This window comes from Dendrobates tinctorius, unplaced genomic scaffold (assembly GCF_039654945.1).
Source record: "Dendrobates tinctorius isolate UK_male_01 unplaced genomic scaffold, ASM3965494v1 ptg000158l, whole genome shotgun sequence".
Lineage (NCBI taxonomy): Eukaryota > Metazoa > Chordata > Amphibia > Anura > Dendrobatidae > Dendrobates > Dendrobates tinctorius.
Genome location: NW_027361825.1, coordinates 5,075,390 through 5,363,747, shown reverse-complemented (window position 1 = coordinate 5,363,747; position 288,358 = coordinate 5,075,390). Strand labels below are relative to the sequence as shown.

General features: G+C 45.9%; 3 protein-coding genes and 1 gene segment (V, D, J or C); 2 read left to right on the top strand and 2 right to left on the bottom strand.

Moving 5' to 3' along the window:
• Positions 1-44,907: 44,907 nt before the first annotated feature.
• Positions 44,908-54,536, bottom strand: LTB (lymphotoxin beta). The gene is made up of 4 exons (XM_073548828.1): positions 54,451-54,536; positions 48,370-48,394; positions 47,230-47,289; positions 44,908-47,073 (listed from the first exon to the last, which is right to left on the bottom strand). The coding sequence occupies exons 1-4, from the start codon at positions 54,532-54,534 to the stop codon at positions 46,682-46,684; spliced, it is 561 nt and encodes a 186-aa protein (XP_073404929.1). The 5' UTR covers positions 54,535-54,536; the 3' UTR covers positions 44,908-46,681.
• Positions 54,537-70,864: 16,328 nt separating this feature from the next.
• On the top strand, positions 70,865-121,129 carry LOC141051793 (regulator of G-protein signaling 3-like). Of its 5 annotated transcripts, none has more exons than XM_073548823.1 (7): positions 70,865-70,917; positions 93,202-93,642; positions 102,623-102,699; positions 103,145-103,213; positions 109,264-109,325; positions 112,731-112,897; positions 119,584-121,129. In XM_073548823.1, the coding sequence occupies exons 1-7, from the start codon at positions 70,906-70,908 to the stop codon at positions 119,761-119,763; spliced, it is 1,008 nt and encodes a 335-aa protein (XP_073404924.1). In that variant the 5' UTR covers positions 70,865-70,905; the 3' UTR covers positions 119,764-121,129. The 5 variants fall into 5 exon arrangements, with proteins under 5 accessions (XP_073404924.1, XP_073404926.1, XP_073404927.1 ...); XM_073548825.1 differs by lacking the exon at positions 70,865-70,917 and adding an exon at positions 79,992-80,138; XM_073548826.1 differs by lacking the exon at positions 70,865-70,917 and adding an exon at positions 80,178-80,224.
• A 3,213-nt stretch (positions 121,130-124,342) lies between these two features.
• LOC141051796 (T cell receptor alpha variable 36/delta variable 7-like) lies at positions 124,343-210,308 on the bottom strand. The segment is given in 5 exon segments: positions 124,343-125,864; positions 126,048-126,362; positions 147,467-147,522; positions 149,160-149,407; positions 210,005-210,308. Coding segments are annotated over 3 exon segments (480 nt in total).
• Positions 209,737-263,910, top strand: PRRC2A (proline rich coiled-coil 2A). 2 transcript variants are annotated; one of them, XM_073548821.1, is made up of 32 exons: positions 209,737-209,896; positions 213,688-213,825; positions 213,900-214,077; positions 214,434-214,533; positions 214,780-214,852; positions 215,094-215,237; positions 215,319-215,503; positions 222,904-222,983; positions 223,097-223,236; positions 224,285-224,369; positions 224,456-224,678; positions 224,788-225,052; positions 225,152-225,381; positions 225,461-225,764; positions 225,865-226,066; positions 226,188-228,113; positions 228,199-228,416; positions 228,854-228,960; positions 229,096-229,201; positions 238,324-238,409; positions 238,493-238,648; positions 238,728-238,850; positions 238,939-239,013; positions 239,564-239,687; positions 245,843-245,883; positions 245,982-246,049; positions 246,167-246,392; positions 247,389-247,484; positions 261,615-261,776; positions 262,066-262,142; positions 262,394-262,457; positions 263,546-263,910. In XM_073548821.1, the coding sequence occupies exons 2-32, from the start codon at positions 213,714-213,716 to the stop codon at positions 263,669-263,671; spliced, it is 6,102 nt and encodes a 2,033-aa protein (XP_073404922.1). In that variant the 5' UTR covers positions 209,737-209,896; positions 213,688-213,713; the 3' UTR covers positions 263,672-263,910. The 2 variants fall into 2 exon arrangements, with proteins under 2 accessions (XP_073404922.1, XP_073404921.1); XM_073548820.1 differs by having other exon boundaries at positions 225,131-225,381.
• The last annotated feature ends 24,448 nt before the right edge of the window (positions 263,911-288,358 follow it).

The following is a 288,358-nucleotide window of genomic DNA, read 5'->3' as shown; positions in this document are numbered from 1 at the left end:
CACGACATTCCTTTTTCCCAGTCATGTTGATGAGATAGTTTGGTAGGAGCACAGTATTAGCAACAAAAAATTAGATTTTAAACTCTACACAACCTCTACAAACAGCTGAATTTCAGCGACAGTAAATTCAAAGTCACAGAAAAAAGAATTGTTTGAGTGTGGATGAGGCCTGTATGACAAAGAAGTTATGCTACAAACAATTTTAAAGTCAGGTCCCTTACTGTATGACGATAATAACAGAATAATTTTTTGTGGCCTATGGATGAGGCCTCTACAGCTTAATTTCAACCCAACCAAATGACAAAGTGTGATACGGCAGGTTGTCTAACTTTTTGCAACTAAAAAATTATAATTATTTTTAATGTGCCTTAGGTCTGCAGACAGGTTCATATAACCACAGCACAAAATTACAAGGTGGGATACAGCAGGCAGTTTCACATTTAGCAACAGAAAAAATTATAACTTTTTTTAATGTGCCTTAGGTCTGCAGACAGTTTTATATCACCACAGCACTAAATGACAAGGTGGGATACAAGGTGAGATACAGGTGGGAACACCCCCCAGGATGCCAACACCATCTTCTCTGAGGTAAGATGAAGCCGGAATTTTAATGCTTTCACCGCGACTTCGGTCGCAGTGTCGCATTAAAGGACATGACGTACTATTCCGTCCATGGCCAAACAGGCCCAGGTCACATGAACGGAATAGTACGTTGGATGGCACAGAGGGCTTAATATTTTTTTACTAGCTTCATCTGAATTAAAATGCTATACTCATGTGTAGGAGGAAGGGCCCCCACCTAGTGTCTGGGCCGGAACCAAGGGGACCATCATCTAGGTTCCTAGGGGGTTTGTTTCCAGGGAGCAGAGTTAGGAGATGGACCGCTGAGACTGACAGGACGGTTGGGGGAGGAGCCTATATAAAAGGGGCGGAGGACGCCAGTCAGAGTGAGTCAGCAGAACGGGAAAGAAGGAGCAGGAGACCGTGGGAGCGCCAGGGAGCCAGAACCATGAGCCGTAACCAGGGAAGAGGACAGCGACAGGAGGGAGACTCATGGTGGACTGCAGGGAGACGACGCCGAGGCGACCAACAGAAGACCACCGCTTCACTCCAGCCCGTGGCCGTCGCTGCCTCACTCCAGCTTGCGGCTGCGGCCTGCCCGCAGCCACCCGCAGCCGTTGCTGACTCACTCCAGCCCGCGACTGCGGCCTGCTCGCAGCCACCCGCGGCCGTTGCTGCTCCACTCCAGCTCGCGGCTGCGGCCTGCCCGCTGCTGCCTGCAGCCGTTACCGCTCCACTCGCAGCTGCGGCTTGTCCATTGCCGCCCAAGGCCGCTACCGGCCCGCTCTAGTCCGTGACAAGGACCGGGCTGTCACTTGTCGCGGGCCCTCTAGTGCGGCCGCTGGCTGCGCCGGTGGCCTACCAACCGCCACTCAGCACCGCCGCTGCCCGCTCCGGTTCGGGGACTGCGGCCTCAACTCTCCCACTCCCGGGTGGTACCTCGCTGCCTCTGCTGGGGGACACTCCACCAAAGAACTCTTCTAGGCCCTATTGTGCCCCTGCTTCGCCTTGGCGCCGGAACGCCCAAAGACTACGCCAGATCCTCAGCAGCTGGGCCCAGCGGCTGCAACACCGAAGCACCATCGTCCAGGACGCCGAGGGACGTCAGGACGGATAAGTGACATACTATAACTAAGGACCCGTAGTCGGCCATATCGCGGCCCTATAGTGACCGGCCGTTGCCGGAGTAGTCGTGTTCTCATTACCAGTGTTCGTTTGTATTGGGTCCCTGCGAGGATGATTTCTGTTATTTTGTTTGGTTGTTTAGGATAGCCCTACCGGCATCAATCTATAAAAGTTCAATCCGTCTCACGTCTCATCACTGCATCCCGCGTACCTACCATTACCACATTTGCATAGATCACAACAGAAGCAGGGCACAATACGTGCCCTGCTGGCTTTGTCGTGGACCTCAGTATGGCCAAAAAAGAAAAAAAAAAGTGCTGGAAGGTAAATTTAACAGCCACACTGGACACTATCTACCTACACTATCTGACTGATATACAACCGCCTAGATAACTTGCTACAATGTGAGATACAGCAGGCTTTTTCACATTTACCTACTGATATAATATAATTTAGAATGCTATACTCATGCATGGAGCACAATAGAAGCAGTGCACAACACACTTGTAGGACATGTGCCCTGCTGGCTTTGTTTGTTAACCTCAATAATGGCCCAAAAAAAAATTTCTAAAGGTAAATATCACATCCACATTGGACACTAGCTGGCTACACTATCTGACTGATATACAACCGCCTAACTAACCAGCTGAAATCTTGCTGTTAACATTGGCAGCATCAAGAGCAGCCTCTCTGCGCTGTTAAGGAATGTGCACACGTACTTTTTTGCCCTGCGGATTTTTCAGCACAGAATTAAAGAAATCTGCAGGTCAAATGTCCTGCATTTTTCCTGCCGATTTCTTCCATTTTTCCTGCGGTTTTCTTGCGGTTTTTGTGTGGTTTTCCCCCTGCAGATTTGGAGACAGGGGAGGTGGAAAACCACACAAAAGAAGTGACATGCTGCGGATATTGTACCGCAGGAAAACCGCACGGAAAAATCTGCAGCGTCTGCACAGTGGTTTTTTTTTTCATTGATTTACATGCTACTGTAAATCACACTGCGGATCCGCAGTAATTCTGCATCGTGTGCACACGGCCTTACAGTGTCAAAAAGGCGCTAAAACAAGATGTCCGCTATTTATATGGAGATTGGCATGTGATTTCAGCAGCCAATAACACAAGCCGTTGTGTCAGGACCGTGTGGGTGTTTCCTGCACCCTGTGGCTATCCACAATGTGCACACATAAAGTTAGGGGGGAAAAAATGACTGCTGTGCTGTGCTTACAAGAACACCGCGCCCCTGAGCTCTGCAAACCTCCTCCCCGCATCAAACACCTGCCAAACGCTCATGATACACCCCCATTATCGTTGCTAAAGTGCTGAACATATTTTTCTGGCAACGCAAATATTTTCCCGCACTTTTACCAAATGTTTCCGATTTTTACCGATTTTATAAAATTTTGCTCGTGTTTCCGATCACGAATCCGAATGTGCCATATTCGTGCCGAATTTATGTTTGGCGATCGCTTTCCAAACAAATTCGCTCATCACTAGTCACAAGGGCAGGAGTTGTCCATTGGTTGTTGGAGAGGTTGTTGTATTGTATTATTATGTCCCAGTTCACTGGGAAACTTTCTTTGTCCTATTGTTTATTTATTTACTTTTTTTTAGGCACTTTATTGGCTTGGATACTTGCAAACTGCTTTACTTCCACCTGCTGGTCACAGCTATTTATTACTTGTCTATCTTTATTGCACTTTAGTCTACTGTATATGTATTATTTTTGTAATATTACTTCACTGTTAAATCATGTAAGAGCTTTTGCCGGATCACTGTTCGGGCTGTTTTTGATTTTTATTCATGTTCTATTGTATTTCTGTGTTTATATATATCGTGTCGTAAATTTAATTATATTGCTTGCTCATGTTTAGTCTTTGAGAATATTTTTGTTGCACTTTTCCTTTTGGGCTTTAATTTCTTTACAGGTATAATTTATATGTATCCATGCATTATGTAAGGTGACGGCTCATAATAACCCAACTCGTACCCTTCGTGCGACATTGACACGTTTCCACCATTCACAGGCAGCCGCCAACATCAGGGATGATCGACTGATTAATCAAGTAACGCCGCCATGACCCCTTTTATGATCAATTATATATTCTGCTCATTTCACTACTAAAGATCTGTCATCTCAATGTCATTCAACGGTCTACAATCTTAATCCCTGCTGCTAATATGAGACTATAACTCCCATCATGTACAGATAGCACTCAGGCAGTTATAATGACTACCGGCAATTGGCAGCGTCCTGATCGTGAAGGTTTGTGATGTTCCTCCACTTCCCCATTAACAGACTGGCACGAGTTCATCAAGGCATATGAGACAGAAAGCATATCCTAATAGTGACACAAGCAACTATAGGGGGATGGGAAGGCATGAGCTCTGGGTGCCAGGGTAAGTACCCACTCTAGTAGGGTATCTAGACAAAGGGCTGGAGCAACCCAAGAGCAGTCGCATTAAGATATGACACTGCCCTTCAAAGTTCCCACAGATGTACCAGCCACAGTGTCACTTTAAATACCTGACAAAGTGCCCCCATGAGCGCTAGCTAGGATGGCCTACATTATTACTAACCAACCCACTCCCATAGGAGCCTTCCACAGATTCCCAGTAGGCCACACACAGGAATAAGGATCACATATTCCTCTACCTTCAGCCTGTCCTTTTTTAGCACCCATACAAAAATAGTGCTCCCAGTGAAGCCCCTTATGGTTCCCACATAGTTTGGTAACTCTTTCCTGACCCCAACGCAGTGTGATTCCCCCACAATACCCTTCCATTCAATATGATGATCCCACACAATGGTGCCCCATAGTAGCCCTCAATACAGTATGACGCCCCCAACAGTGTCCCCCACAGACAATATAATGCCCTCACACCATGATGTTCCCACAGAATATTACCCACCACACATGATAAACTTGCAGCGTGATGCTCCCACAGTGCCACACACACAGTATGATGCCCCCAACTGGTATAATACCCCCACAGTCCCTCCCGGAAATACAATATGGTCCTACAGTGACACACACACAGTATGATGCCTGCACTTGGTATAATTCCCCCACAGTACCTGCCTCATACATTATATGGTTCCAGAGTGCCACACACACACAGTATGATGCCCTCATTCGGTATAATACCCCCACAGTCCATCCCTCAAACACACACTCAGTATGATGCCTCAGTACCACCACTCAGTATGGTGCCCCACCATGCCTTCATGCACTGATGCATAATGCCCCCCCACACACACACACACACACACACAATCTGATGCCTCAAAGTTCCCTTTGTCCTCAATATGTTGTTCTTCCACTCTGCCTCACTGGCTAAAAAATATACTCACTTAGCCCTGTCTCTGCAGATGTGATGTAGTTCATTGATCCTCCTAGGCAGAGCCACAGATGGTGCGGATGAATGGTGGAGTGGGGAGTTGATGGTTCCCTGCTCCCTTGTTGTAGTCAACTGTTTCTGCGTCCCGGGAAAGCTCCCTCGGTCTATGTCCTTTCCCTCTTGATCAGAAATTGATGATAACCATGGTATAACCCATGGCTCCTTAGTAAATGTCAATCCTAGTGCAGCATAATGGTGCCAAACTAAGCATTCACCTAAGTAACAGCCACAGTACCATCATAAATGCTAGCCAAACGCTTAACAGTGCTAGCCACAGTATCCTCACAATAACATGTTCTACAAGTAAACTTCTCCAATGCTTATGCACTGGTCCAATGCATCTGAATCTGCTATTCAGCACATGGGGCAATGTCCTGCCAGAGACAGACCCACCACACCCCACAGTTACTCCCCTTATAACAATCCCTACTGAACACCTCATGGGCTAAAGTCATGACTGCCAATTTTCTGGAAATATTCACTTTTGGGCGGTTTTCCCCATAATCCCCACTCCCGTTTGGTCTAGCTGTCCTGAAAAATTCAGGACAGTTGGCACCTATGGCTGAAATAAAGGGATTGAGATTAAAGGGAATCTGTCACCCCTTTTTTGAGATATCATATAATGATGTAATTCAATTGTGTGTCACATAAGGATTCTCTTAGTACTTTTGCTTCCCCCTGACCCCGCACCTTTCATGCATAATACCTTTTTTATATCGGCTCAGATGTATGTAAACTGCCATGTTCCGGTCCGATGGGCGAGGCTTATTCACCTGCTTCCCCCTCCCTGTCTTTCTCTGCGCAAGCAAGAAGAAATGCATAGAGAAAGACAGGGAGGGGAGGAGCAGGTGAATAAGCCCAGCCCAGCGGACCGGACAGCGGCAGTTTACATACATCTGAACCGATATAAAAAAGGTATTTATGCATGAAAGGTGCGGGGTCAGGGGGAAGCAAAAGTACTAAGAGAATCCTTATGTGTCACACAATTGAATGACATCATTATATGATATCTCAAAAAAGGGGTGACAGATTCCCTTTAAGTCCCCAATATCAGCGTCACCGCAACTCACTGAAGGAACCGTCCTGATTCCAGCTGTCCCTATACTTATTTATGGCTTTTTTAGATTTAGGGTAGGAATTTGCTTTAGTAGACCGCGTGACATCTTTTTGCTGCACAATTTATGATGGTCTCATATTTTGTGGTGTCTCAGAGTCTCAGGGTAAAAGTTCCCAGGGATTGTGCATAATAAAACCCATCCTACTGTACATCCATGATAAGATACAGAGCCGCACTCGTAAACCCTGAGACAAGGAGCCTGGATGTGAGACGATGGCCATGAAAGGAGGGCAGTATAAATAGATACACAATGTACGTACAGACAGGGTCTTCTTCTCGCTTGGCCTCTGACCACTGCGATGTATCTTCATCCCCGCCAGTCAGTTATGGCAGCTCCTCGGGTAACGGATGAGTGACCATGATCATAATCCGCTCAGAAAACCAACACAGTCATCCTCAGTTCTGTGTGTGTGATGGACATTTCTGCTGGGGAACAGAAGCCTGTAGTCATTTCTGTAAATTATCTGACAAGCCATGAGATGAAGACATGATAAGAAGACAAACACAGACCAAATAACGTTAACCAGTTCAACGCTCCTGAAAAAGCTTCCAATATGGTAGAAACTGATGTATATGGTTCTGTCACCTTAGACACATGATGCGTAATGGATATAATACTCGTATATCAGGCGTCTATGTCCCCACACTTAAGTCCTAGCCTTGGACTCTAGGGCCTTGTCACTTCTTCTAACAATATTCCTGAGTCCTAAAAGTTTAGCCTTTTATATCATGGGTTTCACCTTTTGTTCTAAGGATTTCGCTTTTTGTCCTAAGGGTTTTTCCTTCTGTCCTGAGAGTTTTGTTTCTTTTTCTAAGGGTTTCTTCTTTTGTACTAAAAGTTCCACTTTTTATACCATGGGTTTTGCTTTTTGTTCTTAGGATTTCACCTTTTGTTCTAACGGTTTCAGTTCTATTTCTAAGGTTTTCTCCATTTGTACTAAGGGATTTGCTTCTTTTTATAAGAGTTTTGTCTTTTGTACTAAGGGTTTTACCTTTAAATACCATTGGTTTTGCCTTTTGTTCTAAGTATTTCACCTTTTGTCGTAAAGGTTTCACCTTCTGCACAGCTTCTCCTCATGTCAGGCGATCTCGCTAAGTTTGTCTCTTGCAGCACTCCTCAGCACTGCTGCATTTGCAAGTGGTTTCCATCTGGCTTTAAGGGAACATGGCCGGTCTCTGCAGGAATTTAACCCTGCTGTGTCCTGCAGAGATTAGGTTCCATGGCATATCCCTTACCAGCAGGGTCTTTAGCAGACAGGTCCTTCCACCACTCCAAGCCCGAATGTTGGTTAATAGCCTCCTAGCACCTTGTTTATGCATAACTTAATTCTGTCTCACGTTACCAAGCCAGCTTGTTCACCTGCTCTATGTGACATCTCCATCACCGACTCCGGCTTGGTACTGTGAACCAGTGCTGCCTGCCTTGACCTCGGACCATCTGACTACACCTCTGTTTCACTTTTCTTTACCTTGTACACACACCTCTGGTGAGCAGCTGTAGTCCCGGAGACTGCCCTGGTGTGGTACCCAGTGTCAACCAGCAACCCAGCCTATCCTCAACATCAGAGGCCATAGTGAAGACCCTGTAGACACTTAGTCAGGCCCTTCCAGGATAAGCCCTGCCCGTGGTGCAGTAGTGGGTCCACACCCAGCATTGTTACACTGTCCTAAGGGTTTTGCTTCTTTTTCTAATGGTTTCTCCTTCTGTCTTAAGGGTTTTGCTTCTTTTTTTGAGGGTTTCAGCTTCAGTAATAATGGTTTTGCATTTTGTCATAAGGGTTTCGCCTTTAACACTGTTCACTAACTTTCAAAGGTTAGGTCATTAAAGGTTCTAAGTCTACTAGGCAATCCCACCACAAGATGACTAGACCACACTCAGCCTGGCTCACATTGATGTACTGGAAAGACTGGCACAGTACTTTGCCCAATCAGGTAAATTCAGCAAGGGAGTTATATGAACAGTTAATGCCCATCTATCAAGCATGCCAAGTGACCATCCCTCAGTAGGCCCACATGTACTTGACCAATGCCATGGAGCTTCTTCTGTTAGATCACATTAGCCTTCTCCTTGACAGCTACATACATCAGAGCCATTTCTCCAAGGTGCCATGTAGTGGCCCCCTAACCCTTCACCAGACTTGAATAGATGTCTTATTACAGATCCAACATAGAGAAAAAATGTGCATTTGGCCTAAGACCAGGAAAAATATATTTTTTTGTACTTTTTGAACTTTGCCATTTCATGCAAAACGCAAAATAATTAAACATTTTTGGAAAGTGCTAAAAAATCTATTCTAGTGTTTCGTATTTAGTAGTTTGACCTAGATAAGCCTCCAGGTTGGGATGTGGTTAGATAGAAAAACCATTGTGCTAACAATCCAACCTATACGCGCCACCCAATTAAGTGGGTTGGAAATGTAACAATCTCCGTTACGTGATTTCCAGCCTGCACACCATGCACACAGCAAGACGGTTTTCACGGAATCTTCATTTTCAGTATTTTTATTTTTAAATATTATGTTAAAAAGGGAAAACGAAACATAATTTTAAAATAAATGAAAAAAACTTGAAAACGTATAAATTCAGTTAGGAAAGGTTATCCGTTAACAAGATCTCTAAAAGGAATTGTCCATCTCTGGGCAACAAGGCAATATATTGCTCTTTAAAATGGAGGAGTTGTGTTCATTATCGCTCTATTAACGGGATGGTAAATGTACAGTGTATATTATCTACAGATGTAATCCTAATATTTCTGCCAGTAGGCATTATGGCTTTCTCTGCCCTGTCTCTGACTACAGTACATGTCCATTTGTCCCCGAGGGCCTAAGAATAAATCTATGTCTGCATGTTACAGTTGTGGCCAAAAGTATTGACACCCCTGCAATTCTGTCAGATAATACTCAGTTTCTTCCTGAAAATGATTGCAAACACAAATTCTTTGGTATTATTATCTTCATTTAATTCGTCTTAAATGAAAAAACACAAAAAGAATTGTCCTAAAGCCAAATTGGATATAATTCCACACCAAACATAAAAAAGAGGGTGGGCAAAAGTATTGGCACTGTTCGAAAAATCATGTGATGCTTCTCTAATTTGTGTAATTAACAGCACCTGTAACTTACCTGTGGCACCTAACAGGTGTTGGCAATAACTAAATCACACTTGCAGCCAGTTGACATGGATTAAAGTTGACTCAACCGCTGTCCTGTGTCCTTGTGTGTACCACATTGAGCATGGAGAAAAGAAAGAAGACCAAAGAACTGTCTGATGACTTGAGAAACCAAATTGTGAGGAAGCATGAGCAATCTCAAGGCTACAAGTCCATCTCCAAAGACCTGAATGTTCCTGTGTCTACCGTGCACAGTGTCATCAAGAAGTTTAAAGCCCATGGCACTGTGGCTAACCTCCCTAGATGTGGACGGAAAAGAAAAATTGACAAGAGATTTCAACGCAAGATTGTGCGGATGTTGGATAAAGAACCTCGACTAACATCCAAACAAGTTCAAGCTGCCCTGCAGTCCGAGGGTACAACAGTGTCAACCCGTACTATCCGTCGGCGTCTGAATGAAAAGGGACTGTATGGTAGGAGCAGTGGTGGGATTCAAATTTTTAACAACAGGTTCTGTGTTTGTGTGTAGGAAAACCACCCCCATTTTAAGCCACACCCATTTTAAGCCACACCCATTAATAAGCCACACGCATTTACATGCACCTTTTCCTCAAACATATACAAGTAGGGGCGCAGTCAAACAGTTGAAAATAAATAAATTGGAATGAGATCAGAACAGTGCACATTCTGGCCAGCGGCTCTCCTGACCCGAGTGTGACAGCTGCATATATTTCTATGCAGCTGTCTCACTTGACTGTCCGGCTGGCCAGGCTGTGCACAACATGTCTGCGTCCTAATGGAAATTAAAAGTAAAAATCACCATACCCTTCCTGCAAACTGGTGTTACTCAAATCCCATCTATGTCAAACAATGATGATTTTAATTGCAGGGTTAAGTTGGCATATTTCCACAACTAGAACACCACAAAAAAAAAAAGAATGGTTCATGAAAATATCACAACCACAAGTATAATCGACAGAGTAATAATAATTTATTAATGTATAGTACTTATAAAATCACATCAGAACTACAAAGTGCCAAATCCCCAAAAGGCAGGCACAGGTCCCAAATAGGCAGCATTGTTCCCTAACAGGCAGCACAGGTCCCCAATAGGCAGCATTGTTCCCTAATAGGCAGGCACAGGTCCTCAATAGGCACTATTGTTCCCTATAGGCAGCACACATCCCCAATAGGCAGCACAGGTCCCCACAAGGCAGCTACAGGTCCCCAATAGGCAGCATTGTTCCCTATAGGCAGCACACGTCCCCAATAGGCAGCACAGGTCCCCAAAAGGCAGGCACAGGTCCCCAATAGGCAGCATTGTTCCCTAATAGGCAGCACAGGTCCCCAATAGGCAGCATTGTTCCCTAATAAGCAGCACAGGTCCCCAATAGGCAGCATTGCTCCCTAATAGGCAGCACAGGTCCCCAATAGGCAGCATTGTTCCCTATAGGCAGCACACGTCCCCAATAGGCAGCACAGGTCCCCAAAAGGCAGGCACAGGTCCCCAATAGGCAGCATTGTTCCCTAATAGGCAGCACAGGTCCCCAATAGGCAGCATTGTTCCCTAATAGGCAGCACAGGTCCCCAATAGGCAGCATTGCTCCCTAATAGGCAGCACAGGTCCCCAATAGGCAGAGTTATTCCCTAATAGGCATCACAGGTCACCAATAGGCAGCATTGTTCCCTAAAAGGCAGCACAGGTCCCCAATAGGCAGGCACAGGTCCCCAATAGGCAGCATTGTTCCCTAATAGGCAGCACAGGTCCCCAATAGGCAGCATTGTTTCCTAATAGGCAGGCACAGGTCCCCAATAGGCAGTATTGTTTCCTATAGGCAGCACACATCCCCAATAGGCAGCACAGGTCCCCAAAAGGCAAGCACAGGTCCCCAATAGGCAGCATTGTTCCCTATAGGCAGCACACATCCCCAATAGGCAGCACAGGTCCCCAAAAGGCAGGCACAGGTCCCCAATAGGCAGCACAGTGCTGCACAGGTCCCCAATAGGCAGGCACAGGTCCCTAATAGGCAGTACAGGTCCCCAATAGGCAGCACAGGTCCCCATTAAGCAGGCACAGGTCCCTAGTAGGCAGCACAGCACAGGCCCCCAATAGGCAGGCACACAGGTCCCTAATAGGCAGCACTGCACAGCACAGGTCCAAAATAAGCAGCAGCACTGCACATATACAACTGACCTGGTGTTGGCCTGTGTGTACCACAGGCTGAAGTTGAACTGAAGACTGAAGTAAATAATCCCGCGGTGAGGCAGGCGGGCGGCGGGCCACGGTCACCACACACAGACTAGTGTCCTCCTGTCCAGGCTCAGGCACTCAGCTCACTGGGCTGCCGCAGCGGAGGGTAACTCCTGAGTCCAGTCCAGCGAGCTCCAGAGTCTAGTTACCCGCCAATTATAGCCGCACTGTGCCGCAGGAATCAGTGCACGGGCAGCGGGGGCCGCCGGGGTGTGCTGTGCTGCTCTGTCCAGTAGTCAGCAGACAGAGAGCAGCACGTCAAGTATCAATGCATGCGCGTTATCCGGCAGGAAGCAGAGCAAGAGTCCTCCTCTGCTCCTTGCCTGCAGGCCACGCCGCCAGCAACATCAGAGGACCAGATCGCGGCTCTGGATCTCCCCGGTTCGGGGAACCGGCTGCTTTTTTAACAACCAGTTCCACCGAACCGGGGAGAACCCGCTGAATCCCACCCCTGGGTAGGAGACCCAGGAAGACCCCACTTATTACCCTGAGACATAAAAAAGCTAGGCTGGAGTTTGCCAAAACTTACCTGAAAAAAGCCTAAAACATTTTGGAAGAATGTTCTCTGGTCAGATGAGACAAAAGTAGAGCTTTTTGGGCAAAGGCATCAACATAGAGTTTACAGGAGAAAAAAAGAGGCATTCAAAGAAAAGAACACGGTCCCTACAGTCAAACATGGCGGAAGTTCCCTGATGTTTTGGGATTGCTTTGCTGCCTCTGGCACTGGACTGCTTGACCGTGTGCATGGCATTATGAAGTCTGAAGACTACCAACAAATTTTTCAGCATAATGTAGGGCCCAGTGTGAGAAAGCTGGGTCTCCCTCAGAGGTCAAGGGTCTTCTAGCAGGACAATGACCCAAAACACACTTCAAAAAGCACTAGAAAATGGTTTGAGAGAAAGCACTGGAGACTTCTAAGGTGGCCAGCAATGAGTCCAGACCTGAATCCCATAGAACACCTGTGGAGAGATCTAAAAACGGCAGTTTGGAGAAGGCACCCTTCAAATATCAGGGACCTGGAGCAGTTTGCCAAAGAAGAATGTTCTAAAATTCCAGCAGAGCAGTGTAAGAAACTCATTGATGGTTACCGGAAGCGGTTGGTCGCAGTTATTTTAGCTAAAGGTTGTGCAACCAAGTATTAGGCTTAGGGTGCCAATACTTTTGTCTGGCCCATTTTTGGAGTTTTGTGTGAAATGATCAATGTTTTGCTTTTTGCTGCATTCTCTTTTGTGTTTTTTCATTTAAGACAAATTAAATGAAGATAATAATACCAAAGAATTTGTGTTTGCAATCATTTTCATCAAGAAACTGAGTATTATCTGACAGAATTGCAGGGGTGTCAATACTTTTGGCCACAACTGTATGTCTACAGCTTTAGACCTCATGTGCCTGGGCCTATTACCGACCCTCGGAAGTTCTGTAATGCTGCTGTAATGTCATTCTATCGAAGCTTTCATACATCATTCCTAAACCTTTAAAAAAAGGAAAAGTAATGAGCTCCATAAGACCGTTTTTTATCTCTAAACTTCTGGTGCACCAATGGAAAAACAATTTAAAAATATTATTTTTTATTGTTTTTCATGTTGTATTTATACAAGACACACCCAAAACTCATACCGAACCCATATTGTCATGCAGAACTTACAGAAAACTTACACAGAAGTTATATAATACCCAGAAAGAATCCATAAAGAACAGATAAAGAAGTGTTGATCGAATAGCTTCGAATAAGCACTTATCCGAATAGCTATGCGCTTACCGAATAACTGCCTGGGGAACCTGGATATCTGGAGCGCTCCCGATAATCAGCTGTTTGGCGCCGCCCCTGCATGTGTCGCGGCAGTGTGACACAACACATGCATAGAGAGCCCAACAAACAGGTTGGACAGCACCCAAGAGCACGAAAATATGGCCAGCCCCCACGAGTGCCAGCCTGGAGAGGGATGCTCCCTACAGCCAGGATCAAGCCTGAAATAGGAGGTGCATCTCTGAGAAGGGCACGGCACAGCGTGAAGCATGACCTATCGGGTGGAAAATGGCAGTGGCAGGAGGTGCGACTGTAAGCAGGTTGTGGGATGCAGTGACAGGCAGGAGGCAGAGCAAGGGTTAACAAAAGGTAACAATTTAATAGAACAGGGTTTTCACTCCTCGCAGGGAGGTAAATGGTTAAAGGGTGAATCGTAGGAATAATAACTGTAAAACAAGGGTAGTCCAAAGAAAGAACTTATCGTGTCCTGTATGATTCTCTGTACGAGATGATCCCGCAGGGGTTATAGCTCCAGCAGAGTCCGGGGGGGGTGATGTCCTCAGATGGGGTCCTTTATACTGTGGTCTGTATTCCGGCAGCAGCAGTCGGTCTCCGGTACCTTCCGCTGAGCCCCTAGTCCATAAACACGTGCAGCCGGAGCAAACAAGGCCGCAGCACCTTTGGAGTCCAACAGGAACGGTTATGGAGCAAGTGGCAGGGAAGGCCACAGGAGTCCGTAAGGTACTCGGCTTTCCCTTCTCTGCACATGCGCAATACTCACAGTCACGGAGCGCACGGCACCTCTATCTCTGGCAGTTACAGAGCGCACGGCTCCTCTCAGTGCGCTTTCGTTTTTATGTAATCCCACCTCCCCGGGTCATGAGTTTGGTCCAGCTCCTCATTTCATCCCCCAGGCTACAGGGGAGGCAGCCTCAACAGTTCCGGACCCAGCTTGGCACATGTACCCACAGCCTGGTCCTTCTCCTTACACAGCCAAAGGTGGAGTCGACAGTATTAAGACATGACGTGGCAATCACATTGGAGATCCTTCCTAGAAATAGGTGGAGCTGGACGTGCAGGAAGCGCGTTGTCAGGGTGCAACCCACAACATTTTGTCCTCAACACACGTGGAGAGAGGAACAGCGAAGAGTAATTGCACAGAGTGATATAACCTCGAGCGGATCTCCTGACAGCTTGATAGGAGTGAGTGAGGAGGAGATGGGAATAGAAGAGATCCCTGAAATTGTCCCCCTAATGGCTGAAGCAGGAACTCATCAAATAAAGAGTTTTACACAGGGATCGTCAACCCCACCACAGATGGTGCTAAGGTGGTCCAGTACACCGCAAGCAGAGGTGGATTCCCTGATGCATGGGTTGTGGGTGCTATGCATCTGGTCAGTACCTCTTTCTTTATAAACTAGTCAGACATTCTTGTCCCTGCTAGTGAAAGATTTGTCTTCTGTGTGCTGTTTGCTAAAGCTAAGTGTTTGAAGTTGAGTTGATCTGTGGTTTGCTATAGTACATGTGTGTTTATCTCCGGGTCCCTGTACCCCGTTTAGTTTATTCCTCCCTGTCCCTATCCTCCTCCCTATTGTTGATTAGTGCTTTTGTATGTGTGAGCAGGTTGCGGGATGCAGTAACGGACAGGAGACAGAGCAAGAGTTAACGTAGGTTTACTTGAACAGGGGTATACTCCATGCAGGGAGAAGATAGGATAAACAGGGGTATAACAGTTGGTACACGGGATGAGGTAAAGAATGTAATAGAAGTAGCAACAGTTCTCAAGGGTTTATCAGTCCATTGGCTTCCTGACTGAAGAGTCCAAAGTGGGTATGGTGGCACCAACATGGTCAGAGCATGGTGGATCCAGTGTCATCCTGTGGGCGTCCTTGAGCCAAATTCCAATGGCAGCGGCTTGTCCTCTGCGTCTTTAACGGGTTCCTTGGTCCGGAGTTTGCTGCACGGGGAGCAGTACAGTCCACAACACTAACGGAGCCTAATGTGGCTCGACAGATGTACACCGGGGAGTAGGAGCACAGTTCACGGTGAGTCACCCGGTCCTTACTAAGCGTTGCGTGCCCATTACTCACAGGCCTAGAGCGTCTGGCACCTCGCATCTCAGGAGCCAGTGGACATATGGCAAGATACTGGTCACAGTCTTTGTGAGTTATTGCAGGGAAGCACGACCGCGGGCCTGCGCTATTACGGTGCTCAGGAGTCAGAGCACTCACTTGTCCCTGCTGCGTGCTGCTTGATCCCACCAAGTCTGTCTGCTTACGCGCACCCTGCGGCTTTCCCCTTGTAGCGACGCCCCCTGCTCTGTACTGCAATGGTCGGTCCGGATCTCTAAGTTTTCTCCCGGACAACAGAGGAGACTGCCCCGACAGTTCTGGACCCTGCGCAAGACAGGTACCCGCGGTCCAGTCCTTCTTCTTACATATGATAGAGGTTTCTGCTATCCCTCTTTTGTATCTTGTTTACATTACATTTCTGTCCCTTGCCTCATCGGATGGAGAAAGGGACAGACCAGGGTGACAGAACAGGAGCATAGTAAGATCGGAGACTCAGGCCTCTCAAACTTCAAGAGTACCCCCAGGACAGGGATAGTTAAAAATTACCGAATTACCGAAGACTGTCATGGTGTGACACTGGCAGAGGTGAGGACAAGAAAGAGGAAGCTCCCTAGAGTTAACTGGCAGGAGAAAGAATGGGACTTAATCAGCATGCCACCTAACAGTCCTGTGAGGGATGAGGGAGACACCATCTTGATTTATTAATTTCAGGCCCAATATACTGTATTATCCAGAGCTCTCCCTCTGCTCTCTGAACTGTGGCCCCAACCCATGAGATAAACACACAAATTTTCAAAAGAACAGGAACTTGCCATATAGCAAGAGAATTAGAAGCCCCATGTTAATTAACGTGAGGAAGAAAAGAGCTGGGACCCCCTGCGATCTTATGTGCAGGGCTGCCAACTAACGGTGGAGGCCCTAGACAGAGAGGCATCGACACATAAAGATGAATTATGAGAGTACCGTGAATCTCAGGGTCAAGTCCAATATACCCCCAGAATCCTAGGAGTCCACCCACACCTGTGTCTCATTATTCTCTATCTGTCCCAGATACTGAGCTATTGAGACTAGCTCTCCAGAACCCCTTAGCCGACCCAAGTTTAGATTCTCCATATCGGTCAAGCCTGTTGAGACGTCAGTTGTCCCGTTTGGACCTCTCACTAGGAAATTATGACCCATCCTCGATATTGGGAATTGTTTCAGCTAGGAGGTCAGGGCAGGGGATTTCAGTTCAGCCCAGAAGGGCGGTGGCAAATATGGGAGGGGGCAAATAGGGATTAAAAACTAGATACACACATTTAGCCAGTGTAATTGCTCTGCCACGGAAGCCGTCACGGACCAGAAACTAAGAAAGTACCTGTGGATTCGAGTGCTTCCCTGGATCCACCTGCTACAAGAACCGGTAACTTGACATATACAGCTGTACCTGTACGCTACCTTTATATGTACTTCTGGCTATAATACCTTATATATTTGTATTATCTAGTTTGCCTTTCAGCAACTAAAATATCAATTCATTTTGGGCTGTTCTTTTACTTCGAATCTGATTTCCCACGTCCGTGAGTCCGACTAGCATTTATACGCTACCTGGGGTTGGTTTCTGACCTAATATAAGCTTGTTAACGGATCAGGCTTATATCTAATGAGGAACTGGTGGCAGCATACCATTCTGGTGTTATTGGGGGATCTTGGCAGTGACAGACTGGAGGTTTATATATGTATATTCCCGGCCTGGTACTGGTGATATATATACCACCCTCACTGCAGAGAGCCTCGATAACTAGTACGTAACAGGGCAGCATTGTAAGAGGGTCAGAGCCTAGCCCTGTAAATGTTGATATTACTGTTTGCTTATACATGATTGTCATATTTGAATGGCTTGTATTTACGTATCTGTGCATTATGTGCAAACTGTATATATGTGTTTCATTGCCATATTGTTATATGTAAGTAAGGAGTAGTGTAGTTATTAAGGAAGGACACTAGATTGGGGCACCGAGCACAGTCATAACAGAGCACAGTTGTAGGGACAATTCAGAGTTAATTATAGGAGTGGTAGCTGGGAACTAGTGAGAGACATTTCTTGATTTTAGTCAGTTGGGGGTGGACCCCTGGTGAGCTCGGACGTCTATGTTCCTGAGCTGTATAGCTGCCACACTAAGTGTGAAGTGGAGTCCCTAGCCATCCATAGTAGATGTGGGAGAATTGTACAGAGCAGAGAAGAAGTGAAGTGTGTATGGTATCTGCAGCAATAGAGAAGCCAGTGGATGAGTCACTGTGGAAGCATCAGCCGAAGTCTGGGTGCTGATGGAATAGAGAAGCCAGTGGATGAGTCACTGTGGAAGCGTCAGCAAAAGTCTAGGTGGTGATGAAGTAGTTGAGTGGGCCACCAGCGAGTGCACGGGCAGGATAACCAGAAGGGGGTTGGCAACCTAGGAGATAATTCTGTGTCTGGACTGAAGTCAGTTCCAGGGAGATAGAACGAAGTGCCGTTTTCACCGGGCTCTTCGTCCCGCTGTTACTTTGTAGTCCATTCTGTTGTAGCTGAAGAAGCTAAGTGAATCTGTAGAAGATGTATTGCTGGTACCGTGTCAAGCGTGCTAATGGTGTTTTGGATGTGCTGTGTCTGGAACTCCAGGAAGAATGTCGGACTCACCAGGGAGGAAGCAGTTGTCAGCACAGTAAGTACCGAATGTGCTGATGAGTCCACCCCCCGATGGTTTTACAGCATCTCCGGCAATTACTTATCCTATGTGCAGTTCTCTGACTGACCTGATGTTAAGGGGGTGCCACAGATCAGTGTCTATTTAAGCTCCATCACAGGTTGGTTACAGCAGTGGGATATCTGTATCCCCCCGGCTCTCGTTCGTCACAAGGCCTCCTGCCTATCAACCGAGGTGAGTGACTGAACATCTATCCGAGATGGATAACTTGCTGGTCCGCTGGAAATGGACTGATTTGTACCTGAGAGGGTGGCTGGAGGGGTCCAACAGCGCCCAATGAGAGGCAGCAGAGGACACCTAGACTAGAGGATGCATAATTGTCTTTGACATTAAGAATGGGCTTGGGTTCCTGGAGGAGGAGTGGAATGGACATGAAGTTTATGTAAGCCACAATATAGTAAAGCAGAAGTGTCTGCCTTCCCAACTCCACAGTCTGTCCCCTGGCAAGATTGTGGAGTTTGTCATGTGCGAGAGTCAAAGGGGCTGATGCGGTCACTGTAGCAGGCATAGCCGGATAGGACTAGTAGTCCCATCGGACGATGCCTGCATACATGTGGTGCCCCTGAGGGTCCAGTCGCCACAGAGGTACTGCACCTCACCCAGAGGTGTGGTACCCCACAACCAGGTAAGGTGAGTGCACCCAACCAGATTCCAACACCCACATCCCATACACACCAGTAGTGTAGCAGAGCACCCTTTATGGCTCCCTGCTTGGAACACGAAGAGTGCTGGGAGGTGGACGGAGCATAGCTTAGACTGGAGCAGGATAGAAAGTGATATCAGATCCCTCTGAGGAAGGGAAAGCAGAAGGACGTGTCTGCAGCAGCTCTACTGCTTAGAGGCTGCTGGATGGATTGGAATACAAAGGAAGCTCCCTCGGAAAGAAGGTTCTTCTGGGACACGGCTGGAGCGAACTCCCCGTGGGTCCCTTATCCATGCTGACTACAGGTCAGGTGGAGGGAGAAACTGGTCACAAAGGGAAAGGCTCCTAGCCTAGATCGCATTCTTCAGGGTGCCACTAGCAAGCCATCAGCTTTGGTTACTTTATAGACCATCACCCCCTACCACAGTTACTCCGACTGGAAAGGCGGTATATAGAATCACAGAAACTGTTAGGCGTTGTCTGAACAGGATTCGCAGCTGCCGGCCCAGAAAGATAACTGTGAAGTGCTGGAGTGGAAGGAAGGACTTTAAGCAGCAAATTGTTTGGTAACGGACAGGAAAGGCACATACTGACAGGGAAAGCTGGAAAGGTGCATTTCATCTTATCTGAAAGTTGGCTGGACGCCTCACTTGGAGAACACAGCATTGAAGCGGGCATCTGTGTGCACCAGAACTGTGAGTAAAGCCCACTGAACTACATGCAATTGTGTCTTCCACGTTCTTTCCACACCTCACACCCAACTCTGCTACATTCTCCACTCCTCACTTCCTCACCATCTACCAACTCAATTCATCTGCCCTGGGACTTCAGCTCTACCTGTGGGGAGCTTCTACATCTCAGCTGCACCACAACATCTGTCCCAGAGAAGCAATACTGCAGCGCTGGTCAATCTGACCAGAAACCACAGGTGGCGTCACAAATCACTTCATAAGCTTTATCCCCGTCAATTCTACCCCCTTTTACATGACCACCTGAGGCCATGGACCGGGTCACTGCCACAGTGACATTTCCTATTGAAGTTAACGGGCCCGGCGTCGAGTATCCCACGGTCTCTGGGGCGAGTCATACACACAGACACACACATACACAGCCCCGCAGACCCCCACACATACACATATTCACACAGACACTGGCACACACACATACATGCAGAACCCCACACACACAGACACGCACATAGCTCCACTCACACTCTGCCCACACACTTCCCTCCTCCCGGTTCGCAGCATTTCTCACAATCACATCCGTAGCAAAACCACAGATCTGTTTTACACCTGTGGTTTTGCTGCGGATGTGCCTGACTCAATGCAAGTCAATGGGTGCAGAAATGCTGCAGATCTGCACAAAGAATTGACATGCTGCGGAAAATAAAACGCTGCGAATCTGCGCATTTTTTTTCCGCAGCATGTGCACAACAAAACTCCATTTCCCATAGATTTACATTGGCTGTGCACTACACTGCGGATTTGATGCGAATCCGCGCATCCAAAAACGCTGCGGATCCGCATCTAAATCCGCAACGTGTGTGTAGCAATCGCAGGCACGCGGGATGCAGTGACGAGACGGGAGCTGGAGTAAGCTTTAACTGTAACTTTTATATAGATATATATGTATTTCCCTTTAGGGCTATCTCGAGTAACCAGCAAGCTAACAAACATTATCCTCGCAGGGATTAGAACAACAATATACAGGTAACACACATTACTGTCCGGTTAGAACCGGTACCTATATGGCCGAGGCGTGGCCAACCATGGGTCCAGAAACTATGATAATACAACACTTTTCCTCCTCTGACGTCCGGCAGAGTGGTGATCGATGTCTATTCGGCGTCTCAGCCGCTGGGCCCAGCCGACGAGGAACTGTCGCAGGCTTCTGGCGTTCCTACAGGCCCCTGTAAAGTTCCTCTGCGTGGTGCCTCCCGGTGATGGCGATGTGGCGATGGTCGGGGCCCAGAGCGTGTAGGCCCCAGCTGCAGGCTGCAGTCGAACGCGCCGGCAGCGGGCAGGCCGCAGCCGCAGGCTGGAGTTGGCCGGCAGTGGCAGTGGGCTGCAGTGGACGGGCTGCAGCCGCAGGCTGGAGTGGTCCGGCAGTGGCCGCGGGCTGGAGTGGGCCGGCGACCGCAGCAGGTAGGCCGCAGCTGCGGACTGGAGTAGGACAGAGGCGGGCGACCACGGGTAGGCTGTGACCGCGTACTGGAGTTGGCCGGCGGCGGCCGCGGACAGCAGTGGGTAGCCACAGCCACGGGCTGGAGTCGGGCAGGGGTGGCCGTGGGTAGCAGCGGGCAAGCCGCAACTGCGGGCTGGAGTTGGGCAGTGGCAGCCGCGGGCGACCGCGGGTAGGCCGCAGCCGCGGGCTGGAGTGACGGGGCAGGTGCGCGGTCGTTTCCCTCATGGAATGCCCGGGGCTGTCTCCCTCCTGGCAGTCGTGGATCTCTCTCCATCCTCTCTGGCGCTGCCTAGACCTCCTGCTCCTTCTTTCCTGCTCTGTCGAGTGCCCGCTGCTGGCATCCTCAGCCTCTTTTATACTGGCTCCGCCCCCACTCCTTCTGGAACTGTCTCTGGTCCGTCCTCTCAATATGTCCCCCGGAAACAGTCTCCTTGGGAACCTTAGTGACAGTCCCCTTGGATCCGGTCCGGCAACACAGCGGGGACTCTCCCTCCTACATGTGCACTCAGCCATACAGAACAGGTAAAGAGTTCATACCAAACTCAAACAGAAGTGATAGTAGAATCCATACAAAACACATACAAAAACTTCTCAGTTGTGTTCGAAATGCGTTCAGTTTCATTCAGGCACTTTTCACCGGTATACCCTGTACTTCCATGTCTTATGGCCTTTTTGCACAATTTTTTATAATTGAAACTGAATAAAAGAAATTGATCTTATTTCTTGGAGCTGTATTCTTCCTTTATTCACAAGTATATTTGCAAGGCATCTGGCAGAGACACAAAACCATGCTCAAGGTCTGTGGAATCTAAGTCATTTTCTACAGAAAGGGTGATCTGAATCATTCCTTGTTCTATGCAGAAGTGATACAGAATTTATACAGAACGGGTAAAAAATTCATACTGGACACATGCAGAATTCATACCAAATCCATACAGAAATCTTGCATTACCCTCAACGGAACACATAACTGATTCATACCAAACCCGTATAGACATCGTGCTTCACACATGTAGAATTCATACAGAACTGAAACTCCGCTAAAATAGGTACTTACTATTGTAAGTATTCACGCGGGAGTTACAGCTTCCATCTGGGTCAGGCATAACATGTGATAAGTGACAACGTACTCAGAGTATACTGAGTAAAATTACCCTTTTACACCATTCTGACAGCTATCTTTTGTTTTAATTTCCAGGGACGCTCTTGAGAGCAGTACAGACAAACCCAAAAACAGGCCACCCAAACACCATGAGTGTTAGGCATCAAGTTCCCACCACTGCACAGGGGGAATCTCAAGCCATTTCCTCTACAGTCTCCCATTCTGCTGCAGCCGCATAGGTTCCTGCTCAGCAGAGACATCTGTCCCAGCATCTTGCTCAGGTTAATGCTATGTGTTTGGTTGCTGCTGTTGCCCCAGGTTCAGCTATAGCATTCAGCATTAGTCAGCAGCAAGCAGACGCTCCTGCATTTCCTCATCTGAGCAGGGCTGCCACTAGGAATTTCGGGGCCCCATATGGGAAAAATTTTCGGGGCCCCCTTGAGACTCCGCCCAGGCTCCACCCCTCGAACTATCCACAGCCCCACTGCTCTCTCTTGGAAAAACTCCACTTCTCACCAATCACACAGTAACAGTTCCCATCTCCAGATCACACACATAGCCAGCAGCTCTTGTTATAGCCAAAAGATTTTTTAAATCTGCCACCACAAGGTAGGCTCTTTTGGCTGGGCCCTACTCTACTCTAACCTATTAAACATTTGCTAAAATATCCAATACAATTTAGGTATATTTTTTATTAATTTTTCAATTTTTAAAATGACCAATAATATCACAACCAAAGGGACAAATACCACCACACCATGCCCAGACACCATATTACCACCACATGGTGACCAATAATACCACATACAAGGAACAAATACAGCCACACCATGACCAGACCACATATTACCACCAGTGACAGAATAATAGCACATACAAGGGACAAATACCACCGCACCATAACCAGACCACATATTACCAGCACATGGTGACTGGATACTACAATACTGATCATTAATAAAAAAAATATTACTATCACCATAAGTGCCATTATACACAGGAGATCTGTACTTAGTATGTAGTGTCTGTGTACAAGTAATACAGTGATCACCAGTGACATTATACACAGGAGCTCTGTATATAGTGTCAGTGTACAGGTAATACAGTGATCACCAGTGACATTATACACAGGAACTCTGTATATAGTGTCAGTATTCAGGTAATATAGTGATCACCAGTGACATTATACACAGGTTGTCTCTTCAGAGAGGAAGAGGACTAGAACTCTAGTGCCACCTATTGGAGGTAGCAATCCTAAAAGTCAATGTGGACCCTTTAACGAGCCTAGTTACATGACTTAGGATAAAAGCCAAGCCAGAATCTCCATTTGCAGACACTGTGTTTCGGGGTACTGCCCCTCAGCAGTGCAAAGTGGGAGATCTGGTTTGGCTGTGAGAGAGGCGTCTGACCGATATCCAAGAAGTATCATTTCTCCTTGCGGAGAATGACATGCTAAGCATGTCGAGGTGAGGAGACTTAAAGCCGCAATGCTCCTCTGGGAAATATGCTAATTATGCAAATTGTCTCTTCAGAGAGGAAGAGGACTAGAACTCTAGTGCCACCTATTGGAGGTAGCAATCCTAAAAGATTTAAGTCTCCTCACCTCGACATGCTTAGCATGTCATTCTCCACAAGGAGAAATGATACTTCTTGGATATCGTTCAGACGCCTCTCTCACAGCCAAACCAGATCTCCCACTTTGCACTGATGAGGGGCAGTACCCCCGAAACACAGTGTCTGCAAATGGAGATTCTGGCTTGGCTTTTATCCTAAGTCATGTAACTAGGCTCGTTAAAGGGTCAACATTGACTTTTAGGATTGTTACCTCCAATAGGTGGCACTAGAGTTCTAGTCCTCTTCCTCTCTGAAGAGACAATTTGCATAATTAGCATATTTCCCAGAGGAGCATTGCGGCTTTAAGTCTCCTCACCTCGACATGCTTAGCATGTCATTCTCCGCAAGGAGAAATGATACTTCTTGGATATTATACACAGGAGCACTGTATATAGTGTCAGTGTACAGGTAATACAGTGATCACCGGTGATATTATGCACAGGACCTCTGTATATAGTGCCAGTGTACAGGTAATACAGTGATCACTGGTGACATTGTAAAAAGGCACTCTGTATATAGTGTATAGTGTCATTGTACAGGTAACACACTGACTCACCAGTGATGTCTCTAGGTGAAGTCCTTCATCTTTGCTTTTCATCTTTCATCCAGCACAGATCGCCATCACGTCTTCCAGCCAGGGTTCATCTCTGCAGGAAATAATACAGTTATCTAGAGCTCCACTTGCAGAACACATTACTTAATTTTTTCCCAACTTCTACGCTACACCAGATGAAGAAAAAAAGGCGACATAGTGTCACTCTGCACAGTAACAGAACCTCCCCCCATTTAAAACAGTATCCTCAAAAAAATAAAATAAATACATCATTGCAGTAATAATATCCCGTAATTAGCCCATCTGGTAATAATATCCCCCATCCTGTCACTCCATTCTGCCCCCACATGATCTCCAGATTCTGCCCCATCTGTCTACATCGTATCCATCCTGCCCCATGATCCTGCACCATGTGTCTCCCATCCTGCCCCCTGTGTTTCACATACTGCCCCCACCTGTGTCTCACTGTCACATTCTGCCCCCTCCTGTGTCTCACTGTCACATTCTGCCCCAGTGCCTCACATTCTGCCCCCTCCTGCGTTTCACTGTCACATTCTGTCCCCTGTGTCTCACTGTCACATTCTGCACCCTCCTGTGTCTCACTGTCACATTCTACCTCCTCTTGTGTCTTACTGTCACATTATGCCCCCATGTCCATTCTGACCCCGTGTCTCACATTCTGCCCCCATGGTCATTCTGCCCCCGCGTCTGGCATTCTGCCCCCTCCTGTGTCTCACTGTCACATTCTGCCCCCTCCTGTGTCTCACTGTCACATTCTGCCCCCATGTCTCACATTCTGCCCCCTCCTGTGTCTCACTGTCACTTTCTGCCCCCTCCTGTGTCTCACTGTCACATTCTGCCCCCATGTCTCACATTCTGCCCCCTCCTGTGTCTGAATGTAACATTCTGCCCCCTCCTGTGTCTTACTGTCACATTCTGCCCCATGTCTGAATTCTGCCCCCATGTCTTGCATTCTGCCCCATGTCTTGCATTCTGCCCCCACATCTCACATTCTGCCCCCTCCTGTGTCTCACTGTCACATTCTGCCCCTCCTGTGTCTCACGGTCACATTCTGCCCCCATGTTTCACAGTCACATTCTGCCCCTCCTGTGTATTACTGTCACATTCTGCCCCCATGTCTTGCATTCTGCCCCCACGTCCTACATTCTGCCCTCATGTCTCACATTCTGCCCCCTCCTGTGTCTCACTGTCACATTCTGCCCCCTCCTGTGTCTCACTGTCATATTCTGCCCCCTCCTGTGTCTCACTGTCATATTCTGCCCCCATGTCTTGCATTCTGCCCCATGTCTCACATTCTGCCCCCTCCTGTGTCTCAGTCACATTCTGCCCCATGTCTTGCATTCTGTCCCCATGTCTTGCATTCTGCCCCCATCATTTCTGCATTCTGCCCCCATGTCTCGCATTCTGCCCCCATGTCTCGCATTCTGCCCCCATGTCTCGCATTCTGCCCCCATGTCTCGCATTCTGCCCCCATGTCTCGCATTCTGCCCTTGTGTCTACATATTTGCCCCTGTGTGTCTCCAATCCTGTGCCCTGTCTCCATATTTGCCCCTGTGTGTCTCCAATCCTGCGCCCTGTCTCCATATTTGCCCCTGTGTGTCTCCACTCTTGCCCCCTGTGTCTCCGTTCTGCCAGGGAAACATATTGCCCCTTTGAATAATAAAATAAAATATAAACTTTCTTCTTGTGACGGACTCACGGCTACTACCCGGCCGCAGCGCACACTTGGGGCCCCACCGCAGCACATACTTGGGGCCCGCCCGGCGCCCGATGATGCACAGCACTTGGGGCCCGATGACTGGCAGCAGAGGAGCGGGGCCCCTGATCTGTGGGCCCCCTTCTGTACTGCTGTTCACCGGGCCCCATACAGCAGTAAGGGCTGTCATGCCCTGATGGCGGCCCTGCTGAGCATGCCCGGGAGACGACCACTCATTGGTGGTCGAAGGTCACATGCTCAGGTCCTCAAGAAGCTCGGATTGGGCCATCAGGAACGTCCCGGAAGGCTGCAGTTATAAAAGGATCGCACGGCCGTGCGCTGGTATAGTCCATGTGGAGTGAGTGTTGTATGCACATATGAATGTCTCTGATGACTGACTCATTATGAAAGCCCTACCCTTGGTATGGCTTGGTATGATCAGCCTTGCCAGACAGTGCCTTGCTGGTAGGAGGCAGAGTCAGGGCCTAGCTTCAGCGCCAATTAGTGGCTTTGCCTGTACTTCACTGAGCACTTGGTCTGCACTTCACAGTAGCTAGCGTCTATTAGGGACGTTCGCAGTTGCAACGCCGTACGCCTAGTGGGTCTAGAGAGGCTCTTACCCTGCGTCCTTGGGGCAGAGTCTTGTGACCGTACACTAGTGCAGACTCAGCTGTGCCCTGTGACTGTTAACAGGGTGCAGCATTTGTGTTACGTGGTACCGTGGCTCTGTGAAGCAACAGAGCCCATCGCTACTACATACGGGGTAGCGTTTAACCCATGTGCGTCCAGTGCGATACCACCATTTATTGTCCGCCATTACTGAGCAGCAGTTAACATCTCTGCACGGTGGACCCCTGGCTGCAAACGCACCTTATTACATCTCTTTATTATTTGGTGCATTCCACCAGCCCTAACATTATACTAGCGCCAGGGTCTGGCTAGTAATGGCGGATGAACTACAGCGGTACATCCAGCAGCTGGAGGGCAGGTTGTCAGCTCTCAAGCGTACAACCTCAGCCATGGATGTTACCGTGGTAGCTGTTCAGACTGCTAGAGTGGCTGCAGCCAGTTTGTCCACTGCCACCCCTGTTCCGACCTTATCCCGCTGCCAGATAAGTTTTCTGGTGACAGCAAGTCGTGTAGGGGGTTTGTGAGCCAGTGTGCTATTCACCCTGAGCTCCTGGCTGCACGTTTCCCCTCAGAGCGGGCCAAGGTGGGATTCATAGTATCCTTCCTGTCAGACAGGGAATTGAATGGGCAACACCGCTGTGGGAGAGTGACGATCATGTGGTGCAGAGTGCTCCACGATTGCAGAGCACTCTGAAACAGGTCTTTTTGGGGCTGTGGTGTAATGACCACTGTGTCCACTAGGGGGCGCTGTGTGGATGTCCCAAGAGAGAGGATGAGTGGCAGAATATGGAAGGACTGTTATGTATCTTAAGGTGGGTGGCCTTGAGATGGAGACTGATGTAGGTGTTGAGCAGCAGTGATACTGTTGTGGTGCTGTGTTATTGTGTCAGAGAGAAGTCTCCAGGTAACTACGGAGATGGGCGGACCTACCTGGTTACCTACAAACCCATCCAGGGGGTGTGTTTAGTACACTATAGTAAAAGACTGAGTGTGTGAAAGACAAGTGATGAGGTTGTGGTATGGGCTAGGATTGGGGGGTGGTCCACTGCTTACCACGTCCGGATGACACAGACACCAGGCGAAACAAGGACCAGACTGAGGCAGAGTTCAGTTGTAACAGTTCCGGATTTTATTCGTCATCCTCCTGACGACCACAACCACGCACCGCAGTTCTTTACAGTTCTCCGTCTCCAGGCCCGGGTACCTGCACCTTCCTTCCAGTCGAAGTAACGTCCCTCGCGGATCTTTCGGTGGGGCTGTCCTAGACCAATCTACCGCCAGCGCTTCACCTGCCCAAGGTCGTCATCCAATCGGTACCCCCGGGGCCTCGTCTGTCCTGCGGTCTGTCGGGTCAGGGCCACCCCCCTGACTGTCTCTTTCCTGTCAGTCCCCTCACCGAGCTCTTCGCTGTTCTCCGTCTTCTGCCGAGCTCCTCCCAGGACTAACCTGCCTGGAACCCCAACCAGTCCTATTTATTCCCTCTCTCACCAGGAATTCCACTCCTGGGTTCCTATCTCCCCGCCCCCCATGACTAAGTGTTTCACAACCCCTAAGCTGCTGTTGAGTCCTGAACTACTCCTCCTGCCATCTTGTGGCCATTTCTAGATACTGCACTCTCTTGTCTGTCTTTCCCAGCTATCACCCTGCTGTCCTTGTCAATCTCCGTCCATAGTGCACCAACCGTTCCCTCCTACTTCCAGTCAAGTCTGTCCGTCTAGTCACCTTCCCCACACTCTCCCTTCCTTTGTCTATTGTCGTCCCAACAATCGTTCTCCCTACCTACGTCATCCTGAAGCTTGTCCACAGTCTGTTGTCGGACCGGTCGTTGGGCCAAACCCGCTGCCCACGGTGGCCGAACTAAACCGGGAGCATCATGCTCCGAGCAGCCTACTGCTACTCGCCGGTGCGCACGACACGTGACAACTCCTTTCAGGTTGGTGAGGTCCACCCGGACTATTCTACGGCGTGTACCCCCCCACTTCTCTCCCCTTCTACTACCTTCAGCTGTCCGGAACGCCATGACCGAGGCCTTTTGCCTACTGGGTCATCATTGGCGCCCGCCCATCCTTTGGGGTGTCCGTGGTGTCGGGGACCTGACTGACGGACCACTGTCTGGTTCGATATCTTTCCTCTCTTCGTCCTTCACTTAAAAGAGTCATGGTCGGCGTCTTCGTCACATCTACCTCGGACCTGGAACCTGTTAAACACACATTTTTTTTTTTAACACACTACTCATTAAATCAACTTTTATCATACCGTATATATGATTACCACTACTTCAATAACAATAGGAGTTGCTCAACCGGAGTAACCCCTTTTTTTTTTGTTTTTTTTTGTTTATTTGTCTTTCTTTTTTTTTCTTTAACTCCTTCTTTAAACACACTATTTCAAACATAAAATGGAAGTACTCCCCCTTCCTTTAACATTAACACTTCCCCCTCTGCATCCCCGCTATATCAGGAGAAAACAATAAACAATAAAAACATTTTCCTTAACTTGGACGCATAACTGTCCTTTTAGGCCTGCACAACAGTGCAGCGATGTCCTGACAATCCGGGCCATCTCCTGATAGCCGATAGCAAGGGGCCCCACAGCCGTGGAGCTCCCGGGATGCAGGGAGTGTCTCTAGGGATCCTTTTTATGGGGGCTCTTGGTCTTCGGGTTCAGCGATTACGGCTACCGCGTAGTACCAGGTCCCCCTCCCGCAAAGCCCGGCCGTGACGGATGGAAGTCACATTGATATATACCTTCTGGCCGGTTGCGAGGCCCCGAATGAACCCGTATCCTTTGTCCAGATTGGTGTACAATAGCCGCCCCGTAGATCGTGAAGCCGCCATGCCAGCCTCCCCTCTCTCATGGAGCAGGTTCCAGACCACCTGCTTCCTGGCCTTTTTCTTCCGTATGACCTCCGCAACCCAGATGGAGGGTCCGGTGTAGGCCCCGGAGTCCGGTGGGCGGGACACGGCCAGGGTTGAGAGCGGGGCAGAGGCGTCCGCAGATTCCGTCAACCCAGCAACCGCTGGGGCCGGGCGGCGGGCAGGGGCAGCCCCGGGTCCCGGTGGATAGGCCGCAGGGCCCGACAAGCAGGCCGCGGCCGACTCCGGGGGTGACGCAGATGCGGCCGCGGGGCAGGCCGCAACCGGAGTCGTGGACGGAGCCAGAGTTTGCGGTCGGCTTCAGGGGATAGGCTGCTGCTGGCAGGTGGAACGCAGCAGCGTCGGCCGTGGGCTGGTCCCACACTGGCAACACCGGACGTGGCGCCGCCGGGCGGGGTGGCTCGGGGACATGGGCAGAAGCGTCGCTCAGCCCGGCGGAGGCTGCAGAGCCCTCCGCGGCCAAGTCTACAGAAATGCAGGAGGCCGCGCGGGGAGGCCGAGTGGGGAGGCCGAGTGGTGGGGGCGGGCCGCGGAGCCGCCGGCTGGGCCAGGAGATCTCTCACCTTCCCCGGTGCCGCAGCCTCCGACAGGCCACCCCGCGACTCCTCCCGCAACCTCCGATCATCTTCACCCCGCCGTCCGGCAGGGCTAGCCTCCAGGCTCGTGGGTCCCGCAGGGAGGCTCCCAGGCGATGTCTTCGGCGGCTGCTCCCGCAGGGCCCACAGTCTCTCCTCCTGTCCGTCCAGAATAACTGCAAATGCCAGGGCCTCTTCCTGGCGTTGGAGTACCACAGCCATGTTGGGCGGCTTCTGGTACCACCCCGGATCCTCTGATGACAAGCGATGATCTGGAACTAAGTCTCCAAATTATAATTCACAGGTGAGCAGTAATCCACAGGTGAACAGTTCTTTTGAAGTCCTCTTGGCGCAGGCCTGCCGCGGGAGATCTCATATTAGCGGCGGCGATCCTGCCGACTATGCCAAATTGGGGTAGGGGCCAGGATTGGGGGGTGGTCCACTGCTTACCACATCCAGACGACACAGATACCAGGCGAAACAAGGACCAGACGGAGGCAGAGTTTAGTTGTAACAGTTCTAGATTTTATTCGTCGTCCTCCTGACGACCACAACCACGCACCGCAGTTCTTTACAGTTCTCCGTCTCCAGGCCCGGGTACCTGCACCTTCCTTTCAGTCGAAGTAACGTCCCTCGCGGATCTTTTGCTGGGGCTGCCCTAGACCAATCTACCGCCAGCGCTTCACCTGCCCGAGGTCATCATCCAATCGGTACCCCCGGGGCCTCGTCTGTCCTGCGGTCTGTCGGGTCAGGGCAACCCCCCTGACTGTCTCTTTCCTGTCAGTCCCCTCACTGAGCTCTTCACTGTTCTCCGTCTTCTGCTGAGCTCCTCCCGGGACTAACCTGCCTGAAACCCCAACCAGTCCTATTTATTCCCTCTCTCACTGGAAATTCCCCTCCTGGGTTCCTATCTCCCCGCCCCACATGACTAAGCATTTCTCAAGCCCTAAGCTGCTGTTGAGTCCTGAACTACTCCCCCTGCCATCTTGTGGTCATTTCTAGGTACTGCACTCTCTTGTCTGTCTTTCCCAGCTATCACCCTGCTGTCCTTGTCCATCTCCGTCCATAGTGCACCAACCGTTCCCTCCTACTTCCAGTCAAGTCTGTCCGTCAAGTCACCTTCCCCACAAGGTCATAGCCATGTGACCCGGTGGGCGTGGCTACGGACCATATATGGTGGCCAGGGTAGGTCACATGGGGTGAATGCAGGGACCTGGTTGGTCCAGAGCGGAAGGTCCCGCTAGGAGATGTGTCTCCTGGCACACAGCAAGAGAAGTGGCTGTGTGGAATGGCTGCCAGCGTCTGAGAGTTCCCAGAGGAAGGAAAGGAACGTCTGCAGTGAGCTGTAGCAGCCATGAGGTAAACCCTGACGGGGTGAGAAATCTGTGAGGTTGAAGAGCCTGAGTACTGGACATTGAGACCCTGTGTGACCACAGGCTTAACAGAGGGAAGCTCTGTAATGGATGCTATGCTGGTGTTATGAACTGTATGTTATTGGTCACGGTTTATGCTGCATAATAAACCACAGGGACTGACATGGTTTTATGGAAAACCTGTGCCGGATGTGATTATTGGGCTGCCAAGCGAGAATCTCCTACCCGAATGACAGCGCTACCTCACAGGGCCTCGAGTCACCCATGATGCGGCGCTCCAACGGCTGGCACTGACACAGGGCTCGTCCATGGTTAGCCATTTTGCCATCCACTTCCGGACTTTAGCATCTGAGCTGGAGTGGCCGAACAAAGTCCTTATCCCTATATTTTGTAGAGGACTGGCTGACAATGTGAAAGAGGCTTTGGCCACTAGGAGATTCCCGCCACACTGGAGGAGCTAATAGCAGTGTCAACTCGCAGCTGTCATGATCCATGCTGGATTGAGACAGATAAAAGCACTTGTAACCTTTTTTTTTTCTTTAAGCTGGTTGCTTAAAGTTAGTTTTGCCCCCGGTGGCCGTTAGGGTCATTAAACAGTGGTGTCTTTTGTTCTAGTTTGCCCCCGGTGGTGGTTAGCGTTATTACTCGGGAATCACTAACAGGTGTGATTCCTCTGGCTTAACTATATAGGAGTGTCTTGTTCTCTCACTCACTGTTGGTGATATTGGTCATTTCAACTATCCTTGGTGGAGGAAGGAGCTAGAGAGAGTTCCTTGCAGCTCAGTCAGAGTCCTGGTGTGGAAGGAGCCACAGAGAGGAGTTCCTTGCATCTCTGACAAAGCTTGGTGAAGCAGCAGCTATTCAGGAGGAAAGCTGCATTCTGGTGCTGGACTCTTGCTGGGAGCAAGAGCGACAGAGCAAAGCTAAGTGGTGTTATCCCTGTTTGTACCTTTCCTTTTGTGTGTTTCAGTGCAGTGGTAGTATTAGTTTCTGCACCGTCCATTTCACTCGGAAGGGCTAGGTGCAGGGCGAGCTAGGGTTTTTAGGTATCCTGCTCAGCGCCAGGTGTGGAACCTGCATAGGGACTGTCAGGAGTGTAGAGACACTGACTCAGGGGAGTGCAGGAGGTTTCCCTGGTGTTTCCCTTTATTATTTAAATTCGCCCTACTGGAGGCGGTATATCCAGGGTCACGTGTGTCAGAGAAATTCGCCCTGCTGGAGGCGGTGTGTCCAGTCACACGTAACCATCACATTATCACCAACCGTAACTTTTTTTTCTCTGGTGAGCCATGGGCCAAGTGCAGACCGGTGAGCAGTTGCTGCTGGCCCTCACTGAGATTAGTGAGGAGCTGAATGATGTGTTTCAGCAGCACCTGCAGCGGAATTATGGGTCTGAGGCCTATCCTCTGCCTCAAATAGAGGGTCCATATACGGCTTTGGCGAGGATGTGCCGTGGAGTCCCTGCTGGGGAGCAGGACTTGCTTATACAGGCGAAAGTACCCAGGCAGGTGGGAGGAGTTGGTGTCCCCATAGTGCTGCCTGGTGTTCCCCAAGGTGAAGGGGTACGTCCCTGTAGTGAGCAGACTAATGATTTAGTCCTTGGCACTGACGCCGAAACTTCTGTACTGTCAGAGAAGCCATGCCCCCCTGGTCGTGTGGAGGAAGACGACCTGGGAGTGTACATTTCCTCCTCGCCCTCAGAAGGTACTATGTCAGCGGAGGTGATGATTGGCGAGGTACCTGAGGGCATGTTAACAGTGGAGCAGAAGTCAGTCTGGTGGATGCTCAGTTTGTCCAGACTCATGGTGTGAGTGGTGAAACGCCGGACAAACCCATAAGCGTCCAGGCCATTAACTCTGTCCCACTGAGCCAGGGGGGTGTTAAACCAAGTCGTAGAAGACATTGTGCTGTATAGTGAACATCATGATGAGTTCCAGTCATACTTCGTCTTGGAGGGAAATCCAGCACCTATCGTTGTGGGCCCCCCTTGGTCTAAAAAACACAACCCGGTTTCAGATTGGTGGACTAGGGAAGTAGTCAGCTGGGAGCAGTCGTGTGAGGGCTGCTGCCTAGGGGCTACTGTCTCTGTCTTCTCTCTACCAATGTCCCCTTCCTCTCCAGTGAGAGCAGCGGAGGTGCTGCAGAAGAGTAGGGGCAAGGTTTAACCCTCGCCATTAGCCAACCCTGAGAGGCGCAGACCTCGTAGTAGGAGAGGTTGGAGGGTGGTGTACCCTTTGGTGAATTGCGGGGGGGGTGAGTGTGGTGACATAGGGGGACGCCTCTGTTGTCAGTTCCAGAAAGAGTTCACCGTATTGTGACAAACAAATGTGTGGCAATAAGCATTCAGGTCCAGACCTGTGTGTGAACGAGCATGTATGGGTGGCCACCAAAAAATCCAGTGGAAGTGTGTTGCGGGGGTCTGGAATTCTCAGGTGTTCGGGCCGTATCTGGTGTCGGCTATCCAGGGCCCGGAGACTTACCAGCTGGAGATACCCCCAAACATGCACATACACAACTTGTTCCCCAGGTTGGCACTTTAGAGATGTGTCGTGCCTCCAGAACATACTTTGCCAATACCAGCGGTGCTTGTTTGTCATAAACCTGAAGTGCAGGTAGTTGCTTGGGTGAACTCTGGACAGGGGCATCCCCGCTGTAGGTGGTTCCCTGATGAGGAGCGGTCTTGAGGGTCTAGAGGCCCCTCATTAAGGGAGGGTACTGTCATGATCCATGCTGGATTGTGACAGATAAAAGCACTTGTAATCTTTTTTTGTCTTTAAGCTGGTTGCTTAAAGTTAGTTTTGCCCCGGTGGCCATTAGGGTCATTACACAGTGGTGTCTTTTGTTCTAGTTTGCCCCCGGTGGTGGTTAGCGTTATTACTCGGGAGTCACTAACAGGTGTGATTCCTCTGGCTTAACTATATAGCAGTGTCTTGTTCTCTCACTCACTGTTGGTGATATTGGTCATTTCAACCATCCTTGGTGGAGGAAGGAGCTAGAGAGAGTTCCTTGCAGCTCAGTCAGAGTCCTGGTGTGGAAGGAGCCACAGACAGGAGTTCCTTGCATCTCTGACAAAGCTTGGTGAAGCAGCAGCTATTCAGGAGGAAAGCTGCATTCTGGTGCTGGACTCTGTTGCTGGGAGCAAGAGCGACAGAGCAAAGCTAAGTAGTGTTATCCCTGTTTGTACCTTTCCTTTTGTGTGTTTCAGTGCAGTGGTGGTATTAGTTTCTGCACCGTCCATTTCACTAGAAAGGCCTGGCTGCAGTGCGAGCTAGGGTTTTTAGGTATCCTGCTTGGCGCCAGATGCAGAACCTGCATAGGGACTGTCAGGAGTGTAGAGACACTGACTCAGGGGAGTGCAGAAGGTCTCCACGTCCCCGTTCCCTATCGCACGGCCCTCCATTGTATCGGTGTCCCTGGTGTTTCCCTTTATTATTTAAATTCGCCCTACTGGAGGCGGTGTATCCAGGGTCACGTGTGTCAGAGAAATTTGCCCTGCTGGAGGCGGTGTGTCCAGTCACACGTAACCATCACAGCAGCAACCTTCATTTTAATGAGCGGAGGTTGGAGCGAGCCCAGTATAGGCAGAGGTTTCAGCTGGCTCCCACCTTCGCCAAACCTCTAGAATCTCCGGTCCAGGCGTCCGAGCCACATGAGGCCATGGAGGTGTCTCGAGCGGGATCTAAGTCCCAGACCGCTCGTGCACTCAAGGTCTGTCATATCTGCAGGCAGTCATGACATCTCGCCTACAGATGTCCTCAGCGGTTGGGTGAACATCCTCGTTTAGTGACCTTAGAAGCTGGTTCACTAGACGCAGTGGCGCTTTCTTCCTAACTGTCCTTCAAGGTAACATACATAGTTATTAGGGTGTGTGCAGACGCTGCGGAATCCGCTGCGGATTAATCCGCACGGATTTTGCAAAAACCGCAGATAAACCGCAGGTCAAAAGACCTGCGGATTATCTGCGGTTTTGCCTGCGGTTTGGTCCTGCGGATTCACCATCTCCACAATGGTGGAGATAGGAACCCGCTGCGGATTCCGCAGAAAGAATTGACATGTCACTTCTTTCTGCGGTTTCAAAACCGCAGCAAATCCGCGCGGATTTTTCCGCAACGTCTACAAATGCGTTTTTTTTTTACCATTCATTTGAATGGTACTGTACACCGAAGCTAAAACTGCTGCGGGTCCGCAGCGGCCAAAACCGCTGCGGAAACGCAGCGAAATCCGCAGCGTGTGCACATACCCTTAAGGTTGAAGGGAGACTTTAAGTCCATCTAGTTCAACCCATATCCTGTCCTAACCTGCCCTAAAATGTTGATCCAAAGGAAGGCAAAAAAAAACCCACGTGGCAAACAGTAAGCTTCACATTGGGAAAAAAATTCCTTCCCTACTCCACATACGGCAATCAGACTAGCTCCCTGGATCAACGCAATATTAAGGAAACTAGTGTATATACCCTCTAATATTATACATTTCAAGAAAGGCATCCAGTCCCTTCTTAAATTTTAGTAGCGATTCATTCATTACAACATCATATGGCAGAGAGTTCCATAGTCTCACTGCTCTTACAGTAAAGAATCTGCGTCTGTGAGTATGCTTAAACCTTCTTTCCTCCAGACGTAGAGGATGCCCCCTTGTCCCCGTCACAGGTCTAAGAGTAAAAAGATCATTAGAAAGGTCTTTGTACTGTCCCCGCATATATTTATACATTGTAATAAGATCACCCCTAAGCCTTCGATTCTCCAAACTAAATAACCCCAAGTGTAATAACCTGTCTTGGTATTGCAGACCCCCTAGTTCCCTAATAACCTTGGTCGCTCTTCTCTGCACCCGCTCCAGTTCAGCTATGTCTTTCTTATACACCGGAGACGTGTGGTCGCACTTGTGACTTATATAGAGGTAAAATTATGTTCTCCTCATGAGCATCTATGCCTCTTTTAATGCATCCCATTATTTTATTTGCCTTTGCAGCAGCTGCCTGACACTGGCCACTAAATGTGAGTTTGTCGTCCACCCATACACCCAGGTCCTTTTCAGTGACAGTTTTGCCTAGTGTTTTACAATTAAGCACATAATTATACATCTTATTCGTTCTACCCAAGTGCATGACCTTACATTTATCCCCATTAAAGCTCATTTGCCATTTATCAGCCCAAGCTTCTAGTTTACATAAATCCTCCTGTAATATAAAATTGTCCTCCTCTGTATTGATTACCCTGCAGAGTTTAGTGTCATCTGCAAATATTGAAATTCTACTCTCTATGAACCCTACAAGGTCATTAATAAATATGTTAAAAAGAAGCGGGCCCAAAACTGACCCCTGTGGTACCCCACTGCTAACCGTGACCCAGTCCGAGTGTGCTCCATTAATAACCACCCTTTGTTTCCTATCCCTGGGCCAGCTCTTAACCCACCTACACATATTTTCCCCTATCCCCATTGTTCTCATTTTATGTATCAACCTTTTGTGTGGCACCATATCAAAAGCTTTTGAAAAGTCCATGTACACCACGTCCACTGCATTCCCTTGGTCCAGTCTGGAACTTATCTCTTCATAAAAGCTTATCAGATTACTCTGACAGGAACAGTCCCTTGTAAACCCATGTTGATATTGGGTCATGAGGTTATTCTTCTCCAGATACTCCAGTATAGTATCTCTTAGAAAACCCTCCAGGATTTTACCCACAGTTGAGGTTAAACTTACTGGCCTATAATTTCCAAGTTCAGTTTTTGTCCCCTTTTTGAATATTGGCACCACATTTGCTATATGCCAGTCTTGTGGTACAGAGCCTGTTATTATGGAATCCTTAAAGATTAAAAATAATGGTCTATCTATGACTGTGCTTAATTCCTGCAGTACTCGGGGGTGTATCCCATCCGGGCTCAGGGATTTGTCAATTTTAGTGATTTTTGGACGCCGCCGTACTTCCTGCTGGGTTAAGCAAATGACATTTAATGGAGAATTTTTATCACTGATCATGTTATCCGTCATGGGATTTTATTGTGTAAAGGTGACAATTACTATTGGCCCATCCACCCATGTGGTAGAGCTTTGCGTAGATTCCGAGGCAGAGGGCAACTTTATGTCTTCTGCCTTCGCCCGATGGCATGCAATTCCACTGGTGATGCTCGCCAAACCAGTGAAGTGACCATATGGGTGATAAATGGGTCAATACTGCCCTCAAAGGTAACTCATCAGACCATCCCATTTACTCTATCCATGTCTCGATCCCATCAGGAGATCATCTCCCTGCTAGTCATTCCCGAGGGAATTGATGAGGTCCTCTTAGGGAAACCATGGCTACGCTACCACTCCCATTATATAGAGAGGTCCTCAGGGAGAATTCTGGGATCGAGTAAATTCTGTGAGGGTAGATGTCAGAGGGAGTGCGTTCAGGTTGCTACTACAGAGGTACTCGCAGATCTTTCCTCTCTCCCCAAACACTATTGGCCCTATGCGGACGTGTTTTCCAAGAAAGCTGCGGAGACCCTTCCGCCTCATCGCCCCTATGACTGCCCTATTGACCTCTTGCATGATGCTGAGCCTCCCTGGGGTCGAGTTTATCCACTATCTCTCCCGGAGATGGAGACAATGACTCAGTACATCCAGGAGAATCTGACAAGAGGATTCATTAGGAAGTCAGTGTCACCTGCAGGGGCAGGGTTCTTCTTTGTGCAGAAGAAGAATGGAGAACTACGTCCATGCATAGACTACAGGTGTCTTAACGTCATCACCGTTAAGAACAAGTACCCTCTAACCCTCATATCTGAGCTTTTCAATACGTTGCAGGGAGCAAGAGATTTTACTTGATCTGCAGGGTGCTTACTACCTGATTCGCATTCGTGAGGGGGACGAATGGAAGACGGCATTTAACACCAGGGATGGGCACTATGAATACCTGATGATGTCCTTCGGCCTCTGTAATGCCCCTGCCATTTTCCAAGACTTTGTGAACGACATCTTCTGGGATATTCTCACCACCTCGGTTGTAGTCTATCTGGATGATATTCTCATCTACTCTCCAGATATAGACTCCCACCGGAGAGATGTTTGCAAAGTCTTTGACCTCCTACTGGCAAACTCCCTCTATGCCAAGTTGGAGAAGTGTGTGTTTGAGTCCTTGTCTTTCCTGGGCTATATCATCTCCGCCCAGGGATTGGCCATGGATCCTGCCAAGTTACAGGCGGCGATGGATTGGCAGGAGCCCCATTCCCTCAAAGCAGTGCAGCGCTTTATGGGGTTCATTAATTATTATCGCCAATTCATTTCCCACTTCTCAACTTTGGTAGCTCCCTTGGTTGCCCTCACCAAGAAGGGAGAAAATCCCAAATTGTGGTCGGAGGAGGTCTCCAAGGCCTTCCTCTCTATCAAGTCACACTTCGCTAGCGCTCCCATTTTACATCACCCCAATGTAGAATAACCATTTATTATGGAGGTGGATGCCTCATCCGTCGGTGCTGGAGCAGTCCTGTTCCAAAAGGATGCTCAAGGTCGGAAGTATCCTTGCTTCTTCTTTTCTAAGACCTTCTCACCAACTGTGAGGAACTATTACATCGGGGACAGGGAGTTGCTAGCCATGAACTTGGCCTTTTCGGAATGGAGACACCTCCTGGAGGGGGCTCGCTATCCCTTCCAAGTATACATCGACCACAAAAATTTGGTTTACTTGCAAACCACCCAGCGGCTAAACTCTTGCCAGGCTAGATGGTCCTTGTTCTTCTCCCGGTTCCACTTCACCCTCCACTTTCTTTCCAGGGAGAAGAACATTCGTGCCGACACTTTCTCCTGCTCCGTTGTGTCATCATCATCATCAGAGGAGGAGGAGCCTCGGCTAATTGTCCCTTCTGAGAGCCTGAGGACCGTGGCCCCGGTTTCGCTTGAGTCTGTGCCTCTGGGCAAGACTTTTGTGCCACCTATTCTGCGACCGGAGGTTCTCTCTTGGGCTCACTCCTCCAGGGTGGGTGGACATTTTGGGACCAAGAGGACATCTGAGCTCCTGGCGAGGACGTACTGGTGGCATATGGCCCGTGATGTCGGAGATTATATTCGGGCGTGCGTCTCTTGCGCCAAGAATAGGTCTTCTCGACAACGGCCTGCTAAGCTACTGAAGCGATGGCCGGGGGACCACCACAATGCAGGGAGACTACGGTATACAAGATGAGGTGCAAGCAACAAAGGTTAATTTATTTACAGGCAAGGAATGCAGTGTTAGGAAAGAGTAAACAGGGGTATGCAATGACATAAAACAATTTACAAAAGTAATAATCTCTAGCTGGGCCGCACAAATGGCACGGAGCACCAACTGTTACAGATCAGAGTATTTCTCAAAAAAGCAAAGCAATGCAATAAAATACAGTATGCTACTACTCTAACTCTAGCCTGACTGGCCGATTCTACACCAGCCGCACGGCTACCGTGCTCTGTCTATTGCAGCCTATCCTAAGCCCTAAACATGTGCGCACACGGACGGGGTTAACACTCACGGTGAAGTTGGTGTTGCAGGTCCTTTCTGGGGGGCCCCTGCAGTTCTCTACAAGATGACGCGACGTCTTCCCTGGAAGCTCTGTGCAATGTGGTCTTGTCCTTGTGTGAAGGTCCCGAGCCTGTTCCTTCCTTGTATATCTTCGTGGCTCCTCGCAGTAGCACAGGAAAAAGCACCTTTGTTATCCTCGGAAGGGTACACAATCCCACAGGTTCAGTCAGTTCTAAGCTGCACGTTTTTCTCCTCACAGAATCCAGCACGCCAGCTTCCTTCAGACTCCAAGCTCAGAACACTCCCTGGAAACACAGCCCATCCCCTCCCCTAGCAGGCAGAACAAACCAAAAACAGTCTTATTGCAGGGGAGATCGGAATGTCCAATTGCTCTAGCCAAGGGGGTTCTGTCTCTTAAAGTGGCAGTTTGTCTATACTGTTCATAGAAATGCCACCCCCTTACTACTTTACCCCCTGCCGGGGGCAGACAGGCCCTGGGAAATGGTCGGGATGGACTTTGTGGTGGGCTTACCCAAGTTTCATAGCTGCACCGTTATCTGGGTAGTCACCGACCATTTTTCCCAAATTTTCCTCGGGTGCCTTCTGCACGGGCCTTGGCAGCGTTGTTCATCAAGAATGTTTTTCACCTACACGGTATGCCTGACAAAATCATCAGTGACCAGGGTCCCCAGTTTGCGTCTCGGTTCTGGAGAGAGCTTTGTTGCCTTCTCAGCATTGAGTTGAATCTCTCTTCAGCTTACCATCCTGAGATGAATGGGTTGGTAGAGAGGGCCATCCAGACCTTGGTCACGTATCTGCAACATTTTGTTTCGGCCAGGCAGGATGACTGGGCATCCTTGCTACCATGGGCGGAATTTGCGCTGAACAGCACCGTAGCCGATTCCACTGGACAAACCCCATTCCTCCTTAACTACGGCAAGCATCCGCGGGTTCCTGTGCCGATGTCCGTGTCTTCCACCGACTCTAGCGTAGCAAACTGGGCGGTGGAGGCACGTGACATTTGGGACCGCACACAGGATGCCATCCGGGCCTCCAAGGAGAGAATGAGGGCTTCCGCCAATGCTCACGGCGCCCCGCTCCAACCTTTGCTCCTGGCGACTTAGTGTGGCTCTCCACTCGTAATATCAGGCTGCAAGCTGAGTCAACTAAGTTTGTGCCTCGCTATATAGGTCCCTTCAAGGTCCTGGAACAAGTTAACCCTGTGGTCTATCGTCTGGCCCTTCCTCCATGCCTAGGTATCACCGACACCTTTCATGTGTCCCTCCTAAAACCTGTTCACATGTCCCCGGTTTTACGAGTCATCTGCCGGGACATCGGGGTCATCTACGGACGATTATGAGGTGAACGCCATTGTTGGGTGCAAGGTGGTACGTGGCAAAAAGTACTATCTGGTGGACTGGAAGGGTCATGACCCAGAGGGCAGGACCTGGGAACCTATTGAGCACATTCGTGCTCCTCAGCTCATTGCAGCTTTTGAGCATAGCGAGGCCCAAGGGGTAGGGGCCCTAGGAGGGGGTAGTGTTAGGCGTCGAGTTCCCGCCACTGCACAGGGGGAATCTTAAGCCATGTCCTCTGCAGTCTCCCATTCTTCTGCAGCCGCAGAGGTTCCTGCTCAGCAGAGACGTCGGTCCCAGCGTCTTGCTCAGGCTAATGCTATGCGTGTGGTTGCTGCTGCTGCCCCAGGTTCATCTATAGCATACAGCATTAGTCAGCGGCAAGCAGACGCTCCTGGGACTAAGTCCTGCTTTTCCTCATGAAATGAAATTCTCAAAGCACAATTGTTAACAATTCCGAAAAGAGGGAAGAATAGGAAGCATTTAAGGAAACCAGGATGGATGAACACAGAACTTAAGCACATGCTAATAAGGAAGAAAAAAATGTTTATAAAATAGAAAGAGGGAGGCATATCTAAAGAAGAATATAATGCTGTCTGCAGAACCAGCAGGGCACGAATCAGATTATCTAAAGCTGACAAGGAATTGAGGCTTGCAAGAGATGTCAAAAGCAATAATAAAGGATTTTGGGGATATGTCAAAAGTAAAAGAAAAGTCAAAGATGCTATAGGATTTTTACAGGATGAAAATGATGAAATGGTAAGATAGGATGTTGAGAAGGCCGAACTTTTAAATTCCTATTTTGCATCTGTTTTCTCTCAGAAAGGAAATGTAACATCAACTGTTCTTCACTGTCCTATTAAGGGAATAGAAGAATCCAGGATATCTATAAACAGAAAGATAGTGAGGAAACATTTAGCTAACCTAAATGAATTCAAGTCTCCAGGTCCAGATGAATTACACCCCAGAGTACTGAAGGAGATAGCAGAAGAAATTTTTGAACCCCTCTCCATAATCTTTGAAAATTCTTGGAGAACAGGAGAAGTCCCAGAAGACTGGAGAAGAGCAAATGTTGTTCCTATCTTCAAAAAGGAGAAGAAGGTGGACCCAGGCAACTATAGGCCGGTGAGTCTGACTTCTATACCAGGAAAGATCTTTGAACAAATTATTAAACAACATGTATGTCAGTACCTGGATAAGAATGAAGTGATTAAACAGAGTCAGCATGGGTTTGTAACTAATAAGTCATGTCAGACTAACTTAATTTCCTTCTATGATGGAATCACTGATTGGGTGGATCAAGGAAATGCTGTAGATATAGTATATCTTGACTTCAGCAAAGCATTTGACAAAGTATCTCATACTATCCTTATTGAAAAAATGACTAAGTATGGAATGGACCAGGCAACTGTTAAGTGGATTCATAACTGGCTTAGTGATTGGACCCAAAGAGTGGTCGTAAATGGCTGCACATACAGTTGGAAGAATGTCTCAAGAGGGGGACCACAGGGCTCTGTTCTGGGCCCTGTATTGTTCAACATCTTTATCAACGATTTAGATGAAGGAATTGAGGGTAAACTGATTAAATTTGCTGATGACACAAAGTTAGGAGGGATAGCTAATACTAGAGAAGAGAGAGAGGAGATATAAATAAACTGGAGCAGTGGGCAGCAACTAACAGAATGGTTTTTAACAGGGAAAAATGCAATGTACTACATCTGGGCAATAAAAATGAAAAAAGCATATACAGAATGGGAGGAATAGGGCTAAGCAACAGCACATGTGAAAAAGACTTGGGTATACTAATAGATCACAGACTGAATTTGAGTCAACAGTGTGATGCAGCAGCAAAAAAGGCAAATGCAATTCTAGGCTGTATTAACAGAAGCATACAGTCTAGATCACGTGAAGTCATTATTTCCCTCTACTCCTCTTTGGTCAGACCTCATCTGGAATATTGTGTCCAGTTTTGGGCACCACATTTTAAAAAAGACATCAACAAACTGGAGCAAGTTCATAAAAGAGTGGCCAGAATGGTGACCGGTCTGCAAACCCTGTCTTATGAAGAAAGGTTGCAGGATTTGGGAATGTTTAGTTTGGAAAAGGGAAGACTGAGAGGAGACTTAATAGCGGTCTACAAATATCTAAAGGGCTGTCACATTGTAGAAGGATCATCTTTATTCTCATTTGCACAAGGAAAGACTCGAAGCAATGGGATGAAACTGAATGGGAGGAGACACAGATTAGATATTAGAAAAAACATTTTGACAGTTAGAGTGATCAATGAGTTGAACAAGCTGCCACGAGAAGTGGTGAGTTCTCCTTCAATGGAAGTCTTAAAACAGAGGCTGGACAGACATCTGACTGGGATGATTTAGCGAATCCTGCTTTGAGCAGGGGGTTGGACCAGATCGCCCAGGAGGTCCCTTCCAACTCTGCGATTCTATGATTCTATGATTCATCTGAGCATGCCCGGGAGACGATTGCTCATTGATGGTCGGAGGTCACATGCTCAGGTCCTCAAGAAGCTCAGATTGGGCCATTTGTGTTACGCGGTACCGTGGCTCTGTGAAGCAACAGAGCCCGTCGCTACTACATATGGGGTGGCGTTTAACCCATATGTGTCCAGTGCGATACCGCCATTTAGTGTCCGCCATTCCGAGCAGCAGTTAACATCTCTGCACGGTGGACCCCGGGCTGCGAATGCACCTTATTACCATCTCTTTATTATTTGGTGTGGTTCGCCAGCCCTAACAATGAGTATCAGTATTCTGGGAAGAAGCATTAATGGCATTTTGTGACAACCTAAAATTTTTGAATCCATAAGGAGTACCAACGAAGGCATCGGGTGACAATATACTGTGCAACCAATCACATTTCCCTTTAATGGAGTATCCCCTGCTGGCTCAGCGGGTGACAACACTGGATCTCCATACTCCAGTGAAGATCGGACTATGTCACCCACCTTTTTTAACCCTATAGTTGGAGATGACAGTAATTTTTATTTAGGGCTTCGTACAGTACATTCCTCCAGCGATCTCACGTCTGCCAAGAATAAACCAGCTTCCTTCATAAATAAAAAACAATGATCTTTCTAAGTGATGGGGATTTTCTTCGATTATTTCTTCTAGGATTTTCCATGAAAAAGACATAAAAATAAAGCAGCTTTGATCCCGCTGATTGTTATCTTCCTGCCGCCGAGTGTGGGAGGTAAATGCAATTTATATTATTCTCAACGTGACTAAGCTTAAAGGTAAAGTATACATCTACAGACTATACTTATAGCCTTAAAGGGGTTGTCTCATAACATCATAAAGGGGGTCCCCCACTTACAACCAACTGGCCCCTCTTCATCTTGAATATTTTCCTCCTCGGCTTCCAAAACCTATTTTTAATTTTTCATTCAATACGTTTGCTCTTTTTTTTTTGCGGTACGAGCCGTAGCTTTTATCATCACTATTTTGGGGTTCATACGACTTTCCAATTTTTTTTTCCAATGTTTTTTTAAGGCCCTGGAAATTCAGTCTTGATCCAATAAACAGGGACCCTATCTGCTGCTATATGGGCCTTGCTGCACCAAAATCTGAATTCGCCAACCAACACAAGTAAAGATTACTAATAAATTATCTTAATGTGGATGACAATTTCCATTTATTTTTCCACTATTATTCACAATTTTATCACAAAAAAATAATCTCATTATATATATATATTTTTTTTTTTAATTATATTACATTAAATATCAAACTCCATATATTCTCCATAAAAAGACAACATACTTGGGCATAGAAATAATCTGACATGCCTATTCTTACATTTAGGGATCCTATTAAATTAAGTTGTGCATTTTATTACGGAAAGTATGGGAGGTACTGATGTAGCCATGGGCAAAGTCACACAAATACAGGAAGTATATTTAGTCCTAAAAACAGCTTGAAATTTGAACCCAAAACCAGGGATATAGCTGTAGAAGAGTAGAGGTAACAGTTTACCCGAGTCCTGTAAACTTGTTATACTTATAGAAAATATATACCCCCGCAACTCCATACTATATCTACAGTATCTAGACCACCTCTGAATTGTTGTGTGCTCAAGCCGTTAACCACATCTACCTTCTCATACTGCCAGAGTTTTGACATTAATGAGCCATGGAAGATGAGGCTGAGAATAGGCTTTCTTTTTTTGAGATTCTTCAAACACAGTCAGTTACAAGTTCCATCTTGTTGGCTCATCCTCAACTTCATTGTTCAATGGAGTAATGGGCATCTGTGCCACTTCCAAGCATTTGAACCTCACCAGATGGATTGTTGGATACCTAAGATACAGTCTTCCGATCGGCTCAAGCAATGAGGATTTCTCTTTTAGGGCATCGAGGAAAGATGATACAGCACAATCACTACTATGGTTCATCTTAACTCTTCTTTGAGGCTTGATCACTTACCCCGTGTAAATAATATCTACAGTCTCTGCTCTCGACCTCAGGTCTCCTCATGGCCACACACTGATCACAGGACTCTCAATCGCTTAGGCCTACATCATGGACAGCTTTCTTCCTTGTTCCTAGTTTGAGACGTTCTTTGTCACTCACATCTGTGTCCCTTGTCCTTCTCTCTATATCAGCAATAGGTCTCCCCCTGGTCACTTCAGGAATCCGCCACTTACCCACACTGGCAATACAACACACTTACTGAAGTTAGCTTCTTTTCACCTCATAGCTCCATATCTCTGTCACGGAGACATCCCATATAGCCTTTATTCTTCCCAATCTCCTTTCTCGCTATGGGGTGGCTCTCTGCAACAACAGCACATTTTCCTGTCCTGAACTGGCAGGCCAAACTTCCCTGCCCCTGGACAGGGACAATTTCCTCTCGTACCATGAGGCCTCATCTTGGACATACTTTGGTTACAGGACCATCACACAAGTAGACCCACATTATAAGTGTCTTTCTTCTTCGTCCCTTGATTCAGATTCATAGTTTGATCTGCCTCTCACTCACCAACAAGTTGCAGACATAGATCCACCTGCTGCTTGTGCCTCTGCAACTGACCCTGAATGGAGGGAAGCTGATGTTTCTTGTGCCTTGTGCGACTGACTTTGAGTGGAGGGAACTGATGCCGCTTGTGCCCTCTGCAACTGACCCTGAGTGAATGGAAGCTGAGCCATAATTTACCTGGTCCACACCTACTCACCAAGCAAACAACTTAGCCTCTATCACATCACCTCCTGGATACTTAGCCCCATATCTACAGTATATTTTTACCTACAAAATACACAACATACAGTCAAGATTAAACAATATCAAGTTATAAAATAGATTCAGGGCTAACCAGCTAGCCAACATTTGTCCATAACAACAACAAAAAAAGAAAGTGCAAATTGTAATTCACGTTGGTGGGGGCTATAAAACGTGCAAATATTCAGGGCCAGCACCCTTGTAAGTCGGTGACTACAAACCATTCGTTTTCAACCCTTTTACATCATCATCAAGATACCATGACAATCCCAAAAAAAGTCTTTCCCTCAGTATAATCTACAAGGTCCGGATGGCTGACATAGACGTACAACTTTTGCCCTTTCACAAGATTTGCCAGGCGTCCTAGGGTAAGGCTGGCATGCCACGTTCTTTGACGTAAAGGTGGACCGGTCACACTTTCTTTGCCAAAGATGAGGATATCATTTTCATCTGATGAATTATTCCAGGTGATGACTTGGCTGAATAACGTTAAATTAGCATCCATTCCTTCAAATCCAACTTGGCAGTAGACATAGTAGAGGCCATTTTTGGGGGCCTCCAGGGTTGTATTCGTAGGGGGCTTAAAGCTTTGTATAAATGCCTCTTTCCAAATCAGGATCTTCTCTTGTGATGGACTCTGCCCTGTGAAGAGAGGACAACAATGTATGTAAATGGAAAAATGTATCAGAAAGCGTATCACAGTGACAAACTTGGGTCAGATCCCACCTGATCACAGATTGGTGACTTATCTAATGTAAAAACCTGGAAAATCCCTTTAAGGATAATGAATGTACTTACCAATTAGATGTGCTGCCGGCTTTGTAAAATTCTTCTTCTGGCAGTTAGTCTTCTGATTATCTGATGGAAATGAAAAGAACATAGTCACTCATCTGCTTGTATGTAACTGAACAATCACGCGATTCTTGTTTCATCCACCATGATTTACACTGTAACTCCTTTTATTCCAACCGAATTATTATTTCAGGTGCCAACATCACCATATACCAGTGTTAACAGTTACATGCTCTTCTCGAATAAAGACTTATCTACAAGCAATACTCCCGAGAGATCAACGGTCTTCACTATATAATACTAATGTCCTCTTCACAAAGGTGGTACACCCATTCACAGGCATTACCATGTAGATTCTCTCTTTAACTCTGACCTTGGCGGGGGTCACCGGGTTTTCCCGCTAGGTCGCAAGTCTTTCTGACAAAGTCTATTAAAACGCGTTGAGTCTCCCACTCACTAACCGGTCCCCTCCCAACCTGTTGTCCTGACCCCGGCCAGACCCGGTACTGTATGTCAAAGCTGGAAGTGACAGCCCTGCTCACTCGCACCATCCTTCTACAATCGCAAACGTGCCTCTCTAGTCGTCGGCTCCTCATGGATATTCGCTGTTTCGCCGTCAGCGAACGTCTACTGGGCCTGGAGCAGAGAGAACTGGGACTCGGCTCTTGACAGACAACGTCTGGTCCCTGGGCCCTGACCGCCGTAGGGTGCGGGTCCTGGTCTTGACCGGCGCAGTCGGAACTCTTGGTCTTCGTGAATGTAGTCTGAACCTTGTCAGGCGATGATCGGCACCCTGGTGGCGCACAGCTCCCGCTGAGGCCTGCCATGTTGCCCTCAGCACCATCCCTGGTCCGCTTCTGCTCCCCTATTTCCCATGGCGGTAAATCTGCCTGCAGTTTGGCGAGTAGGGCTTTCATATCCCGCTACTCCTTACTGGGAGTCACCTGACCAGGTCCATCACATATCACATGAAGTTGTTCCCCTGGCAATTCTTCCTGTACAAATTGGTTCCACCTGATTGAGCCCACCCAGCAGATGGCAGTCTTTCCTCACTATGGTCACACTCACATCCCACAGTGGCCGCTCAGGGCATCACTGCTTCCTACAGGACGACAAACATAAATTCTGTGATAATGACGATGTTACCTTTTAGTCTCTGGCTGTGTGCTGTCTGTAATGTAAAAGAAACAAAAGACTTAATTTATGGAAAAACAACTTTTATGGTGGGAAGAACAGCAAACACTGCAACTTATCAGATAGATAGATAGATAGATAGATACATTGGGTTCATGTACTGGTTGGTTTTAATTTTGAAGTAAGAGATCATTCCCAAGTCATTGGGTTTTGCCCCAAATTTGCGAAGTGTCTCACAATGTTCCGTAAATTCTGTGCATTGTTACCTTCTGACCAGATATGTGACATTTTCTCCCATTACTGGATTCAGTTTGTGACTTTCATAAAATTCCCAATTTATAAATCTGTGTAAAACCCCCTTTATGGCTACACCACATAACAATTTATCTAAACAAAAACATAAAACTGTCAAGAAGAAGAAAATTAATGGAAATTTGTCACAACACCATAATAAGTTAGGTCTACGCCCAAAAAACATCACAAAACTGCATTTTTCTCCAAATAAATGGCGTAAGGACGATTAATACAAGATCCCCACATTTAGAAGAGCAAGACCAGCCCCCGGGGATCACTCAGATGGGAAATGATTGCTGAAATGACAGATCCGGAATAATATTTAGAATATTTTATTTTCACTTTATCGTATTTATTATTCATGACTGAGAAGTGGACGAAGTAGACGGACGTCTGACTCTGTGCACATCAGATTATGTAATGATCCACTGCCGGTACGGCCGGGGCCTGGTGTTGTGCTGCTCCGTAACTGGATATTGCTGAGTGTAATCTGTGGTTATTACGGGACGGCGCAATATAATGCACTAGTGTCAGTAGAGTACCTTAAAGCATCTGAGAAAAACACGTCAGTCCTCTATCGCCACCTAGTGTTCATAGCGCAGTGCACTTTCTGCAACCCTTTATGAAACCTTTCCTCTCCTAGACAATAAATACACAGTAGATCTAAAGGGATCCGCCCGTTTAATGGTGCTATACTTTGTTTTTTTGCTGGATACTGGTATTACATAGGGCAATGTGCTTCTCAAGCTATTGTAAAACTACAACTCCCAGCATGCCTAGACAGCCTACTGAGCCATTTGGCCTCCAAGTTAAAGTATGTGGGAAGGGTCACACCCTCATCCATGCCACTTTTAGTTGCTCTTGGAGAATGCTGAGTCTCATTGAAGAGACCCAAATGGTATGGAGGCTTACACATAATGCATCATGGGAAAAAATATTTAAATTAGCTCCGATCTAGAAGCAAGAAAACCTCTCTCTTCTGCCACTTATTGGAGGTTACTATGCTGTAAATCAACGTCTGAAGAGGCTTGAAAAATATTTAGGAAGTGGAGGATCTCCTCCAACTGGAAGAGTCTTCTTAAAGAGGATCCGTCAGTTGCGATAAATATTTTGGGTTTTTTTTTATATAGTGTAAATACCTCTGTTCTCCTGAATCCGACAATGTTTTTCTTTTGTTCCTGCACCTCTCCGTTCCAGAGATATGGCCTCATCTTCATTGTTAGTAAATCTAGTCGTTTAAGCCAAAGGGGCGTGGTCCTCAGCGGCTCTTTGTGGGTGTTGTATTAAGGACCACACCCGATTGGCTATAAAGACTGGATTTATATACAGGAAAGATAAGGTCGTATCTCAGAAACACAGAGGCGCAGAAAAATAAGAAAAACATCGCTGTATTCAGGAGAACAGTGGCATTTATGGGTCGCCCTCCCTGGGCTGTGGGGTACTCGGTACCGGGCCGGTGTCAGGGGGAGTGTGTCACAGCAGCGGTGACCTGGTCCATGGCCCTGGGCGCCCAAGTAATGGGGGAATTTGTTATGCAGTTTAAGTAGAATGGAATAGTTCGTGACGCCACCTGTGGTGCTCGGCAAGGGAGGTGTTAAGCCGATGCTGCAGACAGATCCTCTGGGACAGATGGTGTGGTGCAGCAAGGATGGTATAGCCCTCCACAGGCAGGGCTGTTGTCACAGGGCAGTGTAGATGTGGGGACACTTAGGTGGTGTAGTGTCCGGCGCAGGGGATGTAGCAGTGTCAGGCAGACCGACGCAGGAAGGAATGGAGGACACCAGGGCATGTAGTTCCAACGCTTTACTCACAGTCAGTAATGCCCGCTTCTGTGCCGTGTCCTCTGGGTCAGGGACTCAGCCAACCTCCAGGCAAGATGGAAAGCTCCTCTCCAACACTCCGCCAACATGTACCTCTCCTGAACGACTCCTCTATTGTGCCCTAAAGTGTGAAGATCTCCAGAACCGTGGTACTCTGGAGTTCCACCTGACAGATGTTCCCAAGAACTTTACTTGTACGGCAGAAAGCTGTAGCCTGCTTCGGGGACTCCCTTCTCCTGAGTCCTGGCTCTCTAACCAGTTGCTGTTGTGCCCCAAGTCTTAGATGGAGTAGTGCATTTACAGCCAACTACTCCACCGGTGTCTGCTGCAGAACCATAAGTGTCCATACAACCTCGGGGACCGGGCCCCGGCCTTGCGCTGAGAACCTATAGGCAGGGTGCCTCTTCCAACCCACGTCGTCTCTGTTCTCTCTACTCCTTCGTTTCGTACTTTCAGGGATCCCCACTCCTCCAGAGTGGCTTCCTTCCTCACTGACCTTCTGTCAGACTGCTCTGTAATCCTACACTTTCCCACTCTTTTATATATCTAAACTCCACCCACCTCCCAGCACATCCAGTGTTCCATGCAGGGAACCACCAGAGGTGCTCTGCTACTCTCTAAGCACTGAGCCGCAATGTGGTTGTGCAGAACTACCCTGTTGTGTGGGATGTGAGTGTTGGAGTGTGGAAAGGAGTTCCCACTTTACCTGGATGGTGGGGCACTACACCCTAGGAGAAGGTGCAGTACCTCTGTGGCGACTGAGCCTTAGGGGCGCCACATTTACAGCAGGTAAGGATATTACATCTTCATGGCAAGTGACAGGTCATTAAAGTAGGAAGTGAATCACATAGGGGAGTCTCTTTCTTCTGGAGAAGACACAGGATTGGCTTATATCCCTGGTCAGGTTTTCTGGCTCTTCTATGGTTTGGACTTTGACTTCTAGGGTGCCTTCCTCCAAATGGCATTGAAGCAGATTGTCCGTGCCCCATTACCTGTGGGGAGTTCTTTCACCCCAGTCTCACTCACAAGAGACATTCCGGAATGACTGCTTTTCAGGAGAGTTCCGTAGCACGCGGAAGTTTTACCATTTCTTCTAAGAGTGCAGGAAGTCTCTTTTTTCAGGGAACCTCATAGATATTTTGAGAGTAAACACAACAGATCCATATAAAGCATCACTGGCCAGGGCTGTACGCAGACATAATGCATCTTCTCTCGCTCTATCCGCCCCAATCTCCTCGCTCTTTCTAGGAGTTCAGGCTTTGGTTTCTTCTGAATTCCCAGTTGCTTTTTTAATGACCCCTCTGCGCCCCCACCATCAACTTTTATGTTCTCTGCTCTTGTGGCGCCCCTTAGAGTTCAGTCGCCACAGAGGTACTGCACCTCCTCCTGAGGTGTGGTACCCCACTATCCAGGTAAGGTGGAGACACCTGACCACACTCCAACACTCACATCCCACACGTGCACCAGTAGTGTAGCTGAGCAACCTTGGTGGCTCCCTGCTTGGAACACGAAGAGTGCTGGGAGGTGGGTGGAGCTAAGACTGCACAAGAGAAGATTAGGAAAAGGTCAGTCTGTGAGAGGAGATCCCCTGAGAGGGATGGAGTGAAGGAAGTGCTGCAGCAGACTCCTGTGACCTGGAGCTGCTGGCACAGGAAAGAGCCATAGAAAGCCTGATTCTTCAGAAGGAACGTAAGGAGAAGAAGAGAACTAGGACTAGGGTCAGAGCAGAACCCTTCCTCAAGTTTGAAGCGCATGGCCGGGGTCCGGTCCCCGAGGTTGTATGGATACTGATGTTCCTGCAGCAGAAACCAGAGAAATAGAAGTCGTCACCACTTTATTCCCATATAAGACTTGGGGGCACAACAGAAACGTGAGTGAGCCGGGACATGATTGCAAGGAGTCCCTGAAGCAGGCTACAGCTGTCTGCCGTACAAGTAGAGTTCTAAGTAACATCAAGAAGGAGGAACTTGAGTTTAATATGCAACTACAAGTACTTCAGATTAGGCACTAGTGTGGAGACGTTCAGAGAAGGCACATGTTGGAGGAGTGCTGGAAAGGTGTACTTTACCTTGCCTGGGAGTTGGCTGAGCCCCTGACCTGGAGGACACGGCACCGAAGCGGGCATCTGTGTGCACCAGACTGTGAGTAAAGCCTTGGAACTACATGCCCTTGTTTCCTCCACTTATTGTTGCGCCTTACACCCGGCTCTGCTACATCTACTTCTTTACACGATCTCCCCACTTGCCGACCTCATCTAAACTGCCCTGGGACTACAGCTCCACCTTGTGGGGAGCTTCAACATCATTGCTGCACCACACCATCTGTCCCAGAGAAGCAGCCCTGCAGCGCTGGTCAAACTGACCAGAAACCACAGGTGGCGTCATGAATCATCTCTACAACTTTATCCCCATCACTCTACCCCTTTTACATGACCGCCTGAGGCCACGGACCGGGTCCCTGCCACTGTGACATCTCCCGTTGTAATCAACGGGCCCAGCACCGAGTACCCCACGGCCTCTGGGGGCGAGTCACTCTCACCCCGCTTATCAGTTCAATGAAAGTTTTATCAGCATGATATTTTGTAAGTGATGCCAAAGTGAGACTATTGCACACAGTAGTAACTAGAGCTATACATAATTGATACCCCGAGAGTACAACGAGGAGGGTTAACCCTCACTGCACCAATCTAACATATGGCCGCAGAGCATTACATGTAGCTCAATCTATACTGAACTCATCAACATCATGGATGACGATAACGGGAAAGCATTACCTGCAGTCCTATGTAAAAACACTTAGTAAATGGTTTTCAATATCACAATAGATGAACTGTGCCAAAGTGATCTCTGCAATGTCTGCAGGTTCTAGAAATGCTATCAGGTTGGAAAACAGTGTCAAGGTTGTAGCTAACAGCTGGTTATATATAATCATGGGAGATGATAGATAGATGATAGATAGATAGATAGATAGATAGATAGATAGATAGATAGATAGATAGATAGATAGATAGATAGATAATAGATAGATAGATAACAGATAAGATATAGATAGATTAAAGATAGATAGATAGATCTATAGACAGATAATAGATAGATGATAGATAATAAATAGATCTATAGACAGATAATAGATAGATGATAGATAGATAATAAATAGATGGATAAATAGATAATAGCTACAGTAGATAGATAGATACAGTAGATAGATAATAGATAAATAGATAATAGATAGATGAGATGATAGATAGATAATATATGTTTTTGTTTAGATAGATTGATAATAGATAAATATGACTGACAGATACATGGATACAAAATTTAAAACATACGAGTAGACAATACATAGCAATAAATTATATATTATCCAAGTGGAATTATTATTATTAGTACTACTACTAATAATAATATTATCATTAATATTATTACTATTATTATTCTTATTACTATTATTACTACTATTATTATTACTACTATTATTACATTGTTATTATCATTATTATTACTATTATTATAATTATTATGTTACTATTATTATTGTCATCATTACCATTATTATTACTAAGAGTGTGTGCACACGCTGCAGATTTGGCCCTGCGGATCCGCAGCAGTTTTTGCTGCGGTCTACAGTACCAATAAAATCAATGAAAAATGAAAACCGCAGGCACACAGTGCGGAATTTTCTGCACGGTTTTGAATCCGCAGCATGTCACTTCTTTGTGCGGATTCCACTGCGGTTTGGCACCTGCTCCATTGTAGAGGTGTCAAACTGCAGGGGAAACCCGCAGGCTAAACCGCAGAAAAAGTGCATTTACCTGCGGTTTTCATCAAATCCGCGCGGAAAATTCCACAGAGCAATCCGCAGAGTGTGCACACACCCTAATAGTTTTCTATCCGTTATATAAAGCTGATCTTTTCCTGTCTCCCAGTATATGTCGTGTACATTGCTGTATAGGGAGCTTCATTACCTGTGGGTCTCTTACCTTCCTTTTCACCTCCACACTGGATACTATGGATGGCACCATTGCCATGAGAAGTGCCAGCAGCCGAACCCAGCTTGCTGCCATCATTGTGCTCCTGAGCATCTGCCGTCAGCTGCCATCTGAGCGCCTTATACAGCGAGGACGGGGATGCCCCAACCACAACTTCCTGTCATCTACCTGACGCAGCGAGGGGAAGTAACATCTCATAATGGGGACTCCCCATTTAGGGAAATCACCCCAAAACAGATTTTAGGAGAAATTATATAAAAAAAAAGTTTAAAAAGATTATGGCAAAATTACCGCTTCACGACAATGATATTTCTAAACGACTCAGACATGAGCCTTTGGGTCACCCTTGACTATACGCCCCTTCAGAGTGGTCTGGGGGGGACCCCTATACACTTCAGATGTTCGTACAGTATCAGTGGATTCCACCAATAGCTACAGTTATGCTCAAAAGTTTACATACCCCGGCAGAATTTTTGCTTTCTTGGCCTTTTTTCAGAGAATATGACTGATAACACCAAACACTTTTTCTCCACTCATGGTTAGTGTTTGGGTGAAGCCATTTATTGTCAAACTACTGTGTTTTCTCTTTTTAAATCATAATGACAATCCAAAACATCCAAATGACCCTGATCAAAAGTTTACATACACTGGTGATTTTGGCCTGATAACATGCTCAGAAGTTGACACAAATGGGTTTGAATGGCTACTAAAGGTAACATCCTCACCTGTGACCTGATGCTTATAATCAGTGTGTGTGCATAAAAGCTGAGTGAGTTTCTGGGATCGAGACAGACTTTTGCATCTTTCATCCAAGTCACTAACGTTTATGGATTGTGAGTCATGGGGAAAGCAAAAGAATTGTTAACGGATCTACGGGAAAAGGTAGTTGAACTGTATAAAACAGGAAAGGAATACACAAAGATATTCAAGGAATTGATAATGCCAGTCAGCAGCCTTCAAACTGCGATTAACAAATGGAAAATCAGGGGCTCTGTAAAAACAAAACCACAGTCAACAAAAATTTCATCCACAACTGCCAAGAAAATTGTTCGGGATGCAAAGAAAAACCCACAAATAACATCAGCTGAAATAGAGGACTCTCTGAAAACTAGCAGTGTGGCTGTTTCAAGATGCACAATAAGGAGGCACTTGAAGAAAAATGGGCTGCAATGGTCAAGTCGCCAGACGAAACCATTACTGTGCAAATGCCACAAAGTATCTCACCTACAATACGCAAAACAGCGCATAGCCAAACCTCAAAACTTCTGGAACAAGGTAATTTGGAGTGATGAGATCAAATTTGAACTTTTTGGCCACAATCATAAATGTTACATTTGGACAGAGGTCAACAAGGCCTATGATGAAAGGAACACCATTCCTACTGTAAAGCACGGAGGTGGATTGCTGATGTTTTGGGGATGTGTGAGCTGCAAACGCACAGGAAACTTGCTCAAAGTTGAAAGAAAGATGAATGCAAATTTCTGGAGGCAAATTTGCAATCATCAGCCCGGAAGCTGCGCATGGGACGTACTTGGATGTTCCAACATGACAATGATCCAAAACACAAGGCCAAGTCTACCTGTCATTAGCTACAATAGAACAAAGTGAAGGTTCTGATGTGGCCACCTCAGTCTCCTGACCTCAATATCATTGAGCCACTGTGGGGAGATCTCAAGCGCATGGTTCATGCTAGACAGCCCAGGAATTTACAGGAACTGGAGGCTTTTTGACAAAAAGAGTGGGCAGCTTTACCACCTGAGAAAATAAAGAACCTCATCCACAACTACCACAAAAGACTTCAAGCTGTCATTGATGTTAGAGGGAGCAATACACAGTATTAAGAAATGAGGTATGTAAACTTTTGATCAGGGTCAGTTGGATGCTTTGGATTGTCATTATGATTTAAAAGAGAAAACACAGTAGTTTGACAATAAATGGCTTCACCCAACCACTAACCATGAGTGGATAAAAAGTTTTGGTGTTATCGTTCATGTTCTCTGAAAAAAAGGCCAAGAAAGCAAAAAATCTGCCAGAGTATGTAAAATTTTTAGCACAACTGTACATCCCATAGAGCTATAGACCATCTGTGGGTTCTAGATTTTCTTCCTTTTCATCCCATTCTTATTCTAGAAACTGTTATACACGTGGACCCTCCCTTACATTTCCTCCTAACTTGTAATATCCTGAGATAACTGACAATAGATTAAAAAAAAACATGATCTTGTGATACTCTGTCAGGAGGTGTTTATGTCATGAGTGTCTATATGCTGCCACCAAGTGGTTGTGATGTGAATTGCACTCAGGGTTTTCTTTGTGTCATAAAGGCCATTATGATCACATACCACTAGGGTCGCTTTCTTAAGGGATGGTTCACAAATAATCATCTAGATCTTAGAAATGGGTAATCCTGCTTATATAAGATAGACATATCTTACAGATCTGTTTAATGAGAGGTTATATAAACCCTCTAAATCTAGGACACTTGGGAAGTGACGCCGTCTTTAGATGCTGTGTTATGTACCAGTGTTTGTTTGTGCAATTTCCTTCATTCCACATGTTGTGTTTGCCCCTGTTTTGCTTGGTTTGACATCGCCATGGCGTGTGATGGTGCACCCTTGTTTACTACCTAATGAAGGGTTATCGTCGCCTGTCACAATATTAATAAGAGAGTGTTGACTTACAGGATCCTACTGCTACGCCGTACCATTGTCTGTACAATACTGAGTAACCAGCAATACACAGAGGAACTGAGCCAAAGCTGAAGAGGATCAGTGAGGATCATAGTCACTGACAAGTAAGAACAGATATGTCTACAGACGTATGTGTAGATGAAGTAATATCCACAAAGTATCAATGTGTCATAATTCAAAGTTACCACGTGCCCATGTGTCATTGTTCTAGGTCACCAAGTGTTGGTCCATCATTGTTCTAGGTCACCACGTGTCCATATGTTATTGTTCTAGGTCACCAAGTGCCCATGTGTAATTGTTTTACATCACCAAATGTCTATGTGTCGTTGTTCTAGGTCACCAAGTGTCAATGCATCATTGTTCTAGGTCACCAAATGTCTATGTGTCATTGTTCTAATTCACACTCGCTTAGCGCCAATGCATCATTGCTCACCAAGTATCTGTGTGCCATTTGTTCAAAGTCCCTATGTGTTCATGTGTCATTGTTCAAGGTCACCAAGTGTCCATGTGTTATTGTTCTAGGTCACCACGAGTCATTGTTCTAGGTCACCAAGTGCCCATGTATCATTATTCTAGATCACTAAATGTCTATGTGTCATTGTTCTAGGTCACTCACCAAAGTCACCAAGTGTGTGTGCCATTTGTTCAAGGTCCCCAAGTGTACATGTGTCATTGTTTTAGGTCTACAAGTGTCCATGTGTTATTGTTCTAGGTCATCACCAAGTGTACACATGTCATTTTTCTAGCTAACCTATTGTCTAGGTCACCAACAGTCTGTGTGTCATTGTTATAGGTCATCAAATGTCCATGTGTCATTGTTCTAGGTCACCAAATGTCCATGTGTCATTGTTCTTGGTCACCAAATCCCTGTATCATTGTTCCAGGCCACCAGGTGTCCATGTGTCATTGTTCTAGGTCACCAATTGTCCATGTGTCATTGTTCTAAGTCACCAAGTCTGTGTGTCATTGTTCTAGGTCACCAATAGTCGGTGTACCATTTGTTCTAGGCCAGCCACCAATTGTCCATTTGTCATTGTTCTAGGTCACTAAGTGTTAGTGTGTCATTGTTCTAGGTCACCCAACAGCTTTGTTTCATCATGAATTAGAGTATCTTTGTTCTGGCACACTAAGTGTTAGTGTGTCATGTCTCTGGTCTATCAAGTGTCAGTGTGCAATTGTTCTAGGTGTATCATTTTTCTAGTTTCTCAGGAATTAAGGTTTCTTTGCTTTGGGTCACCAAGAATCTATGTTTTCATATAATCAAATAAGTGTAAGTCAGTGTTCTACATGCCAAAGTGTTAGTTTATTACTGCTCTGATCCCTCAAGAATTAGATCATCATTGCTCTGGATTAATAAGTGTTAGTTTGTGGTCACTCAAGTGACAGTGTGCTATACGTAGTTCTGGACACCAAATCTTAACAAAATCTTAACCAAATCTTAGCCATCTTTGCAATCTCTCCCATGCACAGGAGCATTCATTCAGCCAAGTGCTCCTGTGTTCTCTATGAAAAAGCTACCTACGGACATCTCTGCTGGCAGATTAACTCCGGAGGAACAATACGACTGGCAGTCGGAAATCAGATATGTCCGATTGACATCTCCCCCTACAATTAGATGGCCGGAGTCTCCATGCGCAATACAGGGTCGGTTGAACCCGTTGATTTCGGGGAGTTTGGCAAACCTTAGCCTAATATGTATGGAGGTCTTTAGTGTGTATGGACACCTTAACTCCTAGTCTGTATAGCCTAATTTTCTTCCTTTGCCTCTGATGAGAGTCTCCACCTTGTTTGTGCCTTTATTAATAGTGCAGTGAGAGGCCCATTCTTGCACCTATTTGGATCTATTTGATAGAAGTCTTAACCCCTTGTTCTGGCAATAATTACAGTTTTTTCCACTGTTGTGGTGCTGATGAGAGCGTCTAAGCTTTGTTTTCTGGTAACAGTGAGACTATAGGGTTCCCGATCATACTGCTGGCTCTGATGAGAGTCCCCACCAGCTGGTTTTGTCTCTGCTGAATATCCCTGATGAAATTTCCATTCCTTGTTTTACGTCACTTATCTGTCCCTCGTGAATCCCTATTCCCTGTTCTGGCATTGATGAGTCTCTGTGCCCGGCGTTGCCAATTGTGAGTCCCTGACTTCATCTCTCACTCCTTGCTCTGACTGGTGTCTGTTTTGATTCTAATGTGAGTCCAGATCTATTACTGTGCCTCTGATGAGAATTCCCTCAACTTCTGCATCTGATAAGTCTGTGTTCCTGGACCTGATGAGAGTACTCACCCATGCTTTACTCTAATGAGAGTCCCCACTTCTATCCCTACCACCTGCGTTGCCGTTGAGAGAATCCCAAATTAAAAGTTCCCTTTTCTTGCTCTGATGAGAGTGCCCTCTACTTTTCTGTTTCTGATAAGTGTTACTATTCACTGTCCTAGTCCTGATGAGACTCTCTACTTCTTCTCCTGGGACTGAGGACAGTCTCTCCTTCTATTGGCTCTGATAAGAGCTGTCATCCTTTTTTTCTCTGGTTCTGGTTACTGTCGGTTCTGAGTCCCTGATTAGTTTCTATTCCCTTTCTTCTCCATCTTACAAGCATCTCTCCTTCCTCTGGGTTTGATAAGTATCTTCATTCTTATTTTCTGGTTCTGATCAATCACTAATTGTTCTTCCTGTGCTGAGAGTGCTTGATTAAAATTCAATTCCCTTGCGCTGATGAGAGTGCACTCCATCTGCTCTGCTTCTGGTAAGAGTACCATTCACTGTCCTCTGATCAGAGTCTCTGCTCCTACTGAGACTTAGGACTCCTTCCTTTTCTCCTTCCTGTGGATCTGATAAGAGTCTTTGTTCCTTTTCTGGACTTGTTCTGCTTATGATGAGAGTCCCTTATTACAGGTGCCATTCCTTGCCCTGATCAGAGTGTCTTCTACTTCTGTACCATGTTCTGCTTCGTAAACATGTAACGTGGCGCTGGACGGCAGCCATGGGATAGGTAATCGTCTTTCACGCCGAGATGGGGGGTCCTGACTTGGTGTGTGGACTTCATCTATGGGGGCTATACACCCTTGAAGGCTACATGATGCCAGTGAATTTGGCTGGCCAGGACCAGTTGTTGAAAAGGTCAGTGAGGGAGACCCCCACTCAAAAATAAAGTCTTGGTGGGAACTATGTACAATAGATAGCGGGTGTAGAAAAAGTTCATGAATGTTTCCTTTACAACATGGAGCTCTCTACCTCTTCCAGGCTTACTTGCTTCTGTTCCTAAGTCCCTTTGCCTTCTCCATCACCCAGCACAGTACTACAGTCCAGTAAGGGAGAGTCCTGTCCTCATCCCCTGGTTCTGTGCCCCTTTTCCCTCCTTGAGTAGATAGTTTGCCACTATCGCCGGTACGCAGCCTCTCTGCTTCTGACACCTAGCACCTCCTGCCCGGGACCCTCTCTTTTTCTCATGCTCCCTGTTCCTTCCTGGCCCGTCACTTCTCTGTGTTACAAACTCAGGGACCATACTGCTAGATATTGTGGACCAGGACCTGTCTCCAGTGCATCACTCCGTCCTCTGTAACTTTTCCTCGCTATCCACTGCCTCGGTCTCCACTCACGTCAGGGACACACATGTCACACAGCTCTGCTATCTGGTCAGATCATAGGTCTGCTTCTCCTGCAGCCTGGGCCCTATCTGACCTCTTGACAAGAATCTGTCTCTGTCCCTTCACTTTATCCCCTCCCACTCTGGGCTAGCCCCAACTCCAGCTGTTAGGCAAACTACAACATTGTCACTAATAACGCATGTCACAGTTCACATTACATCAATAGGTTTATCTTCAAGGGGGAATGCGGGCAGTATGTCCATCTCCTTACATTAGCGCATAGTTATGCTTTTTTCTGCATCTCTTTATTCTGGGATGTTACATTGTTTCATAACGTTAACAATAACATTTCAGCACCACCCTACATCTCCTCCCTTGTTTCAGTATACCACCCTACCCGCGCCCTCCGTTCTGCTGATGACCTGAGGTTAGTATCCTCAATAGTCAGAACCTCCCACTCCCGTCTCCAAGACTATACACGTGCTGCGCCAATTCTTTGGAATGTACTTCCCAGGTCATTACGATTAGTCCCCAATCCCCACAATTTTAAGCGTGCCCTGAAAACGCATTTATTCAGACTGGCCTATCGCCTCAACACATTAACCTAATCTATCCCTGTGTGGCAGAGCCAAAAGTTTTATCATAACCAGGTTCCCAGCATCATGTTCCCACATGCTTTATGCATCCATTAGCCCTCTGTGTTTGTACTGTTACACACTTAACATTATGGCTGGTCCATACAATCAGGGCAACTGTTACCACCCACCTTTCGTGTCTCCCTCTTTCCTCATAGACTGTAAGCTTGCGAGCAGGGCCCTCACTCCTCTTGGTATTTGTTATAATCTACTGTATGTGATTATTGTTATGCTGTAATGTCTATTGTCTGTACAAATCCCCTCTGAAATGTAAAGTGCTGCGGAATATGTCGGCGCTATAAAAATAAAATTTATTATTATTATTATTATTATTATTATTATTATAACGACGATGAAGGTGAAACAGAGAAAACAATGTCATTGTGCACCAGGTCTCTGCTGTCCTTGCCTTCATCTGCTCCTGATGTTACATCAGGAGCCGCCTGCGTCTAGGATGCCTCCAAAATCATCGGACCTATTTGTAACTGGGATTGTCGCTGTGTGACAATGTGGGCGGCGGGGGACATTATGGCTAATGACGTGCGGTTTTATGTCCCTAGAGACGCAGCAGAGAGCCATCTGTCTGCAGCACCCATACACCTCGTTGCACGCACGGTCTGCAGACTCCTGCACCCTCCCTGACAGCCACTAATTGGCACTTCCAGGACTCAGGTTCACAGCGCGTCCTGGCTCCTGGGTAATCCCATTATCGGCCTCCATACATGCTGACAGATGTTTCCATGTCTCTGCTCAATGGACTGATGTCCAGAAAAATGCTGTCACCCCCCTTAATGATCATTAGTATATCTCATATACATTATATGGAAAAAAAAGGATGTGCCCCCCACATTTCCCCTCCAGGAACTTTTCTCACCTCCCATCCAACAGCCATAGACATTAATATGGAGTCGCCTCTCTGCAGATATAATGGCTCTCGCCTCTGGCTCTACTGGGAAGGATTTCTACAAGATTTTGGAGGCATCTGTGTGAATTGTTGTCCTTTCATCCAGAAAATCATTTTGGGGGTCAGACCCTGATGTTAGCGGAGGCCGGGCTCATTATCTCTTGTCTTGGATGGGGCTGAGGTCCGGGCTCAGTGCCGCCGCTCATGTAAACCCAGATCTGTATGGACCCTGTTCACTGGGCAGTCATGGGGAACAGATAAGGGTCTTCACCAGACTCTGTTCCCACAAAGATGAAGCTTCAATTCTCCACAATGTCTTGTGCTGAAGAATTAAGAATTCACATAATTGGAACTAAGAGCCAAGGTTGCCTCCGAATAACAGCCCATTGCATTATCCTCCTCCACCATCTGTGCAGGGGGCACAATGCAGTCGGGGGATAACGTCCTCCTGAAGTCACCAAACCCAGACTCCTCCATCAGACACAGATAGAGAAGTGTGATCCATCACTGCACAGAACATGTTTCCTCCAGAGTCCAGTGCTGGTGACTTTACACCACTCCATCCAACGCTCAGCATTGTGCTTGATGATGTGCGGTTGCATGAAGCTCCCGGCTGGGGCACAGTGTTTGTGCTGATGTTAATTCTAGGGGAGGTCTGAGGTCAGCAGAGTAGTGGTGACTTTTCTGCCCTCTGCTCCTCAGCACTCGGCCCCCCGCTCTGTAACGTTACGGGGTCTCCACTTTGTGAGTTACTGTGATTCGTTCCACTTCTCAGTAATATCACTCACAGATAATAGGAGAAGATTCAGGATGAAGAAATATCATGGATGGACTTGTTACCCCGGTGGCTCCTATTTCAGGACAGTACTGGTATCAATAAGCTCTGCACCACCGGCCGTTCTGTCTCATGTTGGTAAAGGCAGACGGCATGGCGGGGGAGGGGGTCAGATGGTATATACCAGGGGTGATGTGCTAGATGTTACATTCCGAGGTTCGGATGTTATACACCGGGGGCCTGGTTAATATATACCAGAGGCAATGAAATCGGATGTTGTACATTGGTTGGGGCCGAATGTTATACACTGGGGGTGAGGGGTTGAATGTTTTACACCGGGAGCGAGGGGCCAAAAGTTATACACCAGAGGTGAGGGGTCAGATGTTATACACTGGGGGCAAGGGACCGGATGTTATACACCATGGATGAAGGATCAGATGTTATACACTAGGGGGTGAGGGGCCGAATCTTATACACCAGAGGTGAGGGGCCGAATGTTATACACCAGATGTGAGGGGACGGATTTTATACACCAGGGGTGAGGGGACGGATGTTATACACCAAGGGTGAGGGGCCAGATGTTATACACCAATGGTGAGGGGCCAGATGTTATACACTGGGGACGAGAGCCCGGATGTTATACACCAGGGCTGAGGGGCCGGATGTTATACACCGGGGGGTGAGGGGTCGGATGTTATACACAAGGTGTGAAGGGCCAGATGTTATACACCACGGGTGAGGGGTGTCAGATGTTATACACCAGGGGTGAGGAGCCGGATGTTATACACCAGGGGTGAGGGGCCTGATGTTATACACTGAGGACAAGGTTCCAGATGTTCTACACAAGGGGTGAGGGGCTGGATGTCATACAGTGGGGGTGAGGGGTCGGATGTTATACACCATGGGTGAAGGGTAAAATATTATATACTAGGGGTGAGGGACTGGATGTTATTCACCAGGTGTGAGGAGCTGGATGTTATACACCACGGGTGAGGGGTCGGATGTTATACACCAAGGGTGAGGGGTCGGATGTTGTACACCAGGAGTGAGGAGTTGGATCTTATACATCAGGGGTGAGGGGCTGGATGTAATACAACAGGGGTGAATGGCTGGATGTTATGTACCAGGAGTGAGGGGTCGAATGTTATGCACCAGGGGTGAGGGTCCTGATGTTGTACACTGGGGATAATGGGGTTGGAAGTCTTACACTGGAGGGGGGCAATGGGGTCAGATGACAAACCTAAATACAATGAATGTAGCAGATACACTTCACTAACCTTGTTATGGAGACACTGAGGATCTCACTGATATAGCAGCTCAGTCACTTACTTCTCTGCTTACTGGATTTGTGATAAATAATACATCACAGCCACCACTAAGGGGAGCTGCTTGCTTATGCATTAAACCTGTTCTAAAGGCAATCAGTGCTGCATAAATCTGCAATTAGTGAGCTCCCTCTAGTGGAGGCAGCAGGCATCTGCTAAGAAAGTGTCAGCAATCAGAGAAATCTCTTCTTTGCTCTGGACCTGTGGCCCCTCTCTCTATGGGCCCTAAAGCATGTCCTGCCTCTATATTCTATGTAGATTATCCTCTTCTTCATAGTTTGTTCCAGTTCCAGGGTATGCAGCCACAGAGATTGATCCAGTAATATATGATGGTTAAATATGCATGTGGTATCAGCTCTGTGGGATCAGGCCGCTGGCAATACACTGTGGGATCAGGCCGCTGCCAAAACACAAAGCGTCCCTCCATTCATCCCGTGCCAGCAATTATAGCACTGGCATTGTATTGTTTCAGGTTGGAGGGGGTTCTCATTCGCTGCACACGGCTTCCGATCCGCTGCTTCCCGTCACACATCTATAGGGTGACATGATACAACTCTGGCCGCCTGCTCTCACCACTAGGGGGAGCTCCCATTGATGTATACATGTGAATACAGTCAGCCCCCCACAGTGGTTTAGGGGTTAATAATAGTTAGGTCCCACTAGAAGAATTCTGGCTCCAAATGTCTAACTTATGAACTTATTGAAATTACAATGGCCAAGTCAAAGTCCAGACCTGAATCCAATCGAGAATCTGTGGAAAGAGCTGAATACTGCTGTTCACAAACGATCTCCATCCAAGCTCACTGAGCTCGAGCTGTTTGCCAAGGAAGAATGGGCAAGAATTTCACTCTCTCGATGTACAAAACTGATAGAGACATACCCCAAGTGACTTGCAGATGTGGCACAACAAATTATTAAGTTAATGGGGCCGAATAATATTGCACGCCCCACTTTTCAGTTTTTGAATTTCCACAAAAATTTAAAATAACCAATAAATTTCGTTCAACTTCACAATTGTGTTCCACTTGTTGTTGATTCTTCTCCAAAAATTTACATTTAGTATCTTTATGTTTGAAGCATGATATGTGGGAAAAGGTTGAAAGTTCCAGGGGGCCGAATACTTTTGCAAGGCACTGTATATATACCACTCCTATTAAAGACAAGAAACAGAGCAGCACAAAAATACAAAAGAGAGTCCAGGTGCAAAGCTCCCAAAGGCATGTACCAAACCTTTATGATGCACTCCTATTATCTCTAGTATGGTCTAAAATGGCCTAATTCGGAATCTGCCGTTTTGTGTATGCAGCTCCCATGCATGTGTGACTCTGTTTTATCAGCTCACTTTCCTGCTGTCTATATGCACCATAACGATGGGATTCCTACTACCCCAAAACACTCACGCTCCTCAGCAAGCTGAAAAAATTCTGCAACCTTGGGCCAACACTAGGGGGAGCGCCTAACAGGAATTCATTCAGGTACTATGCAGTAGCACCATCTAGTGGTCAGAGAAGTTATATCACCAAACTAATGAGCCTGTTTTTGATAAATTTGGTGCATCTTACTCCATGAGTATAAATGAAACTCTGTTGTGCAGGAGGACTTGGTGCATTGTGTTACATAAAGATCTAAAATATATTATGCCAGTGTTAAATTGTATCCCCATAAACCCCCTTGTTATTCAGTAATATGAACGCTTGATCCCTCTAGCCCACCAGGGATATTGCCATCTACCTCTTCATCACACTGTTGAGTATATTAGGGGGCATCTACAAACATGGTATCCCCTTTTCCCCAGAATATTGCTATGTCTCCCCGGGGAGGTGGATCCTGGAAGCCCTTGGTCCGGATGAGCGGTTATGATGCAGCATGGACTGATGACATTGGTGCAGCAGAGAGATCTGGATGACACTATGGAAGAAAATGGGAATTACGGGTTCACTACATCCAATGAAGCAGAGATGAGAAAATGGTAACAAGTGTGACACTGAAATAATCTAAAAAGGAGCAACGAAACTGAGAAACCGCTGGAGCAGAGCTGAGTTATAAAAGAGGCTCCAAGGCAGGACTGGACCAGCGGTGAAGCAGAATTAACTCATCAAAGTAACAGAGCTGAGTTTATGGACGTGCAATGCAGATATAGCAGTGAAACAGTGAAGTTGACTCAGCAGAGCTAAGTTTGTCACAGAGTTCAACGTAGAGGTGGCAGCAGTGCAGTACTGCTGATTCCTCAATTACAGAGCTGAGTTTATAGAAGGTCATTGTAGAGCTGGCAGAGGAACAGTGACGTTTACTCAGCAGAGCTAAGTTTGTCACAGAGTTCAATGCAGAACTAGCAGTGGAACAATAACATTGACTCAGCAGAGCTTTGTTTGTCACATACTGTAGTTCAATGCAGAGCTGGCAGTGGAACAATTACATTGACTCAGCAGAGCTTTGTTTGTCACATAGTTCAATACAGAGCTGGCAGTGGCTAGACACAGAGCTGAGTTTTTAGACGTTCATTGCAAAGATGGCAGTAGAACAGGGAAATTGACTTGGCAGTGTAGTGGAGCTAAGTTTGTCCCAGAGTTCAGTGCAGAGCTGGCAGTGAAACAGTGAAGTAGACTCAGCAGAGCTTTGTTTATCATATAGTTCAATGCAGAGCTGGCAGTGGAACAGTGAAGTTGACTCAGTAGAGCTAGGATTGTCACAGAGTTCAATGCAGGCAGTCATGCAGTAGAGGTGAATTTATCGAAGTTCGGTGCAGAGATGGTAGTGAAACAGTGAAGTTGACTCAGCAGAGCTTTGTTTATAACATAGTTGAATGCAGAGCTTGCAGTGGCACAACATAGAGCTAAGTTTATAGAAGTTCAATGCAGAGCTGATAGTGGAACAGTGAAGTTGACTCAGCAGAGCTTTGTTTATCACATAGTTGAATGCAGAGCTTGCAGTGGCACAACATAGAGCTAAGTTTATAGAAGTTCAATGCAGAGCTGATAGTGGAACAGTGAAGCTGACTCAGCAGAGCTTTGTTTATCACATAGTTGAATGCAGAGCTTGCAGTGGCACAACATAGAGGTAAGTTTATAGAAGTCCAATGCAGAGCTGATAGTGGAACAGTGAAGTTGACTCAGCAGAGCTTTGTTTTTCACATAGTTCAATGCAGAGCTTGCAGTGGCACAACATAGAGCTAAGTTTATAGAAGTTCAATGCAGAGCTGATAGTGGAACAGTGAAGTTGACTCAGCAAAGCTTTGTTTTTCACATAGTTTAATGCAGAGCTTGCAGTGGCACAACATAGAGCTAAGTTTATAGAAGTTCGGTGCAGAGCTGATAGTGGAACAGTGAAGTTGACTCAGCAAAGCTTTGTTTATCACATAGTTGAATGCAGAGCTTGCAGTGGCACAACATAGAGCTAAGTTTATAGAAGTTCAATGCAGAGCTGATAGTGGAACAGTGAAGTTGACTCAGCAGAGCTTTGTTTTTCACATAGTTCAATGCAGAGCTTGCAGTGGCACAACATAGAGCTAAGTTTATAGAAGTTCGGTGCAGAGCTGATAGTGGAACAGTGAAGTTGACTCAGCAAAGCTTTGTTTATCACATAGTTGAATGCAGAGCTTGCAGTGGCACAACATAGAGCTAAGTTTATAGAAGTTCAATGCAGAGCTGATAGTGGAACAGTGAAGTTGACTCAGCAGAGCTTTGTTTTTCACATAGTTCAATGCAGAGCTTGCAGTGGCACAACATAGAGCTAAGTTTATAGAAGTTCAATGCAGAGCTGATAGTGGAACAGTGAAGTTGACTCAGCAGAGCTTTGTTTTTCACATAGTTCAATGCAGAGCTTGCAGTGGCACAACATAGAGCTAAGTTTATAGAAGTTCAATGCAGAGCTGATAGTGGAACAGTGAAGTTGACTCAGCAGAGCTTTGTTTATCACATAGTTGAATGCAGAGCTTGCAGTGGCACAACATAGAGCTAAGTTTATAGAAGTTCAATGCAGAGCTGATAGTGGAACAGTGAAGTTGACTCAGCAGAGCTTTGTTTATCACATAGTTGAATGCAGAGCTTGCAGTGGCACAACATAGAGCTAAGTTTATAGAAGTTCAATGCAGCGCTGATAGTGGAACAGTGAAGTTGACTCAGCAGAGCTTTGTTTATCACATAGTTGAATGCAGAGCTTGCAGTGGCACAACATAGAGCTAAGTTTATAGAAGTTCAATGCAGAGCTGATAGTGGAACAGTGAAGTTGACTCAGCAGAGCTTTGTTTTTCACATAGTTCAATGCAGAGCTTGCAGTGGCACAACATAGAGCTAAGTTTATAGAAGTTCAATGCAGAGCTGATAGTGGAACAGTGAAGTTGACTCAGCAGAGCTTTGTTTATCACATAGTTGAATGCAGAGCTTGCAGTGGCACAACATAGAGCTAAGTTTATAGAAGTTCAATGCAGAGCTGATAGTGGAACAGTGAAGTTGACTCAGCAGAGCTTTGTTTATCACATAGTTGAATGCAGAGCTTGCAGTGGCACAACATAGAGCTAAGTTTATAGAAGTTCAATGCAGCGCTGATAGTGGAACAGTGAAGTTGACTCAGCAGAGCTTTGTTTATCACATAGTTGAATGCAGAGCTTGCAGTGGCACAACATAGAGGTAAGTTTATAGAAGTTCAATGCAGAGCTGATAGTGGAACAGTGAAGTTGACTCAGCAGAGCTTTGTTTATAACATAGTTGAATGCAGAGCTTGCAGTGGCACAACATAGAGCTAAGTTTATAGAAGTTCAATGCAGAGCTGATAGTGGAACAGTGAAGTTGACTCAGCAGAGCTTTGTTTTTCACATAGTTCAATGCAGAGCTTGCAGTGGCACAACATAGAGCTAAGTTTATAGAAGTTCAATGCAGAGCTGATAGTGGAACAGTGAAGTTGACTCAGCAGAGCTTTGTTTTTCACATAGTTGAATGCAGAGCTTGCAGTGGCACAACATAGAGCTAAGTTTATAGACGTTCAATGCAGAGCTGATAGTGGAACAGTGAAGTTGACTCAGCAGAGCTAAGTTTGTCACAGAGTTCAATACCACACAAGAATTTTTTCAGCTCACCTCCACTGTTTCTTCACCAACATCCGAGCACAGATCAGTCTCTGCAAACATGTGAAGTATTCCAAAAAATGGGGAAGATCCAGCTCAAAGGATAAAATTTTGTGATTTTTATTTTCAATTCAATAAAATCAAGGATACAAAAGGGCAGCTATGTACAGATAGGTATACCCTGTGAAGGGAATTTCCTTGGACTGAATTTTATCCTTTGAGCTGGATCTTCCCCATTTTTTGGAACACAGAGTTCAATGCAGGCAGTCGTGCGGTACAGCTGACTCCTCAACTATAGAGCTGAGTTTAGTGCAGAGATGGTAGTAGAACAGCGAAGTTGACTCGGTGGTATAGCAGTGCAAAGTTTGTCGCAGAGTTCAATGCAGAGCTTCAATTACAAAGCTGGCAGTGGTACAGCAGAGTTGAGTCAGTGATAGCAGTGGTAAGTTGTCACAGTGTACAATGCATCAGGGCCCTTGAGCACAAGAGAATAAGCAATTATTTCTGCACGGGGGTCTGCGTCACATCGGGGGGATGGTCGTTGAATATTACACAACTTGTCAAGGATGAAAGACGCAACACACAGGTATTTCTGATAAGACGCGTCCTTGACCAGGGAGAAGCGCAGAAGCAATGAGGAAAACAACGATTTCTGGAAGCGCAGGACGGGTCCGAGTTGTGAAGATGGGCCACATTTACCACAAGTCATTTCGCACATGAGTCACATCATGCGGATTAGAGGGTGCAAAGGGCGTGTGCAATAACAACAACACTGAACGTACACAGATGTAGCAGAGCTGAGGTTATTTTGCACAACTCAGGATATTGCATCATTTGTGGCTTTGCATGGGTCTGCAGGTAAAAACACGGAGGATTAGTTACCTGGTTTTGAAAACGTCAATGACAATGAAAATCAAAACTAGTTCCCAAACATCAATTATTGGAGACATAGCAGAGCTGACTTTGCCATTTACCCCAACATGTGACGTCATGTTGCATTTTATGTGGGGGTTTTTTTTAATGAGACTGCAGGAAAACACATCAATGGACATGTGAGGACATTACTGAAAATAAATACTAAAAACAATAATTCACAACATCTATTACTTGTGATGTAGCAGACCTGAGTTTGTAATTTAGCATAACTGATGTTGACCACATTGAATCATTTGTGGTTTTGATTAGAACAACAAACAAACCGATGAAGGTACATTGGAGGATGAAAATCAACACCATTTTCTACATGAATTACTGGTGATGTAGTAGAGCTGAGTTTGTTATTTAGCACGACTCATAGTGAGCACATTGTAACATCTTTGATTCTGATTGTGACTGCAGGTGAATAGATCTAAGGCTAATTCAGGTGAGGAAAATTGACACTACAATGCCAACGTTAATTGCTGATTATGTAGCAGAGCTAAGTTTGCTATTTGGCACAACTCTTCAAGATCCTGTGTTGTCTCATCTGTGGTTTTGAATGGGAGTGAAGGTAAACACAATGATGGACATGGAAGGGATGCTACTAAAAATACTAACAAATAATAACACTAGATCCAATAATCTGCAACACCAATTACTGGCGATGTAGCAGAGTTGAGTTTGTTATTCTCACGAGTCATGACCCCTAGTTATCACATTGATTGGTCTTTGATTCTCAATGTGACAACAATTAAACAGGTCAAAGACACATTGCGTGATGAGAATCGACATGACACTGCCAACATCAATTACTGGTGACGCAGCAGAGCTGAGTTTGTTATTTGGCACAACTCATCCAGATACCGTGATTTTTGAATCGGAGTGCAGATAAACACATCAATGGACATGGAGGGATGCTGCTAAAAAATAACAATCAACACTAGATCCAAAAATCTGCAACATCTGTTACTCATGTAGCAGAGCTGAGTTTGATATCACAATGTATAATCTATGGTTTTACATGGGTCTGCAGATCATCTGATTCTATTAGCATGGCTGCAAACCAGTGCAACCCCTGTAAGCTACTATGCTGTCTTTAGTTTTACAGGGGGCTGCATGTCACCTTAGTGCATAAAAAGATCATGAGATGTAGCAGAGGGGAGTGTGGTAATAGTGTATATTGTTAGTGGTGTTACATAGGACTGTAGCTATTTCTATTACCTTTCCTTAAAAGCTTCATTATTGTATACAAATATAGCAGAGCCGGGTTTTATATTTGGAAAATTCATGAAATTACTATTTAAATGGCTGTGGTTTTACATGCTGCTGCAGGTTATCGCTACTATTTAAATGGCTGTGGTTTTACATGGGGCTGCAGGTTATCGCACAATGAAACTGAAAATGTGTCAGTGAAAATAAAAAGCACCCTTTACTGGAGAGGTGGAACTAATGCAGAGGTAGCAGAGCTGAGTAAGTTATTTAGTTAAACTTGTATATTTCATCAGTGAATTTACATAGGACTGTGTGTAACCCTACTGCACTATGAAAGGGATATTCATTAATTCGAAGCCTATTTTGATGCAGGTAAGACTACATTATATAGTGATGTAGCAGAGCCGAGTATGATATACATGGTAATAACACAATGCAATAGGTGAATATACATCGTACTGCAGGTGAACCTGTGGTATAAACTGATTTACAAAGGACTGGATAGGAAAATGTGATATAAGTGAATGTACATAGGACTGCAAGTGGACATGTGGTATATGTGGATTTACATAGAACTGCAAGCGAACACATGGTAGAAGTGGATTTTCATAGGACTGAAGGTGAACATGTGGTAAAAGTTGATTTACATAGGATTGCAAGTGAACACGTGGTAGAAGTGGATTTACATAGGACTGCAGGTGAACACATGGTAGCAGTGCTTCTTAGAAAATTAAAATATCATCAAAAACTTAATTCATTTCAGTTCTTCAATACAAACAGTGAAACTCCTATATTATATAGCGTCATTACAATGATCTATTTCACGTGTTTATTTCTGTTAATGTTTATGATTATGGCTTACAGCCAGGGGTGGGATTCAGCCGGTTCTCCCCGATTCGGTGGAACCGTTTGTTAAAAAACAGCCGGTTCCCCAAACCGGGGAGATCCAGAGCCACGATCCGGTACTTTGATGTTGCAGGAGCCGGAGCAGAGGAGGACTCTTGCTCTGCTTCCTAGCCCCGCCCGCCGGATACCGCGCACTGATACGTGCTCTGTCTGACTACTGGGACTGAGCACACCCCGGCGGCCCCCGCGCACTGATTCCTGCGGCACTGCAGTGTGGCTATTGGCGGGTAACTGGAGCTGGAGGAGTCACCGCGCGCCGCTGCCCAGTGTGAGCTGAGTTACTTCAGACGCGTTGCAGCCTGTCACTGTGCACCGTACTCCAACACCAGGTTAGTATGTCACTGTGCTGCCTATAGGGAACAATGCTGCCTATTGGGGACCTGTGCTCCCTATTGGGGACCTGTGCTGGCGCTACCTATAGAGAACAATGCTGCCTATTGGGGACCTGTGCCTGCTTATTGGGGGCCAATGCTGCCTATTGGGGACTTGTACTGCCTATAGGGAACAATGCTGCCTACTGGGGACCTGTGCCGCCTATAGGGAACAATGCTGCCTATTGGGGACCTGTGCCGCCTATTGGGGACCTGTGCCGCCTATTGGCGACCTGTGCCGCCTATTGGGGACCTGTGCTGCCTATTGGGGGCCTTCGCTGCCTATTGGAGACCTGTGCAGCCTATTGGGGACCTATGCCTGCCTATTGGTGGCCAATGCTGCCTATTGGGGACCTTCGCTGCCTATTGGGGACCTGTGCCTGCCTATTGGGGGCCAATGCTGCCTATTGGGGACCTGTGCCTGCCTATTGGGGACCTGTGCTGCCTATTGGGGGCCAATGCTGCCTATTGGGGGCCAATGCTGCCTATTGGGGGCCTATGCCTGCCTATTGGTGGCCAATGCTGCCTATTGGGGACCTTCGCTGCCTATTGGGGACCTGTGCCTGCCTATTGGGGGCCAATGCTGCCTATTGGGGACCTGTGCCTGCCTATTGGGGGCCAATGCTGCCTATTGGGGACCTGTGCCTGCCTATTGGGGACCTGTGCCTGCCTATTGGGGACCTGTGCCTGCCTATTGGGGGCCAATGCTGCCTATTGGGGACCCGTGCTGCCTATTGGGGACCTGTGCCTGCCTATTGGGGACCTGTTCCTGCCTATTGGGGACCTGTTCCTGCCTATTGGGGACCTGTTCCTGCCTATAGGGAACAATGCTGCCTATTGGGGACCTGTGCCGCCTATTGGGGACCTGTGCCGCCTATTGGGGACCTGTGCCGCCTATAGGGAACAATGTTGCCTATTGGGGACCTGTGCCTGCTTATTGGGGACCTATGCTGCCTATTGGGACTTTTAATTACCGTTAGGACGCAGACAGACTGTCGTATGAATCAGAATATAGTGCACAGCCTGGCCAGCCGGTCAGTCAAGTCAGACAGCTGCATAGAAATATATGCAGCTGTCACACTCGGGTCAGGAGAGCCGCTGGCCAGAAGTTGCACTGTTCTGATCTCATTCCAATTTTTTTTTTTCAACTGTTTGACTGCGCCCCTACTTGTATATGTTTGAGGAAAAGGTGCATGTAAATGGGTGTGACATAAAATGGGTGTGGTTTTCCTACACACAAACACAGAACCTGTTGTTAAAAATTTGAATCCCACCCCTGCTTACAGCCAATGAAAACCCAAAAGTCATTATATCAGTAAATTAGAATACTTTATAACACCAGCTTGAAAAATGATTGTATAATCTGAAATGTTGGCCTACTGAAATCTATGTTCAGTAAATGCACTCAATACTTGGTCAGGGCTCCTTTGGCATCAATTACTGCATCAATGCGGTGTGGCGTGGCATGGAGGCGATCAGCCTGTGGCACTGCTGAGGGGTTATGGAAGCCCAGGTTGCTTTGAGAGCAGCCTTCAGCTCGTCTGCATTGTTGGGTCCGGTGTCTCTCATCTTCCTCTTGACAATGCCCCACAGATTCTGTATGGGGTTAAAGGGTTTTCCGGGCTTTTCACATAATCTCAGTACATATTTGGGCTGCAGAATTATGACAATAAGTAATTTACTTTCTGTCAATAGTTTGCACGGTTTTCTAGATATTCTGAACAGAACGTCCAAGGGGGGGGTGTTATGGCATTGAAATGAGAACTAGTCGTAACCTCCTACTCTAGTCCAAACATGCCCTCTATAGCAACAACCCCACCCTCCATAGCTACAGGCCCTCCCCGTCCACATGAAGCAGCCCTCATCACACAGTAACGAATTCTTCCCCTCCAGCAGCCTCACTGCAGAGAGCAGCTGCTCCTCCCCCAGACACACGCTGAACAGTGATCTATGGAAAGTGAAACCAGTGAGGAGTGAAAATCGTCCTTTATTCTGGGCAACTCCATGATTACAATACATAACTCATTATCAGTAATTCCTTCCCTCACTGTCCCAGGCTGCTGGCAGCAGTGAGAACAGACTGTGTGATGGCCAGTGATGGGGGTCTGCAGCTTCTAATCTGCACAGGGGATGGCAGTCACTGATGTAATCTGTTGTGTGACAAAGCCTCTGCTGTGTGAATGAGACAGCTCTGTGTCACTGATGTCTTCACACAGCAGCAGATTTGGTGCAGTGGATGTGCGAAGCTCCACCAAACTCCCAGCAAGCTCCAGTGACCAGCACCACCCACTGCCCTCTCATTGGCTGGCAGTAAACTGCACCAGCACTCATCTTTATCATCATTCCAGCATTGGAAAGAATACAGCAGTGATCCTGTATTTGTGAAAGCAGCACAATACATACATACATACACCCCCCAACACTTCACACTGTTACAGCTGCTGATTGGACAGACTGCTCCCATCAGTATTTGTGTCATTAGAGACACAGTGCTCACACATACACTGCACCAAGTCTGCTGCTGTGTGAAGACATCAGTGACACAGAGCTGTCTCATTCACACAGCAGAGTCTTTGTCACACAACAGATTACATCAGTGACTGCCATCCCCTGTGCAGATTAGAAGCTGCAGACCCCCATCACTGGCCATCACACAGTCTGTTCTCACTGCTGCCAGCAGCCTGGGACAGTGAGGGAAGGAATTACTGATAATGAGTTATGTATTGTAATCATGGAGTGGCCCAGAATACAGGACGATTTTCCCTCCTCACTGGTTTCACTTTCCATAGATCACTGTTCAGTGTGTGTCTGGGGGAGGAGCAGCTGCTCTCTGCACTGAGGCTGCTGGAGGGGAAGAATTTGTTACTGTGTGATGAGGGCTGCTTCATGTGGACGGGGAGGGCCTGTAGCTATGGAGGGTGGGGTTAATCATAGAATCGTAGAGTTGGAAGGGACCTCCTGGGCCATCTGGTCCAACCCCCTGCTCAAAGCAGGATTCGCTAAATCATCCCAGTCAGATGTCTGTCCGGCCTCTGTTTGAAGACTTCCATTGTAGGAGAACTCACCACTTCTCGTGGCAGCTTGTTCCACTCATTGATCACTCTGTCAAAAAGTGTTTTCTAATATCTAATCTGTGTCTCCTCCCTTTCAGTTTCATCCCATTGCTGCTAGTCTTTCCTTGTGCAATGAGACTAAAGATGATCCTTCTACAATGTGACAGCCCTTTAGATATTTGTAGACAGCTATTAAGTCTCCTCTTAGTCTTCTCTTTTGCAAACTAAACATTCCCAAATCCTGCAACCTTTCCTCATAAGACAGGGTTTGCAGCCCGGTCACCATTCTGGTCGCTCTTTTCTGAACTTGCTCCAGTTTGTTGATGTCTTTTTTAAAATGTGGTGCCCAAAACTGGACACAATATTCCAGATGAGGTCTGACCAAAGAGGAGTAGAGGGAAATAATGACTTCACGTGATCTAGACTGTATGCTTCTGTTAATACATCCTAGAATTGTTGCTATAGAGGACATGTTTGGAGTAGAGTAGGAGGTTACGACTAGTTCTCATTTCAATGCCATAACACCCCCCCCCCCCCCCTTGGACGTTCTGTTCAGAATATCTAGAAAACCGTGCAAACTATTGACAGAAAGTAAATTACTTATTGTCATAATTCTGCAGCCCAGATATGTACTGAGATTATGTGAAAAGCCCGGACAACCCCTTTAAGGTCAGGCGAGTTTGCTGGCCAATCAAGCACAGTGATACTGTTGTTGTAAACCAGGTATTGGTACTTTTGGCAGTGTGGACAGGTGCCAAGTCCTGCTGGAGAATGACATTTCCATCTCCAATAAGCTTGTCAGCAGAGGGAAGCATGAAGTGCTCTAAAATTTCCTGGTAGACGGCTGCACTGACTTTGGTCTTGATAAAACACAGTGGACCTACACCAGCAGATGACATGGCTCCCCAAACCATCACTGATTGTGGAAACTTCACACTAGACCTCCAGCAGCTTGGATTGTGGCCTCTCCACTCTTCCTCCAGACTCTGGGGCCTTGATTTCCAAATGAAATGCAAAATTTACTTTCATCTGAAAACAACACCTTGGACTACTGAGCAACAGTCCAGTTCTTTTTCTCCTTGGCCCAGGTAAGACGCTCCTGACTGTCATGATCCAGGGTGGATCTGACAGATTAAATGCACAAGTAACCTTTTTTTTCCTGTGAGCTGTTTTGCTTAGGGTTGGTTTTGTCCCCGGTGGCTAGTATGGTCATTGCACTTGTGCTTAGAGATAGTTTTGCCCCGGTGGCCAGTATCGTCATTGCACTGGTGTTTTAAGAGATAGTTTGCCCCCGGTGGTGGTTAGAGTAATCGCACGGGAATAACTAACAGGTGTGTTTGCTCTATAAAGGTGTGTCAGTAGTGCTCACTCACGTTGGTGATATTATTATTGTTGGGCTTTCCAACCATCCTGGGTGAAGGAAGGAGCTGGATGGGGAGCTGGAGGAGAGTCCAGGGCGGCTCATGCAGAGTCCTTGAGTGGCAGCCATGGTGTCAGCGAGGAGTTTGTGTAAAGCATGGTGGAGTGGCAGCTATGGTGTCAATGAAGAATTCCTGCAAAGCTTGGTGGAGTAGCAGCTATGGTGTAGAGCTGCACTCAGTTTGCTGGACTCTGTTTCTGAGAGCTGCACTCAGTTTGCTGGACTCGGTTGCTGGACAGCTGCACTCAGGTGTTGGACTCGGTTGCTCCAAGGCGGCACTCAGTGCTGGAAGCTGTTGTTGTAAAGCTGCACCCAGGTGTTGGACACGGTGGAGGAAGATGCACTCAGGTGTTTGTCTCTGTTGCCAGGAGCAAGTGCATCAGAGCAAAGCTAAGTGATTCCCTGTTTGTCACTTTTCCTCATGTTGGTGTTAGTGCAGCGGTGGGACAAGTGCCTGCGCCACCCAGCTCCCTAGTAAGGGATAGGTGTAGGGTGTGCCAGGGCTACAGGTACCTGAGTAGCGCCTGGTGCAGAACCGGCAAAGGGAACTTTAGGAGCGTTAGGGACACTGACTCAGGGGAGTGCAGGAGGTCCACACGTTCCCCGTTCCCTATTGCAGGGCCCTCCTTTGTAAATGTTTCCCTATCCCCCTTTGTCTTGTATTAGTTACCGGCCTGCGGGCCGCGTCACACTGGACAATTACACGTGCCGCGTCCTGTTGTATTAGTTACCGGCCTGCTGGCCGTGTCACACAGGACGGGGCACGTGACACTGGCATTGTCTATTGGTCATGAGTGACTAGACACAAGGAATGTGACACTTGTAGTCCATGTCCTGGATACGTCTATGTGTGGTGGCTCTTGAAGCAATGACTCCAGCAGCAGTCCACTCCTTGTAAATCTCCCCCAAACTTTTGAATGGCCTTTTCTTAACAATCCTTTCAAGGCTGCGGTTATCCCGGTTGCTTGTGCACCTTTTTCTACCACGATTTTTCCTTCCACACAACTTTCCATTAATATGCTTGGATACAGCACACTGTGAACAGCCAGCTTCTTTAGCAATGACCTTATGACCTTTTGTGGCTTACCCTCTTTGTGGAGTGTGTCAATGACTGCCTTCTGGACATCTGTCAGGTCAGCAGTCTTCCCCATGATTGTGGCGCTACTGAAACAGACTAAGGGACCTTATTAAACACCTAGGAAGTCTTGCAGGTGTTTTTGTTAATTATTCTAATTTACTGAGATAATGACGTTTGGGTGTTCATTGGCTGTAAGCCATAATCATCAACATTAACAGAAATAAACACGTGAAATAGGTCACTCTGTGTGTAATGACTCTATATAATATGTGAGTTTCACTTTTTGTATTGAGGAATTTAACTAAATTCACTTTTTGATGGTATTCTAATTTTGTGAGAAGCACCTGTACATAGGTAAGGCTAGTTTCACACTAGCGTTTATGAGCGCAGCGACGGCCTGCGCACGGCGGCCGCTAAGCCCCGCCCCCTGCCGCACCCCGCCGGTAGCTCCGCCCACCGGCGCATGACGCTGCATGCGCCCTGCGTCCCCTATCTTTATCACAGGGGGCGCAGGCCGTGCGCAGTATGCGTTTGGCGGCGCATGCGCCTTTTTGACGGTGCGCCGACGCAACCAAACTGCAGCAGGTTGCGTTTGGCGCAGGTCGGCGCACCGTCAAAAGGACGCATGCGCCGCCAAACGCATACTGCGCACGGCCTGCGCCCCCTGTGATAAAGATAGGGGACGCAGGGCGCATGCAGCGTCATGCGCCGGTGGGCGGAGCTACCGGCGGGGCGCGGCAGGGGGTGGGGCTTAGCGGCCGCCGTGCGCAGGCCGTCGCTGCGCTCATAAACGCTAGTGTGAAACTAGCCTAACCTGGAGAGAGTTGTCAGAAGGCATAGCTCAAGTGTATTATCCTACTACGTCATGTGAGGACAAGATGTAGCAAAGCTGATTTTGCAGAATCACAATGATTTGCTCAAGGTTTTATATAGATTATGTTTCACTTTTAATTTTTTTAAAATGGCGCAATCATTGAACAAAAAAAAAAACTCAGTGCACCCCGCTGCATAATACAATGGTCAGTGTGGGCTGTGACGCGGTTGAATATATATGGACAGCAATGGATTGCGTTCATCTGCTGTCACCACTAGAGGGAGCTCGCGCAGACATATTTATACAGGTCATCGCAGCAACTAGAGACCTGGCCCTCTCTCTCAATGTAAACACTGCATTTTTTTTCAATATTTTTTCCGATTTTCTAAAATTGAAGCAAAATGCAATTTTTTGCCACAATTTTTGGGAAAAAAATTAGCAAAAAAAAAGCACTGAAGGCTCCAACATGTGAACAAACCCCGAAACAGCCAGGACTCCAGACTGATACATTGTGGCAGGACAATATATCCCCATATAGTGGGTTTCTAACCAATATGGCGGCTTCCACGCAGGTAGTCACCCACCTCTCCCCAAATCCTGAGTGTCAGATATTCCCGTTCTATCAGTACTGGATCTTTGGGGTCCGACCTCTGAGCCCGCCCTCCAAGAAACAATTAAAGTCCTGATTCTTTTTGCACCTTTTTTAATAAAATTTTGGATTTTGGGCATTTTTACTTTTGCGCCAAATTCATTACGGCTTTTTTATGTTAGTTTTTGGGGGTTGCCTTTGGGCGAGGGTCTTACTCGATGTTAAAGTGCCCATGGGTTTCATGATTCGTCACCAACAACTAAGAAAGTAAGAAATTGACGCAAGAGAATGACACAAGGGTGTGGATTCATTCTCCACTACGACTCCCATCATTAGTGCTGCAGTGCAGGTGAGAGGGATCAGGTGGAGAGGAGGAAAGGGCAAGGTGGGGGAGCAGATAGGAAGAGTGAGACAGAGGAAGGAGGAGAGACAGAGGTAAACAGGAGGTGGAGGAACAGGAGGGCAATGAGGAAGAGGAGAGCAATGTCTGCAGGGGGAGAGAGAGTCACCCTGCACCTGGGGGAAGGGGGCAGCAGCTACAGGGGCAGCAGGGGGCAGCAGGAGAGGAGGGAAGAAGAGCAGAGGGTGGGGAGATGGAAGAACGTCATGGCTGAGGGTGGAGAGGCAGACAAGACACACACACATACACAGAGACACTGCAGTGACAGCAGAGGGAGACTCCCAGACACTGCAGGGGCAGCACAAGAGCTGGCAATCTACTCTGCAAGGTGAGTGCTCAGGGGGCAGAGCTGGCCATGGGGGGCAGTCCCAGCTGGGGCTCAGGCTGCCAGTCCTAGAGGTTCGTTCCTGGTCCTAGTGGTCAGTCTGATCCCCAGGGGGCAACACTGACCTTGACCACACAGGTCCTAATACACTGCTGGGGCCACTGTATTCACCCAGGTTATACCATCAGGCAGGCACTGGCACAATGACCAAGCACTACACCCTTCTGCAACTCTGCTATGTCTGCTCTGCTATTCCACTACTGTGCAGGATGTATAATCCGCCATTCCTGCATTTATTCCCACTACATCCTTCTCTAACTCTGCTATTCCACCATTGACCCTTTAATTTATGCCCCTCTAATTCACACTACATCTTTAACCTTGGGTTTTACTAGACCAATGCATTCCTGCAGTTCACAAACCCAACTCCACATTGCAGCACTCTTCTACTGCACTCATCCAACTCAGCTATATCTAGACTAAGACCCGGACCTCTATCTCTACTGTTCCATCACTCGCCTGTCCTCTCACTCTATTACTTAGTGACACTACACCCTGCAGCTCTGTAGTGATCCACTCTGCTATATCTATCCTGCTGCACCTCTGTAGCGATCCACTCTGCTACATCTATCCTGCTGCACCTCTGTAGCGATCCACTCTGCTATATCTATCCTGCTGCACCTTAGATTGCCACTCCTGTGCACAGTTATGTCATCCTCTTGCTCTGCTATTTCGTGGTGACACTACATCCAGCTTCCAATTCCTGCACACATTCACACTAAATCCCTTCATCCTTCTCCACCTCTGCCGTAAACCGTGCTCTGCTATTCCATGGTGACACTACATCCAGCTTCCCATTCCTGCGCACATTGCACACCGGTAAATCCATACATCCTTCTCCGCTGTAATTGCGCTCTGCTATTTCGTGGCGTGGCCCCTTAACCCCTACGATGGGATATCATTAGCTGCCATTACTGCAATATCCTCTTGCAGACACACACCTGTAAATCCCTACATCCTACTCCACCTTTACCTTAACTCATTGCTAACTCGTGTCTGCTATTCCAGAGTGGCACTGTATAATGTTTGCTCTGCTATTCCATACAGCACTTCACCATCCTAGCAATACTGCACTATAATTTCCATGTTTTCCTCTCTGGTAAGTTTACAAGATTCCTGACCGTTCTCCGCTTGCTCTGCAACATATATCTACTTAGTTTATGTGCAGATGTAGTAGAGCTAAACTCGTTTGTTCTGTTCTGCATGAGAAAATGTAGTAGGTTTGCCTGCTGTTCAATGGAAAGCCACGGTTATTGTCACAACGTGTCGTAGCTAATGACGAACTCGCCTCTGCTATATCCTATGTACACAGATCATTATATGACGGCGTCAAACTGCGTGTCAGACTTGGCGTCACACTCCATATTCCCTCTCCTCATCATTCGCATAGACGTTGAGCCTTTAATGTCTCCTGTTTATTCCTCTGTAACCTCCACATACATCTCAATGTCATAGGATAACGCTGCTATTCTGCAGCGTCCACGATTATACCTAAAATATTGTCGTATCAGCCTGCATTAACCTCTTGCACCCCGCCATGTTATTAACGGTGATGTGTCTGCTGTTCCTGCACCATCGTTATGTGCTGCCTATAGCTATCATTAATTTGTCCATACAATCTTCATACTCTGCTGATCCCGGGTTCGCTGCGCGTCGTCATGTCTGGTACCCTGTCACTAATACTATTCCCGCACCAACCCCTTATATTCCAGCCCTCCGGTTGTGTTAGAATGATCATCGATTGAGACCACCCCCATATGACCTTTCAAGTCCAGTATACAGATCTGTGGATGCCGCAGGGTAACTGCATTTGGGGGTCTTCGTATTATTTATTTATTTTTTTGGTAAGCAGTAAATAGTTTAGTGTGTAACATGCTACCATACAGTCCTACCGTATAGCACCTGCATAATAGCGCCATTTAGTGAACACATATTGCCATAACACTACAATATAGTGCTTAAATAGGAATATTATACAGTTCCTAAAATAGTATTACTATGCAGTGCCTATAATACTGCCATATAGTGCATAAATCTTAATGCCATAGAATGATCACATAATTTTGCTGTGATACAATTGTTATATGGTGTTCAAATAATGTTCTATTGATCCGAAATGGTAGCGCTCCTATAAGGGTGCGTGCACACGTTGCGGATTCTGCTGCGGATCCGCAGCAGTTTCTGCTGCGTTGTACAGTACCATTTTAGTCAATGGAAAACGCAGTGCAGACGTTGCAGATTTAAATCCGCAGCATGTCAATTCTTTGTGCGGATTCCGCAGCGGTTTGGCACCTGCTCCATTGTAGAGGTGTCAAACCACAGGGGAAAACCGCTGGCTAATCCGCAGCAAATCTGCAGATAAACCGCAGATCATTGGACCTGTGGATTTGACAAATCTGTGCGGAAAAATCCACAGCAGAATCCGCAACGTGTGCACACACCCTAATACTGCCATATGGTATTATACATGCACTATATGGCAGTATTGTGAGTACTATATAATTCTAATATGTAGGATCTACGCTATGTTTCACAAATACAATTGCTATATTGTGCTCAAATGATGTATGGCTCCTCAAATAGTATCACCATATAGGACCCATATACAGTACTGCCATACAGTGCCTGCATAATAGAGCAATACCTGTAATTCCAGGACTGTGGAGTCAGTAAGCCAAACCACCGACTCTGACTCCTCATTGTCCCTGACTTCTGACTCCACAGCACTGGTCACTGCTGAGCATGTGCGTAAAGTGCAGCACAGATTCATATCAACTAAAAGCGGAGATCCTCAAGACAGGAACAGAACAGACATTTATAGGACATTTCATAACTTTCCCAAATTATTATCAAAAAACATAAAGCGCATCCTGCATTGTATTACTGAACCCAATGTATTATATTTGTTAGGAGTCGTTCCATTTTATACCAACTCAGAGTCCGACTACACAGCCCTGTGTAATTGTATTGCTAAAAAAATATTTACTTTTCCCTAAATAGAATCTCTATATAGTGCCCAATAATACTACCATATCTTGCATGTATAATGGTGCCATTAGTGTATAGTTAAACAATTAATGTCAAACCGGTCTCAAAATAGTGCCACCGTATGGTACTTGTATAATACTGCCACACAGTACAGAACAGTGCCATAATGAAATCTTTACAGTGCTTAAAAAAATTGCTATCCAGTTCCCTAAATAGTTTCCCCATAAAGTGCCTATAATTTTACATACACAATACTGCCATGCAATGAACATGTTGCTATATGGTGCTCAAATATTACTATATTCTAGTATCACCATACATTGTCTATATAATGCTGCCATATAGTGAGTACATAATAGCACTGCTATACAGTCCTTAAATAATCTTACTCGGTTCTCTAAATAGAATCGCCGTAGAGCCCATATAGTGCTGTCATATAGCGCATAAATAATGGTTCCATACCATGAACATTTAAGAGATCCTGTTTAGCTCTTTTTTGGGGGGGGCTAGGATGGTGGGTTTTAGGGGACTGGTCATTACGGCGCCAATGCAGCCAGGAAGCCCCGTGTCGGTTTACCTGGGGGGCCCCTGAGAATTCCTCTTTGGTAACCAGGCTCTGACAATAGCCCTCTGTAACACCCAGTCTTCAGAACACTTAACCTACGCAATCTCTCTAGAGCAGGGTTCCCCAACTCCAGTCCTCAAGGCCCACCAACAGATCATGTTTTCAGGATTTCCTTAGTATTGCTCAGGTGATAATTGCTTCAACTGTGCAATACAAAGGAAATCCTGAAAACATGACCTGTTGGTGGGCCTTGAGGACTGGAGTTGGGGAACCCTGCTCTAGAGGACCCTCCAAGAGCTTATCCATCACTTCACGTGCGCCCAAGCCGCCCGCCATCGCCATCCTACCCCATGTCTCTCTCGCCCTCCATCCTATCTCCAGATCTCCCCATCATCCCCGCACGCTTCCTGCCCCGCAGCCATCTCTGCTCTCCCTGCACAGTGTTTATTGTGCGCTATCTAATTATCACTTGGCGAGGAACATCTGTATATCCATGTAAACAATGGTAATGGCAGGCGAAGCTCTGGGAGCGCGGCGTGCATACTTCTGCAGACGTGCATGGACACAGCGGCCTTGCATGCGTGTTTCTGCCATGTCGATAATCACAACAAGACTGGATGAAATAGTTGCTTATGACAAAGCGGTAAACGGCCATAAATCTACTGCTGCTGAACGAGAGTGATGGCTGTGTCACGCGATGCCATGATAAATGGCTTTGTGTATTCTTTATTTAATTCTTGCCTTTTTATGGGGATGAAATTCTTTATTGTTCCTAATAATATATAGGCCTCATTTTTCAAGTCTTTGTTGCCCATAGCAACCAATCAGAGCTCCGCTTTTATTTTTCAAACTGCTTTGTTGAAATTAAAGCAGAGTTGTGAATGGTTGCTGTGGGTGACACATGTTAACCACTTTCCTAATGGTCGTATCCCGTTATTCAGACTGATTTGCTTGCTTTAGAGTCACTTTACGGCCCCCATGGATTAACTGTTCAGAAAAACTTACCCTTGGCAAAATTTGAAGAAAAAAAAAAAAAAACACTTGCCCTTAGCAACCAATCGCAGCACAGCATTCATTTTACCAAAGCTGTTAAAGAATTGTAAAGTGAGCTCTGATTGGTTGCTAAGGGGAATAAGGCCTAGTTCACAGTTAGAAGCCCAGTGTGTGTCAATTTCATTAACAGGCCTCATGTTACAAAAACATGCCAGACCTAAGATATCAAGGGCAATGTTTTGCGGGGGCTCGTATGACAAAATGTTCGGTTGCCTGTCTGATAGTGAGGGGCAAATAAATACGTCACAAAATAAAAAAAGCATTTTCATGGCAGCAAGGGGCCTACTGAAGGCCTTCTTATCTGCCATGTTTGTTCTCCTGTGAAATCTAGCCTGATTGTGGTGTGCAATCTGTGGCTGAGCTTCATAGGAGACACGTAACTTCACAATATACTGCATATTGCTGTGCGTTATACAAGCATCACAGGCTAAAGTTCCCTGGGGGGATTAGAAATATAGTGGGAAGGGTGGGTATTGGTCTCCGACCTCTTCGTAATAAATAGGCAGTGCCCCAATATGAAAAAAAATTGTGTGAAATTTATATAAATTTTTCACACACTCACATTTTTTCATATTGGGGCACTGCCTATTTATTACGAAGAGGTCGGAGACCAATACCCACCCTTTCCACCGTGCTTCTTCCCTCTATATTTCTAATCCCCCAGGGTATATATATCTGCCACTTTAAATTTTAGATACATGTGTATATAGTTTGTTTTTTTAAGTGACAAAATTGCAATTTATTTATATTTATTTATTTTTCTGCTAATCTCCATTCCCTCACTACCCCAAAAAGGAAACAAAAAAGGAGATCTGTTGTATAGACACCAAAATGGTAAAGCTAAAAACTTGTACCGCAATCAAACAATAGTAAAAAAATTAAACTTAAACATGCACCGAAAAAAATAAAAAAATAAACATATGACATTGACAGAAAAATAAAGTTATAGCTCTTGGAAGGTGAGGAGGAGAGATCAAAAGCAAAGAGGGGCTCTGCTGACCAAGGGCCCCATAAGCCTAGGGCCGGCCCTGCGGTTGGGTATATGATGGGTACGGCCGCACCCGGTGGAAATTCTGCTCAGGACCATGACACACACTCATGATGAATCCTCATGTAGACGTTGATTTAGCTCTTTCAGGCATCGACAAGATAATGAACGTGTAGTGTGACGGTCTCTGGAAATGTCCCTCATTTTAAGGGTCACTGTATTTCTTAATTGTGTTTTCCACAATTTTAGGGTAGAAGATCCCGAGCGCCATACTTTGTTGTCCACATAGCTGGCAATAACATCTCCTTTTGCCATTTGTTTGGGCACCAAATATCACACCGTAACGTGTACCCACCTATATATCAAGGACACAGGTTGGGTGTAAGTAATGCCCCTGGCGGAGCGGTTGTGTTGTGCCCATGCAGGAATAAGACCATAAAACTATAAGCGCACACAAACAAGTATGTCCTTGCATAATAACAGGCCTTAAAAAACAGCTGGGCTGGGCAGCAATGCCAACCTTCCTGAAAGGAAGTCTCCTGTAAAATGAAAAAAAAAAAAATGAATCCTCATTCTGCTTCTGTGTCGGGGTGGAATATTGTTCCATCTTCATAATTCCTGACGCTGTACTCATTTGAGAAGATGGAGTTGGTCTAACTTGAGCAGAGCTTCACTTTTTGCCTAATATCAGCATGTTGGACAAATGCTTAAATTGCAATTCTATGACCTAATGGTAGTAACAGAATTGTCTTTCTTTCCTACTTTCTAAACATTGGGTAGATTTCCCTGTGAATCCAATATATTATATAGAGCAGTGCCCCCTGGTGGCTGTGGCAGGTCATCAAAACCTTATCTTTTAAAGGGGTGTGCCACATCACTTTATCGGTGGGGCGTCTGTCTGACATCCTGAGAATCAAGGGGACCACAGTGCTGCAGCCAGTTTGCTAGTCTTTCCCTACCCATACGGGCACATGCCATCTGCTCTGCAGAAAACGGTGGCAGGACCCTATAGAAGTGAATAGTGAGCTCCCTGTGCATACAGATGGCTGTAGAGCGAATGGTACACAGTGCTTGATTCTAGGGGGGGTCTTAAAGGTCAGACCCTCGAAGGATATGCTATCCTATGATCATAAGTGGGAATAATCCATTAAGGTGAACCCTATTCTGGAATTGTTTAAGAGCTGGACCTTATTATTATTATTATTATTATTATTATTTATTGTTATAGCGCCATTTATTCCATGGCGCTTTACATGTGAGGGGGGTATACATAAAAACAAGTACAATAATCTTAAACAATACAAGTCATAACTGGTACAGGAGGAGAGAGGACCCTGCCCGCGAGGGCTCACAATCCTTTTTCCTCTTAGTCTTCTGGTCTGGTCATACACCATGCTTTATACTGCAGTTCTGCTTGGTATCTAAATAGATGTTTTCTTGATATGCATTGACCTTAACTCACTAAGCAGCGCCATGTAATGTATATGTGCAGGAATGTCCGGCGCTCCGCCACGCTTCCATCCTCCTGAAGGACATCGTTGCTGCCTGGGTTGGAAAGTAAATGTTGTTTGAGGTCTGTCTAATTCCTTCCCGGGACCAGTGAATGTGATCCTTCTTTATAGGGCTGATCACATTTGATAAGGGTTCTTTTTTGCATGGCTGCTCTGTGATGCATACCTGACTCCTGGCCATGTAGGTCTGTAATTAGCAGTAGCGGGTGCCCAGTCCACAATGAGTCCTCTCTATGGTTACTAGTAGGGTAAACCGGAGGGAAGGACCAGAGGATTTTGTGAACTGTGAAAAGAAACTTTTGAAGAACTGTCAAGAATTTTAAGTGGAGGCACTGTTAACCCCTGGGTACCCAGAAAAGTGTCGGTGGTGTCAAGACCCCTTGTGAGTGGCGTTCCCCTTTAAGTTTTGGAAAACTATCGTGTGACTATGCATTATTAGCGAATTGCTCTCTGTTATACTTCTGTGATTCTGGGTTTCATGCAGACTAAAGTGTTTGTTTTTATCTTTAACTATAAACTAACTGTCTTAAAAATTTGTCTATATATATATATATAATGTGTGTGTGTGTAATCTTTAGATAAATCCCATCTGAAACGTACAGCAGTCTAATTTGGGAGACTTCTAGACGTCTGCTCTTCTCAGATTCTGATTATGCTCAATAATATGAGAACAAGCGCCCCACCCAATTAGTAGCCCCATCCAAAGAGTCAGTAAACTGTGCCCTCCCATGTGTATGGGGCAGGGAACTGGGTGTTGAGGAGGGAGGCTTCAGAAAGGGGCATTGTAAGAGGCGAAAAAAGGTATGTGCCCGCTACACGCTCCTCCCACTCTGCAGCAGCAGTGCCCGCTACACGCTCCTCCCACTCTGCAGCAGCAGTGCCCGCTACACGCTCCTCTCACTCTGCAGCAGCAGTGCCCGCTACACGCTCCTCCCACTCTGCAGCAGCAGTGGTGGCCGCCACACGCTCCTCCCACTCTGCAGCAGCAGTGCCTGCTACACGCTCCTCCCACTCTGCAGCAGCAGTGGTGGCCGCCACACGCTCCTCCCACTCTGCAGCAATTGCACAAACATGAGTTTTGAGGGCAATGGTGTATTTAGAAGAGTGGTCTCCAAGTATGTTGCTTGGTTTTGCCACCCAGGACAAGATAGCCCTTGTGACAATTCTCCATCCCCTTTTTTTTTTTTTTTTTTTTTTTTTTTTTTTTTTTGGGAGCCATTTACTGGTTCTCGCCACCCAGTAAAAAGATGACTGGCCACACTCTCCTAGGATCTCCTAGGAGGCACCTGGGAGACTTCGACACCTTAGTTTTGGGTGGAAGGAGGTTGAGGGTACCGTGATGGCTTCTATCTCTGCCAAGAGTCCATACAAAGTGACAAACTCTCAGCTGTGAGAAGTATCATGACTGTGTTTTAGCCTATTGGGGCAGACTAGTATGATTCCACTCATCTGATGAGCAGTGGAAAAGCCCATTTACAAAATAGCAGAACTCCTCATGTAACGTGTGCAGCATACTTACAAGCGGAAACCAGACAAAATATTCTCTGGTTTATTCTGACCTCGTTACCGCCAGCTAAATATAAATGTATAGATAATATTTTATGACCCTGCAGTCAAACATCAGAGTCCACAAAGCCGCACCGAGAACGAGCGAACGTTGGTTCCTCATAGTCTGATGTCACCGGTAATAAAATGTGTGTGGTTTCCCACAATATGGCCGTCTCTGTGCTTTCAGGTTGAAAGACGGTCGTTTTTATTTTATTTTCCGAAACCACAGCAGAAGCAATGCACCTAAACCTGCTGTCTGTCTTGTTTGCTTTGTAGGGTATTGTTCTCTATTATCACCTATTACAAGCTACAGCCCCTCTTTATAAGGCACCCATTTTTAGTTGGTCGCCCCTTTTTAAGGTGGGCATCACGGGGAGCGCTCCCTGTACATACGCCATGAATATTTGTCAGAGGACAAAAATTGTAGAGATGAGCGTTCACTTGATCCCTGAATATCCCTGTGCACGAGCGCCCCCAGTGATAAGGTAAGCAATATAAATGGTGAAAGTAAAAAAAGCCTCCAAAAGTGTCCATTTTCTTTTAATTATTTGTATTTGATTTTACTTTTTACGTATAAAAATCAATTATTCATTCGTCATTAATAATGTTGTACCCTTTGCTTTCATCTATAGCTTCTCTATTACTGGCTTCAGAATGAGTTAACTGAGAAACCATCAGTGAGCGCCTTCTGACTGGAGCCTTTATAACTCTTACATTCTTTCTTCTGAACTCCTCTTATCTGATTTGTGACTACAAAGTTCAGCTCCACTTTAATGTGACCCTAAATCTCCTGAGAGGTGCTCAGAGGAAGGAAGATAAGGGTTGTAAATTCTTCTGTGGGGGGGACATCACTAACTGACCCTCAGTTGACTCATTCTGCAGCCACTAAAAGACATTTAATTGAAGTCAGATTGTGCCAATTTTTCAATGAAACCCTATGGCAAAATTCCTGTAAGCAAGCGATCTGTTCATTCAAAAAGGGTTGTGCAAATAAAAACCTTCACACATCTAAAAAGTTCTTTTTTTTTTTAACCTCCTATTATTTCTTCAGTACGTGACAAGGAACCGTGCAGCTGCACCTCCCTAAATAGCCACACAAACCTCACGTTGTCTGCCATTACACACGACCATTTAGTGGCGACGGGTCTAAATTGGCCCACCAGAAAACCTGACGGATGCTGCAGAGATTCCCACTAGTGATAAACTCTTGAGTGGGGTGTTCTAAAAGAAAACAATAAAGGGTATCCCTTACATGTGACGCCCTCTCCCGCCAAAAAAAAATCATCAAATTAATTAAAAATAAAATAGGTAGGATGAGCAGAAAGAAAAGGTCAGTCCATGGTTTGGCTAATCTAAAAAAAGAAAAACTGGTGAACCTCAGGAAAGGATAGCCAAAAAAAAAAAAACCTGCGTGAGAGAACCAAACACTGTGTGGTCCGCACGTTAAGCCCATGAGTAGGATAACCTAATCATGCTTTGATCAAGTTGTTTTGGGTCATTTTATCCATGGACTTACCATATTGACTATGCTGTTTTGACTATCCCACCCTGAGGTTCATCAGATCAGATAATCCTGGGGTGGGATTACTTATAACCAGCCTACTAAAACCATAGGTGGGATAGCCCAAAAAAGGTCAACTCATGCATGAGAGAACCCAAAAAGTGTGTGGTCAACATGAGCCCATGAGTAGGATAACCCAACCATGGTTTGACCAAGCTGCTTTGGGTAATTTTACCCATGGACTTACCATGCTTACTACACAATTGTTGGGCTGACAGTGCTTTTTTTTTTTTTTTTCTTGTTATTCCTTCCTGAAGTTCACCATGGTTTTTAGATTAAGGTCGGGGTCACACTTGCGAGTGTGATGCGAGAAACTCACGCCTCAATACCCGGCACTGCCGCCGGCACTCGGCTCCAGAGCGTTCAGCTGCACACTCCGGTCCCGAGTGCTGTGGCAGCGCTGGGTATTGAGGCGAGAGACTCGCATTACACTCTCAAGTGTGACCCTCGGCCTAACCGAGAGAACAGCTTGGTCAATCCTGGGATGCCGTTATTTAAAAACATTGGTGGGATGGCCCAAAAACATCATGGTCAACTAATGATTGAGAGAACCCAAAAACTGATCGGCATTGTAAGCCCATGGGTAGCCAAACCTAAAACGGTGCAGTCAATCCGTGGTTGGGATGACCAAAACTAAAAACCTGCTCAATCCTTAGATGGGATAACCCCAAATCGGCATAGGTGGGATAACCATCAAAATGGGTAATATAATCCCAAATCAATGTGGTCAATTCATTCCCAAGCTGAAGGAATTCTACTTTTTGCTACTTGAAACCCTATAAACAGGACTGTCCTTTGGCTCTGTTCTTAGGCCGTGCAGTCAATTTTTATTTTATTTTACTTTTTTTTTTTTTTCCTGGGGGTGGTAAGGCATACACAGACACAAAACCTATATATAAGCCCATGGAAATGACTAAATACGGTACACAGACTATATCCATGTTCTGCTTGAAACTGCTGCACAGTCCATCATATTCTTAGACCATGCTCTGGTGCAGCAGTCCCCACACCTGCCATGTGTTCTTCCAGGTGACGGACTTCTTAGGGTGTGTGCACACGCTGCGGATTCTGCTGCGGGTCCGCAGCAGTTTCTGCTGCGGTGTACAGTACCCTTTTAGCCTATGGAAAATGAAATCCGCAGTGCACACTGTGCGGAATTTTCCGCGCGGATTTGCTGCGGTTTCAAATCCGCAGAAAGAATTGACATGTCAATTCTTTCTGCGGATTCCGCTGCGGTTTGCCATCTCCTCCATTGTGAGGTGCAAAACCGCAGACTAATCCGCAGATAGACCGCAGGTCTTTTGACCTATGGATTTACCTGCGGATTTTGCAAAATCTACACGGATAAATCCGCAGCAGAATCTGCAGCGTGTGCACACACCCTTACTGTGTTTTTGTTTGACTTGTTTTATGCCTTTTTTATATACGCCTCCATATACATAATAGGCCCGATTTTCATAATTTGCGATTTATTTAAGTCAGGTTTTTTTTTTTCCCTTCTCAGATTTTCTGACATGTATTGATGTTTCCAAATTCTTGAAACCGATGCACATAATTCCTGAATTTGATGCAAAATAAGTGCTCTTTATTTTGTATCTGACTGGTTTTTATGACTTTTTAGTTCCAAGAGTCACATCCTTTTTAAAAACTCTCAAAAACCACCAAATCGAAAACTCCACCAGAAACCTGACTCCAAGCGAGGACTGGAGTGAGATACAACTGAAAAAAAAAAAAATTGCAACATTTGCTTAAAATCACATTTCATGAATTTGTCTATAATATCTGGGTAAGCAAAGTTGCTGAGGAAAGATAAAGACATAAGTGGCGCAAAACTGGAAAATAAGGCGCAAATACTAAAGCCACTAAAGAGAGAATTTACTCCGCACAAGTGCAGAAAAACTAATGGTTAGTCTGAGCAAATATTTTTAGTTGATCGCTGAAAGTGATCCATGAAGACTAGTAAAATGATTGTCCTAGACACCCACGTGGTGAGGGACAGACCTCCTGTGGAGCGAGTTGTGCCATTATCAACAGGGCTGTTCATTTTCAGAACCCAAATGGCAAAAGCGTCAAATTGCCCATATGTTGCCCCAGTTTTGAAAGCTTGTCCAAAAATGTGTTGAAAATATATCCCCAAGTGTGAGAAGGTATGTTTTCCTAAATTACGGTAGTAAGCTTGAGTCAAATATCAACCAAAGTGGTCCACAGAATATGGACAATCTAAAGAACTGGCCAAGAATCCCGTTTTGTCTTGTAACCATACAAAATGACATGTTTAGGAACATCTTCGTGAAATGGTGCTCTCCTTCCAGAGTCCATCAATGGGTGAAGGCAGCATTTCCTACAGGTTGTACATTGGCTTACAATTCGGTCATATGTTAACACCCCATATTATTTTTTTTTTTTTCTACAGATGCTTCATGTATTTAACCCACTACGAAAGTCTGGCAGTGACACCTGTCTCTCTCCCGATAACCCTCAACACTGGAAGCGTGTAGCTATCAGAAGACAACCACCTCCTAATGTTCCTGATACTTCGGCACCCAATGCCCCATCCTTGCCCGTCCCGGAAGTGAGAGTGGAACGGTCATTCAGTGCTGGTAACTTAGTTTGTGACAGTGATGAAGAGGAAGGGGGAGATCACAGAACTCTGGGGGTCCCTGGATCCATGTGGAGGACACGGAGTGAGTCACATTTGGACTCTGGTGGCAGGGTAGAGACCATTGGGGAAAAAGAGAAGTCTAGCAGTGGATGGAGCTTGCCGTCACCAAAGACACTGAGGAAGAAGAGGAGAGCTGCAAAAGTCAACGCTGCAAAACAGAATCTCTTGTCGTTTTTTATGGGATCCTTTAAGGTAAAATTACAGGGTGACATGACCTTCTAACCCACAGCTTTAGCAAATTGCACCAAAGGTTGAATGTTCTTCTAAAGTCTAGAACAGCAGCCCCTATGGCAGTATCCTCTGCGCAGCATAAGAGGTCCTACTGCCTACCTTTCTCGAAAGGAGTTTTCTCCTTGTGAAGATTTGGCTTCATCAATGCTTCATGGGGGGGAGAAAGTATGTAAACTTTAATCCCCAAGGAAGTAATCTGTCTCTGTAGTGACACTTATGAGTGACAATTGTAAGTCAATGTCCAATCCTTTTAAAGAGGACATGTGACCAGTTTACTCCTATTTTATTCCCGGCTGATCTTTTCGAGTATTCAGTCTTATGTTTTCTTAAATCCGCCATACGTTTCCTGCGATATGGGGCTTGTTATTAAGTGAGAATTTTCAGTCTTTACTAAGGGGGTGTGACTCACAAGATCCTCAGGGGCGTGTCTTTAGCTTTTTGCATTATTGCCCTGTGAGCTTTGCCCACTTGGGAAAGACTATAAAATTCTATTATCTCTGGAACCATATGGTGGATTTGGAAAAATAAACAAGCTTACTCGGTGTAACAGGAGGAATAAAATAAAACTGTCCGCTTCTGACCTGTTGGCAATTCCTCTTTAAACATTACCTGGGCCTAAAAAGTCATACCCTTCTGCAGACATTATTGCGTACGAGTTATGGACCTTCGTAACTACAGAGTATGGTTCTGGTTGGCTTTGTGAGATGCCATGTGCATCGGTTCTTGTAAACGTATGGTATAAACATCGGAGGAACCCACATCTAGAAGATGTTTTTTTGACATATCCTGTGAATATACCATAAATGTATGAGTTGGGACACCCACTTTAAGACAGACATGTGTCAGACAGCTGAAGAATCATTTTGCCGAGTAAACATATGTTCATTTATCAGGGAAGGATTGAGGCCCCTATGCACTCTGGACAGTCCTCCAGTCATGCCAAAATTGGAAGGTTTGGCCAACTCTAATGTGGATGGGGGCCTTATGTGGGTTGTCCTATTAACAGGATAGATGTATGATCTGTGTGGTCCAGCTGACGAGACCCCACCAATCTGCAGAGGAGAGAGCAGTAGTGTGAGCATGTGCGACCACCAGTCATAAAGACTACACATGCTCACTACTGCTTTATTTACACAGGGAGAATTGAGCCTTTCACGATCAGTGGGAATTCTATTGATCGGACCCCCATTGGTCATACCTGTTCTGTGAAATGTTGTTTATGGAACAACTTTTAAGACTTTGCACAGTGACAGTTGTAGTCAAGATCTGTAAGTTTGCTCATCCATCACAATCCACGTGCTACAGATCTGATGGTTAACCGGCCACCAAAGGTCAACTGAGAAACCAGTTACAGCAAGGATTCTGTTTCCAGAAAAGCCAAGCATGACAGATGATCTTCTCTAGACTGTGACACACGGTGAGACCCAGGGGATTTCTTGCTGTGTTTCTTTTAGAAACTGATAGAGCTGGTACAGTGTCTACATTAACACCTAAAGAATTTAAGGGAAAAAAGTATAGAAATAAACAAAAATAGAAGCTTTGAACCATCTGAGACACTTAGACTCCCCAGGGCTGGAACGGTGGGAGGGTGTGATGATTGAAGGTTTAGGATCCAGTTTAACCACAATCCTGAGATTGTTTTGTAAGAGAAGGAGGAATAAATATTGAGGTAAAGCATGACAGAAATACAGATAAAAAAGGGGAGTGCCATTGTAGGAGAACTGTTCCAAAATTTGTAATAAGGAGGACAAATTGTTATCAGTTATGATGACTTGCAACAGTCAAGGGTGAACTGAGTGGTATAAATCTGCGAGAAATGCTAGCCACGGGCCTTTAGAAGTGACTCGGCTGCTCTAATGGTTAGTCCCTCCATGCAGGCCTAGCTTTTCAATTTCTTCAAGTCTGGGCGTGTGTTCCTTTAAGGTTAGGTCTGCTTTGTTACGCATAACAGCTCCGCGGGGGAGGAGACTCAGGATGGGAGGAGCAACAATATCACAGGTTACTACAATATTTTTGTTTTTCCTCTCTTACTAATTACTCGCAATATAAAAGTTGGTTACTGAATTACCCGTGGCTGGTACCCCCAGTAATTGGTTTAAATCTTGCATCAAGTGCTTCAGTAGAGCGCCTCTACAGGGGAAAGGAAGAATTACACAGTGCTTATTGAAATTAGGTGTACCTGTCTAATAATACCCAGACAGGCCAGATTTTCCAGAGTTAGGAGCTCTCACCTTGGGTGCTTCAAGTCCTCATTAAAAGAGGGGCCCCGACCACCCTCTATGATTTAGTTTTTTTTAATCGGCGAACCTGTTAACAATTTGTCTTTAATACTGAAACCTCCTCATATAGACTAGCTTCTTACAGAAGAAACTAGGATCCTTCTCAACTTAGTCCCTTTGGGCCCCTCTTTGACTCCAGGTGCGACTGCAACCTCTCCAACCACTATAGTAATGCAGCTTAAGCCTGGGGGTCGCCCAAAGCCTCCTTAGGCCTATATGAGAAGACCAGTACCATTAAAGACCTGTGATAGTTGAGGTCCCTAAAAATTATGCAAAACCCACGGATTCCCTTCCATTTTTGTGGGTAGGTCTTAGCTAAAAGGGGTGGAGGTTAAAGTTTCTTTGATGTAAGCCCACCCCGTTGTGTTTTTTGTTTGTTTTTTTTTAAAGCAATCAAATTGATTCCTCTTAGGTCATAGGACTTTCGTAAAACTGTTATATTTTTCCCTAATGATCGGGATTTTATAGAGTAACCGTCATGTTCACTTTCTTTTTTGTCCTAAATGAAGAACACGTGAAAATTAAAAACTTTGTAATAAACATTATTGGTGAAATTGGCGTCCTTTTCCTCCTAAACTGATCATTCATTCTCCGTTTCTCAATGCACAGGTAAAATGTGTCTTCATCGAATACGGATTTCTTTTCCCGTTACTGAGATGACAGTTGGTGCTCACAAAGTTCTATGAACTGTAAACAGTAGAACGTCTGTGTTTTGACCTTTAGCTCCTCCCCGCCATAGAACTTTATGAGCACCAACTGTCAGCTCTTATTTTATTTTTCACTGAAAATAGATTTTAATGATGAATTGAGAATGAAAGATGAGTCCAGGAGAAGAAAGAAGCAGATTTCTCTGACATATATTCCCTGTTACTTATTTTCATGTGCACTATTGAGTTAGGAAATAGAAATTATAGTGATGGTTCCACTTTTAAGACAAATCAAGCGAGGGGAATGATATCATGATGGCTGTTTAAAATGTCCCATTAAGAAAAATGGTTTCTGTACCGGTCTGTAGCGCGAGCAGTCCCGTTACATGTACATGTTGGGTGTTTTTTTTTTTTTTCCTCATATCCCCTGTCCGCCCCCCATCCCTATCTTCCGAGGTTGCCGCAGCGAGTTCATCTGCGCGGAGTAATGTTTACTCTTCGGTTCACTAATGAACACAAACCACAGAACATAACAGACCGGTAATCCATGTGTTGTGTACTGTCACATTTCATTTAAGTCGCTCTTCACATGTGCCAAATCCTAGCACCGTCAGTTCCTCCACACTGGCAGGCACCATCTTTACAGACTCTTGCATCTGTTGCTACGGTAACTGGTGGGAGAGGCGGTGGGCATGGAGCCCCCTGTACGCCGTCCAAGCCGTATTCTGATTACGCAGGGTTCTGTCAGCTCGTGCGATGGCTCATGGATGTGCGTTATGCTCGCTTGCAAAACTACTCATTTAAAGGGGATGGGTTCTAAAATGGCCACTTAAAGGGGATGTGCATTCAGGCTGCCACAAGGTCGCCATACACAAGCTGTAGAGAACCATAGTCGACCAAGTTAAAATGTACACTAGACTGGATGCCAAAAAGCTTTGTCGAGTGAATCGGGACCATAGATTGATCTGATGTATAAGTTGGAAGCTTTCCCGGCAAATATGCGAACCGTGCGCTTAGACAAGTGGCCACAGCAGAGCACGACCTGTAAAAATCTAGGGGGGTGGACAAAGGCATATTCCCTTTGAAAAAGAAACTGTCCTCGGAAAATCACCTATTTAGATCCATGTTAACTGCATTCTTAAAAAAAATATATATTTTTTTTTTTTTTTTCAAATCTTACAATTTTAACACCGGACAACAGATCTAATGTTAGGCTCCTACTCCTGTGCTTTCCAGAAGGCAGCAATATACTGTCTCAGACCCCTTTTGAGTTGTATAGAAGTAATTTCTGGGCATGCTCTTATGTGGGCATCGCACAGGAAGAGGAGGTGATCTGTGATCTCTATTGTGAATCCTGTGTTAACACGTCTATATACATTTGATATCAGTCATTATTCTGGAGGAGGTGAGCTGTGATATCAATTGTGTATCCTGTTACTGTATACAGAGGTGTTATCAGTCATTGTAAAGGAGGAGGAGGTGAGCTGTGACATCACCTATTGTGAATGGTGGATCCTGTGCTATCTACTGTATATAGAGGCATTATCAGTCATTGTAAAGGAGGAGGAGGTGAGCTGTGACATCTATTGTGAATGGTGGATCCTGTGTGATCTACTGTATATAGAGGTGCCATCATTGTACAGAAGGGGGAGGAGGTGAGCTGTGACATCACCTATTCTGTGTATGGAGGTGTTGCCCACAAATGAAACACTATCTGTAATGATAATGAAACTGCTGAAAAGTCTTCTGGACAGAACACTGAATGTCCCCCTGCTGAGGGTTGTGACCTGTTTCCAATTATTGTGGTCCAGATTTAAAAGGGATCACTAAAAAATGTGCTTCTCCCAAAGTGCGTGGGGTAGGTGCAGGGTTAATAAAGGCCACACATGCAGACTTATCATGTTATCGCCTGCCTGTAATGTACATACGGGAGTGGGCAGGACGAGGTACAGATCTGATATATGGAGGCAGTGTAGGATTATGAGGAGGATGTTTAGGGTCTGTATAATCTGACCCATTATTTCCTGTCCCCTCCCGCAGAGCAGCGGCATTCATAACACAGCTGTTTTCCCATGACCTCTGACTTTTAACCCTTTCGCTGCCAGAGCTGTAGAAAATCGATTGGCACTGTATGAAATGAAACTACAAGGTTATAGCGGGTATAGAGCCGGCCCACACTATAGGGTAGAAGATGTTTCGTCCATAGCTCTGCACTGAGGTGTCTTGTGGTGGTTGGCAGATGTATTACATAGAAGTCGATGTTAGATCATGCCAACCTCTCAGCTTTCAGGTATATAAGAATTGGGAGAGTGATCGGGTTCTCTTTAAAAGCGATGGACACATTTCAAGTGTAAAATAAATCACATTTACACAGTAGTAGTTATCGTTCATTAATTGAATTGTGGTTTATAGTCTTAGTCTTCATTAATTTATATCCCCATTGTATGCAGTTTGCAGCTTGATCTAAGTTTCGGGGGATTTTTTTTTTCTGTGAGAGAGTCTGTCCAGTAATATAGGCTGGATGTGAGTTCTGTTTATATCCAGGGTGCTGCTGTCTTTACAGGCTTTCAATTATCAGCACAGCTCCAGAACCGCGCTAAATTTCTTATTTTCTCTTCCCTCCCTGAAACTGTACGTGCTTTCTACTCCCAATCCTTTTTCACTGCATTCCTTCCTTTCCCTGAAACTGTGGATGCTTCCTACTCATCCCATTTTCACTGGATTCTCTGCCCTCCCTAAAACTGTACATGCTTTCTTCTCCAACCCCATTTTCACTGCAGATCTGTATACAACTTCCTGCTATTCCTAACACTGACAGAAGGGAAAGCTGGAGCAGAAAGAGCTGTCGAGAGCAGTAACATTTTTGCAGATTACAATGGTAGAATGTTTTTAATGGAGACTGATTAGAAAGTGGATAAACTTTCCATTTAGGAAGCGAAGGAACAAGAAAAAATTAGTGTGCCAGGCCTTCCAGTTTAGCCAAATGTCATGCTGCCCCCTTAGAGAGCAGTGGCCCACCCTGACTAAATCCCTGTCTAGTCACTTGTACCCTCTATGCCCCCTGTATACACACCTCATTGATATCTGGCTAACGAGTCAAGTACCATGGATCGGCACTTAGTTACTATCCCTTAGCCTTGTGCGACAAGGATGAGTGACCGCAGGTATACATGTCTTTAAACGCCTTGTACAGCTGGCATCAGACCTCCAACTTAGTGCCGGCTTCCCAAATCTGTAGCCCTTGGCACCTGTAATGATGGTATATCTCTGCTAGGCGTCTATGGTACATCCTGAACCCGTCCTTTCTCCAAGGAATGTGGTCTGATTGCTTTTTCTTTTCCATGCAATCACTTATGTAAAGCAGACAATAAAGCAGTGTGCTTAGGCTGTATATACCCTTTATATACCTATTTTATGGGCTAACACCTCCTGGAATTCTCCCAGTAAGATTCCTCGCAGGAGCTCTTTAGCCCATATACAGTACAGCATATGCCTATTTCTTATTTTTTTGCTTTCCTGGTGGTGGTCACGTTCTGCCGCCTGGGACGGCTTGGGTGTGATCTTTGCTTTTATTAGCCCTGGAAATGTGAATTTTCTATTTACTTAGAGAAGCAATCAGTAAGATGGCCACTGTTTATTTAGTGAACTCATAATGAACTTTGAAATATTTCACTGTTTATTGGAAAATCTTGGACTTCTATATAAGCCTCGTCCTGATGTTCCTCTGTATTCCCAGGGAAGAAGGAGCAAGTATAGATGTTGTGCAATATAGTACCTAAATAAATAATACTGCCACATAGTAACAGTCCCAAAACAACAATTCTAAATAGTGCTGCCACCACCTCCCTGAATAAGAAATAACCGTATAAGCAGCAATGAAAAGACCGTCATAGAGCAGTAAGGCAATGGCAGCATACAGTGACCACATTATTACAGTGCTATGTAATGTCTAAATAATACCGCCATTCAAACATGGGTGATAAATATCTGAAAGAGAGAGATCTCTCCTCTCGCTCCCTACTGCAATACGTAATGCTTCTTGGTCAAGAATGTGCGATGCCATTTTGTTCCTTATCGATAGGACTGTAGGAGATGGCCACGCGTCTTGCCAGGAGAACAGGACCACCGTTCATCATGTCTTTGGTGGAAAGACCTCTTTAATTGTATGACGGTTTTATATAGAGTCTAAATAAAACCACCATACAATTAAAGGGGTCTTAATTACTGTTATGTGGCCACTGTATGTTGGTATAACGCGAGCACTATATGGCGGTATTTTCATGTATTTCATTGCAACGTGTACAGTTGGGCTTTTCTAATTTTTCCACCATTGAAATACAGATATATAGCGCTCAAAAAATACCAATTTCCAGTGGTTGAATAATGGATCCCCAGGATAGGTGATGAATATCTGAATTCTGGATCACCTATCCTGTGGATCTGTTATTCACCCTCTGTAAATTTTTGTTTGTGCTCTATTGCTTGCGATTTTCACTTGAATTTAAAAAAAAAAGCTGTACAAGTTGCAATGCAACACATGTAAATACCGCCAAATAGTACTAAATTGATGTATAATGCAACCATATGATTAGAGGTCCTACCCCTGCATGATGAATGATGGATTTTTCTTCTGGGACTTCCACTGATTGTAATTTCCCCTCACTTCCTACTGAAATTAATGAAGCATTGTGGATAAGATTGTGTGATGCCACTTAATTTATTGTCTATAGGATTGTGGTAGATGGCTAAGCTCGCTGCCAGAGAAACGAGACCCCCATTCTAGAGATCATTGAGACCCCCCCCCCCCCCCCCAATGTTTAGCCATTTATCACCGATCCTGTGGATCTGTTATTCGACAACTGTAACTTGGTATTTTTCAGCACTTTATGGCAGCACTTCCATTGGAAAATAAAAACTGTAGAAGTGGCAATGCAGCACTACCGTTATACAGTGCTCTGCTCTAATAATACCAACATACAGTGACTAAGATATAAGTGCTTTACAGTGTCCAAATAATACAGCCATACAAGTAATTTGGTTTTACCATCAAACAGGTAACAAATGTCTGAACAATGGGAGCTGATCAGTTCCTGCTCACATCCGACTGTAAATGGTGCGAAGTGGTCAAAGATGCGCAATGCTGCATAGTTCATTGCCTACAGCACCGCTGCATTGCTGGAGGAACAAGACCACTGTCCTAGCAGATATTTATCACCTATTTTGAGGAGCCATTATTGTGGTACATAGGCATTTTTTTTCACCACTATATGGCAGTATTACCAATGAGAAAAATAAAAACAAGGTTACAAGTGACCATGAAACAACAATGTGAATATTGCCATACAGTGCTCAAATAATACTGACATATAGTGACTGCCTAACTGCTTTATACAAAGCAGTCTAATACCCATGCAATAAAATGTCCAAATACTACTGCTATACAATTTTAAAGAGGTACTGCTATCAAAGGTGGCTAATGAGTGTTTGATCACTGGGGGTCCCACTGATCATTAGAACAGATGTCTTTGGTCCCGTCTCCAGGGCGCCATCTGGGGTGATTCTCCACCAGGGGCATGGACTACCCACCCAAGGGCTTGTTTCCATATCTGAGGCTATCCGGAGATTTTTTTACGGCTATGGCATGGTAAGGAAGCTGTCTCTACATCTGATCCCAAAGTTTTCTGTGGGATTGTTTTCAGTCATTGTATGAGCTGGCTGTTGGCTGGGATTGATCCTACACTTCGACAGGGGCCTTATCATTGGTTGGGTCTGACCAGACACAACCGAAGTTTGGAAACCCAGTCTGAGGCCGGCCATGATGGTGCCCCTGGTTCTCTATCTACGTGCCCAAATAGACAACATTACATTTTTGAAGATCTCTTGTTAGAGGATCACAGACCATAAAGTGTTGGAATGATCTGACCAAATTAGGAACATCAACTGGGTCCTGCCAAGCACCCGGCGCATTCTTAATTGTGCGTTGGCACTAATCTCTTCTAATCCCGTCTCTTGCAGTCGCTGGCTTCCAGTGTAGAAACAGATATTGGATCCGTGTGTGAAACTGACAGAGCTCCGAGACACAAAAAGAAGGAGTGAGTATGACTGTGGCCGAGGTGCCATGTACAAACACCGGGTGGGGAGCAGAAGCGGGCCTACCCAGTAACGCCATCTCATAGAAGGATAGTGGCATGGTGCTCCCCGATGAGGGGCATTCACTGATCAGGGGGGATCTTTCTCAAATCTCTGTTGTTGGTCCGGCCCACGTACAGGCCATACACTACAGTAATGTTTCCAGCCACATTAGTAGAGTTTTGTTATGTACCCAGCAAATTTCCTTTTGGTAATAAAAAAAAAAAAAAAAATGACATTAATTCAGGAAATGAGTCACATGTAAGTCTCCACTAATGTGAGACACAGGCGTCAGAACCTGGTGCCAAATCAAGGCTTGTTCTCCTCCCTGCTCTTCTGTGAGTATAGGTAGGAAAGTGTGGAATATTAGGTGTGTGTGTATATGATGGATCGCCTTCCTTCTCTCAGACAGAAGCACAAAAGAAGTCATTTGTCTCTGTTCCGACTGTGGCCCTCCCACTCGTCTAACATTACACGGTAATTTCCTCTATTCTAATAAGTGTTTGTGTGCACAGTGCCTTGAAAAATTATTCATACCCTGTGGACGTCTCCACATTTTTTTCATATTACACCCATGTTCTTAAATCTGTTTTTTTATTGATTAAGTGTAAAGGAAATGATACAGGGTTTTCTAATTATTTTAAAAATATAAATCTGAAATTTGTGAGATGCATTTGTGTTCCGCTACACCCCCCATCCTCCTTGTAGTCTGATACACCTAAATAAAATCCTGAGTGGCCAATTGCCTCCAAAAGTCACTTAATTTGTACATTGAGTCCACTTGTGTAAGTACAGCTGTTCTGTGAAGGCCTCAGTGGTATGAGAACACTAGAGATCAAACAGTATCATGAAAACCAAGGAGCCCAAGAGACAGGTCACGGATAAAGTTGTGGAGAATAGTAAAGCAGGGTTAGGTTATCAAAAAAACAAAAATTATCTAATATATATTCCCAGAAAGTTCAATTTTAGTTTCATCAGACCACAGGACATGTCTCCAAAAATTAAGGTCTTTGTTCGTGTGCATTTGCAAACATTAATCTGGCTTTTTTGTGTCTCTTTTGGAGTAATGGCTTCTTCCTTGCAGAGGGGCCTTTTTTCAGCCCATGATGATACAGTACTCGTTTCACTGTGGATATTAACACAATCTTACCAGCTTCTGCCATCTTCACAAGGTCTTTTGCTTTTGTTCTTGGGTTGATATGCACATGTTGGACCAAAGCACATTCATCTCTGGGACACAGAACCCATCTCTTTCCTGAGCGGGATGATGGCTGGACATTACTATCTTGTTTGTACTTGCGTATAATTGTTTGTATAAAGATAAAAAAGCGAAGGCTTGAGAAAGGCTCAGTGTGTGCCGAAACGACGCCTTGCTATGTGTGTCTGAATAAAGTCCAATTTTCTTCAACCTTAAACAATATTGAGTGCTGCCTTCGCTTTTTTATCTTTATCTGGATTTGGGCTAGTATTGGCCTTATTGCGTAGGAGGCCTGGCACCCACCAGTAACCATTGTGCTATTCCATTTTTTTTTTCTAAATAATTGTTTTAGATGACCAGGCACCTTGAAATTGTACCCAAGGATGAGCCAGACTTGTGCAAATCCAAATTTTCTTCCTGATATCTTGGCTGATTTCTTGAGACTTTCCCATGATGCTACACAAAGAAGCTGTGTGTTTCCGGTGTGCATTAAAATACATCCACAGGAGACTATCTAAAAAGAAGAAAATTAGAGCAGCACAAGGAGAGTCTGGGTGCAGAGCCCCCCCGCCCCAGCAAATACCAAACCTCAGTTATAGAAATCCAGAAAAATTGGAGGCAGCACACCGTTTGTAGTGGGGGAAAAAAGAGCTATTTAACCCCTTCACCCCTAAGGGTGGTTTGCACGTTCATGACTGGGCCAGTTTTTACAATTCTGACCACTTTCCCTTTATGAGCTAATAACTCTGAAACGTTTCCATGGATCCTGGTGATTCTGACATTGTTTTCTCATGACATATTGCACTTCATTTTAGTGGTAAAATTTCATTCAAATAACTTGCGTTTATTTGTGAAAAAAACGGAAATTTGGTGAAAATTTTAAAAATTTCACAATTTTCCAACTTTTAATTTTTATGCCCTTAAATCACAGGGATATGGCACACAAAAAACTTAAGTAACATTTCACACATGATTACTTTATATCAGCACAGTTTTGGAACCAAATTTTTTTTTTTTAGGAAGTTATAAGGGTTAAAAGTTGACTAGCGATTTCTCATTTTTGCAACACCATTTTATTTTTACGGACCACATCACATTTGAAGCCACTTTGAGGGGTCTATATGATAGAAAATACCCAAAAGTGACACCATTCTAAAAACTGCACCCCTTAAGGTGCTCAAAACCACATTCAAGAAGTTTATTAACCCTTCAGGTGCGTCACAGGAATGTTTTGAATATTTAAAAAAAAAAAAATGAACATTTAACTGTTTTTCACAAAAAAATACTTCAGGTTCAATTTCTTTTATTTTACCAAGGGTAACAGGAGAAATTGGACTGCAAAAGTTATTGTGCAATTTGTCCTGAGTACGCTGATACCTGATATATGGGGGGAACCACTGTTTCGGCGCATGGCAGAGCTCAGAAGGGAAGGAGCGCCGTTTGACTTTTTCAATGCAAAATTGGCTGTTATTCAGATCGGACGCCATGTCACGTTTGGAGAGCCCCTGATGTACCTAAACAGTGGAAACCCCCCACAAGTGACCCTATTTTGGAAACTAGACCCCACAAGGAACTTATCTAGTTATGTGGTGAGAACTTTGAACCCACAAGGGCTTCACAGAAGTTTATAACGCCTGGGCGTGAAAATAAAAAAAATCATATTTTTTCAACAAACATGATCTTTTAGTCACCAATTTTTTTTTATTTTCCCAAGGGTACCAGGAGAAATTGGACCCCAAAAGTTGTCCAATTTGTCCTGAGTACGCTGATACCTCATATGTGGGAGAAAACTACTGTATGGGCACACGTCGGGGCTCGGAAGGGAAGTAGTGACATTTTGGAATGCAGACTTTGATGACATGGTCTGCGGATGTCATGTTGCTTTTGGAGAGCCCCTGATGTACCTAAACAGTGGAAACCCCCCACAAATGACCCCATTTTGGAAACTAGACCCCCCAAGGAACTTATCTAGATGTGTGGTGAGCACTTTGAACCCCAAAGGGCTTCACAGAAGTTTATAACGACCGGGCGTGAAAATAAAAAAATCATTTTTTTCCACAAATGATATTTTTGCCCCCAATTTTTTATTTTCCTACGGGTTACAGGAGAAATTGGACCCCAAAAGTTGTTTTGCAATTTGTCTTGAGTAATATGTGGGGGTAAAACACTGTTTGGGCGCATGGCAGAGCTTGGAAGGGAAGGAGCACCATTTGACTTTTTCAACGCAGAATTGGCTGGAATTGAGATCAGATGCCATGTTGCATTTGGAGAGCACCTGATGAAGCTCTTCATTGCTCAGCACCACCCTACATCTCCTCCCTTGTTTCCGTATACCATCCTACCCGCGCCCTCCGTTCTACTGATGACCTGAGGTCCCTCAATAATCAGAACCTCCCACTCCCGTCTTCAAGACTATACACGTGCTGCGCCAATTCTTTGGAATGCACTTCCCAGGTAAATACGATTAGTGCCCAATCCCCACAATTTTAAGCGTGTCTTGAAAACTCCTTTATTCAGACTGGCCTACCGCCTCAACACATTAACCTAATCTATTCCTGTTTGGCACAGCCAAAAGTTTTTTACCATAACCAGGTTCCCCGCATCATGTTCCCACATGCTTTATGCATCCATTAGCCCTCTGTGTCTGTACTGTTACACACTTTAACATTATGGCTGGTCCATACAATCAGGGCAACTGTTACCACCCACCTTTCGTGTCTCCCCTTTTTTTCATCATAGATTGTAAGCTTGCGAGCAGGGCCCTCATTCCTCTTGGTATCTGTTATGATCTATGTGATTATTGTTATTCCGTTAATGTCTATTGTCTTTAGAAATCCCCTCTGAAATGTAAAGTGCTGCGGAATATGTCGGCGCTATAGAAATAAAATGTATTATTATTATTATTATTATTATTATTATGATGTGCCAAAACAGTGGAAACCCACCAATTATAACTCCAACCCTAACCCCAACACACCCCTAACCCTAATCTCAGCCCTAACTCTAGCCCTAGCCCTAATGGAAAAATGGAAATAAATACATTTTTTTTATTTTATTATTTTTCCCTAACTAAGGGGTTGATAACGGGGGGTTTGATTTTATGGCGGTTTTTATGTTTGGCAGCTGTCACACACTAGAAGACGCTTTTTATTGTAAAAATAGTCTTTGCATCACCACATATTGAGAGCTATAATTTTTCCATATTTTGACCCACCGAGTCATGTGAGGTCTTATTTTTTGCGTCCCGAGTTGACATTTTTATTGGTACCATTTTCGGGCACGTGACATCTTTTGATCGCTTTTTATTCTGATTTTTGGGACGCAGAATGAACAAAAACAAGCGTTTCGTGAATTTCTTTTGGGGGGGTGCGTTTACACCGTTCCGCGTGCGGTGAAATTGATAAGACTGTTTTATTTTTTGGGTCGGTACAGTTACAGCGATACCTCATTTAGGTCTTTTTTTTTTTTTTTATGTTTTTTGCGCTTTTATGCAATGAAAACAATTTTATATAAAAAAAAATTACTTTTGCATCGCTTTATTCTGCGAGCAATAGCTTTATTTTCTTGCTGATGATGCTGATTGGCGGCTTGTTTTTTGCGGGACGAGATGACGTTTTCAGCGGTACCATGGATATTTATTTCCAAAAAATGAATTTATTAGGGAATATCTTTTTTTTTTTTTTTTTTTTTTTTTTTTTTTCTTTATTACATTGTCCCAGGAGGGACATAACTGTCATGTGACAGATCGCTGATCTGTCACGTGACAGATCAGCGATCTGTCACAGGCACTGCACTTGGCTTCCTCGTGCCTGCGCTTTGCAAGCATGAGGAAGCCAGCTCCCCGCAGGCCCCCGAAGGACCCCGTCGCCATCTTGGATTCGGAGACCTGTAGGGATGGAGCCCCCCGCAGCAGCGCTGCACATTGCGCTGCTGTGGCGGGGCTCAGGGAAGCACGGAGGGATCCCCCTCCCTGCCGATGCTTCCCTTTAACCCCCGGTACACTGCGATCGTGTTGACATTTCGCTAAAGAAATGTCTCAACCCCAAATTCTCAAATGGATAATATACTCCTCTTAAGCCACCTCTTGCGTCTTTTCAATAGAGGGAATTAGCCTAAAATCAGAGAGAGATCCATTGTGTCAAGAGCAAATATATCTATATATTATTGCTCCGTCCCAAGTTCTAATAAAACAAACTAAAAAAACACTGATTGTAATTCACATATGGTGTGCTGCCTCCAACTTTTCTGGATATCTGTCATCAGACATTGAGAAAAACATGCAGATGTGTCTTTCCATTTAGTGTATGGAAACTTCTGGTTTCCAAAAATAAAAAAGAAAGTAGTAGTAGTTGTTCCCAATTGCTGCACATCTTACAGAACACTCATCTGTTCAATCCATCATGAAAAAAATGGAAGCAGTATGGCACAACTGAAAATCTAACAAAACATGGCCGTCCACCTGAACTGACATTCCAAGCAAGAATAGAAAGCGAGCATTAATTAGAGAAGCAGCCAAGAGGCCCATGGTCACTCTCGAGGAGCTGCAGACATCCGGAACTCAGGTGGGAGAACCTGTCCACGGGACAACTATTAGTAGTATACGCTACAAATCTGCCCTTTATGGAAGAATGGCAAGGAGACCTCTATTTTTGACAGCCATATGAAGTCCTGTTTACAGATAGCAAAAAGCGATGTAGGGTACACAGCGTGCCTGTGGAAGATGGTGCTCTGGTCAGATGAGACCAAAGGAGAACTTAGAACTTTGGGCCTAAATTCCAAATTCTGCGTGTGTCGGAAAACTAACACTGCACATCATCCTGAAAACGCCATCCTCCCCATCAAATGTGGTGGTGGCAGCATCAAGTTTTGAGTAGGCTTATCTTCAGCAGGGGCAAGTAATCTGGTCAGAGGTGATGGGAAGATGGATGAAGTTAAATACAGGATAATCCTGAAGGCAAAACCTGTTAAAGGTGGCAAATACCTGAGACTGGGGTGTAGATTGTTTAGAGAAAAGCATATTCATGTGTGTAAACGACCCAGTCACAGTCCAGACCGAAATCCCACTGAGAATCTGTGACAAGACATGAAAATCCAATCTCGCTAAGCAAGTGTGCAAAGAAGGGGCAAAAATGTCACCTAAATGTGCGAAGCTGGAAGAGACAAACCCCAAAGACTGCATCACTTAAGATCCCAATAACATACATTTAGGTTTGTGAATGCAACTTGAAAAAATGTGGAAAGGTTCACCTGGTATGAATACTCAATAGTGTGTGTGTGATGTATATAATTTAACCTCTTTTTACTTGCTATACTACTTATTCCATTGAAGGCCAAGTATAGAAGAAGTTCAGACTTGGGGACAGTCACTTGATGTTCTCCTATCTCATCCATGTGAGTAAAATAATCAACTCTTGTGTTTTTTATGTTTTCTGTATATTTTTAAATATTTTCTATTTTTTTTAGTGTTTTTATTATCTTTGCATTTTGATTTCTCATTATGTGCTTTGCATTGCCTTTTTTTTTTTTTTTACTCCTCTGGAAACGCAAATATTGCCGTCACCTTTGCCCTGAGCTGGATGACCGCTCACTCTCCCTGTCTCTGCAGAGTATTTGATGGAGACAGTTTGTAATTACCTTCTTATCGCCTTTGGACCTTATCAGTACTTTTATATTAAGGTCTCTTGACCTCCATCATTCAGACAGCACAGAAAGGCATATCTTGTCTCTGCAGCTGCTGTGGTACTACAAGTCCCAACAGGCACATTCTGGACAATTTTTCTTTCTGGGCACTAGACACTATCCACATTTCAGCCACTATAGGGTTTATATAGAAACCCTGTATATTGGTATAGCTTATCTGCTTATGAGGATAACTAACATGCCTACTGTCCAGCTCACATAGGCGTTTTCGCCCATGTTTCCTAAAGCCCGCAGGTATGCAGGAATACTGAAAATGAATGCATCACTGCATAACAATGTAGAAACTGCTAAGCTGGCATGATAAGACTTGTAGGCCATGCAATGTTCTCTGGGAAATTCAAAATACAAATAGCCTCTTCACAGAGGAAGAGAAGAGTATCTGGATTGCCACCTACTGGAAGTAGCAATCATTTAAGTCAAGAAAGCAGCATTTAAATGGCCTAGTTGCTCACAGGCTCCCATCGGTCCCTCTGGAAAGTGATTATGGGTTGCCTTGACCTGTTGAAAGCCCCCATTGCGGTCCTCTTGGTCCTTCTATGAACCCCAGCTTATAGCTAAGTTTGACTTTATAGCAATAAGTAAAAAGTGATTAAAATGTCATTTATACCTTAAAAGGGTGTCATTAAAAACTTGAACACAAAAAAACAAGACCTCTTGTGGGGAAACTGAAGGAAAAATTTTAAAAAAACGTACCTTGGAAAATGCCAACGAGACCCTGTTCTTGTCCTCTGTGAAGAGGTTAATTGAACTATTACATAATAGGGCAGATAACTGTAAAGTGCTGCGGAATATGTTAGCGCTATATAAAAATAAAGATTATTATTAATATTTACTATTCAGGTTTCTGGGAAAGCCGGGTGATCACTTTTGTGTCAGATTTTAAAGGGGTGGTCAAGCAGATACACTTTTCTTTGTTTGTTTTAGGACTGGTACCAAATAAATTTAAAAAAAAAAAACACAAATTGAGCTTGGTTTGAGTTGGTATACATGCAGCATATAAATGTATGTTCATATGGCCAAAAAGCATACAAAAACCTACAAAAGACAAAATGAGAAAAACTTTGCTGTAATTAAACAAATAAAAAGCAAAATTGCATTTAAGTAATACAGAGTTCTTAGTAATACTGTATTTGATCAAATATAGCATAAAACCGTCCCACCATCGACAAGGTGACGCTGTGGTCGGGGCGGTCCTCAGACTTTTACCCAATAAATGTCCTGCAACTCTTTACTTTTTGGACACATTTTAATGCACTGCAAATAGCCAGAAATGTCAACCCATTAATACGAGCTATGGCCAGTGATCGAGTGGGCAAATCTACCAGGAACTTAAGAGTCAGACCAGGCTAGCACATGGGAAATTGCTAAAGATGACTAGTAATACTTTTTAATGTTGTGGTTTTTTTTGTTTTTTTTTTATTTTTTTTCCCAAGCTGAATCTTTTTAAAAAAAAAAAAAAAAATTCACTAAGCAACCCCTTTAAGAAAAAAACACTCAACGATGTATCCACCTTCTTTTATAAATTTATTGCACCTTGAAAATTGGGGGGGGGGGGGAAGACAACTCAAGGACGTTTTAATTACAGCATTATCCAGTTTTCATCATGAAGGCATTGTGCTTCTTTTTTACGAGCAGGGGATTGGGGATTTGCCGCCTGTTGTATTGCGGTGTCATAGCCGTACTCTGTGACTAGACCTGAATGGAGGCTGTTGTCTGCTTTGTATCTGCTGCGGACAGATAAGGACCTGGCCTGGTCTCCTTCATTGTAGCTGGAGATATTGTTTCCTGGGCTCAGGCGGAGAATTTGGTTTATAATGTAGATTTATTAACCCCTTAATGAAACTGTTTCAAATATTCACAGCAGCCTTGAAGAGGCCTCCTCCTCAAGCATCGTGTTTATTTGTTTGTTTGTTTGCTTGTTTTTCCAGGCAGTCATAAGAGAAGGGCGAAATAAAATTATGAAAATATAACCTTTTCTTTTTTGACCTGTGAATATTTATATGGATTCAAAGGTCACAAATGGAAAAAAATGATAAAAGGCCAGTACACACTTCTCCACCATTCCATGACCTTTCAGATATTATAAATGGAAACTAAATTTTGCAAACCTCTGTATGTAACCAGTCTGGAGTCTGAGCCTTGTGCAGAAATCTCAGCACTTTCAGCCACGGCTGCAATCACTGAGGTCATTAATGGTCTTCTGAGGAAGGTTCTGCTGCTGAATGTGCTTGTGCAAATTGTCAAGATCTCTGCTGGCAGCTCCCGTGTAATCACCAACCAATGATGTCCCCGATGAGCTTGATGGGTGACAATTCCGGAGACGCTACAGCCATGGGAGCATGTTTAGGCCATGTTTGGGGGGGAGGCTTCTTGGACACCGGAGAAATGGCCACACCACTTGTTCCACCAACAAATCGATGTAACACTCGTGCCCCTGTAATGAAGACTACAGTGGTCCGGCTACCATACATTGTCACCCCCACATCATAATCCCGGGAGCAGGATCGATGTTATGTTCCATCGTGAAGGCCTTATGGCATTGCCTATGTAGTCTCCAGACCAATCTCCAGGTATCTTTGCATCCAAGACAAAAGCAGGAATTGCTGGAGAGGACAGACTTCTACTCCAACCTCTTTTGCCATTTTGTTCTACACAATGATAGCCTTTGAGAGCAGTGGTGAGGTCAGTGGACATCTATAGCGGATGCCTGGCTCCTAGCCCAATGCAGAGGATCTTAAGGATTTGCCCAAGTGCATTGACCTTCCTCAGATGACCATTGGTAACCTCAGTGATGGCAGCCGAGGCTGGAAGTATCGGGGTTCCTGCACATGGCTCAGACTCTAGACTGGATATATTCAGAGGTTTTGACAATTGAGTTTCCATTTCTTTTCCTTTGCAGATCCAAAACGTCTACATCTTGTGATTTCTGTAATTCCAACACTTTTCCTTCTTGGTGTTGCAATTTCAATATTGAGGAGTATATATGCAGTGTATGCCTCAGTTAGATCTGGGGAAATAATGTGTTTTTACGTAAACGTTCATCTATCCCTCGAAATGCATTAGGATCCAAGTAACTCGTGTTTTTTCACCGTACAGATGGGCGCGCTGTTTTTCGTGTATTCCTACAGTCCGAGTTCAGTGACGAGAACCTGGATTTCTGGTTAGCTTGTGAAGACTATAAAGAAACGCACCCGAACTTTATCCTGCACAGCAAAGCGCGCAAGATCTATCAGCACTACATCGCGTTTCAGTCCCCTAAAGAGGTACAAGTATTATATAGTGGATCAGACTGAGCCCCTACTGATCCATTCATTGTGTCTGGAATTTAAAAGTGAAAAATCTCATCCATATAAAATTGTGCAGTCATTATAGGAATTGTTTGACAAAACCACGTTTCAAACACCCTGATGTGTTTTTTTTTTTGTTTTGTTTTGTTTTCTTAAAAGCCTCTGGAGGGATATATACTGTGGACCACAAGTTACAATATTTTAATTCAATTTCCTGTATTGGATCTGTGTTTCCATCTCTACGGGGTTAAAATAGTAAAATCAGCAGACCGGAAAGAACCGTAGATAATACAGAGGGGGGGGGTAAAGGCTCCACGCATTTCAGAACCTTGATAGCGTTTCAGAACCTTGATGGCGTTTCCCAAGTAATACAAATTACAGTAAAGGAGTATTCCAGTTGGAACAACTTGTCACTTATCCTGTATATGGAGGATGAATCCTAGATCGTTGGAGGGGGTCTTACCGCTGACTCCCACCATTTGTCGGAATGGGGCACTTTTATACCAGTTAAAGTGGTCCAGCAGTGCGTATGCTCAACCGTTGCTTCGGCAGGAGCATGAATGAAAGGAGCTGCCGTCGAGCATGTGCACTGCTGCTGTATTCTAACGGGAATAAAAGTGCCCCTTACTAGCGATCAGTGGGGGTCCCAAGAGATCCCAATCAGGTGTGGTGGATGGGTGATAACTTGTACTAGCTGGACAAACCCTTTTAATCAGAGGAAAGCTATTTGATGATTTTTGAGCTACATTCACAAAGATCAAAACCAAAAAAAGTTTGTATACATGCAATGTTTAGGAGCATGTTCACACTGGCCATTAACCCGACAAAACCTAAGATAGAAACAAAAAAACAAGTATCTTACTGGAAGTAAAATAATAGTTCATATAAATGACACGGGTACTTGGTAAATACTGTTTTTGATTTAAAAAAAAAAAAAAAAAGCTAAAAGCCATTCCAACAACGCCAAGGTGAACCCAAATCAGGATGGTCCTATACTATATCCAATATTAGAACCTTATCGTGTTTAAAAAACAACCTTAATGTTGTGATTCAGGACCCGGGGTCTGACTGTGGGCACCCAGCAATGGGGAAGCTGTATAAATGTACTGCCCTGCCCAAAGAAAGGGAGGCCACACCCTTGTTTGTACCAAGTACAAAAGCCTAAAGCAAGAACAAGAAAAATGAGCCGGAGTATTTTGAGATGGTAGAGCTTTTTGTGATGTATATGTGTAAATACCTTCAGGAAAAGCTCTTATTTGGGAAGTTTTTGGAGGAAGTTTTTTTTTTTTTTCTTTGCAACCTTTTGATTGGACAGTGCCTAGTTTGCACCCAATTAAGTCAAGGATCACTTAAAATAAGTATCATGCACTGGGTTTTTTCGAATGGCAAAGTTGGTTTACCATAGAATTCCATAACAAGAATTTAACAAGCGTTTTTACCGTATTTATTAAAGGATTATTTTGGAGCGAGTCTACTCATAAAAACTGTGTAAGGTTGTCTGTGTATGAGGGGAAAAACCTAACCCCAAGGTCAGGTGGGTTTTTACTAAAAAGGGTTTATGGTGGCAGGAATGAAGAGCAGTTGCAAAGAGTACAGCACTCTGGAGGACTCCACAAAAGGATAGGTTATTTCACTGACCATTCTGAAATACTTTTATTCTCCTGTGACGGCGCTGTAGTGGAATTGAGCATTTGCTAGAAGGCTTCCAAGCAAGATAATGCTGATTTTTGGGGATTCCAGCAGTGAGACCGCCTGTAACTCTTTTTTTGAGGACCTTTAAAACAAAAGAAGAAAAGATTGTACAAAGGGGACTACCGCTTTAAAGAGGACCTATCACTTGGGATAAATCCGTATTTTATTTTTTAACCTAGCATAATGCCGCTGTTCTGCTGAACTCGGCAATGGTTTTTCTTTTCTTTCTGCGCCTCTCCATTCCTGAGATATGGCCTCCTTTTCTCTGTATATAAATCTAGTCTCTTTAGCCAACTGGGCGTGAACCTTAAGTAGACAGCAACACCCACTTGACTAACAAGACTAGATTCACATACAGGAAACAGGAGTCCATATCCCAGGAACAGAGAGGCGCAGAAACGAAATAATCTCAGTCAGGAGAGCAGCGGCATTTACACCCCTACCACGTTGACCCTTTCTTTGCTTCCAGAGAGATATTTGCGTTTTTTTTTTTTTTTTTTTTTTTCCTTCTTTAAGGAATCCAACAAAATTCCCAAATCATTGGGCCTGCCATGTGCAAAAAAACAAATATCCCATGGTTGTGCCCAGCTCAATTTTCCCAAAATAAATCTATATTGAGTCTTCAATACGATCTAGAAAAAAGTAGTAAGTCTGAACAGACACTTCAAAAATAGTGTGTAATAGGATTAAAAAACAAAAGTGTCTCCATCATGGGCCATAAATGCCCCTGTGATCCCGGCCAGTGGCACAGTCACTCGCTGTGAGCTATTCTCTCGTCGGGATGTGTAACTGGTGGTGGTGCCCTATTGTACAGGAGCAGCCGGCGGCTCGACTCTCCTTCTCCTTTAAAGGGCATACTTTTCCGATGACAAAGAAGCTTTTAAGAGTCCTCGGCTTAGCAATAATGTTTATTTTACGCGTCTTTTCTGTCCAGCCGTCGGTGTAAAATTAATCACCCTGATCTGTACTTTCCTGGCTGGATCTCCGGTCCGGTTACATTTTCTTCTCCTTTTCTGAAGCCATTCTGTAGAGAAAATTAGCAGCAAAGGAGGCTCGTTACATGTGTGCCTGCCTTCACGCGTCCCCTCCACCCCCGTCGTCTGCACCACACCCACGTACCTTCTCGCTCAGCGATGGAGCGCACTTTCATCTCCGCCACTCTAAATCTATATTGAATTTGTTAGTCTCGGTTTTCTAATGATTTCCCAGAGATCTGACTGAGGTCAGCAGAGGACGTGGTAATGTCATATGACACAAAGCTGGCTGCTCCTTCCTCCACCATTGTATTCAATTACATCTGCACCCAGAGGATGAACATAGCGGTGAAATCGGGACATGGCGGGAGGGCAGCTACATGATGTGGCCAGTGGGACAGTGTTTTCAGCCTTTCGGCTTTCTTGGTCCAGACTAACAGCCAGATGTGGCCTGTGGGCCGCACTTTGTCCAGGTCTACAGTAGATGGATGGACAGATAAATACATATATACATAAAGTGCTTCAACCACTCTGTGCCGATAGAAAAGGTAAACTGCCATATAGACTAGACCTTTAGAACTGAGGTACTTGGCACACAAATTGTTGTGGCTGGTGGGCACACACAAATTGAAAAGTGTGCCTTTTTTATTTATTTATAGAGCACCATTAATTCCATGGTGCTGTACATGAGATGGGGTTACATCAAAATACAAATATCACTTACAGTAAACAAAACTATCAATGACAGACTGGTTCAGAGGGAAGAGGACCCTGCCCTTGCGGGCTTACATTCTACATGGAATGACACAGTAGGTCGGGGGTTGCAGTAGCTCCGATGGTGTTGAAGTGGCCGTGTGGTCATTACAGGTTGTAAGCTTTTTTGAAGAGATGGGTTTTCAGGTTCCATTTTAAGAATCCAAATGTGGTGGATAACCGGACGTGTTGGGGCACAGAATTCCAGAGGATGGGGGATATTTGGGAGAAATCTTGGAGGCGATTGGGTGAGGAGCAAATAAGCATGGAGGAGAGAAGGTCTTGGGAGGCCCAGAGATTACGTGAGGGAAGATATTGAGAGATTAGTTTGGAAATATATGGAGGAGAAAGGTTATGGATGGTTTTGTAGGTCAGTGTTAGTAGTTTAAACTGGATACGCTGAGAAATTAGGAGCCAGTGACGGGATTTGCAAAGGGGGAAGCAGGAGTGTAGCGAGGAGAGAGATTAATTAGTCGAGCAGCAGAGTTAAGGATGGACCACAGAGGAGGATGTTGCAGTAGTCGAGGCGGGAGATGATTAGGGCATACACAAGCATTTTGGTAGAGTGAGTGTTGAGGAAAGGACGGATTCTGGAAATGTTTTTGAGTTGGAGGTGACAGGAGGTGGTGAGAGCTTGGATGTGTGGTTTGAAGGACAGGGCAGAGTCGAGGGTTTCTCCGAGGCAGTGGATTACCGGGACAGGGGAAAGTGTAAATTAATTTTTTGTGATTGATCGGGTAGGGAAGGTATGCGAGATGGAGGAAAGATAACTTTCAGATTTGTCCACATTGAGCTTGAAGCAAGAGGAAAAGGAGGATATGGCTGATAGACACTCTAGGATTCTGGAGAGGAGAGAGGTGACATCTGGACCAGAGAGGTAGATCTGAGTGTCATCATCATATAGATGGTACTGGAAGCCATAGGACTTTATGATTTGTCCCAGGCCAAAGGTATAGATTAAGAAGAGAAGGGGTCCTAAAACAGAGCCTTGAGGGACTCCAACAGAGAGGGGGTGACCTGAAGAGGTAGTATGGGAGTAGGAAACACTAAATGTGCAGTTGGTAGGGTATGAGGAGATCCATGATAGGGCAAAGTCTTTGACACCAAAGCTAGAGCGAGAACCTGTAGTAGGAGGCACCGGTCAACTGTGTCGAAGGAAGAGGACAGGTCTAGAAGGAGGAGTATAGAGAATTGTCTGTTAGCTTTGGCTGTAAGTGAGTCGTTCGTAAGTTTGGTCAGGGCAGTCCCAGTGGAATGGTGGGGACGGGAGCCAGATTGTAGGTTGTCGAAGAGCAAGTTAGATGCAAAGTCAGAGGAAAGGGCCCTTACTGTATCAGATTTGCCTCTCCCAGACTAAACTCGACAAATGTTAAAATGGGTGGATAGATGAAGATGGAGCGATAGATATACACAATATGGATATATAGATAGATGGCTACATACAGTATATACATACCAAAGACTGTGCTGTGTGTGCAACGATACATGTAGACACTGAATATATAAAATGTAAACTGCATTACTGTCATAGACTAGACCTGTAGAATTGAGCTACTTGGCACATTGGCCAGTTTATGCGGGCCGACCACTCACAACCGGGAGCATGTTTCTTTAATGGGACCGTTATTCCATTAGACTTGCCTCTGCAAGTTTAACAAAGTAAACAAAGTTTACAAATAAAAAGGATGGCTATCTACATGGATATATGGATACGACATGGATGCTAGATGGATATATACTGGTGGATAGATGCATGGGTACGGCATAGATGCTATGTAGAGGCGTAGGTGGGTGTCAGACAAACAAATTAGAGATGTATAATATGGAGGTGTGCTAGAAATTAAACAGTTACTAAAGATGAGTGACCCTGGTCCAGTGGTACCTTCACCTGAAATTGCACACTGTGAACTCCATGGAAAGTAACTGTTAAGTAGTCAGAGGTTGCCAACGGGGGCCCTGTAAACTGCCTCCTACCAGCCGGCATTTCCGCTGCTTCTTTTGATTAGTAGGTTTGGCGCAATGTCGTGCGTATCAACAACGTTGCACCAGCCCTGCAAATCAGAAGAGGCATTGAGGAGGCCGTGTGGTAGGCGGCAGGTTGCCGGGCTCCCGTGTGGTAGGCGGCAGGTTGCCGGGCTCCTGTCCGGCATCCATGGACTGCTGATGTGGCCTCTGGACCAAGGGCCTGTAAGAGAGTGTGTGTATGTATGTATGTATGTATGTATGTATCTATATCATTTTATTTTTTTTTTTAAATATCTAATCACTATGTGATGGCAAGGATGGAAGACGGACAAATGGGATAAATGGTCAGATCTAGCGCATCTAAATGGAGCAAATAAGCTCAATAGTAGAGAAGAGAAAGTACGAGATGTGGGAGCCATAAGAGAAACTAAATTCTAGATAAATATGAGGCGGAGAAGGAGCCCTGCAGGTGACTGCAGAGCTGCACGATCATGTGCAAGGGGACAACATGGCCCTGTGTAAGGGAAAGATCACAGAATCCGGGGACGTCCTCTACTGGCCATGGCAATTTGTGACCACCACTCGGGACCCTCCTTGTGTAATGCTTTACATGAAAGTAGTGTTTCCACAATGATATACAAGGGTGACCGTTTTAAGGTACCTTGTGTGTCAGGGTACCGTTATTCCGGCATTCAGTGGATCACGGTAGCATTATTCCGGCACCCTGTGGGTCGTGGTATCTTTATTCCGGCACTCAACAGGTCACGGTATTGTTATTCTGGCACCCTGCAGGTCATGGTAGTGTTTTCCTGGCAACCTCAAGGTCAAAATAGTGTTGTTCTTACACACTGCTGGTCACGGTATCGTTGATCTGGCACCCTATATGTCATGGTAGCATTATTCGGACAGCCTGCGTGCCATGGTAGCATTATTTTGACACCTTGGAGGTCACGGTAGTGTTATTCTGGCACCATGCTGGTCTCGGTAGTAGTATTCTGGCACCCTGTGTGTTCAAATGATTTCTTGAACTTGTAGTATTAGTGTAGGGGCAGGGAAGGGGACTTCTGCCTATTCAAAGGCATGAAAATTATCCATTTATTCCAAGCTATATACTGTACAAAAGGCCGGAAGACATCATGTAAAAGTAGAGGGAAAGTGGTTCCATACTCAACGTAGGAAAGGGTTCTTTTCAATAAGAGCAGTCAGTCTTTGTCATTCCGGACCACGAGGCATTTTTACTGTAATGTCATTGATATTCCATTTTGTTACTACTTCTAGGTCAACCTAGACGCCAGCACAAGAGAGTTGACTGAACACAACCTTCTACTCCCGACACGTACGGCCTTCGATGAGGCGCAACGCCGGATCTACGGCCTAATGGAGCGAGACTCCTATCCCCGGTTTCTGAGATCCGATCTCTATCAGAGCATGCTCCATCCTCCGAATGGGGCGTGCTGAGGGAAAAGAAGTGTGGTGACCCGGGGGAATGAAGAGGAAAAAGGAGCCGGCCTGACCCACCACTACAGGAACAGGCTTTCCGAACTTGAATGGACCAAATCCGAAAGGTCATTTTGAAGGACTGCATGACCCATGTCGAGGTTGGGTTCAGTGATGCCAAAGCCTGTCAGGAGTGGCCATTTTGATCAATGAGTATCTCTTGAAGTATGCCCCATTTTTTTTATCCTAAAAATGGACCAAAATGTTTCTATGCCATAACCTGTTAGGCTAAGCCATTTAAGAACTGTAGAGCTTTTTGCCTTGTCAGCCATTTTGAATCAGGACTGAGTCAGACGTGACCATTTTGATTCAAGATGGAGTCTGTGATGTCAGCGCTTCTTGTCTGTGATAGTGTTGGCTAACCTGAACACTAATGGATATATGCAGACCGACAAATGTTTTTAGTTTGTTTTTTTTTTTTGTTTTTCTTTTGCCATGTTGGCTTGACTTTGGCCTCTGATGTAGGCCTCAAGCATGTAACCATGGCCATTTTGGAACACTAATCACTTTCTATTCAGCCATCTTTGATTCTTTATTTTTTAGGTAGACTGTAAACCATTCCAAAGGCTTTACCCTTTTGGGGGGGGTTTCTTGGGGGGGTAACTTTTCCGTTTGCTATATTTATTTATTTTTTTTAATACACACACAGTTTTGTCAGAAATTTCCCTTCTGTCCTAAAACCATTTCTTCAGATCCATAGTACTTCAGCTGCTGGAAGTCGGCCATGCCGAACTCTTCATGTAAGGTGTACATTTCTTTGGAAGCGATGCTGCTCCTTCCGCCCTGACTCTCCTACTACACCCCCAAAATAGTTACCACTCCTAACGGTATGGATAACCTTAGGAGCCTTGCACCTTTTTTTCTTTGCACTGTTAATACCTTTTGCGCCTTCTCTGCCATTTTTAAAGCCTCCATATTGATGCACTGAAGCCATTTCCCCCTCTCCACCCCTTTCACCATTACGCACGTTGCTGCCTCAGTTTCAGTGGCCGTGGCAAACATGGCCATCACCTCTAAGCGTCGTTCCATTTAATGTGCATTTTTATTGGTTCATGTGTCTGTAGTCGCCACGTTTAAGTGTCTGCCATCTCCAGGCCCCACCTACATGACTTTTTGTTACAGCCTGCTAACGTCCTTCCCCCTCATGACTCCTCGTGCTTGAGACCTGTAGAGTATTGTATGTCTTTTTTTTTTTAATTTTTTGTGGCTACAAGTACGAAATCAGGAAAAAAAGTGGTTCTTTGGTCTATGAAGTCTTAATGTTTTTTATGAGTAAATCTGTACTTAGTCTTAAGCACTGAATAAAGATATGCAGTATTGGCCTGTGCCTCCACGTGTTCATTTTCCAACATGGTTTTCATTTGTTTCATACGCAACCCTCATATCCTACTCATACTGGATGTCTATCTAATTCAACACATAAGGGTTACAATAATTTTTTGAATCTTCCTCTCCCCTTTCTGGAATTGATATTATGAGAATGATGGATATTTGATTTGAACTGCAGCCCAGCAAAGATCCACATTCAGTCTGTGTACAGGACTTTCCCTGTCTGAGCCTCTCTGCTAATCTTGGAAAGCAGGGTAACCCGGTCGCAGGTGAGCGCAAAGGACAAGGAGAAGCTTGAAGGGTTTTCTTCTTAAGTTCACTACACGTTTCGACGAATGGCTTCCGTCTTCATCAGGTGGCCACCTGATGGAGACGGAGGCCATCGTTTGAAGTGCATAGTGAAACTTAGAAAACCCTTCAAGCTTCTCCTTGTCCTTTGCGCTCCCCTGCCACCGGGTTACCCTGCTTTCCATGTTTTTATCTTCTCTAGAGGCATCCGGCAGGAGCAGCATCGGATTACATTTTACCAGCGCCCCGAGACCTGTTAGCCTGGCGCTCCATCTATCTGTCTCACACTGACTTTCTCTGCTAATCCTAGCTGAGCAGCAGATGAAAGCAGCTTCTAAAGGAGCATGGACAGCACCACAGCATTGAGAGAGCAGGGACAAAAATTATGAAATAATGAAGTGTATGACAAAAAAATCATAACTTGAGAATGTATGGTGGATTGTGTAAAAAAAAAAAAAAAAAAAAAAAAAAAAAAAAAAAAAAATATTGGGGGAGAAAGTCTGAGGTCTAGTGAGTATACGTCTCTGGTGTGTGTGATACTGAGACTGCACTGGAGAAGCCTGGAGGTGACTTCATTGAAGTTGGAAGAAAGAAGAGAACACTTTCAGTTATAATAAATATTATAATATATACACTGCTCAAAAAAACAAAGGGCACATTTACATTGTTTAACTCCAAGTCAATCACACTTGTGTGAATTCATCCTGTCCAGTTATGAAGCAACAACTGTCAATTTCTACTGCTGTTGTACAAATGGAATAGACAACAAGTAGAAATGATCGGCAATTAGCAAAACAACTCCTATAAAGGAGTGGTTCAGCAGGGGGTGACCACAGACCATTTCTCTATTCTCTTCCTTTTTGGCTGTTTTGGTCACTAGTTGCATTGTGTAAATGCTTTCACGCCTATAGGTACAGTAGCATGAGGCAGAAGTTGCTCAAGTAGTGCAGCTCATCCAGGATGGCACATCAATGAGAGCTGTGGCAAGTAGGATAGTGGTGTCTGTCAGCACAGTGTCCAGAGCATGGAGCAGATAACAGGAGACAGGCCAGTACCACTCCCTCCATCTTTGTGCAAGGAGGCGCTGTGCCAGAGCCCTGCAAAATTCCTTCTAGCAGACTGCTAACATTCATCTGTCTGCTTAAACTGTTAGAAACAGACTCCATGAGGTTGGTATATGACTGCCTGACATTCATAAGTGGGTGTAGTGCTTACAGCCCAACACCGTACAGAACGATTGGCATGAGAGCACCAATATGGCAGATGCGATATTGGCGCCCTGTGTTCTTCACGTATGAGAGCAGGTTCACACTGAGCACAGGTGACAGAGTCTGGAGACGCGTGGAGAATGTTCTGATGCCTGCAACATCCTACAGCATGATCAGTTTGACAGTGGGTCAGTAATGGTGTAGTGAGGCATTTCTTTAGGGGGCCACACAGCCCTCCATGCGCTAGCCAGAGGTACCCTGACTGCCATTGGTTACTGGGATGAGATCCTCAGACCCATTGTGAGACCATATGCAGGTGCACTGAGCTCTGGGTTCCTTCCAATGCATGACAATGCTAGGCCTCATGTGGCTGAAGTGTCAGCAGTTCCTGCATGATGAAGGCATTGATGCTATGGACTGGCCTGCTCATTCCCCAGACCTGAAACCAATCGAGCACATCACGGACATCATGTCTCTTTCCATCCACCAACGCCACGTTGTACCACATACTATCCAGGAGTTGACTGATGCTTTAATCCAGGTCTGGGAGGAGATCCCTCAGGAGACCATCCACCGCCTCAACAGGAGCATGCACAGGCGTTGTAGGGAGATCATACAGGTACCTGGAGGCCACACACAATACTGAGCATGATTTCCTTGTCTTAAAGCATTTTCACTGAAGTTGGATTAGCCTGTAATTTGATTTTCCACTTTGATTTTCAGTATCATTCCACATACAGATCCCCATGGAATAGTAATTTTGATTTACATTGATAATTGTTATGTTTTATTGTTCTCTATTCATTACATTGTGGAATGTGTTAAGATTGGCACCTGGAATAATTCATTTAGTGATATCTAGGATGTGGGATTTTTAGTGTTCACATTAATTTTTTGAGCAGTGTATATATTTATAAATATTCCAGCAATTTATCCTTTAACGGGAATCAGCATGCATTAGCTTTTCTGCTTAAATGTATTTATATAAAGTGTGTTTTCAGTTTCCTATATTATAATCTATATTTTTGTAAAGACTCAGACTTCTTGCAATTTTTATATTGGCCACAAAACTATCTTCCCTGTGCTGCATAGAAGACTTTTCATCGGTCGATAGCTTTCATTATAACAGTGTCAATGATAATATTTATAGTAGATACAAGATTCACCATTCACAATAGATATCACAGCTCACCTCCTCCCTCTCCTGTACAATTACTGATTACACCTCTATATACAGTAGATGACACAAGATCCACCATTCACAATAGGTGATGTCACAGCTCACCTCCTCCTCCTGTACAATGACTGATAACATCTCTATAGTAGATAACACAGGTTCCACCATTCACAATAGGTGATGTCACTGCTCACCTCCTCCTCCTATACAATGACTGATAACACCTCTATATACAGTAATAATACATGATCCACCATTCACAATAGGTGATGTCACAGCTCACCTCCTCCTCCTGTACAATGACTGATAACACCTCTGTATACAGTAGATCACACAGAATCCACCATTCACAATAGGTGATGTCACGGTTCACCTCCTCCTGTACCATGACTGATAACATCTCTATATACAGTAGATAACACAGGATCCACCATTCACAACAGGTGATGTCACAGCTCACCTCCTCCTGTACAATGACTGATAACACCTCTATGTACAGTAGATAACACAGGATCCACCATTCACAATAGGTGATATCACAGCTCCTCTCCTCCTCCTGTACAATGACTGATAACACCTCTATGTACAGTAGATAACACAGGATCCACCATTCACAATAGGTGATGTCACAGCTCACCTCTTCTTCCATGCTCTGATAATACAAGCAGATATGGTTTGTTTCAGTCTATGGCTGCTAGTGTTCATGTGTCCAACAGGAAATAGGAGTCTTATGTTCAACCTACTGACCAATGGGAACATTTTTTCAATAAATATTAAAAAATGAAAACTATTAGCATTTTTAAGAAAAAACACAACCTAAATACGTGATGTAACACTTTCCAGACATTGGCTGCACCATCACATCCTTTGTCGGGTGTTGGCGTATGGCGAAGGCTCAGGAGCTGTTCTACAGCCGACATCTGCCAAAAACAGCAGCAACTGGAGCCAGCGCCAATCGCTGCCCTTTAACTCCTTACATGCCACTGTCATTCTCTTGCACTGCAGAGAAAAAAGTTTTGGTTCTTGGAAGAAGAGGAGGAATAAATGAAAGTACAAAAAGTGAAAATAGGCCGTGATGGGAAGGGTATTAAACAACAGGTCATATTCTGATGACACATTCCCTTTTTAAAGGGGTGTTCCCAGAAAGACAACTAGTCTGTAGGAATTGGTAGATTTCTAGATGCATGTGTTGCATGAGACCTTGACCTTTTCTTTCTCATATTTTTTAGTACTAGGACATGAAACCTCAGTTCTATTGCCTGGTTCCCGGGATAGCCCAGCACCAGTAATCAACGTTCTTTGCTTGTGCCTCATGGCACCCTTGAGCTTTCCTTAATAGGGTATTCCCATCTCCAGGATCCTATCCTAATATGTAGCAGGTGTAATAATAATAATATTCGCAAATACCGCCAATTAGAAATGTAGTATAGTTCTCCTGATTCGCTATGTCACTTACCCCATGTGCAGGCACTGCAGTAGATTAGGGTTCCATGGTGACGACCACTCAAACAGTGACAGTTACTTGCTAGTGGTCGTAACCAAGGATACCTAAACTAATACAATGCCCTGCACATGAGGTAAGCAACACAGCTTATCAGAAGAATGATACATTTCTGGTTTTGTTTTTTTTCTGCAAACTTTGCCTTAGTGTTTCATCTTCTCCAGACCCTGTATATGTGAATTGGAAAGGTATCATCTACTAGAATCCACGGTATGATTTTTTTTTTTTTTTACTTGGATTTGATCAAAATAATTTGCGCTGTCACTCTCCTGGCTCAGCGTCTAATCTGGTCCTCCATTGCAGCCGGACCAGGGCAGTCCTCATTTGGTAGCCGGTATCCTGGGCGCCTCTGGTGTTTACCAGTCCACAGGCCAGACAGTCAGACAGTCATGGCATTGCTCAACTCTAGCCACTCTTCTTCATTAGTATATAGGACAGATTTACCAAAATTTGCAAAGTAATATGAACGTAAGGATGACGAGGACCGCCAGGAGGCTAATGCGGATCAATTCCACAATGAGTTGAGCTTTGGAAGATATTTTTTCGGTTCCATTAGATTCTGTAATAAAAAAAGACATTAAGAAAAGAAAGTTGGTACAGGCTATGGTAAATGCAGCAGCTTTGAGAATTTGGCTATAGGACAGGCATGACAACATGGCGGCAAACCGAGAGTGGCGGACGGAAAAACTGTATCCTGCACTCTCCTGCCCCAACTATACTATGACCATATAAGTCAACTCACCGATGACATGTAAGATGGTTCCATCAGCCCTATGTGCCATGCCGTAAAAGAACTTCACCTTGCAGACGTATAATCCCGAGTCACAAATGCTGGCCCTGTGGATGGTCATGACGAGAGCGCTGTCAGTGGAGGTGAAAGTAATGCGTTCGTCCGTGGAGCTGTTCATGGGGTTCGATTCATCCGGCATTCGGTAAAATTCGGCAGAAGCTGCCAGACGCTCAGCCCCGTAGTTGAATGTGCAGTTGATCGTTGTGAGGTCTCCCTCGTGGACAGTTAGGGATTTTGGATGCTGAATGACCTTAGAACAGCAGGAGACTACAGAGGGAGAGAGATGAAAGCAAATGATGGATTCCAACAGATGACTCTGAAATACATCCTGCGTCATAATCGAAAAATACGTTCTGGGAAATCTACCACATTTAAAGAAAAAAATGTATACTCCCTTTCCAGGCCATTGCAGCGATGTCGGTTCAGTGTCTCACATGAGCGCTGCAGCCCATCAATGCCTGCTGATGGGCTGCAGCACTCACGTAGCATAAAGTCACATGGGCACCGGGAGAATCAGTACCGACATCGCTGGAACGGTGCCCATCCTGGAAGAGAGTATATACTGTATGTTTTTTATTTTCTATTGCAAATTTTAATATTTAAGAAGGAAATTTACCCCAGCAGACAACCCCTTTAAGGATTTGTCTCTCTCTATGGACTGCTTCATATACTGCAGCTATGGAGGGTGCAGAAGTAACTGGGTCACCCAGGCCCTTGTACCGGAGGAGTTCCAAAAGGTTTTGTATACCACCAGTCTTAACACAGTTTTTCAAGCATCCAGACTTCAATTTTTCCTTAAAATGAACCCGTCGCTTTTACCTGGTGTAAATGCCGCTGTTCTCCTGAATCCAGCGATGTTTTTCTTTTATTCCTGCTCCTCTCTGTTCCTGAGATATGGCCTCCTCTTCCCTGTATATAAATCTAGTCTTGCTAGTCAAGTGGGTGTGGTCCTCAACTCTGCTCTGAGGCTCACACCCCTTTGGTTAAGAAGATTAGATTTATACACAGGGAAGAGGAGGCCATATCTCAGGAACAGAGAGGCGCAGGAATAAAAGAAAAACATCGCTGGATTCAGGAGAACAGCGGCATTTACACCACATTAAAAAAAGACATCTTTATTACAATTGACAGGTTCTCTTTTAAGTCCCGTACTAGATTACTTTGGGAATGTTTACAGAAGTATACAGCAGGTCTGCGCCATCTAGTGGAAAACCTTTGTATCATCACTTTAATGGGAGCCTGATGATTTATTTACAGTTGTGTGAAAAAGTGTTTGCCCCTAAATGTTTCAGATCACCAAACATATTTAAATATTAGATAACGATAACACAAGTAAAGGCAAAATGCAGTTTTTAAATTAAGGTCTTAATTATTAAGGGAAAAAGAAATCCAAACCTACAGGGCCCTGTGTGAAAAAGTGATTACCCCTAATCCTAATAACTGGTTGGGCCGCCCTTAGCAGCAACAACTACAATCAAGAGTTTGCGATAGCTGGCAATGAGACTTTTACAACGCTCTGGAGGAAATTTGGCCACTGATCTTTGCAGAACTGTTGTAATTCAGCCACATTGGAGAGTTTCCGAGCATGAGCCACCTTCTTAAGGTCATGCCACAGCATCTCTATCGGATTAAGATCAGGACTTTGGATAGGCCACTCCAAAGTCTTAATTTTGTTTTTCTTAAGCCATTCAGAGATGGACTTGCTGGTGTGCTTTGGATCATTGTCCGGCTGCATAACCCAAGTGCACTTCAACTTGAGGTCACGAACAGATGGCCGGACATTCTCCTTCAAGATTGTTTGGTAGACAGTAGAATTCATGGTTCCATTCACCACAGCAAGTCTCCCAGGTCCTGAAGCAGCAAAACAGCCCCAGACCATCACACTACCACCACATTTTACGGTTGGTATGATGTTCCTTTTTTGAAATGCTGAGTTACGTCTATAAATCAACCAATGTCCTTATACAGGGGCACTTCACAACAATAGCACCACTAATCCCACCAAATGAATAGTAGGAAGAAGAAGAGATCCCAAATCATAAAAAGCAATTTTATTTAATCAATATAAAATACATAAAAAAGCAAAATGCTGTGGGGGACACCACAATATAACCACTTATACAGTTGTGGCCAAAAGTATTGACATCCCTGCAATTCTGTCAGATAATACTCAGTTTCTTCCTGAAAATGATTGCAAACACAAATTCTTTGGTATTATTATCTTCATTTAATTTGTCTTAAATGAAAAAACACAAAAAGAATTGTCCTAAAGCCAAATTGGATATAATTCCACACCAAACATAAAAAAGAGGGTGGACAAAAGTATTGGCACTGTTCGAAAAATCATGTGATGCTTCTCTAATTTGTGTAATTAACAGCACCTGTAACTTACCTGTGGCACCTAACAGGTGTTGGCAATAACTAAATCACACTTGCAGCCAGTTGACATGGATTTAATTTGACTCAACCTCAGTCCTGTGTCCTTGTGTGTACCACATTGAGCATGGAGAAAAGAAAGAAGACCAAAGAACTGTCTGAGGACTTGAGAAACCAACTTGTGAGGAAGCATGAGCAATCTCAAGGCTACAAGTCCATCTCCAAAGACCTGAATGTTCCTGTGTCTACCGTGCCCAGTGTCATCAAGAAGTTTAAAGCCCATGGCACTGTGGCTAACCTCCCTAGATGTGGACGGAAAAGAAAAATTGACAAGAGATTTCAACGCAAGATTGTGCAGATGTTGGATAAAGAACCTCGACTAACATCCAAACAAGTTCAAGCTGCCCTGCAGTCCGAGGGCACAACAGTGTCAACCCGTACTATCCGTCGGCGTCTGAATGAAAAGGGACTGTATGGTAGGAGACCCAGGAAGACCCCACTTCTTACCCCGAGACATAAAAAAGCCAGGCTGGAGTTTGCCAAAACTTACCTGAAAAAGCCCAAAACGTTTTGGAAGAATGTTCTCTGGTCAGATGAGACAAAAGTAGAGCTTTTTGGGCAAAGGCATCAACATAGAGTTTACAGGAGAAAAAAAGAGGCATTCAAAGAAAAGAACACGGTCCCTACAGTCAAACATGGCGGAGGTTCCCTGATGTTTTGGGGTTGCTTTGCTGCCTCTGGCACTGGACTGCTTGACCATGTGCATGGCATTATGAAGTCTGAAGACTACCAACAAATTTTGCAGCATAATGTAGGGCCCAGTGTGAGAAAGCTGGGTCTCCCTCAGAGGTCTTGGGTCTTCCAGCAGGACAATGACCCAAAACACACTTCAAAAAGCACTAGAAAATGGTTTGAGAGAAAGCACTGGAGACTTCTAAGGTGGCCAGCAATGAGTCCAGACCTTAATCCCATAGAACACCTGTGGAGAGATCTAAAAATGGCAGTTTGGAGAAGGCACCCTTCAAATATCAGGGACCTGGAGCAGTTTGCCAAAGAAGAATGGTCTAAAATTCCAGCAGAGCATTGTAAGAAACTCATTGATGGTTACTGTAAGCGGTTGGTCGCAGTTATTTTGGCTAAAGGTTGTGCAACCAAGTATTAGGCTGAGGGTGTCAATACTTTTGTCTGGCCCATTTTTGGAGTTTTGTGTGAAATGATCAATGTTTTGCTTTTTGCTTCATTCTCTTTTGTGTTTTTTCATTTAAGACAAATTAAATGAAGATAATAATACCAAAGAATTTGTGTTTGCAATCATTTTCAGGAAGAAACTGAGTATTATCTGACAGAATTGCAGGGGTGTCAATACTTTTGGCCACAACTGTATGCAAAGGAGAATGATCTCCATAATGTGTCAACTTGCACAACAAGGTTTACTAGAAAAATGAATATAAAATATATGTTTGTGAAAACATCCATACAATAACTCCCACTGGAATAATAGGTGTAAACATAAATATCAAAGTAAACCTCAACATATATCCCACCATAGGAAACCCCCCTACCAATGATTAAGTGCTCCAAAAAATCAAATCACCAAATGACACACACCTCCCTCTGAATGAAATAAATACCAGAACCTGAGGTGCATATCCAAAAGCCTCTCCTAGGTAAGAGACGGCATATAGTGAATAACAAGCACTGAATGCACAATATCGCAATCTATAGCCCAATAAAATGCAAAATAAAGGAGGGAAAATATTACCTAAGTGGCGGTGGTGGTAAGCGTGGTGTCCCCTCACCCCGACGCGCGTTTCGCTCCTGCTTCTTCCGGGGGCGTCATTTTTCTAGTAAACCTTGTTGTGCAAGTTGACACATTATGGAGATCATTCTCCTTTGCATATAAGTGGTTATATTGTGGTGTCCCCCACGGCATTTTGCTTTTTTATGTATTTTATATTGATTAAATAAAATTGCTTTTTATGATTTGGGATCTCTTCTTCTTCCTACTATTCATTTGGCGGGATTAGTGGTGCTGAGTTACGTCTATGTCAGATGGGACATAAACCTTCCAAAAAGTTCAACCTTTGTCTCGTCAATTCACAGAATATTCTCCCAAAAGTCTTGTGGAGATGTTTTCTGACAAAACTGAGATGAACCTTTATTCTTATTCCTCAGCAGTAGTTTTCATCTTGGAAAGCTGCCATGCAGGACATTTTTGCCCAGTCTCTTTCTTATGGTGAAGTCACGACTGCTGACCTTAACTGAAGCAAGTGAGGCCTCCAGTTCTTTGGATGTTATTGTGGGGTCTTTTCTGACCACTTGAACGAGTGATCGCTGCGCTATTGGGGTCATTTTGGTCTACCAGCCACTCCTGGGAAGGTTCACCTCTGTTCCATTTTTTCGCCATTTGTGGATAATGGCTCTCACTGTGGTTCGCTGGAGTCCCAAAGCTTTAGAAATGGCTTTATAACATTTTCCAGACATATATATGTCAATTACTTTGTTTCTCATTTATTCCAGAATTTCTTTGGCTAGCTGCATGATAATCTAGCTTTTGAGGAAATTTAGGTCTACTTCACTTTGTCAGGCAGGTCCTATTTATGTGATTTCGTGATTGAGAACAGGTGCAGCAGTAATCACGCCTGGGTGTGGCTATGGAATGTGAATTCAGCTTCCCAAAGATGTGATAAACCACAGGTAATTTATGTTTTAGGTGAGGGGGGAGGGCGCTGCTAAAGGCAGCCCAACCAGTTATTAGGTTTAGCGGGCAATCACTTTTTCACACAGGGCCCTGGAGGTTTGGATTTCTTGTTCCCTTAATAAAAACATTCATTTCTAAACTGCATTTTGTAGTTACTTGTGTTATCTTTGTGTAATATTTACATTTGTTTGGTGATCTGAAACATTTAAGTGTGACAAATATGCAAAATAATAGGAAGTCAGGAAGGGGCAAACACTTTTTTCACGCCACTGTCATTTACCAGTGCAGGTTCCATGTCATGATGTACATAAAAAATGCCACAGTAGTTTGCCACTAATTTTTTTTTTTGCGCTAACATGGTTCCAATTGGGCCAAGAAGAGTCAATTAGTTGCACATATTGCACAATTTAGAAGTCCAAATGCATGTATTTGGGGCTAAAATAAGTTTTCCACTTGGATTTCATTAAACATTTTGCACCCTTTGGCTTTAACAGGATCTTTTATTTCACTGTGCATTCAACTTTCATGGGGTCTGAAGTCATAAATTAGCTAAGAGGAGCTCAGAAAAAGTTATAAAAAAGTTGCAAACTCTCTTACTGAATTGTCAGATTGAGCTCACTGACGAATTCTCAGTTAGCCCATTCAGCAGCCAGCAATAAACAGTGCAACACAGAGGCTATAAAAGAAAAGCGATGCTAAATTTTTAATGAAATCCAATAACAAAAATGATATTTAGTAAAAAAAAATCTATGCAAGTAGTAAACAAAAATTGTAATGGTAGATAACCCTTTTAACACCAAGAGAACAAAGAATTCTTTCTTCCTGTGATCATGAATAGGTCCCCAAAAGACCAAACTATCGTCAAAAATCCAGATCCAGTGGCAAAGGCTCAGGATCAGCACCACACGGTTGTTTCTGGTCTCGGAAAGTAACTTCTTGGCAGATCGAGAAGACATAATAATTGTGTTAATATTGAGTTGTAGGGACAAGGAGCACAACAAAAGACATTACAGAGCTCATCTGTCATTCTACATATATGAGAGTCACCCATTTTTTATGCGGGAAGTGGTTTTGTGGTCAATGTTGACCAAAGTTAGAATGTTTTTAGTACATTTTAACATGATCTGTGTGGATTTTACATTTTAAAAATATGAAAGGTATTTTAATCCGACATCCAAAAGTCCAAAAAAATACCAATTGTTCAGAATTTGGCCCATAATCAATAGCAGAGGAAGTGAGGTCATGTTTCGCCATCCTTCCACATGGGCTCACGTTCCGATATCATTACCTCGACATAGTAGTAAGCCAACTTGCCTCAATTATCATCTTGAGAGTATTCCAGTAAGAAAAAGTTAATCCTCATGGATAAAATATTTTCGGACTCACTGTGCGCTGCTTGACATAGGTTCAGTAATAAAGCATGAAGGGTTTTAACAGTTTATTTCCCAACGCGTTTCGAAGCTTCTAATGCTTCTTCCTCAGGGGGTGACCTCTGAGGAAGAAGCATTAGAAGCTTCGAAACGCGTTGGGAAATAAACTGTTAAAACCCTTCATGCTTTATTACTGAACCTATGTCAAGCAGCGCACAGTGAGTCCGAAAATATTTTATCCATGAGGATTTACATTGGCGGTCACTGAGTAGACCTTCGGGCGTGCAGCAGCTGACAGTTGATTATATGCTTTTATCTCCCCTGGAAAAGGTGAGTGAAATTCTTATTACTTATTCTCATTACTACCCGGATAAGACCCTATTGCGCTTTTTTATTTCATTCAGCCTCTTTAGTAAGAAAAAGTTATCACCTATCCAATAAACCTTATGAGATCACCGAGACCGCCGCTAATAGACGTTGAGGGCTATACTTAGCCATCTCTGGCAGTGCCATAGAGAGTGCATATAGCGATGGTCTAATATGTGCACTATTGCCTCTCCATTCTGGCATTCATAGGGGATCACAGTCACCAGTGTAGAAGTTATTACCTATCCTGTAAATAAGTCAGAATATCTTACCAGAATAACCCTTTAAAGGAGTTGTTTGGGGCTGCAGGAAAAAAATAAATTAGCGCGATGCTCGGCACAGCCCTATGAAGACTGATCGGAGCGGCGGTCCAACTTGGTCACTGCTCCATTCTTACTGGTGTAAAAGTGCCCCGTTGTGCGATTCGGTGCTGGTCCCATTGGTCGGACTGCCATTGATCTGTAAGTTATCATCTATCTTACGGATAAGACTTGTGAAAACGGGACAATTCCTTTAAGGGAAGTTAAATGCAATAAGACTTATTTTTCTGTGCTTCTTCTCGTCTCCCACAGACCGATACACCAAGTATGAGCCGCCGAGAAGAGATATGGCAACTACTACGACCACGTATGTGCCGCTGAGAAGAGTTACAGCAACTACTACGACCACGTATGAGCCGCCGAGAAGAGTTACGGCAACTACTATGACCATGTATGATCCACCGGGAAGAGTTACGGCAACTACGACAACCACATATGTGCCGTCGAGTAGAGTTACAGCAACTACGACCACTTATGAGCTGCCGAGAAGAGTAACGGAAACTACTACGACCATGTATGAGCCACTGAGAAGAGTTACAGCAACTACTATGAACATGTATGATCCACCGAGAAGAGTTACGGCAACTACTACAACCTGGTCTGAGCCGCTGAGAAGAGTTACGGGAACTACTACAACCACGTATGAGCCGCCAAGAAGAGTTACGGCAACAACTATGACCAGGTGTGAGCCGCTGACAAGTGTTATGGCAACTACTATGACCACATTTCTGGCTCAGGAGATTGGTTGTCATTTTATATGCCCATTTTTTCATTAGACTGGCAAAATGGGAATAATTTATCCTGCATAAAAAAAGCAATATAACAGGATAAGGGAGTGCCATAACCGGATTTCGGGGTCCTAATGTGGAATTCTGAGGAAAAAGGGCATTGTTATGTTTACTTTCTAGGTCTCATCTGCTTTCGCTGCATATTTTTTTTGGGCAGTGTTCATGCTAATCCCTGAGGTATCTGCATACAATGACTCGCTGAGTGTACAAGCCTTGCCGACAAGTACGCGATAAGATCTAGACTCGCAAATCCCAAACTGAGCCCCACCCCCCACATGGGAAACTTTTTCTACTTTATTGTTCTAAATATTTGCCGTGGAGAATTACTTTGTTGCAGCCAAACATTTATTTCATGTTGTTACTAATTTAGTATAACTCAAAGAACAGACCTCGAGTCTCAGGACTATAACAATCCATCCAAAGTCGAGAGGGGGAGGGCGGCCATAAAATCCATAGGCATGCGGTCTGGTACTGTATTATATGTGATATATGAATGATATAGTCTAGGTTAATGCATACATAGTGTTACTGTCTCTTAAAGGGGCTGTCGGGATCGGAGGAGTTCCTACCGATTGGACCCGCACTGATCAAACTGGAGCAGCAGGTTGGTCGCCTGACAGCAGTTCCATTCATTTTCCATGGGGCTGCTGAAAATAGCCGAATGCAGCCCCAAAAAGAATGAAAGGAGCGGCGGTGGGGCATCTGACCAACAGCTCCATTTTGAAATGCACAAAAATTCTCCATTTTGCTGATAGCTGCGAGTCCCAGCAGTCGGATCCAAACCGTCCAGCAAGTTATTACCTATTCCTCAGATAGATAATAATAATAAATAATCTTTATTTTTATAATAATAATAATAATAATAATCTTTATTTATATAGCGCCAACATATTCCTCAGCGCTTTACAGTTTAACAGTTTCAAAACACAAGTCATAAGTAACAACGCTAACAATACAATAATTAAAGCAAAATAAGACGAAATAAGACGACCCTGCTTGTGAGAGCTTACAATCTACAATGAGGTGAGGGAGATACAGAGTACAGGTGTGTATTTACAATGGTGTATTTACAATGAAGGTCCAGCCATCTTGCGGGAGTGAAGGATGGATGGAGATAGTGAATGGGCTACACACGCACACTTACACAGAGAATGACTTTGATTAGTGAATGTGATAGGCCGCTCTGAACAGGTGTGTTTTGAGGGAGCGCCTAAAACTATGCAAATTGTGGGTAGTCCTGATTTCTTGGGGTAGAGCATTCCAGAGGATAGGAGCAGCACGGGAGAAGTCTTGGAGTCGGGAGTGGGAGGTACGGATTAGTGCAGAGGTTAGTCGAAAGTCGTTTGCAGAGCGCAGCGATCGGCTAGGCCGATAGACAGAAATGAGAGAAGAGATGTAAGGGGGTGCCGCACTGTGGAGAGCTTTGTGGGTGAGAACAAGTACTTTGAGTTTTTATATAGCGCTAACATATTCCGTAGCGCTTTACAGTTTGCACACATTATCATCACTGTCCCCGATGGGGCTCACAATCTAAATAATAACTTGTCTTCACCGGAGAACCCTTTTAAGGTCCTGTAGGGATTCTACTCACTCAGCTGCGTAGGATGGAGCAGGAGGCACGTTCTCTTCAACATCCATGTGGGTTCATTTGCTTCATAAACCATCAAATCCGCAACAGAAAGGTAAACAATCTTTACATCATGCAAAATACAGCATCAATGTCCATAGCAGAGCTCTATCTGGAGCCACAGACACAGGGTGGCTTCTCTCAGTCTGTAGTGTCCAGCCTGGACACATGGAAATCTGTCCACACTGGCAGACTCCCAAACACTCACTGCCATGTGCTAAACACACCTCAATTGCATAGCTTGTAACCACATCCACAGGTGAGGTATGGATCACATGGGCTGGTCACATGGTCATGACGTCACTGCAGGTCCTGAAACTCACAACCACACACACAGGGAAAAAGGGTAACAGTTAGTACCCCCAACCAGAGGTGAGATAATATGGGTAGCCAGTCCCTCCCATCTCTCATAGCTACCCGCAACCTGGACCCAGGTGCCCTCAACAACATCTTTAGTGCTCATGTGCATTAGAGACAAAATACTCTGAGTTGCATCGCAGGGAGTATCCCTGTGACATATACCTCCCATTAACCACGCGACCACCAGTCCCACCACAGTCCCCATTCACATTAGATAGCTGTGGAACAAATGGCTACCTCTCCCGTCTCCACACATGCCCAAACTCCTTTTGTATCTCTTATAGAAGAAAAAATTTCGACACTCATATTTAACAGGCTTGTTGTCAACCGGGGGAGAATTGGGAGATCTCCAAACACATTATACTGTTTGTCAGGGTTAGGTGGGTTAAGGGGGTTATAACCCAACTTTTGTTATCACTTCCAGTTCCAGTTAGGAACTTTCAGCTCTCCGACACCCCCTTTATCCTGAGGTCAGTCAGGGAACTTCACCCAGGATAAGTAGTCGCCGGAAAGGCTGCCTTGTTGCGTGCTGGCTATCAGGCCCTCTGCAGTGAGGGCGGTGTGTAGGCAAGGAATACACACATAAACCTCCGATCTGTCACTGCCAGGGCTCCACAATATCACCAGGACACTAGCTGCCACCAGTTCCTCGTTTGATACTAAAGCTTATATCAGGTCAGGAACCAACCCAAAAGGTAGCGTGTTTTGGCATGGAGTATGTGTCATTTTGGTCATAGAGGAAGGAAAACAAAGCTAGTAAAATTTTAAGTTTACTCCAGAAAATAATGGCAGTGTTTAAAAAAATACAAAAAATATTACAAAAGGAGACAAAATACAGTATGTACAACAGTTAGCAAAGAAAAGGAATTAAAAGAAGAGACTTATTCTATCTCAGTCACATACATGACGTGTTGATAAAGGGGAGGAGCACTTTCCCAGGGCAAAGGGTCCTTCAGCATAGCATTGTGTAGCTGGTTCTCCAGGCATCTGACACCTTCCTCATGGAGTGTCTGAGCTTTATGCTTTTCTCTTACTGACCTCACTAGGTGGGCTGAGTTGGCGGGTGTACGCCCCTTTTTTAATAGTTCTTAAAACTTCTACTTACCATATCTCTGGCTGGGGAGTTCACAGAGTGACAACAGGGTTATTATATTTTCTATTAAATTATAGATTAAATTATATAATTACTAAATTACATTTCTTTTGAGATCAAATATGATATGTCTGTGTGTCACTGGAGAGCAGAAACCATTTCCCATGCTTCTGATGGGTGCACAGGTTGCAAAGCGTTGCTGTGTGTAGCCTAAATTATACTGATTCTGAAAATATATGTTTCCTGTCTCTATTATTAATGTGTGTTATACAATTCAAGTTTGAATAGACAAAGGAAGTTTTAAATAATTGGCGGAAGAATCTGCTCTGAGCTCGCCATAGCAATAAAAGAGCCCCTCTGGTGCAAGGAGGGGGACGGAGTGGATAGAATTAGAAATAGTGTAGAGAGAAAGGGAGGGAGGAAGTCTTGCAGCGGTGTGGCTGCATGTTCAAATTCAGAGGTACAATGCACAAACCAACTGGGTGTAGGGCAACAGGCAGCACCAGAAGTGTACTTAGGACATTTAGGATATACTCATATTTTCCTGACACTGTTGGCCAATACCGCTGGATTCAGACGACAGTCTAATGTGTATGGGTGCTTCTTGCCTGCTATTATTTCTATTGGGAACAGCAGTTTGTGCTCCAGAGCGGTTTCTTCCACCGACAACTGGAAGTTGCAACTACGGTCAGCCATATTGAAGGTTTATGGAGCACCGTCCTTAGTCTTAGAAATGCAAAGACCCTGCTGTTTACTCCCTTCTTCTTGTCTTTCTGGTCCACTCCACCTCCAGATGTACGAAAGCTCAGAAGTTAGATTTGGTGCAAATGAACTCACAAGACCCAAATCAACAACCTGAGGCCACTGGAAATGTCTCCTACCTTACAGCATTTTCAGTTCTTCTTTTGATCAGCCAGCCTAGAATGATGATGTCATCGGTGATGTCACGCGAGGCCAACTAATGAAATAAAGAGATATAGGGTGCACCAAGATGTCAATTATCAATATAAACCTATAAAAGGGTGCAAAGACCTTGCATGGGATAATCCATGAAAATAGTTAGAGAACAGACCAAGCAAAAAATGGTATGCACACCTAATAAATCTGTAAGAAATCAGTGCCAATAAGATATATTGTTAAAAATCACATACTCACTATATGTCCAGAGTATGAATAGAGCCCTGGAGCCCTGCCTGACCCAAACGGGTGAAATGATAGCCACCAATCAAATTCCTGTTGCATGTGTAAAAAAGAAACAGGAAAATGTGCCTGCAAGGAGCCAAAATAGGCTAAAGCGGTGGTGATGGAGCAGGGGTGTGGAGAACGACCCCACGCGTATCGCTTGCTTATAGCAGCTTCGTCAGCAGCTTCCCCTGACGAAGCTGCTATAAGCAAGCGATACGCGTGGGGTCGTTCTCCACACCCTGTGATTTTTAACAATATATCTTATTGGCCCTGTTGGCCACTACACTTTCATGTTGTTTTTCCTGGCCCGCTGCAGGTTTTGGCAGTGGACATGATTCCAGTATATCTGTGGATTCAATATTGGCACCTTTACCGACATTTGTCCACAGCTCATCCTGATAGACTCTTATTGCTTGTTGTGTTATAACATTTACATAGGGGGACTTTCATTCCTACTTAGGTTATATGCAGTATTTGCATGTAGGGGTGTGTTGTTGGGACAATTATTGTCTTTTTTAATTGGTTTTAATTGTGTGTTCTGTTTTTCCAAATAAAGCATTTTTTTCATACACTGATTTCTTATAGATTTATTAGGTGTGTATACCACTTCTTGCTTGGTCTGCTCTCTAACTATTGTCACGCCAGGCCAACTACTCACAAATAGAGCCACGGTTGCCAAAAGGTAAGAGGCTCCCCAGAGCCTACTGACGTGGCAGATGGACTGGGTAATGAGAATCAAATCACACCCACTCTACTACGTGCAGTAGAAGCTTTAATAATCAGATAAAATATTACTGTATTTTACATCTACACCATAAAGTGTAAATGCAGTCACCTAACAGATCATGACCAGAGACCTGATCTTAGAGAGGTTTCCCGTCTTGGACAGGTCTTTATGTTAGAATGGTCCCCCAAAGATAACCTAATGGAGAGATATCTAGTTGCTTGGACCCCCACCCAGCAATCTGTGAGTAATCATTTCCCCTGCAGCACCTTGGCAGGGTAAATAAAGTAGTTCATATCTAGGATTGAAATCAATAGGATGTCCATGTAATGGATGGATGCGATGGGTCCTCCAGAGTGAGTCACACTCTTTGTAGCCAGTCCCCACACCGGCTGATATAAAAGGGTCCTGAATTCGGGGTCCACTTATTTCCAAAATCTCTAATTGGGTATTTCAATGTGGGGCTTTCGAAATAGTGATAATTTCATGATAATTTTTAAATACAGCTCCTTGTCGACACAGGTTTGTGGTTACTCGTATATCCCCTGCTGTGCACCACTGTTGCTTTCCTGTTCTCTCTACTCTACATATAGTTTCACACCTTTGCAGAGCAGTAGTCCGAAGCCAGGACCACAATGCAACGTCTACAGCAACGCTGCCTAACCACAGCATGGCCCTGTGAGCTCTCTAGTAGTTATACGCTGAGGATTTCCTTTCATTTCTTGTACAATTTTTTGTATTAGACTTGATTCTTTTTGCATCAATTAATAACAATGGTCATTTAAATACTAAACCCCCCCAAAAAAAAAACATTTTTACCCCCTTCCTATGACCCATGGACTGATACCACACCCCTTTGTTTGTTCGGAGGGATTCTTGACAAGATCTTTCAACCAAGAGCAAAAGGAATTGCACCGACCCCTCTCGTCAAGGGTCTCACAATAAAGGTTCAGATCCATTGTTACCCCATACATGCCAACTCTTCCCAAAGGTAGACGAGAATCATAATAGGGGAGATCTCCTGGACTCAGAAAAAGGCAGGCAAATCTGATAGGTGTCCGTGCTCTATCACATAGCCTAGTCTGTGGAAACTCTCCATCTTCACACCTAATGGATATAGCCAGATTTCTTCTGCTTGCATATACGGAGTGAAGAAATAGGGTGATATCAGCAAAGGGGTAGTTTGGAGTCTGCAAATGGGTGTTCTGCTACCTGCATGTGTTTTTAGAAGGTTTGATGTGTGGTCATTTTGAGGCCCTAAAGGTGTTCATATTTATTTGTTTGCAAAATTGTAGTTTTTAGGCACCTCCCAAAAATTATTACTTGTGGACTCATCCCCTTTTAAAGGTCGTGCCTAATCAGATCTATATCACACCATATTGCTGCTTCCTTCACGCCTCTACCATGCCCCCCTAAATGTGCTTAAGCCACAGATGAAGCCTCGATGAAGCCTCTGAAACCTGCTTACCTGGATGTTTTCAGAGGCTACTTCTACACTGGACAGATCTACAATTTCCTCCAGGACCCTCTATAAATTATAAACATTTGCTATTTTTGAGATAAATTATATCAAACGCTGTATAAATGAGGAGGTCATAAGGCCCCCAAATCTCCCCAATGGCCCTTCTAAAAAAGTATATGCTACCCAAGCCCAGGTCAGTAGTGCAACCAGAGTGAGTGAAGAGGTTTTGGAGCCTGGGGAGGACCCAAAAGGCCACTATGAGAAGACCAATAATATTAAGGACATGTGATAATGGGGGCCCAGTTGTACATGTTGCATTTGGGCCCACAAGCATTGGCCCGAATATAACAGTAGATTTGTATTTAGGAGCTCAAACTTCAGTGCGAGCAAGGAACACTTGACCGGCCGTCACCTATGTGGTCACACTTTACTTTTATCTGTCCATTACTAGCCACAGGATGTTGATATTTTCATCTTCTTTGTAGTTTAGACATATACTGGTCATACATATAACCACTGCTCACACCGCTACCGTGACTCAAATTGACCATTTTCATATCTCCCATTTACGTTGGTGATGACGTAGCCAGCCCATCATTCTCAAGACCAATGTAAGTTGGGTTCCTATGGCCACACTGGTTTATAATTACAATCCACCTTGAGTTCAATATTTAAAGGATTTGTCCACTGCTTGGATATTAGCTGCATGAGTTTTCATTAAATCACATCCGCATTGTTTGACCTGCTATATGTTTTGGGAGGAAAAGTTGAAGATTTTACGGTCATCATTTTGGAGTAAAAATTACTAAATGATTTATTGATCTTTTTTTGTTCTTTTGTGGGAGGCAGGATAAAAAACAAAACAAAACAGAATTCGGACATTTTCGGACAAACAGCGCCACACCTGTCAAAAGGTTAAAGACGGCATTGTAGCTCAGACTATTCACTTCAATGGAGCAAAGCTGACATACCAAACACAACCCCGGGACAGGTGTGGCGCTGTTTCTGGAAAAAAGTTTCCATGTTCTTCTAGCTCAGTAAAAGCCCTTTAAACCGTGCAAGGAGGATAGATGACAACATGTCACACTTAATCGATTTGTACGGTCTGATGCGGAGCAGATTGCTGAGGAATGTCGCCTATCAGATTTAGTTTGGCTGAAGTCCAATCTGACGTTACCTTGTAGTTGTTGTGAGCGCTCGCCATTTGGAGAATGCAGGTTTACGCAAGAGACAAGGCCAGACAGGCCCATGTTAGACGGTTGCTGATTAGTTAGGTCAGAAAAAGATTAGGGGTGGATATTTATAAAAAGGGAGATTACAATCTTGGTATAAAGGCAGCTAAAACAAATTATGAATTTCGAGCGAACACTATGTTTGGTTTTGGTCTAATCATAACCTTATGTACCACAGAGAGGCCCATAAAAACAGGAGAGTTAGGTCTGCATGCCCCTTTACCCAAAATGTGTAAAAGCGTAGCTGGAGAATACCCCAAAAATGTAAACATATAGCTGGAAAGTGCCCAAAAGGTGCAGCTAGAGAATAACCAAAAAGTGTAAAAGTATAGCTGGAGAGTACTCAAAATAATATATAATAATAATAATAATAATCTTTATTTTTATATAGCGCTAACATATTCCGCAGCGCTTTACAGTTTGCACACATTATCATCACTGTCCCCGATGGGGCTCACAATCTAAATTCCCTATCAGTATGTCTTTAGAATGTGGGAGGAAACCGGAATACCCGGAGGAAACCCACGCAAACACGGGGAGAACATACAAACTCCTTGCAGATGTTGTCCTTGGTGGGATTCAAACCCAGGACCCTAACCACTGAGCCACTGTGTATAATGCGTAGTTGTAGAGAACCCAAAAAGTGTAGCTGGAGAGTACCAAAAAATGCAGTTAGAGACTTCCCAAAAAGTGTATAAACATAGCTGGATAGTACCCAAAAAGTTTATAAGCATAGCTGGATAGTACCCAAAAAGTGTATAAGCATAGCTGGACAGTATCCAAAAAGTGTAGAAGCGTAGCTGGATAGTACCCCAAAAGTGTAGATACATAGCTGGAGAGAGTAAAAAGTGTAAAAGCATAATTATAGAATACTCAAAAAGTGTTAAAGCATAGCTGGAGAGTACCCAAAAGTGTAAACGTGTAGCTGAAGAATACCCAAAAAGCATTGCTGAAGAATACCCAAAAAGTGTAAAGCATAGCTGGATAGTACACAAAAAGTGTAAAAGCATAGCTGGAGAGAACCCAAAAAGTGTAAAAACATAGCTGGAGAGAACCCAAAAGGTATAGCTAGAGAGTACCCTAAAAGTGTAAAATCATAGCTGGAGAGAACCCAAAAGTGTAAACGTGTAGCTGAAGAATACCCAAAAAGCATTGCTGAAGAATACCCAAAAAGTGTAAAGCATAGCTGGATAGTACACAAAAAGTGTTAAAACATAGCTGGAGAGAACCCAAAAAGTGTAAAAACATAGCTGGAGGGAACCCAAAAGGTATAGCTAGAGAGTACCCTAAAAGTGTAAAATCATAGCTGGAGAGAACCCAAAAGTGTAAACGTGTAGCTGAAGAATACCCAAAAAGCATTGCTGGAGAATACCCAAAAAGTGTAAAAGCATTCTTAGAGAGAAACAAAATAAAATCGTAAAGCGTAACAGGAGAATAACAAAAAGTGAAAAAGCGTAACTGGAGAGTACCCAAAAAGTGTAAAAAGTATAGTTGGAGAGTACTCAAAAGAGTCAAAGTGTAGATGGAGAATACCCAAAAAAGAGTAAAAGCGTAGCTGGAGAATATCAAAAAAGAGCAAAAGCATAGCTGGAGAGAACCCAAAAAGTGAAAAAGCATAGCTGGAGAGTACCAAAAAAGAGCAAAAGCATAGCTGGAGAATACCAAAAATGAGCAAAAGCATAGCTGGAGAGAACCCAAAAGGTGTAGCTTGAAAGTAACCAAAAAGAGTAAAAGCATAGCTGGAGAGAACCCAAAAAGTGTAAAAGCATAGCTGGAGAGAACCCAAAAAGTGTAGCTGGAGAGAACCCAAAAAGTGTAAAAGCGTAGCTGGAGAATGCAAACGTAACAGTTGCACCTGCCCGAGCCACAGAAAAGGACACTAGTATTGTTAAAGGCAATGTTATGATCATCAGCATCCACTTCTGCTATAGCCACCAAGACCCTGCTTTCCAATAATGACCTCTCTGTCCTCCCACTGTGCTCCTACATCTATGCCAATTTTCACAAATTTGCCAGGACTGCCACATTTTTTCAGAAACAATAATAGCAAATTTGATGCATCTTAGACCAAAAACAACAAGATTTACACAATTGACACCCACAAATGAGTTGTTCTGTGTAAAGATTATAGAGGGTGAGACTAAACTGTCTCTCAGTTACCAGCACAAAATTTTGGTGACTATGCTCCTATACCCGCTAGCCGCTTACCAACGACGATCCGTTTCCTAGAATGCAACCACCCAATCCTTTCATAAAAGGCAAACATGCCCGGGTTTTCGTTTCCTAGCCATTGATCCCCAACATTCTTACCTCGAGGGCCACATTCAGCTCTGAAAGAGTGTCACGAGCCACATCTAGAGCCCCCCGAAGTTGTGAAATACAGATTATTTTTTGACAAGCCCTTCCCAGTCATCTCACCATCACAATTGCTCAGGGTCTTGTACATCCCCTTTTTTCCCCTTCTAACAAATCAACTTCTTGAACTGACCATTCAAATGCTGCTTAATATATCCCATCTCTAATAGGTGCCATTGTCATGGATAGAAATCAGCAAATCGATTTGATGCAATTCGAAATTGTGTACAATCTTAGGAAATTTGGCATATCTGGCGAATTCCAACAATTACTGATTCAATTTGCATGAGTCGCTAAAAAGATAATCACAACTTTTTTTTTTTTACATCAAGCAGAAGATTTAATCAGCCAACAAGGCTCATGTGGAGAAAGAACAAGAACTTCTACATGTTCATCAACAACCTGAGACTAAGGGACCCTCAAAGTCAATGTTACATGCAGCAGGATGTGGAGTAGGAGGAGGAGCAAGAGCAGGTGGATGTGGAGGGAAACATTGAAGTATCACATGCACAGGAAGGGGACAAGACTGACAGTGTGAAATATATTTGTTAACTATGGCCATGATCACCAATCGTGAAAAAGTGAACCAATCAAGCCCTGAGTCGTGCTGGCGAGCATGGTAAGCTGCATGCTTGATTGCATTTGAGCTGACAGGTGCATAATTAACATCAGGCAAAGAGTTGACTATTAGACAGACATGCTTTTAGACCCTCATCATAAAAACAAATTGCGTGATTTTTTTCAAAATTGGTGCATTACCAGGAAAAAGTTGTGTTCCCAGCTTGGCAAAGCTTTATGTCCGACCGCAAGTCTGACTGCTCCCTGTGGAGCCAACGCTCTTTCATCTTTGCCAGCACAACAATAATTAGCGATTACAGTATATTTCACAGGATGAACCAGATATTTTATCAGCCGCTGACACAACCTGATGCACTTCAACAAATAGCGGCTCGCCGACTGAACAGTGACTGCATCTTTTCTCCAGCAGAAACTCCAAGCCTCGTTCCTATTGACTTCTGGGTTAGCAATTTGGGCCAGTTCTTGCCACTGATCCAGTAGTCTTGTACAGCCTCCAGTGTGCGGTCAGAGAGGGTGTTCAGCACAAAAGGTGGCCATGTTCCACCAAGCAGACCAAGAAACCACCACAATTGTGGAAAGGCTCATATTTATCAAAATGAATCAGGCATGGATCAGTGCCGACGTTTTCACTTGCGGCTAATACCAATGATTAGATAGGCAGTAGCGTCTGTCTGCCTGTCCATGGTGTTCTACACTGTACTGCTGCTGACACTGATGATGCCACATGCCCCGCATTGGTCTATCCTTCCTGTTGTATCTCTGCTGTGCTAGGGCTGCCAGAGCTGGTCCTACATACTGTGCGGCTGCTGCCACTGCCATTGTCGTTACACAGTCAAATATCTGTTGCCTATCCAATGTTTTCTATAGCTATACTGTACTGCTGCTTGGAATCCTACCTTTTATAGGGTAAATTAACCTGAAACTGCTCCCAAAAAGGGGGTCATTTTGGCACAGTTTTTTTAAAAGCCATTGCGTCTTCATTTCTCAAACTGTAAACCTGTTACTGCTCACAAAAGAGGGATAATTGTTGGAAGGCTTGTTAAATAGCCATTGCTTCTTCATTTAGCAAACCTGTTGCTACTCCCCAAACAAGCATTACTTTTAGATCACTGCTAGCCAAAAAGTCACAACTTCTTTCGTATCCATCCAAGGTATATAAACATTGGCACAGCAGTTATCTGCCCTCAAAAATGGATAATTTCTGTACCCTTTTTAGTTTTTATAAAGTGTTAAAGTCTGCCTGTGCAGTGTGCTGTTATTCAGGCTGTTGATTACCACCCGTTTCCATCTGTTTACCCACATCCAGGTATCACTTTGATATTACTAACGCTATGTTTGCGTTAAAGAGCTTGAAAAGGGTTCAATAAAGTCCTAGGAAACCTCAGAGTGTTACACACATCTTTTTCTGGGCAATTGGAGGCTTTCCAGTATTCCAATTTGTGGCAAATTGATAATCTGCAAATCAAATCTTTGGGAAAAATTTGAGAAAATTGGCAAATTTCAATTTCAAAGGATTCAAGAGACAATCAGCGTTACTCACTTTACCTGTCGAGGTTTAACTGTAATGAATGAATATATATACTGTATTTTTCAGATTATAAGATGCACTTTTTTCCCAAAAAATTTGGGAGGGAAAATGGGTGCGTGTCTTATAATCTGAATGTAGCTTACCAGCTGCTGTGGAACAAGGTCCCAGGGTCGCTGCTGCAGGAACCTGGCAGTGATGGCAGGAGTGGGGAGATGCTGCGGGTCCCAGGCTGGTAGGTGGTGGGAGTTCAGCGGTGCAGGGTTCCGCTGACATTTAGTGAAAGCCTGGACACCCTGCACAGTCCATGGTTTTCAATGCGGTGGACTCCAGAAAAATTTCCGCCAGAGGCACCGCATGCGCAGACTGTGATCCCGAGCCGAGATCTCAATCTGCGCATTTTCTCAAAGTCCACCGCACTGAAAATCACAGAAAGTGCGGTGGTCACCGAGCTTTCACAAAATGTCGTCAGAACCCCCGCAACGCAGAGCACCACCTCCTACTAGCCTGATGTCCACAGCATCGCCTCACTCCTGCCTCCACCGAACATCCCCTCCTACCAGCCTGATGCCCACAGCATTGCCCCATCTCTGTCTCTGCCAAACACCACCTCCTGCCAGCCTGGTGCCTGCAGCATCGCCCCACTCTTGCCCCCGCCGAACGCACTCTCCTACCAGCCTGGGGCCTGCAGCATCACCCCACTCCTGCCTCCGCCGCCAGCTTCTTGTAGCAGCGACCCTGCCACCTGGGACCCCGCTCTACTGCCTACCTCCCAGATAAGCTGCTATACAAGCGGACTATAAGTCGCAGCACTATTTCATTAAAACATTTTTTTTCCTATTTTCATCCCCAAAATTTGGGGTGTGATTTATAATCTGGTGCATTTTACAATCCGCAAAATATGATAATTAAATAATATTGACCTTTCATAAATTATTTTAAAAAAAATGCCAAAAATATTGAAATGCTACATTTTTTAATGTTATAAACATTTCCATTATTATTTTCTAAAAATGTTCGGCATGGTCAGGTTTTTGTATTGGAAAATAGACAACATGAAATATATATAAACTAATGACCCAAACGATGACCACGGATGTCCTGATCAGTGACAGCCGAGGTCTCTGACCCATTACTTGTGTTTCCTGTTCTATGGCATGTTAACCAAATATATTACAATTCCTCTTCACTGACTGTTTTGTTGGTTTTTTATTTTTCTTTATAAATATTTGTGTCTAGATATCATTTACACCAAAAAAAGTTGACTTTTTCAATTTCAATATTAGAAATTAGGAAACGGATTCAAACCTTTCAAATAGAAGATCCAGAGAAGCGCAAAGCTGGAGCGAAACATTTCATCAATACTATGGAGGGAAGAAAAAAAAAAACAATAAAATATGTTTAGGAAAAAACTTAGGCAAAATGTTTGGAGACGGCAAATGAAAAATTCAGACAAGATAAATATCTCAAAAAGAACTCATATTGAATATCTCAAAGCCAGATCTTGTTGGCTTGATTTTTAGGCAAGAAACTCTTTTTGTCAAGTCATAAGACAGAATATCTTTTAATCTACATTATTATACAATATCAACGCGTTTCGATTACGTGCTGGGCGTTTCTTCAGGGTCTCTGATTAAAGACTATGGCGAAACATGTATTGATGTATAGATTTATATAAAATTACAAAAAACTCCAATTCTTGTTGTTACCGGCTAATGCAGTTCATTCTTTTATGTTTTTTTTTCAAAATTCACAAAAATGTTTAGAATTCCAAATTGTGCAGTTAAAATTTTTGCTACTTTTACTAATTTTTATTTCTCTTATATTTTTGTATTTTTTTTTATGTTCAATTGTTTGGTGGTGCAAAAACTTTTTGATATCCTTTAATCAAACAGCTAATATTTTGTGAACATTATATATGAAAAGAAAGGAAAAATGTAACTTTAAAAGTTTTTTTTATGAGTGTGTACACAAATGATCCACTAATGAAAATAAGAAAGGATATACCGTAATCAGAAGAAAAAGGACTAATCAACAAAATACAGAAAAAAAAAATGAAATTAAAAACCTGCCGATTCGCCCTCCTCATTATCACCTTATTTGAGATCCTATAAGGAGGAAGTTAACGTCTTTAGGGATTTTATCTGGAAGATTTCACAAAAAAGTCTTGCTAATTTCACATGAGACAAAGCGGATGGCACTGTTGCGTTCATATAGAGAATACTTCGGGTCACCGCCGTTCCACTAAGCTAAGATTATCACGAGGATCTGCAGTGGTCTCAGTTTGGTTTAGAAAAAGCATGGGGGGACCAAATGCAATGGGTGATATGGTGAATATGGGGCCAACTTTTGGAGTAGCACTAATAAAATTTTTCATTTATTTGTAAAATTATATATATATATATATATATATATATATATATAAATTTACATCTATCTATTATATATATATATATATATATATATATATCTGCTCAAAAACATAAAGGGAACACTATTCCATTTGCAACAGGCTGTTCGTGTTCCCTTTATTTTTTTGAGCAGCATATATATATATATATATATATATATATATATATATACACACACATACATCTACATATATATATATAAGCTCTATTAAAAAAAAATTTAGAACCAAAATTTACAAAAAAAAGAAAAATCTAAATCACGGTATATGCGTTCTAACAAAAAAGTATCAAGAATTTAAGACCAAAAAAGCAATGAAAAAAAAGTAAAAAAAAAAAAATCAAAACTTAATAGTTTTAATACTTAATAGTTTTTAAATTTAAAAAAAGTCTAAAAAGTTACAAAAAGCAAAAGCTGTGAGTCACATATACAAATATAAAATAATAATAGTAATGCTATCTTATGTTATTACTACACTTCATTTTTTTTTATTCTGTATATCACTAGCAATTAAAAGAAAAAGATTAAAAAACAAAAGCAGACCCACTTTTTCATCAGTCTCCATTAGTCCCTACGTATTCCCTCTCATTACCTTGTATGTCCTTATATTGGTCGCCTCTTCCCACCGGCTTTTTGTATGTGGGGTGTCCGGCTCTGCAGAGGACACAGGTCCTTCTGGGGGGTTCCACTTGATGATATTGACAGAGAATCCCTCTACTGTTCATTATGTGTGTTATGGCTGTAATCTTCACATCCTCACGTCACCACATCCTTCCTAATGGTGCAATAGTCTTTACTCCGGCCCATTGTGTGATTTCTTGTATCTCTAACCTACAAATTCTGAAAAAAATTGTGCTTGTATTACCATTCGATTATTATATTAGTAGCGTCAATAAAAAAAAAAAAGCGATCATTCAGGTTATTCAAAATAACCATTTTCTTATATATTTTCACAACATTATGATATTTTGTTGCTTTATTTTCTCTTTTTTATATATATATTGTTTTACGTTTTGTTGTCCATTTTACAGTTTTTTCCTAATGCTTTTTCACAACTTCTTTAAGATTTTGCCACGCACGTGTGTTTCATTTCCACAACGTTTTAACCCCCTTCTCCTAATGTGACCAATTTTAGCTTTTGCCCCCTTTCATTTTTCCTTCCTTTCTTCCAAGATCCATAACTTTATTTTTTTTTTTTTTTATGTAAGCGCATGAGTTTTTTTGTTTTTTTTTTGGGGCGAAATACTTTTTTTTTTTTTATTAAACCATTCCATTATATATCATGCGATGTACTGGAATATAAAAAGTAAAAAAAAAATACAAGCAGTGTAGAAATGGATAAAAAAAAGTGTCAATTTTTTTTTTATGATGTAATAAAAATGACTTGGTAAGATTACTACAATATCAAACTTGTATAGTTTGTTTTAAGCAATGAAAAGATTTTAAATTTAACTTAAAGAAAAAATGTGGTTTCCGTCGCCATTTTCAGACATGTATCACTTTATTTTTCTGTCAATGCTTTCTTGTTTGGGAACAAGCATAGCAAGCAGGCATTTTTATAGATAACATTTTGGAATATATATTATACAGTGGGGCAAAAAAGTATTTAGTCAGTCAGCAATAGTGCAAGTTCCACCACTTAAAAAGATGAGAGGCGTCTGTAATTTACATCATAGGTAGACCTCAACTATGGGAGACAAACTGAGAAAAAAAAATCCAGAAAATCACATTGTCTGTTTTTTTTCCATTTTATTTGCATATTATGGTGGAAAATAAGTATTTGGTCAGAAACAAGCAATCAAGATTTCTGGCTCTCACAGACCTGTAACTTCTTCTTTAAGAGTCTCCTCTTTCCTCCACTCATTACCTGTAGTAATGGCACCTGTTTAAACTTGTTATCAGTATAAAAAGACACCTGCGCACACCCTCAAACAGTCTGACTCCAAACTCCACTATGGTGAAGACCAAAGAGCTGTCAAAGGACACCAGAAACAAAATTGTAGCCCTGCACCAGGCTGGGAAGACTGAATCTGCAATAGCCAACCAGCTTGGAGTGAAGAAATCAACTGTGGGAGCAATAATTAGAAAATGGAAGACATACAAGACCACTGATAATCTCCCTCGATCTGGTGCTCCACGCAAAATCCCACCCCGTGGGGTCAGAATGATCACAAGAACGGTGAGCAAAAATCCCAGAACCACGCGGGGGGGACCTAGTGAATGAACTGCAGAGAGCTGGGACCAATGTAACAAGGCCTACCATAAGTAACACACTACACCACCATGGACTCAGATCCTGCAGTGCCAGACGTGTCCCACTGCTTAAGCCTGTACATGTCCGGGCCCGTCTGAAGTTTGCTAGAGAGCATTTGGATGATCCAGAGGAGTTTTGGGAGAATGTCCTATGGTCTGATGAAACCAAACTGGAACTGTTTGGTAAAAACACAACTTGGCGTGTTTGGAGGAAAAAGAATACTGAGTTGCATCCATCAAACACCATACCTACTGTAAAGCATGGTGGTGGAAACATCATGCTTTGGGGCTGTTTCTCTGCAAAGGGGCCAGGACGACTGATCCGGGTACATAAAAGAATGAATGGGGCCATGTATCGTGAGATTTTGAGTGCAAACCTCCTTCCATCAGCAAGGGCATTGAATATGAAACGTGGCTGGGTCTTTCAACATGACAATGATCCAAAGCACATCGCCAGGGCAACGAAGGAGTGGCTTCGTAAGAAGCATTTCAAGGTCCTGGAGTGGCCTAGCCAGTCTCCAGATCTCAACCCTATAAAAAACCTTTGGAGGGAGTTGAAAGTCCGTGTTGCCAAGCGAAAAGCCAAAAACATCACTGCTCTAGAGGAGATCTGCATGGAGGAATGGGCCAACATACCCACAACAGTGTGTGGCAACCTTGTGAAGACTTACAGAAAACGTTTGACCTCTGTCATTGCCAACAAAGGATATATCACAAAGTATTGAGATGAAATTTTGTTTCTGACCAAATATTTATTTTCCACCATAATATGCAAATAAAATAAAAAAAAAAACAGACAATGTGATTTTCTGGATTTTTTTTTCTCAGTTTGTCTCCCATAGTTGAGGTCTACCTATGATGTAAATTACAGACGCCTCTCATCTTTTTAAGTGGTGGAACTTGCACTATTGCTGACTGACTAAATACTTTTTTGCCCCACTGTATTTTGATTGTTTTTTTTTGTTTTTTTTGCATTTTTTTGTGAGAGGAGGCAACGTGGACCAGCGATGTCTCAGCAGATGTCACAGGATTGTTTTCCAAGGCAGATGTCGGCTGTGTAACAGAGCCAGTATCTGACTCTTGAGCCGGCTCCATACACCCGCACCCGACCTACAGTAGAACATATTATTACTTCCTTCCTATGTCATGAAGAGGTTACATATTCATTATATACTTGCAATCTCCTTTATTTTTGTAGTTATTTTTTTATTAACTTTTTTATTTTCTTTTGTAATTATATATATGCATGTGTATATATATATATATATATATATATATATATATATATATATATATGCACCCTTTTTCTTTAAAGAGAAACCATTATCATAAATTTTAATTTCTGAAATCAACAGTACACATGAAAATATTAAAATTTGTAATGTATCTTATTAGTGGAAAAATCTACTTATTTCTCCCCAATGTCGTTGTACAGGACAGACAATGCAGTTAACCTCAACGCGTCTTGAAGTTGGACTAACTTGTTCTTCAGAAGAACTAGGAGATTACTGTGGTTCTCCTGATTAAGTTAGTGCAACCTCGAAACGCGTTGAGGTTAAACTGCATTGTCTGTCGTACACAACGTCTTCTGGATTTTTATTGACAGCACAGATCACCACTCCTATCCTCCAAGCACTTGTTTAACACAGCAAGTTCTCCTGCCCCGAGGGTGCTGCAGCAGCTGTCACCTGTTTGATTCCTCAGTCGTGGGTTACACAAATTCCGAAAAGGTGAGCAGTTACTTATTCCCTCACCTTGTATATCAAAAAAGGCGTTTTAGAAATTTGTGCCCCCATCTTTTTAAGAAATGACAATTGGTGCTCATAAAGTTCTATGGACGAGGGAGGAGCTAGAGGCAAACACAGACATCCTACTGCAAGTTCTCCCGAAACGACAGGTACACTTTCAAAGTTGTTTCTTTTTTGCTGCTTCTATCTTTCATGTTCCTCATTCCCACAACTCTCTTCTTTGTTTCTAACTCTCTCGTCATCTGATAGATACATAAGTTATGTTTTGTTCTGATAGATTCTGAAGGCCTCATTTACACATAAATTCAGATTTCAAAACCAAAATTATGTTTAAAAAAAAACTTTCTGCAAAAGGGTTTCTCCTTGCAAGGGACTTGAAAGCGAGTATTCATTTCAGTTATTTAAACACAATTTCAGATTATTTTTTTTTTACAGGCATGGAAAAACTAATACAATTTTCCTCTTTTGAATGTGTCATCATTGGACTGTAAGCGGTCATCTCCATCATGTTCCATTGCCAATATAAATATTATTAAAATATAAATTTACTTTTCATGTAGCACCAGTATACATACAGTGGGGAAAATACGTATTTGATACACTGCCGACTTTGTACGTTTCCAACCTACAAAGAATGGAGAGGTCTGTAATTTTTATCGTAGGTACATTTCACCTGTGAGAGACAGACTCTAAAAAAAAAAATCACATTGTATGATTGTTACATAATTAATTTGTATTTTATTGCCTGAAATAAGTATTTGATCACCAACCAACCAGCAAGAATTCTGCCTCTCACAGACCTATTAGTTTTTGTTTAAGAAGCCTCCTATTCTGCACTCATTACCTGGATTAGTTGCACCTGTGTGATCTCGTTACCTGTATAAAAGACACCTGTCCACACACTCAGTCACACTCCAACCTCTCCACCATGGCCAAGACCAAAGACCTGTCTAAGGACACCATGGATAAAATTGTAGACCTGCACAAGGCTGGGATGAACTACAGGACCATAGGCAAGCAGCCTATGTGAGAAGGTAACAAATATTAGCACAATTATTAAAAAATGGAAGAAACACAAGATGACTGTGAACCTTCCTCAGTCTGGAGCTCCATTCAAGATCTCATCTCATGGGGTAAGGATAATTCTGAGAAAGGTCAGAAATCAGCTCAGAACTACACAGAAGGACCTGGTCAATGACCTGAAGAGAGCTGGGACCACAGTCTCAAACATTACTGTTAGTAACACACTACACTGTAATGGATTAAAATCCTGCACGGCACGCAAGGCCTCCTGCTCACATCAGCACATGTCCAGGCCCGTTTGAAATTAGCCAATGACAATCTGGATGATCTAGAGCAGTGGTCCCCAACCTTTTTTGCACCAGGGACCGGCTTCAAGCAAGACCATTCTTCCATGGCCCGGCAGGGCGGGGATGGAGGTGTGACAGGGGCGGGGCTTTGGTCACAAGGGGGTGGGGCTATGGATGCGGTTGTAGTTTAGCAATGCATACTTATCATTTAATTATAACATTTATAATGTGACTCAACTCACCATAGGTTTTGAATGAGTGGGAGCACCTGGCTTGTTTCTCTGTTTCAGTGGGAGCACTGGGCTACTTCTACTGATGACCGTCACTGCTAATGATGATTGGAACCTACAAGGAAATGGAGCATTGAGCACTTAAGAAAAATTGTACTGGAGTACTGTACATGCTGATTATTTTCTAATCATCAGAAAATGTATGTGTGGTTCCCCCCGTCTTGTCCAGCTCTGTGTGGCTCCCCCTGTTGTATGCATGGCTCCCCTGTCCCATCCCTGTATACATGGCTCTGCTCCCATCCTCCCATCCTTGCATACATAGCTATGCTCCCACTCTCCCATCCTGTATACATGGCTCTGCTCCCACTCTCCCATCCTGTATACATGGCTCCCCTGTCCCATCCTGTATACATGGCTCCCCTCCCACTCTCCCTCCCTTGTATATATGGCTCTGCTCCCACTATCCCTCCCTTGTATATATGGCTCTGCTCCCACTATCCCTCCCTTGTATATATGGCTCTGCTCCCACTCTCCCTCCCTTGTATATATGGCTCTGCTCCCACTCTCCATCCCTTGTATATATGGCTCCGCTCCCACTCTCCCTCCCTTGTATATATGGCTCCGCTCCCACTCTCCCTCCCTTGTATATATGGCTCCGCTCCCACTCTCCCTCCCTTGTATATATGGCTCCGCTCCCACTCTCCCTCCCTTGTATATATGGCTCCGCTCCCACTCTCCCTCCCTTGTATATATGGCTCTGCTTCCACTCTCCCTCTCTTGTATATATGGCTCCGCTCCCACTCTCCCTCCCTTGTATATATGGCTCCGCTCCCACTCTCCCTCCCTTGTATATATGGCTCTGCTTCCACTCTCCCTTCCTTGTATATATGGCTCTGCTCCCACTCTCCCTCCCTTGTATATATGGTTCTGCTCGCACTCTCCCTCCCTTGTATATATGGCTCCGCTCCCACTCTCTCTCCCATATATATGGCTCCGCTCCCACTCTCCCACCCTTGTATATATGGCTCTGCTTCCACTCTCCTTCCCTTGTATATATGGCTCTGCTCCCACTCTCCCTCCCTTGTATATATGGCTCTGCTTCCACTCTCCCAGCCTCCCTTGTATATATGGCTCCGCTCCCACTCTCCCTCCCTTGTATACAGTGGGGGCAAAAAAGTATTTAGTCAGTCAGCAATAGTGCAAGTTCCACCACTTAAAAACATGAGAGGCGTCTGTAATTTACATCATAGGTAGACCTCAACTATGGGAGACAAACTGAGAAAAAAAAATCCAGAAAATCACATTGTCTGTTTTTTTTTCATTTTATTTGCATATTATGGTGGAAAATAAGTATTTGGTCAGAAACAAGCAATCAAGATTTCTGGCTCTCACAGACCTGTAACTTCTTCTTTAAGAGTCTCCTCTTTCCTCCACTCATTACCTGTAGTAATGGCACCTGTTTAAACTTGTCATCAGTATAAAAAGACACCTGTGCACACCCTCAAACAGTCTGACTCCAAACTCCACTATGGTGAATACCAAAGAGCTGTCAAAGGACACCAGAAACAAAATTGTAGCCCTGCACCAGGCTGGGAAGACTGAATCTGCAATAGCCAACCAGCTTGGAGTGAAGAAATCAACTGTGGGAGCAATAATTAGAAAATGGAAGACATACAAGACCACTGATAATCTCCCTCGATCTGGTGCTCCACGCAAAATCCCACCCCGTGGGGTCAGAATGATCACAAGAACGGTGAGCAAAAATCCCAGAACCACGCGGGGGGACCTAGTGAATGAACTGCAGAGAGCTGGGACCAATGTAACAAGGCCTACCATAAGTAACACACTACGCCACCATGGACTCAGATCCTGCAGTGCCAGGCGTGTCCCACTGCTTAAGCCTGTACATGTCCGAGCCCATCTGAAGTTTGCTAGAGAGCATTTGGATGATCCAGAGGAGTTTTGGGAGAATGTCCTATGGTCTGATGAAACCAAACTGGAACTGTTTGGTAGAAACACAACTTGTCGTGTATGGAGGAAAAAGAATACTGAGTTGCATCCATCAAACACCATATCTACTGTAAAGCATGGTGGTGGAAACATCATGCTTTGGGGCTGTTTCTCTGCAAAGGGGCCAGGACGACTGATCCGGGTACATGAAAGAATGAATGGGGCCATGTATCGTGAGATTTTGAGTGCAAACCTCCTTCCATCAGCAAGGGCATTGATGATGAAACGTGGTTGGGTATTTCAACATGACAATGATCCAAAGCACACCGCCAGGGCAACGAAGGAGTGGCTTCGTAAGAAGCATTTCAAGGTCCTGGAGTGGCCTAGCCAGTCTCCAGATCTCAACCCTATAGAAAACCTTTGGAGGGAGTTGAAAGTCCGTGTTGCCAAGCGAAAAGCCAAAAACATCACTGCTCTAGAGGAGATCTGCATGGAGGAATGGGCCAACATACCAACAACAGTGTGTGGCAACCTTGTGAAGACTTACAGAAAACGTTTGACCTCTGTCATTGCCAACAAAGGATATATCACAAAGTATTGAGATGAAATTTTGTTTCTGACCAAATACTTATTTTCCACCATAATATGCAAATAAAATGAAAAAAAAACAGACAATGTGATTTTCTGGATTTTTTTTTCTCAGTTTGTCTCCCATAGTTGAGGTCTACCTATGATGTAAATTACAGACGCCTCTCATCTTTTTAAGTGGTGGAACTTGCACTATTGCTGACTGACTAAATACTTTTTTGCCCCACTGTATATGGCTCCGCTCGGCTCCCCCATCCTCCCCCATCATACTTACCCTCACATCGCTGACCTTCCGTCCCGTCGCTGAACTTCCCTCCCTGCATCTCGCGGCGCTTCAGCTCCTGTGCGGAGCAGTCACGTGCTACCGCTCATTAAGGTCTATGAATATGGACGCCACGCCTATGGGAGATGAGTGGCGTCCATATTCATGACCTTAAATGAGCTGTACACTTGACCGCTCAGCGCTGGAAGAAGCCGCCGACAGGGACCAGTGAGTATCAGCTGCTGCACCGCCGCCGGCTCCCCTTGTGTCCGCAGACCGGCAAGGGCACTGCAACGGTCCGGTGCTGGGCCGCGGACCGGTGGTTGGGGACCCCTGATCTAGAGTAAGCATTGGAGAAGGTCATGTGGTCAAAAAAAAATAGAACATTTTGGTATCAACTCAGTCGCCGTGTTTGGAGGAAGAAAAACGAGTAGAACCCCAAGAACACCTTCCCAACCTTGCATCATGGTGGGGGAAACATCATACTTTGGGGTGCTTTTCTGGAAAGGGGACAGGACGACGACAGCGTACTAAAGGGAGGATGGATGGGGTCATGTATTGCGAGATTTTGGCCAACGACTTCCTTCCCTCAGTAAGAGCATTGAAGGTGGGTCGTGGTTGGGTCTTCCCCCATGACAATGACCCGAAACACACAGCCAGGGCAACTAAGGAGTGGCTCCATAAGAAGCATTTCTAGATCCTGGAGTGGCCTAGCCAGTCTACAGACCTGAACCCAATAGAATATCTTTGACTGAAACTCAATGTTGCCCAGTGATTGCCCCGAAACCGTGATTCCCCCGAAACCTGAAAGATCTGGAGAAGATCTGTATGGAGGAGTTGGCCAAAATCCCTGCTGCAGTGTGTGCAAACCTGGTCAAGAACTACAGGAAACGTCTGACCTCTGTAACTGCAAACAAAGGTTTCTGGACCAAACATTAAGTTGTTTTTCTATTGTATCAAATACTTATTTCCTGCAATAAAATGCAAATTATGTAAAAATCATATAATGTGATTTTTTTTAAAGATTCTGTCTCTCGCAGGTGAACTGTACCTACAATAAAATTACAGACCCCTCCATTCTTTGTAGGTGGGAAAACTTACAAAGTCGGCAGAGTATCAAATAAAAGTACATTTATATTTAATATTTATATTGGCAATGGAACAGTAGGTGACCGCTTACTGTCCAACGATGACACATACAAAAGAGGAAAATAGTATTAGTTTTTCCATGCCTGTAAAAAAAACTAATATCTGAAATTGTGTTTAAATAACTAAAAGTCCCTTCCAAGGAAAACTGTACATTATATTACAGATCCTAAGTTACATCCTGTGGATCTTTTCAAGGACATACTGATAGGGAATTTAGATTGTGAGCACCATCGGGGACAGTGATGAAAAATGTGTGCAAACTGTAAAGCGCTGCGGAATATGTTAGCGCTATATAAAAATAAAGATTATTATTATTATTATCTTTTATTATAAAAATGAAAACATAACAATAACAGAAGTGAAACAAAAATATCAGCCAGAAAAAAAATCAGTATAATAAACACTGGTCCAGCCGCTCATTCTCTCCTCTCACATATATTATACATAGTGTATATACAGAATAATAACTAATATTAAGTACTTACACCTTCTGGTCCAGTCACCAAACAAACTAATAACAAACAAAATAAACAATAGCAAACAAAACTATATACATACATTTTTTTAATTTTAAATAAAATAACCACAAACTATACAAATCTATACAATACTAAGCTAATCCCCACTCCACACTCAAACCCACCATTCCCAATCCCCGCACTGAACTGAGAGCTGGTCCTGCGTCTCATGCCTCAGTCCATGTCCAACGTCCAGATCAGGCAGTGCCAGTTTTGCCCCCAAACACTCCAGTGTCCCATAGTCCCACAAGATAAACCCGACTCCCCCCTTTTCCCACCACCCAACCTAACACCTACACCCAAATCTATATCCCTATATACAATATATACAGCAGCACACACTATAATAATCACAAATATACAGCATATACAGAATGGGAGGAATAGGGCTAAGCAACAGCACATGTGAAAAAGACTGAATATGAGTCAACAATGTGATGCAGCAGCATAAAAGGCAAATGCAATTCTAGGATGTATTAACAGAAGCATACAGTCTTGATCACGTGGTCATTATTGCCCTCTACTCCTCTTTGGTCAGACCTAATCTGGAATACTGTGTCCAGTTTTGGGTGCCACATTTTAAAAAAGACATCAACAAACTGGAGCAAGTACAGAAAAGAGCGACCAGAATGGTGACCGGTCTGCAAACCGTGTCTTATGAGGAAAGGTTGCAGGATTTGGGAATGTTTAGCTTGAAGAAGAGAAGACTGAGAGGAGACTTAATAGCTGTCTACAAATATCTCAAGGGCTGTCACATTGTAGAAGGATCATCTTTATTCTCATTTGCACAAGGAAAGACTAGAAGCAATGGGATGAAACTGAATGGGAGGAGACACAGATTAGATATTAGAAAAAACTTTTTGACAGTTAGAGTGATCAATGAGTGGAACAGGCTGCCAAGAGAGGTGGTGAGTTCTCCTTCAATAGAAGTCTTCAAACAGAGGCTGGACAGACATCTGTCTGGGATGATTTAGCGAATCCTGCTTTAAGCAGGGTGTTGGACCAGATGGCCCAGGAGGTCCCTTCCAACTCTATGATTCTATGATTCTAAATCACAAAGCCCAAGTACGGCGACTGCAGCCCTACATCACAATATACCGATCAAACAAAACAAAAATCTACAGTGTCAGCAGCAGCCCACCACCAGGAAAGGAGAAGAGCAGACTAGGGCACACTAAAAGAAAAGCCCCTCCAGAAGAAAGCGGCCTTACGTGTGCCCAGTCTCTCATACTCCAGAGAGCGCACCTTCACCAGGTCACCGAGTATGGTCCTAAACACATCGTCCACAGGGACTTTTCAATCCAATGGAGGCGCCCACCCTGTTGTACACCTCTGTGTTGAAGGGACAACGAAGCTGGAAGTGGTCCATGCTTTCCATCAAGTGTAACAATGCTCCCGATGACAGTTCCTGTCCTCAGAGCTCCTACACTTCAGATTGTCCCTCACACACAGTTTCCCATGGAAGCGGCGCCAAGCCAAGTCCCAAAACTTTGAGGGGTTCCTGATAGATTTGAGAAGATGCAAGATCCCAACTTGGGCAATCCCTGAGCACCAAGGGCCTCTGGAAATGGGTCAACAGAACCCTATTGTCAAAGAGTTTCCTTGGCAGAGTCCTGATCTCCCATATTCCCAGACCCCACTGGCGAATTACCTTCAGAACCAAGGTAGCGTAAGCTGGAAGATGTCCAAGCGGTGTGCGAAGATCCTTCACTTGCCCTCCTGTCTCTCACTCCTGGAAGAAAGACTGAAACCATCCCCTACAGGAGAATACCCACGGATGAGCCCTCTCTTTTCAGAGGTTTGCAATATTGTTTTTAACCCCTTCCTGACATGAGACGTACTATCCCGTCCACGGTACCCGGGCCCGTATGACCGGGGACGGGATAGTACGTCTACCGCGATCAGCGGCGCCCACGTGGTGAGCGCCGCTGATCGCGGCCGGGTGTCAGCTGATTATCACAGCTGACACCCGGCACAATGTGTCAGGGGCGGTCACGGACCGCCCCCGACACATTAACCCCTTGCACACCGCGATCAAACGCGATCGCGGTGTACCGGGAGTTAAAGGGAAGCATCGGCAGGGAGGGGGCTCCCTCCGTGCTTCCCTGAGCCCCCCACGGCAGCGCAATGTGCAGCGCTGCTGCGGGGGGCTCCTATCCTCCAGGCCCCCGAATCCAAGATGGCGACGGGGGCCTTCGGGGGCCTGGGGAAGCTGGCTTCCTCAGTGCCTGCAAAGCGCAGGCATGAGGAAGCCTTGTGCACTGCCTGTGACAGATTGCTGATCTGTCACAGTGATCTGTGATGTGACAGATCAGCGATCTGTCACAGGACAGTGATGTCCCACCTGGGACTATGTAATAAAGTAAAAAAAAATTAAAAAAAAAGTGTAAAACTAAATTTAAAAAAATCGCCAAATAAATTAGTAAAAAAAAAAAAAAATATTCCCCAATAAATTCATTTTTTTAAAATAATAAAAAAAAAAAACAATAAAAGTACACATATTAGGTATCGCCGCGTCCGTAACGACCTGCCCTATAAAACTGTCCCATTAGTTAACCCCTTTAGCGAACCCCTTAAAAAATAAAAATAAAAAACGAAGCAAAAAATAATGATTTATTATCATACCGCCAAACAAAAAGTGCAATAACGCGAGATCAAAAAGACGCATATAAATATCCATGGTACCGCTGAAAACGTCATCTTGTCCCGCAAAAAACAAGCCGCCACACAGCATCATCAGCAAAAAAATAAAAAAGTTATAACTCGCAGAATAAAGCGATGCAAAAATAATTATTTTTTATATAAAATAGTTTTCATTGCATAAAACCGACAAAAACATAAAAAAACGACCTAAATGAGGTATCGCTGTAACCGTACTGACCCGAAGAATAAAACCGCTTTATCAATTTTACCGCACGCGGAACGGTGTAAACGCACCCCCCCCAAAAGAAATTCATGAAACGCTGGTTTTTGTTCATTCTGCGTCCCAAAAATCGGAATAAAAAGCGATCAAAAAATTTCACGTGCCCGAAAATGGTACCAATAAAAACGTCAACTCGTCCCGCAAAAAATAAGACCTCACATGACTCGGTGGGTCAAAATACGGAAAAATTATAGCTCTCAATATGTGGTGATGCAAAAACTATTTTTACAATAAAAAGCATCTTTTAGCGTGCGACAGCCGCCAAACATAAAAACCGCCATAAATAGTAAATCAAACCCCCCGTTATCACCCCTTTAGTTAGGGAAAAATAATAAAATAAAAAAAATGTATTTATTTCCATTTTTCCATTAGGGTTAGGGCTAGGGTTAGGGCTAGGGGTGTGTTGGGGTAGGGTTAGGGTTAGGGCTAGGGTTAGGGTTAGGGCTAGGGTTAGGGCGTCTGATCTCAATTCCAGCCAATTCTGAGTTGAAAAAGTCAAATGGTGCTCCTTCCCTTCCAAGCTCTGCTATGCACCCAAACAGTGTTTTACCCCCTCATGTAGGGTATCAGCCTACTCAGGACAAATTGCAAAACAATTTTTGGGGTCCAATTTCTCCTTTTACCCTTAGGAAAATAAAAAATTGGGGGCAAAAATATCATTTTTGTGGAAAAAAAATGATTTTTTTATTTTCACGTCCGAGTGTTATAAACTTCTGTGAAGCACTTGGGGGTTCAAAGTGCTCACCACACATCTAGATAAGTTCCGTGGGGGGTCTAGTGTCCAAAATGGGGTCACTTGTGGGGAGTTTCAATAGTTTAGGTACATCAGGGGCTCTCCAAACGCACATGACACCCGCAGACCATTCCATCAAAGTCTGCGTTCCAAAACGTCACTGCTTCCCTTCCGAGCCCCGACGTGTGTCCATACAGTAGTTTTCTCCCACATATGGGGTGTCAGCGTACTCAGGACAAATTGGACAACAACTTTTGGGGTCCAATTTCTCCTGGTACCCTTGGGAAAATAAAAAAAATGGTGACTAAAAGATCATGTTTGTGGAAAAAATACGAATTTTTTATTTTCACGCCCGGGCGTTGTAAACTTCTGTGAAGCACTGGGGGGGTCAAAGTGCTCACCACACATCTAGATAAGTTCCTTGGGGGGTCTAGTTTACAAAATGGTGTCATTTGTGGGGGGTTTCCACTGTTTAGGTACATTAGGGGCTCTCCAAAGGCAACATGACACCCGCAGACCATTCCATCAAAGTCTGCATTCCAAAACGTCACTACTTCCCTTCCGAGCCCTGACGTGTGCCCATACAGTAGTTTTCTCCCACATATGGGGTAGCAGCGTACTCAGGACAAATTGGAAAACAACTTTTGGGGTCCAATTTCTCCTGGTACCCTTGGGAAAATAAAAAAATGGTGACTAAAAGATCATGTTTGTGGAAAAAATACGAATTTTTTATTTTCACGCCCGGGCGTTGTAAACTTCTGTGAAGCACTGGGGGGGTCAAAGTGCTCACCACACATCTAGATAAGTTCCTTGGGGGGTCTAGTTTACAAAATGGTGTCATTTGTGGGGGGTTTCCACTGTTTAGGTACATTAGGGGCTCTCCAAAGGCAATATCACACCCGCAGACCATTCCATCAAAGTCTGCATTCCAAAACGTCACTACTTCCCTTCCGAGCCCCGACGTGTGCCCATACAGTAGTTTTCTCCCACATATGGGGTATCAGCATACTCAGGACAAATTGGACAACAACTTTTGGGGTCCAATTTCTCCTGGTACCCTTGGGAAAATAAAAAAATGGTGACTAAAAGATCATGTTTGTGGAAAAAATACGAATTTTTTATTTTCACGCCCGGGCGTTGTAAACTTCTGTGAAGCACTGGGGGGGGTCAAAGTGCTCACCACACATCTAGATAAGTTCCTTAGGGGGTCTAGTTTCCAAAATGGTGTCATTTGTGGGGGGTTCCACTGTTTTGGTACATCAGGAGTTTTCCAAACGCGACATGGTGTCCGATCTCAATTCCAGCCAAAAACGTCAAATGGCGCTGCTTCCCTTCCGAGCTCTGCCATGCCCCCAAATAGTGGTTTACCCCCACATGTGGGGTATCAGCGTACTCAGGACAAATTGCACAATAACTTTTAGGGTCCTGTTACCCTTGGAAAAATAAGAATTGAGGGTGAAAAGATCATTTTTGTGGAAAAAATATGATTTTTTAATTGTATGGCTTTATGTTATAAACTTCTGTGAAGCCCATGGGGGTTCAAAGTTCTCACCACACATCTAGATAAGTTCCTTAGGGTGTCTAGTTTCCAAAATGGTGTCATTTGTGGGGGGTTTCCACTGTTTTGGTACATCAGGGGTTTTCCAAACGCGACATGGTGTCCGATCTCAATTCCAGCCAAAAACGTCAAATGGCGCTGCTTCCCTTCCGAGCTCTGCCATGCGCCCAAATAGTGGTTTACCCCCACATGTGGGGTATCAGCGTACTCAGGACAAATTGCACAATAACTTTTAGGGTCCTGTTACCCTTGGAAAAATAAGAATTGAGGGTGAAAAGATCATTTTTGTTGAAAAAATATGATTTTTTAATTGTATGGCTTTATGTTATAAACTTCTGTGAAGCCCATGGGGGTTCAAAGTTCTCACCACACATCTAGATAAGTTCCTTAGGGGGTCTAGTTTCCAAAATGGTGTCATTTGTGGGGGGTTTCCACTGTTTTGGTACATCAGGGGTTTTCCAAACGCGACATGGTGTCCGATCTCAATTCCAGCCAAAAACGTCAAATGGCGCTGCTTCCCTTCCGAGCTCTGCCATGCGCCCAAATAGTGGTTTACCCCCACATGTGGGGTATCAGCGTACTCAGGACAAATTGCACAATAACTTTTAGGGTCCTGTTACCCTTGGGAAAATAAAAATTGGGGTGAAAAGATCATTTTTGTGGAAAAAATATGATTTTTTAATTGTACCGCTGTACGTTATAAACTTCTGTAAAGCCCTTGTGGGTTCAAAGTTCTCACCACATATCTAGATAAGTTCCTTGGGGGGTCTAGTTTCCAAAATGGGGTCACTTGTAGGGGGTTTCCACTGTTTAGGTACATCAGGGACTCTCCAAACGTGACATGGCGTCCGATCTGAATTCCAGCCAATTTTGCATTGAAAAAGTCAAACGGCGCTCCTTCCATTCTGAGCTCTGCCATGCGCCGAAACAGTCGTTCCCCCCCACATATCAGGTATCTGCGTACTCAGGACAAATTGCACAATAACTTTTGCAGTTCAATTTCTCCTGTTACCCTTGGTAAAATAAAAAAAATTGAACCTGAAGTATTTTTTTTATGAAAAAAAGTTAGATGTTCATTTTTTTTTAAATATTCAAAAAAATTCCTGTGACGCACCTAAAGGGTTAATAAACTTCTTGAATGTGGTTTTGAGCACCTTAAGGGGTGCAGTTTTTAGAATGGTGTCACTTTTGGGTATTTTCTATCATATAGACCCCTCAAAGTGGCTTCAAATGTGATGTGGTCCTAAAAATAAAATGGTATTGTAAAAATGAGAAATCGCTGGTCAACTTTTAACCCTTATAACTTCCTAACAAAAAAAAATTTTGGTTCCAAAATTGTGCTGATGTAAAGTAAACATGTGGGAAATGTTAGTTATCAAGTTTTTTGTGTGCCGTATCTCTGTGATTTAAGGGCATAAAAATTCAAAGTTGGAAAATTGCGAAATTTTCAAAATTTTCGCCAAATTTCCGTTTTTCTCACAAATAAACGCAAGTTATTTGAATGAAATTTTACCACTAACATGAAGTACAATATGTCACGAGAAAACAATGTCAGAATCACCGGGATCCATGGAAGCGTTCGAGAGTTATGACCTCATAAAGGTACAGTGGTCAGAATTGTAAAAATTGGCCCGGTCATGAACGTGCAAACCACCCTTGGGGGTGAAGGGGTTAATATACGTATGGCAGATATTATATTTTGATACCTTGCAGTGTAATACACTTATATGGGATATTTTGTGTCAATTGGGGGATATTGCTGGGCCTTTTTGTCTGTGCCTTGAATTTGTGAATATGATTGTTATATATATGAGGTTATTTGGCTTCAATACTGTGATTCTTAAGCATTTGTGGGGTTGTATGGGATACACTATACAATATAGTTAATCCTGTTTTAGATGCACCAGTATATTGAATAATAAGGAGTATTTAGACAGGTATGACAATTTTGTATAGTTTTGTATACTTTCTCATGCCCCCCCTTTTCCTTCCCCCTCCCCCCCTCCCCCCTCCCTCCCCCTTTCTCCAATGGTTGTGGTTTTTCATTTAGGTTGCCTAAAATAACCGAGGATTGGATTCCAGTATGGTGCACGACCTTATATATAATAATTTTATATTGTTATGTTGCTTTTTTTGCTTTGTTTGTATGTTTTCGCATTTATGTAGTGTTGTGCTTAGAATATATCTATCGGCCCTCTTGCAATATGGCCACCGGAGCCTCAATCATACTGCGCATGCGCGCCCTCTCCTCCCTCTGTGTGACGTACCCTGCCGACGTCGGGTGCCGGATCACGTGGGCCCACGTGTTTCCGGCCGCGTCACCGGTAGGGGGTGTGTCCGCAGTGGGAGGGATGGACGGCGCGTGCTGCGGCATTTCCGGCAGGCGCATTTAAATAAGATGCATTTGTGGTTGATATTTATGCCCCCTGAGGAAGGAGCTTATTGCTCCGAAACGCGCGTCGGGGAAACGAGCGGTCCGCCCGGTTATCCTGAAGTCTCATCAAGGTAATGGTTTTGGGTCTTAATCTATTCAGGGCGGGTTATTTGCCCACCGGCGCAGCCCTGGCATTCTTTGCTGCACCAATTTCCCTCTTTCTATACATGTAAGATGTGTTTCACATGGCCCGAGGGTAGTATTGTTAACTTGTTGTTAACCCCTCTAATTACCTCTTTTGGGATAATGTATAGATTTATTTTGTATGATAGATGATGGGCATTGTTCCCCTTTCTATGTAAGATATGTAATGCTCGTTATATGGAGTATAAATACAGAAAATATATACATTAATCTCGGCATATGATAGTTCAGGTGGATTGGGGCAGGTCCTGCTTGTATTAGCATTTGTACTATTGCACCTTTGATTGTCTTTTGCACATGTTCCCCATTTTTGTCCTGTCTTATCCATAATTTAATAAAGAGAAGTAATTTTATCAATATGGATCTATGGTCGCAATTTTCTATTGTGGGTTCCACAATTTTTGGTGTACAAGCGAGAAACTCCATATCGCAGAAGGACAAACCAGACGTACTCATGATTAACCTGATCAAACGCTTTTGCCTGGTCCAGTGACAGCATGTACCCCTTCCAGTGACCAGCCCTACCCTGCTGCACTGCCTCTGGGACTCAGAGCACAGCATTAAATGTGCTGCGGCCTGGAACAGAGCAATGCTGGGCCTCCGAAAGGAGTCGGGGTGCAAATTTCACCAGCTGATTAAACAGCACCTTTGCCAGAACCTTCCTGTCTGCATTGAGAAGCGCTATGGGACACCATTTCTCAATGCAAGATGGGTCCTTACCCTTAGACAAGATGATCAGGGCAGACCTCCTCATTGACTTTGGTAGAGTGCTCGAGGAAAGACACTCATTGAATACCTCAGTCAAGAGGGGAACCAAAGCATACTTAAAGGTCTTATAGAACCCAGATGTTAAGCCATCTTGAACGGGCGATTTTTTTTGGGCAAGCCCATCAATCGCCAACTTAATTTCATTTTCCCTGATCATATCTGTCAAGAGAGGGGTCTACCCCTGGTTCGGGGACGGTTTCAGCAAGGAAAGCCGACATCTCATTCCAATTAAGATCCCTCTTTCCCAAGAGGTGCGAGTAGAAGGATCTGACAACCTCCAGGATCCCTGATCTGGATCGCCTTAAGGACCCCACAGTGTCGACCAGTCCTGTAACCACTTTACTATTCACTGACATCTTGCAGTTTCTGTAAGGGTTGGGTGAGCGGTACTTCCCGTAATCCTTCTCAAAAAACCAAAGATGTGTGTCTATCATACTGACACCTCATAAGCAAAGATTTCACTCTGGAGATCTCCTCGCGGCTACCTCTAGTTGCGATAAGATGCTCGAGTTTCCTCCTCAGACCCTGATACAGGCGGTACCTGCTCAGACTCCTGAGGCTCGAGAGCTGGCGGAAGAATCTCACCACCCTTTTCATGAACATCTCCCACCACTCTGACTTACTACTACAAAGATCCAGTAAGGGTACCTGGCTCTGAAGAAAATCCTCAAAGGACTGTCTTATGTCCGCTTCTTCCAAGAGAGACGAATTGAGCCTCCAAAAGCCTCTTCCCATCCGGAGGGTCTCTGTTGCATTCAGAGAAGACAAAATTAAACAGTGGTCGGAGAACTCCATCTCAACAACAGACACTGCTGAAGAGACAGCTTCCTCCTTAAAATAAAACCTATCTATTCTGGACCTACAGTTACCTCTATGATAGGTGAACCCTTCGTGGCCTGGGGTGTGCCGAATGTGGACATCCACCAGGCGAGCCTCACTAGCTATACAATTAAGGGCGACGCTATCATAAGTCAGCTTGTCTCTGGAACCTCCTCTATCTCGGGGCCTTGTGACAGTATTGAAATCCCCTCCAAAGACAACCTGCCGACTTGTAAAAAGGTAGGGCTTGATCCTCATAAAGAGACACTTCTGGTCCCTTTTAGATTGGGGACCGTAGATGTTAATAAGCTGGAGCTCTTGTCCCTTCATGAGGACATCAAAGATCAGGCACCTCCCCATTTCTAACTCAATAACCCGTCAGCATTCCATCGCTGCGGTAAAAAGGACCGCCACTCCGCTATACGGCACGGCCACAAGAGACCAATAGGAGGGCCCAAGTCTCCACTCCCTCTTGGCTTTAAACACATCTACCATGTTTGGCAGTCTGGTCTCTTGCAAAAAAAAATGTCAGCTTCAACACGGCTGAGAAAATCAAAGGCCGCAAATCTGGCTGTATTTGACTTTATGCTGGCGACATTAATGGACGCCAGCGTCAACGGAGTGGGTACCGCCATCATTGGTGATTGAGATAGATGGCTTTCTTCTTCCCACTCCCCTTATCCTCTGCCTCAGAGGAGGAATCCTTCCCCCTCTTTAACGACACAGAGGTGTCCATTTCCACGTGTTTTTTCTTTTTGTTGTCCTCGTCTCCGGACTCTGGGACAGTGCCTCCCTCCAAGGACCTTACATTCCCAGAAGAAGGAGACTCGGCACCCCCGTCAGCTCTGCTGAAGCCGGTACCTAAGCCTCAGCTTCCTCCTCAGAAGAAGAGATGTTCTCAAGGGCTTGGAACCGGTTAGAAAGACCAACCAGAGGGGAGTCAGTTTTTCCTTCCTTAGGTACCTTGTTCAGAGCAGAAGATGTTTTATTTCCCGTCTTTTTGGTGCCGAGCTTACGCTTGTCCTCTAACCACTGCCTATTATCCTCATCCATACTTTCACAATGGGAGGAGTCGGAGGAGGTGGCAGTTTCCTCCCTGTGGATCCTCCTGACCTCCTCATCCAACTCATCATCCCTCGGGGCCTCAGCAGCAAGACTGGCATCCAGGACAGGGGTCACCTTAGTAGCCTGGGGCTCGCCCAGCTCCCTCTCCTGTCTGCGCTTGCCTAGACGCCTCAGCTGGGCAGACGTCTTTTTATTGCTTTTCCTCCTTGGCCCCTCAGCTCCCTCACCCCTGCTAGTCCCTTCCCCAGCAGAATCAGCCTCACAACTTTATGCCACCAGGGTCACAACTGCATTAGCGAAGGAGCGAGGACAACGGCTGAATGGGTGACCTAAGTCACCACACAGGTGGCACCTAATCTCCAAACAAGATGCAGCAAGATGGCTGATATCCCCACACAATGCACATTTCTGCACAGTGCAGTTTGCACTGAAGTGTGTGGGGTCGCCGCACTGTGACAGAGCTTTGGTTGCCCCTGGTAGAAGACAAGGATACGATCCCTACCCAGGAAGGCAGATGATGGAATGTGGGCAACCGTACCATAAACATCCAGGCCCCTGACCAGATACCATACTCATCACGGTTTTTCTTTGGCATCTCCACCACTTCTCCATATCTGTCTAGCCACGTCATGATGTCATAACAAGAAAGAGACTCTTTACAAGTCATCATGGTTGTAACAACCCTGCTGGCATCACTGCATGGCCTTCCATCCCCCGCACATCAACTTACTCACTGTTCCGGGTCATGCTGTGAATTCTGTCTGTTGCCAGTCCTGTGCTCTGTGCCTCTGCTCTCCTGTATGTTTCCTGGCTGTGTGTGTGTATAGGGGGCGGCGCCAGAACTCTCTGGTTCTTATGCAGTCAGGGTGCACCGGTCTAATCTGTCCCTGACCAATCACCTAGAGCCCTTGACTATTTAGTTCCACCACACCCACTGAAACATTGCCTGTGCAATGTCTATACTCAGTTAGCAACTTGCTGCTGAGGAAGCCAGGCCCTGTCCTGTGTATCTCCTTCTCTGCAGGATTACTCCTAGTCTTGCTTTGTACCTTGTCTGCCTGCCAGGAGGCTGAATATCCTGGCCCTTGAGTCTTGGTCCCAGTGCCTTGTCTGTACTCTGTCCTACCTTAGTCTCCCTTTCTCCTTGTCTGTGGCTTCCTTCCCTGCTGTGTCTTTCCTTGTATCCTCCCTGTCTGTGCATCTGCTCTCTTGCAGCTCTGCCTGCTCGGCTCCCTAGCCGCTCTGCCTGCTCGGCTCCCTAGCCGCTCTGCCTGCTCGGCTCCCTTGCCGCTCTGCCTGCTCGGCTCCCTTGCCGCTCTGCCTGCTCGGCTCCCTTGCCGCTCTGCCTGCTCGGCTCCCTTGCCGCTCTGCCTGCCGGCTCCCTTGCAGCCCAGCCTACTCCACACTCCTGCCTATATCCATACCTGCACACCCTGTGTGAACAGGTCCAGATCCTGTTCCAACATACACCACTCCCTCCTGCCTACACCTGCTGTGTGAACAGGTCCCTACCTGTCCCTTCTCATACCACACCAGTCTGTCCTGTGTCTCCAAGCCGTGCCCGCCTGTCCTGTGTCTCCAAGCCGTGCCCGCTTGCCTTGTGTCTCCAAGCCATGCCCGCTTGCCCGGTGTCTCCAAGCCGTGCCCGCTTGCCCGGTGTCTCCAAGCCGTGCCCGCTTGCCCGGTGTCTCCAAGCCGTGCCCGCTTGCCCGGTGTCTCCAAGCCGTGCCCGCTTGCCTGGTGTCTCCAAGCCGTGCCCGCTTGCCCGGTGTCTCCAAGCCGTGCCCGCTTGCCCTGTGTCTCCAAGCCGTGCCCGCTTGCCCTGTGTCTTCAAGCCGTGCCTGCCTTGCCAGTGTACCAAACCGTGTCTGCTTGCCCTGTGTCTCAGCCGTGTCCGCTTGCCCTGTGTCTCAGCCTGCTTGTCACTCGCACCTGTCCAGGTGTCCTTTTCCCGAGTGGGATCAGCAGCCACAGCCAGACACCACCCTGGAGTGGCACCCGGCAGCTACCTGCCGCACAAACCTGACCTCACCATCAGAGGCTCCAGTGAAGACCGAGGTAGCTGCCGTAGTTACGCCCCTTCCAGCGTAGTCTGGTTTGTGGCACAGTGGGGCCACAACCCACCGGCTCGCGCCACTCAGCCAAGGCGTGAGCGTGACAGTTTGCACAGGCCATGTCCTTTCGCTCTCGGAGCAAGATGAACTTTTTTTGCCAGTATGGGCAACCAAATAAATTTACCCGGTCTGAAGCCCAATCCTTCACTGCTCCACCCACCATTGTGGTCTCCAATAGACTGTTTGCTCAACTAGAGGCTGGCATACCTAAAGTTGAACCTCCCTCGGACCCGCCAAGATATGATGGGGACCCTAAGCAGTGTTGTGTCTTTATGGAGCAGTGCCTACGCTATTTTCAATGGCATGCTCCCTACTTCACCAGCGATCGGGTAAAGGTACGATTACTAATGTCCTACCTGACAGGAGATGCGCTGCAGTGGCTTAACCCCCTGTGGGAAGCGGGGGATCGCATCACCTTGAGCTTACCGGCCTTCCTGGTGACCTTCTGCAAAGCCTTTGACAAGCCCAGTACAGTGTCTCCTGAAGAGTCCCCCCCCCAAGCTTCCAGAAACAGATCGGACGAAAGAAACCTGTGGCCAATTCTTCCCCTCCGTCTGTGACCGTCCATGACCCATCCGTTGCCAAAGCAGCCTCCCATGCAAAATCCAAGAAGTCTAAGACAAAGGGGCTGGCTAGGTTGTCGCCAGAGGCCAGTCCTGAGAAGGAACATCCTGATGGTCTCAGCCCTGTGAAGCCAAAGCTCCAGAACCTTGGGCCAGTAGGAGAGACTGCCCTTGGTGAGAGTACCTCCTCTCTACTAAAGTCTGTGACTGTTCCGGTGCCTTGTTGGAGTTTTGGCCGTGCAGATGTATGCAAGCTGCAAGCCAGATGAAGTCTTTGCATGGTTCCTGCTCCACCGCTCCAGAATCCATTGAGGGGGTTTGGCGATGGCCGAGCCCTACTTGTGAACAGTCCAGTATTGAGGGGTCAACTACAGCTCCTAATCGGAGCATTATACACCAGACATTTGTCTTCCACCTGCTGACCAATTTGCCCACCGGTCGTTCTGAGTCGGGTACTCTATTGCCCCTTCCGGTCCAAAGACCCAGCGTGGTGCTGCATTTGGAACAGCCTAGCCAACAGAGGTGTCTAGTTCCATTACTGCAAGGTCAGTCTTCTGTATTGTCACCTTCTCCACCTGATCTGCTGGCTATTAAGTCATGGTGTACTGACGTCACTGAAGAAAAGAAAGCAATGGCGCCCTCTCCGCACAACTCTGGTGACCATACCAGTGACCAGTCCCCAGGAACATCCCTGTTGCTTGACTGTCTTCCCCAGGATAGTGGGCTGAAGATGGATCCTGAGTGGATGCCCTCGGCTCCTCTATGGCCACTGGGTGAAGGTCCCAGGATTAAGCAGTACTCGTTCGCCAACTTGAAAGAAGTGGCCCATTCTTTTCCGGGTAACAGGCGGAAGTGGCTCCCCGTATGTATGCCTCCAACTTCCATGTGGCAGGTGGATGAAGAGGTGAGAACAGTGGCCTATGTATCTCCATTTTTAACCCATCTGGAGGAGGAGGTCCAATTTTCTTGGGATATCGGGCTGAAGTTGGACTCAGTGAAGGTCTCTTCTGTTTCCAGCTGGCCGGTGTGACGACTCCTGGAGTGGACCCTCTGGGTCGTGGCACCAACCCTCCCAGGGCGAGCTGACCTAGTGAAGACCACCCCCTATACAGGGAGTGTCAGTGGCAAGCCCCAGGGGGTGAGGCACCACGACTGCTGGCACCAGGCGGCCGGCTCACAGGAGACACGAGTGGGTGAGTGTGTCTGCAGGAACGTGTAAAGCGTGGACACGGCAACACGTGGTATACAGAGACTACGTTCGTCCGGGTGTGAGTGAAGCAGGATTTGTGCAAGGCGCACGTCAGAGCACTGAGTCAGGCAGCAGGTGTGCCAGGAGGTGTAACAGACTACAGGAGCAGGGTGTGTGCCAGAGGGCACAACAGAGCATAAGACAGAGCGCAGGATTGATACATGTGCCAGGAGGCACAACAGAGTAAGAGACTGAGTACAGGATCAGGGCATGTGCCCGGAGGCACAACTGAGTATAAGACAGAGCACAGAATCAGAGTGCGTGCCAGGAGGCACAACTGAGTATAAGACAGAGCATGGAATCAGAGTGTGTGCCAGGAGGCACAACTGAGTATAAGACAGAGCACGGAATCAGAGTGTGTGCCAGGAGGCACAACTGAGTATAAGACAGAGTACAGGGTCAGAGCATGTGCCAGGAGGCACAGCCAAGTACGAGACAGAGCACAGGGTCAGAGCGTGTGCCAGGAGGCACAACCAAGTACAAAGCAGAGGACCTGAATACAGCGCACAGCCAGGCAGGGACACGGCAGACCAAGCCAGGAAGCACAACAATAATCAGGCACTTCCCCTAGGGGGAGGTCGTCTGATATAGCACATGACTACTACTGGTTCCGGGTCAGGACCTAGCCAGAAAGCACATGACCACTACAGGTTCCGGGTCAGGTCCTCCATTACCATAGAGAGGACCGAGCCCTATACAGCACTGACAGGAGCGCGCAAGCGTGACATGTAGGAGGAGACCCGGGGACGAGAGCTGCACGTGCGCACCCGACGGGACCCCCGGAGTGACCGCGGCTCCGGAAGAGATGACGTCGGGACCGAGGTCCCGCCCCCAGGTGAGCATGGCGTGACAGCCGGCTGATGTAAGGGTCAAGTCTGAGGCTTCCAGGTCTCTGCTTTCTGCCACTCAGGAGGAAGAAATCCAAGTCCTCATACCCTCTGTGTTGGAAGCTGACTCCATCGGGCACCAAGAAGCTTGGCACCCTGGGATTCCTGATGGCACACATATTCCACCCTACCTGAAGGATGTCGTGTCAACCTGGACTGTGTGTGGTCCCATACTCCTTCTTCAGGTCATTCTGGCAGGCTTGAGGAAGAGGGGCCGAAAAGGGGGGGTACTGTAACAACCCTGCTGGCGTCACTGCATGGCCTCCCATCCCCCGCACATCAACTTACTCACTGCTCCGGGTCATGCTGTGAATTCTGTCTGTTGCCAGTCCTGTGCTCTGTGCTTCTGCTCTCCTGTATGTTTCCTGGCTATGTGTGTATAGGGGGGCGGCGCCAGAACTCTCTGGTTCTTATGCAGTCAGGGTTCACAGGTCTAATCAGTCCATGACCAATCACCTAGAGCCCTTGACTATTTAGTTCCGCCACACCCACTGAAACATTGCCTGTGCAATGTCTATACTCAGTTAGCAACTTGCTGCTGAGGAAGCCAGGCCCTGTCCTGTGTATCTCCTTCTCTGGAGTATTACTACTAGTCTTGCTTTGTACCTTGTCTGCCTGCCAGGAGGCTGAATATCTTGGCCCTTGAGTCTTGGTCCCAGTGCCTTGTCTGTACTCTGTCCTACCTTAGTCTCCCTTTCTCCTTGTCTGTGGCTTCCTTCCCTGCTGTGTCTTTCCTTGTGTCCTCCCTGTCTGTGCATCTGCTCTCTTGCAGCTCTGCCTGCTCGGCTCCCTAGCCGCTCTGCCTGCTCGGCTCCCTAGCCGCTCTGCCTGCTCGGCTCCCTAGCCGCTCTGCCTGCTCGGCTCCCTTGCCGCTCTGCCTGCTCGGCTCCCTAGCCGCTCTGCCTGCTCGGCTCCCTAGCCGCTCTGCCTGCTCGGCTCCCTAGCCGCTCTGCCTGCTCGGCTCCCTTGCCGCTCTGCCTGCACGGCTCTCTAGCCGCTCTGCCTGCACGGCTCTCTAGCCGCTCTGCCTGCACGGCTCTCTAGCCGCTCTGCCTGCACGGCTCCCTAGCCGCTCTGCCTGCATGGCTCCCTATCCGCTCTACCAGCTCGGCTCCCTAGCGGCTCTGCCTGCTCGGCTCCCTAGCCGCACTGCCTGCTCGGCTCCCTAGCCGCTCTGCCTGCATGGCTCCCTAGCCGCTCTGCCTGCACGGCTCCCTTGCCGCTCTGCCTGCCTGGCTCCCTTGCAGCCCAGCCTACTCCACACTCCTGCCTATATCCATACCTGCACCCCCTGTGTGAACAGGTCCAGATCCTGTTCCAACATACACCACTCCCTCCTGCCTACACCTGCTGTGTGAACAGGTCCCTACCTGTCCCTTCTCATACCACACCAGTCTGTCCTGTGTCTCCAAGCCGTGCCCGCCTGTCCTGTGTCTCCAAGCCGTGTCCGCTTGCCCTGTGTCTCCAAGCCGTGCCCGCTTGCCCTGTGCCTCCAAGCCGTGCCCGCTTGCCCTGTGTTGCCAAGCCGTGCACGCTTGCCCAGTCTCCAAGCCGTGCCCGCTTGCCCTGTGTCTCCAAGCCGTGCCCGCTTGCCCTGTGTCTCCAAGCCGTGCCCGCTTGCCCTGTGTCTCCAAGCCGTGCCCGCTTGCCCTGTGGCTCCAAGCCGCGCCCGCTTGCCCTGTGGCTCCAAGCCGTGCCCGCTTGCCCTGTGTCTCCAAGCCGTGCCCGCTTGCCCTGTGTCTCCAAGCCATGCCCGCTTGCCCTGTGTCTCCAAGCCGTGCCCGCTTGCCCTGTGTCTTCAAGCCGTGCCTGCCTGCCAGTGTATCAAACCGTGCCTGCTTGCCCTGTGTCTCAGCCGTGTCCGCTTGCCCTGTGTCTCAGCCTGCTTGTCACTTGCACCTGTCCAGGTGTCCTGTTCCCAAGTGGGATCAGCAGCCACAGCCAGACACCACCCTGGAGTGGCACCCGGAAGCTACCTGCCGCACAAGCCTGACCTCACCATCAGAGGCTCCAGTGAAGACCGAGGTAGCTGCCATAGTTACTCCCCTTCCAGGGTAGTCTGGTTTGTGACACAGTGGGGCCACAACCCCTCAGCTTGCGCCACTCAGCCAAGGCGCGAGCGTGACAACGGTCACTTTCTTGACTTGATTTTGGCGAGATACCATCTGTATGGCAAAGTCTCGCCAGCCGGGCTCATTTTTTGCCAACTCATAATTCGACCAGAAGAGCTAAAGCCCCTCTGACCGAACAAAGCTGACATCAAACTCAGGCGTGGAAGAGGGATGTATCAAGGTGTAGATGTCAATAGCCTTGATGCTCATCTTCAGCAGGAGCTGCACAACCTTAGACCTTGGATGACATGCATCAACGCCCCTCCACCGAAGACGGACCACATTCCTACGCACACTACCTGGCCCGGCTATCGCAAGGGACCACTGTTGTGAATTCCCTTTCTGAGCTGCCTCTGGTGGTTACTGAAGGTAGTGGAGCTGGTCAGATTGACAGAGATGTTGCAAGTTCTCTTTATGGGCTCCCTCTGGTGGTTTCTGGAGGTAGTGGAGCTGGTCAGATTGACAGAGGCTTGCCACCTGATAATGATGATGACGATTGGAGATCTGGGGTTTCTGACTGGAGTATTTAAGACAGCTGACTTCCTTCAATCCCTGCTGGTGATTTTCTTCCTGTGCCTTATGAGGTCTGATGTCTCCTGCTCTGTTCCTGCATGGTTCAGCTAAGTGGTTCATTTACTAATCTTTTTGTATTTGATCTGGTTTTGTCTATCTCTGCTTTGTACGGGTCAGCTTGCTCCTGCTGGGGCTGTGCTGGATCACCGCCCATATGTTACTGCTTGTGTCAGTTTGTTCTGTCCCCTGTTATATTGGTCTCTTTTTGCTTTGTTTTCAGTATATACAAGAGGGCTGATATAGTGGGGGCGAAGTCATGTGACTTCAGTGTTTTTTTGTGCATCAGACGTGTTGGATTTTTCAGGGTTTTTTGCGTGACTGCAGTGTCTTTCCTTTCCTGTCCTGTCTAGTCAGTTGGGCCCCATCATTTGCTCAGTCTATTTTTCTGCCTGCATTTGTGTTTTCATCTTGTCTCACCGACAATGTATGTTTCGGGGCTATCTATTCCTTTGGGGCCTGCTCCGGGACAGTTTAGATTTCACCTTTCTTGCTTTAGGCTGAGTTAGCTCTCCGGCTGTGCTGAGGCATCTAGGGCATCGTAGGTACGCTCCACGGCTACTGCTAGTTGTGTGGATAGGATCAGGGGTCTGCAATCCGCTTAATTACCAACCTCTCTGGTTTTCTGGTGGCTTAGCCTGGTCCTGTTATCCTCCTCGGTGACCCATTCATAACAGAATCACGAGCCTTACCTGTGTCAGAATTTTTTTTTTGTATATTTTTTCCTCATTTTTGGGGGGCGCCGTAGGAGGATTTTTTTGTCTAAGGGTATGTGCACACGCTGCGGATTCTGCTGCGGATCTGGCCGCTGTGGATCCGCAGCAGTTTCTGCTGCGTTGTACAGTACCTTTATACCCTATGGGGAAAAAAAATGCTGTGCAGACGATGCAGAATTTTCCGCGCGGATTTGCTGCGGTTTCAAAACCGCAGAAAGAATTGACATGTCAAGCTAAGGCTTTTGCTGATTCAGGAGCAGCTTTGAATCTGATGGATTTTGACTTTGCCAAACGTTGTGGTTTTCCCATGATACCCCTGCAGACTCCTATCCCTTTGCGGGGTATTGATGCTACGCCTTTGGCCGAGAATAAACCCCAGTTTTGGACCCAGGTGATAATGCGGGACACCCCGGACGATCAAGAGAATTGTAAATTTTTGGTGTTGCACAATTTGCATGATACGATTGTTCTGGGTTTTCCTTGGTTGCAAACTCATAATCCTGTTTTGGACTGGAAATCTGTGTCTGTGGTGAGTTGGGGTTGTCAATGTGTTCTTAGTGACACTCCTGTTTTCTCCACCTCTCCTCAGTCTCATGATATTCCTGACTATTTGGCTGATTTTTCTGATGTATTTAGTGAGAATAAGTCTGCGTCTTTGCCTCCTCATAGGAGTTATGACTGTTCAATTGAGTTAATGCCCGGGTGTAAATTTCCCAAGGGTCGGCTTTTCAACTTATCGGTACCCGAACATGATGCTATGCGATCTTATATCAAGGAGTCGTTGGAGAAGGGTCATATTAGACCATCCTCTTCACCTTTAGGTGCTGGGTTTTTTTTTGTGGCCAAGAAAGATGGCTCATTAAGGCCATGTATTGACTATCGTTCCCTTAACAAATTCACTGTTAAATATCAGTACCCGTTACCCCTGATTTCTGATTTATTTTCCAGAGTTAAAAATGCCTGTTGGTTTACCAAACTTGACCTCAGGGGGCGTATAATCTTATTCGCATCAAGCACGGGGATGAATGGAAGATGGCGTTTAATACCCCGGAGGGACATTTTGAGTACCTGGTGATGCCTTTTGGGCTCACTAATGCCCCTTCTGTCTTCCAATCTTTTATGAACGATATTTTCCGGGACTTTGTGGATAAGTTTTTGATCATTTATCTGGATGATATTTTGATCTTTTCCAGTGATTGGGATTCTCATGCAGAACATGTCCGGACTGTGTTCCGGATTTTGAGGGAAAATTCCCTGTATGATAAGGGATCGAAGTGTCTCTTTGGTGTACAGAGGATTTCATTTTTGGGGTTCATTTTGTCCCCGTCTGCTATTGAAATGGACTCGGCCAAGGTACAGGCCATTTATGATTGGGTTCAGCCCACTTCTTTGAAGGCTCTCCAGAAGTTTTTGGGTTTTGCTAATTTCTACCGTAAATTTATAAGTAATTTTTCTCTTATTGTTAAACCACTGACTGATTTGACCAAAAAGGGCGCTGATGTGGTGAATTGGTCTACAGAGGCAGTCTCTGCATTTCAGGAGCTTAAGCGGAGATTCACTTCTGCTCTGGTTCTACGGCAACCTGATGTCTCACTCCCATTTCAGGTGGAGGTAGATGCTTCTGAGATTGGTGCAGGAGCCGTTTTGTCCCAAAGAGATCCGGTGACTTCTAAGATGAATCCCTGTGCCTTCTTTTCTCGAAAATTTTCCCCATCTGAACGTAACTATGACATGGGGAATCAGGAATTGTTGGCCTTGAAATGGGCATTTGAAGAGTGGAGACATTGGTTGGAGGGAGCTAGACATCAAGTTGTGGTCCTCACCGACCACAAGAATTTGATTTATCTTGAATCCTAGACAGGCTAGGTGGGCCTTGTTTTTCACGCATTTTAATTTTGTGTTCTCTTTTCTTCCAGGGATTAAGAATGTTAAGGTGGACACCCGTTCTAGGAGTTTCTTTGCGGATTCTCTTGATGTGACCGAGCCTACTACCATTCTAAATGAGGGTGTAGTTCTTTCCGCCATCTCACCCGATTTGAGACGTGCCTTGGAGGAATTTCAGGAGGACAAACCTGTATGTTGCCCTATGGGAAAATTGTATGTCCCTGACAAGTGGAGGAAAAGAGTAATGTCTGAAATTCATTGCTCCACGTTGGCTGGTCATCCAGGTATTTTTGGTACCAGAGATTTGGTGAGTCAGTCTTTTTGGTGGCCTGCCTTATCTCGTAATGTCAGGAATTTTGTGCAGTCCTGTGGGACTTGTTCTCGTTCTATGGTTTGTTGATGGCCCTGCCGGTGCCCAGGAGGCCATGGACCCATATCTCAATGGATTTTATTTCTGATCTTCCTGTCTCTCAGAGAATGACTGTTATCTGGGTGATCTGTGATAGATTTTCTAAGATGGTCCATCTTGTACCACTTCTAAAGTTGCCGTCTTCTTCTGAGTTGGTGCCCTTGTTTTTACAACAGGTGGTTCGTTTGCACGGGATTCCTGAGAACATTGTGTCGGACAGAGGAGTCCAGTTTGTTTCCAGATTTTGGAGAGCTTTTTGTTCCAAACTAGGAATTCAGTTATCTTTCTCCTCTGCATTTCATCCTCAGATCAATGGGCAGACTGAGAGAACAAACCAGACTTTGGAATCCTATTTGAGATGTTTCATATCTGCTGATCAGGATGACTAGGTCTCATTTTTGCCCCTGGCAAAAAACAATAGTGCTAGTTCTGCCACTTTGGTGTCACCTTTTTTCTGTAACTTTGGGTTTCATCCTCGATTTTCTTCAGGGCAGGTGGAATCTTCGGCCTGTCCAAGTGTGGATTCTGTGGTAGAGACAATGTAGCAGATTTGGGACCAAGTAGTGGATAAGTTGTCCCACTCTCAGGAAAAGGCCCAACGGTTTTCCAACCGGCATAGGACCATTGGTCCCCGGTTTAAAGTGGGTGATATGGTTTGGTTGTCTTCAAAAAATATTCCCATGAAGGTTGCGTCTCCAAAATTCAAGTCATGATTCATTGGACCTTATAAGATTTTGGAAATCCTTAACCCCGTTTCTTTCCGTTTGGCTCTTCCAGTTATGTTTAAGATTCATAACGTTTTTCATAAGTCTTTATTGAAGAGGTTTGTGGAGCCAGTAGTTCCCATGGCGGCACCTCCTGACCCTGTATTGGTTAAAGGCAATTTGGAGTATGAGGTAGAGAAGATATTGGATTATCGTTTGCCTAGACGGAGACTCCAGTACTTGGTCAAGTGGAAGGGTTATGGCCAGGAGGATAATTCTTGGGTCTCTGCTTCTGACATTCATGCCGAGAAATTGGTTCGTGCTTTTCACCGGGCCCATCCTGACCGGCCTGGTGGCGTGGATGAGGGTTTGGTGATCCCTCCTCAAGGGGGGGTTCTGTTGTGAATTCTCTTTCTGGGCTCCCTCTGGTGATTACTGAAGGTAGTGGAGCTGGTCAGATTGACAGAGGCTTGCCACCTGATAATGATGATGACGATTGGAGATCTGGGGTTTCTGACTGGAGTATTTAAGACAGCTGACTTCCTTCAATCCCTGCTGGTGATTTTCTTCCTGTGCCTTCTGAGGTCTGATGTCTCCTGCTCTGTTCCTGCATGGTTCAGCTAAGTGGTTCATTTACTAATCTTTTTGCATTTGATCTGGTTTTGTCTATCTCTGCTTTGAACGGGTCAGCTTGCTCCTGCTGGGGCTGTGCTGGATCACCGCCCATATGTTACTGCTTGTGTCAGTTTGTTCTGTCCCCTGTTATATTGGTCTCTTTTTGCTTTGCTTTCAGTATATACCAGAGGGCTGATATAGTGGGGACAAAGTCGTGTGACTTCAGTGTTTTTTTGTGCATCAGACGTGTTGGATTTTTCAGGGTTTTTTGCGTGATTGCAGACAGTTCATTTGCTCAGTCTATTTATCTGCCTGCGTTTGTGTTTTCATCTTGTCTCACCGACAATGTATGTTTCGGGGCTATCTATTCCTTTGGGGCCTGCTCCGGGACAGTTTAGATTTCACCTTTCTTGCTTTAGGCTGAGTTAGCAGTGACAACAGGGGGTGGCATTTTGACCTCCGCATCATCAGGCACAAGGGGCTCAGTCTCCTCCACAGAACTGGAGGTGACCTCACCCCTGGACTTACGGGTGCCCTCCACATCATCAGTTGGTAATTTTCGTTGCTTCACTAGGCGCCGCTGATCTTTTGCCGCTGTGAGGCACCACTGATCCTTCATATCAAGATCTTGCTGACCAGCGGCGCCAACGCAGAACAGGATTTTGGGAGGATTGGAACGCCCAGTCCCGACAGCCCCCTCACACTGCGGCCGCTTCTCAACTAAGTGATCAGCAGCAACAGCATTCGGGGCGCCGAGGCTACCGGAGCAACCCCCCGACACTGGGCCGCTCCCCCTTCCCCTTCCCATTGAGGAGCGCAGCACAGTATCGTGGCCTAACCGTAAACCCGCCGCCAGGCCACCCTCACTGTCCAGCCTCTCGGCTGATGCACCTGCTGCTACAGTATGTCCCCGCTACTACAGAGAAGGAGCTCTGCGCCTCACTACCGTGCTCTGTACTCTCCCCGCACCTTTGCACCGGATCCACAGCAGAACCCGGGCTGGGCAACGGGGCTTATACAGCGAGTTGACCCTACAGCTGACTCAGAGGGTACAGGGAGGGGGGCATATACATAGCTTACCACTTCCTGGAGCTTTGGCTTGTTCTTCTTTACCTTTTTCTTCTGGCCCCCAGGTGCCTCCTCTGGTAAATCATCACCAAGATGGAAGTTCTGAAGGCACACTGGGGACTCCAGGAGCTTTATCTTCGCCATTAGTGCCCCTCTCTGGCCGCTGTTCTCATTGTCCTCCCCAGAGGCAGCAGAACTGCGACCAGATGCCAATGTCGCCTGTCCAGCAGGGAGTTCGCTGCACGAGGCCTGTGGGTGACTTTGCAGGCTGCCAGGTGGGGCTTTCTGCTGGTCATCATCCTCATCATCATCATCCACCTGGCTCTCAGGCTGCAGCCCCATCTGCCTCTGCTCTCTGTTATCAGCCATTTCTCTGAATCTGTGCTCATTTAGTAGTTTTTCTTTAAATGGTCCACTTTTTTCTCTTAGGAATGCTTTCCTCACCTCCAGCTCATTAATATCCAGCTTCAGTCGCTTTACCTCCGCCTGGAGTTGGGTCTTCCTGGGTCTGGAGGAACCTGCTGCTTTGGCGCTTTTGCAGCGCAGCTCCTCCCGGAGCCTCCTGATGGTCTTACTCACCACTTCATACTCACGGAGGTGGCTCATGACACGGGAGGCATGGGTGGACACAGACTCCTTTGGTTTCTGCAGCCCCCAACCCTCCTCAGTGAGGTCGGCCTCACCTCCGTGAGCACTCAGCTTTCCTACGGAAGGAGCGCCATCTTGCACGCTGCTAGCAGGCTTCTCCTCCATGTTGGAAGCCTTATGGGTTCTCTGGGTCTCTGCAGACCTGGGGGGAGTAGGAGCCACATTACTGCGACTTCTGGTGGAGCGTCTCATCCCCCGAGTCCTCTGATGTGCAGGCCGGTTGCTGGTTTGTTCTGTTCCCCGCCGGCCTGGACCGGGAAACAGAAGCCTGGGACTTTGCTCCATCACTCTTCTCAGGAACCCCACTTCATCCCTGGGTAGGAGAGAGTGCAGGTCTCCGGGTGGAGAGGTGTTGGTTCTCTGGAGCTCAGGAGCACACAGCAGGCTCAGCAGCAAACACACCCTCAATTAGCACAATGAGCAGCACTGTGTACATACATCACATTATTGATTCTGTACTGATCCTGTATTATACCCCAGAGCTGCACTCACTATTCTGCTGGTGCAGTCACTGTTTACATAAATTACTGATCCTGAGTTACATCCTGTATTATACTCCAGAGCTGCACTCACTATTCTGCTGGTGCAGTCACTGTGTACATACATTACATTACTGATCCTGTACTGCTCCTGAGTTACACCTTGTATTATACCCCAGAGCTGCACTCACTATTCTGCTGGTGCAGTCACTGTGTATATACATTACATTACTGATCCTGTACTGATCCGGAGTTACATCCTGTATTATACTCCAGAGTTGCTCTCATTAAACACTTTACATGAATAACTGGAGTAAAATGCTGGATAAATGTTGGCCTCAGTGTCCAATTCCAGGCAGCAGAGATTTAAAGTGCCCCTGTCAGCAGGATTGTGCACAGTAACCTACAGACAGTGTCAGGTCGGTGCCGTTATACTGATTACAATAATACCTGGTGATGAAATCTGTCTTGTGGTTGTTGTATAATCTTTATTTTCAGTTTTGAGTTACTCAGGACAAATTGCACACCAACTTTGGGGGTCTAATTCCTCTTGTTACCCTTGGGTAAATAAAAAAATTGGGGGCTAAAAAAATCACTTTTGTAGAAAAAAAAAGATTTTTTATTTTCACGGCTCTGCGTTATATACTTCTGTGAAGCACTTGGGGGTTCAAAGTGCTCCCCAGTCACCACACATCTAGATAAGCTCCTTGGGGGGGGGTCTAGTTTCCAAAATGGGTTCACTTGTGGGGGGTTCTACTGTTTAGGTACATCAGGGGCTCTGCAAATGCAACATGATGCCCGCAGAACATTCCATCAAAGTCTGCATTCCAAAATGGCGCTCCTTCTCTTCCGAGCTCTCTCATGCGCCCAAACAGTGGTTCCCCCCCCCCACATATGGGTTATCGGTGTACTCAGTACAAATTGCAAAACAACTTTTGTGGTCCAATTTCTCCTGGTAGCCTTGTGAAAATAAAAAATAGTGGGCTAAAAAATAATTTTTGAGGAAAGAAAAAGATTTTTTATTTTCATGGCTCTACATTATAAACTTCTGTGAAGCACTTGGAGGGTCAAAGTGCTCACCACACATCTAGATAAGTTCCTTAACCCCTTTCCTACATTAGACGTACTATTCCGTCCATGTGACCTGGGACCTAAGTCCCAAGGACGGAATAGTACGTCTAGCGCGATCAGCTGCACTCACGGGGGGAGCGCAGATGATCGCGGCCGGGTGTCAGCTGATTATCAGAGCTGACCTCTTGGCTCTTCAAAAGTGCAGAAGCTTTCAGCCAGGACATACACAGCGTTTTCTCTGCAGTCACAGTCCAGCAGCCACAAGTGCCCGCATTCGAAACACCATTTGTGGGGAATAGACAGCTCAGCTGGGATCTTTGCTTTGGCACAAGCGTGTGGCTATGAAGTCACTTCAGCAGACTAGCAAGTTCCACATGAATATGGACACAGTATATTTATTGTGCACACTTGTTATTCAATGTTACACATGCCAAACATGAAATAAAACATCTAAGGCCGTCTGGCCACTAACTAACAATAGCAGGCTAACTACAAAATAAACCTATATAACAGCAAACAAGTCCATGTAATCTTACTGTGTCAGCTCCCAGCTCAGCAGACGAGATAGACTGAGAGATCCCAGGTCCTCCTGATTATATCAGCTGGACCAGTCAGGAAACCAAAACCTGGATTGAATAAATGGAGGGGAACTACCAGTCCTTTCCATGCTGATCACTACGGAAACCAGGACTGGACTACAGTGAAATAAACTGGCTTCATCATCAGTACAGGGAGACATATGAAATGAAACGGGGAGAAATATACCTGTTTTCTAGTACCTCTCCCCTTGGCACCTCACCCGTGGGGTCAGACACGACGAGTCACCAAGCAGTGCGTTCTAGACAACGCATCTGCATTTCTGTGCGCTGCGCCCGCCCTGTGCTCATCGGAAAATTTAACCCCTTGTAATGCTAAGAACCAGCGTGTCACCCGTGCATTGCCTTCTTTTGCCCGGGACATCCACGTTAGGGGCGAATGGTCCGTCACTAGTCTAAACTGGCGACCTAGTAAATAATAGTGCAAGGTGCACAGGGCCCATTTCACAGCCAGGGCTTCCCGCTCAACTAGACTGTAGTTCTTTTCTGCTCTCATAAGCTTTCTGCTTAGATAGGCCACTGGGTGTTCCTCGCCATTTACTTCTTGAGACAAAACCGCGCCGAGGCCCACCCCAGAGGCGTCCGTTTGGACAATAAACTCCCGTTTAAAGTCTGGTGCAACCAACACTGGTTGGTCACAGAGGACTGTTTTCAATCGCTGAAAGGCCTCCTCTGCTTCTGCGTTCCACTTTATTGTGACAGATTTCGACCCCTTAGTAAGATCTGTGAGAGGAGCTGCGATGGTCGCAAAATGTCTGATGAACCGCCTATAATAACCAACGATCCCTAAAAAAGCTCCAACCTGTTTTTTGGTTACCGGTCGTGGCCAATTTTGAATAGCGTCCACTTTATTGGCTTGAGGCTTCACGACGCCTCTCCCTATGCTATATCCCAGATAGCGAGCCTCTTCCAATCCCAACGTACATTTCTTGGGATTGGCAGTCAACCCAGCTGTTTTTAGGGAGTCTAAGACGGCTTGTACTTTTGACAAATGCGTGTCCCAGTCATCGCTAAAGATAATGATGTCGTCCAAGTACGCGGATGCATACTGGCCATGGGGTTTTAGGACAATATCCATTAGACGTTGGAAGGTGGCTGCGGCACCATGCAACCCAAATGGCATATCTCGGTACTGGAATAATCCCTGGGGCGTAACAAAGGCAGTTTTCTCTTTGGCTGATTCCGTGAGGGGAATCTGCCAATAACCTTTTGTTAAGTCAGTAGTGGATATGTACCTGGACGAACCCAGTCTCTCTATCAGTTCATCGACTCTTGGCATCGGGTAGGCATCGAATTTCGATACTTCATTTACTTTCCGAAAATCGTTACAAAATCGGATAGTCCCATTGGGTTTGGGCACCAGTACGATAGGGCTAGCCCAATCACTCCGGGACTCCTCAATGACCCCGAGCTCTAACATCTTCTTCACTTCCTGGGCAATGGCTTGTCTCCGAGCCTCCGGAATTCAATATGGTTTTAGCCGTACCCGCGCCTGTGGATCAGTAACAATGTCATGTTTAATTAGGTGAGTCCGGCCAGGAAGTTCCGAGAAAATATCTGCGTTCCTCTGTATGAACTCCCTGGTCTCTCGTTTTTGGCTTTCAGATAGCGTGTCTGCAATACCCACTTCTGGCGGAGCTACCTGGGGGTCCTTTACCTTAGAAGGTGGTGCCCCTCGAAGGCCCATCCTCAAGGGCAGCTCCTGCCACCAGACTCTCCCTGTCCCGCCAGGCCTTAAGCAAGTTTATGTGGTATATTTGTTCAGGCTTTCTCTTGTCTGGTTGGTGTATCTTATAATTTACTTCACCTATTCGTTCCAGCACTTCGTATGGTCCCTGCCATTTCGCAAGAAATTTATTTTCTACGGTAGGCACCAATACCAACACCCTGTCTCCGGGTTGAAAGACTCGTGTTTTTGCCCATCGGTTGTATACCGTGCTCTGGGCATGATGTGCGCGCTCTAAACACTCTTTAACTATTGGCATAACTGCTGCAATTCGGTCCTGCATAAGTGTTATGTTGTCAATTACACTGCGATAAGGAGTCACCTCTTGTTCCCAAGTCTCCTTGGCAATATCTAACAGGCCTCTAGGACACCGCCCATAAACCAACTCAAAAGGTGAAAAGCCTGTGGAGGATTGGGGTACCTCACGTATAGCGAACAGGAGGTATGGTAGTAGGGCATCCCAATCTCTCCCATCCTTATCCACCACTCTTTTCAACATTCCCTTTAAGGTTTTGTTAAAGCGCTCCACCAAACCGTCAGTCTGAGGGTGATATACTGAGGTACGCAAATGGGAGATTTTTAGTAGTTTACATAAATCCTTAAGTATACGAGACATAAAGGGGGTCCCTTGATCCGTAAGTATCTCTTTCAGAATGCTGGTGCGGGAAAACATATTAACCAGCTCCTTTGAAATTGATTTCGCATTGGCATTCCGCAAGGGCACTGCTTCGGGATAACGCGTGGCGTAATCCAATACTACCAAAATGTACTGATGACCCCTGGTGGATTTAACTAATGGACCGACTATATCCATTGCTATCCTCTCGAAGGGCACCTCTATTATTGGTAAGGGCACTAAGGGGCTTCTAAAATGTGACATAGGTGCGGTCAATTGACACGTAGGACATGACCGACAGTACTGGGTCACGTCTCCCACTAGACCCGGCCAAAAGAAACGTTGCAGAATACGGTGTTTTGTCTTTTCTACCGCCAGGTGTCCTCCCAAGGGATGTTTATGTGCCAACTCCAAAACTACCTGGCGAAAGGACTTAGGTACCACTAGTTGTTCTACCACCATCCCTCGCACCTTGTCTATGTGATACAACATATCCTGCTGCACCGCCACATGTGGGAACTCGTTTTGAGCCCCTGGGTACAATGGTCTTCCCTCGGAGACCTTTATGTTTTCCCACGCCCTTGCTAGAGTAGGATCCTGGTGCTGAGCGGTCCCGAACTTACCACAGGCCACCTCAAGATCAGGCATTTCTAAAACATCCTCTAGCTGGTCTGCCTCGCCTGCATACACAGCCAGAGGAGAGTCCGCAGATTCTAGTACTTCCTCTGAGATGGGTTCTCCGTCGTCTTGCTGCAATGGTTCAGGGGCTAGCTCCAGAGTACCGTCTTCAACTAGAGGGTTCATGCCACTTTTGAAGTTCCATAAGTCCCAAAATAAGGGAAAGTCTCTCCCCAGGATTACACTGTGTCCCATAGACTTTATGACTACCGCCTGATGTCTTTTGGTCCCTACTGGCGTGGCAAGAGTAACCCAGGCAGTGGGGTAGTTCTTAGTATCCCCATGGATGCAACTAATGCCCACGGTTAAGTTCGTTAGGGCGCTAGAGTCCACCAAACTGGCATGTACCAAAGTTACTTGACTGCCGGAATCCAAGACGGCATTCACACTATAACCGTCAACCTCGACGTGGCACACATGTTGTTCATTTCCCGTGAGGGTCTCCGCCACACAGACTGACTGCACATATAATGAAAGACGCCTCCTAGCGTTACAGTCCATTGGCTTTGTAGTCATTGGGCAGTTAGCTGCTACATGGCCAAGCCCGCGACATCGCCAACATTGTATAGGCCCTTGTCTCCTCGATGGAGATCCCAGACGAGGTCTGCTGGCTTGATGTGAGCCCGTACCACCTCCATAGTCCTTTGTAGGTCTGCTACCCTTCATTGTGACGTTCTCTTCTTTTGAAGATGAAGTAGGTTTCGCTGGACTCTCCAGCGATTTCTTGGGGAGCCAGTGGGGTGCTAACGTCCCTTGGAGTAGGCTTTCAGAAGCATTGTAGCGTTCGACCATATTCACCAACTGGTCAGCAGTAGTTGGGTCACCCTGTCCAACCCACCTCTGGATCTTAGCGGGTAAGGACCGCAGGTACTTGTCTAGAACAACACGCTCCACCATCTGTGCGGACGTCAAAGCCTCTGGTTGCAGCCATTTTTTTACTAGATGGATGAGATCATGCATTTGTGAGCGGGCTGGCTGATGCTCCACAAAATTCCATAAATGCACCCTCTGTGCGCGTACATACGTGTTTACTCCCAGCCTTGCCAGGATTTCGCCTTTGAGTTTGATATAGTCCATAGCATCCGCTCCACTCAGATCGTAATAGGCCTTTTGTGGATCTCCGCTCAGAAATGGAGCAACTACCTCAGCCCATCTGTCCAGCGGTAAGTGCTCACGTTCTGCAATACGTTCGAACACGGTGAGGTATGCTTCCACATCATCGTCTCCGGTCATTTTAAGAAAAGTCTTCTGTACAGCTTTCTGTGCACTAGCAGAGCTTTGTGCACGGTCTCCCTCATCTCGGGGTTGCCGAACCAAGGCCTGTTTTATTGCCTCCAACTGCTCTTGCTGCATCTGGTGTTGCTGCTCCAGAGCCTTCTGGAAGCAAGTATTAGTCTGCTGTTGTTGCACATTTGCTTGCAATAACTGCTTCACTAGTTCCTCCATATTACTGGACTCTTGGCTCTTCAAAAGCGCAGAAGCTTTCAGCCAGGACATACACAGCGTTTTCTCTGCAGTCACAGTCCAGCAGCCACAAGTGCCCGCATTCGAAACACCATTTGTGGGGAATAGACAGCTCAGCTGGGATCTTTGCTTTGGCACAAGCGTGTGGCTATGAAGTCACTTCAGCAGACTAGCAAGTTCCACATGAATATGGACACGGCATATTTATTGTGCACACTTGTTATTCAATGTTACACATGCCAAACATGAAAACATCTAAGGCCGTCTGGCCACTAGCTAACAATAGCAGGCTAACTACAAAATAAACCTAAAAACAGCAAACAAGTCCATGTAATCTTACTGTGTCAGCTCCCAGCTCAGCAGACGAGATAGACTGAGAGATCCCAGCTCCTCCTGATTATATCAGCTGGACCAGTCAGGAAACCAAAACCTGGATTGAATTAGTGGAGGGGGAACTACCAGTCCTTTCTATGCTGATCACTAAGGAAACCAGGACTGGATTACAGTGAAATAAACTGGCTTCATCATCAGTAAAGGGAGACATATGAAATGAAACGGGGAGAAATATACCTGTTTTCTAGTACCTCTCCCCTTGGCACCTCACACACCCGACACGTTAACCCCTGGCACACTGTGATCAAACACGATTGCAGTGTTTAGGGAAGCATCGGGAGGGGGCTCCCTCCGTGTTTCCCTGCGACCCCCGCAGCAGCGCGATGTGCAGCGCTGCTGCGGGGGTCTCCTTGGTGCAGGTCCCCGAATCCAAAATGGCGGCGGGGACCTTCGGGGGCCTAGAGGGAGGCGGCTTCCTCATGCCTGCAAAGCGCCGGCATGAGGAAGCCTGCAGCACTGCCTGTGACAGATCGCTGATATTGTAATAAAGTTAAAAAAAAGTGTAAAAATAATGTATAAAAAAATCGATAAATTAAAAAAAAAAAATATTCCCTAATAAATTCATTTTTTGAAAAAAAAAACAAAAACAAACAATAAAAGTACACATATTTGGTATCGGCGCTTCCGTAACGACCCGCCCTATAAAACTGTCCCACTAGTTAACCCCTTTATTGAAACCCTTAAAAAATAAAGATAAAAAACGAAGCAAAAAATAAAACTTTATCATCATACTGCCGAACAAAAAGTGCAATAACGCGCGATCAAAAATATGGATATAAATAACCATGGTACCGCTGAAAACGTCATCTTATCCTGCAAAAAACGAGCAGCCCCACAGCATCATCAGCGAAAAATTAAAAAAGTTATAGCTCGCAGAATAAAGAGATGCAAAAATAATTATTTTTTATATAAAATTGTTTTCATTGCATAAAAGCACCAAAACATAAAAAAAGACATACATGAGATATCGCTGTAATCGTACTGACCTGAAGAATAAAACCGCTTTATCAATTTTACTGGACGGGGAACGGTGCAAACGCACCCCCCAAAAGAAATTCATTCTGCCTCCCAAAAATCGGAATAAAAAGCGATCAAAAAATGTCCCGTGCCCGAAAATGGTGCCAATAAAAACGTCAACTCGTCCCGCAAAAAATAAGACCTCATATGACTTGGTGGGTCAAAATATGGAAAAATTATAGCTCTCAAAATGTGGTGATGCATAAACTATTTTTACAATAAAAGCATCTTTTAGCGTGTGACAGCTGCCAAACATAAAAACCCGCCATAAATAGTAAATCAAACCCCACGTTATCACCCCCTTAGTTAGGGAAAAAAAATAAAATAAAAAAAATTTATTTATTTCCATTTTCCCATTAGGGTTAGGGGTGTGTTGGGGTTAGGGTTGGAGTTAGAATTGGGGGGTTTCCTCTGTTTTGGCACATCAGGGGCTTTCCAAACATGACATGGCGTCCGATCTCAATTCCAGCCAAAAAAGTCAAATGGCGCTGCTTCCCTTCCGAGCTCTGCCATGCGCCCAAATAGTGGTTTACCCCCACATATGGGGTATCAGCGTACTCAGGACAAATTGCACAATAACTTTTGGGGTCCTGTTACTCTTGGGAAAATAAAAATTGGGGGTGAAAAGATCATTTTTGTGGAAAAAATATGATTTTTTTAATTGTACGGCTGTACGTTATAAACTTCTGTGAAGCCCTTGTGGGTTCAAAGTGCTCACCACATATCTAGATAAGTTTCGTCGGGGGTCTAGTTTCCAAAATGGGGTCACTTGTGGGGAGTTTCCACTGTTTAGGCACATCAGGAGCTCTCCAAACCTGACATGGCATCGGATCTGAATTCCAGCCAATTTCGCAGTGAAAAAGTCAAACGGCGCTCCTTCCCTTCTGAGCTCTGCCATGCGCCGAAACAGTGGTTCCCCCCACATATCAGGTATAAGCGTACTCAGGACAAATTGCACAATAACTTTTCCAGTCTAATTTCTCCTGTTACCCTTGGTAAGCATTCAAAAAATTCCTGTGAAGAACCTGAAGGGTTAATAAACTTCTTGAATGTGGTTTTGAGCACCTTGAGGGGTGCAGTTTTTAGAATGGTGTCACTTTTGGGTATATTCTATCATATAGACCTCTCAAAGTGACTTCAAATGTGATGTGGTCCCTAAAAATAAAATGGTGTTGGAACAATGAGAAATCGCTGGTCAACTTTTAACCCTTATAATTTCCTAACAAAAAAAAATTTGTTCCAAAATTGTGCTGATGTAAAGTAGACATGCGGGAAATGTTATTTATAAATTATTTTGTGCCACATAACTCTCTGGTTTAAGGGCATAAAAATTCAAAGTTTGAAAATTGCAAAATTTTCTAAATTTTTGCCATATTTCCTTTTTTTTTCATAAATAAACGCAAGTTACAGCGAAGAAATTTTACCACTAAAGTGAAGTAAAATATGTCATGAGAAAACATTCTCAGAATCGCTAGGATCCGTTGAAGCGTTCCTGAGTTATTACCTCATAAAGGGACAGTGGTCAGAATTGTAAAAATTGGCCCCGGAGTTAACGTCCAAACCACCCTTGGTAGTAAAGGGGTTAAGAAGTCTAGTTTCCAAAATGGGGTCACTTGTTGGGGGTTTCCACTGTTTAGGCACATCAGGGGCTGTCCAAACGCAACATGGCGTTCAATCTCAATTCCAGCCAATTCTGCGTTGAAAAAGACAAATGGTGCTCCTTTCCTTGCAAGCTCTGCCGTGTGCCCAAAAAGTGGTTTACCCCCACATATGGGGTATCGGTGTATTCAGGATAAATTGCACAATAAACTTTGAGGTTCATTTTCTCTTTTAACACTTGTGAAAATAAAAAAAAAATGGTTCTGAAGTAAATTTTTTGCAAAAAAAAAAAGTTAAATGTCCATTTTTTCCTTCCACGTTGCTTTAGTTCCTGTGAAGCACCTGAAGGGTTAATAATCTTCTTGAATGTAGTTTTGAGTACATTGAGAGGTGCAGTTTTTAGAATGATGTAACTTTTGGGTATTTTCTGTCATGGACACCCCTCAAAATGACTTTAAATGTGATGTGGTCCTTAACAAAAATGGTTTTGTACATTTTGTTATAAAAATGAGAAATCGCTGGTATACTTTTAACCCTTATAACTTCCTAACAAAAAAAAAATTTGGTTCCAAAATTGTGCTGATGTAAAGCAGACATGTGGGAAATGTTATTTATTAAGTATTTTGTGTGACACATCTCTCTGATTTAAGGGCATAAAAATGTAAAGTTTGAAAATTGCTAAATTTTCAAAATTATCGCCATATTTCCATTTTTTTCATAAATAAACACAAGACATATCGAAGAAATTTTACCACTAACATGAAGTAAAATATGCCATAAAAAAACAATCTCAGAATCAGCGGGATCCGTTAAAGCAGGGGTGGGGAACCTCAGGCCCCAGGGCCATTTACGGCCCTCGATGTCCTATTATCAGGCCCCCGAGCAGATTCTCATGGACTGCATTCTTGGGCAGTGAGCTGTATTTTGATTGCCACAAGCTCATTATTTCTTCTTGCTCTGTTAGCACACACACGCAGTGTTCACTACTGAACATTGAAGGGCATGCAATGAAAGATTAAGTCATGAAACCAGTGCCAGAGTCAGGATGCACTTTGTGGGCGGAGTTTGTACGCCCCCGAAGGATGGTATAAATATCCAAATGGCCCTTGTCAGAAAAAAGATTCCCCGCCCCTGCGTTAAAGCATTCCAGAGGTTCAGTGGTCAGAATTGTAAAAATTGGCCTGATCATTAAGCTGCAAAATGGCTCTGTCATTAAGGGGTTAAATGAAGGCTCATTCATCAATTAAAAAAAATTGTCAATTAATATTGTCTTTTAGGGCAAACTGAGCTGCTTCCTGAAGGGGTTAATAAATGTGGTCACAGAGCTGATTCTCTGCTTCCATCTTGTGGTAACGAGATAAATAGCAGCTTCCTAAACAAAGTTGTTTTCCAAACCATGAAAAAAATAATAAAAATTCCAAAAATGCTAACTATTTTTACATTGATAAACTATTTTGTATACGGAAATGGTCAGTAATATTGCATGGTTGCAGAAAAAATATATATCTGATTATCCATGGTCCCACACCCAAACAAAATAAGATTTGGCAGGGTCACAGAACAGCAAATCTAACAACTTTTCAGACTTTACAAAGTAATTTTCCGCCTACTAAAGCTCTAGATTCCCCTTTAATTGCACCTATAAATTATAATGCCAGTATAAGTGCCCCACAAACACTCTATGATGTCCACACAATTAATTCCTCCACACACATTACCCTCCACACGCACAGTATGATGACCCTAGTGTACCCCACCCATCAATTCCCCTGGAAAAGTATGGTGACCCCAACACAGTATGAGCCCCCAAATATGACTTCCACACAGCCCTCCATGCAGTATAATGGCCTCACACCTCACCACACTGTATAATGGCCCCTATACAGCCTTCCAAACAGTATGATGGATCCCACAAAAACCACACTGTACAATTGCTTGGATACAGTATAATGGCCCCCACATAGCCCTCCAAATATTATAAAAGCCCCCATATAGTATAATGGGCTACATATTGTGTACTGCAGCCCATAATCCTACAGTATACTGTACACCACAGTCCCCCATATAGTATAATGTAATCCCCATAGTACCCCATATAGTATAATGAAGACCCCATAGCCCTCCATATAGTATACTGCACTCCCCATAGTCCTCCATACAGAATAATGCATTTCCCTTAGTCCTCCATACAGTCCTTAGTCCTCCATACTGTAAAAAAAAAGTCCCACGCAGCAATGGCATAAAGTGAGACTAGGGACTTTTTTTTTTTTAAAGTGGTGGAGGAATACAGTGCGGAAGGATACCTACCTTCCGTCATTGTATTCCTGGAGCTGGTAGAGAACGGTAGCATCAGCTGATGCTGCTGTTCTCCACGCAAGATGGACGTGGGACCCTCGTGGACTTCTGCGGATCGGGGTAAGTATATTGGTGTTTTTTTATTTTGATATTTATTCCTCAGGCGACAATGGCTTCGGGGATCAAAGTGACAAGTGACAGTGAGTATGTACTCTATGTTATATGTACTGTATGTCTATATGTATGTATTGTATGTAGTATATATGTATGTTGCATGCATGTAGTATATATGCAGTGTATATGTAGTATGCATGTTGTATGTATGTAGCATGTATGTAGTATGTATGTTGCATGTAGTATATATGTAGTATGCATGTTGTATGTATGTAGCATGTATGTAGCATGTAAATTTTTATTTTTTTTTTATTTTTTTTTACATTCAACACATTAGCCGGATGATGGGACTACTACTGTCCCATCATTGGCTAATGTATCACTGTCATGGTAGCAGGCATCGCCCGATGGGACTTGTAGTCCCATCGGACGATGCCTGCACAGACTACCGGAGCTTGCACAGACCACCGGCAGGCCGGCACAGCCCCCCGGAGCCTGCACAGACCACTGGCAGGCCGGCACAGCCCCCCGGCAGGCCGGCACAGACCACCGGAGCCTGCACAGACCACCGGCAGGCCGGCACAGCCCCCCGGCAGGCCGGCACAGACCACTGGAGCCTGCACAGACCCCCCGGCAGGCCGGCACAGCCCCCCGAAAGGCCCGTACAGACCCCAGAGAGGCTGTACAAGGCAAAAATAGGGTTTTTCTTATTCCGATACCGGAAGTCCCATAGACTTGAATGGGACTTCCGGTATCGGAATCGGCGATACCCGATATTTTTTTTAGATCGGCCAATACCATCCGATCCGATACTTTTAAGTATCGGACGGTATCGCTCAACACTAAACAAGACACAATCAATCCTTTAACGAGTCTTGCAGTATGACTTAGGATAAAAGCCAAATCAGAATCTCAATATGCAGACACAGTGTTTCCGGCTATTGGCCCTCATCAGTGCAAAGTATGAGGCATCTACATAAAGGAAAACTATCTCTTTTGACACCCCATACAGTGGCGGATTATAATTTATATTTGGAATGATGCGTTGCATAATAACTAATTATGTATTAAGGGTGCGTGCACGTCTGTATTCAGCTGTGTAATGTAGAAGAAAGGGAAAAAGTGGGGAATGTGCTCTAGAAGTGGTGCTCTAGATAACTATGTGTTATTTTATGCAGAGACAAATCCTGGCTGGAAGAAGTGATGGCGGTCTGCGCTGGATGAAGAATAAAATGAAGATAAAGGACTTCAGCTAGAGATGTCACTATGTACAGAGCTCCTGTGTATAATGTCACTGGTGATCACTGTATTACCTGTACACCGACACTACATACGGAGCTCCTGTGCACAATGTCACCGGTGATCACTGTACTACCTGTACACTGACACTATATACAGTGCACAATGTCACCCGTGATCACTGTATTACCTGTACACTGACACTATATACAGTGCTCCTGTGTATAATGGCACTTCGTATTGTTGTTTTGTTTTAATTAATGATCAGTATGGTATTATTCGGTCACTATGTGGTGGTAATATGTTGTCTGGCTTGATGTGGCAGAATTTGTTCCTTGTATGTGATAGTATTTGGTTACTATGTGATGCTAATATGTGGTCTGGTCATGGTGTGGCAGTATGTGTTGCTTGTATGTTGTTGACAGGAAATATTATATAATTCTTATTGTTCCAATTACACCTACAGAGCTTCGGCTGCAGCTCCTTGGTTTCTGAACCACATGCGGCCCCTTTCCCCCATTGGTTTGAAAAGTACACTGAGCTCACCAACATCCCCCCTTCACAGCTGCATGCCCCTTCAGTCTGCCTGTGGAATTCTATACCACTCTTTCCCCCATCCTCGGGAATGTGGTTCATTATCAGCTGAGCTAGCCTTTGTTTAAAAGCACATGGTTTCGGAAGTTCCTTTGTTCCCTCAAACTTGAATATATTAACGCAGATTGGGCATGGATGCAGGAAACGTATATGTCATGATCCCTGTGCAGGTTTTTGACCTGCACGCCAGGGGTTAATGTCTTGAGTCCAGTGCAGGCTTTGACCTGCACACCTGGGGTTAATTATTGTGGCCTCTCTTTGGTTCGGGGAGAACTTCTTATAGCCCTGTGAAGCTCCAATCCCCGTCAGTTATACTTTTGCCCTTGGCCGAGTGTGGTGACCCCTGTGTGCCTGTGCCTTGTGCCTGTCTTCTAGCTTGCTTCTATGGTTCTGACCTGGTTCTGTCCCCCGTTGTGCGTTTGCCTTTTGATTTTGTACTGTGTATCTGCTTCTCTGATTTCTGACTCCTGCTACATCCTGATATCCATGCTGTCTAATCCTTTGGTACTGTTGTGCTATTTCATGCTTTGACCCCGGCCTGATCTGGTTTACGTCCCTGTCTATGCCCCTTGGTAACTTTGTCCCGTAGTTACCCTTACAGAAGTTTTCCTTCAGCTCCTAGCTCTCTGGAGCTTAGGCCATGCCCCCAGCAGTCATGTGCTTCAAGTCCTGTTTGTCTGAAGCACGCATTTTCTCCGCTGCTGCCCCGCTCCACAGGTATCTTTGAGCACAGTTTGTCTTACTCAGGACACGTGCACTGGCTCAGTAAGCATGTGCAGTGCGGTGTTCTTGACATTATAACTGACCGTGAACTCCCCCCCCCCCCTTCTGCAGCATGGACCCTATGCATGCTTTATCTGAGCAGGTGAAATGCTTGACTCAGTCGCTGCAGAAGCTAATTTTGGAGCACCAAACTCTGGCCCAGTCCCAACGGCAGGTAGCGGACTCAGTTCAGGGGGCGCTTTCCGCAGGGTTTCAGCAGGTGGGGGCTAGAGATGTAATTTTAGTCCCACCCGAATCCCCGGTTAAGTTATCGGATATGTTTGCTGGTAACAGAAGTGAATTTAGAGTGTTTAAGGAGGGCTGTAAGCTCTTTTTCTCCTTGAGACCCCGCTCCTCTGGGGATGAGAAACAGAGGGTGGAGGTGGTTATGTCCCTGCTTAGGGGGGCCCAGCAAACCTGGGCGTTTCCTCTTTCCTCTCCTGCCCCGGAGAGAATGACTGTGGATGCGTTTTTTTTGAGGCCTTAGGGCATATTTACGATGAGCCGGAGTGTGTTTGGCTGAGGACAAGGTGTTGAGTGTCTGTCAGGGGAAGCACTTGGCCAAGTGGTTCTGTTCTGAATTTAGACGTTGGGCAACTGAGGATTCTTGGAGTGATGCCGCCCTTCGGGGGTTGTTCCTGTGTGAACGTCTGATGATGCCCTGGCACTTTATCCTTCACCTGACTCCCTGGAGGATGCCATGACCCAAGCAGTTCGCATGGATCGCAGACTGCGGGCAAGAGGCATTATGCAACTTGAAACATTGTTATTCTCCAGTGGAGGTGAGACCTGGACTCCTCCTGTGGCTATGGAGGTGAGCGCTGTCACCTGTGAGAAGGAAAGAAGACGCCGCCGGGAAAAGCAGTTGTGCTTCTATTGTGGTGAATCTGGAAATTGGAAGGACTGCCCCTCCTGTCCGTCATCCTCCAAGGTGGTGAGAAACGACTAGGTCTGGGTAGTAGTCGAGGAGGCTACCCAGACCTTCAGGTACATTTTTCCTTACAAAAATTGTGCTTCAGGTGGAACTGGAACTTGGTGATGATCCTATTCAGACTACCGACTTTGTTGACTGTGGTTCTGCTGTTAACCTGATAGATACCCGGATTATGACTCTTAATAAGATAGGGACAGTCAGGCTTCAGGATCCTGTTAAACTTGTGGCAATTGACTCATCACCTCTTACTCGGGACGGTATCTGTTTCAGGTCTGAACTTTTTTCTCTGAAAGTGGGTCCAACTCATGTGGAAAAACTAAGCTGTCTTGTGTTATATAACTTCCCTGTGGGACTGGTACTGGGAATGCCTTGGCTTCAACACCATAATCCTACCATTGATTGGGTAACAGGGGAGATCACTCAATGGGGAAGCAAAGATAAATGTTGTAACCTGGGACCTCTTGTTAACTCTGTTAAATCCGTATCTGTGTCGTTTGTCGGTCTGGAAGGTATTCCGGAGTACCTGAAGGATTTCGAAGACGTGTTTTCCGAAAGCGAGGTTGAGGCTCTGCCACCAAATAGACCCTACAATTGTGCCATTGATTTACTGTAGTACCCGGAGCCAAGTTACCTAAGGCTCGGTTGTACAATTTGTCTGGGCCAGAGGGCCAAGCCATGAATGAGTACATAGCTGAGAGTCTCCACAAAGGGCATATCAGACCTTCTGTTTCACCCGTGAGTAGGATTCTTCTTCGTGAAGAAGAAAGATGGTGGTTTGTGGCCGTGCCTCGACTTTCGGAAACTTAACAAGATAACGGTTAGGAACACTTACCCGTTTCCCCTCATTCCAGACTTATGTAACTAGTTATCTGGGGCAGAATGGTTCTCCAAATTAGATCTCCGGGGGGCCTACAACCTGATAAGGGTTCGGGCAGGGGACAAGTGAAAAACGTCATTCCTCACATCAGAAGGACTCTTTGAAAACCTGGTTATGCCGTTTGGGTTAACTAATGCCCCCGCTATTTTCCAGAACTTTATCAATGTTGTATTTTCTGACCTGATAGGCTGTTTTATTATGATTTATTTGGATGACATTTTGGTATATTCCTTGGACAGTCAGTCTCACTTGCAACATCTACGGACAGTTCTCCAGAGACTCAGGGAGAACCAATTGTTTGTTAAATTGGAAAAATGTTCGTTTTTCGTACAGGAACTGTCTTTTTTGGGACTGATTGTGTCCTGTGTGGGGTTTCGTATGGATTCTAAGAAGGTGCTGGAGATCGCAGACTGGGTTCAGCCTCGTGATCTCAAGGGGCTCCAGCACTTTTTGGGATTTGTGAACTATTACAGGAGATTCATTAAAGGTTTTTCACAAGTGGTTAAACCACTCACGGATCTTACCCAGAAGGGGGCAGGTGTAAAAAATTGGTTGGGACTTGCTAAGGAGTCCTTCTCAGCTCTTAAGAAATGTTTCATGTCCGCCCCGGTGTTGGTTCAGCCAGACCCATCCAAACCATTTATTGTGGAGGTGGATGCTTCTGAAGTGGGGGTGGGGGCAGTGTTGTCCCTGGATCTGGCCACCCTTACTAATCTCAAACCCTGTGCCTTCTTCTCTTGCACCGAAACTATGATGTAGGCAATAGAGAGCCCTTTGCGGTCAAGCTGGCATTCGAAGAATGAAGGCACTTTTTGGAAGGGGCAGCTCATTATTATGAGTGGCGGAAGGCACTAAATAAAAAATGTAAATAAAGTGCGTTCGCCACTCGGGGTCCACCGTGCAGTAGATGTTAAAACCGCTGCTAGGTGAAGGCAGAGAAAACAGGCGGTAGTGTGCACAGGGTTAGATATCATCCAGGTGCACTTAAGCAATCTCTGTTGAATTCACAGAGCTGCTATAGCAAATGATAAATGTATCCACGCTGAACCTGTTAGAGACACAGGGACTCAGCGGCACACAAACGGTAAATGGTCACCTGAGTAGTTAAAATGACGGCACTACATCCATATAAACCTACAGTAAATACTTGTGAACAGCGTTGCAACCGCGAATGCACACTAACGCTGCTACAGCAGCGGGGCATGGAGAATGCCGCAGGGTAACACCGCAGTAAAAGCAAGCGCGATGTAGACACTAGCAGGTGTGCTTGTGGAGCAATGGCGCGCTGGCGCTAATACTGGCTATAACTCATTCCCTCACACAATCGTAATATCATAGGAATGGGGTTTCAAATGAGTCATTCACCAGATCATGCATCCATCAACAAACACACAGCAGCAAGTATGACTATACTAGCGCATGGCGGAACAGCCATGCGCACTTTTTATAGCAAAAGGGACCTTCCGGAAGTCTCCAGAACTCTGAGCTGAACCAATGGAATTAGGAGCAGGACCTGAGCACCTTACTTCCGAACACCAATGAGAACTCGTTTCACGAGCATGCTCAGAAGACGGAAAGAAGGACTTAGCCTCTGGAGAGAGTTGCTGTAAGGCAATCTGCTCTGCAATATCTTCTGCAGTAGACAATGAGCAGGAGACTGCAGAATGTGAGGGTCTAGATTCCTGCATAGTAAGGGCAGAAATCTGACTCCTAACACTCACCCACTGTTATCACGGATCACAAAAATATGGCATACCTTGAATCTGCTAAGAGGCTTACTCCTAGAAAAGCCCGTTGGTCACTTTTTTTTTCACAATTTTAATTCTCCATTACTTTTCGACCGGGGTCCAAAAATGTTAAAGCAGATGCCCTGTCCAGAAGTTTTGAACCGGTGTCTCCCCGCGAGCCGCTGCCCTCCATTCTTCGCCCAGGAGTGGTAGTGGCGGGGGCCTTGTCAGAGTTGGAACAAGAAATTTTGAGGGCTCAGTTCCTAGCTCCGGCGGCCAGGCCAGGGGATAAATTGATGGTTCCAGATTTATTGCGGCCTAGACTTCTGCAGGAGTTTCACGAGTCTAGGCTGAGTGCTCATCCCGGTATCACAGCTACTAGAGAGGCAGTAGCCAGGGTTTTTTGGTGGCCTTCACTTGGGTCTGATGTCAAGAAATTAATTTCCGCTTGTGGAGTTTGTGCCCGTTCCAAAAGCTTGCATAACCGGCCGGCTGGGGAACTCATACCTTTACCGGTTCCTGATAGGGCATGGACTCATCTCTCCATGGACTTTATTACCGGTCTTCGACCTTCCAGGGGCAATACCGTGATCTGGGTGGTGGTGGACAGGTTTTCGAAACAGGCCCATTTCATTCCCTTGGCAGCATTACCCTCAACAGAAACATTGTCAAGGTTGTTTGTGCTGCATGTGGTCCGATTGCATGGGGTACCCCTGAATGTTGTGTCTGACAGAGGTGTGCAGTTTGTGGCCAAATTTTGGAGGGCATTCTGTTAAAAATTAGGCATCTCACTCTCCTTCTCGTTGGCATATCACCTGGAGAGTAATGGTCAGAGGGAACGCACCAATCCCTTGAACAGATTCTCAAGTGTCTGACCTCCGCCAGACAGGAGGATTAGTGTCAAGTGTTACCCGGTCGCTTTTAACAACCGGGTGAGTCAATCCACCAACATGTCTCCAGTCATGATCAATTATGGGTTTAATCCTCATTTTGGGGAGTTTTCACGGTTGGATTCCGGTTGTCCAGGGGCGGAGGGATCCGTTCAATGGTTAAAAAACCTCTGGGCTGAAGTCCAGCGTAATATCTCTCAGGCCCAGGGGAGGTATAAATATTTTGCTGACAAATAGAGAGCCCCAGGACACATGTTTCAGGTGGGGGAGAAGGTTTGGCTTTCCACACGTAACATCAACTTGAAGGTACCATCAGCTAAATTGGGACCAAAATTCATTGGTCCATACGAGATTGTGGAGATAGTCAACCCAGTTGCATATAGGTTGCATCTCTCCACCTCCTTAAAAATATCCACTGTGTTCCATAAATCTCTGTTGAAACCCGTGGGGTCTGTCAAGGAGGACTCAGAGTCTGTTGTTCCTCCAGTGTGGGTGGAGGGTCACTTGGAGTATGAGGTTGGACATACTGTGGACTTTTGGCGGGTGAGACGCTCCTTGCAGTACCTGGTCCACTGCAAGGGATATGGACCGGAGGATCGCTCATGGGTCCCTGTTCACTCGGTACATGCAGATCGCCTGGTTCGGGCTTTCCATGCCAAATACCCAGGGAAGCCTGGGGGTCCAGCGGCCCCCCCGTTGAGAGGGGGGTACTGTCATGATCCCACTGCAGGTTTTTGAACTGTACGCCAGGGGTTAATGTCTTGAGCCCAGTGAAGGCTTTGACCTGCACACCTGGGGTTAATTATTGTGGCCTCTCTTTGGTTCGGGGAGAGCCTCTTATAGCCCTCTGAAGCTCCAATCCCCGTCAGTTTTACTTTTGCCCTTGGCTGAGTGTGGTGACCCCTGTGTGCCTGTGCCTTGTGCCTGTCTTCTAGCTTGCTTCTATGGTTCTGACCTGGTTCTGTCCCCCGTTGTGAGTTTGCCTTTTGATTCTGTACTCTGTATCTGCTTCTCTGGTTTCTGACTCCTGCTACATCTCGAAGTCCGTTTTGTCTAATCCTTTGGTACTGTCGTGCTATCTCGTGCTTTGACCCCGGCCTGATCTGGTTTACGTCCCTATCTATGCCCTTTGGTAACTTTGTCCCGTAGTTACCCTGCTTGGAGTTTTCCTTCAGCTCCTTGTTCTCTGGAGCTTAGGCCACGCCCTCAGCAGTCACGTGCTTCAGGTCCTGTTTGTCTGAAGCACGCATCTTCACCGCTGCTGCCCCGCTCCACAGGTATCTTTGAGCAGTTTGTCTTACTCAGGACACGTGCACTGGCTCAGTGAGCAAGTGCAGTGCGGTGTTCTTGACAGTATATATTTGGAATATGCTTGATCAAAGCTATTCACCACAGTGTTTTGCGATCTCCTTGCTCACCAGAAACTCAGAAACGGGTATATGCTTCCCCATAATACCTAGAGATATGAGGTTTTGTCTCAAATGCAAGATGATTTTGTAAGCAGACATATAATACTTCCGTCATCCCTCTACGAGCTTCCCCCCAAGAGTTATGACCAATAGAAGGTTTTTCATAACTTTCCAAAAGGGGCGTATCCAAGACAGGGGCAGTCGCTAAGTTTATGAGCCAACGATAAAACAGGAACAGCCATTTTGCAGGGTGTTCAGTACCTGGGGGAGGACAGCTATTTACCATCCATGCTGTGGACTGAGGCTGTGTGCACACGTGTTTTTTTTGCGCTTTCGCGGCGGTTTTCCGCTGCGGAATCGCTGCAAAAACACAAAGAAAACGCATCCCATGCAATCCTATGGGATTCCGCAATGATGTGCTAATGCTGCGGATTTTTCCGCTGCGAAATCGCATAGCGGAAAAATCCACAGCATGCCCATTCTTTTTGCGGAATCGCGTCGATTCCGCACTCATAGGAATGTATTGATCCGCTTACTTTCCGCATATGGCTATGCCCACCAAGCGCAAAGTAAGCGGATCATGTGCGGATGGTACCCAGGGCCTAGAGGAGAGGAGACTCTCTCCTCCAGGCCCTGGGTACCATAATCCTGTAAAAAACAAAATAAAAAATAGAAATATAATCACCCTCCAGCGACCCCCAAAATCCTTCCTGCCTCTCACCACGCTCCCAGTAATGCTTTGCGCAAAGGACCGCTGATGACGTCGCGCTCTCGCGAGCGTGACGTCATCTCAGGTCCTTCGCGCAAAGCATTACGGGGACCGGAAGATGCCGGGAGCGCTGCAGAGCAATAGGGGGCCGTCAGAAGGTGAGAATAACAATATATATATATATTTTTATTATTTTAACATCCTATCTATCACATTTCCAAGCAATGCTAATCACTTGGAATGCGCAAGCATTCCACAAGCGAAAAACACTTCCAAAACGCTTGTTTTTCGCCGGAAAAACGCATGCGGATTCGCATGCGTTTTACCCGCGGTGGGAGTGCGGAAATGTTGCGGAAATTTGCGCAGCATTTCTGCAACGTGGGTACTTAGCCTGAATCTTTGCCTTTAGGACCCCTCCCCCCTCCTCCACATGGCGTGCCACTGACTGATAAATGTAAGTTCATCTTTTAATCCATTTTTATTTTGTAATTGCCTGTATATACTGTAACTTGTCTCATTTGTAACATCTTTTATATTTTTGTAAACATTGCCTACATTTTCTGGAGTAAATCTAAAAAATTTACTAGTTTTGTTTTCCTTGCTCTATAAACGTACTGCCACTTCCCCATGCTAAAACTACGCTACCATGGGGGTTGGCTCCTGACCTGGTATTGATTTTAATGTAGAACGAGGAGCTGGTAGCAGCAAAGTGTGTTCTGGTGTATTTGGGAGATTCATGCAGTCACGGAACGGAGGTTTTACATGTGTATTTCCTGCCTAAGACTGGGGATATACATACCACCCTCACTGCAGAGTGTCCAATAGCCAGTACACAGCAAGGCAGCCTTTCTAACGACTACTTACCCTAGGTGTAGTTCCCTGAGTGACCTGAGGGTAAGGTGGGCGCCAGAGAGCTGCAAGTTCCTAAACCGGAACTGGAAAGTGGTATATAATAAATCCCTGACAAACTGGGGGCAACTAAAAACCCCATGGTTCATGACAGTTGTATTAATGGTCATTTTAAACAATGTACGTGACTCATTCCCTTACAGAAAAAAACTAAAAATAGATATTTTAAGAAACATTTAATAGGTTAGAGTAGAGTAGGGTCCGGCCAAAAGAGTCTGCTTTGTCGTTGTGGTGGCTATAAAATATTTTCACCAAAAACAGAAGCTGCTGGCTATGCATGTGATCTGATGTTCGATGGAAACTGCTAATATGTGATTAGTGCAGAAGTGTAGTTCTTCCAAGAGTGGACGGTGCGACTGTGAAAGGTTCAAAGGGTCCGTAATTTTGTCAATATGGGGCCCTGAAATTTCTGGTGGCAGCCCTGCACCTCCATACAGTATAATGCACTCCCATCAGTCCTCCATACAGTATAATGCACTCCCCATAGTCCTCCATACAATATAATACACTCCACACAGTCCTCCATATAGCACAATGCCTCCCCATAGTACAATGCATAGTCTATGCAGTATAGTGTACTCCCCATAGTCCTCTATACAGCATTATGGCCACCACAATGTACTCAGTGATTAATACTCACCTTTCCTCCTCATTCCCCCGCTGCTCCGGTCTCGACAGCGAGCATTCTGAGCACCTGTACATCTCAGCACAGTGGGCGTCATGTAGTGACGTCATTGTGCCCGCTGCGCTGAGACATCAGACGCCGAGGAAGAATAATGGAGGAGGAAGCGTCACCTGGCACCCTCTTTCATCATTAACTTCAACTGTATGGGTATTCAGGAAGCCAATACAGTTGAACTTACGATGATGGGCGGAGGGCCCTCCGGGTCCCATGCCCCACAGAAGCTATGTGGGCTGCCGCCACTGGGTACCACTCTAAGGCTGAATAAATGAGGGAGTGCTGCAATACACGATATAACCTAAGAAATGCTGATGCTGTTTCTGTATTATTCTCCGGAAAATGACCCAAAACATCCAGCCAATGTCGTATAAAACGAGGAGTCCTGGAAGTGATGATCCAGCCACGTAGAGCCCTGGTCTCATATCAACCATTCGCTCTGGGATCACATGACAGAAGAATCCACACCAGCCTCATAAACAGAAGATCTGGGGTCAGTTCGCAGAGATATTTGATAAAACCTTCTGCCGAGATCCTTCAATAACTGTGTGAACGTGACAAATTGATAAAATAAACAATTAACACTACTATTACTGAAAATTTCTTATTTTGCAGAATTTTTTCAACACCTAAAACTTTTGCACAGCCCTGTATTTATGTATATACCCATCATTACATGGTGTCTGATTCACAGCCTTTACTTTGCTCTATGTGGTGATGTACTTTACAGTCATTAAACCACCATCGCTTGTAGTCCGAGGGGCGATGGAGGGATGTGGCTTGTCCCCAATAAATTTCTGAGAACTATCCATAAAGTTACCATGTGAGTCACAATGCTACCGACAAGAAAAATCACCAAAACAAAGAACATAGGTGAAAATAAGCAGAAATATTGTCATATAAAAGGTACTGAAGTTACTACATGACTCCTTCTTGATGTTGTGGGGGCGGAGGTTGAATACATGTGTGGACACAAAATGTGACTTCTGTGCTGCATCTGAGCTAATACTGCAACCATCAAGTATCTGAGTCAATACTGTAACCAAGCATCTGAGCCACTACGGTAACCATCAAGCATCTGAGCCAATACTGTAACCATCAGGAATCTAAACCAATACTGTAACTATCGAGTATCTGAGCCAATACTGTAACCATCAAGCATCTGAGCCACTACTGTAACCATCAAGCATCTGAGCATCACGCATCTGAGACAATACTGTAACCATTGAGTATCTGAGCCAATACTGTCAGGGATCCAATTTCACGATCCCACCTTCAGTTCCTGGTTTGGAATTGCCTCTCTCTCTCAGTAAGGGAACTACACCTAGGATAACCAGTCGTCAGAAGGGTTGCCTGGTCGTGTACTGGCTATTGGGTACTCTGCAGGGAGGGCGGTATGTCCCCAGTCTCAGGCGGGTAATACACACATAATAACCTCCGTCCGTCACTGCCAGAGTCTCCCCAAATACCCCAGGACACACTTTGCTGCCACCAGCTCCTAGTTCTGATATTAAAATGAATATCGGGTCAGTAGCCAACCCAACAGTGTGAATTTAGCCCAGAGGACGTGGTGGTACGTTTAGAGCAAGGAAAACGAAGCTAGTAAATTTTTATAGATTTACTTCAGAAAAGATAGGCAGTGTTTACAAAAATATAAAAAGATGTTACAAATGAGACAATTACAATATGTACAGGCAATTACAAAATAACATGGATTAAAAGAATATATTTACATATGTCAGTCAATGACACGCCATGTGGATGAGGGAAAGGGGCGCCTTCCCCAAGGGAAAGTGGTTCATCGGCACAGTTGTCTCTTAGCTGGCACCCAGGGCAAATGACCCCCCTTTGTCTGGGCCTCTGAGCATTATACCTTTGGCCCAAAACTAAGGGTGTTCCCCCTGGATGACTTCACGGGGTGGGCTGAGCTATGGAATGCACTCCCCTTTTCAGAAGTTACTAAACCCTTATGAGAATCATAACTCTGGCCGTGAGGCTCGTAGGGTGACGGCAGGACTGCCAATTTTCTTATTATACCAAGCAAGAACGATCTGCTGGCTAGGGGAAGGCAGGAACCCTTTTCTCAGTTCCTGAGGCGCGCATAAGCCGGAAAACGTCACTGTGGATAGCTTTCATGATGTAGATCCCAAAATATAGGTTTCCTACTTCCACGCCTAGTCTGCGATAATATATACTAGTTTAGAGGGACAAACAGATTCCCAAAACAGTGTGCTCTTGTACACGGCTGAGTGACCTGAGCATAAACACATTCCTGAGGGAGGGGGGAAAGAGTGAGATAGAATTACACAGTGATGGCAAGGAGATGAGGAGTTGGACTCTGCAGCTTGTGTGTACTGTACAACCTAATGGGGGGGAAGAGCAGCATGTGTATCCCAGTAGATGCAGTGGAAAGTTCTGTAGGTGAACTCGAACCCCTGGAAAATGGTTCATATTTTCATGACAGTAACCATCAAGTATCTGAGCCAATACTCTAACCACCAAGCATCTGAGCCAATACTGTAACCATCAAGCATCTAAGCCAACACTGAAACCATCATGCATCTAAGCCAATACTGTAACCACCAAGCAACTGAGCTAATACTGTAAGCACCAAGCAACTGAGCCAATACTGTAAGCATCTAAGCCAATACTGTAACCATCATACATCTAAGCCAATACTGTAACCATCAAGCATCTGAGCCAATACTGTAACCAAACATCTGAGCCACTACTGTACCCATCAAGCATGAGCCAATACTGTAAACACCAAGCATCTAAGCCAATACTGTAACCATCAAGCATCTAAGCCAATACTGTAACTATCAAGCATTTGAGTCAATACTGTAACCACCAAGCATCTAAGCCAATACTGTAACCACCAAGTGAGCCAATACTGTAGCCATCAGACACATGAGCCAATACTGTAGCTACCAAGCATCTAAGCCATAACTGTAACCATCAAATATCTGAGTCAATACTGTAACCACCAAGCATCTAAGCCAATACTGTAACCATGAAGCATCTAAGCCAATACTGTAACCATCAAGCATCTGAGCCAATACTGTACCATCAAGCATCTAAGCCAGTACTGTAACTAAGTATGTGAGACAATACTGTAACCACCAAGCATTTATTCCACTACTGTAACCACCAAGTGAGCCAATACTGCAGCCATCAGACACCTGAGCCAATACTGTAGCTACCAAGCATCTAAGCCAATACTGTAACCATCAAGCATCTGAGTCAATACTGTAACCACCAAGCATCTAAGCCAATACTGTAAACACCAAGCATCTAAGCCAATACTGTAACCATCAAGCATCTAAGCCAATACTGTAACTATCAAGCATTTGAGTCAATACTGTAACCACCAAGCATCTAAGCCAATACTGTAACCACCAAGTGAGCCAATACTGTAGCCATCAGACACCTGAGCCAATACTGTAGCCATCAGACATCTGAGCCAATACTGTAGCTACCAAGCATCTAAGCCAATACTGTAACCACCAAGTAAGTGAGCCAATACTGTAGCCATCAGACATCTGAGCCAATACTGTAGCTACCAAGCATCTAAGCCAATACTGTAACCATCAAGCATCTGAGCAAATACTGTACCATCAAGCATCCGAGTCGATACTGTAACCACCAAGCATCTAAGCCAATAGTGTAACCACCAAGTATGTGAGACAATACTGTAACCACCAAGCATTTATGCCCCTACTGTAACCATCAAGCATCTGAGCCAATACTGTACCACCAAGCATCTAAGCCAATACTGTAACCACCAAGTATGTGAGACAATACTGTAACCACCAAGTATGTGAGACAATACTGTAACCACCAAGCATTTATGCCACTACTGTAACCACCAAGCATCTGAGCCAATACTGTGACCAACAAATAACAAGGAGCAATATTCTGGGATTGCAGAAGATGCGACCTGTGACACTTCCTACTCTGGAGATTTGTTGCTGCTTATTTTATTTTTTTTTCAGTCAGTTATTGTACCAAACCTAATAAAAAGAGGTTCTGAAGCAGATGAGGCCGTGCTAAGCCCCACACTATAAAAACAGAAAGTCCCTGCACATCACAGATGCTCTGCCTATACTTCAGCTGCTCTACTGTTCGTGGGGGACATACAAACATGGCCGCGTCAGCATCACCACAGACAAGGATTATGATTTGCGTTCCAAGCCTCTGTGTGAGCAGTAACACGTTTAATGACAACAATAATGTTGATTGGCTGAGAAGAGCTGAGCCTCCGTGTAATTGGCCGACGAGTAATTTACGTTCTAGACCTGCCTTTGATTTTTGACCAATCAGCACTAAATGTTGCGCAAATACCGCCCACGACCAATCAGAGGCCCTGGAATGCTTGTGACGTCGCCCCCAACGGTCTGCGGGCCTCCTTCCTCCATCTTGTCATTAGTCCCCCTCCCCCATCGAGCTACAAGGCAAACAGGGGGGGAAAAGACAATCCGCCGCCATCCTTCTCCCGGCTGCCTTTCCCCATCCCGAACACCCGCTCATCGGAACCCCCTCACCCGGCGCGTCGAGCCCAGGTGGGTATGGGGTCCGGGATAGTGGCCGCGGTGGCCTCCGCCAGGGCCAGTGCTGCTGTTTCTAGTCATAAGAGACGTAGTGTCGCCATTTTGTTTTCCGCTTGTCACCTGCATCCTTGTCCTGGCTCCCTGACCTCCCCATCATCTCCATCACTGGTACCCGGCCATTTCCTGCCGTGGTGACGCCCTCCCCTGGGTCACTGACGAGTATCGGCAGCAGCTCGCTTTACGGCACTTTGCTGTATTTCCCCTTTTCTTCTTCCCTACTGCTGTTCTGCTGGTGGCAGGCGGTGTAGATGCGTTATTGCTTCGTGGTCTCCATTACAGTCCAGCCTGCTATTGTCTCTGGTAGCAGCCAATGATGTGTCTGGGTGGTCCTTAGCGGCGCAGCCATTACTGGGTCTTCTGTGATTTTTCGCTCTTTTAGAGAAGTGTCGCCCCTCTGTTACTCCTCCTGGAAATGCATCGACTTGGGTGTCACCGCTCTCATTGGACGGCATCATAGACACATCTCCTTGACCAGGGATCGGTACCGCCCTGTTGTCTGCATATCCAGGAGGAATAACAGAGGAGCGTCACTAGAGTCCTGAGAACTGGGGAGGATTTATCATGTGGGGTGGATCGGTCCTCGCTCTAAGCAGAGGCTCCAGCCCCCCCGTATGTGTCCCCCATAATAAAGGCCTGTGCTTCCCATGAAATAATTGTTCTGGAGCCTGGATTACGGTGCAGTGTGCCACCCCTCTGTTATTCCTCTGGGAAATGTCAGATAATAAATAACAGCTTTATAAAAGGATTGGTAACGACAAGTTGTCACATTTCCTGGAAAAGCTATTGAGGAATGGTGCAATGCAGCTATTGTGGGGCTACAAGTGTTTAGTAAAAGCTCCGAAGAGTGGACCAGGCTGTGAAGGGGCACCGGATGGTGATTTGGGGGACGGAAAGAACACTGTGGCTCGCTATGGACGGGGGGGGGGGGGGAGGTGGCGTCTGTTGACCTTGGAGGCACGGGGTGGGGGGGCGGCGACTGAAGACGTGTGAGGGTTGAGGATGCTCTTTCCCTACCCCCCCCCCCGAACCTTCCCCCCACACAATCCCACCTCTCACCTGCCCCCCCCCCCCCCGTGCTCCTAAAATAAAAAGCACGTACTGCCCAACAAAATCCCCTCCTGCCCCCGTCCCGCTCTCCTGCTTTCCTCTTCCAGCTGGAGATTTCAGGCCGTCACTGCCAGTTGTTGGATGTTTTTTTTACAATTTTGTCCAAGGTTGAAATTTCTGCAGATGGTTTTATGACGGAATTTGCCTTCATTCCTGTAAGAAAATATCAAGTGCCGTGCCCACCCCAGGACTGTGATGGACAGGTGGTTCTGCAGCGCATGTGTGAGCAGTGACAGAGCCAGCAGCTGCTGGGAGAAAGCTAGTTCATTTTCCCCCAGTAGCCGCACTTTCATTTCTGCGGCCAGGCCGCATTGTGACGTTACTTACCTGCAGACTAACCCTATATCTGCAGGGGAAAAAAAAAGGATTTTCCCAGCAACAGGTTCCCTTTAAATCAGTCTGTGTTCTCTAATGGTAAAAAAAAGAAAAAAATCATTTTTTTTTTGTTGCCTTAATCGCACTGACCCGGACCCTTCTGTTCACACCACGAACGCTGTAAAAACAATAACAGAGTTGTGGGGTTTTTTTTTCACTGTATTTGACATTTTTTCTCCGTTTTTTTTTTTTCACTACATTAGCCAGTAAAGTGACCTGTGTCAATCATAACGACAAGTCGCCTCTGGGAAAAATTAAAGTTCTGGGAGTTGGAAAAATAAAAAAAAACGTCCTCACTCTTGGAAGAAGGGTAGAAATGGAAACGAGCACAAAAATGAAAAGTCCCCCGGGGTTTCATGACAGCGAGGGTCTCGCTCCATCTCTGGACTTTTCTTGTTGGGGGACAGAATATTTATACAGTGCCTGTGAAACTCTTAAGTCGACATTTAAAAAACCCTTCATGTACGCCCCACTGGCAGCAGAAGCCGAGCCGGGCTAGGTGAGCGCTGCAGTATCTGAGATCGGCCATGGCCCGGTGAGTGGCGCCGTGTTACTCTTTGATTGATGGACTTGGGAAATAAAGCTTACAAATGCCAACCCCGCCCCCCCCCCCCCCCCGAAAAATGGTAAGAAAGATTCCAGCAAATAACGTTTACTCACCATTTCAGGAAAAGACTCATCAGGGTAAGATTGGCACCGGTTTTATATTGGTGTCTTGGCCACATTCACTCACTGGTTCCCGAAGGCCCATGAGTGTGTGAGTGGCTACTAAATAGTCAGCAGGTGGCATATGGAGGCGTTATCGCCGACCAACCCCCCCCCCCCCAACTTTCTAGTCCGTGGCTTCATTCTGCATCTGCCGCGTCCTTAGAAGCCATGTATGGGGTGAAGGCACAAATATGGCGTTCACACCATCATCTCCATGGTAAAAGTGACTAGGATTAACCAAGCCACCTGGACAGCGAGACCGATGAGCCTATGCTGGGGAGCCGGACAGGACCAGCTCTGACGGGAGTCCAGGAGGAAGGAACATCTGACTGCTGTAACCTGAATCATCTTGAGGATGCGGCTATGAGACGCCCTACGGAGGGATCGTGACCGTGCCTGCATGCCACCACTCTGCTCACTCTTCATGGAACTGTCGGTGGCAGCTGAATTCATCACTTGTCGGTTTCCTGCAGCCCGGTGGTGTGCCGCCCACTTGGACCACCGCTTGGGGAATCTCTCGGAGCATTTCAGAACCTTCTTCTTGGGACCACGATGTCCCAGTATTTATTCTGGCCGCTCTTGCGTGTGATGGTGACTTTCGTTGATGGGAATAACCCCTTAAACTCCCAAGAAATATAGAGCAGGGGACAGCTGCCTGTAAAACTACAGCTCCCAGCATGCCCTGACAACGGCAGGAGTTGTAGTTAGTTGCAGGTCTTTGACCTCGGATCTGAGACATCTTGCATCACCGACCAATAACTGGTTAATTTCTGGGGTTATGTTTTCGATCTTCTAATATAAGGAGACCTCCCGCATAATGTTTCCTGTGGGTGAAGGTGGACGGCCCCCCCAGGTTTCTATGCTGACACCCCCTGAAACGGGTAACCTGATCCCGGCTGTGAACCGATACCGTGAAATGATGCTGGAGCCATCTCAAGTAGTTGAGCGAAACAGGTCGGCCAATTCATAAGTCGCCGACTTATGGCAAAGTAGGGTTTCGCCGACCGAAACCCGACCACAGCGTGAAGTCAGCCATGCGGTCGGCAAAACGAGCGCCAAAGTCAGATTTCCCAGAATGCTTGTACGAGACTTTTTTCAGCCACTGAGCAAGGACGTACACTGTGGGCAATGAGATGATATGCGCAGCGTCCGGGGGGGAGAGAGAGAGAGAGAAATGTCGCGTACTTTTAAAAAAGCGGTCCGGCATGTAGGTGTGTTTACTGTCCTCCACTCCCTGCCGACTTTGCTTCCCCATTGACTTGCATTGGGTTTCATGTTTCAGTCGGACCTTTGACTTTTCCCGATAGGCGGCCGATTTCGTTCGACTTTTGAGAAAGTCGGGTTCATGAAACCCGACTCGACCCTAAAAAAAAAAGGCAAAGTCGCTCATCTCTAGTCTCAAGCAGTGGTCTGTGCATAGGTCATGTCTCCTGCTGCGCTACAGACATACCCACCGCCGCTGAGATCCCAGGGTTATGGTTTGGAGGTAGGAACGCTGCTGCCCGTCGCACATTACACCAGTGGTCTCAATCCTTTTGGTTTTGCACTTTCAGATCGTACTCAATGAGCTTCCCCCGCAATGTCAGAGCGGCCGGGGCAGACTGCAAAAGCGAAGGATGGCAAGAAGTACTCGTCCCTCAACCTGTTTGATACATACAAGGGCAAGTCCTTAGAGGTGCAGAAACCAGCAGGTAAGGGTGCTCTGCTCTGGGGGCAACTGCGTTACAGAAACTGTGAAATCCTAACACTGTCCTTTCTTCATCAGTCACAGCCCGCCATGGCCTGCAAAGTCTCGGTAAAGTTGCCATTGCCAGGCGCATGCCCCCCCCAGCCAACCTACCAAGCCTGAAAGCAGAAAACAAAGGGAATGACCCAAATGTCTCATTAGTTCCCAAAGACGGATCAGGATGGGCAAGCAAGCAGGATACACCAGAGCCAAAGAGGTGAGCAAGCGGCTGTGACACTAGTGATTGAATGTTAAGATAGATGTGACCTAGGTAAAAGTGCGGAAGACCCAGACACCACGCTAGGAGGGCATCTCCTACACCTGCCATTATTACTCTACCCCAGAGCTGTCTGTGTCTGTTTAGTGTAGACTGTTATCGATAGCACTTTATCTGCAGCGGTGACGTTGTGATTTTGTGCTGAGCGCCGGTGGGCGTCGTGCTTGTGCGCTGAGCGCCGGTGGGCGTCGTGCTTGTGCGCTGAGCGCCGGTGGGCGTCGTGCTTGTCTGCGGAGCAGCTGTAATGCTCTGATTCTCACTAATTCCTCATCTGCTTTCTTTCTCATCTCCCTCAGTACCGATGTCTCTCCAGCAGCGCAGCCGGAGTCGCAGCCACCGCTGGCTTCACAGACGCCTGCATCAAACCAACCGAAGCGCCCCCCAGTTCCACAAGAGGTAACGCAGCAGCAGATGCTTCATCATCTCACACGTCAACCCCTGAGTATGTAGAGCTGTCTCTGCTTCGGTTGCTGTGATGTCTGCGGTCACCTGGCTATGCTGCAGCCTGTGATCGGTGACGTGGACAGGTGCATCTGACTGTACGGCAGTGTGTAGTGAACGTTGTAGCCGGCAGATCTACTTTACCGTCTGTACATAATATTTCTGTCTTACCCTAATGATTTCTCCCATTCTTCTCTCCAGCCCCCCCAACCAGCCGCCGCCGCGGTAAAGACCTGGGCACAGGCCAGCACCACACATGGAGTACAAGGAGATGGTAAGACCACTGCTGCTTTATTTTGTTACTTTTTAGAGGAAAAGTTCCAAAAATGTGCAGACTTAGCACAATTTTCTAGAAGTGAGGGAAGTGGAAGCACGGACAGATGATGCAAACTTAAGGGGCATAAGACTTTATAAATCTAATGCATCTTACTCCGACTTGAGTGGATGTAAGACGTGTCGCAGGTATGACCGTACCCCCCCCTTCCTTGTTGTTTCATCTTTCCGTCTACTTTTAGGTGGAAAGGCATCAAGCCGACTGTCGCCATTCTCTCGAGAGGAATTTCCAACCCTGCAGGCGGCTGGGGACCAGGACAAAAGTGGGCACGACCAGAGCACCTCCGCTGTGTCGTATGGGCCCGGACCAAGCCTCCGCCCCCAGAGTAAGACCCCTGCTCCTATTTAATGCCGTTGATGATATTTTTGACACTTATACCTTACCTACCAAGCTTTCCATTTTTCAGATGCAACCAGCTGGAGGGACGGGGGTGCGAGAGGGGGGCTTGGTCCAGGTTCCCTGGACGGTGAGAGCCGCGAGCCTCCCTCTGAAGCGGCACACACCCCCAGCAGTGAGCCAGCCCTCCGTCCGGGGCTGCCTCCGCCTGCTCCCCAACAGTTCCCTCCATTTCGGGGGATGCTTACACCATTTGTGAGTATCTTGGGATGCTGCGACGCTCCTGTGGTTTTCTTTTGCTCTGTAACTGCAGATTTTCTTGAGTCTCACGGTACGTCCTGCCGCTGTTAGGGGAGGGCTGAATTAACCCTTCACGGTTGACCAAGTGATTTCCAAATTAATTCACAAGATATTGCTAGCACTGAGAATGACCAGACGGAGATGAGTCTGTATTGGAGGATCAAGTCAGATCGTTAACCCCGTTTATTATGTCACCTCTTTTATAATATTTTGCTTAATTATACAAAGTACACAACTACCAATAGCAATGTCGTAACACATTTACTTTATAAACCAATAGTATTGCAAGAAAACCAGAAACTACATATATGTCCGTATCTACGTAGCATAGAGAATAGAACAATCGCACATTCATCAGGGTCTCATATCTTGTTCAGACTGGAACAGTCTGGTTTCATAACAGCCGCGACCTTTACCCTAGTTACAGAATTTATCTTGTAAACAACAAGATGGCGTCACAAGCACAAAAATGGAGTCTTTGAGAACAAGATGTCCCATACATCTGAATACTGTACTTCACAATCCCCCCTAGATAAATTTTGTTAACTAACATGCAGCATCAGAGGTGCTATCCCAAGCCATAAGCTTGAGGGGTACTGGTCTTTACATGGCTGATGCCGTGTTATCAGTCATGGCTGTTGCGGCACACGCATCCCCCCTGTATGCTGCAATTTACGAATAACAATTTTTGATGACGGTGGTGGAGATCTCTTGAAGGTAGCCCTGTGCTTGGCTTCAACATCTTCATCGAGTAATCTTTTGAGATCGGTGTAGAGAAGAGCAGGGGTGACGACGCCTTTGGTATCATCATTAGCTGTCCTAGTGCAGAATTTCCTAATACATACAGAAATACACCAAAGAACAAGTTTTAGTATCACATATACAACAAGGATACAAGCAGCAATATGTAACAAGCTTTGTAAGATCCCAGCTATCCAGCCCCCAATTCCCTTAAACCAGTTGGCTGGATTGAGAAAGGAGAAGGTGTCTGACCACCAACTGTCCTTATTACGATCATTGTCTTTATCATATTGATCTCTGAGTCTTTGAATGTCTTTATAGTACTGTTAGGATCTATATAATGACAGCAAGCGGGTCCAATGACCTGACACATACCACCTTGTGCTGCTGTTAAGTAGTCCAGCACTATAGTATGTTGATTAGTGACTATGATAAGTTGATTTTGGACAGCAACAGTAGTATTAAGTATGTCCACTATGTCCCAAATTTGATCATCTAGATAGTCTGTGGCCCTAACCAATTTAACCCACATTTGTGTAATAGGGTAAATGAAAATAGAACTGGCAACTTTATTGGCCACACTCATCTGTACTATATGTGGTCTCCCTGAAGGGCGGGGTGAATTATCCGCAGCTCTTTTATATAATGTATGTTTGGGTATAGCCTGTGTATCTATCCAACTGTTTATTTGGAATAACAAAGGTGGCCGGGGTCAAGCGACCCAGAATACAGGTACCTCTTACCCCTACTGGCAACCATTTATAAGCATTGTCTCCACATACCCAGAACATATCATCAGGTAAATCCCACAGGACTGAATGTTGCAGTACCAATCTATGAACTAAGTCTATGACCAAGCTGGAGATTGCCCTAAAAGACTACAATAATCTACATCAGGATTTCCACATGTGGGGATTCCTGGCACATATTCAGAGGACTCATTACAAGATATATTGCCAGGAATACTGGCACAGGTTTTGTTAGAACCCTGTGGAAACAAATTAGAAAATTTCTATGACATATTATGTAACCTTCTTTCTAACAACATTGGTTTGAAGGCATCAGTAGAGTGTGAAGTTACATTGAAACTGACTTGTAAACCATACGTTGTAACTTGCCCTAGATTGGTTAGACTAGTCTTATTCTTAAGGGGGCTTTACACATAGCGATAGCGCTAGCAATATCGTTAAAGTGTCACCGATTTTGTGACGCAGCAGCGATATTGCTAGCGATATCACTGCATGTGATACTTACCTCCGACCGGCTCCCCCGCTGGCTATCACTGATCGCGCAAGATCGGCCTGGTCCATTTCTCGTCGTCGGCTTCCTGCTGGCGCCGACGAGCGAGCCATGGACGCGGGTGGGAGGACGTCATCATCGCCGCGTCTGAAAGGTGAGTACGACCGCTGCTGCGTCGCTAGTGAGATCTGCCTGTTTGGCAGCTCACTAGCGACCATTTAGCGATGCACCAGCGATCCAGACCGGGTCATATCGTGGTCGGAATCGCTGGTGCATCGCTAAATGTAAAGGGGCCTTTAGGTACCCAAGCCCCTCCTTTATAGGCCAAATATTGAAGGTGTGTATTGCTTCCTGAAAGGTTACCTTGCCACCAGGGGTATCCCACCCATCCCACAATAGGTATACCAACAGTAATATTCCATAACTTAGCATTATCTGTGGCATTGTTAGCGAGTGTGTCAGAACAGTTAGTACAAGCAATTGACTCCTCAGGTGGAACAGGGATAGCCAAAAAGGGGATGCTCGTGGCTGACACTGGTGAATACGTGCAGATCCAACAGTCTGCCAGAGACTGGGAATTATCCAACAAATCTCTCAGTAATTTTTCATGATGTTGTATAAATTTATTATTCAAGGACATTGGGGAATTTAGGCTGTCCGACACGGTTACCAATAGTAATATAGAAAGTGCGAAAAACCAAAACATTATGCCCCATTTATTTGCTATTGGCTTGTTTAACTAGCTTGCAGTGCGATGCGTGGATCCAAGTCGGTCTTCCTTCCAGTTTCACTGATGTAGGTGTGATGAGGAGGACTTGATAGGGACCGTCATACAAGGGTTCTAGTCTGTGCTTTCTGACATGCCTTTTCACGACTACCAAATCACCAGGCTTCAGGTTATGACAGGTGTTGGTTTCTGCTGAATCTGGAAGAGAAGAAGAAACTAGAGCATGGGTGTTAGCAAGATTTTTACTAAGCTGAATAACATATTGAACAGCACGGTCAGTTTCACTGCTGAGGCTGGAAATTTGCAACTGGGGGCCTGGCACCAAACAATATCTCATATGGGGACAGGCCATGTTTTGCAATAGAAGTAGTACGAATGTGGTATAGTACAATGGGTAGGAGCTCTGGCCATGGAGCCGTAGTCTCCTGCATCATTTTGGTCAATTGTCCCTTCAGTGTGCCGTTCAACCTCTCAACTTTCCCACTGGATTGTGGATGGTACGGAGTATGGAGGGCTACAGTGGATCCAAGCATTGTCAGAACTTTTTGGTACACATAAGAAGAAAAGGCCGGACCTTGATCACTTTCAACAACTTCTGGAACCCCATATCTGCATATGACTTCCATCACCGGTTTTTGCAGTCATGTTGGTAACAGGGAATGCTTTCGGCCAACTGGAGAACATGTCAACAACAACCAAACAGTATTCATACCTTCCAGACTTAGGTAACCTGATATGGTCCACCTGGAGCCTTTGGAAAGGATAGTCGGGCTTAGCAAGATGCTTCGGGGGTACACGTTGAAGTTGACCGGGATTGCAGGTCTGACAGATATTACAGGCACGGTTGAGCGCTGTCAAAACTGGAAATTCCCGAGGCCTAGTAGAATTTTTGAACCAGTGCGAGGGCTTGATTCTTTCCTCGATGTGTAGGTCCATGTGCCCATGTGGCAATAGCAGGGTACATCCGCTTAGGGAGACACACGAGTTGGTCGTTTTCCAGAGACCATTATCCATATGTGCCCCATCAGTCTTACATTGCTTCACCTCTTCCTTTGGAGACATTCTCTGCATCCTCATTAAGCGGTCTCGCGGGGTCCGACAGAAAACTTCAGTCTGTTGTAGATCATCAGGTTCTTGTAGAGTCAATGCTTCTTGTGACTGTTTACACTGAGAGCGTGTGGTCACCATAGTTGGTATGGTTGGTTCAACGGGAAAAAAAGCGGCAGCTTTTGCTTGCATATCCGCAAATGCGTTGCCAACAGTCTGTGTACTGTTCCTAGGACCGTGCGCCTTAACTTTGATAATGGCCACCTGAGTAGGTAATTTGATCGAGTCCATGAGGGTTTTAACAGCGTCAGCATTTTTCACTGGGGTTCCGGCAGTAGTAATAAACCCTCGATTGGCCCATAGAGCCCCAAAATTGTGAGCAATACCAAATGCATACCGTGAGGCCGTGTATATATTAGCCCGTCTGCTCTTGGCCAAAGTACATGCAGTAGACAGAGCCTGGAGTTCTGCTTCTTGTGCTGACTGTAATGGTGGGAGCGCAGCTGCGTGCACTACAGTGTCCTCTGTGGTGACAGCGTATCCGGTGTGGAATCTACCAAACTCATCAGCATATCTTTAACCATCCGTGTATAACACCAGATCGGGATTTGGAAATGGATTCTCACTGACATTTTGTGGAGTAGCTGTTTCTTCAGTCAAAAGTTGGGAACAATCATGTTGGAGATAATCCTCATCACTGCCATCTTTCTTGGGGATCGGCAGTAAAGTAGCGGGGTTGATTGTAGTACAGCGATGTAACTTGACATAGGCAAAAGGAGTGAACACTGCAGCCGTATCATTTCACAGTCAAATGTCTTGGTTGCTGAAGTGTCAGTATTGCTACAATGTCATGCGGGGCAAAAATGTGCCTTTCATGTCCAAGAATTATGTCTGCAGTTTTGTCGAGCAACGAGTGAGTGGCGTGAACTGCCCTCATGCAACTTGGTGATGCTCGGGCCATGGGGTCGAGGTGGGCCGAATAATAGCCCACTGGTCGTTGCCTATTGCCATGTGATTGTGTAAGTACCCCTGCTGCGTGTCCTTCATTCTCAGACACATACAAATGGAATGGTCGAGTATAGTCCAGGATGGCAACATAATATATAACAACAGATACAACAAGTAACATCTAACAAGACATGCAGTATATAGTCTACACATGACGATTTAATTGTTGAACAGAGAGTGGATAGAAGCTGTTCATATGGCGGTTGGTGCTGAATTTGGGGACTCTGAAGCGACGTCCTGAAGGGAGTAGTTGGAATGAGGAGTGTCCCGGGTGAGAGGGATCGGATGAAATTTTCAATGCGTGGGATCGAATACTCTTATCATAAAGATCCTGGATTTTAGGCAGGGGGGAACCTATAATTCTCTCTGCTGTTCTGAAAGTCCTTTGTAAGCAGAGTTTGTCATGCGCAGTGGCTCCCCCATACCAGACTATCAGAGAGGAACAAATCACAGATCTGATGACAGCATTAAAGAATAAGATCAGCAGATTCTTAGACAAACCATATCTTTTCAGCTGACGCAGTAAGAACATCCTCTGTTGTGCTTTTCTTATAACAGCATCCACGTTTTTCCCCCATTTAAAATCGTGAGAGATGATAACACCAAGGAATTTTTCTTTCTACTATGAAGTGTCTGGCACCCTGAAGGAGACAGTGACCCAAGAATATCACTTGACCAAGGCAGAACTGAAGTCTTGAGGCCAAAACCCGACAGTTCAGATCTGCCAGATACTTGAGGCTAACAGTGGCAGCAATGGCTTCCTGCTCCGTTCGTGCACACAACAAAAGATCATCCACATACTAAAGCAGCGTGACCTGGGGGTGATCTAACTGCCAGGGCAAGAGACACTTGCTCATATTTTTTACACACTGGTTGGGACTGTTTTGGGCCCCTTGTGGCATAACTGTCCATGCTAACTGTCGTCCCTGATAAGTGAATGCAAACAGAAACTGGCAATCTGGGTGTAACAGAATGCTAAAGAAGGCATTGGCAAGGTCGATGACTGTAAACCAAGCAGCATCCTGGGGTATTTGGGACAAAAGAGTATGTGGATTAGGCACCACTGGAGTTTCCAGAACAGTAGCTGCATTAACTGCCCGTAGATCTTGTACTAGCCGGTACACAGGGGGCTGGCCTGGTGGGGTCTTTTTCTTAACGGGAAACAAGGGCGTATTACACGGAGAAACACAGGGTACCAGAGCACCGTTATCAAGTAACGTTTGTATTTGTTCCTGAAGGCCCCGCTCCTGATTATGTTTCAAAGGATATTGATGAACTTTGGAAAAAGGGGCACCAGGTTTGAGAAACACTTTTACTGGTTCTACAGGCATTTTCCCTATATCATTTGGCCCTTTTGACCAAAGTTTAGATGGTACCTCTGAGAGGTATGGGATGAGTCGTTGATCCTCAGGCAATATTGGGGGTGGATCTGGGCCTATCAGGGCCATCATAACTGGGAAGGGCATGCAAAATACAAATTTCTTCACTGTCTTCATCTGCATAGGGATTATGTTCGTAAGAACCATCTGACCATCATCTTGGAATTGTATTCTGGAGCGGAACTGTGATAATAAATCTGCCCCTAGTAAATTTACTGGACATGTGGGAGAGATCACGAACTGAGCAGTAACCTCAGGGCAGGGTCCCACAGGGATAGGTTTTGTAAGAATATGTTTATTGGGTCTGCCATCTACTCCAATTAAAACAAGCTCTTGATCTGAGAATTGAATAGGGATATCCGTAGGTACAACTGATGACTTGATTATAGAATTGGCCGCTCCAGTGTCTATCATGAACTTAACAAGGGTGTCCCCTACAGTGAGCGTAACAGATGAGCATGCCCCAGGTTTGGTGGAGGACATTGTGATGGCAGACCCTGGTTGGCCACCCCTTCAGTATGGACAATTATCAGGATTTTGGGACTGTCCTTAACTGAGGTATCCTCTAGGGTTCCCAGTATTTAGGTTATGATTGGAAGGGGGAACTTGAGGGTAGCATCTATCAGCGGGAGTGTGACAATCTCTCTGGAAGTGACCGAGTCGGCCACAGCGCCAGCATTGCAGACGAGAATTGGCGCGGCGGATCTGGGGAGTAAGGTTCCCAATCATAGGATTGGAAGAGATATTGGAGTATGGAGCTGAGTTTGTGTATGGTTGGAGCTAGAGTCTGCTGTGTGGTCCACTGATAAGAAACGAGCTGTGTGCTTGCAGCTGCGGTGGGGGATGTGGTGGGGGCTGTAACTGCTGCAGCTGTTATACAAAGTACACAACTACCAATAGCATCGTCGTAACACATTTACTTTATAAACCAATAGTATTGCAAGAAAACCGGAAAATACATATATGTCTGTATCTACGTAGCATAGAGAATAGAACAATAGCACATTCATCAGGGTCTCGTATCTTATATCTTGTTCAGACTGGAACAGTCTGGTTTCATAAGAGCCGCGACCTTTACCCTAGTTACAGAATTTATCTTGTAAACAACAAGATGGCGTCACAAGCACAAAAATGGAGTCTTTGAGAACAAGATGTCCCATACATCTGAATACTGTACTTCACACCGTCTTCTAAGGTTTTGTGTTCCCTTCTAGATGTATCCCCCGTATTTGCCGTTTCCCCCTCCGTATGGGCCACAAGGAGCATTTCGTTTCCATGGCACGGAGGCTCCCAGGTAATTTCACCCTTTTTTTTTTTAATCCATGTATATGAAAGCTCAATGCTGTGATGAAGATGCGCTTCCGCTCTTCACGTCTAAACTTACAATATTGCTGCCTCCCAATATAGGTTCCCTCGTCTGGCTCCTCCACGCGCCTCCCAAAGTGCTCCTAGGATGCCCGAGCCTGTGAGTCGCCCGTCCATCCTGAAGCAAGATGATCTGAAAGAGTTTGATGAACTAGATCAAGAGGCCGATGATGGATGGGCAGGTGATTGGGGGGCTGCTGGGGGCTTCCCTGGTGATGACCACCTTCGATGTTTGCAGCAGTGTAGATACAATTTATTAGTAACGGTAGATTTCTACGACATGCATTCACTTTGTGATCAGTGGGGGGGGGGTCTCTGGGGCCCTCACCAATCCTGAGGATAAAGTGGACATGAAGGATTTAATCCTTCCACAGCTGGGCTTCAAGAACTGCGGCTGATCCTATATACTTGAATGGGGCACCCGGCAGAAGAGAAGCAAGACTTGGCACAGCACTGAACCAGTGACTTTTTGTGCACCTCTGTGTGGTTTTGCATTGCACTTTTTCTAAAGGGTCCCTGCTCCCTTCTTTCATGTGTCCTCTTTCCAGGGCTGTGGAGTCGGTAAGCCAAACCTGCGACTCCGACTCCTCAATTTCCCTTACACCGACTCCACGACTCCAACTCCCACATATATTGCTTATATTTAAGTGAAAAATTTATTGTAGTACAATGTGAACCTCAGACATTTAATCATTTTTATGATCCAATAATCAAGATATTTAGATAGAACAGAATATATATTGGTGTACTACCCGGTTTTCAATCTTTTTGGTACAGATACGATATGGATAGACAGATATGGATAAATGGATAGATAGAGCAGATTTCTAATCTGCTTTTGCTATTGAAAACATTATCTATGAGCTCAAAAACCTTTCAGGTGATGCAGTTTTTTAAAAAGATGATCAGCTTTTGCAGCTGAAAAACGTATCCTCAAAAAACACAGGAAAAACGCTGTGTGTGAATGTAGCCTTAGATCAGGAATATAACAGCCATTTATAGGACATTTCATAACTTTCCCAAACTCCTATGAAAAAATATTCAGCACATCCTGCATTGAATTACTGTACCCAATTTATTATATATTTTAGGAGTCGGTCCATTTTATACCGACTCCACCAAAATGAGCACCGACTCCACGACTCCGACTCCACAGCCCTGCCTCTTTCATCGCAGTCTTTCTTTTGTTTCATCTCCAGTTCCAAAGTAATTGATTTTCTTTGCCCCCAGGAGCACATGAAGAGGTGGACTACACGGAAAAGCTGCAGTTCAGTGATGAAGAGGATGGGAAGGACACGGACAGCGAAGAAAAAAGGTGGGCTAAATAATCCGGAAAGGTGGCAGGTTACATTTTACTTTTCTCTGTCTGGGGTTTCATCTGTCCGTCCGTTCTATTTGCAGGGAGAATCAGATTCCCAGCACTGAGAAGCCAGCCCTTACTCAGAATGGAGCGGAGACCACCGAAACCAAGACCTCCCCTATGGAAGAGAAGCCTCCGCAAGTTAAAGCAGCATGGCCGGAGGCGCCTTGTGCGTCAGAACTCCCCCCACAGGTCTCTGCTGCCAGTGTTACAGCGTCTCAGAGGGCACCGACCACACAACGGGGAGCTACTCCTGAAAACAAGGTAAGGGGTGAGGTCCTGACTCGCACGCTTCTAACATCGGGACATGACACAAGATGAGTAGATACCAGACCTGCGACATGTTCAGCTGCTAATGCTTACCTGTGCGCAGGAAAAGCCAGCGGCACCTATGGAAGACGAGGACGAGGCCTGGCGTCAGCGCAGGAAGCAGTCATCCTCCGAAATCTCCCAAGCTGTGGAGCGAGCCAGGAGAAGAAGAGAGGAGGAGGAGCGCAGGATGGAGGAGGAAAGAAGAGCGGCCTGTGCTGAGAAACTCAAACGTTTGGATATGAAGCATCGCGCTGCTCCGGAAGAGGCCGAACAACCAGCGGCTGGTACAAGGAGCGAGGGGACGGATCATCCAGCTTATTCTCCTGGTATGATGGTGTGTGTGGTGGCGGTACACGCCGACACTGCTGTATGATTATATATATATATATATATATGTCACGCAGCCTCATGTCTCATTCGTGTAGTGGTGGAACCTGCTCCACCTGCCGAAGTTCCCCCACAGCCCACCGCAGCGCCACCTCCAGCTCCTCCTGAAGTTCCTCTGGTGAAAGGAGAGCTGAGCCCGCCTCCCAGACCAGAGACCAAACCAGAGCCTGTGCCCACTGTGAGCCGACCACAAACTACAGGGCCCTCCCAGGGAGGATATAGCAAGTTTCAGAAAAGTTTGCCTCCTCGTTTCCAGCGTCAGCAGCAGGTATGATGTGCATGTAACACAGATTTGGGCAGGAAGTGAGGATGGAGATCTATTTATCATTTCTTTTATTTGGCTATAGGAGCAGCTCATGAAGCAATGGCAACAGAACAGAGAGCCCACTCCTCCATCCCCGGGTGGTCCGCCACCTTCTCAGGCTCTGGGAGCGTCCACCAGTCTGCCACCTCAGAAAGCTCTGTATGGCGGAGGATCCATGGGACGGACCACTCCGGTCCCTACCCCACAACCACCACCGAGCGCTCTCCCTCCTCCTCATGTCAGCTATGATCCCCGCTGGGTGATGGTGCCCCCGTTCATCGATCCGCGCATCATGCAGGGGCGGCCCATGGATTACTACCCTCCTGCTGCCAGTGTGCATCCCACAGGTAGGTCCATCAATCGTCATTGTGATCTTGTCCGTGCATCGCTGCTTCATGTTTAAAAATGCTGTTAAAGCTCTAGTTTCTCAATCTGTCTTCTATTTAGGACTGATGTCTCGAGAGCGATCGGACAGCGGTGGTTCGGGGTCGGATGGATACGAGCGTCATGGAGCACTGATGAGGGAGCGGGGGACCCCTCCAGCAGACTCCAAACTCATCTGGGGTGGAGAGATGTACAACCCTCCGGAGGCTCGGCCCATGGCATCTCCCCTGAGACCGAGCGCAGAAGAGGAGGAGCGGGATCAGCGGTCAGTAGCTCCTGTCTCGGGCTCACACTTCTGTGTCCATTAGATGACAACGCTTTTGTGTTTCAAGCTCTTTTTTTTTTTTTTTTTTTTTTTTTTTCTTTTTTTTTTTCTTAATGCGCAGAAGTGAAACTCCACCTGTTCGTCCTCACGCTCCGCAGCAGTCGCAGCCTGCACCTTACTTGGGCAACTTTACTTCTTACCAAGAAAATGCAGTTGGGCACCGATATCCAGTGGATGATCAACGCTCGTGGCATCAGCAGCGTAACCACGCGGCCACCCAGCAGTCACATCCTCCTCCACCGATGGAGCAGAGGCGATCAGAGCCAGCTCCTTCTCAGCCTCCTCCCTCCGCTCCTTCAGCACCACCTCGTCGGGTAGATGACGAACCTGTCTTACTCCGCAGAGAAGTAGCTGCCCCTCCAGCTCCTCCATCCCAACCAGACTCTGCTTCCAAAGTGGAAATCAATAGCGGACGACACAAGGAGGACAGGAAAGGGATCGCCAAAGAAGAGACAAAGCCTGAAAGGCAGAGTGGCAAGCATGAGTATCACAGACTCCCTCGTCGCGAGTCCAAGACTGAAACACGCTGGGGACCTAGGCCTGGAGGAGGAAGCCGGAGACAGGAGGATGCAACATTTACGAGCGGACCTTCATCTCAGACTGCTGGCCACCGACGCGCAGGTCCTATCAAGAGGACCGTTAGAAAAGATGAATCTGCAGCCCGAGAGCAACAGGACGGAAAGATAAGTCACACCCCAGTAGCGGTCCCCGAGCCCCCAAAGCAAAGACAGACGATCCATTCTAATAGAGAGGGAGAGCAGTCGGCAGGGTCTCCCTCTCGTAGAAGAAAGGAAACCATCAGCAATCCTCGAGGTTCTCCTGCCCTTGTCCCGTCATCTCGTGGCCGTGGCCGAGGAGAATACTTTGCCAGAGGTCGAGGCTTTCGTGGGGCATACAGCGGGCGCGGACGTGGCGGCAGAGGTCGAAGTCGTGAGTTTCGTGGTGGATACAGGCAAGACAGCCCTTTCTATAGAGAGGAGGTGGACACGATAAACAAGCCGGCTCCAATCGCCGTAGAACGGGAGCGTAACGCTAGTGAGACTAGAAGCGAGGGTTCAGACTACGAAGAAGTTCCCAAAAGAAGACGGCAGCGTGGCTCTGAGACCGGAAGTGAGACTGAGCCGGTCAATTCTGAAAAAGAGCCAGGAAAGAATGGACTTTCCTTACAGCAACAGCACACTGAGCACTCTACTATTCTTCCGCGACACCTGGAGAAAGGCCGGGACTCTGGCAGAGGGGGTCGTATTTTCACACCCAGGGGTGTCCCTTCTAGAAGGGGGAGGGGAGGATCATCTAGCGTTCCTGTGAACTGGAGTCCGCTCCCTAGGCAGCAGCCAATTACTTCTCAAGGTCCAACTGCGCAGCCTCCAATGCATCCGAACAAGCCTGAAAGAAAAAGTGAGAAGGTGGTAATGGCCCTGAGTCCACCAGTGCCCCACGACGAGAGAGTGCCTCCACCCAGGAGACGGCGCCACGGACGATCACAGCAGCAGGACAAACCTCCCCGCTTCCGAAGACTGAAGCAGGAGAGAGAGAATGCTGCCCGAGCTGGCAATGGGCCCGGTCCACCGCTGCCCCAGCAGCAGATAACAACCATGCAGGATCAGCACCCTCGCCCTGCGCCAGCGGAGGAGGACCGCCCTGTACCCAGGCGAGGACACAAATCGCCCGAGCCTTGCAATGCCAACTCTGACCAGGCGAACGAAGAGTGGGAGACCGCATCGGAAAGCAGCGACTTCACCGAGAAAAAAGAAAAGGCCGATGCTCCTATCCAAAATGGAGGATTAGTGGTCAGCCAGTCTGCTTCTACGGTAGGACGAGACCAAAGAAAAGATCTGTCAAAGAGAAGCTTCTCCAGCCAAAGGCCCGTCATGGAGAGACAGAACCGCCGACCCATGCATCCTGGTGGTCCGAGAGTGGGGCGGGGTGGTGGTGGAGGTGGAAAGTCTGGAGAGAAAAGAAGCTGGCCGTCTCCGAGGAACAGAGGGTGAGTTCAGATCTCTCTGGCTCATTGTGATTGCCAGGAGAGCTTGGCTTTATCCCATTTCTGTATGTATCTTTTATGATCCCAGGGGCAGAATCAACGACGACCGCCCTCCATCTTCTGTCCATCTCTCTCATCCACCTCCCAACACGAGCACAGTCTATCGGGTGGACCGCGTGATTCACAGTGATCCGGCCGGGATCCATCAGGCGCTCAGTGAACTCGGACAGCAAGTACACGGCAAAGCAATAGCAGTGAAGCAAAACGTGGAACTTCCCAGTGGCAGGAGTCAGCCGAGGACGACAGGTCAGTGGGGCTTTTTAATACATCTGGTAGCAGTCGTGTAAGGGGAATCACATAGAACTCGTTTCATCGTTTTCTTATTGACTCCTTGGATATTGGACACTCAGACCCAGAGTGGCTTTCAGGGGTGCAAACCAGGTGAAAGTGTTCAAGGGAAACTCTCCCTTGTGTATTGCCATCAGAACACCGACCCTCTGCTGCGTGATTGACAGCAGAGATTCGCTCTGTTGTGCGATGCATCTGCATGACAGAAGAGGATTATTTATTGGAGAATTCTGACTGCTTCGGCTATGGACCCTGCAGCATCATGGATTAGTCCTGGGAACGAACATGCCGGTCCCTGAGGCGAGGAGCAGAAGCTGCAGCTAATACCCCTGGAGCCGGTGATGGGCAATAATTGGACGACGTGCTGTTATTAACCAGTTGTGTTCCCTTTGCAGATCCGATCCTTGGCAGCTGCGCTGAATCTGTCGGTGAAAGCTTCGCAGTTCCGGCACAAAAGCGAAACGTGCGGTGTCGACGGACACGGGAGACTTCACAGGAGGAGGTATAAGGATGTGATGTGCAGTTGTCATCTTAAAGAGGCCATCACAAATAAAAATTAAATAATGGCCAACTTCTTTAACCAACAAATGACTTATATGGTCATATTGAATTGAATTCAATCCCTTCTTGTTCGTAGGTTGTACTTCATGCAGGGATGTCTGTGTCTGCAAAGTCGTGGGCACAGCGCCTCACTCGTGGCCATCGATTAGAGTCACTCAGGATCTGGAATAGAGAGCAGAGCAGTAAGTTAATACTATCGCACATGTCCGCTCACTAACTGGTTATCACCTATTCATCCCTCTGGGTTGCCAGACTCCTACAGATCCCAAGTACTGGGCTCCACCTGCATCTGTAAGGACCATGCGATGGCCGTACATGCAGAAAAACTGGACACAACTATTGATATATACCAAATTGTATAGGTCAATGTATCAATTTATAAGATAAGTGGTATAGATCTGCTGAATAGATGAATGGTTGACCATTCGGAAGAGTAGTGACCACCGAGCAAGGAACAAAACCGGACCTGTGATCAAAGTAAAATAGGGACCAATAGAATGTATGTAATTAAAATACTTTTATTATCAAAGTGGTAAGAAATAGCACTGAATACAAGGGTGTCCGCACCGTATAGAATAAATAATATATATAAAAAATAAAACAATGTTAAAAACCAACCCTAAGGTAACAAAGAAATAGATATTAATTTTCAACCTGAGCCATATATATTTTTTCTTTTTTGAAAAACAGATCATAAAGTACAATATGTACAGAAGATGTAATAACTGTACGGTAGAAGAGATAGAAATGACCGTATAATATAAAGAAGCCCAAGAATAAAATAATTCACATCATGTGTATATCTCAAAATTTCAATGCCCCATAAATTAATAAGCAAGTGAAGGAAGGGGTGCTGTAAGAAAGGAAAAAAGTGTAGGTGCACAACAATTGAATAACTCTTAATTTATGTAATACAGTACAATATATTAAATGTGAGGTAAAAACCAAAATGTGGAAAAACTTAGTCCAGTGTGTAATAAAAGTGAATAGAATGGAAGGGGAAATAATCGTAATCCACACTGAAAATCATATACACATATATATATATATATATATATATATATATATATATATATATATATATACAGTGCCTACAAGTAGTATTCAACCCCCTGCAGATTTAGCAGGTTTGATAAGATGCAAATAAGTTAGAGCCTTCAAACTTCACACAAGAGCAGGATTTATTAACAGATGCATAAATCTTACAAACCAAAAAGTTATGTTGCTCAGTTAAATTTTAATAAATTTTAAACATACAAGTGTGGGTCAGTTATTATTCAACCCCTAGGTTTAATATTTTGTGGAATAACCCTTGTTTGCAATTACAGCTAATAATCGTCTTTTCTCGTTCGCCTTATTGGGGGACACAGAGACCATGGGTGTATGCTGCTGCCACTAGGAGGCTGACACTATGCACAAAAAAAGGTTAGCTCCTCCTCCGCCGTATACACCCCACCGACCGGCAGGAAATTCCTCAGTTTAGCTTAGTGTCAGTAGGAGGTGGACACGGGTCTTTTATTAGACCCATATCTACCTCAGTGTGCGTCGTTTCTTTGCAGGTTCCGGAGGGATACGGAGTGAACAGTCACATCCGTACTCCCACAAAGAGACTATGAGTATGGCGTGTACTGCCACCCCGTATCCTCATAGGTCTCCGGAGCAGGACCAGGAGCCTCGCACAAGTAGGTGCCAGCCGCACGGATGGTCCTTGCCCCCCGCCTCCCACCCTCTCGCCTACCAGAGCCTGAAGGTTGGATGAGGCGCGGATTTCATATAGACAGACAGCGTGGGATTTTCAGGTACCTTTATTGTAAGGCCCCCTGCCTGGGTGAGTATGTCAGTCTTCCCCCAGTGTTTTCTCTTGGAGCGGTCGCCAGGGGGACCACGTTAGGGTCCCTGCACGCCCTGCATCCCCCCACGGTCACCGCATCCATGCAGGCCCCGGGTCTTCACGGGCCTCGTTCTGCGCTTCCCCCCCCCCCCTTTTTTTCCATCTCGGCAGGGGTAGCGCTGGAGTCGGGCAGTTCTGGGCAGGGACGCGGCCCGGTGTTGCGACGCGTCTTCCGCGCCGACCCCCTGCTGACAGGCGGCCGCCGCAACTAATTTAGGCCCCGGCTTGTGTTCGGGCCTACCTTAGCGTCGCGGCCACGCCCCCCGCCCCTTTCTACTAAGCGGGCTTCACTCCCGCTCTCCCCAGGCCCTCCCCCCGCCTTTCCCTCTCCTGCCCAGCATATTATGGCTAGAGGGCAGCAATTATTAACCCTGCGAGGAGCTACGCCCTTCCCCGGGACCCGCGCTTTTCCACAGGCAGGCGCCATCTTCACAGCCTGCCAGCCGGACGCAGCTGGAGAGGCTCCCCAGCCCCTGAGCAGTTTCTGCAAGCAGCTTTTTGCCTCTTTGGGACGGCCAACTGGACTTCTCCCTGATCTGCATCCCCGGACAGGTCGAGCAGCATCGCTTTTGGGGACACCGGACCGTGAGTAGCTCTGCACGGCAGACTGACCCTTCTCCGCCCTCTGTCCCCCAACCTTCCGGCACTACCTCAGGTTTTTCACAAAGTCTATCCCTAAGGCTGATCGTACCCGCTCTTCGGCCCTCCCCTGCACCCTAGTCAAGTTCTTCGCATGTTCTTCGTGCAACCGCAAACTTCCCTCAGGTCAGTCCTCTCCCCTCTGCCTGGACTGTAGCAATCCAATCCAGCCCGACGCCGCTCAGGAGCCATCCATAGCCCCAGGGGTGAGTGAGCCCCCCTGGCCGGGTTGGGCCGCCTCCCTATCACGGTTGGTGGCAGACCTCACCAAGGTGTCTCAGTCCCTAGTAGCCGTTCTGGATAAGTTGCCCTTGGGAGCTTCTGCGGGACCTAGCACGTCCCATCTGAGCCAGCCAGTGTCAGTCGCAAGAGACCCAGGCAGGATCTCCAGGCGGAGTCCTCTCCTCGCCCTACCTCACCCCATACTCCCCAGCAGTCTCCCTCTCGGGCCTCCTCTCCCGAGTCAGGTGAAGCGCTTTCGGAATCTGAAGGGGTCTTAGAGCTGGATTCGGATCAGGATGCGAACATGAAGGTTACGGTGCAGAACCTCATTGCCGCGATTCACCATACCTTCGACATCACTGACGCCCCTGCGAAATCCTCAGATCAGGAGGTTTCGTTCAGACGGGCGGAAACACCTTCCAGGGTGTTTCCCTTTCATTCCGAGTTTGGGAAGATTTTTACCAAGGAAAGGGAAGATCCGACTAGACGCTTTCAAAGAGGAAAGCGTCTCGGCGTGCTGTATCCGTTCGCTAAAGAGCTCACGGACAACTGGGCCGCTTCTCCTTCAGTGGACCTTCCCGTGTCCAGACTCTCTAATAATACTGTTCTTCCGCTGTCGGGTGTAGCGTCTCTAAAAGATTCTAATGACAGAATCATAGAATCCCTAGCAAAGTCTGCCTTTGAGGCGGCATCTGCGGCGGTATGTCCAGTCTTTGCTTCATCTTGGGCAGCAAAGGCTATATCCGCTTGGGCAGAGGACCTTCGGCAGGGCATTCTGGATAAGGCACAACCGGAGCATTTGGCCGATCTCGCCAATCAGATTTCCCATGCGGGGGATTATCTGCTTTCTGCTTCCTTGGATGCCGCATCTTGCGCGGTTCAGGCGTCAAGCAACATCGTGGCAATCCGACGTACAATTTGGCTCAAGGCCTGGCAGGCGGACTTCTCCTCTAAAAAGTCTCTGACTAATCTGCCTTTTCAAGGAGTGCGTCTCTTTGGGTCCCCATTGGACCAGATTATTAAGGACGCTACCGGAGGTACGAGTTCTCTTCTCCCCCAATCCAAGCCTCGCAGACCTCCTCCAAGGCGTCAGTTCCGTCCCTTTCGGTCTTTCCGCCGTTTCAATGCGGCGGAAAACCCTTCCAACCAGCAAAGGCCACAAGCACGTCAGGAAAGAAAGAAGGTCTCCTTCAGGCCCACTCCGTCCTGGTGGTCCCACTCTTCCCAGGGAAGACCACCCAGATCTAGATCTGGACGGTCTACGTCCGCATGACTATCATCGGTCTTCCGTGGGTCCCTTCCAATTGTGAGGTCGACTCCTTTTCTTCAGCGACGTCTGGTTCGCCTCAGTAGAGGACGCTTGGGTCAGAGAGGTTGTATCGACAGGATACAAAATAGAGTTCGTTTCTCTTCCACGGGATCGCTTCTTCCAATCCCGTCCGCCACGGGATCCTGCCTTGATCCCGGGGTTCGGTTCGGCCATCGCCTCTCTCCTCATCTCCGGGGTGATTGTGCCCGTTCCCGAATCGGAACGATTCACAGGGTTTTATTCAAACCTGTTTGTGGTGCCGAAAAAGGACGGGGCGGTTCGACCCATCTTGGATCTCAAGTTACTCAACAAGAGAGTTCGCCTCCGCCACTTCCGGATGGAGTCGGTTCGCTCGGTGATTGCCTCCATGGAGGAGCAGGAATTCATGTGTTCCATAGACATCCAAGATGCCTATCTACACGTGCCCATATTTTTCCCGGACATCCAAAGTTCCTGTGGTTTGCGATTCACCACGAACATTATCAGTTCGTCGCACTCCCTTTCGGGCTCGCCACCGCTCCCAGGGTCTTCACGAAGATTATGGCGGCGTTGATGGCCTTGTTGAGGATCAGAGGTCTTGTTCTTTTTCCGTATCTCGACGATATTCTGATCAAGGCTCCCTCCTTTCATCAGGCCCGCCTAAGTGTGGCGATCGTTCTAGACACCCTGTCCAGTTTTGGGTGGATCGTCAACCGGAAAAAGTCCTGTCTGATCCCTACTCAACGCCTTGTGTTTCTGGGCCTTCTTTTGACACTCGTCGGTCAAGGGTATTTCTCCCACAAGACAAGATTCTTTCCCTGCAGCAGGGCGTCCGAGCACTACAGATCGCACGGTTTTCATCTCTCAGGACAGCCATGAGGATTCTGGGGAAGATGGTGGCAGCAATAGAGGCAGTTCCCTTTGCCCAGTTTCACGCCAGGCCCCTCCAGCAGGCCATTTTGTCCAGGTGGAACAGGTCTGCTCTGTCTCTGGATCGTCCGGTTCGTCTTTCATGCCGGATCAAGCGGTCTCTCAACTGGTGGTTGACGTCTCCCCTCATTCTCTCGGGGCGGTCCTTTCTTCCCAGATTGTCACAACGGACGCCAGCCTCATCGGCTGGGGTGCAGTGTTCCGCAATCACACTGTTCAGGGTCGATGGTCGACTCGGGAATCAGCTCTGCAGATCAATGTCCTAGAGATACGAGCGATCCTTCTGGCTCTCGTCCACTGGGAACGGCGCCTCAAGGGCCTGCCTGTCAGGATTCAAACAGACAATGCCGCAGCGGTGGCGTATATCAACCGACAAGGGGGGACACGGAGTGTCTCAGCCCTGGCGGAAGTGTCCAGAATTCTTCAATGGGCAGAGACCTTTGTTCCAACAATTTCCGCGGTTCACATTCCCGGCGTGGACAACTGGGCCGCCGATTTTCTAAGCCGCGAGGGTCTCGCGGCAGGGGAATGGTCCCTACATCCGGAGGTGTTTCATCTGCTCTGCCGTCGGTGGGGAACCCCGGACGTAGACCTCATGGCGTCTCGCCTCAAAAGGAAGGTACCACAATTCGTGTCCAGGTCTCGGGACCCCCTGGCAGTGGGCGCCGACGCTCTGGCCGTTCCTTGGTCACAGTTCGAGCTCCCCTACGTGTTCCCTCCCCTGCCTCTTCTTCCCAAGCTGTTGAAGAAAATCAAGGCAGAAGGGATTCCAGTCGTCCTCATCGCCCCGAATTGGCCCAGAAGGTCTTGGTTCGCGGACATTGTCAACTTTCTCGCGGACGCCCCCTGGAAGCTTCCCGACAGGGCAGATCTGCTGTCGCAAGGCCCGATTTGCCACCCCAATTCTCGGTCGCTCAATTTAACGGCGTGGCTGTTGAGACCGAGGTTTTGAAACGGGCAGGATTCTCTGATCGAGTGATTCATACCATGATCCGCGCCAGAAAGCCTTCCTCTTCCAAGATCTATTACCGTACTTGGAAAGCCTATTTCTCCTGGTGTGAGGCCAATGACCTTGCGCCCATGGTTTTTTCGCTTCCTTCTGTTCTGGCGTTTCTTCAGACAGGGCTGGATGCGGGGCTTGCTCTCAGTTCCTTGAAGGGTCAAGTTTCGGCACTGTCCATTTTATTTCAGAAGACGCTGGCCTCCCGGCCCCAGGTCAAAACCTTTCTTCAGGGTGTGGCTCACACGGTTCCTCCGTATCGAGCGCCCGTGGATCCTTGGGATCTTAATTTCGTTCTTGGGGTTCTGCAAGGTCCTCCTTTTGAACCTCTCAGGGATGTTTCCCTTGCCCTCCTTTCTTGGAAGGTGGCCTTTCTGGTGGCCATTACTTCCATCCGACGTGTGTCGGAATTAGCGGCCCTTTCTTGCCCCTCTCCCTTTTTGGTACTTCATCAGGACAAGGTAGTTCTGCGGCCTCCGCCCTCTTTCCTTCCGAAGGTGGTATCTTCGTTTCACCTCAATGAGGACATTGTTCTGCCATCCTTCTGCCCGAGCCCAGCTCATCCTCGGGAGCGATCCTTGAACAAGCTGGACCTGGTCAGGGCATTGAGAGTCTATCTAGCCAGGACATCTTCCTTGCGGAAGTCAGACTCTCTGTTTATCATTCCAGACGGTGCAAGGAAAGGTCACCCAGCCTCAAAGGCCACTATTGCTCGCTGGATCAGATCGGCAATTTTGGAGGCATACCGGGTCAAGCATCGTGCAGCTCCTTCAGGGATCAGAGCGCACTCTACCCGGGCGGTGGGTGCCTCCTGGGCGTTGCGCCACAGAGCTTCCGCGCTGCAGCTTTGGAAAGCTGCAACGTGGTCTTCGGTTCACACTTTGTGAAATTCTACAGGGTCCACACCTACGCTTCGGCGGACGCCAGCCTAGGTAGAAGGATTCTGCAGGCCGCGGTGGTGAGTCCACTGGCCTGATGGAAGTTTGTTTCCCACCCCAGGGACTGCTTTGGGACGTCCCATGGTCTCTGTGTCCCCCAATAAGGCGAACGAGAAAACAGGATTTTTTGGGTTGCTTACCGTAAAATCTGTTTCTCGGAGCCTTCATTGGGGGACACAGCACCCTCCCATGTTCTACAACTCCTGTTCTTATGTTTGTCGATTGGTTACAGTTGAGTTGATCGTTCTGTTTTCGATCTATTCCGTTACTTCTCCTACTGCTTTCTCACTAACTGAGGAATTTCCTGCCGGTCGGTGGGGTGTATACGGCGGAGGAGGAGCTAACCTTTTTTTGTGCATAGTGTCAGCCTCCTAGTGGCAGCAGCATACACCCATGGTCTCTGTGTCCCATGGTCTCTGTGTCCCCCAATGAAGGCTCCGAGAAACAGATTTTACGGTAAGCAACCCAAAAAATCCTGTTTTATAAGACCTGATCAGGCCGGCACAGGTCTCTGGAGTTATCTTGGCCCACTCCTCCATGCAGATCTTCTCCAAGTTATCTAGGTTCTTTGGGTGTCTCATGTGGACTTTAATCTTGAGCTCCTTCCACAAGTTTTCAATTGGGTTAAGGTCAGGAGACTGACTAGGCCACTCCAACACCTTGATTTTTTGCCTCTTGAACCAGGCCTTGGTTTTCTTGGCTGTGTGCTTTGGGTCGTTGTCTTGTTGGAAGATGAAATGACGACCCATCTTAAGATCCTTAATGGAGGAGCGGAGGTTCTTGGCCAAAATATCCAGGTAGGCCGTGCTATCCATCTTCCCATGGATGCGGACCAGATGGCCAGGCCCCTTGGCAGAGAAACAGCCCCACAGCATGATGCTGCCACCACCATGCTTAACTGTAGGGATGGTATTCTTGGGGTCGTATGCAGTGCCATCCAGTCTCCAAACGTCACGTGTGTGGTTGGCACCAAAGATCTCGATCTTGGTCTCATCAGACCAGAGAACCTTGAACCAGTCTGTCTCAGAGTCCTCCAAGTGATCATGAGCAAACTGTAGACGAGCCTTGACATGACGCTTTGAAAGTAAAGGTACCTTACGGGCTCGTCTGGAACGGAGACCATTGCGGTGGAGTACGTTACTTATGGTATTGACTGAAACCAATGTCCCCACTGCCATGAGATCTTCCCGGAGCTCCTTCCTTGTTGTCCTTGGGTTAGCCTTGACTCTTCGGACAAGCCTGGCCTCGGCACGGGAGGAAACTTTCAAAGGCAGTCCAGGCCGTGGAAGGCTAACAGTAGTTCCACAAGCCTTCCACTTCCGGATGATGCTCCCAACAGTGGAGACAGGTAGGCCCAACTCCTTGGAAAGGGTTTTGTACCCCTTGCCAGCCTTGTGACCCTCCACGATCTTGTCTCTGATGGCCTTGGAATGCTCCTTTGTCTTTCCCATGTTGACCATGTATGAGTGCTGTTCACAAGTTTGGGGAGGGTCTTAAATAGTCAGAAAAGGCTGGAAAAAGAGATAATTAATCCAAACATGTGAAGCTCATTGTTCTTTGTGCCTGAAATACTTCTTAATACTTTAGGGGAACCAAACAGAATTCTGGTGGTTTGAGGGGTTGAATAATAAATGACCCTCTGAATAAACTTTTCACAATTTAAAAAAAAATTAAACATAGAAATAACATTCTTTTTTGCTGCAGTGCATTTCACACTTCCAGGCTGATCTACAGTCCAAATGTCACAATGCCAAGTTAATTCTGAATGTGTAAACCTGCTAAATGTGCAGGGGGTTGAATACTACTTGTAGGCACTGTATATGTATATGTGTGTGTGTGTGTGTGTGTGTATATATATATATATATATATATATATATATATATATATATATATATATATATATATATATATATATATATATATAGCAATAGGCACTGATACAGCCGAAGGATCACCGTAGCGAAATGCAATGATCTAAAAAAAAGTTACCTAAACGGAGCGCGGAGGGAGATTCCGATGCAGCACATGACCCGACGCGCGTTTCGGACTGCGTCTTTCGTCAGGGTCAGGATGGCTGTACGTGATGCGGACTCACCTCTCATTGACTAGAGTATTGTGTTCTGTGAAGCGGACGAGCCATGGACAGTGATGGAGACTTACACATATGCTGCCTATGCTGCAGTCGGGTATTTCATTTTAGAGGACTAGAAATCCCCCCCCCCCCTAAAAAAAATAAAAAAATAAAATAGCAGTGCCTTTGTATGGGGTTTCACAAGGTGCCAAAAAAGGGCTTTCTTCTCCCTCTCCCTAAATGTCTTTTGTTCTAATGTATTTTTATTTCCCATTGTCCCTTTTGGTTGTGTTCGTGTGGCGTCACCATAAAACCTAACTTTAGATGACAGAGGAAAGCTCGGCGCTCCGTATCCCGTGGATTCCTGGATGGAGCCTTTGAACCCCTATGAGGATGCCATTAGCACTGAGGCAAGTGGCATTGTGTCTTATTGTAGCGAGCGTCCATTGTGCCGGTCGTTACTGATACTTACCGCCCCTTCTCCGGATCCCAGATGAGCCATTCGGACAGCGGGGTGGATCTGAGCAGTGATTCCCAGTTGTCGTCCAGCAGTTGTAGTCAGCGGAGTTCCCCGGACGGAGGCATGAAGCCCGAAGGAGGCAAAAGATCTGGAAGGTCTACAGGTCGACAGCAACATGGACACTTTCCGGTAACAGACATTTCTGGGCGCCTTTCTTTTCTCTGAAGTTTCCTTCCTTTATTTTTCTTCTATATCACCTCTCATACAGTTAGTAGGACTTCCTCCTGATCCAATTGGAATGGAAAGAGCCCAGAAGTCCTCATCCGAATGTCCTGGTGTGTCCAGCACCCCTTCCTGCCTGGCATCGCCCCCTCCGTCCACCAGTGTTAAGGTAACAAACAGCTCATGTACCATATAACGTGTAGTAACCTTTGTCTTGGCACTGTCAGGTCTTTGCTAAACGTTTGTGTTCTATAAAGGAGCCGTGCGCGTCTGCTGATGGCACCAAGCGAGGCAGAGATGCATTGGGCACTGCGAGCCAGCTCCACTGCATGGTAAGTACCTCCGCATAGCAAGCACCCCCCCTCCCCTGCATGGTAAGCGCACCCCTCGCATAGCAAGCACCCCCTCTGCCTGGTAAGCATACCTCTGCATGGTAAGCACCCTGGGATGGTGAGCACCCCTGCATGGTAAATACCCCGGGGCCCGCTGCTCTTGTACTGTCTAAAGATGAGGAAAATCATTTGCACTCCCCTGGTCCGGCACACACTTTGTTACTCCATGACAGTCAGACCAGGACAGTACGAACTTCCCTCTGCATTCCCACTTGCATTGCGGCATACTAGGTTCATAATGAGGTTACTAGAACCTCGCGACAAATGTCATAAAGTTGTATGAGGCCCCCGCGACATGACACCCAGTATACCACCACTCGCTTGTCTGAGTAAGTCCGCACCACTGTGGTCTGGCTGTCACCGAGTAGGAAAGTGGATGCCAGACCGGGGGAGGGCTAATGCTTTTTGCTCACCTCTAGCGCTATCCTTTAACCATTTTATGTAGAATGTTGCCATTTCCTCCATTTTTATACTCACTGTTAACTTTCAGACAGGCTCTTCACCACAGTCCTGGGATTCCCCTCCAACCTCAGCAGCTGTTGTCCCCCATATGGAACCTCGACAGGTCACCACGTCACCTGCCCACCTGGAGGGGACGAGGCCGCAAGTGCCAGGTACAAAACTAGCAGGACCTGATTTCCAGCAGATGAGTGACAGGTGGTGCTGCTCTCAGCTGGAGCCATCGGATGATCTCCGTGTGATGCGTCACTTTCTCTATCGCTTCATTGGGGACACAGGAAACCATGGGTGTATGCTGTTGCCACTAGGAGGCTGACACTATGCAGAAAAAAAGTTAGCTCCTCCGCAGTGTACACCCTACTGACAGGAAGTAGGATGTTCAGTATAGCTTAGTGTCAGTAGGAGGTGGACACGGGTCTTTCATTAGACCCTTATCTACCTCAATGTGCGTCGTTCCTTTTCAGGTACCAGGAAGGATACAGTGTGAAAGGTCACAACTGTACTCCCACAGTGAGACTATGAGTACGGCGTGTACTGCCACCCTGTATCCTCATACGTCTACCCGGCAGGACCCAAACCCCTAGCACAGAAGCGTGCTTAGGTGATCCAGACCTGGTCCTGGCCCTGCATCTCCCAACTACTCGCCCAAAAGAGCCTGTTAGTTGGATGAGATGTGACGTCCTGCAACATGTTTCCGGACGTCTGACACATGAAGATAGGTAAAGAAGAGGAAATCCCCTAGGTTCCAGTAGTCTAGGCCCGGCTTATATCGGGCCCAGTCCTCCCCTCTCCCTGGCCGCTCTCCTGCCGCACATGTGGGGAGCTCATTCCCTGCCGAGGTCGGCAAAGCCCTCACCACCGCTCGCCGAGTGCTGTGTGTTTCAGGCTTCCCCCAGCTGGTACCCTATTCAGCAGAATAGGCGAAGGTGGGCAGCAGCCTGCTCTCCTCAGCGCGGGTCTCCCGCCCCACCACTTCCCCCCTGCACCCGACTACCTTTCTGGTAGGATCCAGGTGATAACTCCAGATTTTTTCGGGCTGCCGCCCCCCCTTCCTTCGTCGGCGGTCTCCTGGGTCTAATCTAGGCCCCGACTTCAATTGCGGCCTAGTCCTCGGTAGCCCAGCCCCCCGTCCTCTCTTTGTTTCGGGCGGGCTTTTTTCCCGCCCGTGTTCCCTCAGCCGCTCCCTGCACCCAGCGCAAGCTCTGCCCTCCGTCCGGCCTCCCTTGCAGCGCAGAGAGAATATCCTTCGCCGCCATCTTCCAGGCCCCTGAGCTGACGGTTGGCTCTGCCCCCGTTCGGACTGTGCAGAGTGGAGTTGTGCACAGCGCGCCCTTGTCTAAGGCGGGTAGGTGAGGACCCTGAGCGGTCATATTGGTGAGAGCACACCGGTAATGACTGCCCTGCCTGTGGGCAGCGCAGTCCTCGTCACCGCTTAGTTTTGCTCCGCAGAGGATCCATCTTAGCTATTGCGTCTCATGTGAAATGCGCTATAGTCGTACAGTCCCTGGAGCAGTACAGTCACTAACGTAATGGTTTTCTGGGGCCGTACAGTCTCTGAAGTAATTGTACTCTTGAACTGTACAGTCACTGAAGTAATAGTACTCTAGAATCGTGTATTTTCCTGGCGTAATTGTAATCTTCTGCCGCACGGTCTCTAGTGCATCAGTATGTCTGGCATAGCACACAGAGGCTTGGAGAGCCACGCTGCTGTCTTCTGTATTTGCTGCATGGCGTTGGCCTGCTAGGGGGTTTGACTCGCACGTTTTTTTCATCGGAGATCTGATTTTGTCACACGACTGTTGTGTTCGACCATTGCAGATATGTGCCTTGATTTCAGCAGAGCAACAATCAACCATTGCTTCACACATACAGGTGCTGGAGCCCTGGCATAGCATCTGCTCCCATATCTACTGCTCACAGGCACTCGCCTTCCTTTTTTCTGCAGCCCCCTCCGGACGCTGGCTTCATACTGCTCTAAGCAGAATGTGCGGCTTCTATCGCTTCACGTCTGCAGTGTTTGGGCCGGCCTTCCAGCTGGATAGAAGTTTGTGCTACCTGGCAATTGTCTACTGTGGTTCAGTGGATAAAGAAGCTGACCACAACTCGCTGGTCCAGAGGTTGGAACCATAGCACACAACAGAGAGTGCAGTTAGTCTCTTTCTGATCCCAGGCCTAATGTTCTACCGTCAGAAGAATTGACTGGTCAGAATCTACTTTACTACAGACTTTGTGGCACGGCTTACTACACGTGAAGCTGTTATTCTACCTAATGTCGTCAGGTATCCAGACCTAGACCACAACACAGAAGCCGTTATTCTGCCTAATGCCGTCAGGTATTCAGACCTAGACCGCTACACAAGCCGTTATTCTGCCTAATGCCGTCAGGTACCTAGTCCTTGACCGCAACACAGAAGCCGTTATTCTACCTAATGTCATCAGGTATCCAGACATAGACTGCACCGCAACACAGAAATGGCTGTCTCCTATTCCCTTCTCCTGGTTCTCTCCACGCTGATTTGTTCACAGGATACTTAGAGCCGATGGCAGCTGTACTATATCCGCTGTACAGGCTTCGGAAGCACCACCTTCCAGGTACAGTAGTTCAAACGGCCGTATTACTGAGGAGACATGTCTGGGGTTGACTGCTTCAGTGGTACTGGTGTTCTGTACCGTATTCAGGTGAGTTAGACGCTCTCGCCTTCAGGTTCCTCACGCTCTATTGCAGCAGTATTATATCTCTTACCGAGCACTTGGATAGACCTCTAGCAGACATGTTTAGTCAATACACGCCGTCTTTCTGGTGACTCAAACATACCCGCGGTCCATCTACTACACCGGTCCGGCTGTACTGTCCCATTTCAGGTGAGTCAGGAGCGTCCTCTTTCGCGTTCATCTGGGTCTTTTGCAGCTTTTGCCTAAGCTCCCGTCTAATCACCACTCGTGGTGAGGTGCCGGCATTTATTGCTCCTGACGGGCTGCAGCTGCGGTTACAGGCCGCGTCCAGGTGAGTCAAACACACCTTTCAGATGCATATTTCATTGTTAATAACATCTGTGGTTTGTTAACAGTTAAACGTAATCACTACCATGTCCAAACGGAGCGGATCTCTGTACCACAGAGCGGATCTCTGTAGCAACATAACTTGACTCTCCACCGTCAGGTGGGTCAGACACTCGTGTCCGGTACGGATGGTCGCGGTTTTACTGCGGCATGCTCTGGACCCTATGTGCGAGTTGCCCCACAGGAGTTTTGGCCACACCTTCTGATCAGCTTACAGTACTGTCCGCAGGCTATCTTTACTGCAGGTGTTACGTCAATCTTTAATGTTGGGCCAATAGTAGTTTATAAGTTCTAGTCTGTCCTAAGGGCCTTCGTGCTACCACAATGCCTAAGCTCCTTATCTGTCGGAACTTACTTATTCTTTCTTACAGACGCCGGGTAAAGCCTCCAGCAGCTCAGACAGGTAACTTCTGACCGTGACTGGAAAATGTATCCCACCTCAGACAAGAGTGGAATCTGACTCTGCGCCAGCATCGACCAGGGTAGAAAGCTGCTCCAGTCTGAGATCCAAGGATGAGTCTGGTGATAACGCGTTTCTTCCTTCAGCTAGAATTGCATCTTTTCCCTGTTATCCTCGGGCGTGTTGTTTTAGACTTAGGTAAGCGGGTCTACTCACCGCAATCCCCTCTCTGCTCCAGAGGGTCCAGGATGGATTTGGTCGTTTACATCATCATACGGATCGACCTGCCTTTCGTCAGCCTAGTTGTCCTCTGGGGTCTATTTTATCTACCTAGAGCCAACTTTCCTTACAGTTGACATAGTCCATGTTTTGCATGGACTTTCCTTGCTCGACTTATCTCTTTTCTAAGTCCGGCTGGACTATTTTTTCCATATCCATCCTCATCCCTGAATGATGGGTTTATCTTCCCTTTGATCTCAAAGTAATCCAGTAGCCGTCGTTCTACCTGCCTAGTCAAGCAATCTGTTGTCTCTTCATAGCCATCCTGAGCCTACATCGCGACTATGAGATCCAGGTTATTCCCAGGTGCCATTCAGTACGTTTCCAGTGTTCGACTCTTTAGCAGGTTCCCAGTGGCCTGCTCTTAGGTCCTGTCATTTTCTCACAGAACGGACTTCAGCCGTTTCCAAACGGGGGCGCCTCGGTATATCTCTTTTCTCCCGTGTGAGGTCCTTCCTCTCTCAGAAGTGCATCCCTCAGGGATGCCAATGGCAAATTCACACAGTAGTTGGGAAAATTCTATAGCCTCGTTTCTAGCTTGCTCATCAGAGCATTCTTTCTGGACACCAGTCTGAAGATTTGACCGTCCTCACTGTTCAAAAAAATTTTCTTGCATGGAGACATGGGTTTTCGCCTATCGTTCCTATCTAAGGTTCCATTTGGCTTTCGGTTTCGCGAGCGAAATTATCCCCAAAAAAGTCCCTCACCAACTTTCCGTTCTTTCCATGTGGCTCCAATAGGCCAAATCATTGATGAGGTCACCGGAAGGACAAGTGCTCTCCTTCCTCAGGCTAAACCTCGTCATTCTTCAGCGCTTTTTTCCTCAGCATGACTTTGGGGATCTAGGTTTGAGTCCATACTTGTTTTTCTCAGGAAGAAATTTTCTTCGTTCAGCATTTGCCTCCTGTGAATCGCATGATTTTCCCTTGTTCCATGAAGCTCTTATCCAGGTCCTGATTTCTTCAGGACTTTGGCGATATCTGCGTTTGCAACGGACGGGTTCCTTTTCCTTCCAGTTGGTAGCCTGTCCTTTCAGACTCTCAACCACCCTTGGGGTCTCACTGAGCATGTCCTCCACAGGTCCATGAGGTTTTCTTCAGAGCCCATGCTTAGCTTCGGCAAGTTCCGGTCGGGGTAAAAGACCTCGCAGGTGACCTTGCAGGTGACGAGGGTGACTTCCTCGTCCTGATTGGAATTATTTGCTGTTCCCTTCCCTTGGGGACTGCTTTGGGACGTCCCATGGTTTCCTGTGTCCCCCAATGAAGCGATAGAGAAAACAGGATTTTTAGTTGCTTACAGTAAAATCTGTTTCTCTGAGCCTTCATTGGGGGACACAGCACCCTCCCAAGTTGAACAGCTCGGTTACTGCATAATATTGTTACAGTGTGGATTTGTGTTTTCTGTGTTTTTATCTTGTCTACAGATTACTTCTCCTACTGCTTTCTCACTAACTGAACATCCTACGTCCTGTCGGTAGGGTGTACACTGTGGAAGAGGAGCTAACTTTTTTCAGCGTAGTGTCAGCCTCCTAGTGGCAGCAGCATACACCCATGGTTTCCTGTGTCCCCCAATGAAGGCTCAGAGAAACAGATTTTACGGTAAGCAACTAAAAATCCTGTTTTTCTGGCCATGGTTCCACCTTAAAGGGAACCTGTCACCCCCTCCAGGAAATTTTAAGTAAAAGAGCCGCCTTGTGCAGCACTAATGCTGCATTCTGTCAAGGTGGCTCTTTTATTTAGGGTACCTTCCACCGCAGAAATAATTTTTTTTTAAAATTGGTCAGACATACCTGATATTTGACAGGGGGGCAGGTCTTTCCCCATCTGACCGAGACGCCTCGCATCCATCACTCATGTCTTCCTGCGTTGTTTGCTCTGCCTCTACATTTTTCTTTTCAAATCTTGGCGCCTGCGCTGTAGTATGTATTCTGGGGCATGCGCAGTGACTGCTGCCTGTCCTCTCTCATGACTTCCTGGCCTTCCTATCGCGCGGCCAGAGATCTCGCCCAGCAGTCGCTTATGATTTATTCACACTGCGGGGCTGGGAATCTTGGGCATGCGCAGTAGTTATCTGCGGCTCTCATGCCCAAGATTCCCAACCCCACAGTGTGAATAAATCATAAGCGACTGCGGGGCGGGTTCTCTGGCCGCGCGTCCACGCAGGCGCGATAGGAAGGCCAGGAAGTCATGAGAGAGGACGGGCAGCGGTCACTGCGCATGCCCCAGAATACATACCACAGTGCAGGTGCCAAGATTTGAAAAGAAAAATGAAGAGGCGGAGCAAACAACGCAGGAAGACATGAGTGATGGATGGGAGGCGTCTCGGTCAGAAGGGGAAAGACCTGCCCCCGTCAAATATCAGGTATGTCTGACCAATTTTAAAAAAGATTATTTCTGCAGTGGAAGGTACCCTAAATAAAAGAGCCACCTTGACAGAATGCAGCATTAGTGCTGCACAAGGTGGCTCTTTTACTTAAAATTGCCTGGACGGGGTGACAGGTTCCCTTTAAATAGGGACCAAACCTTCTCCTTGATTTATTTTGCTCATTTTCTTCGGTTTATATCTTTGCAGATGACAGAAGTCAGAGAGTGTATCCAAACCAATACTACCAGGTACCAGAGCATTGATCGCACCACTGTTAGGACCAACACAGGCTTTGTCTCTATAGTATAATGGATGTATAATTTCCATTGCTTGTATTCTGTGTCAGGTGGATGTCCATGTCACAAGCACAGGCAGTGGGTACAGACCTGGGACCCCCTCTCTGCAGCCCTACAGGTCAGACACTTTCCTGACCACATGACTATGCCTTTCCTCCCTATTGTGCATTTTTCCTTTGTCTTTATTCAGCTGTTATCTGTTACTGAGATATACCTATGTTGTTCTTCCTGACAGATCCCAGCCTCTGTACCTGCATGCGGCTCCATCGCCAGCCTCCACTCCTGCTCTGCTGCCCACATCTGCTCTTCTCTCGGGTATTGCCCTGAAAGGCCAGTACCTGGAGTTCAGTGACCTGAGCAAAGTACCCGCAGGCAGCCTCCTGTACCAGGCCCCGGCCTTCCTCTACAGCGGACATTACTGCCCAGCACAAGTTGGCACTGACCAGCAGCACCTGGTGCAGGTATGCTGGAGAAGATACCACGATTTCACCCTTTGCTGGAATACTTGTGTCAGTCATACATATATTAGTTTTCTGATAACACCACTAATCACCAGCAATATTCTAGCAGTCATCTGTTTCATCACAGTTAAGTTACTTCCATACACTGTAAAATATGGTAGTTGTCATATCATCCCAATTTTGATTTCTCAAATCTCTCTATCTGCAAATATAACGTTACCCTGACTCCCTAAAGCTTTCTATGTCTGAGACGTGTGCAAATTCCCAAGTATATTTATGTTAGATGAAGCTTTGTCTTGTTTTCCTGCCATCTGTTTGTAAGAGCTGACCAGGAGAAACCTGGCACAAGCTGGAGACAGGATGAAACTGCATTACAACAGATGAACTGAGACTTTGTTGTGTAATACATAGCCCTGGATAGTCTCTGTGTAACCAGCGGTTTCTGTGTCTGCTGTATGATGTACACAGCAGTTTTGGTGTCTCCTATTTGATGTGAAAACAGCACTCTCGGTGTCTCCTATGTGATGTGTATACAGCACTCTCGGATTCGCCTATGTGTGTTCCTTCTTGGTGCCTTTTGTGCAGGACCCTTGGGCGGAGGGGGGGGGGGTAATAGAGGCCCTGAAAGATGATATGGATACAGTTAGCCTCTTTATATTAGTGCCAGGTAAATACATGTGAGAAAAAAGTGCAATGAACCGCCCCCAATGTGGAGGATTCATTCACAGATTCACTTGAATGAATGTCATGGAAAACATCTGACGATGTCATAGACTGATTCTTGTGTGGCAAAATTGTCCACAATGGCAAAATAATGTCCGTCTTCCAGAAACAGCACCACACTTGCCTGTGGTTATGTGTGGAACTGCAGTTCCCTTCCATTGAAGTCAATCAGGATGACCTGCAATACCACATGCAACCTGTGGACAGATGTGGTGCCGTGTTATTTTTGTTTTTTTTTTCTGGACAATCTGTAATATGATCTGTTGCTCTCAGGTCAGACAGGACATGGCGTCTGCATCTGATTACTACTCTGCTCCTCTACATCACCCCGGACAGAGCGGATACCTCACTACAGCTCCCAACCAGCAGGTGAGTGCACAGAAACATTTGCCTGGCACTGTGAACACTCTTGTAGTGTGCCTGATTTATTAACCCCTTAGTGACAGAGCCAATTTGGTACTTAATGACCGGGCCAATTTCCACCATTCAGACCTGAGAGTCCTCAGTGGTTGATTCCTTTTAACGGTTAACTGAAAAGATGGTAACACATTGCAAGCTTTCGAGACTACTCAGGTCTCTTCATCAGGCATTGACTAATACAAAATCTGAAGAGTCACATATTTATACACAACACAGTATGTGGTAATAACTCTGGAATGCTTCAACGGATCCCACTGATTCTGAGATTGTTTTTTCGTGACATATTGTACTTCATGTTAGTGGTAAAATTTCTTCCATATAACTTGAGTTTATTTAATAATAATTTTATTTCTATAGCGCCGACATATTCCGCAGCACTTAACATTTCAGAGGGGACTTGTACAGACAATAGACATTACAGCATAACAATAATCACATAGATCATAACAGATACCAAGAGGAATGAGGGCCCTGCTCGCAAGCTTACAGTCTATGAGGAAAAAAGGGGAGACACGAAAGGTGGGTGTTAACAGTTGCCCTGATTGTATGGACCAGCCATAATGTTAAGTGTGTAACAGTACAGACACCGAGGGCTAATGAATGTATAAAGCATGTGGGAACATGATGCGGGGAACCTGGTTATGGTAAAACTTTTGGCTGTGCCACCCAGGGATAGATTAGGTTAATGTGTTGAGGTGGTAGGCCAGTCTGAATAAAGGAGTTTTCAGGGCACGCTTAAAATTGTGGGGATTGGGGACTAATCGTATTGACCTGGGAAGTGCATTGCAAAGAATTGGCGCAGCACGTGTATAGTCTTGGAGACGGGAGTGGAAGGTTCTAATTACTGAGGATGCTAACCTCAGGTCATCAGCAGAATGGAGGGCACGGGTAGGGTGGTAGACTGAAACAAGGGAGGAGATGTAGGGTGGTGCTGAGCCATGAAGAGCTTTGTGGGTGAGGGTAATAAGTTTGTACTGGATTCTGGAGTGGATGTGTAGCCAGTGTAATGACTGGCACAAGGTAGAGGCATCGGTGTAACGATTGGTGAGGAATATGATCCTGGCTGCAGCATTCAAGACAGATTGGAGAGGGGAGAGTTTGGTAAGAGGGAGACTGATTAGAAGAGTTACAATAGTCCAGACGAGAATGAATAAGAGAAACAGTAAGCGTTTTTGCGGAGTCAAAAGTAAGAAAAGGTCGAATTCTAGAAATGTTTTTGAGGTGCAGATAACAAGAGCGAGCCAGTGATCGAATGTGGGGGGCAAAGGAAAGCTCGGAGTCAAGTTTGACCCCAAGACAGCGGCATGTTGCTGGGGAGTAATAGTGGAACCACACACGGAAATGGCAATGTCGGGTATAGGTACATTAGTAGCGGGAGGAAACACAAGGAGTTCAGTCTTTGATAGGTTCAGTTTCAGATATAGTGAGGACATGATGTTAGACACAGCGTTTAGACAATCGCTGGTGTTTTCTAGAAAGGCTGGCGTGATGTCAGGAGAAGAAGCATATAATTGGGTGTCATCAGCATAGATATGGTACTGGAAACCAAATCTACTGATTGTTTGACCAATAGGGGCAGTGCAGTGTACAAGGAGAAGAGTAGGGGGCTTAGAACCAATCCTTGAGAAACCCCAACAGTAAGGGGAAGGTAAGAGGAGGAGGAACTGGCAAAAGATACAGTAAAGGAGCGGTCAGAGAGATAGGAGGAGAACCAGGAGAGAACGGTGTCCTTGAGGCCAATGGAACGGAGCATAGTGAGGAGGAGCTGATGATCCACAGTGTCGAATGCTGCAGAGAGATCCAAGAGAATTAGCATGGAGTAATGACCATTTGATTTACCTGTTAGTAGATCATTAGAGACGTGAGTGAGGGCAGTTTCAGTAGGGTGTAGAGAGCGGAAACCGGATTGGAGAGGGTCAAGAGGAGAGTTATCAAAGAGATATCGGATAAGACTGGAGTGGACCAGGTGTTCCAGGAGTTTAGAGATGAAGGGAAGATTAGAGACAGGTCTATAGTTAGAGTCACAGTTTTGGTTGAGAGATGGTTTTATAAGTAGTGGATGTATAATGGCATGCTTAAATGAGGAGGGAAAGATACCAGAAGAGAGAGAGAGAGGTTAAATATTTTAGTTAGGTGAGGGGTGACAGCAGGGGGAAGGGACTGGAGGAGATGTGACGAAATGGGTCACTGGTGCAAGTGGTTGGGCGAGAAGATGCAAGGAACCTGCTTACTTCTTCTGTGACTGGTTCAAAATCAGAGAGTGAGCTAGATGCAGAGGGGGAGGGTGGACAGTGCATGGTATGAGGGGATTGGGAGATAATTTCCTGTCGGATCTGGTCAATTTTTTTCTTTCAAGTAATTGGCCAGATCGTCAGCTCGGAGCTCCGTGGTTGGGGCCTGTACTCTGTACTCTTGGGTTGAGTAGAGAATGAAAAATGTCAGAGACCTTTCAGGTTATTGGAGAGAGGTGATGAGGGTGTTGAAATAGGTTTGTTTTGAGAGGTGAAGGGCAGTGTTGTATGTTCCAAGCATAAACTTTTAATGGATGAAATCTTCGGGTAGGTTGGATTTTCTCCACAGACGTTCGGCGCACCTGGAGCACCGCTGCAGGAAACGTGTTTGCAGGGTGTGCCAGGGTTGTCGCCGTCTGTGTTGTGGTGTTCTATTTATAGGGGGTGCAAATTCATCCAGGGCACTTTGAAGTGTTTGATTGTAATGCTTCAATGCAGAATCAGGACATGAGAGGGAGGAGATAGGGGCCAATGAAGACTGCAAGTTCTTCATATTTATGAAAAAAATGGAAATCTGGCAAAAAATTTTAAACTTTTAATTTTTGTACCCTTAAATCAGAGTGGTGTCACACAAAATGGTTAACAAATAACATTTCCCACACATCAACTTTACATCAGCACAATTTTGGAAATATTTTTTTTTTTGTGTGTATTAGGATGTTATAAGTGTTAAAGGGAAGGTGCCGCAATTATTTTTTTGTATTAAAAATGATTATTTATATAAACAATTATTTTTAATACAAAATTAAACTTTTTAACTTTAATATTTTTTTTATTATTATTTTTGCAGCCACTGGGTGCTGCCATTTTGCTTTGCAGGAGTGTGAGACACTTACACTCTGCAAATATGGCTGCCCTGGGCATAGGAGACAGCAGTTGCCTGCCGACCTCATACCTAGCATTGACCTGCGCACACCCCCCTGGGCTGTCCAGATCACAGAAGGGAGATCGGCGCCATTTTTCTGGAGCCCACAGTGTATCTGTGAGCTCCACTTTCCCCCTATAATCGCAGGAGGCACGGTTATAGGAGAAGACCGAGGATGGGAAGCAGGGTGAAGGAGCAGTGAGGTAATTATCAAGGGGGGGAGGGGTGAAGAGACAGCAGCAGCTGACCTGTGAACGCTCCTCTCACTCATTCTCTCACACACACACACACACACACACACACACACACACACACACACACACACACACACACACACACACACACACACACACACACACACACAGCAGTGAGTTGTCTCAGCTCCTGCAGCTGTGGGGGTGAGGAATCTGCACAGCTAAGTTCTATTGTATGGGATTGTGTATCTAATCCTCCCATGTGTGATACTGACTGCTGAGCCGTGTATCTAATCCTATCCTGTGTGATACTAACTGCTGAGCCGTGTATCTAAACCTATCCTGTGTGATACTGACTGCTGAGCTGTGTATCTAATCCTATCCTGTGTGATACTGACTGCTGAGCTGTGTATCTAATCCTATCCTGTGTGATACTGTCTGCTGAGCTGTGTATCTAATCCTATCCTGTGTGATACTGACTGCTGAGCTGTGTATCTAATCCTATCCTGTGTGATACTGACTGCTGAGCTGTGTATCTAATCCTATCCTGTGTGATACTGACTGCTGAGCTGTGTATCTAATCCTATCCTGTGTGATACTGTCTGCTGAGCTGTGTATCTAATCCTATCCTGTGTGATACTGTCTGCTGAGCTGTGTATCTAATCCTATCCTGTGTGATACTGACTGCTGAGCCGTGTATCTAATCCTCTCCTGTGTGATACTGACTGCTGAGCCGTGTATCTAATCCTATCCTGTGTGATACTGACTGTTGAGCCGTGTATCTAATCCTATCCTGTGTGATACTGACTGCTGAGCCGTGTATCTAATCCTATCCTGTGTGATACTGACTGCTGAGCCGTGTATCTAATCCTATCCTGTGTGATACTGACTGCTGAGCCGTGTATCTAATCCTATCCTGTGTGATACTGACTGCTGAGCCGTGTATCTAATCCTATCCTGTGTGATACTGACTGCTGAGCCGTGTATCTAATCCTATCCTGTGTGATACTGACTGCTGAGCCGTGTATCTAATCCTATCCTGTGTGATACTGTCTGCTGAGCCGTGCATCTAATTGCATCCTGTGTCATACTGACTGCTGAGCCGTGTATCTAATCCTATCCTGTTATACTGTGTGCTGAGCCGTGTATCTAATGCTGTCCTGTTTGATACTGTGCTGAGCCGTGTATCTAATCCTCTTCTATGTGATACTGTCTGCTGAGCTATGTATCTAATCCTATCCTGTGTAATACTGTGCTGAGCTGTGTATCTAATCCCATCCTGTGATACTGTTCTGAGCCGTGTATCTAATCCTATCCTGTGTGATACTGACTGCTGAGCCGTGTATCTAATCCTATCCTATGTGATACTGACTGCTGAGCCGTGTATCTAATCCTATTCTATGTGATACTGACTGCTGAGCCGTGTATCTAACCCTATCCTGTGTGATACTGTCTGCTGAGCTGTGTATCTAATCCCATCCTGTGTGATACTGTGCTGAGCCGTGTATCTAATCCTATCCTGTTATACTGTATGCTGAGCCATGTATCTAATTGTCTCCTGTGTGATACTGACTGCTGAGCCGTGTATCTAATCCTCTCCTGTGTGATACTGTATGCTGAGATGTGTATCTAATCCCATCCTATGATACTGTCTGTTGAGCTGTGTATTTAGTCCTCTCATGTGTGATACTGACTGCTGAGCTGTGTATGTAATCCTCCCATCTGTGATACTGATTGTATTACGTGTGATCTGTATGGCAGTATTATTTGTGATCTGTATGGCAGTATTATGTGTGATCTATATGACAGTATTGTGTGATCTATATGACGGTATTATATGAGAACTATAGGATGGTATTATGAGTGATCTATATGGCGGTATTATGTGAGAACTATATGGCGGTATTGTGTGTGATCTATATCGCGGTATTGTGTGTTCTATATGGCGGTATTATATGAGAACGATATGACGGCATTATTTGTGATCTATATGGCGGTATTGTGTGAACACTATGACAGTATTATCTGCAGAAAGGGGACCCATTCTAGGGTGGTTCTGGCTGAGCAACTGCACAAGGTTCTGGGGAAATAGAGGGACAGCATGCCCTCCAGTTAGGTGCAGTCAGGGGAGGGCTGGTGAGGCAGCTGAAGTGAGGGGTCTCAATTTTAACGTTACTATATGGCTACATTTCCCCCCCAGTCTGCTTCCTAGCATTGCCCTGGACTGCGCCTGTCGCCTCGCTTTCACACATCACCAGGACAGGATGGAGAAGACAGGATCTGAGGAGGGGAATGGGGTATTTGCATGCAAAGTCTGGATCAGAACAGGCCATCAATCAGCAGAAATGTTTCTGTGGAGCAGACGGTCCATCCATGTGTATAAAAGACAGCGCTCTATGTACAATCCCTGGCTGTTCCGTGCACCGAACAGGGTGGCCTCCCTATAGACCAGCACACTGCTCTCCTGAAATACTCTGTGCTGCTGTTACCCTGCTCCCTCCACCAGATAACTCCCTCTGTGACCCCCATAGACCAGCACACTGCTCTCCTGAAATACTCTGTGCTGCTGTCACCCTGCTCCCTCCACCATATATCTCCCAGAATCCTTGCTGCCTGCCATCCTCAGTGACTGTCTACTTGTCAGTATAACTTTGCAGTCACCAACAAAATGGCTACTCACTGTGTTCCTAGATGTCATCTCTTATCCCTTAGCAAACGCAGAGGAGAGGAGTGACATCACACCCATGTCAGCAGACTCAGCCCATATTTACTGCAGGGCAGTAATGTGAGCTAGTTGTACACTAGGTTTTTGCTGCTCCCCCTAGTGTTTAAAAGTGGAAATACCAAACCTTTTAGGCTGTGTGCACACGCTGCGGATTTTGCTGCGGTTCCGCAGCGGTTTTGGCCGCTGCGGACCCGCAGCAGTTTCTGCTGCGGTGTACAGTACCATGATTCCCTATGGGAATCAAAAACCGCAGTGCAGACGGTGCGGAATTTTCCGCGAGGATTATCTGCGGTTTTCAATCCGCAGAAAGAATTGACATGTCAATTCTTTCTGCGGATTCTCCTGCGGTTTGCCATCTCCTCCACTGAGGAGATGAAAAACCGCAGGGCAAAACCGCAGAGCAATCCGCAGGTAAAACCGCAGGTCTTTTGACCTGCGGTTTCACGTGCGGATTTTACAAAATCCGCGCGGATGAATCCACACCTAATCCGCAGCGTGTGCACACAGCCTTAAAATTATTTTACTAAATTATAAACAAATGATAATATTTTTAAAGAAAATTTAAACAATAATTCTTTACATTTTTTTTTTGAATTGCTGGAAAAAAATTTTGATGGCACCTTCCCTTTAAAAGTTGACCGATTTCTCATTTTTCCAACAAAATTTACAAAACCTTTTTTCTCCTATGCCTCATTGGGGGACATAGAGACAGTGGGTGTTATGCTGCTGGCCACTAGGAGGACACTAAATAAACCAGAAAAAAAGTTAACTCCTCCCCTGCAGTATACACCCTCTCGCTGGATAAGATTTCTCCAATTCTTGCTTAGTGTCTGTAGGAGGCACTTGGGACTGGCTTCAGACCCCATCGTTTTTATTTTATTTTTGAATTTTTCTGTAAATTTTTATTTTTTAATTAACGGAGTGAAGGGGGCGACGGTTCCTTTCTACGCCCCGCTCTCCCCCGAACCAACAACAGGCAAGCACGCGGAGTATACCTCCCCGTACACTTTCTGCGACGATTGGGGCTGATTCCTCTGGCGATGATCCTTACGGTCCCGGTAATCCACGGATACGAGGGCAAGCGCATTGAGTGCAATGGAGGAGACTGGAACAACGCTTCCGAATGCCCTGAATCGGCCCCATGGCTCTCCATCCCCCTGCCATAGGGAGGATCGATTGAGCATACCCCTTTAAACTCCTCCAGCTCTGCTACATCAGCCCAGGAGGATGAGAAGACCTGCATGGATGGCCCCGGACAGCGCGGCCTGCCGAGCACTGGAGTGGAGGTATGGGGCCAGGTCCTGGTCCCCGGGAGAAGCGCTGACTTAGCGTCAGCGGCAATGCACCATCGCGCCCCCCCACTCTCGGCGCTCGGGTAGGCCAAAAATTTAGTCCCTGGCTTTTCTGTCCTGCTAGGCAGCAATTTGAATAGCGCCGCCCCCCCAAACCCCGACACCTATCACGGGTAGGCCAAAAATTTAGTCCCCGGCTTTTCCGGCCTACGAGGCCGCAATTTGAATAGCGCCGCCTATGCTAACGTCGCCGCCCCCTCTTGGCGCCTCTCTTTCCTTACGAGACGCGCAATCCTAGTCTCGGGGGCCATGTCTTTTACATCAGCCTGCTCTGGACACGAGCTGTGAGGCGCGCACTCTGCCGAATACCGGGTGACACCACAGGGCCACCGCTATTCCTCCCAGGGGACACAGCACAGGACCTTGGGCAAGCTGCATCTGCCCTCAGATTAAAGCTTAACCCCTTCCCGGCACATTCCCTGCAACTGCAGACAGACTCTGCCGTTAACCTTTTCAGGAGCGCTATGTCTCAATCTAAGGAGGCTAAACGGGCTGCTAAGAAGCACACTGCGTTTTTTACCGTGTGTACCACTTGCAAGTCTGCCTTACCCAGTGCACAGACTTATCTGTTATGCACTGCGACCCGGCCTGCGCTCAAACGCCCCATGCCACCGCTGCTGACGGGCTTCCTGCATTTAGTACCCCTGAGTGGCAGCGTCCCTGTCACGGTCGGTGGAGTCTCTGACCCAGGCTATATTCTCCCTCCGGGAGGACTCTTTAAGTCAGAAAGCGTCCTTACCTCCTGAGGAGGGCTCTGGCGTCGGCTGGGAACCGTCCACCAGCAGGGGCCGTCCTCGTTCAAGGGATGGTCAGGTCTCTAGAAAGCGGACCCATGACGCGTCCCCTAGTCCCGTTCGCGCCTCAGCATCGGCGACTCCTGTTTCTCGCTTTCCCTCTCCTGAGGTTCTCGGCAAGCACGACTCTGAATTCGAATCTGACACGTCAGCCCCTCAGAATCCCCCAACTGATCAAGAGTCGCTTGATTCTCTTATAGAATCAGTCAACAGGATTCTGGAGTTGGATGAGGAAAATATTCCCGCTCCAGCACACCCTATCTCATTTAAGAAAACCAAGCGTGTGCGCAGGTTATTTACCAGCCATCCGGAGTTTAAGGAAATTGTCCAGAAACATAGGGATCGGCCACATACGCGGTTCACAGGGCAAAAGTTTACTGAGGCTAAAAACCCTTTTGACCCAGACCTAATGAAGGACTGGTTACAGTCCCCTCTGGTGGACCCTCCTGTATCGCGTCTTGCTTCTAAAACGCTCCTATCCATTTCTAAGGGCTCCTCAGTCAGAAATCCCTCCGATCGTCAAATTGACTACCTTGCCCGCTCAGTTTTTGAAGCTTCAGGAGCAGCGCTTTTTCCATCTTTCGCAGCAATTTGGGTCACTAAGGCAATGGCTGCTTGGGCAGAAGTCTTGATTACTTCCTTCCAGGGCACCAATCTTCCTCCGGAGGCAGCCTCTGTCGCCAGGCAGATAATTCATGCAGCGGACTTTGTCGTGGACGCTTCTTTTGATGCCGCCAATTGCGCTGCTCAAACTGCCGCTAATGCGATCTCCATTAGAAGAGCCCTATGGCTCCGCGACTGGCGGGCGGATGCCACATCTAAAAGATCGATGACTTCTCTCCCCTTTCAAACGGGTCGTCTTTTTGGGGAAAAGCTGGACCAGCTAATTGCTGATTCTACAGGGGGGAAAAAGTAAATTCCTTCCTCAACAAAAGGCTGTTCGGCCGTTTCGCAACCAACAACCGACGCGTTTTAGATCTTTTCGCAACAATTCCTGGTTGGTCCTCCTCTACCTTCTCTTCTGGATCAGGTCGATCCCCGCGCAGAGACAGAGGCTTACAGGTCTCATACAGACCTAACCGTTCATGGAAACCCTGGCCTAGGGCATCTGGATCTAGAGGAGCCAGATCTCATAGATCTTCTACCCAATGACTTGTTGCGGTATCCAGGGGACACCGACAAAGTAGGAGGTCACCTACTTTCCTTCAGCCACGCCTGACTCGCGGTCGTTCACGACAAGTGGGTCAGGGAGCTGGTGTTCTCCGGATACAAGATAGAATTTTCTTCTTCCTCTCCCCCCCAAGAAAAAGACAAGAGCCTTCCTTCGGGCTGTTCAGGTTCTGCTAAGGGACGGAGTCATCATTGAGGTCCCTCATCACGAAAGGTTCAGGGGATTTTATTCAAACCTTTTTGTGGTTCCAAAAAAGGATGGGACGATGTGGCCCATTCTGGATCTCAAACTGTTAAATCAGTTTGTCAAGGTACGGCGATTCCGAATGAAATCTCTCCGATCAGTTGTCGCTTCCATGGAAAAAGGAGAGTTCCTAGCATCCATCGACATCAAGGACGCTTACCTTCACATTCCGATCTGCCCGTCCCACCAGCAGTTCCTGGGTTTTGCAATTCACGAGGAACACTTCCAGTTCGTTGCCTTGCCCTTCGGACTCGCCACCGCCCCCAGGTTCTTTACCAAGGTCATGGCGGCTGTCATGGCCATTTTCTACTCTCGGGGAGTAGTGGTGTTACCGTATCTGGACGACCTGCTCATCAAGGGTCCGTCCCTTCCAGCCTGCGAGAAATCCGTGGATATAACAGTAAATACACTTTCTGCCTGTGGGTTGGAAGATAAACTTCGAAAAGTCTTTCCCGAAACAGGCTCAGCAGATTTCCTTTTTAGGAATGATCTTGGACACTTCCCACGGGTTGGTCATTCTCCCTCCAGAAAAGACCCAAGCCTTACAACAGGCAGTTTGGACTCTTTCCCGACCGGTTTCTCACTCCATTCGTTTCAGCATGAGAGTTCTCGGAAAGATGGTGGCTGCGATGGAAGCAGTTCCATTTGCACAGTTCCATCTCTGTCCCTTACCACATGCGTTGCTGTTGGCTTGGGACAAGAACCCGTTCTCCCTGGATCGTCGGATCCTTCTGTCCCTGCGGGTCAGGCAAGCCCTCAGGTGGTGGACACTGAGGTCCTACCTGAATCAAGGGAGGTCTTTTCTCCCAGTAAGATGGTTGGTAGTAACCACAGATGCAAGTCTTCTCGGCTGGGGTGCGGTCTTTCGTCACCACACGGCACAGGGTCGTTGGTCAACCCAAGAGTCACGTCTCCTTAGCAACATTTTGGAGATACGAGCGATCAGATTAGCTTTACGGAGTTTCCACCATCTCGCAGGTCACCCCATCAGGATCCAATCCGACAACGCCAAGGCTCTAGCGTATATCAAACGCCAGGGAGGTACTCGGAGCAGGATGGCCATGCACGAAGTGAGTCACATCCTCCATTGGGCCGAGACCAGCCATTCATCCATCTCAGCAATCCACATCCCGGGCGTAGAAAATTGGACGGCAGATTTTCTCAGTCGCCAAGGCATTGCCTCGGGAGTGTTCTCTTCATCCGGAAGTCTTTCAACAGATTTGTCATCGTTGGGGGACTCCAGATGTGGATCTCATGGCCTCAAGACGAAACAACAAGGTTCCTCGGTTCATTGCCCGATCGCGCGATCCATGCGCCATCGGAGCGGACGCCCTAGTTCTGCCATGGCACCGGTTCCGGCTCTCGTATGTCTTTCCCCCTCTTCCCTTGCTTCCGAGGGTGATCAAGAAAATCAGAGTGGAGGGAGTACTAGTGATCCTAGTCGCGCCAGATTGGTTGCGCCGAGCATGGTACGCAGAACTAATACAACTAGTCGCCGACGTCCCCTGGTGATTTCCGGATGAATCGCATGGATCTACTCTCACTGGGCCCGATTTACCACCAGAACTCCGGGGCTCTGTCTTTGATGGCGTGGCCATTGAATCCTGGATTTTAGCACAGGCTGGGTTCTCTCACGACGTGATGTCCACCATGATTAGTGCTAGGAAGCCTGTGTCCATGCGCATCTATCACCGCACCTGGAAAACCTTCTTTTCGTTGTGTAAGGATCATGGTCGATCCCCTCTGGTGTTTTCCATTCCGGCCATATTGGAATTCCTTCAATCCGGATTGAAGTCAGGCCTCGCACTTAGCTCGCTCAAGGGCCAAATTTCAGCCTTGTCAGTGCTTTTCCAGCGCAAGATTGCCAACAAACTTCAGGTCAAGATGTTCATTCAGGGAGTTTCCCATTTGGCGCCTCCTTATAGAAGGCCATTGGAATCATGGGACCCTAACCTGGTTCTCGGGGCCTTACAAGAGGCTCCTTTTCGAACCGCTGCAGGACGTTTCACTGACCGTCCTCTCTTGGAAGGTGGTCTTTGTAGTGGCAATTACGTCAATTAGACGAGTTACGGAATTGGCGGCCCTGTCCTGCAGTTCTCCGTTCCTGATGAAAATTCAGGACAAGGCAGTTCTCAGGACGTCCCCGTCCTTCCTGCCCAAGGTCGTCTCCTCTTTCCATCTCAACGAGGAAATCGTGTTGCCTTCCTTTTGTCCGTCGCCTGTCCATTGAGAAGGCCCTCCACAGCCTGGATGTGGTTAGGGCTCTGAGACGGTACATCTCGCGGATGGCTCCCTTCCGCAAGTCAGATGCCCTGTTCGTACTTCCAGAGGGGCATAGGAAGGGTCTAGCCGTTTCAAAAGCAACGCTAGCCAGGTAGATTCACTTGGCGATTCCGGAATGCTACCGTGTCAGGAACGCACCTGTCCCAGCGGGGATTAAGGCGCACTCTACACATTCAGTGGGCGCCTCTTGGGCCATTCGGCACCAGGCTTGGCAGAACATGTCTGCAAGGCTGCGACTTGGTCCAGTCTGCATACTTTTACAAAACATTCTCGGCAGATCCATCCTGCAATCGGCAGTACCTCAGTGTTGACTCAGTGGTACATGGGGTATTAGCAGATGTATGCTCCACACCCAGGGACTGCTTTAGGACGTCCCACTGTCTCTGTGTCCCCCAATGAGGCGTAGGAGAAATAGGGATTTGACAGCACCCATCCTGTTTAGCCTACTGGCTCATTGTAGCATTCTTAGGTTGTGACATAGTTATGGTTATTGTTGACTGTTTAAGCTCCTACTGCTTTTTTCACCGAACTGGAGAAATTTCATCCAGCGAGAGGGTGTATACCTAGTGGCAAGCAGCATAACACACACTGTCTGTGTCCCCCAATGAATGGCTCGGAGAAAAGGATTTTACGGTGAGTACACAAAAATCCCTATTTTTAGGGACCACTTCACATTTGAAGTGACTTTGAGGGGCCTATGTGATAGAAGATACCCAAAAGTGACACCATTCTAAAAACTGCACCCATCAAGGTGCGCAAGACCACATTCAAGAAGTTTATTAACCCTTCAAGTGCTTCACGAGAACTAAAGCAATGTGGAAGGAAAAATAACATTTTACTTTTTTTCACAAAAAATTTACTTTGGAACCATTTTTTTTTTTTATTTTCACAAGGGTATCAAGAGAAAATGGACAACAAAATTTGTTGTGCAATTTCTCCCGAGTACACCATTACCCCATACATAGGGGAAAGCCACTGTTTGGGCGCATGGCAGGGTTCAGAAGAGAGGGAGCACCGTTTGACTCTTTGAACACAAAATTGACTGGAATCAATGGTGGCGCCATGTCACGTTTGGAGACCCCCTGATGTACCTAAACAGTGGAACCCCCCCCCAAGTCTAACTCAAATAATAATTTTTTTATTTTATTATTTTTACCTAACTAAGGGGTGATAAAGGGGGGTTTGGTTTACAATTTTTTTTATTTTGATCACTGTGATAGGGCCTATTACAGTGATCAAAATGAACCAACAGGAAAAATGTCCTTTTTTTCTCGCTTCATTGGGGGACACAGGTTACATTGGGTGTATGCTGTTCCAGTCTGTCGGTGGGTGTATACTGCGGGGGAGGAGCTAACTTTTTCTTATTTGCATAGTGTCAGCCTCCTAGCGACAGCAGCATACACCCATGGTAACCTGTGTCCCCCCAATGAAGGCTCCAAGAAAGAGATTTTACGGTAAGTACCAAAAATCCCCCTATTGTTGCCGAGTGTCGGCCTGCAGATCTCGGCGGGCGGATTCCACATGCGCCAGCCATTTTCGTCTCTGAAGAAGACGCCAGGGGACTGGACTGGGGGATGTAGGAGGGTTCAGGGGTACCGGGGGGAGATATTGGGGGACCCCATTTCTCCTCTGATGTGTGATCACATCAGAGGAGAGAGAAATTAAATGTGAAATTGGCCTTTTTTTTTGGTCACCATTATTCAGTTAATAACGGCGATCGCAACACTGGGGTCGGTAAAAATGGTAAGTACCCTTAAGTGCCGCTGTTAAAAAAGCGTATCGGCGGTCATTAAAGGGTTAAAAGAACGCCCTATTGTTTTGTGTTTGCTGCTCCTATGCAGAATTATGTATCACCATGTGTGTAGTCTAAGCTTGCATTTATACTCTATCAGTTTCCTACTTGTTGCTCATCTCTGAAATGTACGTTAACATGAAGCAGGGGATGGATGGAAAGAAGTAAGGCTCGGGATCTGACTACACATGTGTTGTGTAGTCTGTAACCATGGAGACACATGGGTATACATCGGAGTTACAGATCCAAATTATTCAGGAGGTTTTAACCAAGATTTGTTACAAAGTTACTTTATTTTTCATGCAGGATGACACCACAATGTTCAGATGGACATCTCCTTTGATATTTGACCCTTTCTTTCTCTGTCAGGTTCTCCTGTCAATGGTGGACGCCCCGCTCCCAGTGATGGGATTCGGATCCTTGTCATCTACGGCTCCACAGACTTCGCTCGTCCCAATAGGCCAAGCACTGCAGCCCCTACACCAACTCTCCGCCGCAGGCCGAGCCCTGCCGCACAACATCAGAAATGAGGCAAGCAGTCCTAGAAAAATGATTATTCCCCACTCCCATCATTGACGGCTCCTGTTGTGCAGAGCTCTGCGTGACCATGTATCACATGTTGGCCCATTTGTATGTCTTTATGGGGGCCAATTTGTATGTCTTTTGGCAACACATTGCCTCCACGGAGGCCCCTGCGGGCAGTTTCTGTGGTCTCCTTTGTTCTGATTGCCATTGCTTAGAGCCACTGAATTTTAGGGACCCTCATATACTAATGTGGGCGATCACCGAAGACTAAGACTCCCCTGATTTGTGTTTCCAGTATGCCACACATTCAGCCGACCTGAAGAACGATGACCCGAGGAGAAATGGAGCCGGAGCGTCGGTGTCAGGAGGAAGGTAAGTGTTCGGAGAGCTGAGGAGGGAGCGACAGGGGCTCCTCGTCGTATCGTGGCTCCTCCTCGTCAATTCTCGGCTTTTCATTATATCGCGGCTCCTTGTTATATCGCAGCTCCTCCGCGTATCACTGCTCTTCCTCGTTATGTCACAGCTGCTCCTTGTATCGCAGCTCCTCCTCGTCATATCGCGGCTCATTCTTGTTATATTGTGGCTCCTCCTTGTATGTTTGCTCACACTGTTGTTGTATTCAGGGCAAAACCTCCTCAATCAAGTTACGGAGCTGCCAGAACCCAGCGCTTCGAGGTTTATCAGCAGGTATGCCACCTCATTCTGATTTTTTTTTTTTTTTGCTCAAAATACCTGTATTAAAGAAAAAAATGTACTGTAAGGTTTTCTAAAAAAAAAAAAATATATATATATTGGAGAATTGAGGATCAAACTGAATTTCTGGCAGAAGGGAACAGATTGTGCTGCGAGAGGCGGCAGCCGGTCACTGTGTGATGTCGGTAAAGGGGATGTCCATTACTAAGACAACCCCTTCTTTGGCAAAATGTTTGGCTCCCATAAAATAATAAAGCTTACAATCTCCTCCCGTACCGGCGCCGTTCCCACGGTGTCTGCACTCGCTCTCCTGGGGCTCCCGTGCGGTTGTTGTGATGCCGGCGCCCAATCAGCTGTCTATGCCTTTGCACAAATCGAATATGGAAGAGGAAGTCTGGGCTGCAACTGATCTGACTTCCTCTTCCTGCTCAGTTTGACAGGAGGCAGGAACAGTGACACCAGCGCTGATTGGGCGCCGGGCTCATGTGTCAAAACAACTGCACAGGAGCCCTGGGAGACACCGTGGGAACAGCATCAACATGAGAGGTGAGTATAAGCTTTATTGCTATAATGGGATGTTGGCATATATACAGACATGTGGGTTCATACACTATTGATCACATTATGGAATGTCAGGATACATACAGACTCGCGGGGTCATACAATACTGATCATATTATGGGGTGCGCCTGTGATTTTCAGGAGATCCTGTGTTCGGCCCTCACTCGGTCTGTGATGATTGCGACTTCCTTTCGTCGTTGATGATGCATTACACAGATATCAGGATCGCCATCTTGATTCCATGGTTCATTGAGCTCCTCTGGGATTTCTGTTCTCGTTATCTTAAGGCAGTTTTTAATGTTCATTAATGTTTAAACTAGAGAGCGAAACATTAACCCTTGATGTGCTGCTGTAATCCTGGAAACTCCTTGTATTGGGGAACACAGGTCTAACTCAAAAAAACTACAGGGACAGATGCTGTTATAAAAGCTTCTGTGTGTGAATCCATCCTTAGTCCAGCGAGAGAGAATGTCCTAGACAAAGGAGCAAGACACTTGTGAGCTGTTCTTATGTTTTCTCAGGGGGTTAATCCTGACCCTTCACGCTGGACTCCAAGATCCTGGGACCGATCGCTGCCTCGAGATGTCGATGCCCAGAATACAAGACGTTCCTACAACGAGGGAAGCACAGCGTCTCGAAATCCCTGACCCGTCCTATTTATGAACAGCCCAGAACATATGTCCAGTTCACCTCCCCTTCCCTAGATAATGAGGGAGCAATTGAGCAGCCTAAAAAAGTTGGCTAATTAAGAATTCCTAGACTCAATTATTCCCCGTCTATGTTACAAAAAAATTATGTCCCACCCATTGTTATATTTTTTTCTCCACCTCGAACAACTTGTTTTGTTTTGCCCTTTTTCTGAAAAATAAAAGAGTATTTTCTCCCAGTGTGCGGCCAGTGTGGTAAGGCAGCGGCGGTGATGTGTATTATTGGGGGTAGTGTGCGCAGATGTCATGGCAGATCCTGCGCCTAATTCTACAGCTTCATCCATATACTTTAGACTGGATTTCCGCAGCTTTGGCTTTACCCATGGACATGGATTTTCCATGGAGATTTTGATGCCTTTGTGGATTTAAGAAATCTGCTAATTTATCTTCTGCTTGTTCTTTACTAAGAATTATGGAGAGTACTAAGTGTTATAATTCATGGCATCACTATAGATCGCTGCTCCTATGGTTCATCACTGTGGGATAGATCGCTGCTCCTGTGCTTCATTGCTACGGTATACACTCACTGGCCACTTTATTAGGTACACCTGTCCAACTGTGTGTTAAGACTTAATTTCTAATCAGCCAATCACATGGCGGCAACTCAGTGCATTTAGGCATGTAGACATGGTCAAGACAATCTCCTGCAGTTCAAACCGAGCATCAGTATGGGGAAGAAAGGTGATTTGAGTGCCTTTGAACGTGGCATGATTGTTGGTGCCAGAAGGGCTGGTCTGAGTATTTCAGAAACTGCTGATCTACTGGGATTTTCACGCACAACCATCTCTAGGGTTTACAGAGAATGGTCCGAAAAAGAAAAAAAATCCAGTGAGCGGCAGTTCTGTGGCCGGAAATGCCTTGTTGATGCCAGAGGTCAGAGGAGAATGGGCAGACTGGTTCGAGCTGATAGAAAGGCAACAGTGACTCAAATTGCCACCCGTTACAACCAAGGTAGGCAGAAGAGCATCTCTGAACGCACAGTGCGTCGAACTTTGAGGCAGATGGGCTACAGCAGCAGAAGACCACACTGGGTACCACTCCTCTCAGCTAAGAACAGGAAACTGAGGCTACAATTTGCACAAGCTCATCGAAATTGGACAGTAGAAGATTGGAAAAACGTTGCCTGGTCTGATGAGTCTCGATTTCTGCTGCGACATTCGGATGGTAGGGTCAGAATTTGGCCTAAACAACATGAAAGCATGGATCCATCCTGCCTTGTATCAACGGTTCAGGCTGGTGGTGGTGGTGTCATGGTGTGGGGAATTTTTTCTTGGCACTCTTTGGGCCCCTTGGTACCAATTGAGCATCGTTGCAACGCCACAGCCTACCTGAGTATTGTTGCTGACCATGTCCATCCCTTTATGACCACAATGTACCCAACATCTGATGGCTACTTTCAGCAGGATAATGCGCCATGTCATAAAGCTCGAATCATCTCAGATTGGTTTCTTGAACATGACAATGAGTTCACTGTACTCAAATGGCCTCCTCAGTCACCAGATCTCAATCCAATAGAGCATCTTTGGGATGTGGTGGAACGGGAGATTCGCATCAGGGATGTGCAGCCGACAAATCTGCGCCAACTGTGTGATGCCATCATGTCAATATGGTCCAAAATCTCTGAGGAATGCTTCCAGCACCTTGTTGAATCTCTGCCACGAAGAATTGAGGCAGTTCTGAAGGCAAAAGGGGGTCCAACCCCTTACTAGCATGGTGTACCTAATAAAGTGGCCAGTGAGTGTAGATCGCTGCTCTTATGCTCCATCACTATGGGATAGATCGCTGCTCCTGTGCTTCATCGTTATGGGATAGATCGCTGCTCCTGTGCTTCATCACTATGGGATAGATCATTGCTCCTGTGTTTCATCACTATGGGATAGATCGCTGCTCCTGTGCTTCATCGTTATGGGATAGATCGCTGCTCCTGTGCTTCATCACTATGGGATAGATCATTGCTCCTGTGTTTCATCACTATGGGATAGATCGCTGCTCCTGTGCTTCATCGCTATGGGATAGATCGCTGCTCCTGTGCTTCATCGCTAGGGGATAGATCGCTGCTCCTGTGCTTCATCGCTAGGGGATAGATCGCTGCTCCTGTGCTTCATCGCTAGGGGATAGATCGCTGCTCCTGTGCTTCATCGCTAGGGGATAGATCGCTGCTCCTGTGCTTCATCGCTAGGGGATAGATCGCTGCTCCTGTGCTTCATCACTACGGGACAGATCGCTGCTCCTGTGCTTCATCACTACGGGATAGATCGCTGCTCCTGTATCGATATGGGATAGATCGCTGTTCTTATGCTTCACTATGGGATAGATCACTGCTCCTGTGCTTCATCACTACAGGATAGATCGGCACTAGAGTTGAGCGACTTTGGTCGGATCGGGTTTCGTGAAACCCGAATGAAACAAAATAAGTTTCAGATGAAACTCGTCCGACTAGAGCAAAAAAAGTCGGAGTTTCGTCCGACTTTTATTTCCCATTGACTTGCATTGGGGTCGAGTTTCGAACGAAACTCCGACTTTGTTTTGCTCTAGTCGGACGAGTTTCATCTGAAACTTATTTTGTTTCATTCGGGTTTCACGAAACCCGATCCGACCAAAGTCGCTCAACTCTAATCGGCACTCTTCTGCTTCATCGCTACAGGATATATCGCTGCTCTTATGCTTCATCGCTATGGGATAGATCGCTGCTCCTGTGCTTCATCACTATGGGATAGATCATTGCTCCTGTGCTTCATCACTATGGGATAGATCGCTGCTCCTGTGCTTCATCACTATGGGATAGATCGCTGCTCCTGTGCTTCATCGCTATGGGATAGATCGCTGCTCCTGTATCGATATGGGATAGATCGCTGTTCTTATGCTTCACTATGGGATAGATCACTGCTCCTGTGCTTCATCACTACAGGATAGATCGGCACTCTTCTGCTTCATCGCTACAGGATATATCGCTGCTCTTATGCTTCATCGCTATGGGATAGATTGGTGGTCCTGTGCTTCATCACTACGGGATACATAGGTGCTTCATCACTGGGGTAGATTGCTGCTCCTGTGCTTCATCACTATGGGTATCAGATATAGAACAAATTGTATATAAAATACTTCGTCAAGCACTATTTCTAATAAGATCCTATGAAAAATTGTGCATTAAAGACAAAAGAAATAGTATATAGATATTTTTTTATTTATTAGGTATACAGATATAATGATATATAATATTAAAAATAGCTGAATGAATCGGAGTACGTTTAAAATAGTATTATTTCATAAAATTTATGCAAAAATATATTTAAATATCCAAGTACATAGCCCAAAGAAATTTTAAATGGTTAATTGCATAGCACTACAATACCGTAATTATCACCACCCAAATTAATAATTAAATACACCGATATAAAACCAAAATTACGCTGCAAAATTAATACATAAATATAAAATTAATGTGAGATGGCAAAAACACCACAATTAAAGGGTTATTATTTATATAAACATAATATAAAGTGTTGGAGTGCAAAAGGTTAATCAACCCTATAAAAAAGTGCAACAGTGCAAAAAACCATATTAAATTATGATAAATACTATAGAAAGTGCTGCAGTGCAATGGTCAGAACACAAGGAAGTGTACAAAATAAGGAAAGTGCTGCAGTGCAATAATCAGAAGCACTATAGTGCTTAAAGCAAAGAGGTAAAGTGCCGCAATATCGTAACTAATGTAAGGGCATAAATTACCTGGATAAAAAAAGTAAGAAATCTGCTAATTTATCTTCTGCTTGTTCTTTACTAAGAATTATGGAGAGTACTAAGTGTTATAATTCATGGCATCACTACGGGATAGATCGCTGCTCTTATGCTCCATCACTATGGGATAGATCGCTGCTCCTATGCTTCATCACTACGGGATAGATCGCTGCTCCTGTGCTTCATCATTATGGGATAGATCGCTGCTCCTGTGCTTCATCACTACGGGATAGATCGCTGCTCCTGTGCTTCATCACTACGGGATAGATCGCTGCTCCTGTGCTTCATCATTATGGGATAGATCGGTGCTCCTGTGCTTCATCATTATGGGATAGATCGGTGCTCCTGTGCACCATCACTTCAGGATATATCGGTGCTCTTATGCTTCATCACTACTGGGTAGATGACTGCTCCTGAGCTTCATCACTACTGGATATATCGGTGCTCTTATGCTTCATCACTACTGGGTAGATGACTGCTCCTGAGCTTCATCACTACTGGATATATCGGTGCTCCTGAGCTTCATCACTACTGGATATATCGGTGCTCTTATGCTTCATCACTACGGAATAGATCGGTGCTCTTATGCTTCATCACTATGGGATAGATCGCTGCTCCTACACTTCATCACCATGGCATAGATCGCTGCTTTTATTCTTGTCGCTACTCATGTATAACTGATGTATCGGAGTAGCTACAAAGCTAGGCAATGTCATTGGGGGACTTGTTTCTCAAAGGGGTTGTTCATTATTGCAACTAGAGGAACACGGTGGCTCAGTGGTTAGCAGAATGACCCTGCAGTGCTTGGGTCCAGGGTTCATGTCCTACAAAGGACAACAACTGCAAGAAGTTTATATGGTCTCCCTGTGGTTTTCCTCTCGATTCTCCACTTTTCTCCCCACACGCTACAGAGGGGATTTACATTGTGCTAATAATATGAATATCTTGTGAAATACATCACATGAACACACCCTAAGGGTGATATTTAGATTAACAGATGAAAACAGGACCTAGTAAAGGAAAAATCTCATGTAATATCAGAAACCAAGAAATAAAGTGCGACCAAAATCCAAATATACTGAAAGTAGAAAAATGTTTATTGGAATATACAAATACAAGGAGAGGAGAAGTTACCCTTAGAGGCACATGTTGACAAAAGACGCGTCATGGATCAATGCACACATAATAAATACCATAAGGGATATAGGCAATATATGAAATAAAAATTATCAGTACAAATACAATAGGGTGCAAATACACTGATAGCCAATGTAATATTATATCACAAGATACTATATGAAAGATCACATGATCATTGCTATGAGAAATAGTGATCACCAGACACCTAAACAGGAGGCTGTATAAAATAATAGTACCGTCCCTATTGTTGTGCCATCCCACAAAAAGGAGAAAATAAGTGTGCTGAAAGACAAACCGCACCCCAAATAATTAAATAAAACGTCAATTTACCTAAGATTGTGCTAATAATGCCTGTACAATGATGCAGAATATGATGACGCTATAATAAAATACTGAGCAGACCCTTAGTAATGACCCCAGGGTGCTGCATACATGTGATACTTACTCTGCTGAGAGCCCTGTGTCCCATCTCGTCTCATGATAAAAGATGTGGCTGCAACCTTAAGGCTGAGTTCACACGTGGCGTTTTTTTCGCGTTTCCGCGGCGGTTTTAACCGCGCGATTTTGCCGCGAAAACGCGAAAAATAAGCATCCCATGCATTCCTATGGGATTCCGCAATGCTGTGCTAATGCGGTTTTTACCGCGGCGGAATCGCTTTGCGGTAAAAAACGCAGCATGCTCATTAATTTGCGGAATCGCGGCGATCCCGCACCCATAGGAATGCATTGTTCCGCTTACTTCCCGCATGTGGCTGTGCACAACATGCGGAAAGTAAGCAGAACAATTGCGGATGGTACCCACGGTCCGGAGGAGAGGAGACTGTCCTCCGGGCTTTGGGTACCATATCCCTGTAAAAAATAGAATTATAAAATAAAAAATATTGTTATTCTCACCCTCCGACGTCCTGCGCAGCATTCTCGCTTCTCTCCACGCTCCGGTCCCAGTAATCCTTTGCGAAAATGCCCGCGATGGCGTCCGATCTCGCGGGATCGCGAAATCTCGCGGTCATTCGCGCGACGTCATCGCGAATTACCGCGAGACATTGCGATCCCGCGAGAACGGACGTCATCGCAGGCATTTTCGCAAAGGATTACTGGGAACGGATGCGCGGGACGTCGGAAGGTAAGAATAACAGTATTTTTTATTTTTTTTTACATTCTATCTTTTACTATTGATGCCGCATAGGCGGCCTCAGTAGTAAAAAGTTGGTCACACTTGTCAAACACTATGTTTGATGAGTGTGACCAACCTGTCAATCAGTTCTCCAAGCGATGCTACAGATCGCTTGGAAAACGCTAGCATTCTGCAAGCTAATTACGCTTGCAAAATGCTAGTTTTTCCGTGGGAAAATCGCGGGAATTTAAAATGCGATTTTCCCGCGGACTGGAATTCCGGAATTCTCGCAGTAACTTCCGCGAGAGTTCCGGTACGTGTGCACTTAGCCTAACAATTGCGACAAAGTGGATCAGTAGTCATAACACCAGTGTTGCAAAGGAGAGGATTTCCACTTGTCTTGCTTGAATTACATTTTTACACAATTCTTAATAAAAATGCCCACTGAAGTCAGATGTTCCCTTTTCTAACTTTCAAGTGTTTTTCATCAGCCGTCCAAGCAACTTTCCAAATAGGTTCTATATGTAGTCATGTCCACCAACTTCCTGTGGGTGTCACTTCTTGGGGCACATGGCAAAGCATTGCCTTGTCAGAGATGTCAAGATATATATTTTTTTTTTTAAATTCGTTTATTGAACTTCAGGACACAAAAAATGCACAACATACAATTGGCCTATGTTAATAAACATTTTCCACAGAGCATACATGTTTCTGTCCATTATAAAATATAGAGCCAAAAAATTGCACACTATTTTTAAAAGAACAAGGAAGCATTGTACATAACCTTCCCAGAATGCGCAAAGGACAGTTGGCTATATAACATAAAACATGTATATCGAACAAATCACATAAGCCTTTTAACATATTATTCGGATGAAGAAATTAATCAGAAATTCCTAAACTACGGCTACCACTACATCAACCTATATCTACTATTTCGCAGCCTAGTATCCTACAGCATACTATCTCGTATGTGATGTCTCAACCTTGCAGGGTAAAATGAGAGGAATTCCACCTCCCCCAAATCTTTTCAAATTTACCCGGGCATCCCCTATTTTGGTATAAGGTGCGCTCGTATGGAACAATCGAATTCACCAAGTCAATCCAAATTCTAAGGGAGGGGGACAAAGTTCCCTTCCACCGTAATGCCAGTACCTTCCGTGCCATAAATAACGTCTCACGCAGGAAGACCCCATCATATCTATCCCAAATCTCCTCATCCCATACCCCAAACAAGCAGACCAGTGGATCTAGAGGGATCGGGGCTTGTATTAGGGATGACAGTAATGATGTCACCTCTCCCCAGTAATGCAGGATAGTGGGACACTGCCATACCATATGAATAAAATCTGCGTCTGGAGAGCGGCACCGTAAACATTCTGATGATTGGAAACGACCCATCCCAAAAAGTCGTGTCGGAGTCAAGCACGACTGATTGATTATATATAATTGTATCATTCTGTTGTTAATAGATGGTGATACTCCAATCGGAGATTCCAAAATCTCCCACTCCTCGTCCTGCGTATTAGGGATGAGTCGTTCCTACTTTCTCTTGATAGAACCTATAGCAGATTCCGCTCCCGCTGACAACATGTATGTGTATAAAGAGATGAGACCCTGAGGACCCTGCAATTTAAGGATTCCTATCAGAGGTAGAGATGAAATAGTACGGCCTACACCCTTACATCTCACATGCGACTGAAAAGCGGATCTCAGTTGTAAATAGCAGAATAATCGGGATATCATGCGCGACCCGTAATTGCTCAAAAGACTTCAAGGTTCCCTGATCATATAAGTCTCCCACTGAAGAGACGTCCTGCTGAATCCAAAATTCAGTGGACGGGTGGTTTATCAATTCTGGAAAATAATCATCATTCCACAGGGGCATTTCGGCTATAAAATCCTGAAACCCAGACACTTTCTTGATTTGCCTCCATGTTAATCGCGCCAATCGAAGCAAGGGCAGCCGACGAGAGTCATTAGTTCTTTCTACCTCAAGGAAACCCAGTAGGCAATCAGTCTGTGCAGCATGAAGCAGGTGACTTTCAGAGTTGGGAATGTAGCTACTCGGCATCCAGTTACGTAAAGCTTTAGCTTGCCCAGCCAAATAATACAGGAAAAAAATTGGTAGCGCCACTCCACCTCCCTTTTTGGGTCTCTGTAAGTTGGCTAATTTAAGTTTGGGCCTAGTTTTCCCCCATATAAAAGACGTGATCTGGGAGTTGAGATTCACAAAGAAGGATTTGGGCACCATCACAGCACTGTGCTGAAGGGAGTAGCTAAGCTTGGGAAATAATATTTTAATCAGGTTAATGCGTCCGGCTACAGACAACGGAAGTTTGCTCCAGGATGCAAATTTAACTTTAACTAGTTCCAGCAGTGGGTGGATATTAAGCTGTGAATCAGAAGCACTATCACGGGATGTATAGACACTCAGATATTTAAAATTGGACACAATAGACAGTGAGGAGAGAGCCTATAGCTGCGGCATCGGGACATGAGAAAGGGGTAACAGGGCCGACTTCTCCCAATTTATATGTAAACCTGAATATTTGCTGAATCTCTATAAGGGCTGTCACTTGCGGCAAAGTTTCTTCCACTTCATCCATGAATACCACCATATCATCAGCATATAGACCTATAGTGTCCACCCGACCCGCTACCTCAATTCCCTTAATGCCAGGGGAAGACCTTATACGTATTGCCAGTGCCTCAGTTGCAAGAGCGAAGAGGGCAGCCTTGACGAGTCCCCCTATGTAATGGAAAAGACTCGGATATAGAATTATTTACTATGATACGGGCTTTGGGTTTCATATATAATATTTTAATCCATTTTATAAATTTGTCACCAAAGCCATATTTTTGCAGACACGTGGAGAGAAAAGGCCACTCCAGAGAGTCAAAAGCCTTGGCGGCATCTAATGATGCCAGTGCCCATTTGTTGTCGGACATTAGGGAGCTATATTGGACTATTGACTGGACCCGTCTGATATTGATGGAAATGCTACGTCAAGATATTTTTCCTCTTTGTCTCTGGGTTTCTCAAAGCTTCGTTGGGGGAAACAAATCTAGGGGGTGTATGCTGCTGACTTTATGCACTGAAAATTAGCTTCTCCTCCGCAGTGTACACCCCACCATCTGCCACTAACTTAATCAGTTAGTGACAAAGCAGTAGAAGAAATATGTAAAGAGAAACATAGAAGAAAATACACAAAACCAAACCGTGACAATAGACAAAAGTCAAACACGGGAGGGTGCTGTTTTCCCCCCATGAAGGCTTTGAGAAACTGGTTTCACGATGCGTAATCAAAAATTCTGTTTTTTCTATCACTTCATTAGAGGACACAGGAAACCATGGGACATCCCAAAGCAGTCCCTGGGAGAGAAACAGAACAAACTCCGTTCATAGTGTCAAAGTGGAAGAAACGTGGATATTTCCCGCGCTGCTGTAGCAATAATGATCCAAGTATATAGATGGTAAAGGATGGTATTTTTTGCTCTATTCTCAACGCATTTCGAAGTCAGTATGACTTCTTCTTCAGGAGATGCATAAAGAGACTCTACCCACGGATACTACAGAACCTTGAGGCTGTGAGAAGCGGCTGGTCGTTCCTTATCTATTTAGGGAACAATTGTTGAGAATTGCTCATAAAATTGCTCTGGCTAGGCACCTTGGAGTACAAAAGACTAAAGGCCCCATCACACTATGCGAGCTCGCTAGCGATATCGCTTAAGCGTCACCGATTTTGTGACGTAGCAGCGATATCGCTATGTGTGATACTTGCCTCCGACCGACTCCTGCGCTGGCTATCGCCGATCGCGCGAGAACGTCCTGGGCCGTTTCTTGTTGGCCGCTTCCTGCTGGGTTTCCTGCGGCGCCGATGCGTGGACGACGTCTTCATCACCGCGTCTGACAGGTAAGTAATGACCCCCGACCCCTGCGATGTCGCTGGTGAGATCTGCCTGTGTGGCAGCTCACTAGCGACCATTTAGCGATGCACCAGCGATCCTGACCGGGTCGTATCGTGGTCGGGATCGCTGGTGCATCGCTAAGTGTAACGGTACCCTAAAGCTCGCCTGACACAACTTTTATTCGTTCAAGATGGGGACAGATATAGCCAATTACTGTAAATCATTTATAGTTTGTCAGAGAGTTGGAATGTCTGGGAATATACAGAAAGCCCCATTGAAACCACTGCCAGTGATCGACAAGCCTTTCCCACGAGTGGCTGTGGATAGTATAGGGCCACTTGCAATACCTTGCAGCACTGGCAAAAAGTTCATCCTCACAATGGTGGACTATGCTACATGATATCTGAAAGCTGTAGCACTGTCCACCATCCGAGCAGACAAAGTGGCGGATGCTTTACTGACTGTTTTCTATCGTGTGGGTTTCCCCAGGGAAATGTTAACCGATCCAGGAACCCAATTCATGTCCAATCTGAAGGAAAGCCTCCTATCATCCCCAAACCAATGGACTCTGCGAGCATTTTAACGGAACATTAAAACAAATGCTCAAAATGCTGGTAGAGACTGGGAGCGGTACCTCCCTCATCTGTTGTTTGCGTACAGAGAGGTACCCCAGGCGTCTACAGGATTCTCCCCCTTTGAACTGGTTTACGGGAGGAGGGTCAGGGGGCCACTTGATTTGATTAAGGACTGTTGGGAGGGTGACCCCAAAACTACGGGCATCTCGGTGGTTGAATATGTACTGCGACTCAGAATGCAAAAACTGAGCAACCTGGCCCATGAGAACGTGACCCAGGCCCGAATCAACTACAAGGTCTGGTACGACCGTAATGCCAGACTGATGGCCTATGAGGAGGGGCAGAAGTTTCGGTGTTGGTCCCTATGTTACAGAATAAACTACAGGCCGCATGGGATGGACCATACATTGTCCACAAGTGGCTAAATGATAATTATGTGGCGACCCTAGATGAGCATGCAAAGCATCAGAAAGCATTCCATGTAAATATGCTGAAGGCTCATCATGACAGGGAGGCTTATGTGTTACCTGTCTGTAGCCTGCCTGAAGAGGGGGAGGCTGATCCTGTTGCTGGATGTGGGGGCTGGGACTCAGTATATTAACCCTGAGCTATCCCACAGTGAGAGGGCTGAGCTGATGGGGGTGCTCAGCGAGTTCACAGAAGTCTACACAGGCAAGCTTGGGAGGACGCACTTAGCAACTCATCATATAGACACTGGTACAAATCCCACAGTAAAGGGGGTTTTACACTAAGCAATATCGCTAGCAATATCGCTAAAACGTCACTGGTTTTGTGACGTTATAGCGATATTGCTAGCGATATCGCTATGTGTGATACTTGCCTCCGACCGGCTCCCCCGCTGCTCATCGCTGATCGCGCGAGAATGTCCGGCTCCATTTCTCGTCGGGCGCTTCCTGCTGTGACGACGAGCGACGCGTGGACGCGGGCGGGAGGACGCAGGATCGCTGTGTGTGAAAGGTGAGTATCGTGCGCTGCGTCGCTGCTGCATCGCTGTGAGATCTTTCTGTATGAAAGCTCACTAGCGATCATTTAGCGATGCACCAGCGATCCTGACCGGGTCGGATCGCTCGTCGGATCGCTGGTGCATCGCTAAATGTAAAAGGGCCTTAAGACAGTCTGCAGACCGGGTGTCAGCAGAGGTGAAGGCACACATGAAGGAACAGATATCCAATATTTTTGGGCACAAAATAATAAGTCTCCTGTACAACAATTACACTATTCTATCAAAACAATTTGGAGAACTCTAAATAAAATCAACAAATCTTTAGTAAACACAATAATCAGTAAAACATAAATTATAAGGTAGCACATGATTAGACAATTCATGGTACATTCATGTAAGGGGTGGCATTAATACTAGACAATTCTTTAAAAATACATGATTGTTCTCAAAAAAGCTGTCCTCATTGTATGGGAATATGGAAGTAAATTTAATATATATCCATGGATTTATTCTCATAAAGAAGAAAAAACTGCAGTCACAGATCTCCACAATTCCTTTATATAAAATCAAGGAAAGGTGTGCATAGGATGATTATAAATATTTTTGTTATACTGCCCTCTAGTGGGATAGAAAGAATTACATCCTATTGGTGATTTAAAACACATATCCCACTGCAATCTTCCCTATAATTCCTTTATATGCATTTTGCAGAGTGTGCCAAGCACCAATTAATAATTAAATTTATATTTATAAATCTGTATCATAATAACAGCAAAATGCATAAACAGAAAATGTTGTAAAGTGCGATATAGCAGTATTACATTGGTACAAGACAACCCGCATAGCCAATATACATATAACCCTTAGAGCGACATGCTGCAAAATCATACTGAAGGACCACGTGTGGGAACCCTCTAACGCGCATTTCGCGTTGTTCCTTCTTCTGAAGAGGTGTCATAACCCATTGAGTTGGCTCAGAGTAGTTGGGGACAACGGGAAATTGCTTAGATGGAACCTGATATTACAGCAATACGATTTTACACTTCAACATAAGAAAGGAATTGATCATGGCAATGCTGATGGCCTTTCTCGCCAAAGCGAGGCGGAACTGGATACGCACTCGGGAGCTGACCTGTAAGTCAACCCCCCATGCACATTCATAAGGAGGGAGGTGTAGTGAAATATGTATTTGTATGGATGTATGACCAGCAGTAACCTTAGCATCTGTTCTAGGCTACAAAGATGATACCATATGTTTCCAGGCTACAACTCTTCACAAAGGTCAAGACCTATGTTATCCTGAGAAAAAAAAACAGTTTTCCTGGTCTCGACCCCAGGGGGCCTTCCTGAGAGCACACAGAATTGGAGAAATTTCACACCTTCTGGCACCTGTAAAGAGAGATGCCAATTGCAACCTGACACTATCTATTTATTATGAGAAAGAAAAGTTATGCAAACAGCGTTCAGAGAAAAATTCATTGGCAAAGCACAGTCCAGTCACAAACCAGGGATTAGAACATTAACTTGAGCAGCTGGTCTAGAAACCTGATCTCCAGGTTAAATCAATAAATTAGGACTTTACACATAGAAAGATGTTCACAGACAAGCTGGTATGAGCCATTCCATATTCTTCCCCCCCCTCAGGGAGCAGAATGACAGACTGCAAAGTTTAGACATTTCTATAAGTTTCTCACTTTTATTTTACCACTCTGTCTTTATTGTAAGCACTGTACCTTTTCTATTAAATCTTTAATAAGTTTGAACCTTGTATGCTCTAAAGAATCCATAGCCTTTGTTAGGCGTCAGGTTCCTGCCGCTGCACAGCAGGAATCCCAAGCTTTGTCTTCGGCAGTCTCCCATTCTCTCCGGCCACAGCGCAGCCTGCTCAGCAGACTCGTCGATCCTGGAACTCTGCTCACACCAGCATTGTGGGTATGGTTGCTGCTTCCACCGCTGGTCCAGCTATAGCAACGCATGCTGGTCAGCAGCGTACGACTCCAGGGACTAAGTCCTCCTTTTGGTCCACTGAGCATGCCCGTGGGACAATCTCTCATTGGAGATCGGAGGTCACATGTTCAGATCCTTCTCCAGCTCGGATTGGACCATCAGGAAGGTCCCGGAAGGACGCTGCTATAAAAGGTTTGCATGGCCGCCCCGCCATGCACTATGTTAGACATTAGTTCTTATGTTTACAGTGGTATGTGTGATGATGGATGTATGAGACAGATGAATGACTCATTAAGAAACCCCTTCCCTATGATACGCGTGGTAGTAGGGTTTAGAGGTTAGAGTCAGCACTTAGTACTGGCACTGACTAGCGCCGCAGTGCATTCAGCTCTCTCATCCGTCAGCGCCAGTCAGCACAGGCATCACAGTACACGCTCAGAGCAGTATGCTAATGCTTGCTGCACCCTGTGACATTTAACAGGGCACAGCGTTCCTGAGGGAACTTTCCCTGGCTCCGCAGTAGTGGTTCCAGGCGCTAGCGGGTCTAGAGGGGCACACTTCTCATGTCTCAGAAGCAGTGTCCTGTGACCTCATGCTAGTGCTCCTCTAGCCGTAGCTTGTGAGGTTTAACAGGCTTCGGCGTAGGTTTCTGTGGACTCTGTGCAGTAACAGCCCGTTTTCCATCACACCAGCTCAGTGGTTACCCACCGGTGTCAAGCGAGCACTTTACTACTCGCCGTCCGTTATTGTATAGCAGAAGTATACCATCTCTGCTCGGTGGACCCCGTATAATAATAATTTATATATGGTATATATTTTATATATGGTATAATAATAATTTATATTTGGTGTGATCCACAAGCCCTAACAGCCTTAGAGTGTTTCACCTTGGTGATTGGCATATAGTAGTAGTAAACTGAACTCTGATTAAGGCCGGCGTCACACTAGAGAGAAATACGGATGAGTGAGAAGCGCTAAAAGCACGCATTGCACACGGACCAATGTTTCTCTATGGGACAGCTCCCATCAGCCGTATATTTCCCGGAGATGAACTAATGAGTGTTGGAAAGTTTCTGCATTTTTTCCCACGCTCATCAGTTCACCTCAGGTCAGACAGGGGACTCCGCGCAGCCTCACTGATGTCACTGGCTGAACTGAGGTGAACTGATGAGCGTGGGAAAAAATGCAGAAACTTTCCCACGCTCATTAGTTCATCTCCAGGCAGCCAGGGAGACTGCGCAGAGATAAATTAATTCATTCTGGCAGTGGTTTACATCAGGCTGGTCGCATTAGCCCCGGTCCCGATGTAAACCAGTTAATCCCTTGTGATGGATTGCAGCGGGGGGCCCTGACTGACCAGCGGAGAGGTAAGGATATTGTTGCCTTTTTGTTTTATGTTTTTTACAGGTCCATGTTTTTATTTTGGATTAGCAGAGGAATAAATATGGTCAAAAACTTGATGTCTTTATTTCATTAAAAGAATTTTTACTTAGTGTCTGTGTTTTTTTAACCCTTTAATAGTCCAGGGATAATAATGGATAGGTGTTATGAAGTACAGTATTCAGATGTACGGGACATCTTGTTCTCCAGACTCTATTTTTGTTCTTGCGACACCATTTTGTTGTTTACGAGTTAAATTTTGTAACTAGGTGAAAGTTCACATTTGTTATGAAACCAGACTGTTCCAGCTTGTATAAGATATGAGACCCTGAAGAATGTGCTATTGTTCTATTTTCTACGACACGCAACTAGGGACATATTCCAATTTTCTTGCAATACTATTGATTTATAAAGCAAATGTGTCACGATGATGTTATTGGTAGTGGAGTACTTTGCATAATTAAGCAAAATACTATAAAAAGGTGACAAAATAAACGGGCTTAGTGATCTGCCTTGATCCTCCCGTACAGAGACCCCCGTCTCCGTGTGGTTATACTGTTCAGACTGACCGTTGGTGTGGTTTTCCTGTGCTTGTTGCTGCAAAGAGGATCTGAGGTTTGTCCTTGGTGGGGTGATTCTTGGGTGGAATCATATAGAGGTGCAGTCCCGTTGGGGGCCCAGTGCTCGAACCGTACCTCATAAGGGACGGACACCCCGGATTGACCAGTGATTGTGACTCTTTATAGTCAAAATATCCTGAAATCCTGATCACTGTTAGAGTCAGGCGTGGTGAGGTGATTGAAGACTGGGTAGGATACGTAACTCAGGTATATATAGATATATATATATATATAACCAGAGGTGTCCGGAGGGATAGTCTGAGATGCCCTCCTCCTTTCACTGAGTACCGCGTTGAATTTTGGGTATCCCAGAGGGGGATTGACCCTGTGGAACAGACTGAACGGCCGCACCAGATCTGTGCACAACTGAAGCAAGCATATTTAGGTCTAAATGAGACAATCCGTGAAAGAAAAGAATTTCGTGGCTTGGCACATGAATTGTGGGATGAAGGTGTTAGGAAGGACAGAGGAAGTGAATTCTGATTGTTTCTGTTATGTTGAAGAAGGAAAATTGTCTATTATGGCAAGGACTGGATGTTTTGTGGTTCAAGGAAGTGACTGTGGTGTGAGAAAGTGATTGATTAAGAAGGAACTGAGATTGAGATTAATGTGTCAGGCAGACAAATAGTTAAAAGTGATGATTTGAAAGAAGAGGTCTCCCTGCTAGATGACAATTGTACAAGGAGACTGGGAGTAGCAGCCCCCACCTTTCCTTTGTTAAACGCTGACGGTACCTATTATCAGCCGCCGCCGCTAGCCTCAGTCCCTGCTATGCCTAATATTGCTAGTGGTTATGAGTATCCACCCCCTTCTACTTTAGTCACCTGACCCAGAGAAAAAAAAAAGTTTTCGGAAGAATTTAACCCGTCTGTTCAGCAGACAGAGAGAGAAAAAAAAAAAGCAAGCTAGCAGCTGCTCCAGCCCCCTCCCATCGCCTCCCCTGCAGCTGTGAACACACAGCTTTTTCCTTATCAGTCACACACAGCACACCCCAGCTCCCGCGCTCCAATATCTCTTCCAATCCTATGACTGGGAACCTTACTCCCCAGCCCCTCCCTGCCAATTCTTGTCTGCAATGCTGGTGCGGTGCCCGACTCGGACACTTTCAGAGAGACTGTCACTCCCGCTGTTTTAATCGGAGTAGATGGCAGACCCAATAAACATACTTTTACAAAACCCATCCCTGTGAGACCCTTCCCCGAGGTTACTGCTCAGTTTGTAATCTCTCCCACATGTCCAGTAAATTTACTAGGGGCAGATATATTATCACAGTTCCGCTCCAGAATACAATTTCAAGATGATGGTCAGATGGTTCTTATGTTACATAATCCCTATGCAGATGATGACAGTGAGGAAATCTGTATTTTGCATGCCCTTCCCACGGTTATGATGGCCCTGATAGGCTCAGATCCACCCCCAATATTGCCTGAGGATCAATGACTCACCCCATATCTTTCAGAGATACTATCTAAACTTTGGTTAAAAAGGCCAAATGATATAGGGAAAATGCCTGTAGAACCAGTAAAAGTTTTTCTCAACCCTGGTGCCCCTTTTCCCAAAGTCCATCAATATGTTTTTGAAATATGATCAGGAGCGGGGCCTCCAGGGACAAATACAAACGTTACTTGATAACGGTGCTCTGGTACCCTGTGTTTCTCCATGTAATACGCCCTTGTTTCCCGTTAAGAAAAAGACCCCACCAGACCAGCCCCCTGTGTACCGGCTGGTACAAGATCTACGGGCAGTTAATGCAGCTACTGTTCTGCAAACTCCAGTAGTGCCTAATCCACATACTCTTTTGTCCAAATACCCCAGGATGCTGCTTGGTTTACAGTTATTGATCTTACCAATGCCTTCTTTAGCATTCCGTTACACCCAGATTGCCAGTTTCTGTTTGCATTCACTCATCAGGGCCACAGTTAACATGGACAGTTATGCCACAAGGGGCCCAAAACAGTCCCAACCAGTTTGCAAAAAACATGAGAAAGTTCACGGTTGTTATGAAACCAGACTGTTCCAGCTTGTATAAGATATGAGACCCTGAAGAATGTGCTATTGTTCTATTTTCTACGACACGCAACTAGGGACATATTCCGATTTTCTTGCAATACTATTGGTTTATAAAGCGAATGTGTCACGACGATGTTATTGGTAGCTGAGTACTTTGCATAATTAAGCAAAATACTATAAAAAGGTGACAAAATAAGCGGGCTTAGTGATCTGCCTTGATCCTCCCGTACAGAGACCCCCGTCTCCATGTGGTCATTCCCAGTTGCTAGCAACGCCCTATGAACTAATTTGGAAATCACTGGATCAACCGTGAAGGGTTAATTTAGCCCTCCCTCAATAGCTCCCTCAACAGTGTCTTATTGACACCTCTCCATTATTAATCGGCCTAATGTCACCTTCCAATAGCAAGGTGACATTAACCCATTCTTACTAACCCATTAGCCACCGCTACAGGGCAATGAGAATAGAGAGGATAAGTGCCAGAAAAGGTGCATCTTATAGATGCACCTTTTCTGGGGTGTCTGGGGGCAGTTTTTTGTAGCCGGGGGGGGACAAAAACAATGGTCCCTCTCAAGGCTATTAAAATCTGCCCTCACTCACTGGCTTTCCCTCTCTGGTTGCGATTTTACCTCGGGAGCCCACACATTTTTTTCAGCGAATTAACCCCTTAATTTATCACCTAGATGTCCCAAATTTTACACACAAATCATAATCTAATTATTATTCAAAAACATAAAAAACTAAATGAAATTGTTTACTGTGTATAAACCATGTGTCATTACATGTCGGGTTTTGTATTGATTTTACAGAAGCCGGCAATTGATTTAGCGGCTATTCTGCTATGTAGAACTCTATGAAATCTAAATATATATATATAAATATATCTATATACTGTATGTGTCTCAATGACATAGGATACATATATATATACTGGTGTATATATCTATTCTTTCGTTTGGGTTTTAACCTGTCATAGGGCTCCATTATATGTCCATTTTGCAAGCCTGCGAGAAAATCTCGCCATACGGATGCCATACGGATTACATACGGATGCTGACATGCGCAAAATATGCGGCCACACCTTGACAACGGATGAGATACGGAGCACTGTTCAGGGAACATTTCTGCGTATTACAACCGTATAATAATGTCCGTATTTTTATACGTTAAGTGTAACTTCAGCCTTATACACTACCTGCTCTGCGACATCGTGCAAACACATGTTTGGATGTGTGTAGAGCAAAAAATGGAGCCCACATCAATCTGCACTGAACAGGTATGAAACTGGGAGCAGATTTCACATTTCTATCATCTTTTGTTGCTTTCCAGTGACCGATCAAAAGTGCTCCATGACTTTATGGACACTCTGTAGTATTGCCGGGGCTCATCGCCAGTGTGTTCGGTGAGTGATGGCAGCACGTGACTTGGGGTTGCACCTCTATCTACAGTATCTCCTCTCCCTCAGTCCAGCATTCGACCTGTATTCTATGCTGCAGTGGGAGCATAAATCACACCCCGACACAGACCACACACCCGCTTCATACATACGCTGCCACCACACTCACCGAACACACGGGCGATGAGTCCCGAAAATACTACAGTGTGTCCGTAAAGTCATGGTGCACTTTTGACCAGTCACTGGAAAGCAACAAAAGACGGTAGAAATGTGAAATCTGCACCAAATAAAAGGAAAACTCTCCCAGTTTTATGCCTACTCAGTGCAGTTTGTTGTGGGCTCCATTTGTTTCCCTACACACATCCAAACTTGTGGTTGCCTGATGTTGCAGACCAGGCAGTGTATTAATCAGAGTTCAGTTTATCAGGGGTTAATCTGACTGGAGGCTCAGCAACAGCTTAAATGAGTTGGTGTTGTTTGATTGGTTCTTGTTATCTCTCCTCCTGAGTAGATCTGATATGATTGGGCCAGAGAAAGGGCACCAAATGTAAACTATAAAAGTGCACCATGACTTTACAGACACACTGTACTACTTACTGTCTCCCTATCACCAGGATCACACACTCTAAGGCTATGGATTCTTTAGAGCATACAAGGTTCAAACTTATTAAAGTTTTAAGCTTTGATAAAAAAAAGGTACAGTGCTTACAATAAAAGGATATAGAAAATATGGAAATAAAAAGTGACATACAAATATGCAAAACAGTCATAAAAATAAAAGGGAGAAAGTTACAGAAATATCTAAACTTTGCAATCTGGCATTCAACTCTCTGAGGTGGGGGGCATGAATATGGAATGGTTCACACCAGCTTGGCTGTCCCTCAGTCTGTGAACATTATTATTATTATTTATTTATAAAGCACCATTGGTTCCATGGTGCTACACATGAGAAGGGGTTACATACAGATTACAGATATCACTTACAGCAAACAAACTAACAATGACAGACTGATACAGAGGGGAGAGAGGACCCTGACCTTTCGGGCTTACATGCTACAGGATGGTGGGGAAGGAGACAGTAGGTTGGGGGGTTGCAGCAGCTCCAGTGATGGTGAGGCGGTAGCTCCAGTAGTGGTGAGGGGGCAGCTGGGATCATTGCAGGCTGTAGGCTTTCCTGAAGAGGTGGGTTTTCAGGTTCCGACTGAAGGATCCGAGTGAGGTTGATAGTCCGACGTGTTGGGGCAAAGAATTCCAGAGGATGGGGGCTATTCAGGAGAAGTCTTGGAGGCGGTTGGGTGAGGAGCGAATAAGTGTGGAGGAGAGAAGGAGGTTTTGGGAGGACCGGAGATTATGTGAGGGAAGGTATCGGGAGATTAGTTCAGAGACATATGGAGGAGACAGGTTGTAGATGGCCTTGTAGGTCAATATTAGTAATTTGAACTGAATACGCTGAGGGAATGGGAGCCAGTGAAGAGATTTGCAGAGGGGAGAAGCGGAGGAGTAGCGAGGAGAGAGATGAATTAGTCGGGCAGCAGAGTTGAGGATGGACTGGAGATGTGCAAGGGTGTTAGCAGGGAGGCCACAGAAAAGGATGTTGCAATCTTTCTATGTGTAAAAGCCTAATTTATAGATTTAACCTGGAGATCAGATTTCTAGATCAGCCCCTCAGGTTAATATTCTAATTCCTGGTTTGTGACTGGACTATGGTTACTTTGCCATCGAATACATTATTTTTCTCTGAATGCTGTTGTTAGGCATCGGGTTTCTGCCTCTGCACAGCAGGAATCCCGGGTCTTGCCTTCTGCGGTCTTCCATTCCTCTCCAGTGGCGTCTTGCTCAGTTTACTACTGTTGGCTTGGTTACTGCTGCCAATCAGGGTTCAGCTATAGTAACCTGCAATAGCCATCAGCGGGCAGCTCTTGGGACTAAGTCCTTCTTTCGGCCCACTGAGCATGCCCGTGGGAAGTCCTCTCATTGGAGGTCTGAGGTCACATGCTCAGGTCCTATTGCTGCTCCCATTGGACCACTAGGAAGGTCCCGGAAGGACGCTGCTATAAAAGGTTCGCATGGCCGCTCGGCCATGCGCTAGTATAGACTCAAATACTTATGGAGTGGATGATGATGGATGCATGTATCTGGTGACTGACTCCTTATGAAACCCCTACCCTTGGTTGTGTCTGTTGTTAGGGTTTAGTGATTAGAGTCAGCGCCTGTCAGTGGCTAGTGTATATACCACAGTGCATTCTAGTCTTCTGCACACTAGTGTCCGATGGTGTCGCCCACTGCAGGGCACTATCGTACCACGGCAAGTGACAGCCACGCCTGTGCAACCCCTTGCGCAACCTGTCTGCTTATCTGGCCCAATCCTTGGTGATTAGTGGCATCCGCCTGAGCGGCACTGTGCACACTTGCACGTGTTATCTATTATAGTAACTTGCTGGCACCGCAGTCGCGGCGCCGAGCACTAGCAGTCTAGAGGGACTCCAGTCCTGCGGTCTAAGGGCCGAGTACTGTGACCTTACGCTATGCGCTTCCTCTTCCGGGTCCTGTGGGGTTAACAGGCTCCGGCGTTTCTTTCAGCGGCTCTGTGAAATAACAGAGTTTGCTCCTGTGAACACCGGGTCAGTGGTTAATCCACCGGTGTTCACTTAGTACTCCGCCATTACTAAGCAGCAGTTTTCCATCTCTGCACGGTGGACCCCGGGTTGCGATCGCACTTCCTTATATTTTGTATTTAGTGCGATCCGCAACCCTAACAGCTATTTGTTTAACTTTTTTTTCTCATAGTAAATAGATAGTGTTGTCGGGGTAGCTATTTAGGGAGGGCTAAATTAACCCTTCACGGTTGAGCCAGTGATTTCCAAATTATTCCAGTGTTGCTAGCAACTCAAATGATCACACGGAGACTGGGGTCTCTGTACGGGAGGATCGAGACAGATCACTAAGCCCCTTTATTTTAGTCACATCTTTAATAATCTTTTGCTTAATTATGCAAGGTTCTCAAGTGCCAATAGCATCATTTCACTTTATAAGCCAATAATATTGTAAGAAAACCGGAAACTACATATATGACCGTCATAGAAAGTAGTATAGTGGCATATTCTTCAGAGTTTTACACCCCCGCCTCCCTTATCTTTGTACCTGATGAGAACAGTCTGGTTTCATGACAGCCCTTGCCAATTACAAAAATTTATCTTACAGCAACAAAAATGAAGAAACGAAACCTTCAGAGAATGGACAAAGCGAAACTTCAGCTCTGATTTTAGTATTAACCCTTCACATTCCCCCCTAGATAAAAAAAATTTTAACACATATGCAGTATCAGAGGTGCTATCCCAAGCTAACAGCTTGAGGGGTACTGGTCTTCACATGGCTGATGCCGTGTTATCAGTCATGGCTGTCGCGGCGCACCCATCCCCCCTGTATACTGCAGTTCATGAATAACAATTTTTGATGACGGTGGTGATCTTTTGTAGGTAGCCATGTGCTTGGCTTCAACATCTTCATCAGATAGCCTTTTGAGATTGGTGCAGAGAAGAGCAGGGGCAACGACGCCTTTGGTATCATCATTAGCTGGCTTAGTGTAGAATTTACTAATACATATAGAAATACACCAAAGAACAAGTTTTAGTATCACATATACAACAAGGATACAGGCAGCAATGTGTAACAAGCTTTGTAAGATCCCAGCTATCCAGCCCCTTATTCCCTTAAACCAATTGGCTGGATTAAGAAAAGAGAAGGTGTCTGACCACCAACTGTCCTTATTACGATCATTATCTTTATCGTATTGATCTCTGAGTCATTGAATATCTTCTAACTTTAACTTTTAACTTCTACCAATACTAATATGGAAAATGCGAAAAACCAAAACATTATGCCCCTTCATTTGCTATTGGCTTGTTGGGTGATGAGGAGAACTTGATAGGGACCGTCATACAAGGGTTCTAGTCCGTGCTTCCTGACATGCCTCTTCACGACTACCAAATCACCAGGCTTCAGGTTATAACAGGTGTCGGTTTCTGCTGAATCTGGAAAAGAAGAGAAAACTAGAGCATAGCGTGTTAGCAATATTTTTACTAAGCTGAATAACATATTGAACAACACGGTCAGTCTCTTCTGATAACTGCTGGGGCTGGAAATTTGCAACTGGGGGCCTAGTACCAAACAATATGTCATATGGGGACAGGCCATGCTTTGCAATAGGGGTAGTACGAATGTGGTATAGTACAATGGGTAGGAGCTCTGGCCATGGAGCCGTAGTCTCCTGCATCATTTTGGTCAATTGTCCCTTCAGTGTGCCGTTCAGCCTCTCAACTTTCCCACTGGATTGTGGGTGGTACGGAGTGCTACAGTCGATCCAAGCATTGTCAGAACTTCTTGGTACACATTGGAAGAAAAGGCCGGACCTTGATCACTTTCAACAACTTCTGGAACCCCATATCTGCATATAACTTCCATCACCAGTTTCTTCGCTGTGGTCTTTGCAGTCATGTTGGTAACAGGGAATGCTTCCGGCCAACTGGAGAACCGGGGCCCAGTAGAATTTTTGTACCAGTGCGAGGGCCTGATTCTTTCTTTGATATATAGGTCCATATGCCCATATGGCAATAGCAGGGTACATCCACTTAGGGAGACACACGAGTTGGTCCTTTTTCCAGAGACCATTATCCATACGTGCCCCATCAGTCTTCCATTGCTTCACCTCTTCCTTTGGAGACATTGTCTGCATTGTCATTAAGCGGTCTCGCGGGGTCCGACAGAAAACTTCAGTCTATTGTAGATCATCAGGTTCTCGTAGGGTCAGTGCATCTTGTAACTGTTTACGTTGAGAGCGTGTGGTCATCATAGTTGGTATGGTTGGTTCAACGGGTAAGAGAGCGGCGGCTTTTGCTTGCATATCCGCAAATGCGTTGCCAACAGTCTGTGATCTGGTCCTAGGACCGTGCGCCTTTACTTTGATAATAGCCACCTGAGTAGGTAATTTGATTGAGTCCATGAGGGCTTTAACAGCTTCAGCATTTTTCACTGGGGTTCCGGCAGTAGTAATAAACCCTCGATTGGCCCATAGAGCCCCAAAATCATGAGCAATACCAAATGCATACCGTGAGACCGTGTATAACACCAGATCAGGATTTGGGAGTGGATTCTCACTGACATTTGGTGGAGTAGCTGTTTCTTCTATCAGAAGTTGGGAACAATCATATTGGAGGTAATCCTCATCACTGCCATCTTTCCTTAAAGTTCATTATGCCGTCTTTCAAGGCATTGTAAAGGGGTTGCATTATACGGGATGCATCCGGTATCCACTGACAAAAATAAGTGCATAGTCCAAGAAAGCGCTGGAGTTGAGTTTCATCTTTTGGGAAAGGAAGGGAGCTGACAGCTATTTTTATTTCTTCTGCGAGGTGTCTGGCACCCTGAAGGAGACAGTGACCCAAGAACATCACTTGACCAAGGCAGAACTGAAGTCCCGAGGCCGAAACCCGACAGTTCAGTGCTGCCAGATGCTTAAGGAGGCTAACAATGGCAGCAATGGAAAAAGACACCTGCTCATATTTTTTCAAACTGGTTGGGACTGTTTTGGGCCCCTTGTGGCATAACTGTCCATGTTAACTGTCGTTCCTGCTAAGTGAAATCAAATAGAAACTGGCAATCTGGGTGTAACGGAATGCTAAAGAAGGCATTGGTAAGATCAATAACTGTAAACCAAGCAGCATCCTGGGGTATTTGGGGCAAAAGAGTATGTGGATTAGGCACCAGGTTTGAGAAACACAATTACTGGTTCTACAGGCATTTTCCCTATATCATTTGGCCCTTTTGACCAGAGT

Coding starts and splice junctions, on each gene's coding strand:
- LOC141051793 (XM_073548822.1), top strand. Junction 93,643..102,622: donor TTTTTATGGGATCCTTTAAG/GTAAAATTACAG, acceptor CGTCTCTTGCAG/TCGCTGGCTTCCAGTGTAGA. Junction 102,700..103,144: donor CCGAGACACAAAAAGAAGGA/GTGAGTATGACT, acceptor TCCTTCTCTCAG/ACAGAAGCACAAAAGAAGTC.
- PRRC2A (XM_073548820.1), top strand. CDS start 213,714: ATGTCAGAGCGGCCGGGGCAGACTGCAAAAGCGAAGGATGGCAAGAAG. Junction 246,393..247,388: donor ACCAGCAGCACCTGGTGCAG/GTATGCTGGAGA, acceptor TGTTGCTCTCAG/GTCAGACAGGACATGGCGTC. Junction 261,777..262,065: donor CGCACAACATCAGAAATGAG/GCAAGCAGTCCT, acceptor TTGTGTTTCCAG/TATGCCACACATTCAGCCGA.
- LTB (XM_073548828.1), bottom strand. CDS start 54,534: ATGGCAGCAAGCTGGGTTCGGCTGCTGGCACTTCTCATGGCAATGGTG. Junction 47,290..48,369: donor ACACAGCCAGAGACTAAAAG/GTAACATCGTCA, acceptor CATTTCCATCAG/ATAATCAGAAGACTAACTGC. Junction 47,074..47,229: donor GCCGGCAGCACATCTAATTG/GTAAGTACATTC, acceptor CTCTCTTCACAG/GGCAGAGTCCATCACAAGAG.